We start from the raw sequence: 222,732 nt of genomic DNA, 5'->3' as shown, positions 1-222,732 counted from the left end.
GCTATAAGTGCGAGGCTCACGGTTGGAGCACCATGTGCCAGGTGCTGCAAGTTTAACCTGTGCAGAGCTGAGTGACCCAGGAAAGACTAGAGCAAAAGGCAGGCTGAGCTGATGGGAGGTGCCTGAGGCAGTTGCAATGATCCAGTCATAGGATGATGAGGGCACAAGCTGGGGAACTCAAAGAGTCAATGAAAAGGAAAAGATATCATGCTGCCCTGAACTTTCATCTGCAGGTCTCCTCTGTCCTTTTAGAAAGAGCAATAATCCCAGCCTTTACAAGAAAGCAAAACTTTACTCATGGATTTTAAGGAGATATCCTACTTAAGGAAGCCTCTAAAAAAAAAGAGAAAAAGGGAAAGTCTACCAATTTCCTTTTTTAAAAAATCCCACTGATACAGAAAGTCAGACTAATTTTGATGTAATGGCCCCTCCATGTTATCACTTAGTCTAGTGTAAATTGTGGTTTCCCAGAGAGTGAGTCTCTGATTAACGCACTTCAATTACTTTTTCTATAGAACCCTGTGATATTTGCCATTACACAGAAAAAAAGCAGCTAAAATAGCTATGTCCCACACTGACGTCTCTACACCGCCCACTATAAATGAAATGTTTTTTACTTATACCCACAGTCAGGCAACTATTTTGACCAGATAGTGGTCTCTGGGCACTGGAATTCTTCCTTTAGAGAGTTTCTCATACTGAAACATTCCATTTTTCATGCTCCATTTATTCCTACTGGTTTTTGCAGTTATATATTTTTGACAGTGTCAATATGCTGATAGCCACAGCCAGTAATGCCATAATTAATAAAGTTACAACTTGACTGCCAGTTCCAAGAGAAGGGAATTTGACCTGAAAATGAGGATAAAGAAATATCTTGGTGGAATTTTTCTGTTCTTCACTGCACTCTCTTACATTTTTCTAAGCACGAGAACCCATTTAGCTAGTGATACCTCTTTTAAATGATTACAACTTCAGTTATTCTGATTGAAAAAATTTCCATGCTGAGTACATAAGACAGAAAATTACAAGCAAGCTGTGCTACTATAATACATTGCTAATATAGTCATTTTAAAAACTAATATGGGGAACTTTTAAGTCAGTGTTAATACATCTATTCTTTCAACATTTATTAAAGAGCTATTATATACTAGGTGCCAGAGATTCAAATTCGAGGAAGTCACAATCCTCGGGACTTTATAGTCTAGTGGACAGAAAAATAAGTAATTATATCAACTGTGGAAGATACTGTAAGAGAAGCATTCCTTATGTGTTAATGGATCAAAGAGAACCCCTAACTCTACTTCTAGGTGTGGGATGGGAGCAGATGGGGAAGAAGGCTGTGAAGAGGAGGTTGATCCAGGGCTGAGTCTTGAAGGATGGAAGAAAAATCATCAGTAGAACAAGGCAAGGAAGGGCAAGTCCAAAATTGTGGCAGTGTAGTTGATCATAGCTTATTTAAACTCACCAAAACCTTTCACAATCAACTTTTACCTCTCTAAAGTGATTATGAAAGGTTTTGGTGAGTTTAAACTTTATTCAGGCATTGGAAAGATAGTCTGGAGATTTTTAAGTTGGAGAGCAACATGATTACATTTGCATTTTAGAAAGAAACCCTTGGTGGTGGCATGGGAAATGGATTGATAGGCTGTTGCAATGCCCAGTCAAGAGGAAACCAGGGCCTGAAGTCAGGCAGTGCTGATACAGAGAAGAAAAAGGTGTACTTGAGAAAGAGCCAGGGTATAAAACTGACTGTTTCCATAACCAGCAGAGGAGGGGATAGTGCGTGGGAGAGGATAGGGTTTTGGTTGACTATGTTTGTTCTTTTTTGCCTTGTCAGCACCAATACTCCTCACTACAATTGCTGCCTGCTCTCCTGCTAATCATTCTCTTAACATGAGCAGATAAGCGATAGGTGAAAGTAGTGCTTCTGAACAACAGATGCTTTGTTCAGACATACTCATTATAGTCTTACCTTATGGTATTTTCCCATTGATGTAGGATGGGCCATTAACAAATATCTGGAAGACAGTCATGTTTACAGGAGAATTCTAGCATAAATAACTGAAGTTCATATAAGTCTTTACAGTTTACAAAGCAATTTTTCCATTTGTCACCTCACTTAAGACTCACAGCAATGCTATGATGGGTAAGGCAGGGGATCTCCCCATCTCATATTGCCAGTGAGGCAGCTGTGACTGAGAGGTCAAGTCACTTGCTCAAACCCACACAGCTTCTGAGAAATTGACCTAGGAATCCCATAGTATATTTCTCACTCCAAACTTTACATTACCCGACATTAGCTGAGCCTTTTGGTTTTTGGCTTGGAATGTTTACAAGGCTTTTTATTTCTATGTTAATACTTACCATATCTACCCAACTTAATTATACATCTCAAAAGGCTAGGAATTGGGTATTATGCCTCTTTTTTCTTTCATACATACTAACTAGATAATCAATAACTATTATTAATAGTAGAGATTTCTTTTAAAACTGAACATAACTGGAAATTTGGGGCAGCATTTAAAGTCAGCACTTATTTATTTATACCAAGGGAAAAGAGTGTGGATCAAAGAGTGTCAAACAGTACTGCAAAGTCCATGAGGGTTCTGGAAAGGGAGTATGTATAAACTAACAGACGTGGGCTTTTGTGTCACACAGATCTCTGTGCTCCATTTATAATAGCGCCAGCATTTATGACCTTGGCAAGTTATTTAATGTCTCTATGCCTCCATTTCTTTATGTCAAGGAGGAAAAGTAATAAAAGCACATGGAATTGTTGAGAGGAATGAACAAGAGAGTACATGTAAACTCCTAGTCCAGAGCCTAGTACACAGTAGACTTTCAATATATGTGAGTAACCCAGATATCAACTGAAGTCCCCATCCTATTTCCTTCCCAGAATTTCTGTGTCAACTTTGGCTATGTTTGTGACTGTGTTCCTGCTCTACAGAACTCTTGCTCACCAATGTCTTATCTCCATTTCTCTGATTAATACTACCTTCTATGTGGAACTCAAGCTGCTTGCCTTGAATTCCAACTATACCCTGCCCCTCAAAAAAAATTACACAATGCATTACAATGTATAGCAAATTTTTACTAATAATTCAGAGGAATGGCAAAAAGGTTGCATCACAGATTTCTAGGGCAGATAACTTGAAATACAATGCTTAACTTTCTTCTTCTGGAGTCCCTTGGCTATTTCACCAGCTCTCACTTCCCACCAAGTTGCTTAGCTCTTGCTTTGCCTCCCTCCTTTATTGCCACAACATCTAAAACAACGATAACTACGATTCTTCCTACTGTTGATGGGGTTGGAGAGAACACTGCAGCTCTAACTTCTATCTCCCAACTAAGTATCAAGCTCCCTCTTGAATGATGGAAGACTGTGAATGACAGACCTCTGCTCCAGGTCTCACTCCTCTCTCCTCTCCTTTATAGTCTCTGTGAGAAGAAAGGAGCAGTATAAAGATTTATTTCCCCACTGAAATGAATTATGACACCTCTTCCTTCTGAGGAAAAACTGTCCACAGTCAATTTTAGTTTCAGATACCTTTTTTCTCTTAGTAACATATTATTATTGTATATTGTGATCATGGGTGCTGCTTGCTTAATAAGATATAAAAAGATGATATTGAGTGAGCTGGGTTTTTTTTCTTTTTTCTTTTTTTTTAGATATCTCTTCATTTGGTCAAGACCTTCACTCACATCCCATGGCTTCCCATCAGCACTGACTAACATCACACAATTCATCAGGTGATAACTTAAAAAGGAGTTTGGTTTGTATAAGATGCAAGAAAACTCCTTGCAAGGCAATGCCATAATTTTGATTCAGATTAACTACTTCTTAAATAGCTAATTTTTCTTCAGCTTTTGGAATAACATGGTGTCTTACGATAGATACATGGTATCTATAAATTACTGCAATGTTTTCTAGTTACCTCTATTTGAAATAAAGGATGTCTTGTTATTTTGGGAAAAGAAACAAATGTCTTTGTCCTTGTGCCAATGAAAATGAGGCAATCTCAAATTCAGGCAGATTGAAGAGCTGGTTCTTAAAAAGGTGACTCCCTAAAACTATATTAAATAAAAAGCAGGCCAGGTGCGGTGGCTCACACCTGTAATCTCAACATTTTAGGAGGCCGAAGCGGGTGGATCACCTGAAGTCAGGAGTTCGAGACCAGTCTGGCCAACATGGTGAAACTCCATCTCTACTAAAAATACATTTAAAAATTAGCTGGGCCTGGTTGCGCACGCCTGTAATCACAGCTACTCAGGAGGCTGAAGCAGGAGAATCGCTTGAACCCAGAAGGCGGAGGTTAAAGTGAGCTGAGATTGCACCACTGCACTCCAGCCTGGGCGACAAAGCGAGACTCCATCTCAAAAAAAAAAGGTGCAGTTAGAAATTGGAAGTATGACTTCCGTTTCACCACAACTCCTTTTTGGAATTTTGCCAGTAACTCAGAATGTTCAGTATCTAGTGACTAGAAGATTTTAATACAAACTGTTTAGGAGAAAGAATGAAACATTGCTGTTGCTTTCTAATATATGACGTCAACTCCCTAATTAAATTTTCTTTTCTGAAGAGCAGTCAGACATGTCGGTATGAACCCAATCAAAGTTATGTGACTTTACATCTGGGCTTTTTAATTGCCACTTTGATGGAGTGTAATAGTTTCACTCAGAGATCTTGCTTTGTTATCTCTAATCTGTCACTTTGATTTGGTAATATACATGATGTCTCTAGCTTCAATTTCATTCCCTTTTCAATTTACATTTGAGGCTTAGACATGTGTGAATTTGAAATAAATTCGTGTTGGATTTAGTATTCTTCGACTTTTGACTAGCATTAGCCTTTCCCTGAAACATTTGCTATTAATAAGCTACAATTTCAACACTAGTTTGTTGTGCAATAATTGTAAGATAATGTACCTTTTTTGTAAGGTAATGTACAATTATTGTTGTTTGTACTTGCCCAGGATCCTTTTCCCCTTCTTGAGACAAAACCCACATTCTCTTCCATCTTAGTCTAGGTGGCTGGGGTAGGTGAGCCCCTCCTCCTGATCCCAGGACAGGGCATGTGAGGAGTATTGTATCAGTGTATTGTATCTCTCAAGGGTGGGCCGAGTCAAGAGGTGAGAAAAAGAAAGAGCCTTAATTACTTTGAGCCTGGATCCAGCTGGCCCAGAATCCAGTCTACCTTGGAGTCCCTGATTATGTAAGCTTACGTCAGTTTCAGTTAGTTTTCCTATTACTTACAATAGACAGCATTCTCACCATAACAAATAGCTTTAGAATATATTTGTTTGGCAGTACCTCAAGAAAGATTTCCCTTTAGTTTATCTCTATTTTGCTAAGTTCTTGAAAGTATATATAAGTCACTTACTACAGAAATTTCAAAGATGACCCAAAAAAGCGCATTCAAGGGCTAGTTGTTTCTACTTCTGGGTTGGTAACGCTTACTCACACATCACCGTCAGGAAATCTTATTTGTAAGCCAAAGTTTCTATTAACAGAAGTGTTTCTGAAATCTGGGTTTGCATTTCATTTTATGTTTTGTTACTTTGTATTCTTTTTCTAAACTTTCCATGCATCTGCTTTAACATCTCACAAGAGGGAGAAGGAAGGTGGACTGTCTGAGATGAACCTCTTCAGTAAGAAAAAATACTTTCACTAAGCCTGGTCCTCCTGTATGGCACCACAGTTTACATTACTGTCCTTCTCCTTCCTGTTCCTGTTTTTATGTAAGAATTTACTTTTATGTAATAATTTCTTTGATTACTAAGATACGTTAATTAAACTGCTCTTGGCTATAAGCAGAAAACCCCAACTCAATTGACTTAAGCGATAAGAAAAAATCTATTTCACATACCAAGACGTCTAAGTGGGAAGGACTTCATGGCTAGTTAATTCAACAACTAATTGATGGATGTCTTCTCTTTCTACTTTGCTGTCTTTGGGAAAGTGTTTCTCATTTAGCAAGATGCCTGAAGCAGTGCTAGGCATTATTGCACAATGTCTAGGGAAAAAAGAACTGCTTCTTCCCATGTGTCTGTTTTCATCAAAGAAGAAATGAAGTCCCATTGACCAAGGCTGTATCATGTGTTCGTGAATAAGCCAGTTGCAGACAAAGGGAATGGGAATATATTATTGGCACTGGGGATGGGACCAGCCTCCTCTGAAAAGAGGCCATATGGAGGAGAGGGAATAACTAAGGAGAGCAGTTGGGAAGATAACCAAGAACTCTGTCCAGGGTCAGCTTCATGGGTGTGTATCTTGTGCAGTTGCACAGATCCCAGTCCCAGAAAATCCCTGTTCTTAGTTTAATGCTCTGATATCATGATATTCTTTTTTCTTTTCTTTTTGATATGGAGTCTCGCTCTGTCACCCAGGCTGGAATGAGGTGGCACAATCTCAGCTCATTGCAGCCTCCACCTCTCAGGTTCAAGCGATTCTCCTGTCTCAGGCTCCTGAGTAGCTGGGACTACAGGCATGCACCACCACACCTGGCTAATTTTTTGCATTTTTAGTAGAGATGGGGTTTCACCATGTTGGCCAGGCTGGTCTCCAACTCCTGAGTTCAAGTGATTTGACCACCTCAGCCTCCCAAGGTGCTGGGATTACAGGTGTGAGCCACTGCACCCAGCCTATCGTAGTGTTCTTAATAAGTTTTGAATAACAGGCCCTAAAAATTATGTGGTCTGTCTTTGTTCTGGCACATCAAATAACTATGCCAGGAGCTTGGTAGAGTGTCATCTTCATCTTTTTCATTTCCATCTTCCCTTGGAGAATTGGGAAGTAAAATTTTGCTGTGCAGAAGTGAAGCAAAAGAAGCCAAGAGAAGGTGGAAGGTAGTAGCTACTTATGTAAAGAAGAAGCAGTCGGTACAGATGTGAGCAGTTAAAAAGAGAACAGAAGGGATGGAAGACAGAGAGCAGGAAAAGACAAGAGAGACACATACCTTGGGGATGAGCCAGAACAGGCCAACATTTCCTTCCCAGGGTGCTTACGTCAAAGAAAATTGCTTTCTCTTGGAATTGGTCTAGGCAAATGCTGTGATTAGCTTTATAGCTGTTTAATGATCCTATGTTTGCTTACAGTTTCTGTTTATTTTTAATCTTTTTGTCTTTCTCTCTGTGTCTCTTTTTAACTCTTTGTTTCCCTTCTCATGGTATTCTTTTTTTTTTTTTCTCTACTCTCTTCAGTTTTTCTGTTAGAGGACTGCTTTCCTCACATCAGTTATAGCCTCTCTCCTCTTTTTAAGAATAGGTTCTACTGTTAGGTAAAAAGGGACCTACCTTCCTTGAATGTGAAAGGCCTGGTGAGAACATGGAACTTGAGCTGAACCCTAATGAAATCCTCTGACCTACCACAGGGATGCAGCACACTTCTCGTTGCTGTTTCCATGGTTGACCCCCAGAGTCACCCCCATTTCCAGAAGCGGGTACGCAAGATAAGCCTGGTCTATCTGTCCAGTCCAGTCCTTGTACTTAGTAGTTATCTGAGGCATGGACACCCTCCTCAACCATCTCGTAAGTAAAATTTAGCTCCGATATATCTTCCAGAACCACTGGTAAGGAGGTGCTCACTATATTCTGGAGTTCAAAAACTGATAGGCTATAAGCCTGGAGCTGCTGGCTGATACTTTTCTCATGACTTGGTTAGAGCCTAAGAGTGAAGGCAGCACAGAAGACAGCAGAGCTGGGAGGCAGAGAGAGAAAGATTAAAAAAAAAATTTCAGCTTTTGTTTTAGATTCAGGGGGTACATGTGTAGGTTTGTTACATGAGTATATTGTATGATGCTGAGGTCTGGCATACAAATGATTCTGTCACCCAGGTAGTGAGCAGAGTACTCAATAGGTAGTTTTTCAACTCTTGCCCCTGCTTCTTCGCTCCCCTATCTAGTAGTCCCCAGTGGAGAGACAGATTTGTAATGACAGCATTTGAGCACTCAAGTTCACGTGAGCCTAAACTCTCACCCAGACTTTCAGTTATGAGAACCAACTAATTCCCTTTTTTATTTAAATCTATTTAATCAGGTCACTTTTAATTTAAAGAGCTCTTACTGATACACATCGTTGCCACCACTAGACAACATACCTGTGCAAGTATTTTCAGCCACTTTTTAGGAAAAGATGTGTTTTCAAGGAAACGTTATTTGTTATCTTTCCAGTTGTTTAAGACTTAGAACAATAACGAACAATCAACATAGCCCACGCTTGGGAACGTGACTTCTGACTCATCTGGACTAATCAGACCCAGGGGATTCAACCAATCAGAACTGAGTGGTGTCTGGTCATCCGCTGCCTGCCAGGCGGAGAGGATTGTTTGTCCTCACAAGTTAGCAGAACTCCGGGAGGCAGCACAGTTGAAATTGATGTGGGACTTGGTAAACAACACAGATCAATTGAAAAGGTGACTACACCAAAAATCATTAGCTCATATACATGGCAGAAATGACTTCAGGCAGGGGAGAACGTGAAAAGGACGGAGATTTTCAATCAGGTTATGAAAAAACAATCTAGATAAAGAGGCAACATTAGAAAACAAACTTTATTCCCTTAGAACTTGCACATAGCCTTCCATTTCACCTGCTCTCGAGTTCCATTAGCTTTCTTCCCTGTAGAAATAAAAATGAAAATAAGACAGACAAATTATTGTTGCTAATCATCATTTAGACTAAAGTCTATTTTCTGGCAATCAGCCCCATTAACTACAGATACTTTTTGAAGAATAAATATATTTCTAAATTATATCCATTATCTTAATATCACCACTATCCCAGATTCCAGCATTTCAAATGTGTAATGAGCCCTAAATTTAGGAAGCAAATTATCGTTGTACATGCTTTATTTTACAAAAGTCCAATGTATACAAACCCTCACTTTTTCCTGTCTTTCATAGATAAACTTCTCAAAAGTTGTTTTACATTTACAGTCACCTCTTCTTCACTTTACTGCCCTGCTTCTGGACAGCCAGACTCACCTATCAGACCTTGAAGGCAAATTGGGAAAACCCCACTGGAGCTCTCTGAAATTCCCCAACTGCTCTTCCTGTGTTGTAACTTGCTTTCCTTGAAACCCTCTGTTCCCACCTTGTACCCTTAATCTGCAGCTCCAGCTTAGACCCCTTGAGACTTGACTTCCCCAGAGCTTGAAATCTTGCTTTACTTAAGTGACTATAATCTGATTCCCTTCTCTCTTTCTTACACACACAGCTCTTTTTCTGCTTTGAGGAGGAAATTCTGCCCTGAACTTTAGTGCTAAGGAACTCACCCCAGACAACACAAAAGGCAGGGTGGGGTGAGTCAGAGAGTGTCTGGAGGCCCAGGCAGATGAGGATAAGGGCTGGCAAGGGGGAGAAAATTGAATCCCATTTTCAATTCACTTCTCTAGTACTCTTGCAGAGTCAACAATGACCTTGTATTTGTCCAATCCTGTGAAAACCTTTCAGAAACCAATTATGCTAGACTTCCCTGGACCCTCTGATATTATTGGCATTTCTCTTTCCTGAAATACTCATCTCCTTTGGCATTTTTCCTCCTTACACCTCTAAAAACACACTTTCTCCTGCTTGTCTTTCTTTCCCTCCAAACTTTCCTTCCTTTTCAGGCTCCCCTGGTTCTACATTTACTGTTCTTCTCTTTTCACTTCACTGATCTTCCCAAGTCATTTCATCCATCTCATCCACGGCTTTGACCTATACCTACATGCCCAACGTAGGTGTAGGTCAGACCTTTAATTCTGTCCTGTTCTTTCTTCTGAGTCCCAGACCTGTGTATCCAATAGGTATACTGAACAACTCCACATGGATACTCACAGATTCCTCCTCCAAGATTCTCTGGACGAACTCAGTATCTTACTCATTAAATCCATTCCTCTTCATCTGCCACCAAGTTACCCTTCATCCTACATTCCCTATTTTAGTAACTGGCATAACAGTCCCTCAAGAGTGCAATTCAGAAACCTGTGAGTGCCACTAAAATGCAAGTCCTGCCAACTCAACCTCCCAAATAACTCTGCATCTTCTCCACTATATTAGGCTCTTGTTGTTTTCCTTGCCTTAACTACTGCAATGACTCCATCACGAGATTTTGTGTCTCTAGTCACTTTTCCTTCTAATTTACCCCCCAGGTGGCTCTTGGAGTTATTGTAATAAAACAAAATCTTATCACATTACTCCTTTACTGCAAGCCAGTTGATGACACTATAACCAATGAGAAAAACATGCTTTAATATGTCTCTTAGTTCATATTCTGTTGCTTATAATGAATGCCTGAAACTGAGTAACTTATAAAGAAAGGAATTTATTTGTTACAGTTTTGGAAGCTAAGAAGTCCAAGGTGAAGGAGCCACATCTGGTGAGGGACTTCTTGCTAAAGAAGAGTCCCCAGGTGGCACAGGGCATCACATTGTCAGGAGACCAAGCATGGTCATGTGCTAGCTTGGGTGTTTCTTTTTTCCTTTTATGAAACTACCATTTCCCCTCTTATGATAACCCATTAACCCATTCAACCATTCATAGGGCAGACTCCCATGATCCAATCACCTCAAGGCCCCACCTCTCAATACTGCCACACTGGAGATTAAGTTTCAACATGAGTTCTGGAGGGGGCATTTAAACCATGACAATAGGAAAGTCCAGCATTATCTGTACTTTGCTCTCCTTTATCTTCTTTTTTTAATGCTCTTTTATTTTGAGACAGAGTCTCACTCTGTTGTCTAGAGGTTGAGTGAAGTGGTGCAATCATAACTCACTGCATGCTCAAACTCTTGGACTCAAGCAATCCCCCCACCTTAGCCTCTCAGGTAGCTAGGACTAAAGGTGTGTGCCACTATGCTTGGCAAATGTATCATATATATATATATATAATATGTAGAGATGAGGCATCTCGCTATGTTGCCCAGGCTGGTCTCAAACTCCTGGCCTCAAGCAATCCTCCCTCATTGGCCTCCCAAACTGCTGGGATTACTGGTGTGAGCCACCACACCTGGCCCCATATCTTCTTCATAACCTTCTTACTTAGACACAGCTGGTCTTAGAGAATATTTTTTTCTAGTTCCATTCTTTCACTCAAGACTTTAAGACTACATTGCCCTAAAAGAAATTGAGATTTGTGTTTCATTTCTCAATGTTACAATTTCACTTACTTTTTATGGACGAATGCGTACATTATCATACATTGATGGCATGAGGGATGAAAAGATAACTCACAAAGTACCCCCAGCAGGACCCTGCATTAAAACAGTGCTGGTCAGACAATAGTCAGTATGTAAGTTATTATTTCATACAACTATCTTCACAATTTGGCCTCTCTACCTGTGGAACTTTGTCTCCTCCTGCTCCTCCTCTTCACTCTGATTTCTAAAAATAATTAATCTCAGGTTTATTTTTAAATACAAAGACCCCTTAGTATACTTGATTATAATTTAATTTATAAAGATCTAATAGCCGTAAAACTTTTGGGGTGAAATATATTACATAAAGCTGGGCATACTATCAAATATGTATTAATATTTAGATTTATCTTTGCAAAGGCCTATATGTTCTGTGACCAGAAAGAATATAAAAAATTGTACTAAGATTGACTCACTATACTACCTGAAAAAACCTTTGAAGGCAATAAAGTGAAAGCACCTGAAGAGAACTTCAGGTAACCTTACTGGAAGAAGGAGTTTCCTGGGCTCTCCTTGCAGAGGAAATCACTAATCTCCTCATGGAGAACCAAAGAGAGACGTCAAGTCTGAGTCAGAGAGTGAGACCATTTCTTTTTTTTTTTTTTTTTAGGTGTGTAAGAAATGTAATTTTATTTATTTTTCTATAATTCAACTTATTTCTTTTTTTATGTTTTATTATTATTATTATACTTTAAGTTTTAGGGTACATGAGCACAACGTGCAGGTTAGTTACATATGTATACATGTGCCATGCTGGTGTGCTGCACCCATTAACTCGCCATTTAGCATTAGGTATATCTCCTAATGCTATCCCTCCCCCCTACCCCCACCCCACAACAGTCCCCAGAGTGTGATGTTCCCCTTCCTGTGTCCATGTGTTCTCATTGGTCAATTCCCATCTTTTTGAGATGGGAGTTTCACTCTGTCGCCCAGGCTGGAGTGCAGTGGCGCGATCTTGGCTCACTGCAAGCTCTGTCTCCCGGGTTCATGCCATTCTCCTGCCTCAGCCTCCCGAGTAGCTGGGACTACAGGCGCGTGCTACCACGCCCGGCTAATTTTTTGTATTTTTAGTAGAGACGGGGTTTCACTGTGTTAGCCAGGATGGTCTCGATCTCCTGACCACGTGATCTGCCCGCCTCGGCCTCCCAAAGTGCTGGGATTACAGACGTGAGCCACCGCGCCCGGCCGAGAGCATTTCTTAAGACGAACTCAACAGCATGTCTAATATGATCTATATTCTTCTGAGATTCTGAGTTGGGAGAAGACAGAGGTAATAGGGAAGTTTTTAGCTACCAAATGATAAACCAAATTGTATCTCTATCCACAATAAGGCATTAAGAATCAAAGATGTTTGCAGTTCATTCCTTTCACTGGCACTGAATAGAATGCATAATGCAGCAGTTCATCAAAAGGTCATAATGTGAGAAATTACGTGCAGAACATCCCTGAACCCCTGTAAATGGAGTAATGACTCCATGGAAGAGTCTCTAGAATTGTGATAAATGATGAAAGACTGAGATGTTTGGCAAAGGAATACATATGCAAATTTTAAAAGATACTTGAACTAAGGTATCTTGTTATTTAAAATTTGAAAAGGGGCATGTTTGTTCAAACACAGAAACAATGTGCTGTATATCCAAGTGATTTTGGAAATTAAATTGTAAAATATGGTCTAATTATTATTTCACTTTTCTTGGATTAAGGTGGGTTTTTAGTTTACTCTTTTAAAAAAGAATATGCTATAGAATAGACTTTAGATTGTTTACTTTTTCACATAAATTGGCCTATTTTCAATTTGTGAGTTATTGGGATTGAGCCAAACCTGATTTATTTATTTATTTATTTTATTTTATTTTATTTTATTTTATTTTATTTTTTTTTTTTGAGACAGAGTCTCGCTCTGTCGCCCAGGCTAGAGTGCAGTGGCACGATCTCTGCTCACTGCAAGCTCTGCCTCCTGGGTTCAAGTGATTCTCCTGCCTCAGCCTCCCGAGTGGCTGGTACTACATGCCACCACACCTGGCTAATTTTTGTATTTTTAGTAGAGACAGGGTTTCACAATATTGGCCAGGCTGGTTTCAAACTCCTGACCTTGTGATCCGCCCGCCTCGGCCTCCTGGAGTGTTGGAATTACAGGTGTAAGCCACCGTGCCTGGCCCAAAACTGATGTTTTTATAGTGAAAACTTGAATACACTTATTAATTCATTTAAAATAATAGTATTCAATTTTATAGTGGTAAATATGAAAATATGAAACTTACGTTCTACTAGAAAATAACAACAATAAAAATAATAAAAATAAATTTTTGAAAGTGGTAAGTGGCCTAAAGGAAATAAATAAGGTGGTATGACAATACTAATAATAGTTAGCATTTACCAAATACTTTTTATATGCTGGCACTATTCTTTACATGTAATCTTGTAAAGTAAGTAGTATTATTAGCCCCATTTTACGCATGAAAAAACTGAGTTACATGGAGGTTAAATAACTGGTCCAAAGCCACGCAGCTACAAAATAACAGAATGAGAATTTGAAGTGAAGTTGTTTCCTGTGTATTAAATTAATCATCTTGACGAAAACAATTGGAATACTTAAAAGAAACATTTTAAAATCATCAAAGAGATAACAAGATATTTTTTTTTAAGGCCTAAGGTCAAGGGAAAATGAGAACTCTGGAAGGTAAATGGGTTGAGGAGAAATGGGTACAGAAACTGCTTTTGCCCTGAAGTCGTTTGTCAATCTGGATAAATTAGAAGCTTTGTTTTGAAGGCCTTGCTGGGCAAGGGAGATAGTACAATGTGGAGAATTCGTAGAAGATCCTCTCCTAAATAAACTAAAAGCTCCCCTCCACAGAGCTGCACACTCAAGACAGGCATGAACCAGAAGTGAGCCAGCCCAGGAAGAAAATTTAAACCCCTGATTCAATTGCTATCTCAAGACTTCAACTTAGTTTAAGGTGAAAGTGCCCCCCGAGAAACCTAGAAAAAGCAAACAAAAATTCTTTCTGGAGGTTAGTGGGCCTTCACCTGTGGGACTCAAATTGTTTACACAAATAATTTTTCAAATACAATGTCCTACACACAAAGGAAACCGCAACATAAAGAAACTAGACTTGAGTAAGAATCAGCAAAAACAATAAAAACACAGACCCCCCTACCCCAACAAAGACTTCAAAGGCAAACAGTAAAAGAATTATGCTCACCATGTAATGTAAATGAAGATAAGCTTGAAGACATCTGTAAGAAACAGAAAACTATAAAATGTTGCAAAGTGGAATTTTTTAAAAACTGATCTTCTAGAAATACAATATATGATAACTAAAACTGTAAAAATGTCAGTGAATGAGTTTGATGCCAGATTAACCTAAAAAGCTGAAGAGAGAATTAATGATCTGGAATACAGGTTGGGAAAATTATCCAGAGAACTGTATGGGGAGACATAGGGCTGGAAAATACAGAGGAAAATGAAAGAGAATTAGAATATATTAGGAAAAGGTCTAGGCTAACATAAATTTAACTTAAGCTTGTCCAATGTGTGGCCCCCGGGCCACATGCAGCCCAGGATGGCTTTGAATGCAGCCCAACACAAATTTGTAAACTTTCTTAAAACATTATGAGATTTTTTTGTGATTTTTTTTTTTTAAGTTCATCAACTGTTGTTAGTGTTGGTATTTTATGTGTGGTCCAAGACCATTCTTCTTCTTCTAATGTGGCCCAGGGAAGCCAAAAGATTGGACACCCCTGGTTTAACTGCTATTCTAAAAGGAGGCACAGAGGCAATATTTGAAGTCATAAAGGCTAAGAATTTTCTAGAACTAATGAGAGACCCCAACCTACAGAGTCAAGAAACCCAATGAATCTCAAGCAATATTAATACAGAACTCCCCACTTACCCACAGTTTCATTTTGCATGGTTTCAATTAACCACAATCAGCTGTGGTCCAAAAATATTAATGGAAAATTTCAGAAATAAGCAATTCATAAGTTTTAAATTGCATGCTATTCTGAGTAGCGTGATGAAATCGTATGTCATTTCCATTCCATCTCGCCCACCTGGGACGTGAATTAACCCTTCATCCGAGTATCCACACTATATACTACCCACCTGTTAGTCACTTAGCAGCTATCTCAGTTATCAAATAGACTGTCATGGTATTGCAGTGCTTGTGTTCAAGTAACACTAGTTTTACTTAATAATGGCCCCAAAGTGCAAGAATGGTGATGCTGGTGATTTGTATGTGCCAAAGAGAAACCATAAAGTGCTTCCTTTAAGTGAAAAGATAAACATTCTCTACTTAATAAGGAAAGAAAATAAATCATATGCTGAAGTTACTAAGATCAGCTCAGTTATTGTTGTTAATCTTCTACTGTGCCTCATTTACAAATTAAGCTTTATCGCAGGTATGTATGTACATATAGGAAAAACCATAGCATATATTCTAGTATAGTAGATTGATCATTTGATAGTTCCAATTAACAACCTCCCTGTATCCATGCTTTTAAAATGTGACCATGCAACTCCTCCCACCAAGATATAGAGTCTATTTCCCATGTCTTGAATCTGAGCTGGCCTTGTTAGGTGCTTTGGCTAATAGAATGCAGCAGAATTGAACTTGTGCCAGTTATAAGCCTAGGCCTCAAGAACTCTTTCATGCTTCTACTTTCTCTCTTGGACCCCATAAGCACAAGCTCTGGCTAGCTGCTGAAGGATGAGAAATCACATGGAGGAGAGCCAAGGGGTCCCAGCTGACAACCAGATGAGCCCTGGAAGCACAGTGAACTAGACATCACATAGCCGCATGCAGACACATGAGCACAGTTTAGCCCAGCCTAAATTGCCAATCTGACTTGCAATATCATGAGCTAAATAAATCATTGTTTTAAACCATCAAGTTTTGATGTTGTTTGTTATGCAACAATAGTTAGTTGATACAGCCAGCAAGTCCGTCAATATCTTCCATCAATTTCCTTGGTTTGAGAAATAATAATTTCTGGTTCAGGTTACTTCCAATTCACTATTAAATTTCTGAATGGTAACAAAAGGAAGCAAGTAATGAAATGATTATTCTATATAGATAAGAGCTTTTATTATTAATTTTTAGATCATACTTAGGACAGTGATACTTTGCTGCTTTTCTGGCAATGAAGTTAGTTTTAAGAATGCCTTGATGTATTTTAAAGACAATTGGCCTGAATAAGAATTTTAGCTAGTTTATGCCTTTTTTTCCTTACTCGTATCTTGAAATGTAGATTCATAATTACTTAGGCTTCTTATTCATTCTTTTCTTTTGCTTTTGCCAAGATGCTTACTGTGGGCTATGACACTTTAAATCACAATGAAGTCACTGAATTTCCAGAGGCATAATATCACTTTCATCTTTTGGTTCAAAATCCATATGCTTCCAACATATTCTTGCGGTAGTTGAGCACTTCCTTTCCTTGTTATGCAATAAAAATAGAATCCTTGTATTTCCATTTTCTTTTGGAAAATTTCCAGCATTCCCTGTACTATCAAATCATGGTATTGGAAGGATGATTTGGGGGCACAATATCTCATTGCTACTAAACGCTTTTCATTTTTATTATGTATTACTACTTGCTCTATATTAAATGTCCCCTTTCCTTTTGTGGTGCTGTGCAGGATTTGCTATACAGTAAAATATAATGCAGACGTTCCAGATTATCCTTCGAGGATTAACTAGTCATTCTAATTACTATGTGCCATAAAAACCGGACCTCTAGGTTGGATTACACAAAGCAATGTAAACCTGGGAAAATAAATGATCACTGTGGCTCACGTCTGTGATCCCAGCACTTTGGGAGGATGAGGTGGGAGGATCGTTTGAGCCCAGGAGTTTGAGACCAGCCTGGGTTACATGGCAAAACCCTGTTTCCACCAAAAGTACAAAAAAATAGCCAAGCATGGTGGCACCCGCTTATAGTCCCAGCTACTCGGGAGACTGAGATGGGAGAATTGCTTGAACCTGGGAGGTAGAGGTTACAGTGAACTGAGATTGCACCACTGCACTCCAGCCTGGGTGACAGAGAGAAACCCTGTCTCAAACAAACAAACAACAACAAAAGATCTGTTAAACAGCCAAGGTCAAAATTAAGAAGTCATTGCTAGCCTTTCCCTGAGAAAGAAGTTGTGGACCTTGAGGATCCTTCCGTAGTCCTCAATGACGTCCTCAAAGCCAACAACATGGAAGGGGATGAGTAATTTAAAATCTGCTTAGAATATCTGGAACTGAGATTTCCCTCTAATTTTATGCCCAACTCTTGAGTCAAATCTTAAATGAGTGAACCAAACAGCCCTCAGGAGTAGACACTCTTCCCTCTACTTTTTTCTCTGAAGATTTGTTTATTTTCCAACTAACCAAGAATAAGACAGTTCTCCTACAACAACAGCTTTAATATTATATCACTGCTTGGGAGTTTTCCCATCTAAGGTCTTTTACTTAGAATCTGTTCCTGATATTTACCTCACAGGTATTTATGGAGTAAATATATGATCATGACACTAGGCCCTGTGATAAAGCTTCTATGGTCTTCCCTCTGGAAGAGAAGATAATGAAGTTATTCATTTAAAAACACTACTTTAAGGGGTATTGTTAGCTTTTTATCATCAAGAAAGCTTTTGGCATGCATTCCTTAAGGAGCACGTTCACAATTCCATCTCTTTACTAATAAAGAGAATTATGTTTTGGAGTCAAATTCCAGGCACAGTTTTCTTGCTTAGAAAATGAATGCACTCTAGTCAAAAAAACAAATTCTGAAAAACTGTAAAAAATATTTCTTCAGTTCTTGGCTCTGACTCACTTCTGGTAGGTTCTGATAGTGAGTTGGGAGGGCCATGAAGGTGCAAGGGGCCCCCAAAATTCCTCTCTTTCTATTACCATCACTGGGATGCACAATGCACTTCATGAAAAGCAGTACTACTGTTAACCCCATGAGAGAAAGGATTCTGTTCCAGGCAAATTCTTTTTACATGTAACACTCATCACTTTGTTTTTTATGTGTTTCATTTTGCTACAATATACTCCCAAAATAGTCTGCAAGTTGGGAATCATTTCACCAGAAAGATGGTTAAGTGGAAAATGTAACATGATGTGAAAAAATTATCAACCTCTGGTACTAGATTTTGTGACAATGATGCAGTTTCTGTTCATCATGCCATATTCACATCCGATCAGTTATCAACTCTTGTCAAGTTCACCTCCAGAAATTCTCTATAATCTATCACCACAACCCTAATTCAGGCCCCCACTTCCTTTCCTGTGTTCTATTGCTTTGGGCTCTAACTTCGTCTCCCCACTCCCTATCTTTCCCTATTCTAGTCCATCCTGATTTTAATCATCTTGAGGCCAACTTAAATCATATCATTGACATGGTAAAATCCTTTAATTGTTCACCTTTACCTATAGTGTAAGATTCGAACCTCTTCCGAGGCATTCACAACTCTTTTCCACCTAGACATGTCTCTTTCCAAATGTCCTCACCCCTCCCATTCTCACATACCCTGAATAGCCACTCTGCACTTCCTGCCTCTCTGCCTTTGCACTTTCAGTTCCCTTTAATGAAAACATCCTCCCCACTGCAAGCATAAATTCTATCTTTCTTTCACAAGTCAAATCAGATGCCACCTTCATCCACAGTCTCTCTGATATCCTGTGTGAACAGAACTGGTCTATCCCACTTCCCCAGCTTGGGTGGCAGAAAGAACTATTTTCTCTGTAAATTCAGCTTGAATCAATCTGAGCTCTACCTCACATAAATGCAGAGTGGCCTTTCCACTGGAGAGTCCTCTCTCCATGGTAACTCCAGTGCCCTCAGGCATGCTTTCTCAGTCCTAGTGGACAATATAATTACTCTTATCTCCAGGAGGAGAGAGAGAGAGAGAGAGAGAGATTGAGAGAGGGAGAGAGAGAGAGAAGGAGAGAGAGAGAGAGAGAGAGAGAGAGAAGCTAGTTCCATCCACCCAGGGGCCCTTTCCTATCACTTTTATCACTCTCATTTTCACACTATAGTGTTGGGAAAACACTGGGGATCTGACATCCCTGTGCTTCGCCTCATGTCCAGCACTTGACAACCTTGTCTTCCTGCATGTGTACTACCAAAATCTGGCAACTTGCCATCCAGGGCGCTCCCTGTGCTCTGAAGAAACGCCCTCGGGCCACATAGGGTTATCACTGCTGTTGCACTGGCCATCCTTTCCTCCATGGGAGGGGGAAAGGAGAAGCCTCTCTACCTGCTGGCACAGGCAGCTGCCCTCATCCCCACCACTCCCAATGTTGCCATTCTTCACTTAAAAGGTTCCTCAAGTCTGCAGCATACCCATGGGGCCTTGGCAACCCAAGGCATTGTGAGCAGTGCACAAATAGCTCACTCCTGAGGGATTTCTTCTCAGCCTGTGTTGTAGGTGGAGCCCTCCATCCCATGTCACTCCATCCCTCACTGACTCGCATCCCCTTCCCAAGATCAAAGCTTCACATCACCATCAATTCCATTAAATGTGCCTTCCAAGAAATCATCTGAGTCCTTGGGACACACACCAGTTAAAGTGCCTTTAGTTGTATTAAAAAAAAAAAAAAAAACCTCAAACTACCTTAAGCAATAATGAAATTTGCTGGATGACATGATGTAACTAGAAACTTAGAGGTAGCACAGGCTCGAGGATGACTTAATGCAGTAGCAAGCCCCATTTCTTTGTGATTCTTGGCTCTGTCTTCCTCTTGGTATCAACTTCATCCTCAAGGACAAAGGGGACCAGGGTAGCCTTAGTGTCTGAGCCTACTGCCCACACATGACACATCCAGGAGAAGAGTGAGAGGGTTGCTTCTGCATGCATTCCTGGAGTAGGAGGCAAAAAGATACCGCGAACCCCAGCAACATTTCCTCAGTGGCTGAAATGGAGACTCCCATTCCTGAGCCAATCCCTGGCAAGGGGGAGAAAGCTTACCAACCAGACCCGCCCACTGGGAGTCACTTGGGCTTTCTATGGAGGGGTGTACACCTGAACAAAATTGGGTTGATAGAAATCACAAAAAAGAATGCTGAGCAGGCTATCACCACATCCACTAGAGAGGGATTTCATCTGTTCCTCAAAATAGCTGTCTTCTTTCTGAACTGGTGATATAGAAAACCTCTCATATACATTGATTAAAATCTTAGATACAGCAGTATTACCCATTTTTTAAAAAAGCTTTTAGAATCCTACAGTCATAATATTGAGCAAAAGAAGGCAGACACAAAAGAAGATATGTACTGTATGACTTCATTTATATAAAGTTCAAAAACACTGTATTGTATTAGAAATAAGAGGAGTAATGACTGAAAAAGGGCATGGAGAGGGATTCTGGGCTAATGTTCTGTTCCTTGATTGATGCTAGTTATGGCAGAAGTTTTATTTGTTAAAATTCATTAAGCTGTACATACATGATTTATGTGCTTTTGGAATGTATGGTCTACTTCAACTAAAAAGCTAAAAATAATAGAATTATAGTGCAAAGTGTTGTGCGAGCTATGACAGATATTAAGATTAATAACACACAGTCTCTTCAAGATTCAAGGATGTGGTAGCTGAGCAGAGCAGTCACATAAGTCAATCATCCATTACTACACAGTGTTAGGATATGTTCTATGATGAGGAGCATGAGATCCAAGGTCAAGTAAGACTTCCCAGAAAGGATCACATGTTAAGTTGGAACAAACAAAATGTGTGGGTATGAATTTGCTTAGTGAGGAGTGAGGGGATTGTGCAAATGCACGGAGGTAACAGAGTATTTGAGAAGAGTTCAATGTGGCTGGATCTGAGTGTCTAAGGAGAAGAGGAAACATAGAGAGTAGAGAGGTCAACAGGGGCCTTTTAGGTTATGTTAAGGAGGTGGACTTTATCTTGAAGGCAAAGGAAAGTCATAGAAGGGGAAGAAGGGGACTGCTATGATCCGTCATCAGCCAAGAACACAGTTGGCATTCATAGTGAAGGGGCATCTGTGTGTCTAAGGACCGGAAATAATCTCCATGAAGAGGGTGACAGGCATCAGGGCTTGGCTAAAAGAAATTCATGGGAAGCTAACTGGCCTGTAAGTCAGATGATTTCGACTCTTGCCCCCCTTTTCCTACAGCTTTGATCTGTACCCTTAGACAAGGTGGAATGCAGAAGGGAAAAAACACTGTGGACTCTTTTCTCTAATTTGATATAAGGACAGAGCAGGCACATCTACTTCATGTAATTTACTAATCTCGTTGACTACATCCCCATGCCATAGCTATTCTCACCACAGTTTAAGAAGAGAACTCAGGCTTGGAATGACAGAGCTGAGATTCAAACCCAGGACTTCTGGGATCCTGGTGCTCTTCCTGCAGTATTCTGGGGAGGATCAAAATTCCCACATCCTTTTCGGCAAAGAGAAGAATTTGCCCTTGGTTACTTACAAGGTCTTTTCAGTTCCTTCCAAGATTCTATGCTGTAATTAGGATGCAAACCCTTCATCCAGAGATTAAATGAGTGTGTTCTTAACATACTTCATTCGCAAATTTTTGGTCATAAATTATGTTCCCCTTTTTTATTTTTTATAAATAAAAGGATCATAGGCTTTCAGAGGCTTTTTTCTAAATTTTACAGGAAATAAAACGTTACTTTAAGAGTAATTAGGGATCTAGAATCTTTTTAAAGCCAGGTCTCTGTATGTTAAAAAGCAATATATAACTAATTTCCATAAGTTGGGAAAAAATGGAAAAAAATTACCCCCACTTGACAGAATAATGGCTTTATATAACTACTTAAGCATGATGTATTGTGATTTTGTCATTAGAGTTGCTTTCAATTACCCCTTTTTTTCCTGATTATTATGAACCTCACAAACTCATTCCATCATGAGCTGTCCAATGCAAGATAAAAATGTCATGGCTAGTGTCCTAGCATCCAATGTGATTGGTATTGAGCTTGATATAGATTTGTTTATTTTTCTGTTGCTGACATCCAGTGAATACTCAATGACAGAAAAATCAATGTAATTTGACCTTTTGCTCTCTAGTAAAGGAAATAGCACTGTAACCTAATGGCTATGTTCTATATCAACATCTATATCAATGTTTGAAAGATATACACTAAATTGTTAGTAGTAGTACCCATGAGGTAGAAGTGGTACTGTGGGAAAAGAGACTTACACTTTTACTCAAAATACTTTGATATTATTAGAATAATTTTTTAACAATTAAAATGTCTTCATGTACTATAAATATAATTTTTAAAAGTAAAGAATACCACTTTCCCAGCTTTCAAAATTCTTAAGAAGTAAATCATTCTGAAAATTTGTGCAGGCCAATAATGACCGTATCTAATGAAATATTGTAATTAACTAAACATAGCTATATGTTTTGCCACCATTTTTAGCAATAATAATAATGTTTTATGCTGAGAATCCTATTTTTAAGAAAGAATTTAAACTCTGTTGACAGAAGGGAGTATGATTAAAAAAATAACTATCAGAATATTCTCTGAGTGTGAAGGACAAATGATATACACAAAACTCCCACATCTAAAGCCAAGAAAATCTTCCTGGGTAATAATAGCAATGTCCAAGAGCAGTGAATGCCTAAGGGGAGTAAACTGGGAGTTGTGCAACCAAAACTGCAATCACGAATCCCACAATTAGGTTAAATTTTCAGAAGATTTGTTGAATGGCCACATTATGCATTAGGGAAACACAGATGACTAAGATATGGTTCTTTAATGCCAAATTGGCAGGCTGATCTCTACCCAAGTAATCTCAATTCTCTACCCTAGTATCAAGGATAATGATATTAGTTTATATAGGAGGAAGTAATTAATTCTGCCTTGGAGAGGTGAGGTATGGTGGTTAGGGGAAGTTTTCAGAACAGCTGACCTTCTAGTAGGTTTAAAAGGCAGATAGAATTTCTCTGGGCAGCAAAAAAAAGTGTGAAAATTCATTTACTGGGAGTAGGGGAAGATAGATATGAAGACTATTTCACAAACAAAGGCATGTAGATACTAGGTGTGGTAATATGAGGTACCAGATTGAACTGGGAGTGCAGTGAGGAAAGGATGCTGAATTAGTGAGAAGCTGCAGGATAGGAATAGGAAAGGTAACTTAGGGTTGAGTTCAATTCTAGCAGCATAGCAGACTAGATACCCTGAATGATTCTCCACTATAATACCCCCAATTTGTTAATAACTATTTTTAAAATCATGCTTTTTAAAGAATTGCTAAGCTCAAAAAGAAGAGAAATAGCTTAGGGCTAGCTCTTGCCTCCAAACCAAAACAAAAACATTGAGTTGAAATGGAAATGGTAAGAGGCCTTCACCAATCTGAGGAGCAACACCTGTACCAGCATTGGGACCAGAATACTACACCTAACTCTCACACCAATCCCAATCCCTAGGTAAGAATTTAACCTGAGATTTCAACATTTACCACTGGATTCTCAAAAGGGCTAATGTCATTCCAGATCCGCACAGCCTCCTGGCTCCCAGCAAAAGAAAATCCAAATCTTCTCTGAAGTAATTTCACTTTAGGCCCTTGGAATTTTCACAGACTACATTCAATCAGAAACAAACTCACAATAAAAATAATTTTAAAATAAACTATCAAACACACAAAGGAAAATCTACCCTTGCGAGTAAATAGAAATAAGCAATAAATACAGAGGTCTTCAAAACTTTTAATATTGTAATTAGTAATTATATAAAATTACTATTCCTTAGATAATCTTAGCAGTAAAATGTGAAATTTTTTAAATGAGCAAAAACCATAGACTTTCAAAGGTGACCAGACAGGTTTGAAAAAAAATCAAGTAGAACATTTAGAAATAAAAAAAATAATTGTTTAAAATAAAAACTTAATTGAATGTTAAATGACCAATAAAAACAGAGAGGGAATTACCTTGTTCTCCTTTTTCATGGCATTTACTTGCCTTTTTTCGTGGCATTTATCACCTTGTACATTCTACATAATTTGCTTACTATATTTATCATTTATTGTCTGTTTCTTAATTTCATCTCTTCAAATGTAAGCACCTCCTGGGCAGGGATGCATTTATTTTGTTCCCTGAGGTACTCAAATGCCCCAAACAGTGTTTACCACTAGTAACTGCTAAATAAATATTTGCTGAATAAATGAATGGAACTGTCCAGAATGTAGCAAGGAAGTATTAGGAGATGAAAAACATTAAGGAGGTATTAAGGGGCACAGAGAATAAAATGAGAAGGTTAAACAAACACCTAATTGAAATTCCAGATAAAGAGAAATGAAAGAATGGACAGAATCTTCTCCAAGCGAAATGGCTAATAATTTTTCATCACTGATGAAAGACACGAAGACACAAAAATAAGGATATTTACTTGCTTTGCTCTCACAAGATTGTCCTCAGGAGCAAAGTACCCTTTGAAGATTGTCAGAGAATAAAGAAGCCAGGGTTATTAAAAGGAACTTGTCTTCATTCCCTGTCACCTTACTTTGGTGAGTTTAGGACATTCAAATTGGGCCAAATGCTTTGATCTTAAAAGAAATAGTATAAGATGGTAAAAGACATGAAGCCCACTGATGATTTACCCTGTCTTGATTAAAGGTCAGATTGAATTACATCACTGGGTTTTTCAGGTCTCCAGTTTGTAAAAAGCAAATAGTGGGATTCTCAGCCCCCATAATCGTGTTAGCCAATTTCTCATAATAAATCTCTTCATGTCCGGGCACGGTGGCTCATGCCTGTAATCCCAGCACTTGGCAAGGCCAAGGCAGGTGGATCATCTGAGGTCAGGAGTTCGAGACCAGCCTGGCCAATATGGTAAAACCCTGTGTCTATTAAATATACAAAAAAATTAGCCGGGTATGGCGGCAGGCACCTGTAATCCCAGCTACTCAGGAGGCTGAGGCAGGAGAATTGCTTGAACCTGGGAGACAGAGGTTGCAGTGAGCTGAGATTGCACTACTGCACTGCAGCCTGGGTGACAGAATAAGACTCCATCTCAAAAATAAATAAATAAATCTATCTCTTCATAATAGATCTCCTTTATACATGTGGGTATATATATGTGTGTGTGTGTGTGTGTGTGCATGCACATGTGTGTGTGTGTGTATGTGTATATATGTATATATATTTACATAAAGAAGAATTTCTCGCTTAGGTAGAGAAAGGTGCAGGCACTCAATAAATATTATTTAATGTAAACAGTAAATTCACTTAAAGGATAAATTTGTATGTTTAAACAGGCTTATAATTAGGTAAGAGTGAGTATAATGTTATGAAGTAATGTATCTTTTACTGGTTCTGTTTCTCTGGAGAACCCTAATACAAGTGGGTACATAAGGGTTTATTTTTCTTTGATGCTTCATAATTTACATATACATTATATGTATATCTACTTTTTATGTCAAATATTACATAAAAGAAAAAAGTCCCTTAGATTTTGCAAATATTGGATATACAGAATCATATATAAAGCTCAAGTTAGATGATACACGTGAAATCATTTCAAGTATCATAAAGATTATTATTCTTTTTAAATATATGGATTTTTTCCTAATAAAGCTCTAAGCTCTTGAGAAAAGAGACTGTTTATATTATTACGTATCTATGATACACACTGAATCACATTCTTATTTGAATTGAAATGTTAAAAATAAAAGAGAAAAGAAAAATAACTTTTTTATATTCAGGGGTCAGGAAGTCTTTCAGGGATTACAGAAGAAGGATAGCATCTGGTCTGGATGTAAAAGACGACTCTAGTAGCAGAAAATGCAATGAAGTGAAAGCTGGGGAGAAGAAGACAGCTGGACACTGGACATCAGGAGAACAGTAGGAAACTGCTGCAAGAGCATGGGCTGGGGATCATGAGTATCTGAACTGGGAAGGAGGCAGTGGGAATGGAAAGAAGAGGTGGTTCAGAGGTGCAACTGATGGGAGCTGGGGAGAGATTGAAGAGGAGGGGAGCAGTTTCTCATTCAGCAACTATGAGGATACTGAAGAAGAAAAGGAGAGAGATGGGCAGATTTGTGAGGGAATTAGCCAACCATGTGACATGGGGGAAGTCAGTTCGCTTCTTCATAGCTCATTATTCTTCTCACATGTAATATGAGGGTGCTGGGCAAGGTACTCTCTTAGGATTCCAACTCTAATATTCTGACTCTAGACAGCAGAATGCTTTTCCCCCCAGACCATTCAATAAACGCTATTATGTTTATTCCTCATATCACTGGGAGGAAGGGAGGAGCCTTGGAAAGATCATAAAGTTTCCTTTATCTCTTCTTGTTATCCTCTGGGAATTTAGAGTGTGAGAAATTATTCAGAATTTTTAAATTTTCAGGTAAAAATGTAACATCAAGAATATTCATTTGACACAGTGTGCATGTGAAAAAAAAAAAAGAAAAAAAGAGAATATTCAGTTGGCCAAATGTAGTAAAGAAAAAACAATTGCCATATCTTTTTTAAAAAATCCTAAATTTACTTCAGAATTTACTGACAAATTAATAATATAAACAGTGACCAGTAACTCCTGGAAAGGTAGGGGGTATTACTTAGGGGAATACTTACATTTATTCTGTCAGTAATTTGATTAGCAGAATTTCTAGCTTCAGGTAGAGAAAGGTACAGGCACTCAATAAATATTATTTAATGTAAATGGTAAATTCACTTAAATGAGAAATTTGTATGTTTTAACAGGCTTATAACTATGTAAGAGTGAGTATGATGTTATGAACTTATCTTTTTTGTTTTGTCTTGTTTTTGAGTCTCGCTCTGTAGCCCAGGCTGGAGTGCAATGGCGCTATCTCAGCTCACTGCAACTTCCGCCTCCCGGGTTCAAGCAATTCTCCTGCCTCAGCCTCCTGAGTAGCTGGGTTTACAGGCACGTGCCACCATGCCCAGCTAATTTTTGTATTTTTAGTAGAGATGGGGTTTCACTATGTTGGTCAGGCTGGTCTTGAACTCCTGACCTCATGATCCGCCCACCTCAGCCTCCCAAAGTGCTGGGATTACATGAGCCACTGTGCCCCGCCATGAAGTTATCCTTTAATAAAGGTTTTTATTTCAGAGGAATAATTTTCTAATATTCTGGAAAAATAGTGATGTCAATTTTTTACACCAAATGTATTACTTGAATAAAGTATTCATTTGTTAGAATATATTTATTTTATTTTAAATAAATTTTTTTTAGTTTTTAAAGGAGCTGTTGAAGAGGTCTGTTTCAATAAGGAGGCTACTGTTGTTTTTCTTCGAGCAACCCTATTTGTTTTGTCCCAGAGAACACGGCTTATAAACCTTTTTATTTGTTAAATTGATAAGAAAAGACCCCCTCACTCTCCAGCAGTAGCTGTAGAAATCTAATTTCAAACATATCTATGCAAATTATTAAAGGAAAGAAGGAAGGGAGGGAGGGAGGGAGGGAAGGAGAAAGGTAGGGAAAGAGGGAGGGAAAAAGATAGGGGAGAGAAAAAAGACACAATTTTTTACAGTGGAAGAAAAGGAAGGAGGGAAGGAAGAGAGAGAGGAAAGGAGGGAAAGATCAATAATAAGGAGAAAAAAATAAAATTTTCATTAGATAAATATGTCACAAGTGCTATGAAGAAATAATTATCCCCGCATCATTCTCACTTATCAGGCATGAAGAAATGTCATTAAGACCCTGTTATCACTTTTATTGTACCACTTTTAAAATTTATCCTGTGCTTACGTCCCCTCTGGGGGAAAATACATATTCTCACACATGGTTTTGAAAATCACTCTGGAAGGAGATCTGGGAAAATCTATACGGTGTGACAGAAGAATATGATTCAACAAGTATTTGTGTTACCTACCTATAGATAACATTCAGGGAAACTTAAACCATCAGTTTCTGTTATTATAGGTTTAAAAAATACTATTTTTCTTAATGGTGCTAAGTAGCATATTGCTTTACAGTAGAATTAGCCTCATTGAATGACAATAATTCATTCCCAGTTTTTCCCATGGGAGGAATTAACAAACATGGTTAAGTACTGAGGGGGAAAAATAAAGTTAGGATCCTTATTTGAAATTATTTAAATACCTTCAGTTCCATCCTCTTTATTTTGCCACTTCACTGACTGGCATGCAGCACTGTGCTTTGGTGCTAGTATATTTCTATGTATCTCTCAAAAAATAGCCATTGACTAAATGACTGATTAGCTTACTATACTCTCCCTTCTATCACTTAGAAAAGATATTAAGAGCTCCACAGCAAAAAGATGTGTCTTTTTCCCCTCCTCTATCTTTCAATCCACATCAGGAATTAGGGAAGGAAGAAAACTTTATAGCCTATATCTAAATAAAAATCTCTGACAAAGGATTTGTCTGAAATGATAAGTGTATACTCCTGCACTCAAGGAACTAGGAGGTTCCAAACCTGTGCTTCCTTTACTAAATGCCACTGAATTAAACTCAAGAAAAGGATTATTCACTAATGATGAGGTCACCAGTGAAATACAACCAGGTTTTTGCACAAATAGGAAAGAAAAAAGCATGGATTGTTTAGATTCGTATTTTATCAGATTTAACAGAAGAATGTTAAACAGAGAGTAAGCGATCCTCTAGCAATAAGTGTCCCTATAATCAATCATATGTCACTTATCACCTTTCTATTCCTGGATTTACTTCTTTAAACGTTATTGATTTTTTTAACATTTTATATTTTTTACACCTAATTCTTCTAAAACTGGAATCTGGAAGCTCTTTGAATGCAGGGAAAATTGTTTTAAAAATGTCTTCCTACAGTGTCTTACACTAGGCTGGCATTCAATAAATATTGGCTGATTTGGATAATGAAACTAAATAAAACCATTTAAATTTGAGCAATTAGGTTAAAAAGGTTTTTTTCTACTTACTGAGCTAACAGATGGTCAGTGCAGAAACTTTGAAAAACAGAAAAAACTAAAGAAAAATTTAAGAATCATAAAACATCCTCAATGCCTTCTCACGCTTCCTGCCCCCAGGAATAAGTGTAAGTTTTTGTAGCAGTTTTGCTGTGTTGGTTTGATGAAAAAATACACCGTGCAGCTATACATAAAAGTTCCATAGCTCACAATTTTTGTGTAATGGATATCATGAACTTTTCCCCACATCAATAAATATTCTTCTCTAACATGACTTTTGTATCAGTTCAGTATTCCATTGCATGAAAACACCATAAATCCTATTGAACACCAAGATCTTATTGTTTGTAATTTTGTCTATTATATATTATTCTACTGTGAATATCATATCAAAAAATAGTGATTTATAATTAATCAAATAATTGATTGAGCTCTTATCACGGAGGATGTTTGATTGACAAAAGACAGAGAATGAAATTAAATGGGTTTGTACAATTTTGTATTGCATATTTCACATATTGACATAGAAAAAATTACTAATCTCTTCAGTTTTAAAGTGTGACTAAGAAATAAGATACTGAGATTTTATAGGAAAAAATTCTTGTCTTTTTTCTTAGAGTATAAAATAATTATAGAAAATCAAAGCCTTAAACCATTTAACAATGGCAAAAATGAAAGGCTTAACATTTATTTTCTTCATCATTTATCATATATCAGTGAGTTACTAAAAAGAAATATGGGGAAGAATTTTTGCTAATTCAGGAAAGTTTGAAGGCAGTACATGCTAGATAAATGACATAAATACATGCTTAATACACTGATAATGATCATCAATCAGTCTCAATCTTGACTTGTGTCAGATGCAAAATCCTATGTGGCTTTTTAAAAAACTGTAAAATTCTGAATTATAATAACATATTTACTTAATTATAAAACATGAGACTGCCAAAATCTGTCCCTTACCTGAATCAGTTTTTTTTTAATAATTCTATCACCAAGACAAATGATGACAAAAACTAAAAACAAAAATCTCAGAATATGCCATTTAAAGGAATCAGATCATGGACTACTTATTTGTACTCCTTTTCTTTGGTTTGGTATCCTAGTAACCTTTTTTTAAATCCAAAACTTCTATAGGAGGTAATACATCAGATTATTAATTTTTTTTTTTTAAGACAGAGTTTCACTCTCGTCACCCAGGCTGGAGTGCAATGGCACCATCTTGGCTCACTGCAATCTCCACCGCCTGGGTTCAAGTGATTCTCTTGTCTCAGCCTCCTGAGTAGCTGGGATTACAGGCACCCGCCACCACACCCAACTAATTTTTTTTCATATTTTTAGTAGAGACAGGGCTTCACCATGTTGACCAGGCTGGTCTCAAACTCCTGACCTCACGTGATCTGCCCACCTCGGCCTCCCAAAGTACTAGGATTACAGGCCAGATTATTCATTTAAAAAAGGTTTTAAGGAAAGGATTATTACTAAGATTATCTACCTCTTATCCAATTTAATCCCTTGCTCCCAAAGTAGGTTTATACCTTAAATATGGGCCAAAAATATCAGTAACAAAAAAAAAAATAGCAATGGGAAAAGAAACAAAATGGATTTGGGCCATGGGATGGAGATTCACAAAGAATATATGACTTCTGCTCTGAAGAAGCCATAATGTTCTCAGAACTAAAAACTTCAGTCTAGCCCTATAAGCACATTCAGTTATTGCTTACCAAGAACATAAAGACTATCAAGGTTAAGGAGAATGGCGTACAGATAAAATACATTTAGGAAATACCTAGGTCCATGCCATCAGCATCACTCCCACCCCTACTACCATCTTTATCAGTTTACATCATTACCTGTAACAAAAAAAATTCTAGTCAAAATTAAATTCTCCAAGAATCTATTGAGTGGTAGTCCCTATCCCCAAGAGTAACATCCTGAAGGGAAAACAATTTATGAAAACAATAGTAGTTGTTCATAAATAACATATATTTCAGTGTATATTTTTCTGTCACCTCATAGAGTTAATCCATATTGTTATCCTTTCTTGAAACAAGGTACAACTCTTCATATATTTCTACTCACCCCCATCCCCTACTGCCTTCTGTGTTATGATAGCCAGGCAGCGTTAAGGACCCACTTGACATTCTTGGTCCTGATTTAATGTGGGGCAAGACAGTGCCATTGTGTGCTTTCCTCCAGGCTCATCCAGCTGCACAAATAGAAGCATGGCTGAGTACAGTTTGTTTTGCCAAGTGAATATAAGGAAGGGAGAGGGAGCAAGGGGGTTGAGCGCATTATGCAGGGAATTGTTATGATGATGGTTGTGGGTTTCAAGCTGGGTAAGGGGCCATTGGAATAAACAAAAAAGGGTAGATCAATGGATTAGAGGTTCTGAAAAGATTGAAGGATTGCTAGAGTTGTGCTAATAGAGGGAGTGACCTGCAACTACAGGAGGTGGTAAGGTCAGAGAGTAAGGTGCATGAAATTAAGATTATGGAAGGGTTTTAGTTGGTTGTTGTGACAACTTCTAGGGTGTGATCATGCGTCATGGCTGAGGTAGGGTATAGGACAAGATAGAAAGGAATTCAAGAAACTGAGAGGCCAGGGTGTTAGAAAGATCATCTACGTATATGCTGAATCTTCAAAAATTAATATAGAAAATATGCGGAAGAGAGTGATAATGAGTCAGGAGCTAAAGTCATAGAGAAATTAGGAGGGGCTCAGGGACAGAGAGATAATTGCAACAACAGGGTTAGCTGGTAATATCATTTGATGACATTACATTCAAAGCTGGGGAGAAAGGAGGGAAAATGGTCTGAAGCAGAAAAAAGAAAAAAGATCAAAGAGACCTACAGTCATTCCACGCCCGTTAATATAGAAGGATGTAGTAGAAAAGTCAGCCTTGACTTTAGAAGACTGTAAGGGAAGAAGCATCCTCCGACAACCAGGTTTTCTGCAGAGCAAGAAGGTAAAGGAAACTTTCCTTCAGAAAAGGGGTTGAATATGTAGCAGATTTTGCTGAGGAAGGATCTTGAGTTCCAGAAGAAACAAAGGAAAGGGGTTCAAGAGTTTGGTAAAGAATATATGGGCTGGGTGTGGTAGCTCATACCTGTAATCCAAGCACTTTGGGAGGCCAAGGCAGGCAGATCATGAGGTCAGGAGTTTGAGACCAGCCTGGCCAATATGGTGAAACCCCATCTCTACCAAAAATACAAAAATTAGCCGGGCATGGTGGCATGCACATGTAGTCCCAGCTACTCAGGAGGCCGAGGCAGAAGAATCACTTGAACCCAGGAGGCGGAGGTTGCATTGAGCCAAGATTGCGACACTGCACTCCAGCCTGGGTGACAAAGTGAGACTCCATCTAAAAAAAAAAAAAAAAAAAGAATATGTGGGAGATGGGGCTAGAAGTAGAAATGGGCAGATATGATGGGAGAGGAGAGGTGGCTTGGAGTCTGGAGCTTTTACAGAGAGTCTTATAAACATGTAGGTAAAGGGCCTCATATGATTTGGCTGTGCCCCCCCACAATCTCATCTTGAATTGTAGCTCCCATAATTCCCATGTGCTGTGTGAAGGAGCAGGTGGGAGATAACTGAATCATGAGGGCAGTTTCCCCCATACTGTTCTCAGGGTAGTGAATAAGTCTCATGAGATCTGATGGCTTTATAAGGGGAAACCCCTTTCAGTTGGCTCTCATTCTCTCTCATCTGCCACCATGTAAGATGTGCCTTTTGCCTTCTTCCATGACTGTGAGGCCTCCCCAGCCACGTGGAACTGTGAGTCCATTAAGCCTCTTTTTGTTTATTAATTGCCCAGTCTTGGGTATGTCTTTATCAGCAGTGTGAAAATGAACAAATACAGGGCCTAACAAAGACAGTCCTGGTAGACTGAAGGCAGACAATGGGGTCATGGGAAGGCTGGAACTGCTGAGTTTAGGGAAAGGAGATATTAAGGATATTCACGTTCCTTCATGACCTCGGCAGCTAGAAACAAGAAGGAGGCTGTGACAAAAGGTAACTCCAAGGTGGCCTTTTTTTTTTTAAGAGACGGAGTCTCACTCTGTCGCCCAGGCTGGAGTGCAGTGGCGCGATCTCGGCTCACTACAACCTCCGCCTCTCAGATTCTAGCAATTATCCTGCCTCAGCCTCCCGAGTAGCTGGGATTACAGGCACACACTGCCATGCCCAGCTAATTTGTTGTATTTTTAGTAGAGACGAGGTTTCATCGTGTTGCCCAGGCTGGTCTCGAACTCCTGAGCACAGGCGATCCACCGCCTCAGCCTCCCAAAGTGCTAGGATTACAGGCATGAGCCACCGAGCCTGACCTTCCAAGGTTTCTTGACACTTGTTCATGAGGTTTTGTGACCAGGGGAATGTGTCTTGCCCAGTGTGTACTTGATTCACTCTCAACTCCTGCTGGTTAGGGCTGTTGATGGGAATTTAAAAACATCCTCCTCATACGGCAATTTGTTAGTGCACAAATAAAGTGTGTATATACTATGACTCAAAAATTTTAGGGATTTTCTGGAAAATATTCTCATGTGGCAATCAATTTACAAACAAATAATGAATAGTTAAATACAGCATAGTATATCCATATTATAAAATGAGGTAGATATATTGTTAAGCGAAAATAAAAACAAGTTGCAGAACAGTAAGTACAGTATAATTTCACTTATGTATTTTTAAAAGCAACATAAAATCCTATACTTGCATAGCATATCTAAGAAACACTTCTTAAAAACTTACTACATGTTAGGCACTGTAGTTGCTTTATGTATTAATTCACTTAATCAGCTAGGTACTATTATTATTGCCGTTGTATAGATAAGGAAACAGACCCAGCAAGGATAAATAATTCACCTCAAACCCCAAAAATATTAAAAGGCAGACTCAAATTCTGTTCTAGGCAGCCTGGCTCCAGGAGTTCTGCTTTTAAACATGTAAAATTGGCTATTATAGACACATATTGAAAAAAGCCTGAAAAAAATATGCCCCAAACTCTTAACTACAATTATTTCTGAGGGGGGAGTAGGATTGAAGGAGGCAAAAGGTAAAGAATATTGTTAGTTTTTACTTTCACTACTTCATGCTCATTTAAACTTTTGATAATTAGAATATATTCACTTGTATAGTTTTGGTTTTACTCCCTTAAAAAAACATTCACTGTGGTTCCAGTCTGTACCAGGTTTGTGCTCAAGGCACAATGGCGGCATTATTTAAAAAGTAAAAAGGGTAGGGATGAACTTGCCCCGAGGAAGGAAACTTCAAGAAGGACATTTTGAGTCTTGAAGGATGAAGAGTTTTCCAGGTAGACATTCATGGAAGGGCACATTGTTGGTGTTCTTTATTGTTTTTATTATTATTATTATTATTTTGACAGAGTCTTGCTCTGTTGCCCAGGCTGGAGTGCAGTGGTGCGATCTTGGCTGACTACAACCCCTGCTTCCAGGTTCAAGAGATTCTCCTGCCTCAGCCTCCCCAGCAGCTGGGATTACAGGTGTGTGCCATCACACCCAGCTAATTTTTGTATTTTCAGTAGACACGGGGTTTCGCCATGTTGACCAGGCTGGTCTTGAACTCCCGACCTAAGGTGATCTACTGGTCTCAGCCACCCAAAGTGCTGGGATTACAGGCTTGAGCCATGGTGCCCAACTTACAGTTGGTGTTCAAGAAGTTTTTTGAGTGAATGGATTCTAGATAGAAGGAACACATATACAAAGTCTCAAAGGAAAGGTAGCAGGAGTCAAAGCTGGAGAGATAGGCAAGGGCCAGATCACCAAAGGCCTTATGTGTTAAGTAAAGGACAATCTGGAAGCAATGAGGAGACATCGAAGGGTATAAGTAGGGAAAGATAATATATATTTGGGTTTATTTTAGGTTTCCAGGGCATTATCTTACAGGTGCTTACTGCACATTAAGTGGTAAGGGATAGTAGAAGAGAATAACCACTGCTGCTGCTAATGAAGATGATGATGATTTGAGATTCTGGGAAATAAAGTATGTGGACTGTAATTATGACTGTTGCAAATCATCTACTATCTTATATTTTCTGTATTTAAGATCATTTCATTCATGGCCACATTACTATCTTGAGGTTTTTTGTTTGTCTGTTTTTTGTTTTGAGAAAAGGTTTTGCTCTGTTGCCCAGGCTGGTCTCGAACTCCTGGCCTCAAGCAATCCTCTCTTCTGCCTCCCAGTGTGCTGAGATTACAGGTGTGAGCCACCATGCCCAGCCCTATCTTGAGATTTTTTTATATCCTTAGGTACTGGTAATTTTTTTCCTGCTTTTGACTGAATTGTATATTTTGCATTTATATAAAAGTATATTCTGAAAGATCTAAAGTCATGAATAAAATCTTCTTCTATGTGTTCCCAAAAAGTCATTCTAGCTAAGCAATTCTATTTTTCCCCCATAACAGTTCCAACCCATAAATTCTTACTGCACCCTTGCTGCCTGTTATGAGCTTTTACTATTCCTCCTAAATCAATTTATTTCTGGATATTGGGTTTTTGCTGAACTATCTCCAGAGGTGTCTTTGTTTTCTTTATATTTTAATATATTTGACTACAGTATGCATAATATCTCTAGCCAAGGATGATCTGATCGTTTTTAAATAAGGTATTATTGGTGGCATAGGCCCTTCAGTGCATTTTTGGTAAAAATCCACCTGTGATTCACTCAGCTGACTTTACATGAAAATTGGAGCCATTTATGGTTTGGTAGCCTGCCATCTTCTTTCTGATGTGTGAGAAGCCTCTCTTTCCTTTGGGATTTCAGAATTTTAAGCTGCTAGGTAAACAGCTGAGTGAAGGGAAAGTCCTCATAAAGCAAACAAAACATCCTAAAGCAATGACTTCTTTTTGTTGTTCAGTAGCCAAGATTAACGTATAATTTTTAGAAGAAATACTTTAGTGTGCAGGAATTGTTTCATGTAGATACTAAGTCTTTTATTATTTTTCCTGGGCTCTACAGAAAGTGTCAGCCTTCAGAGGGTGCCAGAAAAGTCCATTGGACAGAGCTCCTTTTGCAGAATAAATCACCTTTAAGCCAAGATTCAAAGCTTTCACTTTCCATTATATTTTAGAGCATTCTCCTGTTTGGTAGTCAAGCCTAAATCTATTGAATGCAAAGAGGTATAACCTGTCTCCTTGGCTCACAACAATATAGATCTTTATTATGTCTTCTATCCCCATCCCCAACTCATAATTATAGCAGAAGTTCTGACTGGTTATATCCAAGACTTGAAATTAAAAGGCACACATTTTCAATAGGAACTCCATTGTTTACTGAATTTTTATATTTTACACATTGATATAGTTTGAATGTATGTCCCTGCTCAAATCTCATGTTGAAATGTAATCCCAATCTCAGAAGTAGGGCCCAGTGGGAGGTGTTTGGCTCATGGGTCCCTCATGAATGGCTTGGACCATCCGCTTGGTGTTAAGTGAGCTCCTGCTCTGAGTTCACACAAGATCTGGTGGTTTAAAGGTGTGTGGCACCTCCCACCAACCTTCCCTTCACCTTCTCTCCCTCTTTGTTGCTCCTGCTTTCGCCGTGTGACCTGCCAGTTCCCCCTTCACTTTCCACCATGATTGTGAGCTTCCTGAGGCCTCCCTAAAAGTTGAGCAGAAACCAGCACCATGCTTCCTGTAAAACCTGCAGAACTGTGAGCCAATTAAACCTCTCTTTTTTTTTATATACACTACCTAGTCTCAGGTATTTCTTTATAACAATGAAAGAATAGCCTAATACACATGTCCAGTTGGACTTTTCCACTTCTCACAGATATACATGGTGTTGGACATCAATGCCTTCCAGGAACCCTCAAAGACATCACTTAAAGTCCCCCTTTGAGTGCTTATCTCATCACTAAGATATACAACAATCTTCTTTCTAAAGGAATTTACTCACAGACTTGACTCATTGATTAAGATGTAAGCCACACTATGAAATTTTTTTCCTGGCATCCAAATCTCTTTTAAGAAATGACTTATAGAAAAGAAAAAAAAGTAAATAAAAACGAAAAAATAGACTTTATTACATTAAAAAACAATCTATAGAGGTAAATGAATCATGTTCTTAAAAACTGTTTAGTGATGAAAACATTAATGTATATGTATGAACATTTAGTCAGGACTGTGCAAAGGGACTCAAACATTATAAGTTGATCAGACTAGATGTCCTTTAAAATGTTTCAACCCCACATAGTTCATGATTACCTGGACAGTACAATCTCCTCCCTTTCCTTTATCCCTAAAATCCTTAAAGACATTATAACAATCATAATGTCATATCAAAAGGATTAACAGTTGAATTACATATTTCTATGTTGCCATGTGAATATCTTGTAATTTTAATTATTTAACCAAAATTTGCATTAAAATGAGGCCATTGAGCATCTTGTATGGGTATTTCATACATTTTCAAGATAATTTACTCCAGGTGAATATAGGGGAATCTTGCATGATACCAGTACATCAGCAACGCTCCAGGTGAACATTGGGAGAAAAGATAACATTTTAATTTTTTTGTCTTCTCTATTTCTCTTTCCTTTTGCTTTATCTTAACACTTTTGCCTAAAGTTAAGAGTTATAGGATAAAAGAGTTACATTTGAAGATTAGAGCTGGCTAATGGGAGGTAGGAAGGGCATGGTTTATGTCAATGGGGAAACAGTGTCCTTTATATATACAGAGTGTTTAAGTGAGTTTCACCCTCACTTCTCGAAATTCATATCTGGTTAGACATCAGTAAGTCAGGTCTTTCTCCAATCAATGGTGGTGAGTAGATATTTCTGCTTTTAAACAAAATAACGTTAAAGTGGTTAACCACTAACCTGGTAATATGGACACTAACAACCTTATCCTAAGTCCATTATTAGTAATTCAGAACTTAGCATGGGGTTGCATTTGGAACCTGTAAGAGGTGTGCATGTAGCACAGAATAAATTTGACATAAAAGAAAAGGGAAAGTAAAGAGAATTGCATTTACATTTTTAATTAACATTTTAAATATGTCTTAAGAATTCAGCCTGGGTAGAATTAATATAAATAAGAAATTATTGTATCTCATTTGATTGAAGGTAAAAGTATCATGACTGGAAAGACGGACCTACTCTATTTTCCCAATTTCTGACAGGTGACTTATGTGACCCATTTCTGCTAGTTTCCATATTATAAGTGATTGGTATTCTTTTTCTCCCTGAAGGAAAGACAAATATAACTTTGAAGACCATGTCTTTAAATAGTTTTTGGAAGAGGGTCGGCAGGAATCATTGGGATTAGGATGAAGTGAAATTGTTCTTAACCTTGCCAAAAACAGAGGCTAGACAGATTTGATTTCTGTATGTTCACACAGACAGAGGTTGAGGAAATGAACACTAAGTTTTCACACCCACTTTCCTCAAATCTCCAAACACAATAGCATTCGAAGCCTTGAGCTGCAATTTAGAGTCAAGTCATTCTTCAGATTGTCAACAAAAAACTGCAAGCACTCATCAAGTCTGTATCTTACATTGATTCCCTCTAGGACTGATTTCATATCAAAAGTTGTATTAGCAGGTATGTAAAGGAGTACTTGATCATAGAAAAATTGATTAATAATGCACTTAGTCACATAGGAAAGTTATTACAACCCCTTTAAGACACTAATTTACTCTTGGAGATTTCTGATCTGGAGAGAGCTGTGAATTTTCCATCTATAAGACGTAATCTTTTTTTTTTTTTTTTTTTTTGAGACAGGGTCTGACTCTGTTACCCAGGCGGGAGTGCAGTGGCACAATCTCGGCTCACCAAAGCCTTGACAGCCCAGGCTCAGGTGATCCTCCCACCTCAGCTTCCTGAGGGGCTGAGATTACAGGCACGAGCCATGCCGTATCACTGTGCCTGGCTAATCTTTTTTAAAATTTTTTGTAGAGACAGGGTCTCACTATGTTGCTCAGTCTGGTCTTGAACCCTTGAACTTAAGAGATCCACCCACCTTGGCCTCCCAAAGTGCATGTAATCCCACGTCTGGGATTACAGATGTGAGCCACCGTGCCTGGCCTATAGAATGTAATAATTGTTAAGAACTATGAAGGATCTGAAATTTTACCCTACTGGCAAGCTAACAAGATAGTTAGCCACAGTTTCATGAATGCTGGCAGAAGGCACAAACTCCCCAGCCAGACGCAAAGGACGGTTTATTACTCATAGCAATAGCAGTATCCAGAGTGCCAGTATTTGTGCCAGTTCCCTGAGTCTCAGTTCCCACAGAGTGACATGGAGAGGGGCAGATGACACCTGCACATGCAGCGGGTTGCATTACAAGAGAAGAACCTGGAGCTTAGGTAACATGAATCTTTTATAACAGTCAGAGGCATGCCTGACCTTTGCCCCAAGGAGAGCGTTATCTTTATTACACAGAAGAGTACACATACTAGTTCTTTGCTGTTTGCCATACAAACATCCTTGAAAAGATATTCCAGAACAAAGGTAACCATTGCCTCTGCTTTCAAGGTGTACAGAAACATGAGGCACTCATGGAGAATTGTCTCCCCAAAATAATAAATTTCTGTCTCTATTCGCTCAAGATTGAAACTATACATAAATCTCCTAGCTTTGCCCCTTAGCCCATTTTCCACTCCCTCCTCAAATTGGGAGCCCATTTTGACAATGCTATTGGTAGATGTTAATGGGGTGGGGGGTGGGGCAAATTCAAAATGGTAGAAAATTATAAATTTTAGTAATGGGTAGGATGAAAGTCGGCTGGGCGCGGTGGCTCATGCCTGTAATTCCAGCACTTTAGGAGGCCGAGTGGATCATGAGGTCAGGAGATTGAGACCATCCTGGCTAACACGGTGAAACCCCGTCTCTACTAATAATACAAAAAATTAGCTGGGCGTGGTGGCGGGCGCCTGTAGTCCCAGCTACTGGGGAAGCTAAGGCGGGAGAATTGCTTGAACCCAGGAGGCGGAGGTTGCAGTGAGCCGAGATTGCACCACTGCAGTCCAGCCTGGGTGACAGAGCGAGACTCCATCTCAAAAAAAAAAAAAGTCAGAAACCCTACAGGGGAGTTGTAGGCAGCTCCTCGCATCTTCCCTTCCCCTAAAAGCATCTTCCTTTCACTTCACTTTAATACACAGCTGGTAATTCCATTAAATGGACAGTTATTGTTGTTTTTGAAAAATGTAAATCCCTTGGAGCATTAAGGAATTTTAGGGGCTAACACACATTAGTACAAACTTGTATAAAATACTTTCCCTTTAACAGCTAACTGAGACTGACTGCCCTGAAGGAATAGCAGTTTTGACTGGCAGGGAATAGAAAGGTCATTGAGAAGCATGGAGCCCTTTTGGGGTAATGATAGCCCAGAGATAAGATCCTGGAAGGATTAAAACAATACGATGTCACTGAGCTCATAGGTACCAGGAAACATCGCACTATAAGGTAGACAAAGATGTAGAGAAAGAGTAGAGAGATGCCAAAGAAAGGTTTTGCCCATTCTCAAATTTTACTTGAGGTTGGCACTGTACCCAAACCAGAAGAAGAAAAGTTGCTCCCTCCCCCTTCTCACTACGGGATCTCTTCATTTCACAAATAGTTATTGAATGGCTGCTGTTCCAACTGCCACTGCTGTTTCAATTCCCACTGCTGTTATTACTACTTACCATTTATTGAACACTCGCTATGTTGCCAGCTTTATGATTACACTGGTGTGACAATGTCAAATAAGACTCTGTCCCTGCCCCTAGAAGAACTGACAGCCCAGTGGTACAACTTAGCAAATACTATTATAGAATGGTATCTAAATCAGATAGGGTAGATCCTTGCTTTAGGAAACAGACTTCTGATTTCTATTGTTAGTTCTATAATTCACATAGTGAACTAATAGTAGCTATACTTACTAATGCCTACTATATGCCAGGTACAGTTTTAAGTGCCATTAACACAGAATCCTTATAATACCCCTATGAAGTAGGTACAACAACTATATCTTCATTTTACTGAGGGAAAAACTGAGGCTCAGAGAGGTTAAGTAGCTTTCTCAAAGTCACACAACCTGTGAGCAGCAGAGGTGGGATTTGATCCCAGGCCTCTGGCCTTATGTTCTTAAATACCTCCCTACACTGTTATTGAAAAAAGTTCAAGCTAACTTTCCAGCAAATATAACCATAATTTATAACTCATTTCTATGTTAAAGTAAATTTTGAGTCCTGATATGGTTTGGCTGTGTCCTCAACCAAATCTCACCTTGAATTGTAATGATCCCCAGGTGTCAAGGATGGGGCCAGGTGGAGATAATTGAATCATGAGGGCAGATCCCCCATACTGTTCTCATGGTCGTGGGTAAGTCTCATGAGATCTGATGGTTTTATAAATGGAAGTTCCATTTATAAATGGAACTGCACAAGCTCTCTTGCCTGCCGCCATGTAAGCCGTGCCTTTGCTTCTACTTTGCCTTCTGCCTTGATTGTGAGGCCTCTCTAGCCACAGGGAACTGTGAGTCCATGAAACCTCTTTCCTTTATAAATTACCCAGTCTTGGGTATGTCTTTATTTGCAGCATGAGAACAGACCAATACAAGTTCCAAACTTCTGACTAGACGAAATTTTCAAAACACATGTTTTGAGTGAGGAAACTGCCTGGGAACTCCTTGGACTGTAAGAGAACAGCAAGCATTAGTGAAAGACAGTTTATGGGACATTATAAGTTCTGTGTAAAAGGCACTAGAATGTTAATTACCACATCATAAGTTTGGGAATCCTAATTTGGGGGGATTGATTGTTCTGACATGCAGCTTTTATCTTCTTGATTTATACTGGTAACAAAATTAATCAGTTAAGGTTACTTTAAAAAGCAAGCAAATGCATTTATAGAACTTTTACTCTTTTTTTTTTCTTTCTGAGACAGAGTCTCGCTCTTGCGCTCTTGTCGCCCAAGCTGGAGTACAGTGGCGTGATCTTGGCTCATTGCAACCCCCGCCTCCCAGGTTCAAGCAATTCTCCTGTCTCAGCCTCTACACTGGGATTACAGGCGCCTGCCACCATGCCCAGCTAATTTTTGTACTGTTTTTTTTAGTAGAGACGGAGTCTCGCCATGTTGGCCAGGCTGGTTTCGAACTCCTGACCTCAGGTGATCTGCCCACCTTGGCCTCCCAAAGTGCTGGGACTACAGGTGTGAGCCACTGCGCCTGGCCAAGAACTTCTGCTCTTAAGGAGGGGAAAGAAATGTACACTGTTAGGAACACTTTACCTGTTTCTGTGCTCTTGCTACCTTCAGAAAATTGCTAAGTCTAACTTCTATGCTGTGTCTAATAAGAAGACACTGTTGAGCAATAATTCTTACAGATAACCTTATTTATATTTTAAAATTTTTGTGATACATTGAAGTGTTTAATCTTTGCTTTTCATGTGTTTTTTTCTTTGTGGTTTCTTCTACTCCTTTTGAGATCAGAAAGTTCTCTGTTATGGGCTGAATTGTGTACTGCCAGAATTCACATGTTGAATTCCTAACCCCCAGTACCTCAGAATGTGCCAGTATTTAGAGATGGAGTCTTTAAAGAGGTAATTAAGTAAAATGAGGTGATCAGAGTGGGTCCTAATTCTATATGAGTGGTGTCCTTATAAGAAGAGGAGATCAAGACACAGGCACAGAAGGAACACCATGTGAAGACAGGGAGAAGATGGCCATCTACAAACCACAGAGAGAGGCCTCAAAAGAAACCAACCTTGTGAACACTTTGAACTCAGATTTCTAGTCTCCAGAACTGTGAAAAATTAAGTATCTGTTGTTTAAGCGACCCAAGCCACCCAAGCCACCCAGTCTTTGGTACTTTGTTATGGCAGCCTCAGGAGACTAAGACATTGTGTAAGAGTAAACCCTGGTGACTCCAGCATTGCTATAGAGCTTCTATCCATGGTCCTATAAGGGCAGTTTATAAACATATTAATGTAATTATAAAGAAACTATAAACTTCATGAATTCATCCAACAAACATTTATTTAGCTTGTCCTGCACACCAGGTACTGAGCTAAATAGCAAGGACAAAAAGATGAGCCCCTAATAGCTCAAAATAAATAAGATCCCACATCACCCTCAAGGGATTCATAGTTTAGAGGAAACAGGCACATACAGAGTGAATTTCAGTATGATGTGATCACTGGTAAGACTGTGGTATACACAGTGTGGGTAAAGACCAGAGCCTGTGGGAAATCCACTGGGACCCAAGAGGGCTGTCAGACTGGAGGCCACAGCTAACCTAGTTCTTTAAGGAAAAGTCAGTGTAGCAGATGAATGAAGAGAGACATTCAGTGACAGGAATGCCATAGACAAAGGCAGAGAAATGGGAAAGTATCTAGCATGTCAGTTGATGACTGAGAGTTCAGGGTAACTGCAGTTAGAATGTGTATGAAAAAGGATGGGAGGAGAGATTGAAAATTTGGATTTTAACCTGAAAGTAGTGGGAAGCCACCAGAGATTTTTATAGAGAAAAGTCGTGATCAGACTTTGCTTTAAGCATGGTCTTTCCAGTAGTACAAAGAATGAAACAGTTTATGGGGAGAGGTGGGCTGCAGAAAGGCTGGATAGCAGGGAGAAGCGGGGGAGCCTGAATTGAGGCGGTGGTACCGGGTGGAGAAGGGCAGTCCTGCTTTAGAGATATTCCAGAGGTGAAACTGAATAGGTCTGCTAACCTACATTGTGAAACCGTTAACACTTGCATATGTACTAACAACTGAAAAGCACTTCCAAACATAAAGCACTATACAATATTTACTTGTTTTTGTTTTTCCTATATTAGATGTATAAATGCTACTGCTTCTTTCAACATATAGACTTGCCAATTTAATACACAATATTTTATTTACTTTTTAAGAATTAAATTCAAAGGAGCTATATTTTCTTGTGTTTTGCTTAAATTTGGGAAGAATTGTTCCTCTAAAAAGTACAGTATAATTGGATACAGTTAAATAAATTTTATCTCATCAGAGCGTGTCCAGTATTTTTGTGATTTTTCCTAGTTGGACTTGCTGGAAAGCCGTCTATTTGAAGGAAGGGAAAGTCTGGGAGAACACACTCTTCTGGATCTAATCTAAGTTTTCTCACTACCCACCTATCATGAGTACCTTTTTCAGTCTCTGTAGGCCAAGGGTTTCTTATTTAAAAGGACCAAGAGACTCCTTGATCCCTAAGATTCCTGCTAAGATTCTGTACCTCTTTCCTCCCAAAAGAATGACTGGTCTTGAATTCTAAAATGCAATTTTTGTGAGTGTGTTTTAAAAAGAAGACTGCATTTCGCTGAAAAATCTTCCTTGGAAAGCATATAAATCTTATTAGATGCCTTTGAGAGTCATTAAAAGAACCGAAGCCTCATGCACGTTTAAAACATTACCAGGCTGGATGGAGTACGAAGGCACTCAGGGGAAGGTACTTAAACCTCCGTAGGTTCAACCAAGTCTTACTGGGAGTAACCCAACGAACAAGTGATGCTTTTTGAAACAAATTTGGAGAGTTGGCTGCAGGAAAATTAACAAGCCAGTGGATTTCCTTTTCCCTTCCTTAGGAAACTTGTTTCTGTAGATGCAAAAAGGGCCCTAGATCCTCTGGAAGAGAAAGAGAGTGGGGAGGGGAAGTTTCTCTTTCTTTGCTCCCCACCTGCGGTCTATCTGATTTCCTCTCCAGCTCTGTCTGATAAGGAATTGATTCTCCCCCTCCTCTTCCCCCTCCCGCCCGCCCTCTCCTTCTCCCTGAGTAACGATGCTGTCCTAGCAAGTGATGCTGTCGGAGGCAGGAGACGGGCGCCGAGGAGGCATCGCCGCCGCCGCGGGGCTGGAGAGCCTCTCCCAGCACCAGCGCGCCGCTCGGCCCCGGGCTTCCTCGTCGCAGCTACGGCCGCGGCAGCTGCTCCCACAGTTTGATGGTGGGCGGCGGCAGCTCGGCTTCGGCGCCAGCCTCTAACTGCTGGATCGCGGGCCGCGACGCTCTCCGCTCCTGCCTTCCCGCCCTGGGCCGCCTGGGGCCGCGGAAGCCGCGGGAGGTGGGGAAGGGGCGCCGCGCAAAGACTGCACGGCCGCGAAGGCGGAGGAGGCCGGCAGCCGGCACCCCCACACTCGGACCGCAGCCGGCGCGATGTCCACCAAGGTCAGGAAGTGCAAGGAACAAGCAAGGGTGACCTTCCCCGCGCCGGAGGAGGAGGAAGACGAGGGCGAGGACGAGGGCGCGGAGCCGCAGCGCCGCCGCCGGGGCTGGAGGGGCGTCAACGGGGGGCTGGAGCCGCGCTCGGCGCCCTCGCAACGGGAGCCGCACGGCTACTGCCCGCCGCCCTTCTCCCACGGGCCGGACCTGTGAGTACCGGGCCCGGCCGCAGCCCGCGCCTCGGAGGGCGGTGCCGGGCGGGGGGCGGGAAAGCGCGCGCCGGGCGGCTCCACGACGTGCCCGGGACCTCCGAGACCCACATGGTACGGCCGGGCAGTTCGATTTGGAGTGATTTGGAGGGGACAGACCTCGGCCGGAGGCTCGTCCCCTCGGTCCCGCGCGGTGGAGGGACACAGGGGCCGCCGAGTGTGTGGCAGGGGCTCTGTCCCGGCTCAAGCACACGGAACAGCACGCAGGCGGGCACACTGACTTCAGACAAGCATCCTGGCGAGCAGCCACTCCCTGTCCTAGAGCCGAGGAGCTCGCACGACTGCTGCCAGGGCTGGGCACCCCTTGGAAGACTGACCCCGGGGTCCCGAGCTTACCCAGGGAGGCTGAGGAAGGGGAAGATATGCACACACCCAGGCGCGCACTTGGACCCCGAACTCCTCCCGGGCGTCCCAGCGTGGACTTGGGTCCCCTCCGACGCTCTGGGACGTCGGGGGCGGGGGCAGAGAAGTGGGGAGTAGGGAGGGGACAGTGCGATACAGGCAGGGTGTGGGCTGAAGATTTGCCCAGGCGCCTTGTCTCTCTGTGGTTCAGTCACAGTTGGGGTAAAACTGGAACCGAAGCCCTATAGGGTCCCCTGAGGGAGAGAGTGGGCATCGGGCAGCCGGGGAACCGCTTTAGTGATAACTTTGACTGCGATTCCCAGGCGGCGCAGGGTCAGTGGCTCGCGCCCCGGCGCGCGGGATCTCTTTTTCTCTTTCTTTCTCTCCCTCTCTCTCTTTCTAAACGAAGGAGCGGTCGGCGCGCTAATGCATGAGAAAGAGCAACTTTTCTTAATTTCCAGTCTTGGAGACAGCTTTTAATCAGTGCGAGACGCAGAGAAGATAAAAAGAGGGTGATCGGTTTCACAGGGTGAGATGCTCTGTATTTTTTCTGTCACGTACACTGGGAGTGCCGCAGGGCTTACTGTCTTTTTTAGGAAGAACGCTCAGAACTAGGTAGAGAACTTGGGGTCGGATGGTGGCGGGCGGCGCAGACCGGCTGAGCCGGGGAGGTGGTTCTCCAGGGTGGGGACCGAGGTTCTGCAGCGCCCCCTGCTGCCGACGAGCGGCCCACCGCCCGGGGCCGAGACCTCCGGGGTGACCCCTGCACCCCCAGGATCGCGCGCTGCTCCGCGCGCGCAGAGTCTGCGCCTGGTCTGGCTGGACCTGCCGGTAGAACACAGGAACACAATGAATGGCTGGGAGTAGATCCCATAGGGAAGAGTTCTGATTTTAAATGAGCGACGCATCCCGATGTGGTTCAGTTATTGCTGAAGATAAGCGTGGAATGGAAATGGCCCAGGAAATGGAGGGAAGGTATATCCTTTGGGATTAAAGCGCCACCAGCTCACTTCCCCGCCTCCCTAAGGTTTTAAAACATTGTCCATTTTTCCTTTTGCCAAATTGGTTTTTATAACCTAGCTGTTTTTTGATTCCTTTTAAAATTCTTCTTTTTAAAAAACCTTAAATCCTGACTACATGAAACACCTGAACTCTTCTTATCTGAGAAAGTAGGGCGGAGCAGAGATTATTCACTTTGCCTTCTGAAATTTGAGGTCAATTACGCAAAACCCTGGGGCAAATTCTATTGTAGGCTTGCTGTCTCACTGCTAATAGAACATCTTTTGTATATGTTTGCTAACTTTACATAATTCAACAAGTAAATGTTGTGGTATACTTATTTTGTAGAGGTCGAGAAGAAGACCCAGTCATTTTTAAGGAGATATACATTAAAAACGTTTCTTTTAGAGGCAGGGCAGCAAGCTCTTCATGTTTATTTCAGGCCTGTCACTTGGTAACATCAGAGACTAGCTTGATCTCTGTAACAGAGATTAGCTGTTTATTCCACCTTTGAGGAGAATCCGGCCACTGTTTAATAAACAGTGTTTATTTACTGCTGTTTAGAAGTGAACACGACAGCCCTAGGATGGACTCCGAGAAGGATACCCAGGGTCATTTCAGGAGACGGAACAGCATAGCTGAATTTAAAATTCAGCAGGATGCTAAGGATACAATCCCACCTTTACCAGGATAATTCCTCAGGGTACTTCTGTTGCTGATTTCACTGCTCCATGCTGCCCTATTCCACGTGGAAATTTTAAATAGACTGACTTGGGAGGAAAAGTGTCACCTGCTGTATCACTAACAAGATTATTTTTTACCTGTTGATAGAACTCTTGATTCAACCACTGATTCAAACCAAGACTTCCTTCATCCCAATTGGTTGCAAACCTAGGACCAAGTAATATGTCATTGTAGTGATGGCCTCATTTTTAAAAAATGTTTCAGTTATTCAGTATATCTGATGAATTCCAAAAAAGATATTGGAAGGCAGTTTTCATGAGTCTCAATTCAAGCATTTCTCAAGCATGCATATTTGCAAAGTGTAGGCTAGGTACAGCAAGCCACAAAGATGAGCATGACAACTTTCCTGTACTCAAGAAGTTTAAAATTTCATGAGGGAGAGGTGGGAATGAGACTGGGCATGAGCAGTTATTCTGTAAGTTAGAGTAAAATCAGTTCCGTTTAAAAAACAAAACAAAACAAAAAGAAAGAGTTATAAAGGGTCAAGTGCGAAGAAGAGAAGGACAACATTAGGTTGTGGGGAAATAAAGGAAACCTTTATGGGCATTGAAGGATAGATAGGACAAGAAGCAGAGACAAGATAAGTACTTAATTCAAGCCCTCTCTTCCCCCAAAATGCCAGGCATGTTTAAGGAATATTAGTTGAGTTTGGTTGGAACATAGATATGTATAGGGGAGCAGTGAGATTTAGCTGGACATGTTGGTTTGAGGCATTAGTACGGAGGATCCTATATGCCAGGACGAGGCACTAGGGAGCCACTGATTATTTTAAAGTAGCAGTAATTTGAGCAAACCCACTCTGAATTGAAGTGGCAATCAATAGAAAGTGAAGAGACAAATTAGGAGACGACTGTAACTGCCCAGGCTGAGATTAGGCTCTGTAATAGGGTAGTGTTGGTGGAATGGAAAGGGGAGAAATTGAGGGGAAAAAAAAAACCAGCTAGAATCTATGGAATTTTGCAACTCACTATCTGTGAGGGCTTTAAAGAGAAAGCAGGATCAGAGACAATTTAGTGATTTTTGACCCAGATAACCAACATGGTTGATGGCATTGTTGACAAGAAAAAAGCAAAGGTGAGGATCTGATTTTTCAGATAGTTCTCTTTTTGTTGTTGTTGTTTTTTTTGTTTTTAAAGGAATAGTGAATGATCAAATATTTCTGATAGAGATGTTAAGCAGGGAAAAGGAAATACAAGTTTAAAGCTGTCTGATGGGAATTGTTACACAGTTGTGTGACTACATGAGATTACTCAAAGGAGTGTGAAGAGAGAAACAAAGGGAGTCCAAGCTAGATTTTGAGGGAAAAAGCTTTTGTTTAGAGGGCAGGGAGAAAAAGCAGCAAGAAATAACATCGATGCACACTCTTCAAAAACTGAAAAGATCAAGAGAAAAACTTATGACTCTACTGTTAGAAGAATCAGTCCTTGCACGTATCATTAGATTTTTCAGCAATGTTATCTTTAACAGAGAAAGATTTCTAGAAAAAAATCCTGTTTAGTTTTTCTTTAGAGGAAGTGCCGCCAAAAAATAGTCATAACAAAAGCAGTTAATTTGTGTTTATATACTACTTCATGCTGTCGTTTATACTCATTCACTTAAATCGCTCCTCTTTAAAGCAGTTTTTTTAATCATTGTCATCACTTAGCAAATGAGGAAATTAGTACACAGAGATGTAAAGTAATGTTCTAATGCTTCCCTGGCAAATCAATAATAGATCTTCTGATACTCACCTTTATATGATCAAGGAACCAAAAATGAGTCCACAGTGCCTTGTAACTCAGATTACCTAAAACACTTTGTGTGTTAGTTTCTGTGGCACTGGTCTTGTATAAATGTTCCAGTCTTGGCTTAGTGTGTGTGTTGGCTCAGGCATTAGACTGGAAGCAGGACTTCCCTCCTTCCCAACCCTGGAGGGAATCAGATTCTCCAAGTGATTGTTGAATCTTAGGGACATGAGTCTGGACTTTGAGTCCAGACTGACTAGTGTTATTAAGAAAGAGGCAGCTTTCTTTACAGTTATAGTTTAATTTTTAAGAACAGCACAGCATGGCATTAGACTTAAGGACTTTTTTTTTTAATTCTTTTTTTTTTTTTTTGAGACAGAGTCTCACTCTATCACCTAGGCTGGAGTGCAGTTGGTGCAATCATAGCTCATTGCAGACTCAAACTCCTAGGCTCAAGTGATCCTCAAATCTTAGCCTCCCAAGTAACTGGGACTACAGGCACACACTACCATAACTGGCTACTTGTAAAATTTTTTGTATCGACGAGGTCTCACTATGTTGCCCAGGCTGGTCTCTAACTCCTGAGCTCAAGCAATCCTCCTACCTCTACCTCCCAAGTTGCTGTGATTATAGGCATGAACCACTGCACCACCCAGCCTTGAGGCCTTTAATACTCTGAAACTTTTCTTTATATTATCAGTTGTATATAGCAATTTCACTATGTACAATGAGTCATCATTTTTGTTGGTTTGTTTTAAGTTATTTTTATGTAATATCAAATAGCTTTAAAAGTTAGATAGTGCTGAAAGACGTCTATGAACAACAGCAAGCCCTCAGCAATTCCCTGGTCCCCTCTCCTTTTCTGTCTACTCCACTTTCAACTCTTTCAATACTGCTATCTTTTTATTCATATTTTAGATGTTATCAATAGTCTCAGGTGAGAATTTATGTTCACATGTATCTATTATTCTCCCCCTGTCTTCCACAAGATGGTTTATCACAATTTCTGGTTAATATCTTATTTAAGTTCTTCATTAATGTGACCATGTAATCATTGTTCACTGCTAAGTCAAGTAGTATAGTATGACTACATTTATTTTCTTTGATAATTGGTTGTTTTTCTTGGAGTAAATATTTGTCACATCGTGTCCTTGTTTCTTAGCTAAATCTTCTACAGTGTCTAACTGTGTGTGTTTTCCTGAAGTTATCCCTTCTAGAGCCCTCTAACTTTCTTTGTATGAGGTCTTTTTTTCCCCCCGCTTCAGGAAGCTCTTAGTATTGTCTCTTCATTAGCTCTCTTCTGAAGATGTGCCTTGGTATGGATGCTTTCATCATCACCTGAGCTGGACACTTGGGTAACACTTTCCATCTGGACATTATGTCCTTTAGTTCTGGGAAGTTTTCCTAACCACTATTTTTGTTCTTTGCTTTTTCTGGAATTTCTATTGTCTGGATGTTGGACCTCCTGACTGATCCCCTAGTTTTTATATCTCTTCTCTTCTGTTTTCCAATGCTTGCTTTTTGTGTTTTTTCTATTTCGTTGTCTCTTATCTCCCAACTCTTTCACTGAATTTATTTCCATTTTAGTGATTATATTTTTAATTTCTAAGAGCTCTTTCTTGTCTTATGAGTATTCTTTTTTATAGCATTCTTTATTTCAGAGATCCAGGGTTTTTTTTCCTGATATTTCTCAGGGGAGAAGAGATTAGGAAATAATAAATCTGGCTGTTAGTATTGACGAACTGGGCAAGAGTTCCCCTGTTCCTAGTTCCTGCCCTCCTGTAGGCCTGGTATCCCCACGTCTAGAGCATTTCTGTTTCTGTATCTCCAGAGATGCTATATCCTATCTCCCATAGGGGTGCAGGAGGGTTGTCACTTAACCATATCAATTAGCAGGTGGGGATGTAGGGGGAGGGTTTCTATGCACTTCTTATACAGCCAATTCCCTCATTTTAGGTTCCAGCCTTATCTCTACTTTCTGGAATTTTTTTTGCCTTCAATTTCTGGGCATTCTCTGGCATTGAGCTGGGTGGATCAGCTTGTTTTCTGTAACAGCCACTCTAGTTGGAACTTCCTTCTCTCCACTAAATGATTTACTATTTTAACAACTCATCTCCTTTCCACCGTTATATATGGTAGCTTGGAGTTACAAATGTCTCTTAGTTTCATGGAAGATGAAATTTGTGTTGCAGTTCCTTGTTCTCCTTGTTTAGGGAGGTAATTTTGAAAAGGAGAAGGGGTGAGAAAGGCCTTTATTCCACCATCTTGAGACCGAACATCCCTATGATACATCCCTGTGATTGTGTGTTGTGTTTATTTAAGCCCTAACATTGGCAATATTATTTAACATAACCAAGAATGGCAGAAAGAAGAATATTCTTCCTTGTAACTGATCTTATCAGGCACATGGAGTAGATAGTAACTTACACTGTGTGATAAGAAGGTCATCTGAATTCCCCACCTAAAATCATCTTAGTACCACACTTCTGAAATTTAACAATATAGAATATTTTGAAGAATAATAGAATGTTTGAATTTGAAAGGATTTCATCTAGTCCAGTCTCTTATTTTACAAATTAAGAAACTGAAGCTGCAGGTTGACATCTAATTCACAGCAGCCCCAGGCCATCTGAAATCCCCAGCTTTCTGGGACTGTGCTGTTTGCACTGTGGCCTCCTTTGGTTAAGCATTTCTCTCTTCTTCAAAGAAATTTTAAAATGCATTTACTCTTGGGAGGAGCAATACAGGAAACTATTAACTGGTATTAATTTATTTATGAAATCCAATTAATTCATCATTTAAATTTGGCTGCTGATGGCAGATCAACTTGAGAAAGTTGGTAAGCTAAATAGGAGGTCTAAGAGTAAGGGGAAAGAGGAAAAAAGGTTATCGCAAAGCACGATTGACCCCCTGCCAAATATTATTTATGATTATCCCTTTTATTAATATTAAAGAGGTGAGAGGATCCCAGTCCATCACTAGACCATCTTCTGAGGACTGAGTTAGAATTTTAAGGATTTTTCATTATTGTGCTGGGATAGAAAATGTGTCTGTGCTTCTGTCCCTCTCTCTCTTAAAGTTATTAAACATTGAACTTTTCCTTTGCCTACAATATCCCATAAACCTTTACTCCCCCACCCTTCCCCCACCCCCCAGTTTATAATAGGCAGTCAAACACCATGGGAAATGTAATGGGAGGAAGAAAACCTTATGGAGTTGATGTGCCCTTGGTAGGAAGGAATCCTTTAAATTTCCTAGCTCAGGATTGAGATTTCCTGTTTCAGGGAGGATGCTAAGGAATGATGAATGGCTGCTGGGCATTCTTCTAAGGAGGGGAGGCTCTTTCCTTGTCCAGAAGTCTTGCTTCTCAACCCTCTCCCCTCTACTGCCCTCAGCGTTGCATAACATCCACCCAGAAGGGGCGCTGTGTTAGTGGGCTGTGCCGGGTGGACACATAGGAGTCTGGCCCCATACAGAGGGTCTGCAGATGTAGACTGTGGGATGGCTGACTTCACACTTATGCATGAGGGGCTCAGCAGTGGCTTTATGAGAATAATTAGGATTGTTAATAGCATTTTGTGTTTAATTTAGCATTTAGGTCAGGTATATTTGTCTTCAATTATCTAGTTAAAAAAAAAACCCTATTAAAAATACTATTTTCTTTGCACTGTTCAAATAATAGGTGATAATGTGGATTTGGTCCTAGGTCTTTTTAAAAAATGAGAATTAAATGTCCACAAATGCGTGACTTGTTAAGGAAAATGCGTGACTTGTTTTGACTTTAGATATGGATGATAATGATAGAAAACCAGATTCCTTTATTCTAATAACTATATGTATATAATTGATAGTGACTAATGTATTTAAATATGAATTTCTCTTGGGTCAGTAGAAGTTCCTTAATTTTATTATTTGAGGTCATTTTGTCTGAATTCTTGTTCAAGTATAGACTGAATTTATATAACTTTTAATTTCGTTGTCACTAGTCTTCCTGAAATAATAAAAGTTAGTTTTAAAAAGCATTGTGAAGATGAGTTAGAGATTTTTTTAATTACTAATTATTAAAGGTTATTAATTTTAAGATTTATCTCCTGTCTGCCTCTAGATTATCCTGATAAAATATAACTATGTAAAATCAAAATCAAGAGATGGAGAATGCACCAAATACTTTTGTGGTGTAACCAAGAATTAAATGTTATTAAGCAGAAATTTGCTTTGAAAGAATAATTGTTGACATTACTTTTATTTCTTATTATTAATTTATATTATTTGTGACATTCTTTTTTATAGACGAATCACTTCAATTCCCCTCCACCACTGCTTCTTCCACACATAACCATATGTGACCAGGGGTATTCTGTAATCTAGGGGGGGAAAATTATCTGTTCCTTAGGTCTTCAGTGATGTGGTTTAACTATGCGTGCATCTGTGCACCCATCCCTCCAATAGATATTCATCACCATATACTAAAAGCCAAGCATATGGAGATGAAAAGAGGCAGCCTTTGCCTTTAAGGACATTTTAATATCATTGGGGAGATAGGCATGAAGACAGACAATTGCAAAGCAATACAGTAGTTGGTTTAATGGAGTTATACACAAAACACAGTTCCTAGAAGCATAAACATCTAAGTTCTAGAAGGCATTTGCTTGAATACTTTCTTGGGCACATATATTTAAGAAGTATTACCAAGAAGTCATGTAGGCAATGGCTGAGGGTCCTCACTTCTGCTCCAGTGTACTTTTAGAGGGAACAATGCACTGTTAGGTAGCTGTTTGCTTTTCTGGTTTTAGCTGCTGAGGAATCTGGCAAAGAGCTACTCATGCTTTCATGAAAAGAATGAGAGATAAAGCAGTGGAGATAGACCAGGGTTCCTCGCCTTAAATACACAACAGTTTCTTGCTTCTGACAGTCATTAGGGCAAATGCCAAAATTAGCATATATCTAATACATTGTTTTTAAGTTTTTTTTTGGTTGGTTGTTTTTTGAGACAGAGTCTCGTTCTGTCACCCAGGCTGGAGTGCAGCGGCACAATCTTGGCTCACTGCAACTTCCGACTCCCGGATTCAAGCCGTTCTTGATTCTTGTGCCTCAGCCTCCCAAGTAGCTGGGACTACAGGCATGCACCACCATGCCCAGCTAATTTTTGTATTTTTAGTAGAGATGGGGTTTCACTATGTTGCCCCAGTTGGTCTAGAACTTCTGGCTTCAAGTGAGTCATCTGCCTCTGCCTCCCAAAGTACTGGGATTACAGGCATGAGCCACCATGCCTGGCCAAGCTTTATTAAAATTATACATGAAGAATTCTGAATATAATGCAGACCAACAGAAACTATCAGGGAATTCATTACTGTGGAGACCTAAATATCTCTCTGGGCTTATAAGTGCTGGAATGTTTATATTTTAAATTCTTATGTGTGTGTGTCAGGGAGGCGATGGGAATGATGAGAATCTTTAGAAATGAAATCTGCGCTTTCCTTCAGTGAAGCACCTTATCTTGCTGGTTTGGTTGTTACTGTGACAATGTATTATTGAGCTCTATGATGTGTAGGTAGATGCAGGCTGAGAAGTAGGTATGAGATACTTGTGGACTACTGTGGCCATGTACCCTCTAACTAGACAGTTGAACTGATGGGCTAGCTTTCTCTAGCCTTGCATGCTGGTGTAATTAACGGCTACTGGGGTTCAGAGTGTCTCCACTCCACTTCTTCCCCTCCAAAAAATATATATTAAGAGATGTTCAAAATGTGTGTTTTTGATGATATTATTAAGACTGTTTGTCAGATTCTGTCTCCTCCTTCCAACCACATACACATAAGCCTACTGTGTAGATGTCAGATATCTCCAGAGGTAGCCACATTGACTGACAGGTGCCTGCTTGCCAGGGAGATTATGGGATTTTTCTATTTTTTGACTTTTCTTCTCTGACTTTCTTGTCTTTTGTCAGTACCTGCTGCTTCCCACCCTCATTACCATTTCCAATTATCACCATCTCCATAGTGTAACTAACATGGTGGCTGTTCTCTAACACTTTCCCCCACCTCTGTGCTTTTCTCACTACTTATCTTCTGTGGCTCCGTCTGCTCTTCTTGCCCTTCACAAACTGACGCACAGGATCCTGGCTGGTTAGCACGGTCACTTTCTTCAATGTGGTGAACTGCTCCATCCAAACATTTTGGATGTCATTCTCATTAACTCAACTCGCATTGATGGTGTTCTTACTTTGCTTCCTTGCTACATGGGTTGAATAGTTGGTTAATCTTTACCTCATTCAATAAAGGATTTGAGGTGACTTCCTTAATAATGCTCGTGTATTGCAGCATGCTAAGGAGCTTGTGATTCAACCCAAACAGCCATGTTAGAATCTGTTCTTTGTAGAACCAAAATGTTCCAACACATAAGCTCAGCATGCATTGTAATAATTATACTTGGATTTATAACCCATTGTTCATTTTCTTATTCCCTAGCAGCATCATGATAAAGTAGCCAGGAAAAAGACCTCTGAACTCTAATCTTCTAGTCTTGTACTCCTCAGTGACCTTAAGGGAGGTAGCATTCTGTTGAAGTCTTTTAATCTGCAGAATTAGTATCAATTGCCAAGTATTTTTGAACATATACTACATTGTATTAGGTACAGTAGAGATAATATATCAAGAATAAAACATAGGATAAGGAGCATAAAACATTTATCCTCAATTGAACTGAGGACATGAGTGTCACAGGAGACAATAATCAAGGAGACAAAAATCAAGGAGACGAGGTAAAATTAAGTGTCTATATTTATGAGTATACTATCTATATTACAAAAGCTCAGGCTGAAGTGGTCAGGAATGGCTTTAGAAAGGATCAAAAGACTCAACATTTCATACTGAACAGAATCTTGTGGGTCATATCAGCATTGCCCTGTGAAACGTGACCTTCTGTATACAGAAGTATAATGTAAACTGGACCACTGATGGTAAGAAGGATTTGAATTGGCAAAGAGCAGAAATAACAGTATGTTCAGAGAGGGAAACATAAGAGGAACATCCCAGAGGTAGGTGTAAAAAGGGTCAAGAAATCATTCACAACTTGGATGGGCAGCAACGTGTAGCTCCTGTAATCTGCCTGTAACAAAAGTCTGTCTCCTGAGCCTCCCACCTTCTGAGTAGGAGAGAAAAAATTAAATGCCCAATCTGTGGTTCACATTAGTGTTTTAAATTTTGTTTTGTTTTTGCTTACTACACAGACACTCAACAAGTGAATAGCAATCAATAAATTAAGCAATTAAGTCAATTAAGCAATTAAGTAGTTATGTGAATTGACAAGGAGGGAAGGCTTGCTCTACATTTTGCAGGGATTTGGTCAGTTAGGACGGTGTCTCCCCATGTCTTGAGCCGGTGTGGAAGGGGCTTTTGCTTCCTGATTCTTGTCCCCCAGTCTTCAAAAGGGCTCAGAGTCTCAGTGGCCTGTCTGTCTACCAGCATTCAGCACACTGCAGAAAGAGGCTGGGAGGCTGACCTCTTTTATCTTAGTTCGATACTATAAAGTAAATTTTTATTTGGATAAACTTGCTCAGGCTCTCGGGAACTACCCTTTCCCCTGCTCTTCTCTGTCACATCTGGCCCTTGCGGGAGGGGAGCTTATGTGTCCCTGGAGGGGGAAAGAGTTAGTGTCCTCTAACTCTTCTGGTCTCTGGGCACTGTTCTATGTCTACTTGAGTACTGCTTGTTAGCAGAAGTAACTGGATCTTGGCTGACTTTCTTTTGTTAGAAACCCAGATATGCTCCCTCAAGTACTTGGTTTCGGCTCAGCTCCCACTGCTACAAATCCCAGCACCTGCAACATCCTCCATCCAGCTTACAGCACCAGCAGTCTGTCCCAAGCCTTAGTGCAGGCTACCTGGCTCTCATAGCAGGGTCCACACTGCAGGGGAGCTGAGGGTGGCTTAAGAAAGCTCTTTGCTTTTCCCATATCATTCCATTACTTAACCAGTACTTAAGGTACTTCCTCACCTTATTGAATCCACATCTTGACTTTTACTTCCCTTCTGTTATTTATTTGTCCTCCCAGAACAGTAAGCATCACGGCTTTGCTGTCAAAAGTGGGAGAGCTGTCTTGTCTGCATAATGAGAGCACTTTATGAACAGGGTCCTTCAGGATGAATTAGAGGAATAAAGTAATTGAGAAAATCTTTTCATTAGACAATTTCCCTTTTCTCAAATTCTGCTTGCAAAATCCTCAAAACCATTCAGTAAAAATAGAAAAATCCCATAATTCTTTGCTAGTAAGAATCCGAACTTCTCCATGATCCTTTTCTTTTCACTCCTGTAAAATGTATCTTCTGGAACTCCCCTTGAACACGCCCACCCAACTCTATACTGCACCACCCACCCTCCAGGCAGAGATGTCCTGAGTCAACCAGGGCAAAGATCCTGTATTTGAAAAGGCAAAAAAGAAGAGCACCTTAATATATTTTCAAGAAATGTCCTTAATAGTACGGGAGTACCCCTTGACAGTACAGAAATAGCAGAATAATATGTTTACAGGATAATGAAGAATGAATCTGAGGAACAAGGGAAGGAAGGTTAGCTAGGCAGGGTGGGGTGGGCTGTGACCATCCCTGAAAGTCATACAGATGAGTCTCGACTGATGAAAAGAGCAGTAGGGGGTTACTGATGGTTTCCTGTTTTTTTTAAAGAGAATGTGATATGGTGTAAACAGAGTTTACGAACAGCAAGATGCTGGGCATGGTTGTCATGTGTAAAGAGGAGAATCAGGTACAGCCGGAGGCAATGGAAAATAAGAGTCAGACAGATTCCAGGTTGAATCCCAGTTCTTCGTTATTTTACCATTTGTGTTACCTTTGGCAATTTCATTTGAGCTCAGTTTTGTTATCTATGAAACAGAGAAAATTATACCTGCTTTGTAGTATTGTTATGAGAATTAAATATGATAGTGCATTGAAAACATTACATACATATGAGGTGCTCAGAAAAGTTTAGTTGCCTTCCCTCATGCCTTCTCTGCTGGGAAGCGGTTACAACAACCCAGCTGTGAGTTGATAAAGATCTGGAGGCTGGTGCTGGCAATGAGAATTGGAAGGAAGCATTCAGTACAAGAAATATTCCAAAGCAGAAGCTTTAAGACTTTATGACTGACATGATCAAAACAGTGAGTCATAGATGACCTTGAAATTTCTAAACCTGAATAATCAGCCTGAGATACAAATGTTAGGAGTGTGAGCTGCTTTAAGGAAGAAGGTGAGTTGGGGCATTTTAGAGTAACCAGGTGACAGACTACAGTATATGTGGGACCTGAGGTGAGGTGAGAGGATGGGATCTAGGAAGAGATTTGGAAACTCAACTAAACAGATATTTATTGATATTTATTTTCTGTGGGGCACTGGGTAGAACTCTGTGGATAATGATAAATAAAACATGACTGTACTATCTATGAACGTGTACAGTAGAGGCATATATGAGAGGGTATTTATTAATAGTTGGTTTTTTTTTTTAAATAAATTCAGACACTTGAGCCTGGGAGGCAGAAGTTGCAGCGAGCCGAGATTCTCCCACTACACTCTAGCCTGGGTGACAGAGTAAGACTCTGTCTCAAATAACTTAAAACAGGTTTAAAACACATGGAATATAGGATATTTGGTTTTAAATCTGTGTGAGAAATAATTTAAAAAAGGAGAAAGACTGTGCCAGAAATTTGGAATAAGATAGTAATAACAATTGAGCAGTCCCCCTAAGAGGGGGGCAGGGGAGTGAGGGTTATACAGTTTTTATTATTAGATTAAAAGACAAAAACTTATCTGAAGAGAGAGGCTTCTTGATTTGCAATTCTAGGTTGACTTTGGCACTGTAATCCTCATAAAAGGTACAAAGAATACTATGGTGAACAATCTCTTTAACTCTTTAATTGTGTTTGAAAAGATACAATAACCTTTTAAAAATATCGCTCCTTCGTAAAAGCAAGGTCTTGACATTAAATAGTCACTGCTGAAGGCATTTCTGTAGGCTGCCTACTTGCTGTGCTGTGGTTTAGGTAAATAGCTTCCTGGAGACCAAATTTTAAATAGTTAATAAAGTTTAGAGAAACTAAATGAATGTGAGGCTACTTGTCCCTTAGCCCCTGCTACTCAAACATATTATTTCAACTTCATTTTTGGCAGGACCAGAGTGACAACTGCTTGAAGGCCTCATAGTTGGGGGTCCTTGATCCAGGATGCTCCATTATTTTTATATTGGAGGTTCCCAGGAATTGGAAAGAACTTTCATCTAAAATGCGTATTTCACGGTCCAACCGTGAGAGATTCTGATTTAGTTCATCTGAATGGGGCCCAGAAATCTGATTTCAACAAGCAGTCCAAGTGACCTTGAGGCAGGTGGTACTCAGGTCACGCTTAGAGAAACCCCGTTGGAGGTCAGGTGAATTGATAGCAAAGTTAGGAAAACTGAGGAGTGTTACTTGTATTTTAGCTTCTGAATAGAGTAGAGCAGAGGGTTCCTTATGGCTCCACCACAATATTTCTCAGAAGAGCCTTTCATCTGCTTAAGTGTTTGGACAAATTCTAGGATCCCAAAAAGCATGAAAAAAAAGTTTTGCCTTAAAATGTATTGTCAGTGTCTTCATTCAGGCTGCCATGACAAAATATCATAGAATGGGTGGCTTAAAAAAAAAACACACAGAGAAATTTATTTTATTCCAGTTCTGGAGACTGGAAGTCTGAAATCAGGGTGCCAGCATGTTCGGTTTCTGGAGAGGTACCTTATAGGTGGCCACCTTCTCAATGTTTCCTTACGTAGGAGGTAGCAGGATGAGGGGAGCAAGCCCTCTTGTCCTATAAAGGCACTAATCCCATCATCAGAGCCCCATCTTTATGATCCTATGATTTCAAAATAATCTCCCAAAGGCTCTATCTCCAAATACTATCACATTAAAGGTTAGGGCTTCAACATACGAATTTTGTGGGGACACAATTTGGACCATAGCAGTTGGATATTACTAGCTATCTGTATTAGTCAAGAGGAGCTTAAACATGGCCCTCATGGATCTGCGGGTCAGTGGTACTCCAGTGCTTTTACCAGAAAGAAGTCCCTGCAGAATGCAATCTCGCAGTGTTGAATGACCCATTGGATGAAGATCTGAGGGTAGGAAATTCCTGGCAAAATAATTTTAGTGTTAACATTACTAGAGTTAAACATTCTCTCCCATTCACCCACATTCCTTCCTTATTTTTCATGCTAGAAGAGATACATTGTCAAGGCCAGCTGAGATTATGTTTATGCATTGCGGATGGTGTGAATATTGACTCATTCCATCAGTTCAGATTAATGAAATTTATCTTAGTACTGTAAGGAAAGTTAACAAAAAGACACTTCCATTTGTGAATTTATCATAAGATGAATGATATTAAGTCAGCTCTTTTATTTTGAAACAACAGTATAATTTGTTCTAATTGAGATATCTGACTTCTCAGTGTCAGAAGTTTTAAAGACAAAAATGACATGTGACTTGTTCTAAAATCAGACATTTCAGTTCAAATATATAGTATGGAGGTATAGCTTTTGAAGGAATAAGAAGTATTAAGAAAAAACTTAAAGTACTAAGAAATACAAAGGAAATATTGATGAAAGAATGATGTCCTAATATTTTCAACCTGGTGTCTTTTGGGAGAAATAGTAGGATTTTTATAAGTGATTTTTCCCTGTAGATAGCAATCATTAAATTAAAAGCCTTTCCACCAAGATGTGACACTTTAATAAGAGTTTATTTTCCCAAAGATAACCCCTCTGAGTATTGAAATTCTGACATATATACTCCACATGTATTTCCTCTCATCAACATATAATATTTTATACAACATGGAATTTCTAGCCATTTGAAGAATATCAGTTCATAGATTAATAATAAAAATATTAACCCAGTGAAGTCAGTACCACTAATAGTCATAAAACATACTTATTACTATAATATTTACAAGATTTGTTTAAAATCCTTGTCATAGAGTTTGGTCTTGAAACAAAGTTCTCTTCTATGCAGTTCTTGTCCACCTAAAAGTCATTGTTATACCAACACACACACACACACACACACACACCCCACACATGTCCGCCAACTCAGACTTGCACCATTCCCTTGTCTCCCACACATACCACACATGCACTCTACTCCACACCCTCCCCTACACATCATACCCTACTCATAACAGCCAAACACAGGACATTTATTTCACTTCAGAAAAATTATAATATAATGGTTTCTAATAAATACTTACATTTTAACATTTTTGTCAACTAAGGAATTAAAAATAAAATTTTTAATAAAAATTTAAAACATTAATTTTATGTTTAATAAAGAGATTCGCACTGTGGTTAAAACTATTCAAAATATGCAAGAGGGTATAAGTGAAAAGTGAAAGTCCCCCTTCCTCTATGACTTCTTAGTCCCAGTCCAGATATAACTTCAAAACCTTCATGTGTTGATTTCTAGAAATTGCTACAAACACATATGTGTATATAAAACAAATATGTTTATTTAATTTTTAAAAGTTGATCACTTGACACTAGTTAAGCCATTAGAATTGGGTGCCAGTCACAGCACTGTGTCCTTGCATAAGTCAACAAGCCTCTCTGGGGACCCCTTTAGTTGCCATACCTCTATAGAGTCAGGCTTGCCCGGCCACATTTGCCTTAGTCCCTATCTGGGAGACCTTCTGCCAGTGGCTTCTGTGCTCCTCTCTCTGTTTGGGGCCCTCAGAGCTGAAAACAGAGTGGACACTGGTAGCTGCCTCTGATTCCTCTTGCCAGGGAAGCTTCACAATTTAGTCATCCACCCCAGGCACCCAGGGAAGCCAGTGTCCTTTCTAGTTAATTTTCAACTCCTGACTCCATGAATACAGTTTTTTCAATGGTAGGAGGTATTTCTGGAATATATATTCTAGAAATAAAGCATTTTCTTTTCTAGCCATTCACTTTTAACTTTGACTTATTTGCTTCAAAAGTCAGTAATGTGGAAAAAGCTTTATCTGGTACTTTTTGGTACAATTCATCCCACCAAAAATCACAGATTTTTAAAAGGAAATTATCTTGAACATTGGAACTGGGTAAGGTAAGATACAGATTTATACAATATTTGTGCAATATTTTAATAGCCACCAAAATATTGTACAGATTATTGAAAGATTATAGATAGTCACGATGTTAAAAGTGTTTATTTAGCATTGTTTTTCAGAGACTCTGAATTTCTGAAAAAGCTTTTTATTCATGAGGAAAATCTGAGAACTTTAGAAAATTCGATTTTATACCTGGCATAAGGATGCACAAGGAAATGAAATTATTTACCTAACATCATAGAAATTAAGATGTGAACTCAAATCACTGTAGACATCAATTGACATAACTTTGATAATGCAGCTAAATAAATCTCAACTAATGTGGTTGTGTTAGGATTTCAGTGCGCATTGATCTGGATGTACAATTAGTGCCCAGTTGCTTTACTCACAAAGTAATTCTAGTGATTTTTAAACCATAATCAAAGCTTATCCTTTCAGTTCCAAGAGGCAAATATATAATACTAGTAATTAAATAATTCTTATTACAAAGGCACAGTTGTTTTCAATAAAATCAATCTAGGTTGATGCTCAAATTTTATAATTGCTGAATCTTGTCTGCATCTTTGAAAAGATAAATCCTATAACTTGGGGATGGGTGAATCCCCTTAAGAGAAATGCATAAGGTGGAGGGTGTGGGGGCAAGTGGCATGTGCCTGTAGTCCTAGCTACTTGGGAGGCTGAGGTGGAGGATTGCTTGAGCCTAAGAGTTCAGGGCTGCACCTGTGATCTTGCCACTGTACTCTAGCTTGGGCCACAGAGACCCTGTCTCTAAAAAAGTATTTAAATAAACAAAAATTTTAAAATAAAGAGAAAAAGATGAAACTAAGATCCTGCAACATGATACTTGGCCTAAATCCTGTGCTTTTTTAGGGGGCTGAGGGTCAATGATTTTATTTAGTTAAAAGGATGCAATGACTTGGCAGGAGTGTTTTGACCTCATTCTTTAAAAAATTAACTTCCCTTAGCCTTCAAGCCTAGTACTTGAATGTCAAGTACCTGCAAGCCTCAATGTCCAAGACTTTTAAGAGCGGAAGGTACGATGAGTTCCATCTTTACTAGGGTCACAAGGAAGGCATGGGTATATGGAAATTTTTATTATTATTCCATCTGAATATCATTTTCTAGAGAACAGGAGCTTTTGTTCTGAAGGGCTACTGGCTCCCTTCTGGGATCTAGCAGCCAGGGTTAGATCACAGGTGTCATTTCAGGCAAGTAGTTAGCAACGGTATCTCTACCAACTGAGCCGGCCCCTGCAGCCAGAGGTTTGCAGTGGGTAGTGTGTATTCCAGAAAGGGCCCTGACATGTGAAAGGAAGGAATATGCCCTAATATTCTACAGTTGTTTTATCGTTGCTACTGATTAGGTCCATGGAGGGAAGCCCATCCCTGAGACGCATGACGGTGATGCGGGAGAAGGGCCGGCGCCAGGCTGTCAGGGGCCCGGCCTTCATGTTCAATGACCGCGGCACCAGCCTCACCGCGGAGGAGGAGCGCTTCCTCGACGCCGCCGAGTACGGCAACATCCCAGTGGTGCGCAAGATGCTGGAGGAGTCCAAGACGCTGAACGTCAACTGCGTGGACTACATGGGCCAGAACGCGCTGCAGCTGGCTGTGGGCAACGAGCACCTGGAGGTGACCGAGCTGCTGCTCAAGAAGGAGAACCTGGCGCGTATTGGCGACGCCCTGCTGCTCGCCATCAGCAAGGGCTACGTGCGCATCGTAGAGGCCATCCTCAACCACCCTGGCTTCGCGGCCAGCAAGCGCCTCACTCTGAGCCCCTGCGAGCAGGAGCTGCAGGACGACGACTTCTACGCTTACGACGAGGACGGCACGCGCTTCTCGCCGGACATCACCCCCATCATCCTGGCGGCGCACTGCCAGAAATACGAAGTGGTGCACATGCTGCTGATGAAGGGTGCCAGGATCGAGCGGCCGCACGACTATTTCTGCAAGTGCGGGGACTGCACGGAGAAGCAGAGGCACGACTCCTTCAGCCACTCACGCTCGAGGATCAATGCCTACAAGGGGCTGGCCAGCCCGGCCTACCTCTCATTGTCCAGCGAGGACCCGGTGCTTACGGCCCTAGAGCTCAGCAACGAGCTGGCCAAGCTGGCCAACATAGAGAAGGAGTTCAAGGTAAGCTTTGCGCTCTACCCCGGCTGCTCTGCGTGCTCACCCACTTCCCCGCTGCTGCCTGGCCCGCTCTGCCACCGTTCGCTCCACATTCGGTTTTGCCCAGTGAATGTGAAATCACGAGGGACTGAGAGTGTCATTCAGACCTCATCTGATGTTTTCTTTCTCCCTCTCAATGATGGTGCTGTGACAAATTCGCTTGGGGATCCAGTATTCTGGATCAGAGAGCTATAATTATGGTGCCGCTCTGTGTTCTGGGTAAACATTAAATAAAACTCAAGATTTCTCCCCTTTTTGCTAAAAGGAGGGTTTGGGTGTGACTTTTTGTCTTCCAAATCCTTCCTCCTGTTTTGTAGTTAGTTGTGTGGTAGCACGTAAGTAATATTAATTTGCTTTATTTCCCCTGAGAGAGGGTACCGTGTCTGGAGGGAGGGTACCGTGTCTGGAGGTCCTGCAATACTAGGTCTGTGGTGGATTGGACGGAGTAAGCTCCCGTTCCATCTCCACGGTAGTGTTAGTTTTGAATGCAGTGTTCCTTGGCCCAAGCATTTGTGTATCCCTTTAGAATCAAAAGTCAAAAGACCAATAAAAACTACTATTAAAGTCACTTCACTGATATGATAAAATGCCTCTCCCTGAATTCCACAAATGTATATTCAGAGTGGTGAGCCGTAGATATCAGTTCAATCTAGAAATATGAGGACAGCAAAGTGATTTGCTTTAAGGGATTTTTTTAATGAGTGAACTTTTTTTCCTGGACATTATTTTCAATCAAGCAGTATTATTTATTTGTATAAAAATTATATATTAATGACAGATCATTTTATTTTTAATCAGTTGCTACCTCCTCCTATGCGTTTTGATTGGTTCTAGCTACTAAATCTGGTTATTTCATAGTTCTGATCAATATCATTTAGACTGTTTTTGGCAGGTTCTTGCCTCCCATTTCCCATCTAAAAAGATGACTGTAGACATCAATTCCTTGAGTTATTTTCTAGATGCTAAGTTAATCTTTTTAGTTTACTGTTATGGGGTCAGATCACAGAAAAAGTGATTGTTCTTTCACATCTGAATATGGTTTTTATAGTTAGTGAGATTTACACAAATGCAACTAGCAATATAATTCAGGTTACAGAAAATATACTTTGCCCCGGTGTTGCAAGAAAATGGTGGGAAAGTGGTCCCATCCCTTTTCCATACACACAAAATTCCCTGGATATCCATCAATGCTCATTGTGTCCCAGTGGAGATCTGGACTTACTATAATTTTGTTAATCCATTAAAATTTTTTTCTGATGTAAAAGCTACACACATTTATTGTAAAAATTTTCCAAAAAAGGGAAAATAGAAAGAAGAAAGTAAGTCTTACCTTATATCTAATCCCTTTGAAGAGATTCATTATGTGGTATTTGAAAAGATTTATTTACTTGGACCCAAAATAATTTTTTTTTTTTTTAGATAGAACTCAGAGCAAGTTGAAAACCCCAAATTCTGTTTAGAGACAGTAGAAAAGCATTTAGGTAAAGCACTTGTAAATATCACTTGGTTATTTTGAAACAGTAATTAAAACATAATTCTAAACATATTTATTTGCCACTATTTCAAACGCCACACAAATCTTGTTTTTACACATTTTTCTTGATATATACTGAAAGTCTGCAAGAGAGTCTATAAAAGGGAATATTTTCTAAGATCGTGTTTTAGTAATTTACTAAAGATGGTGACATTTGCAATTCCACCCAGAGTCGTCAGCTCAGTGCAACCATGGTAAGAGAATTTGTTATTCATAGTTTTACCCTGAAGCTGGCTAAGTCCATATTGGCAATGCTTAGAATCTCTCTTATTCTGACTTAGAGTCACCTCTATAACCTTTCAGGGTTGGGGAAATATCACAAATAAAGAGGCAAAAAGAGAGAAAACACAGTTGAATTCTAGAGAATATCTATAAAGCTGCCAAATATCTATAAGGATAAGCAAAAATCATCTAAATCTCCCAGTTCTGTTTTCTGGATTATATGGAAAGTGCTTGTGTAGCAAGGTAGCCCTCTCTGAGCCAAAATCAGGACAGTTCTTTAGAAATTATAGTCTCCAAGGACTTCATGTCTCTCTCCCCTAACTCAATGTGCCTTTTCTTTCTCATTTTTACCTGTCCTTGTTATTCCTTTCTTATCTGCCTTTCTTTCACCTTTCTCCCCTCTTATCCCATGTTCATGTCCATCTGTCAGGGCTTTAGACAGACAGAGAAAATACTGCTTTCATAGCCCTGACCCAGAGACTCTGAGCTCTGAAAGGGCAGCGAAAGTGAAGCTCATTTCTGAGACAAGCAGGTAACCTAATTTGCCCTGTTCCATGGTGTTCACTATACTCTTCCCATGGGGACTTTTAGCTCAAAGTATTAGCCTTGAAATAAAAAAAAAAAGTTTCCTAGTGAAAAAGAGGTGATTTTTTTTCCTTTTAAGACACCTATATTTATTTTATCTTACCAATGGCCTATAATATCTAGTATCTCACCCCTGAAATTGCCATTATTTAGATGCTTCAGAGAAGATTCTCAGCCACTCTGCAGTTTTCACATTTCTTTGAGGAATACAGTAGGCATGGTGCTGAAAACATGCAAAGGTCAATACCCTAAGAGGTCAAATATTCTAGGATACAGATTTAGATAAATTAATGGAGGATAGCTCGGTGACAGGTTATTAAAGAAATATTTTGGATGTGCAAATGCTGTTTGAAGCTATTCTGAGAAACAGAATATTGGAAGGATAGACTCTTGGTCTAATCCTCCAAAATGTCAGTGGCAAGGAAGCCAGTCATTTATTAAGCTGTGAGAACGCAAATTGAAATTTTCTAGTTCTGACTGAGTCAATGACGCACCTTTTTTGTAAAAATAAAGAAGTGGGGAGAGGCATCTGCTTCCCTGTGCCTCAGTTTTCCTCTCCTTAAAGTAAAAAAACAATTTTACCTTATATCACCCTACAGCTGTAAGGAAGAAAAGAAATGAATGTAATCCAAAAGCAAGATGACATTTTATAGCAGGAAAATACTCTAGGAATCACCTTTCATTTTGTAAAAGAGAAAACAAAGGCTATAGGCAACATTTCATATGTTAAGCCTAGATTTGAGTGTCTTGAGTCCCAGTCATAGGTAGTATATCTAATATAATGTACCTGGTAATATTGAAGCACTTCTTAGCACCTAATTTGTACCAAACACATTCTAAGCATTTAATCCTCATGGTACCAATATGGGTAGGATTATTCATGTCAGAGAGGTAAAGTGAATTCCGCAATATCACACAGCTAGTAGGTGGTAAAGCAGTATTTGAGCCCAGGAAGTCTGGTTTCAGACTCTATGCTTTGAATCACTATGATAACTTGCCTCTTTTGTTATTAGGGAAAGGGCCTGACAGAACCAAGCCTGTTAAGAGTTGAATTTCAGTTTTCCTCTTCAGGATAAAAAAGGATTAGAATGATAATTAAACATATACATTAAAAGGAGTGTGCAGAACCTGTAGATAGATTGTGATGAAGACTGAACTTCATTGTTCTTCCTCTGGCTTGAGCAGATCCTTAGGGTTTTAAGTTCTGCTCTGTAAGGTGTGCAGTAGGTCCACCAGCTAACTGTGGAGGGCTGTGGTAATGGATGAGTGGTATATTAAAGACCATTATGCAAAACTAACTTAAGATAAAATTATTAGTAAATGTAGACCAGACAAATGGTCTGATCTGTGAAGTAACATGGTGGAATTAACAGCCAATGCGGACTTTACATAGATGGTTGCTTTTGCAGCTGAAGAGAGGCTGTTCTTAGCTGGAGTTCTCCATCTTTCCCATGGAGCTCTGCATAGGTTTAAAAAATGGTATCCAATGACTATAACAAAAGAAATCACCATTATCTCCAGCTCTGATTATTTTCTGCACTCTGGCAACAGACTTCTTCAAGTGGGAAATGTTTAAATTGTTATAAAAACAAATAGTGCTGTCCTTGCAACATGTTTGATTATCAGTTTTTTTATCTTTATTGCTCTTTCAGTGGATGTGAAAAAAAGCTTTCCTTAAAACTAAACAGTTTATAGACTATAATTTTATAGGTAATGAGTCATTATTTAGGTATTACTGCAGATGTGGGTACTAAGTTTTCTTCAAAGCATGGAAAGTAGCCTCTATTTATTTCTGATCAATGGAGAAATGACCACCCTATGTTGTACCAAATCTTACAGAACAGTCTGAACTGAAGAATAACATGAGGAAATTTCATCTAAAAAAAATTGTATTAAAAGGGAAGCTTTATATGGAAACGGGCATGGATTTAATACTTCTTCTGGATGCTATAATAAAATATTTCATTAGTCTTTCAGGAATGGAAAGCAGATGGATATTTAACTGACACTCTGCACAGAAACCAGAGACTGAACATTTTATTAATTTTATCAGTTGCATGGTACCAACTTGAATGGAAACTAAAGATTGAAGTTTTATTCATTTTATCTGTTCCCTTATGAGGGGAAAAGGATTAACTGTAACTGTTCTTTATCTGAATTTCTCATATCTGAAATGGAAACTATTCTAATCTGTGTAGCCTTTAAACAGTCTCTCTTCTTCCTGTTTATTTTAGCTGATGACGTGGTTTTGCCCATCAAATCACATTAATTATTTAAAGGAAAAAAAATTGGAATTTTTCACATCTTTTTTTTAAAGTATGATTTTTGAAAGCCCAGTAATTCTGCTGTGCCAAATATTACTTAGGTATATAGACACATACAGTGTCTCAAGACATGTTACAATGGGGAATTCTGTTTTCCTCAAGTGTTTCACATTAGATTATTATCTGGTTAGCTCTCCTAATAGGCTAGAATTTTAGTGAAAGTCATAAAAGTAGAACTGGGGTCTCCAAAAATGAGACACTTTCTCAGGAGATGGTCATTGACACCTTCATTAGAACAAATGGACTAGAAATAAAGCTCCATTCAGAAGGCAACAAGGAATGCTACCAACTGACTTCCTCATGGCAGTTCACGGCAGTGTATAAATATGCAAATGAAATTAAAGATTCCTGGATTATTTTTAGCAAGGTGTTAGTTCCAGTGGCCTGGAAATTTTTCTCTCAGGTACTGAATTCTGTAACCCTTGAGAATTCAATTACATACAATGATATATTTCTCTTCTTCTAGTTCTGCAGGGCACAATAATATGCCCTTCAGACAAACAAACAAACAAACAAAAACCCTCTGTATACAGGTGGGTATCCATCTACCTTTCTACATTCGCTATAAACCAGTTATTCTCAAACATAACATGTATCAGAATCATCTGGAGGGTGTGTGAAAACACACAGATTGCTGGGCCCTTCCTCAGTTTCTAAATCAGGACATGTGGGCTGGGGTCTGAGAATTTGCATTTCTAACACATGCCCAGGTGCTGCTGATGCTGCTGGTCTGAGGACTACACTTTGAGAAGCAATGTCTCCAGTAAGGCAAGGGATAATGAACTGGACAAGTAATTTTTCACTGTCAACCTAAATAACAGAGAGAGAGGTTCTCTAAAAGAAAATGAGGCTGGGTGCGGTGACTCACGCCTGTAATCCCAGCACTTTGGGAGGCCCAGGTGGGTGGATCATTTGAGGTCAGGAGTTCAAGACCAGTCTGGCCAATATGGTGAAACCCCATCTCTACTGAAAATAGAAAAGATAGCCGGGTGTGGTGGCACATGCCTGTAATCCCAGCTACTCGGGAGGCCGAGGCAGGAGAATTGCTTGAACCCGGGAGGCGGAGGTTGCAGTGAGCAAGATCATGCCACCTTACTCCAGCCTGGGTGACAGAGCAAGACTCCATGTAAAAAAAAAAAAAGGAAAACGAAAAAATAGAAAATCATATTTATTTGGGACTGTAACATTGCAGTGGAAATACAAGTGACATGGTAAACTATGTATGTATTCAGGGAGGTAAAGAAAGACAAGGTTTTTAAAGGAAAAGTGAGGAGGGCTACACTCCAGGAACAATAACAAAGGCGGAGCCAGTCCAAAGTTGTACAGGCAGTTGCTGGGCAGATGTCCTCACAGAGGTATTTTTTATGTAACGTTGCCATGGCCTTTACACAAGGTTATGGTTTTTGCAGTCTTTTGTGATAGTTTTTTGTGTGAGAATCCTCCCTTCATGGCCTTCTCTGACTCTATTAGTCAGGGTTTTTTTGTTTTGTGTTGTTTTTAACACAGTTGACTTAGTTTTGACAACTTTCATATCACATATAGTTGATCTTCTACATCAGATTGCCATTTTAGAAAAATTGCCATTATATAAAAATTTCCAATGTAGAAATGGTCTTGTTTTGGCTTTACAAGAACTATTTTTTGTACAAAAGAGAGAAAACTCTTTGATCCTTTGGTCTTTCAGCATATACTTTTTTGAGTAAATGCTTTTTAAATTTTTTAATTGACAAATAATTATTGTATATATTTATGGGGTACCATGGGATGCTTCGATATATGTATACAATGTGAAATGATTAAATCAAGCTAATTAACATATCTGTCACCTCACGTTACTTTTTGTGGTAGTGAGACATTTGAAATTTACTCATCAATTTTGAAGTATATAGTACAGTATTAAAGCTATAGTCACTGTGCCGTGCAGATAGATCTCAAACACTTATTTCTCCTGTCTAAATGAAACTTTGTTCACTTTGACCAATATCTCCTCATTCCATCTCTACTTCACCCTACCTCCTACTCCCACCCCCTGCCTCTGGTAGCCACTTTTCTATTCTCTGAGTTTGACTTTTTTAGATTCCACATATAAGTGAGATTATGATCATGCCATTTTCAGAACTATCTCGGTTGGTTGGGCTGGTTGCAGCAGAAGGAAACCTGGCTAAAGGGTTGGGTGGGTGCAAATCCAGCCTGTATTCAGCTCAACAAGCCTTGCATCCAGGTAGGCTGCAGCTTTCTACCCCCAAAAGAAGGGATTCCTTTTTCTAATTCACCCAAATACTTTCCATTGAATAAAAGCAAATTATTTGTGTTAAAACACTAAACCTCTTGTTCTTAGAATGACTATCGGAAGCTCTCCATGCAATGCAAAGACTTTGTAGTGGGTGTGCTGGATCTCTGCCGAGACTCAGAAGAGGTAGAAGCCATTCTGAATGGAGATCTGGAATCAGCAGAGCCTCTGGAGGTACACAGGCACAAAGCTTCATTAAGTCGTGTGAAACTTGCCATTAAGTATGAAGTCAAAAAGGTGAGTGGGCCTACTTTCATCTAGTGCCATATTAGAATAAACATGTGATACAAACTATGCCATAATCCTAGGAAAATTATTAAAATAATAAGACTAGATGCTAGTAGGCTGGGCAACATAATGAGACTGTGTCTCTACAAAAAATAAACAAAATTAGCTGGGCATGATGGCATGTGCCTGTAATCCCAGCACTTTGGGGCCTGTAATCCCAGCACTTTGGGAGGCTGAAGCAGGAGGATCACTTGAAGCCAGGCGTTCAAGACCAGCTGGGCAACATAGCGAAACTCTGTCTCTACTAAAAATTTAAAAATTAGCCAGGCATGGTGGCATGTGCCTGTAGTTCCAGCTAGCCAGGAGGCTGAGGCAGGAGGATCACTTGAGCCCAGGAGATTTGAAGCTGCAGTGAGCAATGATAGCACCACTGCACTCCAGCCTGGGCAACAGAGCAAGCAAGACCTTGTCTCAAAAAATAAAATAAAAAAATAGATGCTATTGATAAAAGATTTTTTTGTGGGGGGTAAAGTTGCAAGTTAAATGTGTAGCTTCTGATCCTTTCTAATTTTTACCCATGGTGGGACCTTGAATAAGTCATAAATTTTTAAATTTCAGTTCCCTCATGTACAAGGAGGATAATATCTCTTATCTATCTCAGGGTTTTGGTGGAATTTAAATGGTTTAAGATATGCAAAAGCACTCTGTAAACTGTTAATTACAATACAATTAATAATGCTGTTACTTGTATACATTTTTGTAAGGCACTTTTACATTGTTATGTGAATCCTTGCAGCAAGTCTATATTATTATTCATTTTATCTATAAAATACATCAGATAGATGATGGGGTTTCTATTCTACAAGGAAACTGAGGATTGCCAAGCTTCAATGACATGTCTAAGGTCACATAACTAAGGAGTTGGTCATGCAGGTGCCAGAAATAAAAATTATGATTTTTTACTCTGATTACTGCAGAAAAACCGTTATGTGTATCTATTTGCTAACTTGTATAGGGCTTTTAAATAATTCACAAAAATTGTAGTTATAATGTTTCACAATAATAAATATCTCAGTTATCCAGAATCCAATACTTTATACATGTTATATAACAGATTTTTTTGTACTTTAAGAAAAACTGATAAATCACAAAGAAATAAACTGTTATCAGCTCTGGTTTTATGAAGTTGGTCAATTTACAAAGAGCCAAGTGTTCTGTCTTTTCTGCAGTGTGACATGGTGCTTAAGAGGGCAAGCACTAGAGCCAACCTGTAAGGATTCAGGTCCTGACATCACCATGTGCTCCTGTGTGACCATGAGCAAGTCACCTAACCATCCAAGCCTCCATCTGCTCACTAGTAAAGTGAAGACAATAGTTGTACCTACTTATTCATTTGTTTAAGGATTGCATGAGATAATGTATGTAATTAGCACACAGTAGTACATGGTGATTGCTCAATAAGTATTAGCTATTAATAATAACATTTCTACATTATGAAAATTCATACCCAGAGTGATGACTCTTAAGCTAGTTAATCCTCACTCATCAAAGACAGATTTCATGCCCCTTGTACTGAATCAAGTCCTTAGTAAGAAGAATTGATTTAAGCAGGAAGGAATTTAGTAAGTGGTACTGAGGAAGCTCACAGAATCCTAAGAAGAGATAGAGGAACAAGCTTATCTAAGCTGTGCTTCCAAAAACCTCACCCAGAACCAGGCACAGCGCTGACCTGTTAAGGGAGTTTCTGTGGCCCAAACAGAACAATTCTGCCCCTGCTGCTCCCATATCAGCACAGAGAGGATGCTCTGAATCCTGCCTGTTTTCATATGGCCCCTTCCACTGGTCAAAATGCCTCTGATCAGTGGAACCGAAGCCAATGTTTGCACCCTAGCAGCAAGTGAGGATGGGGAAATCTCTCTCTCTCTCTCTCTCTCTGTCTCTTTCTCCTCTTTCTCTCTCCCCTCCTCTCTGTCTCTCTCTCTCTCTTCTGACACACATAATTCTACTACCACAATGTAGAAAACTTCTACACATAGTATTTGCAAGATTTTGGTCAACCATTAATGGCAGATCTCTTCTCTACTTCATAAGACAGTCAAATGTGAAGATTCTCAGTAAAGATTGAAATAAAACAACTTTTCAAGGAAAGTGTGTTACAAGATAATTAAATTGGCTAGATTGCCTTCCTCTCAGAGTGTTCTTGCTAGTTGAGGTTTTGTTATTAATATATTGAGGGAAAAAGATAGTTTTGAGCAAGATTGATAGTAAACTCTTTTTTAGAAAACTGTCTGGACATATATTCACACATCCTGCAATATGTATCTCTTTTCTTTGGCACCTAAGAGAATTGATTTCAGTTGTCACTGGTTTTTTATCATTGCTTTGGAAGTGTTATATGAGCAGAGACAGCTCATCTACATTTGTGCTTCAGTCAACTAAACTGCCTTGCAGAGTTTATGTCTTCCTGCATATCAATTTTAAATAAATTGGCATGTAGGTTACAATGTATGAGGTGTCATTAATAATAAATTGGTATCAGTCAACCATCAGGCAACAAAAAAAAAATTAGAACTGTAAGGAGATTTAGGACTTTTGCAAACTTTTCTGGTTTTGTTTGTTTTATGCTATAAAAGAAGTATTAATTAGAGTCTTTGATTTGGAATCTTCACTCAATAACCGTATGTAAGAATTCTATTCTAGAATAATAAATGTATGTAAGAATTCTGTTCTAGAATAATAAATGTGTATAAGAATTCTATTCTAGAATACTTGCAAAGCCCCAATTTCTCCTTTCTTTCTTCCTTTCAAAGGCTTCCTTCATGGCCAGGCACGGTGACTCACACCTGTAATCCCAGCACTTTGGGAGGCCGAGGCAGGTGGATCACGAGGTCAGGAGATCGAGACCATCCTGGCTAACACGGTGAAACCCCGTCTCTACTAAAAAACATACAAAAAAATTAGATAGGCATGGTGGCAGGCACCTGTAGTTCCAGCTACTAGGGAGGTTGAGGCAGGAGAATGGCATGAACCCGGGAGGTGAAGCTTGTAGTGAGCCGAGATCATGCCACTGCACTCCAGCTTGGGCGACAGAGCGAGATTCCAACTCAAAAAAAAAAAACACAAAACAAAGGCTTCCTTCATTTTCAGTCAACACTCACCCATCTTCACTCTCACAAGGAGGAAAAATATCACCCCACCCACTCCTGCTGCTTCCTTTTCCCACCATCTCATTTCTAGTCTCCAAGCAAAACCACATCTTGGGTTATAATGATGCACAAACCCTGCCCACTCTGGCACAGAGGTAGTCCACAGCCATATGCAAGCCATTGGGATTTCAAAGTAACTTTATATGTTATGGACTCCCCCACCCCCTGATAACATAATAAACTCATATTCATTCAAATCAACCCATAATTCCACCAAGGAAACCATTCTTATCTAATTGTAAGCCATATTGGCCACATATGAGACTCAGGAAGTCTTTTTTCTACCCTCTGCCCAAGACCTACTCCCAGCTCTGGTTCCGAGTCTATTGTCTTCTAACTGGGCTCAGGATTCCCAGAGCTCTGGTCTTTCCTAGAAATCAAAGCATGAGTTCAACCCAGGCCTTACAGAACTCAATGACAGTTAATCCAGAAAATGAATATATAAAACACCAGAATAGGAGATACATGACCATGAATTTAATGTTTATGTCAGAAAGGACTTTCTCATATAAAAGCGAAGAAATCTCCAAGCAAAAATGCAAATAATCTGGCCACATACAATTTAAAACCTCTGTATGACATCAGAAAGATTATAAACAAAAAAGTGAAGGGCACACTAGGAAAAATGTTTTTTCGATTATAACTCACAAAAGATTGATCTTCTTAATATCCCAAGAACTCAAACAAATTTGTAAGGAAAACATCCAGAGCCCTGTAGAAAAATCAGCAAAAGATTTGAATAGGCACGTCACAGAAGAGAAAATTCAAATGGCTAACATGCATATTTAAAATTTTCAGACCTTTTAGTGATAAACGTATGCTAATGTACAAATACCATTTTCCTTCTCTTAAACTAACAAAGAATAAAAATTTACAATTCTCAATGCTGATAGTAAAACAGCAACCATCTGCCTGCATCTTTACTAACAGGGAATGGATTTCGAAGATTATTCATCCTAAAATCTTTTTTTTTTCTTTTTTTTTTTGAAATGGAGTCTCACTCTGTTGCCCAGGCTTGAGTGCAGTGGTGAGATCTCGGCTCACTGCAACCTCCACCTCCCAGGTTCAAGCAATTTTCCTGCCTCAGCCTTCCGAGTAGCTGGGATTACAGGTGCCCATCATCCATGCCTGGCTAATTTTTGTATTTTTAGTAGAGACGGGGTTTTACCATGTTGGCCAGGCTGGTCTTGAACTCCTGACCTCAAGTGCTCCACCCACCTCAGCCTCTCAGAGTGCTAGGATTACAGGTGTGAGCCACTACATCCAGCCTAAAATCATTTTTAAGGGGTCTCTAGGGTAAATTATAAAACTGGAAGGATAGTAAACACTATTACTATTTATAGAAATACCTATATTATTCTTTGAAAAGAGAATGGAATAGACTAGAAGATGAAATTTGATTTTCTGAAAATGGGTACAAGAAAATTAATTTTTAGGCAAAAACACTAATTTTGTTTAATTAGAATAATGGACTATTTACCCCCTGCCAAAAGTCTTGAGTTCTAATTCTGACTCTACCTCTATCCTGCTCTGTGATGTGCAGCTGAACATTAATCCACTCCCCACCATAGAAATAACCAAAGTTCTACCTACTTCACCGTGAGCTATGTCTATTGTGAGAAAGTTTTTGACAAAAGATACTAGAGCTTGGTAGACCATTGAATCTGGAAAACTGGGCTCTCAGAAAGAGAAGGAGAACATTTCCTGAGTTCTTCGTTTCTGCTATTAATATTTCCTCCATAGTAAGATTAGATTTAAATGTAGAAAAGCCATCCTAAAAAGAAACATGCAGCAGTATAAACAGGATAAAAGCATCCATTGTGTATCCACTTTCTGTGCAAAAAGTGTGCAGGGGAAGCCCAGAATTAAAGATATGCAATGAGAGAGTGGTAAATACAGCACTGAGACTTTGGAATGGGTGTTCTGCCCGGCAGTCTTGTGTCCTGCACTGTGTGGCCTCTTGTCCTGGTCTTCCCCAGGCACCAAGAGATAACAGAGCATTTTGCACTCAGCAAGTTTGAAAATCCAGAAAACCTGTGCAATATAAGTTTTAGGTTTATATTTCACAATTCATTGAGTTTTAAAAAGAAGCTGAATTGCCTAGTTTTTATGTACAAGAATATTTTCCTTTAAATTGTATGAATTGTGTCTCTAACAGTATCATTAAAAACAAATCCAGAGTTCCTACCGTGTTTTTACACAACAGTATTCCCGTGAAGACAGTTCTTGTGAAGGCTGATTTGATGAAAAACAGTGTAACATGAATTAATTTTTAAGTTTAAAATTTGATTGTTTTCCCTAACCTGCCCTGATAGTGGTTCAGTTTATTATCTATTAGTCATTTGGCAAGAAAAAACATTTCATTTGTTCTCAATGCTGATTGTCCAATTGAAAGATTGAGATTTTCTTGTGTCAAGCATTCTCTCTTTAAATCAGAAAACTCAAAATAAGGGTATTATTTTTGTTATGACTTCAATTTGCTGGTCCACTGAAGTTAGGAAACAGCATACAAATGTTATCCAGTTGGGCATAACTGGTGTAGTGACATAAGGAGATTTTTCAGGAGGTAAAACACTTTTCAGGTATAAAGGTCACTGCCCTATTTCAAAGTCAGTGAAAAGACCAAAACTCATCTCCTAAAGGGATTAGCTTTTTTGCCTTCACTTGCTATTATTCTACTGGCTTTACTTTCTTTTTTGAAATGCTCCTTGTGTACTTGCATTAGGATTTTACATCATTGGAGGAAAATCTGTTTGTGTGGATTAAATGGAATCGACAGAATCCATGAAGTCGTGTATAATTATCTCAAAAAAAAAAAAAGAGTAGAATTAGAAGCACAGGAAATAGACCTGTTAAGCTGAATTTTAAAGTGTAACAGGCAAAATGCAAACACCACAATTTTGGTTACTACTTAATGTAGAGTAAGTGTTTGCACTGTAGTACAGGTTACATCAAGTCAAAGATTGACCGTCACATATATGCCGTATGGAAAGGATTGAGTCCATCAAGTCTTTGAAGCTGTGCAATCTTTATAAATATGTAATTAATGCCATAAAGCACATCTTCAAATTTAAAAATTAGTCCAAGGAGGAGGAGTAGGAAAGGGAGATATACTATAACATTAATATTTCTGTCCTCAAGAGTTTAAAACCTAAGAACGACTAGTGCCTTAGTCCATTTGTGTTGTTATAATAGAATGCCTGAGATGGAGAGACTTATAAGAACAAAACTTTCTTGTCTCATAGTTCTGGAGGCTGGGAAGTCCAAGATCAAGGCACCAGCAGGTTTGGTAGTCTGGTGAGGGCTGCATCCTCTAGAGGGGAGGAACACTACGTCCTCACATGGCAGAAGAGTAGAAGAGCAAGGTAGCTGAATGCTGCATGAAGCCTTTTTTATAAGCATCTTAATACCATTAACAAGGGAGCAGCCCTCATGGCCTAATCACCTCTTGAAGGCCCCACCTGTTAACTCTACCACATTGACAGCACCTGAATTTTGGAGGAGACACATTCAAACGATAGCTACCAGACACTCACAAAAGGGAAATTTGTCCATCAATTCCATATAGACACATGCCACCTGTCTCTTAACTTCATGGGAATTTTGTTTCCTACAGAAACTCTTGGTCTAAAAACTGCATTGTTGATTTCTTAAGTGGTAATCTGATTTGACGACATTATATGCTCCACCTGTGGTTTACCCTGAATGCACCATTATCTGTCCTAAGCTTAGCCTGGCTGCAGCCACCAGGGATGCCTTTTATTTATATCTGTCTAACTTCCCACAAATGCAGATCCTCTAAATATCAAGATACTTGTACCAACATTCAAATTAACTCTTTTAAATTCTGATTAGGCATCTTAACAAGACTATGAGTTGAAGTCTCAGTTATAATAGCTTATTTTGTGTCTATTCAAAGCTTACTGTGTACCCTAGAACAATGACCTCTTACCACTTAATTCAACTCTGATGCTTCCACTTTTATCTTCTTGTACCAATATACTTGCCCAAAATACTGCCTGGATCATAGGAGGGGCTTAAGACATTTTGATGAGTGAATAAATGAGTGAATGAATACAGGACATTTAGGGACCATAGAGGGAAAGGTGAAGCAGGAAGGAAATGATCTAAATATAGTACAGGAGCAGAAGTGGAAGTTTGGAGGAGTTCTTGACAAGAATCCTGGAAAGTTGTCACATATACCCAGGAAGCCTTCAACTTTGATATTCGTGAGTTCAAATAATGATTGCATTGGTCTATGAAATGCTGTTTTCAAAACTTAGAACCTTGGAAAAGTGACAAAATCCTGGGTTTGGAGAGAAGATCTAATACATCCTTAGCAACTGGCAGCTACTGAAAATCAGGACCTGGGATTTTGAAAACTGAATGGAAAGGAACTCGCATGATAAAATATGCTTCTTAGTTCAGGCTGCTGTAACTAAGTACCATAGGCTGGGTGGCTTATAAACAACAGAAATTTATTTCTCGGCCAGGCGTGGTGGCTCATGCCTGTAATCCCAGCACTTTGAGAAGCTGAGGCAGGCGGATCACCTGAGGTTGAGAGTTTGAGACAAGCCTGACTGCCATGGAGAAACCCCGTCTCTATTAAAAATACAAAAAATTAGCCAGGCATGGTGGCACATGCCTGCTGTAATCTCAGCTACTTGGGAGGCTGAGGTAGGAGAATCACTTGAACCCGGGAGGCGGAGGTTATGGTGAGACGAGATTGTGCCGTTGCACTCCAGCCTGGGCAACAAAAGAGAAACTCCATCTCAAAAAAAATATATATATATATTTCTTACAGTTCTGGAGGCTGGAAATGCGAAATGAGGATGCCAGCATAGTGAGGATCTGATGAGGGCTCTCCTCTGGGTTGCACACTGCTGACTTCTCATTGTGTCCTCACATGGTGGAAAGAGCGAGCTCTCCTGCCTCTTCCTATCAGGGCTCCAGTCTCATTCATGAAGGCTCCTCCCTCATGATCTAATTACCTCCCGAAAGCCTAGCTTTCTAGTACCCATCACATTGAGGCTTAGAATTTCAACATAATAACTCAGTTAATTATTTCAAATCTAATATTCGTAAATTTATTCTCACCACCTCTGTCTGTGGGTCGTTGAATACGCATGTATGGTGGTACAGAGGCAGCCGCCAGTGCAGCCATCAGTGGACTTCTACACTGGGTGCACTCTGGGGGCAAAAGCAGGGATTTGGGGGAAATTGTACCTATATCGTCTGTCCTGGGAGATGAGACTTTCTTTTTTAATTAAAATTGTTGATGGGAAACTATGCACCAGTCAGTGGAAACCTGTGCATTTCCTTGTAGGTGGGCTTTGATAAAGAGCCAAATATTAATAACTCTAGGAATTGCCTGGAGTTACTAAGAATCATCAGGATCATTAACTAGAACTTGATCAAAGAGGAACCTTTTGACAAGTAGGAACTGCAGCTACTCTCTTTGTTTCTCAGTTCCCAAAAACATTTCATGGGTGTTTCTTAACAGGTTCATTGTTGTTGCTTATTCTGTTTTTTAGAAGACAATGACACCTTGATTTTTGTGTTGCTAAGAACTCCTTTAAAAAATATGTTGTCACTCATAGTTGATTTTTGAATTCCTGAGCTTGGACAAAGAGCTCGGGAATGAACATATGACCATTCAAAAAAAGGTGTGTCTAGCTACAAATGGGCAGATTTTGGCATAGGGACCTTTACATGGGCCTGAGTACAAATACATTCTGCTGCTTGAATAAGAACAGGGCTTTAAAGAAATCCCAGTCCCTCTAAATGATGCAGGCAGATAACTTAACAAAATCAAATGGGAAAAAAAATCAAATGGCTGGGCTGAAATAAGTATAATTTGCTCATTTTTCCTGATTGGAATTGTATTTATTAAAGAACTGCTGAAGATAAATAGTCGTGTTCTTTTGACCTTTTGATAAAGGAAGCAATAAAAAAGAGGACAGGAGGGAAGTGGCATTTGGTGCCAGTTCCTGGAAGAAGTGCATGTGTAGACCCAGCATAATATTTGCAAGTTCATTGATTATTTTTCAGACCTTTTACAGATTTGCAGTAACAGTACATAATTACACAAAGGGTGCATTATGCATTTTTTTGTATGTAGCATTTTAGGGGTTGCTCGTGAAACTTCACACATTTCTCTTTTAGCTATAGCCTACAATAAACCAAGTAACTTTTCTTCCTTTCCATTTTGAACTGAATGCAAGTAAGCTGGCCAACAGCAAGATGGGACACATTTTTACAAAAGAAGCCAGATGTCACCCAGATTCCACAGAGAAATCTGTGAATCATGGAGGGTTTCTATCAAAAAGAACTGTGATTAAGGACAACACCAATTTTACCTTCTCATTTCCATTCTAATTCTTCTATTAGTTCTGAAACAATTTTGAAAAATGGAGGGAAAGCTAAGAAGAATATTACCAGAACATTCCAGTACCAATATGCTAGAAAAAATATGCTTTAATATCTTTAGGATGCATGTGTATTTAATAGTTGAGCTAGTGACAATGGTATGGTAACTTACCTTTCTCTCCCCTTCTCAAACTCTCTCTCTCCCAATAGTTTGTGGCTCATCCCAACTGCCAGCAGCAGCTCTTGACGATCTGGTATGAGAACCTCTCAGGCCTAAGGGAGCAGACCATAGCGATCAAGTGTCTCGTTGTGCTGGTCGTGGCCCTGGGCCTTCCATTCCTGGCCATTGGCTACTGGATCGCACCTTGCAGCAGGGTACTTGCTTTCTACATCGATTTCCTCTGTGGTGGTGTACTGTGTCTCTTTGGGATAAAAAAATAAAAAGCTTCATGCTTAAGAATCTTATCAGGTTTACCCTGAATGTTAATTGACTCAAGAACACAGATTCTCCTTTTTAATTACTGGATCAATTCAAATAAGGGATGAAAAAGGATTTGGTACCAGTGGGATATACCACATTTGCAGGCATAGAGTACTTAGGCTTTTAAGATAACATCCTCATGGTAGACAGAGAAGGAAAAGCTGCTTGGGTGAAGTAGCCCTTGTACTGATTTTATTGACGGCTTAATAAGTAGAGTGTCAACTGGGCTGGCCTGTGAACCAGGGGAATGGAGAGCACTACTGCAGTAGTACCAAGAAACAGTTACGCTGGGAACTAGAAGGGCAACCCATTTGGACCTGTCAGAAGAAATCCAAGGTTAAGTGTGTGAAGCACAGTTGAGAACAGTGGTGGTATCCAAAGTCTTCAAGAAAATACGTGACAGGTTCCCCTAGCCCTTTGTTAATTCAGACAGTTCTTAAAAATGTAGGATTTAGGTTCAGGGGTTTTAGATTTTTTTAGATTGTTTATTTGTTTTTGCTTGGATCATTTTGGTTAGTACCTTTATTCTCCTCTCAACTTTCCAATGTAAAATCAATTTAGTTGTGCCCAAGAGATCCCCTAGCAAGATGTGGAAAGGAATACTATTCATGCCAGTTATTACAGGCACTGCCAGAGAGAAGGAGCTGTGCTGAGATCCTTTAATCCTGTTTTTATATTCTGAAATTTGGTTTTGTTTAAGTCAGAGGTAGTTTCAAGGCAAAATGAGTCAAGGGCACTTACAAATGATCCTGGAAATCTGTCATCTCTCTGGCTCAGCAGTCTCCCCCAGCAGAGTTCTGCTCTGCAAACACCATATATGTGTGAGAATATTCATCCATCTCATTTCATCATTGAGTTGCCCATGCAAGTTAAGGCAGAAAGTTTGTCATTTTGATCATGTTTGATGACTCAGCCAAGTTCTTTTGTTACGTATCATGGAAAATTACTTTAAGATTCTTCAAATAAGTAAACATAAAGATGAAAAACTATAAATAATATGAGAGGGCATGCAATAAAACAAAAATCATATCCTACCCAAATAATTTTCCTTTCTGAAGGAAATGAGTTGGAAAGTTCAGGTTTAGAAGTGTTTGTCTCTTAGGGGAACTTAATCAGTTAAAACATTCCGTCAGGTTTGAAGTAGCCATCTTGGAGTCCACTTCTTTTTTCCCTGCACTTTTACAAGTACAACTAACAGTGTGGCATGCTCTGCAGAGAAGGGAAACATAGAAGTTGAGCCATTCCCAGAGCCCATGTTTAGAGCTGCCGTATACCACCTATCTTATGGAAAAAGGCAACATAGCAAGAATTTTCCATGTATGTCCCATTTTTGAGATTGACATTCTGCTTTCTTTTCATGTTATTTAAAGTTTTAAAAGATTGACCTTTAGGAGAAACAGACTTGGTAATTCCCAAGAAATTTCCATGTGCTATGGATAAGCTACCCCCAAACATGCCCTTTTTGCAGCTGTGTAACAACAAGGTGATGTGTAAATGTGTTGTTTATTTTTGTGTGTCTAACATGGAAAATGTGACATTCGTCTGTGTGCATTCATGTTCAATCCCAAAAATACCTGACATCTCTTTCATCATTTATTGACATCACATTAAGGTTCTAGACTTACAAAAACATTTGTTCAGAGTTACAATCCCTTAAATGTGAGCCTCAGTACTTTATAAGGTCACAGACAGAGTTAAAAAGCAGGGTCACATGTACCATAAAACCTAAAGTATAATAATAATAATAATAATAATAAAAGAAAAAAAAAAAAAAAAAAAAGCAGGGTCTGCGAGTGTAGAAGAGAGAACATACTTGATAAATCTACCAAATGTACCTAATTCTTGGACTGTGGAGGCCCTTGGGATAGAAGGAATGGTTTTTCATTTTCACAGGAACATGGGACTTTTAAGGACATTATATCATACGGGATTTTAAAGGAGTCACCTTAAAATAATTATAAACTGAACTTTGGAAGTCCTTTTGTACCATTTACATGATTATCCAACTCAGAGATCACTTTCAATTAAGTTAACCTACTTAGAGGTTTTAATTATTGTGTATCTCCCTCTTATTAGGGGCAGTAACAGATACAATATTCATCTTGATTCTAATATTTTCTGCCTTTTTTTATAGCGTACCAGGTATAACTTGATTTTGGAATATTTAGAAATGAGAACTAAAATTTACTTCTGTAGTAGTAATTTTTTTAATCTTCAAAGGGTTTTTAATGTCTTATATGAGTCTATAAGATCCTCATAACATCTCAATTACAAAGCAATAAAGAATTACACAATACAAAGTTGAAGTTTCTTTTTCTAGACCCTAAAATCCGGACTTTGCATATTCTTTTGTGTAAAAATAAGAGCAAGAACCAGTATAGGCCCTGTGATTTCCAGAAGTGCATCTGTGAATGCAGTCTACCCTAAGACAAATTGGACATTTAGAAACAATGAATTTTGAATACTTACTAAATTATTTTTGGAGGAAGCATTCCCCTAAAAAAGAATATTTTTCATAATGTAGAGCTTTTTGGAAACAGAAGCAGAATTTTGAGTGTTCTCCTTTCATCTATTTTTTTTAATCCTATATTGTAATCTCCACAAGTGAAAGCCAGATTTTCTGAAGCAAACCTTCCCTCTTTGTTTTGTTACAGCTGGGGAAAATTCTGCGAAGCCCTTTTATGAAGTTTGTAGCACACGCAGCTTCTTTCATCATCTTCCTGGGTCTGCTTGTGTTCAATGCCTCAGACAGGTTCGAAGGCATCACCACGCTGCCCAATATCACAGTTATTGACTATCCCAAACAGATCTTCAGGGTGAAAACCACCCAGTTTACATGGACTGAAATGCTAATTATGGTCTGGGTTCTTGGTAAGCCTTTTATTTTAAATACCCTAATTTCTACCAAAAAGTAATTATAGAAATAATTGTCATTTTCTATTGAAAAAAATGTTATTATATCTTATATGGTGACAATACCACTGTTGCAAGATAAGCTAAATAGCAAAATAACCAAATAATTTTCTAGCTAGATAATGCTAAAAGGTGTCCCTTAACACTAAATAAAATTTTTTATGAGTAACATGACCCTAATTACAAATGTACCATGTTTCAGAAATCTAACTTCAATTATTGAACAAAATGTAAGTTTTAAAATGTAACTCACTGTGATTAATTATTTAATTGAAATACTTATGAAATAACCCAATGGCCATCAACTGATGACAAATACTTTCTTTGTTGTTTTAGTTCCAGAGATTTTAGGAGAGTTTTCATTTTCAGAATGTTTGTTATTAGGTTGGGTACAAAAATAACTGTGGTTTTTACTATTTTTAAAATGGCAAAAACTGCAATTACTTTTGCACCAACCTATTTCATCTTACAATAACCCATTTTGAATAGCTGTGTTAAAATAAGAATTTGAAGTAATGTGAGGAAAAGAATTTGTTGTGCTCTCTGCTAAGAAATGGAGATTGGAACCAGGTTGTTTATTTCTGATTAATCCAAGGTCGTTTTTGTATTTGTTTTATCCAGTGTGAGTCTTGGTGTCTTCTCATTTTCTGAGTTAGTAGGTTAGTTCTTCCTCCCATTCACTCCTGTGGCCTCAGCCTAGGTCAAGTAATTATTTTATACATTTTCTTTTAAGCCATACATTTTTTTAAAATTCTACAATATTTTCTCTTTATGTAGTCAGGACAATTTGTTAAGTTGGACAATTTATTAAGTTGTTAAGTTGTACTATTTTGTCCTCTTGTCCCAGAATGGCATTTTCTGCTTTCAGTTTCTTCAGAATGTCCTAGGGCCTCTCACTTAAGGGTTTCATCTTTTTCGAACGATATTGCTCACTTTTCAGCATGACATGGAAATGAGAAGAGAGGATAAGAGTGTGATATGAGTGTGATATGAGAGGATAAGAGTGTGATATGAGAGGATAAGAGTGTGATAGGAGTATCACTGGGAAACCTTCTTGTTAAAAATCTTGTGGACTTATTTCTCCAATAATCACTATGGTTTGATAACTAACCATTGTGATTGTATAGAACATATTTTCTTTTCCAAAAGTCTTATGGGATAACTTGAAGAGCCTTCCTTGCTTATTTCCTTTCCTCCCTTCTTCTCCTTAACCCCTCCACCACCTCCTCTACACGAATAGAGACATCTCTGGTGCCACATGTAGGCCGCTTCTCCAAATTCTAGTGTGGTGGCGTGAATTATTTTCTTATCAGGAGCTTCTTCCATTTAACTCTGCACAGGGCCTCAGTGACCATACAGTCAGTCAGTCAATGCTTTGTGATGCCTAGTACTGTGCTTGATGTGTAGGGTAGAGATGTGACATGATGGTGGACACAGTAATGGCTTCTCGGTCTAGCCTGTAAAATCTGACCTGCACCCTCTGTATTTGTTGTGACAGGAATGATGTGGTCTGAGTGTAAAGAGCTCTGGCTGGAAGGACCTAGGGAATACATTTTGCAGTTGTGGAATGTGCTCGACTTTGGGATGCTCTCCATCTTCATTGCTGCTTTCACAGCCAGATTCCTAGCTTTCCTTCAGGCAACAAAGGCACAACAGTATGTGGACAGTTACGTCCAAGAGAGTGACCTCAGTGAAGTGACACTCCCACCAGAGATACAGTATTTCACTTACGGTAAGTTGTTAGCTTCAGGGTCCCCTTATGTTTCGGGAAAGGTATTAGACCACATTTTGGAAGGAAATGCCAATTGGAGTATGTTTAGTATGAGAGGTGTATTGAATATTTATGGACAGTGGAGAAAGCATGAACTTTGGAACCTACAAAGCTGGATTCATTTCAAGGCTCTGACCCCCTTTGCTGTGTAGACTTGTTCAAGTCAATTTGCTTCACTGTGCCTCAGTTTTCATAGCTATAAAAAGACAATGTTGCAAGGTGGAAGAAAATTACCTTTAAGCCTATAAGATAATTACTATTGGGAGACTGTCTTAATTAGGGAAAAAATAGTTTGATAAACTGCTTGATGTGGAAGATAAGTCCCTGAGAGCATGGGTTCAAGGAGATAAGATAATAAAAGTTGCCAAACTGCTCTGCAGGCAAAGTGAACAGTAATTCAACAGAGGCAGGAAGTAGGTTCTAAAGTGACCATGAGAATGTAAGCTCTGGAGAACCAGCAGAAATATAGGGGGAGGATGTTGTCCTGTTCACATGGCATGGAATGGGGTTCATGTCAAATATCTCTATATTATGAAGAGCAGTGAGACCTCAGCTGACATCCGGTGTGAAAGAACAATGATGCCTTCCTTGCCCCGTACAAACCAATGGTAAGTAATGTTAGCCTCCCTTCCCTTGAGGTCAAATTGAGGAGCCATAGTTGGCAAATTTGTATATAGTTGTAAAATCTGAAATCTGGAAAAGACTTTAGAAAGTGTTGTGTAATCTTCATCTTACAGGTAAGGGAACTCAGGCACAGAGTTTAACTGTGATCTGGTTGTGAAGAATAATTTTTTATAGATGTAATTAGGGCACATTGTGATGAGTACAAGCAGCATGTTAATGTTACTGAAGGCTGGACTTCCGCTCCAAAATACAAAATGTAATTAAGCACCTCTGTTATTCTCAGCAAGCAAAGATTTTTGTATACCAAGGAGACTTGTTCAAATGAGCAAATGATCATCATTTGTAATTAAAGAATTAATTTTAGATTGTATTTTATGTATCTCGACTATTTCATAACCTATTTATTGAAATTTATTCATGTATATTTAGTGACTGTTGTCTGGAAGGGATGGATTCAGGCTTCCCTATCTCCTATATGTATTGTTTTGGTCAATTTTTAATCTTTCTAAGTCTGGTTTCTGCATCTCTGAAAAGAGGATAATAATATCAAATCCATAGGATCATTTAAAACAGTGTCTGACACATATTAAATAGTCAAGAAACGTTAATTTTGTAAACTTTTATTTTAGATTCAAAGGGTACATGTGCAGGTTTGTTACCTGAGTATATTGCATGATTCTGAGGTTTAGGGCTAGGAATGACCCCATTACCTGGGCACTGAGCATATACCCAATAGATGTTTTTCAACCCTTTCCTCCTCCCTCTAGTAGTTTCCAGTTTCATTGTTGCTATGTTTATGTCCATAAATACCTACTATTTAGCTTCCACTTATAAGTGAAAACCTGCGGTATTTGGTTTTCTATTCCTGCATTAATTCACTTAGGATAATGGCCTCCAGCTGCATTCATGTTGCTGCAAAGGACATGATTTTTGTTCTTTTTTGTGGCTGCATAGTATTCCATGGAGTATATGTACCACATTTTCTGTATCCAGTCCACTGTTGATGAGCACCTAGGTTGATTCCATATCTTAGCTATTGTGAATAGTGCTGCAATGAAGATGCAAGTGCATGTGTCTTTTGGTAAAACAATATGTTTTCTTTTGGATATATACCAACTAATGGAATTGCTGGGTTGAATGGTAGTTCTGTTTCAAGTTCTTTGAGAAATCTTCAAAGTGCTTTCCACAGTGGCTGAACTGATCAATAAATGTTAAGTTTTGTTGTTATTGCAGATGTCTGCAAGTTTGCACAATTAACCACATAATATTTCATTGACCTGACAGGTCTGCTGCAGACTTAATAAGTGACCTTGAAAGGGTTGTTAGGAGTCCTCATTCTGAATCTATATCCAAAATTCTTTTACTTCAGTGGCATTTTACATTTTTCAGGGACAAGTTATATTGCTGAGATACCACATCATCAGCACCATTGTGATTCAGTGACATTCTCACTCCTCGAAATATTTTATTTGCATGAATTGTTGGATGAACTAATTTTCCCACAAAATATGGAAAAGAAGTTACACTCCGGCTGTGCCTATAGGATGACAAAATAACTGGTCAGTAAATCTAATAACTGAAGGGACAAATCAGTCAAGTCAGTTGTTTTGTCATCCTGGATACAGTCTGTGTCTAACGAAGTGTTTTAACCTCTTCATGTTTTGTATTTTATTCTGTTTCTGCTGAATGTGAAGTCAGCTTAGTATCTTTATAATAGTGTACCCTCCATCGAAAGTAATATAGAATTTACGTTTCTGGTTTAAGATGAAAATAGTCCCTGGACAGTTAATTAAATCTAGATTCGTTTCAACTGAGATGGTAACCACCTACCTACAAGATAGGTCCTATTTAAGGTATTTGCTTTGCGTAGTTGGCAATGAATAGAAAGCTCCATTTTTAATCTCTTTCTCTCTCTTTTCTAGCTAGAGATAAATGGCTCCCTTCTGACCCTCAGATTATATCTGAAGGCCTTTATGCCATAGCTGTCGTGCTCAGCTTCTCTCGGATTGCGTACATCCTCCCTGCAAATGAGAGCTTTGGCCCCCTGCAGATCTCTCTTGGAAGGACTGTAAAGGACATATTCAAGTTCATGGTCCTCTTTATTATGGTGTTTTTTGCCTTTATGATTGGCATGTTCATACTTTATTCTTACTACCTTGGGGCTAAAGTAAATGCTGCTTTTACCACGTAAGTAAAATATCTTATTATAAAGGTATGATAAAGAGAAATTCTAACCAATCTAGAGGAAGCAAAAGAAAAATGTCTCTGATTGTAATAAAGATGTTTTTAAGCACAGAAAATAATCCATCAAAAACAGTTAGTGCTTGTGTGTGATTACATTGCTCTGAAGGCTCATCTCTGAGCTTAGTGAGAGTTTGACACCAGAATGGGTCAGAATTTGGAAAAACCCTAGACAAAACTGGCTATTTTAAGAAAACAGGATAACAGATTTCTAATACTGGGTGTCTCTTACATTATGTATAACATTAAAATTAGTTTCATCATTTTGTAGCCAGTACTCTTCTTTCAAAAAGGAAGCATCAGCTTTTATTTTAATATATTCATTGATCGGTACAGGAAGTCGAGTAAGAGGAAGTTATAGCTAAACATTTTATAGCCCACTATCATGGTAATACCAGTTTCTTCCTTTGGCCATACTGGTTTCTGCACTGGAGACTCACCTCTTCCATGAAGTCTTCCTTGATCAAGTTTCCTTAGTCATTTTCCCTTCAAGTTCCTGCAGCATGGAGACACCCAGATTATGAGATCTGTTCTCACCCAGTGGTGTTTGGTTGTCATGAATGTAGGGCCCCCCCTCTACTGCAGTTGTTCCAGGTGGGAAGGTGATAAACCCTCCCTGCTCTCCCTTTGTTCCCAATAATGCCACTGCTGGAAACAAAGTATACACTCAGTAAGTACTCTATAGACTAAAGTAGCATATCAAGCCCTTGTAGACATCTCAATTGTTCTAAAATGAATTTTTTAATAGTTAATATAGAACAGGTCTTGGAGGTGAAAGAGACTTGAAACTCGCTTTATTGTAATGAAGAAAAAACCTGTTTGAACCCAGCAGGGAAATTACAAAGAGATCTTGCACACAATGTGATCCCTGCCCCCATTTTCCTTTTAACTCTATGGTAACTCATTTTATACATTCTATTTTCTTCACTGTTTTGTCTAGGGATGTGACCATTCAATGTAGTAGAAAGGACCTAGGCTGAAAATCACGCAGACGTGGATTTGAATGCAATCTCTGCTGTTTCTAGCTGTGGCTTTTGGTTAAGTTCCTGAACATTTCTCAGTGTCAGTTTCCTTATTTTTAAAATAAGCACAATAAAGTTTGAATAAGGTCGTTGTGACGATTATGTAAGGTGAGTTATATAAAGCCTCTTGCCCACAGTAGGAGCTCAGAACTGCCAGTGTCCTTTCCTTTTTTACTATCCCCGTCTTCCCACACATGCACTCCATATAGATTCGAAGAGAAGCTAGGGGCAGCAAGGTTTGCAAAGGAGCAAGAGGAAGGAGCGGGAGAATTTTGTGATACAGTTAAATAAATGGCAGGAACAAAAAGGTTATAGTTTTCCTTACTCTCCTGTCAGCGTCTACACCATGATATCACATAGCCAAATGTTTTGTAATAGTGTAACTCTATAGGAATAGAGTTCTATTCAACCCTCCATCCTCAGGGTGTAGCAAAATTTCTAGAACATAATAGGTTCTCCGTCAATATTTGTTTTATGAGTGAATGAATAAACCAGTACTAAAACCTACAAATCTATAAAATTCATTGTTATTTAGGATGTGTTATAACAAACTTAAAACGTACTTTTTCACAAATCTTTCTCTGAGAAAAAAAAAGACTTACTTTTGAAGGTGTAATGGAATTTTATGTGTGTAAATCTTTAATTTAATGATTATTAATTTAGTTCACTAGTGATTACAGTTTGGGTCTATGACAAAACCACCCAAAGATCATTTAAGGGACAAAAGTAGGTAATTAGTCTGGTGAGGGCCTAAGTGCTAATTGTTGTGGTGGAAGAATCAGGAAGTACATTATATAAATTAAGGGGAAAGAACAGGAATCTTTCATTCTGTTGCCTCCTCTTCATTTCCAGTTAAGTATTTCTAGGTAGGTAATGTGTTCCTATGATAAAAAATTTAAATAGAGAGGCGTCTACAGGGAAATGCCTGTCCTTCTCCCTACCCTTGGCCCAGTCTCTTACTTATCCTTAGTTCCCAGAGGCAATGGTTTCTTTTGGATATTTTCAGAGATTTTTTTATATAAAAAAGAATATAAGTATTTGTATGCCCCCTTTTTAATTTAAATGATAGAATATTTCACACTTGCTATATCTTATTTTTTCATTTACTATATCTTTGATATAATTTTATATAAACACACAAAGCTTGATCTGTCTCATTTTCCCACAGTGGCTGCATAGCATTCCATCATCTGGATATACCAGAATTATTTAGCCTGTCCCCTATTGATGGATATTTAGATTACTTTCATTCTTCCCTACTGCAAATGATGCTGCAAGGAATATGTTTTTACATACTTTTTAAAAATTGGGTATATAATTTTAATCCCAACCCTGTTCTACTACAGAAAACCTGAATTAAGTTTCTAAATCACATACAAAATCAAACAGCAAATTCCCATTTTTGTAGGAGAAAGGAATGGTTGTTGTGACTTGACTTCAGCTTTCTTCTGTGGAGTTCAGAGAATTTTCACTTGATGATAACTTCAGAAAAGCTAGGCATTGGCACCATTTAATCACCAGTTCCTGAAAACCTGAAAGAATAATTTTTCTATGAAATGTCATAACAAAGTAATTCTGCTCTTGGAGTATATTATGGTGGCATTTTCCATCTGTACAGTAGTTAAACCCTAACTTGTTTTTTACTTTTCACTCTTAGATATTGACAACTGTTAACTTACTTACTTTGTATCTTATTTTTTCAACAGTGTAGAAGAAAGTTTCAAGACTTTATTTTGGTCAATATTTGGGTTGTCTGAAGTGACTTCCGTTGTGCTCAAATATGATCACAAATTCATAGAAAATATTGGATACGTTCTTTATGGAATATACAATGTAACTATGGTGGTCGTTTTACTCAACATGCTAATTGCTATGATTAATAGCTCATATCAAGAAATTGAGGTAAATCGGTTTTCTATCCATAGTGTCTATTCTTGTCATCCTATTCTGATAGTATACATCTGCTTTTGTACCCTGTGGCTGAGCTCCAGCTCATGTAACAAAGAGGCTTATATCCACACAGAGCCTGGGCCTTTCTCTGTGTTTTCTACCTGGATAGATAGCTCTACACATTCTGCTGTCTTCTAGGTGCACAGCAGGGGTCCCCATGAATTTACTGCTGCTCTGCCTTCTCTCAGGGTATATTTCAGAAGTTTTGAAATTAGGGGCTGGAAGAAGTATTGGCCCTAAGGAAATTACTCTCTCTTCAATTAGCCAGCCCACAATTCTACCTGGTAGAATGACCAGATGTTTGGCAAACACTGATGGTGTTCTTTATGCAGTCACAATTTTGAGTATTCTAGAAATCACTTGATTCTTGGTTTTGGATTGGGCTGGGTTTGGTACCTCTCTTCACTGTTGTATATATGTTTTCTTATGTCCTTCAGTTTAGTGTTCAGTATCTTTTTAGTGCTTTGCAGTTTGTTAACTCCACCAAATCTCTATGTATGTTTTAGAAACTCATAATATAGTGTTCTCAAAGTAGAAGTTTTGGTCCTAATGGCCTTCTAGGCTGTGTGAACTGAGAGAGCCAGCTTCCTCCTCGTAAGGCCCCACTTCCTTTCATTTCTCCTATCAGTTAGGGTGGTTATCTCCATCACCGTGGGCAGCACAGAGAATGGAAGGAGATGTAAGACAAGTTCAGGTACTCAGGGGCTTATGTGACATTTGGGGACATATGGTAAACACAGAAATGCCTAAAAGCAATTCATCTGAGAATCATTTTTCCCCTTGCCCTTGAAATATAATATGCTGTGTCTACAACCTGGCTTGGATAGGTATAGGTGAGGAAGGAGGATGGGAAATAGGCAACTATTGTCAAACATGCAGAATTGACTGGGTGGGGGACAGAGGGAGGAATTAATCTTTTTATCCTTCCTTGGCACTCTATTTTTCTTGTCTTTTTTGCCTTGTTTTTGGATGGTAGACAGGAAGTTCTGGTTAAATTTCAGTGGGTACAGGTAGAGGCATATGAAAAAGAATGAGTATCTTATATTTGAAAAATGAGAATATTAGGTAGGTCTATAGAATATATGTAGATAAATGTGTATAAGTTATCTATTTCAAAAACATAGATTCATTGTAAAAAACCTATTAGCATCAGTCACTAGAATATTTAGCTTTTAAAATTAGTTTTTTTTCTGTTTTTGTGACACAGGATGACAGTGATGTAGAATGGAAGTTTGCTCGTTCAAAACTTTGGTTATCCTATTTTGATGATGGAAAAACATTACCTCCACCTTTCAGTCTAGTTCCTAGTCCAAAATCCTTTGTTTATTTCATCATGCGAATCGTTAACTTTCCCAAATGCAGAAGGAGAAGGCTTCAGAAGGATATAGAAATGGGAATGGGTAACTCAAAGTCCAGGGTAGGTATTGAAAACTTACCAAGACCTTAAAATAAATGTTCTGTCTTTTTTTTCTTGTCTTTTGATGTTTGTTCAATAATTTTTATGTGTGAACTTAGAAGATGTTAAAAGTAACTGTCTAGTCCACAGTCTTTCACAGACTAATACTAAATATTTTCATGATGTTTCAAGAAGTCACTGAGTCGAGGCCCTGCTTTTGATCAGAACATCATATAAACTGCCAGATTAAAAACAAACAAAAAAGCCTTTAACTTGTTAAAAGTAACCAGAAAAGTCACTGTTAGAAAACACTTTGTTTTTGTGTGTTCCATGCTTCTCAACTGTTATTCTGAAGTTAAATAGTTTAAACTTCCAGCCTTCCTCTTGGTTTATGTACAGTTCACCACCACTATATTCTCCTTTTTTGTAGAAACTTTTTATTTGGCTAAATAATCTTTTTTCCATTAGTGTCATAAAATGGAAAACAGGCCCAAGAGCATCCTCAAATAACCATAAATACTCATTTTATAAATAAGCAAGAAACCCTTGAGTTATCTCAGTTGAGTCATAGTTTAACAAAGAAGATAATTTTCATGATCATACTTTGTTATCATGAGCTAACTTTCAGAGATAGAATGGTATAGATAGAAGGATGTGAGTGAACCTAAATAATAGGGAATGAGGCAGACAGGAACAAATGTATAGAGTTAAAATATAACTTTTTCTAAAATTGTGAAAATGGTCTGTAGCTATAACATCCTAAAAGCCCACGAGATATCAACGTTATCCCCATAAAGCATAGGCCTTCCTGAACGAAGGTAGATATTTTTTCTCAGTTGAAACTAGGTGAAAAAGTTAAGATTAGTGCAATTTAATTTATTGCTTTTTAAAATTGTTGTGAATCTTCAAGAATTGTATTCTTTAAGAAAGTGACCTTTTAAATATTTTTTTGTTTGACCTGGATATGGGCTCTTAAGGCTATTGAGTTAGAAGTCAGCGATTGGTTGTGACAGCCCATGATTTAAAATAATACCTCATGTATGCAGTGAGAAGCAGTATAACACAAAGAAGAGAGCTTCGACATTAGACCTGGATTTGAATTGTGGCCCTTAAGGCTGATTAACAAGGAACATGGATAAATCACTTCACTACTCTGAGCCTTAATTGTCCACCAATTGTAGACAGTCGTCTAACTTTGTAGAGTTGTTGTGAGGATTATATGAGATCTACAAAGTTCCAGCCTCAACAAATATCAGTGCCCTTCCTCATTCACAGTTTACAAAGTGCTTTCCTGTACATTTGAACCTCATGCAACGCTGTGAGGTAGGTATTATCATTATTCCCATTTTATAGATAAGACAATTGAAGCTATTCAGATAATTTGCTTATGCAAGGTCGCATTAACTGACCAGTGTGGGGTAGGTGCAGAATTCAAGTATTTTAGCATCAGATGCCTAGCTCTCTCTGCGAGACCTGGATGTCTCATGTTCAGCACCTGAGTCCACCCTTGGTTACCGGCCCACTTCTTCTCAGCGAGGTGTACCTTCAGCTGTGCGGTAGCTGGTCTCTTAAAGGAGCCAGGCTCTAGTTGTCATCCTGGGCAGCTCTTGCTGCTACTGAAATTGACTTTGCTTTGAGGGACCTTTGTTTTTCTGGGGATTTATTAACTGAGGCTTTATTGCAAAAAAGGAAGTCTCTCAAGTGTGGGAGCTCACAACTCTTGCACTTCACAGAACACACCTTGAGTTTTCTTTCTGTAGGCAACCGGTCTCACTGACTTCATTCCTGATATTATCATAATGTAGAAGGGGAAATACTAAATGTCAGGTTGAGAAGAGCACACACAGTAGGCTTGTGGCTACCTAGACTGCTGTAAAGAAAATACAGACTGTTCACAGGAACAAGAAGGAAGCATTACATTTAGGCTGTCCTCTCTTGCCTGTATCGTACCATTGACAGGAAAGTAGCTTTTCCCAGAGAAGATGCTGGAAATAGAAAGTTGGACACTGATCTCTCAGGAGGCTTGTTCCTCGACTTCCCACTCTTCCCATATCTGGTTAAAAACTGCCACAATAAATAATAACATTTTGATTTCATTTTTTTAAATTTTGCATATAGCTGTTTACATCTCTTTAATATTACTCATATTCATAGATACTCTTCATGTATTGAATGTAGCAGAAATTTGGAGAAATTATACTTTTCTATTTCTCTTTTTTAGAAGAGAGGAAGGAGCCTCAAGAAATCTTTCCAGCTAACCTAGACAGCTAACCTCAGTCAGCAATCAGATACTGGCCTCCAGTGGCCGATTGGAGAATTAACTTTGTTAGCGAAGGTTTTGTCCAGGCACAATTGTAAGAGACAAAGGGAGGTCCTTGCCTATCAGTGGCACTTCCTTCTCTCTTAGCATCCCACACCTTCCTGAGTTATAATGGTGGGAAGTTAGGTGGTGAGGTGAATCATCTCTTTGGCTAGAGGGCCATGTGTTTGAATCACACCTTACAGTGGCAGAGCTTGGCCACGGATAAGAGGCCCTGCTCATATACATGAAGACTAGGTAATATCTGTGTGTTCCTCTTGCTTCCTGTTCCTACCCACTCAAAAGCTAAACCTTAAAAAGAAAAAGAGAGAAAAGAGAAGGAAACCAAAATTCTTTAGCCCAATTCTCTCCAAATTGTGAACCTGGCTCAGTATAAGACCAAGATGCTTTGGAAGATGTGTTATTTTGGCTAATATTTTAGGGCTGCAAAATATCAAATGGTGCCATCTGAACCTGCAATGTGTTTCTGTTCAAATCTAGGAGAGGAACTTAGGCTTAGGAACAGATTGAACTTCTATGGAATTTGGCCTTCTAGATGCCTTGAGTGCATTTTGATAAAGTATACAAGGTCCCCAGGAAAAATTATGTTTATTATGAGCCAATTTTTAACATATATTTTCCATTAAATAGTTCTATTACAGTAGTACATCCTGCCAACATTTTGATAAATGTGAGCATATTGCTCACAGTAATTTTAACCTTTGGGAATATATTACATCGCTTACAAAGCTCAACTTCCACAAAATGTTTCTTGGGAATGTTGACTCCAGAAATGTTATCAAGGAGAATAAATGGATTATATTTTTTATTCCAAATGAATGTATTCTAATTTACTAGGTTAATTGTATTTTTTCCTAGTTAAACCTCTTCACTCAGTCTAACTCAAGAGTTTTTGAATCACACAGTTTTAACAGCATTCTCAATCAGCCAACACGTTATCAGGTAAGCATTCATTAGACGTATCTCTTGATCTCTGTGTGATTCCATATATGTCTGCGTGTGTGTTTGTGTATGTGTCATGAGTTGAATTATATTCTTGAGATATACCATTATACCATGAGGATGGTTCAGAGCAAAGAAAATGATTCAACACCTGTGAAATTTTTTTAAAAAAAATTAAAAATAAAAGAAAATAGTATGTTAGTTGGAGGAGACTAGAAATCAGAGTCCAAGTCCCTCATTTTTTTTTTAACTAAGAGTTCCTCTCACAATATTGAAAGCAAAGTGTTGCTACAATTACCAAATAATTTATAACTTAAACTGGAGAAAGCAGTAGAAGACAGAGTATGTTAGAATGAATAATGCTCCCACAGCAGGAAAACTTGTTTTTTCTCTAGGTTTTTCCTTCAGGTGATCCATTTTTTAAATGAATTGTTTGGCTATACTGTTTCATGAGTACTACTTTAAAATATCTTTTGCATTTTGATACTGGATGTGACATTTGAACACTATTCTCCAACTCAGGGGAAGTTATAGCCCTTTGTTTTTCATCTCATTGATCATTTCGATCATCAAGTCTTTGATTTTCTGATATGTATAAGTTCACAAAAGTGAAGATCAAGGAGTTTATAATATATTGGTGATGTCAGTTACTGCGTATTGTTCTATTTCTTATCCAATTTTTTTAGAAGCAGGAAACCACAAAATGGCTCAGCCCACTGATTGTCAAAGTCTTTTTTTTAAGAAAATTTTTGTAAATTTTACGTTTGTTTATTTTTGTTTTATTGGTTTTGTCTAACTTTATTTTTAATTGATAAATAATTGTACTTATTTGTTGTCTACGTAGTGATGTTTTGATACATATGTAGGAATCAGATCAGGGTAATTAGCATATCCATCATCTCAGACATCTATCATTTCTTTGTGTTGGTAACATTCAGTATCCTCCTTCTAGCTGTATGAAACTATATAATATTAATATATCATTGTTAACTATGGTCATGCTATAGTGATATAGAACAGTGGTCCCCAACCTTTTTGGCACCAGGGACTGGTTTTGTGGAAGACAGTTTTTTCACGAATGGGGTGGGGTGATGGTTTCAGGATGAAAGTGCTCCACCTCAGATCTTCAGGCATTAGATTCTCATAAGGAGTGCACACCCTAGATCTGTCACATGTGCAGTTCACAATAGGGTTCACAATAATAGGAGAATCTAATGCCACTGCTAATCTGACAGGAGGTGGAGCTCAAGCGGTAATGCTCGCTTGCCAGCCTGTCACCTCCTGCTGTGCAGCCTGGTTCCTGACAGGCCACGGACAAGTGCTAGTCCTTCACCTGCGGGTTGGGGACTCCTGGTGTAGAACACTAGAACTTATTCCTCCTATCTAGCGGTAATTTTGTATCCTTTAACAAATCTCTCCATATCCCTCCCTACCCCTTACCCTTCCCAGTCTCTAGTGTCCTTTGTCCTACATTTTACCTCTGTGAGATCAACTTTTTTTAGCTTCCACATATGAGTTAGAACATGCGGTGCTTAACTTTATGTTCCTGGCTTATTTCACTTAACATAATGTCCTCCAGTTCCATCCATGTTGCTGCAAATGATGGGATTTCAATCTTTTTTATAGCTGAATTGCATTCCGTTGTGTATCTATACCACATTTTTTATACATTCATCTGCTGTTAGACACCTAGGTTGATTTCATGTTTTGAATATTGTGGATAGTGCTGCAATAAAACATGTGGGTGCAGTTATCTCCTTGATATAATGATTTATTTTCCTTTAGATAAATTCCCAGTAGTGGGGTTGCTGGATCATATGGTAGCTCTATTTGTAGTTTTTGGAAAATCCTCCATACTGTTCTACATAGTGGTTGTACTAGTTTACATTCCCACCAACAACATATTAGAGTTCCCTTTCTCTGTGTTCTTGCCAGCATTTTTTTTTTTTTTTTGTCTTTTTGATAGTAGCCATTCTAACTGGAGTGAGATGATACCTCATTGTGGTTTGGTTAGTGATGTCGAGCATTTTTTCATATATCGTTGACCATTTGTATGTATTCTTTTGAGAAATGTCTGTTCAGATTATTTGCCCATTTTTAATTGGAATTTTTTTTTTTTTTTTTTTTTTTTTTGCTGTTGAGGTGATTGAGTTCCCTGTATATTCTGGATATTAATCCCCTATTGGGTGAGCAATTTGCAAATATTTTCTCCCATTTTGTAGGCTGTCTTTTCACTGTTGTTGTTTCCTTTGTTGTGCAGAAGCCTTTGGTTTGGTATGAGCCCATATGTTTATTTTTGCTTTTGTCACTTGTGCTTTTGAGGTCTTGTTCATAAAATATTTTCCTAGACCAATGTCCTGAAGCATTTCTCCTATGTTTTTTTCTACTAGTTTTATCATTTCAGGTCTTACATTTAGGTCTTTGATCCATTTTGCCCTGATTTTTATACAAGGTGAGAAGTGGGAGTCTAGTCTTATTCTTCTGCATATGGATATCCAGTTTTCCCAGCACCAGTTATTGAAGAGACTGTCCTTTTCCCAATGAGTGTTTTTGGCATCTTTGTAAAGACTCAGTTGGTTATAGATACATGGATTAATTTCTGAGTTCTTAATTCTGTTCCATAGGTGTATGTGTCTGTTTTTATGCCAGTACCGTGTGGTTTTGGTTTCTACAGCCTGGTAATATATTTTAAGGTCCGATTGTGTGATACTTCCAGATTTGTTCTTTTTGCTCAGGATTGCTTTGGCTGTTTGGGGTCTTTTATGATTCCCTACAAATTTTAGGATATTTTTTCTATTTCTGTGAATAATGTCATTGGTATTTTGATAGGAGTTGCATTGAATCTGTAGATTGCTTTGAGTACTTTTGTCATTTTAACAGTAGTAATTCTTCTGATCCATGAGCATGCGGTACATTTCCCATTGTTTGTATCCTCTTCAGTTTCTTTCATCAGTGTTCTGTAGTTTTCCTTGAAGAGGTCTTTCATCTCCTTGGTTAATTTATTCCTGAGTATTGTAAATGGCATTGCCTTTTTAATTTTCTTTTTCAAGTAGTTTGTTGTTCGTGTATAGAAATGCAACTGATTTTTGTATGTTAATTTTGTATTCTGCAACTTTACTGAATTTGTTTATCAGTTCTAAAAGTTTTTTGGTAGAGTCTGTAGGTTTTTCAATGTATACGATCATGTTGTCTGCAAACAGGGACAATTTGACTTCCTCCTTTCCAATTTGGATACCCTTTCTTTCTTTCTCTTGCCTAATTGTTCTGGCCAGAACATCCAGTACTATGTTGAATAAGAGTGGTGATAGTAAGCATCCTTGTCTTGTTACAGTTCTAAAAAAGCTTTCAGCTTTTCCCAGTTCAGTAAGATGTTAGCTGTGGGTTTGTTATATGCCTTTATTACATTGAGAGTCTTTCTTTCTATACTTAATTTATTAAGATTTTTTATCATAAAGGAATATTGAATTTTATGAAAAGCTTTTATCACCTGTTGAGATAATCATACAGTTTTTATCCTTCATTCTGTTGATGTGATGTATGATGTTTATTGATTTTTGTATGTTGAAACATCTTTGCATTCCTGGGATAAATCCCACTATCAAGTGGGATTTTGATGTGATTTTGGATTTGGTTTATTAATATTTTATTGAGGATTTTTACATCTATGTTCATCAGGGATATTGGCCTATAGTTTTATTGTGTCCTTATTTTGGTATTGGGGTTATACTGGTCTCATAAAGTGAGTTAAGAAGAATTCCTTCTGCTTTAATTTTTCCGATTAGTTTGAGAATAATTAGTATTAATTCTTCTTTATAAAGGTTCAGTAGAATACAGCAGTGAAACCATTTGGTCCTGGACTTTATTTTATTATTTTTTTTGGAAGATATTTTATGCACTCATTTAATCTTGTTACCTGTTTTTGGTCTGTTTAGATTTTCTATTTCTTCTTGGTTCAATCTTGGTAGATTGAATGTGTCTGTGATTTTATCCTTTTTCCCAGGTTTTCTAATTTATTGGCATATGGTTATTCATAGTAGTCTCTAGTGATCTTTCATATTTCTCTATTATCCATTGTGATGTCTCCTTTTTCATTTTCTGATTTTATTTATTTGAGTCTTATCTTTCTGTTTTTAAGTTACTCTAGCTAATGATTTGTCAATTTTGTTTATCTTTTTAAAAAAACTGTTTTGTTGATTTTTTGTATTTATTTTAGTCTCAATTTTGTTTATTTCTGCTCTAATCTTTATTATTTCTTCTACCAATTTGGGGTTTGATTTGTTCATGCTTTTCTTTCGTGCTTTTTTCAAGCATTTTTTATGCTTTTTTTCCTTTACGTGCATCATTAGATTGTTTATTTGAAATCCTTCTAGTTTTTTGGTGGATGTAGGCATTTATTGCTATAAACTTGCCCCTTAATCCTGCTTTTGCTGTGTTGCATGGGTGTTGGTATGTTGTATTTCTATTTTCACTCATTTCAAGGAATATTAAAATTTCATTCTTAATTTTTTCCTTGACCCATTGGTCATTCAGGAATATGTTGTTTAATTTTCATGTATTTGCATAGTTTCAAATGTGCCTTTTGTTATGATGTCTAATTTTATTCCATTGTGGTCAGATAAAATACTTGACATAATTTTGATTTTATTAAGTTCCTGAGACTTGTTTTATGTCCTAACATATGGTCAATCCTAGAGAATGTACCATGTGCTGATTAAAAGAATATATGTTTTGGGGTTGGGTCTGGTAGCTCACACCTGCCTTGGAAGGCCAAGGCAGAAGGATTGCTTAAGCTCAGGAGTTTGAGACCAGCCTGGGCAACATGGTGAGACCCTGTCTCTGCAAAAGTGAAAAAAATTAGCCAGGCATAGTGGCACATGCCTGTAATCCTACATACTTGGGAAGATGAGGTAGGAGGATTGCTTGAGCCCAAGAAGTTGAGACTGCAGTGAGCCATGGTTGTACAACTGCACTCCAGCCTAGGATACAGAGTGAGACACTGTCTCAAAAAAGAAAAAAAAAACAAAAACAGAATGTGTACTTCCCAGCTGTTGGGTAAAATGTTCCATAAATGTATTTTTGGTCCATTGGTCTTGGTGTAGTTTAAATCTGATGGCTTTTTGTTGATTTTCTGTCTAAATGATCTGTCTAATGCTGAGAGTGAGGTTGAAGTCCCCAACTATTATTATATTAGGATATATTTCTCCCTTTAGACTTAATAATATTTGCCTTATATATCTGAATGCTCTAGTATTGGGTGTATGTATATTTATAACTGGTATATTCTCTTGCTGAGCTGATCCTCTTATTATTATATAATGCCTTTCTTTGTCTCTTTTTAAAGTTAAAGTTTTACTTTTAGTAGTTACATTGTATTCCATCATATGGTTATACTTATTTAATCATTCTTTTATTGATGAAAATAGAGGATATTGCTAATATTTAGCTATTATAAGTAATACTGTAGTAAGTCATTTTGTATATATAGCATCTCAATCATGAACAAATACATGGAATTTTCTGGTTAAAGTATATTTGAATTTTAATTTTTTAGCTATTGTCAAACTGATGGAGCTTGTACTAACTTACATTCTTACAATAAATATATGAGAGCACCTATTTCCTCCTTAATTTACAAACAGTGTGTTACCAAAGGTTTTTATCTTCACCAGATAGGTTAAAATGTGCTGCTTTGCATTTCTTTATCATGAATGAGTTTTACCTTCTTTTTTATGTTTAATGTTATATATACTTATGTCTCCATATATATTTGCTTTTCTTGAGGGGCTTTTGGTTATCAATGAAGAGGAATTCTTCATATTTTAACAATATTAGCCTTTGTGTTATGACTTAAGAATGTTTTTACCAGGTTATTGTGTGTCTTTTTAATATTTAAAGTATTTTTTCCCATCCACAGCTTTTTTTATTTTTGTATAGTCAACGTTACAAATTGTTTATGGCGTCAGGTTTTGTGTCCTACTTGGAAAGATTTTTCCCCCATAGGAGATTATTTAATATTTTTAACTCAGATTTCTTTAGTTCTTTCACTTCTTTGGACTCTGAAAATATTTGATTCATATAGAATATATTTTCATTTAACCTGTAGGGTAGGAATCCAAATATGTTGTCTTTCCAGATTATCATACAGCTGGGTGTGTTGAATAATCTATCTTTTCTATTGATTTGAAATACCACTTTAATAATTTACTAAATTCCTGTATAAATTTATTTCTAGGCTTTTCATTCTGTTCCACTGATCTATTCATGCTGTAGAACCACATTATCATAATTATTATAGTTTAAGACAAAAATCAAACAAAACACACATACACGTGCATACTTGCACGTGTGTACATACACGCGCACACACACATACACATCCTTACTTCAGGGTTTTTATTTTACAGAATTTCCTATTATTTTTCCTTCTTTTTTTTTTTTTTTTTTTTCTGTTACAGAGTCTGCCTCTCTTGCCCAGGCTGGAGTGCAGTGGTGCAATCTCGGCTCACTGCAACCTCCACCTCCTGGATTCAAGCAATTCTCCTGCCTCAGCCTCCCGAGTAGCTGGGACTACTGGCACCTGCCACCACACCCAGCTAACTTTTGTATTTTTAGTAGAGATTGGGTTTTACCATGTTGACCAGGCTGGTCTTGAACTCCAGACCTCAAGTGATCCACTTGCCTTGGCCTCCCAAAATGCTGGGAATACAGGTATGAGCCACCAGCACCCAACCTCTTCCTTATTTCTCTATCTGAATTTTAAGGTGGGCTTGTCTGCTGGTATCTTTATTTTGATCATGTTAAGGCAAATTGATGCTTTATAATGTTGTGTTTTCTTTTCTAAGGATATACTTTTCGATTTATTAGGTCTTTTGTGTATTCAGTGACATTTTAAAGTAGTCCCCTTATTGTTTATATTAATTATGATTAATTTGGTGCAATTCTCACAAAACCACCACGTACCAGCCTTTAAATGGCTAAAAGAAAATAGAAATTTATTTCTCTCTCATGTTCCTAATGTGGTACCTAACAATGTCAGGGGCCCAGGCTTTTTCCATCGTATTACTGCGTCATGAATGGCTTTCAGTCTAACATTATCTTATGTTCCAAGAAAACTCCTGGAGCTCTGCCTATTATTTCTACATTCCAAAATACAGTTAGAAAGTGATAGAGAAGAAAGTTCCTTCCTATAAGAAACTTCTGTAAAGTTGCACAAACCACCTATCTGCAATGGAGCCTGGGAAATAAAGTCCTAATTTCAAGTGGCCATGTGCCAAACTAAAAAGCTGTGGAAGAGAAGTGGCAGTCTCTGCTGAAGTGGATTATACTATATGTCTTGGTGTTTATCTTAATATTTTTAAACATACTTAAGTCTCTGTTAATTGATTGATATGTTTCAAGTTTTATCTTTTGATCCTTCAGCTCTAAACTATGAAGAAAATCAATATCCGTATTTTATTTACACTATTTTCCCCCTTCCTCTCCCAGCTCCTGCTTGTTAAATTATTAGAACTGTGTTTGTTGCGGGAAGAAGAATAATTTTCTTAATCCCTTTAGGTTCAGTACCTGGGGGCTATGAATTAAACTGACAAATGACGGATAAACAGGAGAGGAAAAAAGGATTATTTATGCATGCAGTGCACATACCTGTAGAAAAACTCAGTGACGAGTAGCTCAAAGGGGTAGTTAGCATTTGGGGCTTATATACCAACATAACAAAGGACAAGAAGTTTGTGGAGAAGTGATATGACAAAGGAAAAAGTGTTTGGGTTGCTAAAGGTAGTAAATTGTTGGAAGGTAAGTATGTGGGAGAAACTGATAGAAGATACAGGTTATTTTAGTAAGGTTTGCTTGTGCAGAACCACCTTGGTGCTGACTTTCTGTCCCCAGTGGTAATGATTGTTTTTCCTCCTGCTAATCTGGGAGGGGGAGAGGAGGAAGACCTTCACAAAGGGAAATGTATGTCCTGTTTTTAGGCAGATGGGTTAGGGCAGAGAACTCTTTCTGTGTTTGCTACTTTTTAATTGCCTTCAGCTCAAAATAATCCTTATGCCAAAATGGCATATTTTGGGGTGACATATTCTGATCCACTTCACTACCTTGTCAGGACTATAGCCTACATTTGGTTTAGTTTCAGTCCCACAGTTAAACATAGTCAGTATTTACCACCAGTCTTTTTTGCCATAATTTTCTGTTTATCTCTTTCTTAGCTTAACTTTGTCTTTTGGTAGTTCCTTCAAGAAGAGTTTATGAGAACTATGTTCTCTGAGTTATTTTATGTTCTAAATTAGTTTCTATTTCTATATATTTATATTGACTACCTGTAATATACTTAGGTGATAATTTATTTTTAATGTATGTGTAGATGTTGCTCCAGAGCCTCCTGGAATGGAATGTTGATGTGGAAGAGTTTGAGGCCAGCCTGATTGTTTTCCTCATATAGTTGACCTGAGGTTTTAGTTTGAATGCCCCAAATATCTTTATCTTTTAAATCCTACAACTTGGTATTGATTGTTCTATAGATGGATCTGTATCAATTTTTCCTGGCATACACTATGACCTTTCTATTTTTTTGTTTTTTAAGATGGAGTCTTGCTGTGTTGCCCAGGCTGGAGTGCAGTGGTGTGATCTCGGCTCACTGCAACCTCCACCTCCCAGGTTCAAGCGATTGTCCTGCCTCAGCCTCCCAAGTAGCTGGGACTACAGGTGCCACCGCCACACCCGGTCAATTTTTGTATTTTTTTAGTAGAGATGGGGTTTCATTGTGTTAGCCAGGATAGTCTCGATCTCCTGACCTCGTGATCCGCCCATCTCGGCCTCCCAAAGTGCTGGCATTACAGGCATGAGCCACTGCACCTGGCCACACTATGGCCTTTCAATATGTATGTTTAGTCTTCTTTTAATTTTTGAATAATTTTATTGAAATATCTTGAAACATTTTTTCTGCTCCATTATTTTGGATTTCTTCTTCAAAGACACCAATTTAAAGCCTACTGAATTCTTCTTGACTGTCTTCCATATTTACCATTTTTTCCCTATTCATTTTGAATTTTTCATCCATTTCTATTTTTGGCTCCTTTTTTCTCAAACTTTATTTTATTTTTTAATTTTATTTTTAATTGGCACATTATAATTATGCATACTTATGGCATACAGTGTGATATTTCAATACATGTATACATTGTGTAAGGATCAAAGCAGTGTATTTGGCATGTTCATCACCTTGTTCATTTATCATTTCTTTGTGGTAAGACCATTCAACATCCTCTCTTCTAGCTATTTTAAAACATACAATACAATGTTGTTAACTATAGTCCCCCTACTGTGCCCTGTAACACCTTAAATTACTTCTTCTATCTAACTATAACTTTGTACCTGGTGACCAACTTCTCCCCACTTCCCATTCCCCTGCCCTCTCCAACTTCTGGTAGCCACTATTCTACTCTCTACTTCTATGAGATAAACTTTTTAAGATGTCACATATGAGTGAGATCATATGATATTTGCCTTTCTGTACCTGGCTTGTTTCATTTAACATTATGTCCTCCAGGTCCATCTGTGTTGCCACAAAGACAAAATGTCATTGTGGCTGAATAGAATTCCACTGTGTGTATATATACAACCATACTTTCTTTATCTGTTCATCTGCTGATGGACAGTTAGGTTGATTCCATATTTCGGCTATTGTGAATAGTGCTGCAGTAAACATGGGAGTACAGATGTCTCTTCAACATACTGATTTCATTTCCTTTGGGTATATACCAGTAGTGGGATTGCTGGATCATATGGTAGTTCTATTTTTAATTTTTTAAGCATCTATTCAATATACTGATTTCATTTCCTTTGAATATATACACAGTAGTAGGATTTTTGAATCATATGGTAGTTCTATTTTTAATTTTTTAAGGAACTTCCATACTGTTTTCTGTAATGGCTGTACTAATTTTACATTCCTATCAATAGTGTATGAGTTCTCTTTCTCCACATCCATACCAGCATTTGTTATTTTTTGTCTGTTTGATAATAGCCATCCTAACTAGGGTGAGGTGAAATCTTATTGTGGTTTTGATTTGCATTTCTCTGATGATTAGTGATGTTGAACATTTTTTCATATGCCTGTTGTCCATTTGTATGTCTTCTTTTGACAAATGTCTCTTCAGGTCTTTTGCCCATTTTTAAATTGGATTACTTGTTTTTTGCTGTTGAGTTGTTTAAGTTTCTTATATATTCTGGATATTAACCCCTTGTCAGATGTGTAGTTTGAAAATATGCTTGATGTAATCCCATTTGCCTATTTTTGCTTTTGTTGCCTGTGTTTTTGAGGTCTTATCTAAAAACTCCTTGCCCAGACCAGTGTCCTGAAGTATTTCCCCTATGTTTTCTTCTAGTAGTTTTATCATTTTGAGTCTTACACCTGAGACTTTATTTTGAAATGATTTTTGTATCTGGTGAGAGATAGAGGTCTAGTTTTATCCTTCTGCATGTGGATGTCCAGTTTTCCCAGCACCATTCATTGAAGAGACTGTCCTTTCCCCAATGTATGTTCTTGGTGCATTTGTTGAAAATCAGGTAGCTGTAAGTGCTTCCTGGTTCATAGACAACTGTCTTCTCACTGTGTCTCATATGGCAGAAAAGGGACAAGGAAGTTCTGTGGGGTCTCTTTTATAAGAGCACTAATCCCATTTGTAAGGGTGGAACCTAATCACCTCCTAATACCATCACATTGGAGGGTTAGGATTTGAACACATGAGTCTGGGGTGGACAAAACATTCAGTTCATAACAATGAGTAATAATAACAATTGTTTAGTTGTTAGAGATTTTTTTTCATGCAGCCTGATTATAATAGGTAAGACTTACCTTTAAAACTATTACAGAACTTGGGGGTGGGTGTGATGGCTCATGCCTATAATCCCAGCACTTTGGGAGGCCAAGATGGGTGGATCACCTGAGGTCAAGAGTTTGAGACCAGCCTGGTTAACATGGTGAAACCCTGTCTCTACTAAAAAAAAAAAAAAAAAAAAAAAAATCAGAACTTGGTCTGCTAAATAGGGATTTTTCTTTCAAAGTGATAACTCTTAGAATGTACTAATTCTAATGAGGCTATCACAACTCAGAATATTTTTAGAACTTCTTTAAAGAATTACTTTTATAATTAGTCCATAAGACTCAAAAAAGTTTCATTTTTTTCTAGTTACTGAACTTAGCTAATTATTCCTATTAATAAGACTTAGTGCCATGACTTTGCATTTTTTTAAAAAATGATCACATCCAACTTCAACAAACATGTAGCCGTCACCAATAGGGTCATCACCTTATGTGTTTTATATCCAAATGAGGGTTTTTTTTCTCCAAAACAATTTCTTCAAGGACAGAGATTCAAATATGCCCCAAGGGGCCACAGCGGAAGAGTTTCAAAAATGTTTTGATCAGGGCCAGACATGGTGGCTCACTTCTACAATTCCAGTGCTTTGGGAGGCTGATGTGGGAGGGCAGTTTGAGTCCAGGAGTTTGAGGCTGCAATGAGCTATGATCACGTCACTGAACTCCAGCCCTGGTGACACAGCAAGATCCTTTCTCTCAAAAAAAGACAAAAATACCAAAAATGTTTTGATCAATAGTGGTATTTATATTAAAATTAATTATTAATAGCATATTGAAGTAATTCTTTTATGTGTGTAAAGAATTTTTTTTAACTGGGTGTGATTTTTTTTCTCATGAACATAGGAGGATGGCTATGATTAAATTCTACTAATTTTAACAATATTTTATTTATTATTTATTATAACGATATTTGTGTTTGGTTATTTCAAGTTAAAAGCACGCAGATATGCTATGATATGTTAAGAAATAGGAATTTATTGTGAGACTCCACAGAAGCTGGACTATGGGTTCTTGAGTTTTATTCTCTCTATTGTCTCTTGCTGGCAGATCTGCTTTCACAGATGACTTTGCTTTGGTAACACCCTTGGTCCAAACAAATACAGTATTGGACAGTCTTTGGCCCAGGTGGCGGACTCTGGTCTAATCCATGAAGGATATCATTGATGGCTTGGTTTTACTGGAAGCACATGACAGTTTTTCTCTAAATGGGGCAAAATGAGATGTTCCTGAACTCCACTCACAGTGAGCTTCAGGCACATTCAGGGACAACCCCTGTTATACATGATGTTAGGTTATACAGATACAAAGATATAGGTCATGCCTTCAAGAATCTGTCTATTGAAGTAGAATGGCAGTGTTGAGGTTAGGAGGAAGGAAAGGAAAGTATAAGTAGACAAATATTCACATAACACTACATGCTATGTGGTATAGTTATGCCTATATATGAAATAGAAATAAATATAAATGCAATGAAATATAAATAAAATGGTTTGGGAATAGAGAAAACAAAAATAGCTCAGAGCAGTCTGAACTATGTGAGGTATGCAGGCCCAGAGAACATGAGTATGGGACTTTCAGTCACAGCTCCCTACCTCTACCCATGCCTGAGGGCAGTTGTCTAAATTCATTTGTTCCTGACTTGCAGCCTCACCTGTTATCTTCATGTACCTGGAATTTGTGATACAAAGAACAATGTATAACCAGTCAAAAGCTTATGTTATTTCAATGTAAGTCCTTGATAAACAACTTAGGAACTGCCTCTTCTTTTCCTTTAAAAACCCACTAGTAATTGCTGTGAATTGGAGCACATATTCAGGGCAACTTGAATCTGTGCTCCCCAGGTTGCAGTCCTTAAACTTGGCCCAAATAAACTCTCTACTTATATATTTAGTTTGCCTCAGATTTTTTCTTTAGGTCAACAGAACTGGGAAACCTAGAAGAGTAGATATTTTAAAGTCAATCAATAGGTTTGCAGGTCCCTCTTCAAAAAAAAACAAAAAAACGCAGAAAAAAGTAACAGGTAAAAGTCAATCAAGTAGAAGAAAAAACAAATTTATTCTCTGTTGCCCCAAAGAACAGAATTTGTACTGATAGTTACTTTAGCTTCAATACAAAGGAGTTGTTTTCTAACAGCTATAGTTGTCCAAAAATAGATTAAACCAGCTGTCTGGAAAAATAGCAGGCCCTCAATCACAGAAGTTTATACAGAAGCTGTGTAATGGTAATCTTTCACAAAGTTTCATGAGTGGTATAAAACATGAAAAACAATGATTCCCAAGGTCCTTTTCCTTTCTAAAATTTTACTCTATACTTCTGAGTTTTTTTTCTATTTGTCTACATCAGTCTTATTACCCTTCATTTGCACTTTTTAGATTGTTAAAATTCATAGTACAAAATCTACTAATGACAGTCAAATTTGGCTTCTCTGTAGAATTAAGTGAGAGAATGAATGTAAAAGTACCTGATAGAGTGCTTAACAATTATTAGTTGAATTTGAATCAGTAAAAAATACCAAGTGAGAAGAAAAGCTTTCACTCCTTTCGGGAAGGAAGATATCTAACCACCCCGCAGCTACCCAACTGCCCACATCTTATTTCTTCTCCCAGTCTTAATGGAGGGTTGAAAAATGAACTTGGGTTTGTTTGCAGGAAGGACTGTTTGAAGTAAGTACCGCCTGGAATCTTTACCTGGTTACCACTCAGTTTCAGTTTTGGAAACTCTCTCTAGGATTTCCATACCCTGGACAGAGAAAATCAATAGTCTTTATAGAGTTAGAATGTCTTCCTTAAAGAGTGATTCACAGGCTTGTGCCAAGAAAGCTATATAATTTCTGGAGGTTTGTGGAATGTGGAAGTTAATCTATAGACTTCTTTTGTGTTAGTTAGTTAGTTAGTTAGCAATTTGAGCAAGAGGGAAAAAAGATGAATCTGTTATTGGTCAGTTTAATTTTTGGTACTAGCTTTAATTAAAGAATCAGTTGGAAATTTAGTTAAAGGTAATATTTAAAATGGTACTTTTACTTGTTACATATGAGTTTCATGGTCCTTGCTTATGGTACCATCATTAAGATGGATTTATCAAGATTTGCTTTACAGAAGCCTAGATAATAATGAAAGAATAATAGTTACATTATTTGAGCACCTACTATGTAATTTACATGTATTGTCTCTTTTACAAGACACAGTCTAGCATTTCCATTACACAGATTAAGATACCAAGGTTCCAGAGCTTGTGAATGATGGAGTCACAACTCAAAACTACATGATTTGTTCTTGCAACTCACAGTCTCAACTGTGTTAAAGAAAACCAGAGCCAGACAGTAGCTAAAGTGGTAAAAACAGATTTCATTCAGGAACTATTGCGACAGGGGGAGCCTTAGTTGCCTATTACACAATACTGTCTTGGGTTTACTTGGGTTGAGCCTTTGTTGCCTATTACACAATACTGTCTTGGGTTTACTAGACAAGCTTCCTAATAGAATGGGGATGGCCAATCTTTGTCTCCTTCTCTGAGCTGCAGATCATTTTAGAATTCTCATGAACTATCTTTCCAACATGAACAAAGGGATGGACTATTACCAGGTAGTGTCATGTGTGGGGAAACTGATTTCTGTCTAATCTCAGGTACCGTCTTGCCTTGTGCAGAGGCTCAACTTGTCTCAGCACTACTTGTTAAACAGTCATTTCTTTTCCACCAATTTGTATTACTGCCTTTCAAGCTGCTTTTAACTGATACACATAACTTTATATTTTCATTTTATAGGAATCTGTCTTCACTGTCCCCTAAATTTAACCAGATCCCTGATGTGTTCACCCATTATTGTGAATTGTTCCATATCAATATGAAGTTTCACTGGACTGGGGACTGTGTTCACTGTTGTATTCCTAGCACCTGGTATGGTACCTGCCACCGAATTGGCTCTCAATAAATATTTGCTGAATGAATGAATCAGTCCAGTTTAAGATCCATCTAGCTGTGAGTCTGTCCTGGGATCTAGATTCTACAAAATTCAACAGGTTTTATGTCTTACAGTGACTGGAAAAATGAGCTTTTCCTTTTCAGTAGCATGGGCCCTCTCAGTCTGTTGTTATTCTCTGCATAACATTTTGAATCTTCCCAAATTCTTCTCTTTTACTTGACCTTGGCATAATTTCTACTTTCTTAAAATTGAAGTATATATTTTCTACTCTCGCTATGTCTGCATTTTAGTTCAGGTCTTTTTCCCTTTCCTTTGTTATCTTTTATATACAATGTTTGTTACATGCATAAGAATATGTATAATGCAAAATAAATTATGAAGCATAATTACATTCACACCTATGGAACCACCACTGACCTGACAATGATAACATTATCTGTCCATTGCCTCTACTTATATGCACCTCCATACCTACTCCTCTCCCTCCACCTAAGAGTTAATCCCTATCTTGAAGTTGGGTTTCTCCTCTTCTTGCTTTGATTTTCTTTTCAAATATAATTTTTTATATGTGTCAGTATTCCTAAAAAATATATTCTCTAGATTTACTTGTTATTGAGCTTCATAAGAATAGCTTCATACTTTGTGGTCTTCTGTAACTGGAATTTTTCATTCAACATTATGCTTCTAAGATTCATCCACACTGTTGTGTGTGGCTATGGTGCATTAATTTCATTAATGAACACAATAACATTACATTGAAAATACTACAATTTGTCTATTCTTGTTAATATTTGTTTAGATTGTTTCCAGTGTTTTGCAATTTCAGACAGGGTTGCTACCAACATTGTTGTATGTCTCTTGGTTCATACCTGCAAAGTTTCTCTAGGCCTTATACTGAGAAGTGGACTTTCTAGGTGAAAGGGTATGCAAATGTTCAAATTTAAAAGATAATACCACCTGGATGCAGTGGCTCATGCCTATAGCTCCAGCTGCTTGAGAGGCTGAGGCAGGAGGACGGCGTTGAGCCCAGGAGTTTGAGGCAAGCCTGTGCAATATAGTGAGACTACAGCTCTAAAATTTGTTTTAATAGAAATCAATTTAAAAACTAAAAAGATAGTACTAAATTGTCTTCAAAGTTGTCTACAGTCTTGCCAGTAAAATATAAAAGTCCCCATTGATCCATATCCTTTCCAACACTTGGCATAACCAGATTTATTAATTCTCTTTATTAGATGTAAAATTGTGTCTCCTTTTAGTCATAATTTGTATTTCCCTGCAACAGAGTTTGAAATTGTTTCTTAAGCTTGTTGACCCTTCACGTTTCCATTTCTGTGAAACATTTGTTTGTCTTTTGCCCATTTTAAAATTGGGTTATTTGAGTTTTTCTTATTGAATTAAAGTTCTTTATATATTTGGATCTAAATTATTTTTAATCACAAGCATTACCAATATTTTCTCCCAGTCTATGGCTTGCCTTTTCACTTTCTTTATGGTATCTCTTTAAACAGAAATTTTAAATTGTAATGAAGTTGAATTTATCAGTCTTTTCTATTGTAATCAGAAGTTTTAATCTTGTTTTTTTAAAAATACAGGTCTACCCCAAATTTATAAATATACTGTCTTATATAATACGTTCTTTCAAGGGTTCACAAGCTTTGTCTTTCACATTTAAGATGCAAATGGAATTAATTTTTGTGTTCATGGTATGAAATAGGTCTCCAATTTAATTTTTTCCATACGGGTAAACAGTTATCCTAGAAGAGCATTTATTTAGACTGAAAATAGTCACTATATATTGCTATTAGAGAAAAGCATGCAATATAACAAAATATATGGTATTTAGAAAACATAAAATATAATACAGTAATTAGTATATACACAAAATTTAAAGAAAAGATATTGGAAAGGCGTACACGAAAATTAAAACAGTGATTATCTTTGGATGGTGAGGTTGCCAATGATTGCATTTATTTATTTTGTTCTTCTGTATATTTTCCAAATTCTCTATATAGAGTATACATTGATGTATTTTTCTAAATACTGGGAAATAAGGTAGTGTCTACGGGTGATAATGTAGGTCAATGTAACTTAAAAAGAAACTATTAGTTGAAAGAGAAGCCATGAATTCAAATCTTCAAGCTTAATTTCTTTTTAAAAGCTTCTTCCGTTTCTGAGGCAAAAAAAAAAGTATTGGTGGATTATGCAGTAAGTCTCAGTAGAAGGCATTAAGAGAGTTAAGTTCTGAAACCTGTGTAATTTTTCTATACATAGTTATAAAATTTTTTTCTCCCCTGAGTTGTTTGCTTTACAGGTATGTAAGCCTCTTTGGAAAATAGGATTCGGGCACTTATGTATATCATTGGAGATCTAATCATTTACTTTTGCCCAACAGCAGATAATGAAAAGACTTATAAAGCGGTATGTTTTGAAAGCACAAGTAGACAAAGAAAATGATGAAGTTAATGAAGGTAAGCATCTCCAACTTAAGAAATATCCTTTTATAACTAACTTAATGAACCTAGAAAACTTCGTGTTGAGGCATATTTTAAAAATCCAATCCCAGGTTATAGTTTGGATGCCTCTAAGATGGGAGGAGGATCTTATGTTACGTTTCTAAAACTTCATCTTTTAAAATAAACAGTTACTTACAATATTGATCAGAGGCAATTTATCTCTACTCATAGTACCCTAACTGATTCTTAGAATGTAAAGACTGACATCTTTCTAGGAGTTTTTTAATCCTTCTGACATAAGGTATTCAGTAGTATTGGTTACATTTTCAGTGAGTTCACATTAGCGTTAACATTTTTCCAGTTAAGCAGATAAAAGAACAGTGACTCAAAACAGAATTCATGTCTTCAGGAAAACCTGTTTTGTTGTTCAGAAACACATTTTTAACCTGTTTTTCTTGTCTGGTGCTTCTCTTTTGAATTTCACTTTCCCCCCTGCCTCCTTACTTTAAGCAAGCTTATTTTTTTAAAGCATATTTGAGGCAGGGCATCTGTCTGGACTATAAAAATTTTTTACCAAAGTCTAGGAGATAGAGCTAAGCAAAGGCCCAGAGTTGGAAAGAAATCAATCAGGGAGAAATAAGTTGCCCTAAAAATGCAAACTGTACCTTCCAACACCAATGAGATGCCACTAAATCTATCTACACTGCTAAAAGAGGAAAGGGCTAAACTTAATAAAATTGTTCATAGGCTTTGAAGCCATTACTTGATTAATACAAGGAATCCATTTTAAATGTAAATCAATCCAATAGTGTATGCATGTAGAAGAGAAACCTGTGAATTTATAATTGATAACTAGCAAAAATCTAATCATGGTGACCTAATCAAACTGTCTCAGGAGAAAGGATTGGAATGAGGTTGTAGTTTAGAAAGCAGAAGTCTGATGAGTTGTACCGTAACCTCCATGGGGGATGGAGAGGGAGGAACAAAGTGGAAAGAATTGTATGGCCAAAACGGCATAAAAAACAAGAAGCATTTCCCAAGCCCTTGCACAAAAGAGGAAAATCAATGAGAATTTGGAGTTTTGAACAAAGTTCTTACTAAGAAAGTGTGTCATATAACCTCCTCATTTAATTAATGAGGAAACTAAAATCTGAAGAGTTTGAGTAACTTGTGTTTCCTGAATTGGCAGATTAAATATTTAATACAACACATAGGTTGTAGTCTCCCCATGAGTCGGGAACAAGGAAGAAAGGATAGTAGAAGGTGAAGTGGGGCAGGGGGGTCCTCCACAGTACTGAATGGTGTGAGAATCTACTCCTTCCATTGAAGTCTGCCTCATGATTTCAAATAAAATCAGTTTATTCCTTTTATATTGCCGTATGCCAAAGGAAGCACTTTTTTTTTTGCCACAAAAGGGCTCCTCAAATGTTTTGTGTGTGTTCCTGAGAGTTAGAATTCTTTTCGAATAAAAAGGCTCTGACTTTTATATAATAGAAGAATATTGAAATTATACTTTAAAGCATATTAAAGATACCACGAAATATCATCAAAGGTGTGTTTTAAATGCCATTCTATTATAAAAAGCTAAGTCAATGGTTTGAAGAATCATTTCTTAGATTCAAGGTAAATTCTTGCTCCAGCATTCACTTTTGAAGGTCAGTGGTTTATCTACATTACCGTCACTTGCAAGAGAATCCAGTGTTTCTTTTCTTTTCCTTTTTAACCAAATACTGCCTCTCCTTGAAGAGAATCCAGTTTTTAATTGCAATATACATATGCTCAAAATACTGCCAAACTGAATTATGGGAGCAATTTATTTTTATAGCCCAAACTCTCCTATTCTCTTCAAGAATATATTGTCAGTGGTATCATATCTAAACTCCTCAATTACACTGTTGCTTGTTACTTCCTTACCCATTAGTCCTTTGTGCTGGACAAACTAATGTCTTCATGTCCATTGCCATTGCCTTCCCTAGTAAACACTCCTTACTCTTTTTTCTTTCTTTCCCTTACTTCATATTTGCCTTAAAATTATTTGCCTGTCAGATAGATTGATTCATTTTTAGTAAAATTTAGTTTTTCTAGGATTCCCTTTGATCCTGGCAATGGGAGGTATTTGATGCAGGTGTCAACCTTTACACTTGAAAGAAACAAAGGGACTCCCTTGTAGTCAGAAAGGAGATATCTTGGCTATAGATCAGTTAACAGAGACTCACCTTATGTTAAAATGTAGGTCAACAAAGGACAATACTTTAAGCTGAGTGTTACTATTAAAAAATATAGCTGGACTATTTTTATAGCTTTTTTCAAAGGTCAGTATACCTTTAAAGACAGATGTTTCTTAAATATTTTAAAGAAAAAACTTTGAAGTAGCTACCTTGGAGAACTTATGAAGCAAATACATTGATATTGTAGGAATTTCACTCTTTGTTCTTTTCTAAATCCAAAGAGCAACTTACCAATAATTTTTTAATATCAATACTATAGGTGAATTAAAAGAAATCAAGCAAGATATCTCCAGCCTTCGTTATGAACTTTTGGAAGACAAGAGCCAAGCAACTGAGGAATTAGCCATTCTAATTCATAAACTTAGTGAGAAACTGAATCCCAGCATGCTGAGATGTGAATGATGCAGCAACCTGGATTTGGCTTTGACTATAGCACAAATGTGGGCAATAATATTTCTAAGTATGGAATACTTGAAAAACTATGATGTAAATTTTTAGTATTAACCACCTTTATCATGTGAATCTTTAAAAGTTAGCTCTTAATGGTTTTATTGTTTTATCACGTGAAAATGCATTTTATTTGTCTGCTTTGACATTACAATGACATACCATTGTGTTGAAAAGCCCAATATTACTATATTATTGAAATTTTTATTCATTTTAGAGTAAACTCCACATCTTTGCACTACCTGTTTGCCTCCAAGAGACTATCAGTTCCTCGGGGACAGGGACCATGTCTTATTCATCTTTGTGTCTCCAGCATCTAGTACAGTGCCTGGTACATAGTAGGTGCTCAATAAATGTTGAAACCAACTGAACTGCCAACAAAATAAAAATAAAAAGTCCTCACTATGTAGCATACCTTCCCTTGTCCAAGTTCTGAAGAGGTTTTTTTTTTTTTTTTTTAATAGAAACTGAAGAAATTTTACAACCAGCTATGACTTGGTAAGACATTCTTAGAATTTTAGGTGTCACTGATAATCCTAGAATCATTGAGCCCCGAGTGAAGAATTTAACAACAAAATGGGTTAATGAAAAATATAATTACATTATATATTTAAGTTTCATAGAATTATTTAAAACAACACATTAAAGATTTTTCTAAAATATAGACTGCTTCCTTTCTGTCTTAGACTTACATTTGTTGTTTTTCAGTAATGTGATTTTCTTTTAAGTTGGGGGTTATGCATTGTCATTTTGTTATAACTATCTAATTTCTGCTTCTGCTGCTTTAATGCTAAATGGGATATCAACAGCTGACTTCATATCTCACCCGTGAGCTCCCTGCTGAGTTTTGGAGGGTCTGCCCATGGGAAGAAATAGGAAAGAGCAATGACTATGGGCGTACTTGGAAAGACATGGCCAAGCATCCCCAGGTGTGTTTCAGTTCCTGTTGGGGCATTTCTTGCCATCATTGCTTACAATGATTGACATATTTGTTTCTTATCAAAGGATTCCAATTCCACTTTCTATATAAAATATATTGTGATAGATCTACGTATGCCTTATTACATAATTGAGCTGAATGCTGGTAATATCCGCAATGCCTCTTGACTTTAATGGGAAAAGGCATGCAGACCAGTAAGTTCCCCAGTCACTTCAGAGACTATGAAACACTCAAAGCATTTTTTAACCAGCTAGGTTTAAATCTCTCATAGAGTTATGTTTAACATCCTGAGTCTCTTCAGTTAGTTGCTGTCAAGTCTTATAGGAATACGAATTGTGATCATAGTTCAAAGATTTTCAGAGGTCCCTAAAACCAACTAAATACATGCTACTTTAAAATCATTGCTATCACACAGAAAAGCTCTTTAGACTTGAAGACAGAAATAAGTGTTAAATGGAACTACATAAAGCTCTTTAAAGATTATTTCTTAATTTCTACTTTTTGAGATTTAATTAAGAAAGGAACTTTATAAATGTTTTGCTACCATTGTAGAACATTTCATTAACTTTTGTGCCATGCTAAGAGTATTTGTCTTAAACATTTTTCAGACTTTATGTACTTTATGTTGTGTCTCAGAACTGAATAAAATATTGAATTTTTCCATTGTTATATGTTACCATATGTTAAGATAGTAAAGATACAAAGTTTCTATAATAGATGTTTCTGATAGTTTTATAGTATGGTCCAGGATTCCAAGTGTGAAAAGTTTTTGCTTATAGCTATGGAACTGAATATTTTCTAATTTTCTTCTTTGGGATTGGAAAAAATGCTGAATGAAAAAGTGGCAGATTCAGCTGGGGACATTCAGCCTAAGATCCTTGGAATCTGAAGATCAGAGAAGTATGAAGATAAGCCTTATGGTATCCACACCATGTGGATAAAAAGCTGACTTTTTTTTTTTTTTTTTTTTTTTTTTTTGGTCCATGCCCCTCACAACTGTAGAGCTCTTAACAGGCATTTTTCTTTATTTACTAGGTACAAACTGGTATAGTTTTAATATTTCATCTTTTCCCTTATTCATCATTTCAAGGTGTTTCAGAAGAAGGTGTGATGACAAGGTGTAGTGAGTGTGGTTGATGTTTTTGATGCCCTCCCCAGATGCCCTCTACTGGACCAGTGCACCCGTCTCCCAGATTCTCCTGTCCAGTTCCTAGCTAATCACTTCCCCTGGAGAATTGCCCTCAGCTAAAAAGAAGCAGCCTTGCTCGGAATGTGATGCCTCCGCCTCCCCATGGCCAGTGACTGATGGGTGGCGGCACAAAGGGCTGGCCCCTTGTCTCAAGGTGGGGCCAACTATTCAGTGCAGTTCATGCTCCAGAGCTCCTGAAAGGATTAGGGTGATGCCAGACTCAAGCTGAGATGAAATCCTGGTTTAGATTCTTCCTCTGCCTTTTCCAGTTTCCTTCCTTCCCTTTCTCCAGAGAGCATCCCCTTAATGAGTCACCACATCCAAATCTTGTTAGGTTTTGCTTTTAGGGAACTCACACTAAGACATAAGGTATTAATGTGGTAGCATACGATTTAGATGAGGATTAGTCAAGGGGATCGCTCTCAGAATTAGTCCTTCACTTGAGGATAAAAATAGCTCTGGGTCAGCAAGTCTTTTCCCTAGTCACTTTTAACAGGTACCTTGGGGAAAACAAAGCTCAAAGAAGTTGTTGGGGCAACTCAAAGAAGGGAGCATTTGAACAGGACCAAAAACAACTTTATAGAAAAAAACATTAATTAAAGGATTGTCAAAGTCTCAGGACTCTTTTTTCCTTGGGACATCTCTCATTTTTTTACCTCTTTGCTATTCTTATTTTTTTCTCAGTTACAGATAATGAAAAGAAAGCAACACTCAAACTGCTTCTTAGACTTATTGTTTGAAAAGTTTGATACTTTGTAAGTGTCTGCTGTATTGAATTTACAGAGCACCCGTGACTTTATGGAAGTCATAATCTGTTGAAAAGTTTGGGTTCTTAGACTTGAAATAATGAGAAAACTTTGAAAAATGGTACACAGTATCTTTACAGAGTTGATGCACAATAAAAACAAAAATGATACATTGTGATTATTAAAAGCAAATTTGGTACAATTTAGGATAACTATCTTACCCAATATGTCAATATATTTGTATTTCAAATGTGCAAGCCAAGTGAAAGCAGCTTTTGTAAATGGGAAGATAAATTGTCTTATGGACAGTGTCTAAAGAGAACTGAAGCCACACTAATGAGTGTGGTATGGGACAAACCATTTAACTTCTCTGGTCTTCATAAATAGTTCAGGCAAACAGGGTTATGCTACATCAGGGGTTCCTAGTCCCTGGAGCTCATAGAGGTGTTTTAGCAGGTTAATGTCATCATCCAAGGTGGTAATCTTTCTTTCTGTGTCTTCTTAAATTTTTTAAATAAAGTTTATAAAATACATTTTTAGAGGCAGGTCTTACTATGTTGTCCAGGCTAGTCTTGAACTTTTGGCCTCAAGCGATCCTTCTGCCTCAGCCTCCCAAAATCAGGCTGGGCACAGTGGTGCACACCTGTAATCGCAGCACTTTGGGAGGTTGAAGCAGGTTGATGGCTTCAGTTCAGGAGTTCGAGACCAGCAGGGCAACATGGTGAAACTGTCTCTACAAAAAATATAAAAAAAATTAGCCGGGCATGGTGGCATGTGTCTGTGGTTCCAGCTACTCAGGAGGCTGGGGTGAGAGGATAACTTGAGCCCAGGAAGTTGAGGCTGCAGTGAGCTGGTTCACGCTACTGCACTCCAGCCTGGGTGACAAAATGAACCACCCCCCCCCCCAAAAAAAAATCTAAAATGGGTATTTATAACTTTGTTCAGTTTAAAAAAGAGTTTGAGAATTTCTAAATTTATACCATGTGTTAGGGGAAACTAATGTTTTTACTCGTGACTCAGTCACTCAGCTGACCACCACTAGTGTGTTCATGGTTTTAACTTTAATGCAGTTTAAATTGCTTTTATTTTTAGCCATGAGTTGTTTAACTTATACTCATAATGGTTGCTTTAGCACCATAACATAAGGTTATAAATTACTGAGGTGCATGGTAATTCTGCAAATTTGTCTCTGAAGTGGTCTTTGTCACATCTGAGAGGCAGTCATCTTCTGTTGAGTTTTATAAAGACCACCAAGATGTCTCTGATACCCTAAAACATCTTTAAAGAGGACACATAGTGGTAATTTAACTTGACATTTTCTTTATTGTGAATAAAAATTCCTCACCCTGCTAATTAATTATTTGAGAATACTTAAAATTAGTAGCTTGAAATCTTTACTAATCATTTAGAAACAAAACATAGTATATACTTTAAAAATAATAAATTGCATTTTTAGATGCAAAATCAAAGAATTCCAAATATCATATTACGCGAACTTTTTATATTGTTTTGATGCTATATCATAGCCTCATTTCACTGTTTTAAAATAAATTTGAGCTTCAAAATAGACTCTTACTTTCCTTCTACACAATTAATTAAACAGTGGACATCACTTGTTAAATGGAAAGTAAGCACTGCCAGCATTGTCTGTTTTTGGTTTTTTTTTTTTTTACCTGTTTATTAGAACCATAGTATTTCTTCATTATTAATTCATACGAACTATTTTTTAAGATATTAACTCTTTTCTCCTATATTTTTGTTTTCATTTAAACATTGTTGTGACATATTGAAATGTTTGTCTTTACTTTTCATTTATTTTAAGTTAGTTTTTTGTTTGTTTTTTAGAGATGGGGCCTTGCTCTTTTGCCCAGGCTGGATTGTTGTGCTCAAGCAATCTTCTTGAGCCTCAGCCTTCAAATAGCTGAGACTACAGGCATGTAACACCATATCTGCTTTTTTCCTTTGTGGTTTCTTCTATTCCTTTTGAGATCAGTTCCCTTCTGTTATGGGCTGAATTGTGTCCCCTCAAAACTCATGTTAAAGTCCTCACCTTCAGTATCTCAGACTATAACTATAGTTGGAGATAGGGTCTTTAAAGAGGTAATTAATTTAAAATGAGATAATATGACTGGTGTGCTTATAAAAAGATAAGACACAGACAGACATAGAAGGAGGACCATGTGAAGACACAGGGAGAAGACGGCGATCTACAAGCCAAGAAGAGAGGCCTCTGAAGATTGGTTTGGTTCCCTGCTGACACCTTGATCTATGACTTCTAGACTCCAGGACTGTGAGAAAATAAATTTCTGTTGTTGAAAAGCCTCCCAGTGTGTAGTACTTTGCTATGGCAGCCCTAGCAAACTAATACTATATCCTCCAACCTCCAAAATTCTGTAAAATGCTATACAATTCTATTTTCTTCCATCTCTTCTATGGCTTTATTTTTCAGTTGACTTCAAAAATTTATTTGTATTTTTTTCTTGAATCTAAATTGATATATATTTCCCCCAAATTGCTGAACAGCTAACCCATCTTCATGTATTGTCTATTTTAATGTGGAATTATTTTAGCCTCAGAGAAATAATTGTCTGGAACATAGGAAAAACTTTTTCAGATATTGCTGCAGTAAATCTCTTCTTAAGAAGCACCTCTTCTCAGGGATTTAATTCTTTTTGTTTCACAATTATTTGTGAACTCTTTCCTGGAAAACCACAGTGGCTCATGTCTGAAATCCCAGAACTTTGGGAGGCTGAGGTGGGCGGACCACTCGAGCCCAGGAGTTCAATACCAGCCTGGGCAACATGGCAAAACTCCATCTCTACAAAAAAAAAAAACAAAAAAAAGAAGGAAAAAAAGAAAAGAAAAGCCACAAGAATCAGGAAAGTAGCTGTATCTGAACTTACCTGTGTTTCCCCAGGCAGAGCTCTATGCACATTAAAGAAGGACTGATGAAAGTGAGTCAAAGAATGTCAGCTCTTAAATCCTGGGTCACTATGGGTCAGCAGTAGTCTGTGGGGCCCCGAGGGGCAGGGGTGGTTCCTGAGGCCTTGTCACAGCTGTCTGCAATTTTGAAACTATTTTCATAACACTAAGTTGTGATTTGCCATTTCACACTGCTGACATTTGCACTGATGGTACCGAAACAATGGTGGTTAATACTGCTAGTACTTAAGCATAAATCAAAATAGTGGCTCCAAACTGTACTAGTAGACACCATATTCTATATAACATGCACTGATAGGAAACAAAAACCATTTCATATAAAAATATTCTTTACGAAGCAGCAACATTGTTAATATCTTTTTTCTTTTTTCTTTCTTCTGATTCAGCCCTCATTTATTACATCTTAACTCTTGAATATGTCTTTTTAAATGTTCTATGTGATGACATAAGAAGTATGTATAAAATCCTTCTATTGAATACTGAAATACATTAGTTGTCTCAAGGAAAAGCACTTGTGGGATTGAGCTGCTAGCTGAACTTCCTGCTTTTTTCATGGGACACTTTTTATTTGAAGGAATTACAAATTATGATTATTCAGACTTAGATATTTGGCATTTACTTTCTTGTGAATTCAAGAAGGGAACCTATCAGTTCAAGGAAAACAATCGACATTTGTTGCCAATGTGTAAATTTCAAACTTTCAAGCACAAATTTGAATTTTGGAAAATATGTATTCATCTAAGTTTGACAGATATCCCATACTTGGGACTTTACTGATGAGATCCATGGTGATACTAACAGATGGACTTTTTTGATGTGTAACGAAGTCACATTTCGCATTGCAACTAACCTTTCAAAAAACTACTACTTGTTGAGTTTGGACCAAATTTTCTTCATATACATGAACAAAAACAACATATAACAATAGATTGAATGCAGTAGCAGATTCGAAGCTCCGCCTGTGTACTATTAAAATGGGCAGAAAATAGATTTGCGCACAGTACCAGTTATTTCATTTTATTTTGGAAATTTTTTTTTCATTAAGATATTTGTCATAGGTTTTTCAAAAACACTGTTTTCAGTTCTAATGTCTAATATGGTAAAAATCAATAGGTAACTCATATAAACAAATGGTCTTTATACTTTGCAAAGCAATCTACAGATTCAGTGCAATTCCCATCAAAATATCGTTACTACTTTTCACAGAACTAAAAAAAAAATTCTAAAATTCATATGGAACCAAAAGAGAGCCTGAATAGCCAAAGCAATAATAAGCAAAAAGAACAAAATCTGGAGGCATCACGTTACCAGACTTCAAATTATACTGCAAGGCTAGTTACCAAAACAGGATGGTACTGGTAAAAAAAAAAAAAAAGACACATAGGCCAATGGAACAGAATAGAGAACCCAGAAATAAAGCCAAGTACTTACAGTCAACTGATCTTCAACAAAGCATACAAAAACATAAATTGGGAAAAGGGCACCCTATTCAATAAATGGTGCTGGGAAAACTAGTTTAGCCACAGGTAGAAGAATGAAACTGGATTCCCATCTCTCACCTTATACAAAAATCAACTCAAGATGAATCAAAGACTTAAATCTACGACCTGAAACCACAAAAATTTTAGAAGATAACATTGAAAAAACTCTTCTGGATATTAGCCAAATGCAACAAAAACAAAAATAAATAAATGGGACCTAATTAAACTAAAAAGCTTCTGCACAGCAAAAGAAATAATCAGTAAACAGCCCATAGAGTAAAAGAAAATATTTTCAAACTGTGCATCTGATAAACGACTTGTACCTAGAATCTACAAGGAACTCAAACAAATCAGCTAGAAAAAAACAATCCCATCAAAAAGTGGGCAAAGGACATTTTTCAAAAGAAGATATACAAATAGCCAACAAACATGAAAAGATGCTCAACATCACTAAATCACCAGGGAAATGCAAATTAAAACCACAGTGAGATACCACCTTACTCCTGCAATAATGGCCATGAGGCAGGCGGATCACGAGGTCAGGAGTTCGAGACCAGCCTGGCCAACATGGCAAAACTCTGTTTCTACTAAAAATACAAAAATTAGCCAGGCGTGGTGGCGGGCACCTGTAATCCCAGCTACTCGGGAGGCTGAGGCAGGAGAATCACTTGAACCCGGGAGCCGGAGGTTGCAGTAAGCCGAGATAGTGCCATTGCACTCCAGCCTGGGGGACAAGAGCAAGACGCTGTCTCAAAAAAAAAAAAAAAAAAAAAAAAAATTTAGAAAATACATGTTGGCGTCGATATGGTGAAAAGGGAACACTTTTGCACTGCTTGGGGGATGTAAATTAATGCCACCACTATGGAAAACAGTATAAAGTTTCCTTAAATAAATAAATAAAGGTGGAGCTACCATTCAATCCAGCAATCCCACTACTGGGTATCTACCCAAAGGAAAAAGACACATACACACGCATGTTTATAGTAGCATAATTCGCAATTGCAAAGATATGTGACCAAGCTAAGTTTCCATTGACTAACGAGTGGATAAAGAAAATGTAGTATATATACACCATTGAATACTACTCAGCCATAAAAAGGAACGAAATAATATCTTTTGGCAGCAACTTGGATGGAGCTGGAGGCCATTATTCTAAGTGAAGTAACTTAGGAATAGAAAACCAAATACTGCATGTTCAGTTATGAGGATGCAAAGACATACAGAGCAATGTAATGGATTCTGGGAACTCCAGGTAGGGAGGAGATTCGGAGCGGGGTGAGGGATAAAATACTACCTATTGGGTACAGTGTACACTGAGGGTGACGGGTACACTAAAATCTCGGAATTCGCCACTCAAGAGCTCATCCATGTAACCAAAACCCGCCTGTACACCCAAAACTATTGAAATAAAAAAAACATTAAAAATGAGAGAAAACCCACAAAAAGCAAATGGTCTTTGTGGTCCTCAACGGTTTTTAAGAGTTTTGTAAATAAGTCCTAAGGCCAAAAGTCTGAGAACCGCTGCTGTAAGCTAGCACCTATAACGGTGGAACCTAATTCTTTGTGGGACCCTTTGCAATGTCAGAGTGCAATCGGTCAGAATCTAGCAGGCTTAACTAGTTTTTTCTCCAGCGATAAGGAAAGAAGTCCAGTATTAGCCCTGGGCCGCGGTGAGGGTGGAGCCAAGACTGCGTCTGGGGTCTCTGTGGAAACCGCCCTGTATGAGTCTCCCGGACCTCGCCTCCTTGGTTCCTCTCCGCCTCTGATTGGAATACGCTGTCAGTGGGCGGTGCTTCGGGAAAGGGGCGGGCCTTCATCTTCGTCCATGAGCCGCTCGCAGCAGCGTACTGACGTCACGCAGGACGCCACTGCCCTGTCGCCCCGCCTGTGCAGCCCAGGACCTGGGCGCGGTAGCTGGGGCTGGCTTTTGAGGGGTCGCGGGCGGCCTTCTGACTGGGTCGGAGGCCTGCGGGCCCGAAGCCTCTGTCTCTCCTGTAATCTTGTCCGGCGCTGCTTAGCCCCTCCGCGTAGTCATCATGGATCTGATTTTAAACCGAATGGATTATCTGCAGGTAAACCCACGGGATGGGGCGGGCGCCGCGCTGGACAAGCCCAACTCCGGGAGAGGATTCTTTCCTTCCACTGACGAAAGTCTGGGTCGCCAGGAGCTGGTGCGGAGGCGAAGGAGCCGGGCTGGGTGCCGACCTCTCAGCACCCCGCCTTTGGGCAGCTCCCTCTCGTCTGTGACGGTCCGAGGGGACCGGGGAAAAGCGGCGGAAGCCCCCACGGTACTGGCTTCTGCCGGGTCCTGAGGATACTCTGAAAATGCCGACACGGTCTGATCCCAGATTCCCCCCAGGGCCCTTCCCCTCCTCCCTAGCCGTGGCTGCCTGGGGGCCTCTAATCCTCAATCTCCATCTCTACCCGGACCCTTTTCCGGAGAACCAGGCACTTGTTTCTTACTGTGAGCTGGACCGCACCAGGCAGATCATAGTAAAAGCAATGAAAACCGGGCTGGGGGCAGTGGCTCACACCTGTTATCCCAGCACTTTGGGAGGCCGAGGCAGGCGGATCACCTAATGTCAGCAGTTCGAAACTAGCCTAGCTTACATGGTTAAACCTCGTTTCTACAAAAAATACAAAAATTAGCCCGGCGTAGTGGCGGGCGCCTGTAATCCCAGGTACTCGGGAGGTTAAGGCAGGAGAATCGCTTGAACTCGGGAGGCGGAGGCTGCAGTGAGCTGACATCATGCCACTGCACTCCAGCTGGGGAGACAGAGCGAGACTGTCTCGTAAGGGGGAAAAAAAGCAACGACAGCAGTTTAATGTGCATCTAGTTTACTCTAAGAATTTAGCATACATAACCAACATATTTAATCCTCATAAGAATTTGCAAAGTAGACAATATTATAAATGAGGATCTAAGGGGTTAGAGAAGGCAAGTAATTTGCTTAATAGCTAAAAATTAGGGAGTTGCTATTTGAATCACAGTCTCGGACTCCAGAACTGGTGCCTTTTTGTTACACCACACTGCCTTTCAGAATTTCTTTCAGACCTAAAATTCTCTCTACCCCAATTCCTCATCATATTTTTAGGCCATCTCATTTTAGCTAATGGTACAAATGTTTGCCCAGTCAATTTTCTAGGGGTTTATGCTATGTACTTCCATATCCAACTGGTCACCACATCTTGCTGCTTTTAACTCCCAAATATCTCTTGAATCTGTCCCATATCTTCCATCTCTATTACCCTCATTTAGGTTCTCATCTTCTCTTGCTTGAATAATTGAAATAACCTCCAAATTGGGCTCCTGAACTCCAGCTTCATCTCCCTCCAAGCCATCCTTCACATCACTTGCTAGACTGATGTTTCAGAAATACAAATCTAAGCAGATGACTTTAATACAATTTTCTGGAATGCAGAATAAAGTCATTTATACTATATGAACGTTTTCTCATGATGTGTTGTTTTCACCAATTTCTCTCCCATTGGTCCCATCCTCTTCTCCTAACTATGCACCAGCAGTGACAGTTCCCTGCTGCTTTCATCCTCTGTATTTTTTTGTAAAATAATCTTCACCTGTTAGATTGGATGTTATGGCCATCATCATATTTGGTATTTTAGCAGAAATCTTCTATGTTGCTTTTTTTTTTTTTTTTTTTGAGACAGGGTCTTGTTCTGTCATGCAGCCAGTCTGGAGTACAGTGGCATGATCATGACTCACCACAGCCTCAAATTCCTGGACTCAAGTTATCCTCCTGCCTCAGCCTTCCAAGTAGTTGGGCCTGCAGGCATGCACCACCATGCCTAGCTAATTTTTTAATTTTTGTAGAGACAGAGTCTCCCTGTGTTGCCTAGATGGTGTTGAACACCTGGGCTCAAGTGATCCTCCCACTTCAGCCTCCCAAAGTGCTGAGATTACAGGCATGAGCCACTGCATGTGGTCTTCCATTGCATTTTAATAACTATAATCTGTTTTCAAAGTTCTTGAACCACTTTGCTGAACAACTGTATGCAGTTGGAAAAGAAGGCTTCTAGAGATATTTTTTAATAAAGCATCTTGCCAGTCATCTTACACAACTATTTTTGGCTTGACAACTTTATAGGATAAATTTTACTATTTTGGTTGTTTCCTATATGTATTCTGACTAATATGACATATCTCATTAGAAAATAAATTAATTACTGATAATAGTTATATCACTAATTTCAGTTTAACAAAAAGGTTCACTATAACCTAAATCTGCTGATCCTTTTAATCTCTGTAATAACTTCAAATTAAATTCACTAGGCAGCTGGTGTTTTTCTTTAGGTGGGAGTAACATCTCAGAAGACTATGAAGCTAATTCCTGCCTCAAGACACAGAGCTACACAAAAGGTACTGTATAGATTCTGATTTCTCCACTATTCCCTAGCAGTGACAGAGGAGAGCCTCCTATTTCCTTCTTTATTATTAAGTTATTCTCTTAAAAATGCTAATGTTAAAATGGAAATGAATTTTTTTAATTTGAACAGAAATTGGAATACCAAGGGACATTTATAGACAATAATTTTCTTGGACATTAAAATTATTATATACCATTAGTAAATAGTGTAGGCAAACTTAAAAACCATACTCCATTTTTCTGTGTATCAGATGTGTATATGAAAAAAGAAATATAAAGCAGAATAAGATATCAAGAAAATGTTCTCTTTAAACTTTCTCTTATTTTAAAGTCATTAAATATTTTGATGTTAAACTTTGTACTTAACTAACAATATTGATTATGTTTAAAGAAATGTTGATCCTATGATTTCCACAAAACAAGTATAGTTTCTTAGTAGACTAGCCAAATATTTTAATAGCTGCAAAAAATACTTTATCCTGATATATAAACATTTTAGCAAGATGAATCAACAATTACACATAGTACTAGAAGTCCTAGCCAGAGCAATTATACAAGAAAAAGAAATAAAGTGCATCCAGATTGGAAAGGAGAGTCAAATTGTCTCTGTTTGCCGATGACATGATCCTATATATAGAAAAACCTAAAGACTCTACCAAGAAACTCTTAGAACTGACAAATGAATTCAGTAAAGTTGCAGGATACAAAATTAATATACAGAAATTAGTAGTGTTTCTATACACAACAAACTAGCTGAAAAAGAAATCAAGAATACAATCCCAATTATAATAGATAAAAGATAAAATACTTAGGAATAAATTAACCAAGGATATGAAAGAACTCTATAAGCAAAACTATAAAACACTGATGAAAGAAATTAAAGAGGATACAAACAAATGGAAAAACATCCCATGTTCATGGATTGGAAGAATTAATATTGTTAAAATGACAATACAACCCAAAGCAATCTACAGATTCAATGCAATCTCTATCAAAATACCAATGTCATTCTTCACAGAAAGAGAAAAAAAATCTTTATTTTTTATTTTTATTTTTTATTTTTCTTTTATTGTAATTATTATTATTATTATTATTATTATACTTTAGGTTTTATGGTACATGTGCCCAATGTGCAGTAAGTTACATATGTATACATGTGCCATGCTGGTGCACTGCACCCACCAACTCGTCATCTAGCATTAGGTATATCTCCCAATGTTATCCCTCCCCCCTCCCCCCAACCCACAACAGTCCCTGAAGTGTGATGTTCCCCTTCCTGTGTCCATGTGTTCTCATTGTTCAATTCCCACCGAAAAAAAATCTTAAAATTTGTATGGAACCACAAAGACCCCAAATAGCCAAAACAATGCTGAGTAAAAGGAACAAAGCTGGGGCATTACACTACCGGATCTCAAAATATACTACAAAACTGTAGTAACCAAAACAGCATAATACTGGCATAAAAACACAGAGACACAGAGAACATAAAACGGAATAGAGAACTCAGAAATTAATCCACATAGCTACAACCAACTGATTTTTGACAAAAGAGCCAAAAACAGCCCCTGGGGAAGGGACAGCCTCTTCAATAAATGGTGCTGGGAAAACTGGATATTCATATGCAGAAGGATGAAACCAAGACTCCCACCTCTTACCCCATATAAAAATGAACACAAAATGGATCAAAGACCTAAATGTGGCCAGGTGTGGTGGCTCACGCTTGTAATCCCTGCAGTTTGGGAGGCCAAGGCGAGTGGATCACTTGAGGTCAGGAGTTCGAGACCAGCCTGGCCAACATGGTGAAACCCCATCTCTACTAGAAATACAAAAAAATTAGCTTGTCGTTGTGGCAGGCACCTGTAATCCCAGCTACTCAGGAGAGCAAGACTCCATCTCAAAAAAATAAAACAAAACAAAACAAAAAACAAACAAAAAAAGACCTAAATGTTAATGCTTTAGGACATTGGTCTGGGAAAATAGTTAATGAATAAGACCTCAAAAACACAAACAACAAAAGCAAAAATAAACAAATGGGATCATATCAAACCAAAAAGCTTCTACACAGGAAAGGAAACAATCAACAAGAGTGAAAAGACAATCATAGAATGGGATTTAAAATATTTGCAAACTACCCTTCCAACAAGGAATTAATATCCAGAATATACAAGGAACTCAAATATACCAATAGCAAACAAACAAGCAATCTGATTAAAAAGTGGGCAAATGATCTAATCATTTCTCAAAAGAATACATACAAATGACCAAAAAAAATGAAAAAATACTTAACATCATTAATCATCAGGAAAATGGCAAATCAAACCACAGTGAAGTATCATCTTACCCCAGTTAGAATGGCTGTTATCAAAAAGACAAGAAAACAAAAAACCAAAAAGCAACAAATACTGGCAAGAATGTGGAGAAAGGAAACTCTTCTGTGCCGTTGGTGGGATAGTACATCCACTATAGTGAACAGTATGTAGGATTTTTCAAAAACTACAAATAGGGCTACCATATGATTTAGCAACCCCACTACTGGGAATTTACCCAAAGGAAAGGAAATCATTATATCAAAGAGACAACTGCACCCTCATGTTTTATTGCAGCACTGTTCACAATAGCCAAGATATGGAATCAGCCTGGGTGTTTAGCAACAGATGAATGTATAAAAAAAAGTGGTATATATACACAATGGAATACTATTCAGCAATAAAAAATAATGAAATCCTGGCCAGGCATGGTGACTCATGCCTGTAATCCCAGCACTTTGGGAGACTGAGGTGGGCGGATCACCTGAGGTCAGCAGTTGGAGACCAGCCTGGCCAACATGGTGAAACCCCATCTGTACTAAAAATACAAAAATTAGCCAGGCATGATGGCAGGCATCTGTAATTCCAGCTACTTGGGGGGCTGACACTGGAAAATCACTTGAACCCAGGAGGCAGGTTGCAGTGAGCTGAGATGGTGCCACTGCACTCCAACCTGGCCGACAAGGGCAAAACTCTGTCTCAAAAAAAAAAAAAAAAAAAAAAAGAGAAGAATGAAATCCTATCATTTGCAGTAACATGGATGGAACTGGAGGACATTATGTTAAGTGAAATAAGCCAGGAACAGAAAGTTGAACACCACATGTTCTCATTAATATGTGGAAGCTAAAAAAAGTTGGTCACGTTAAAGTAAAAAGGACAGAGAATACTAGAGGCTGCAAAGGGTAGAGGGAAGGGAGGGATAGGGAGATATTTATTAAAGGATATAAAATTATAGCTAGATAGGAAGAATAAGCTCAAGTAGTCTATACCACTATAGGATGACTATAGTTAACAATATATAGTTTCAAATAGCTAAAAAGAATATATTGACTGATCCCAACACAGAGAAATGATCAGTATTTTAGATGATGGATATGCTAATTATCCCAGTGTGATCAGTATATGTTATATGTATTGAAACATTGCTATGTACCCCATGAATATGTACAATTGTTGTCAATTAAAAAATAAAGAATAAAAAAGATAAACCAACAGATTTCTGATTGTCATTTATTGTATTAAGTCTACTAGATTAGTACTTCTCAAAATTTTTGGTCTCAGCACCCCTTTACACAATTAAATGATTGAGGATCCCAAAGAACATTTGTTTATGTAAGTTGTATGTATCAATACTTACTATATTAAAATGAAAACTAAGAAATGCTTAAACTATTTTATTTTTAAAAATTAACTCATTACATGTTTACATAACATGTCTTTATGAAAAATAACTGTTTTTCAAGACAAAAAAGAATTTAGTGAGTATAGTGTCATTACATTATACTTTTTGCAACTTGTTTAATGTCTGGCATAAGCATGCACACATAGATTTTCATATTTGTTTACTGCATTCAATCTGTTGCGCTATGTTGTTTTGGTTGAAATATTTGAAGAAAATCCAGCTTACACAGATACATAGTTGGAAATAAGGAGGGGTATTTAAATAGCTTTTTCAGATTATTGTGACTCTTTCTGTTTGATACTATGCCTAAACTTGATAAGTAGTAGTTTCTTAAACCAGAGCTCCCAAAGTTTTTTAGCACCAGGAACCAGTTTCGTGGAAGACAGTTTTTCCACCAATGGGGCTGGGATTGTTTTGGGATGAAACTGCGTTCTACCTCAGATCATCAGGCATTAGTTAGATTCTCATAAGGAGCATACAACCATGCGCAGTTCACAATAGGGTTTGTGCTTCTATGAGAATCTAATGACGCTGCTGATCTGACGGGAGGCGGAGCTCAGTCTGTAAATGATCACTTTCCCGCTGCTCACCTCCTGCTATGTGGCCTGGTACCCAGCAGGCCATGGACTGGAACTGGTCCAAGGTTGTTTGATAGCTCCTTTTGAGGAAGAAGTGTTAAAATGTCCCTCTATATTTATTTCAAAATAATTCATTGTCTACATGTTGCTAATTGTTGAAACTAGGTGATAGGCACATGATAATTCATTATAATATTTTGTGTACATTTTCATACATTAAAATTTTTCTTTTAAAAAAGGTGTTTAAAATTATTAAATATGTCAGTCACAACTTTGATAATCTGTTTTAAAAGTTAATCTTAAAATGTTCTTATGCTCCAGTTATGAAAAAAAAATTACTTTGTAGGCATTTCTGTCCATAATTCTGTTGTCCGGCAGTATACCTTCATAACAGCCTGCATGTGGACTCCCAGAACCTACAATAAAAGTTGAAAAAAAGCAAAACAAAACATATTGTGTTGTCCTATTAGCATTATAGGAACAAAATCTATGGCCAATTACTTTTCTAATGACTCTCCATATCCTTCTCTTTTGGCTCTTGTTCTTTTGAGGATTATTTTTTGTGGGGGTGTCTTTCCTAGATTTTCTGATCTCTATTAAGTCAGTATTTATAAATTAAGAATCTTGCTTTCCCTGTATATAATTATTAGGTCATAATATTAATAATAGTAATTTTAGATTCTCTTCCATCTGTTACAGGTGGTTATTGGAGATCATGATGGGGTAGTTATGTGCTTTGGCATGAAGAAAGGAGAAGCAGCAGTAAGTATAGCTTTGTGAAGGGGAAAAATGGTTTTCTAAAAGAGAATGCACTATTTATTGAATAATATTAGGTTAAAAATTTCCTAAAATACAGGTAATGGAAAATGGGTTCTGAGGTAAATAGTTATGTGAGGTATGAGTCTGCGTGTAGCACAAAAGTAATTTGCTAGCTAGTTGTAAGGCACCTTTGGCATCCTGTGGTCGTGGGTTACTTTTCTATGCTGTGTAATATATTACCTTAAATTTAGGGCCTTAACACAACACACATTTATTATCTAACAGTTTCTGTAGCACAGGAGTTTGTGCTGAAGGTTTCACACAGCTGCAATTTAGGTGTCAGCTGAGCTGTGTTCCTTTCTAGAGTGTGGGGTCTTATTCCAAGCTCATGTGGTTGTTTGCAGAATTCAGTTCCTTGCTATTATAGGACTGAGGTCCCCACTTTATTAACATCTGTAAACCAGGGGCTGCTCTCAATTCCTTGAGGTCTCTACAATTTCTTGCTCTGTGGTTCTCTCACAGTCCTTCTCACAACATGGTAATCTAATTCATCAAAGCCCGCAGGAAATTTCTCTAGTCTGCTAAGTATATCTTACGTAGCATAATGTAATCATGGAAGCAACTAACCCACAGCCTTTTCCACTTAATTTAACCTAATCAAGGAAGTTATTACTATTACATTATCATATTTACAGATCATAATTAGAAACTTAGAATGATGAGTCTGAGATGTGAATTCTGGTATTCATTATATATTATATGGAATTTCCAAAAAGATGAAGAGAATAAAAACTACCAGAAACTCAGTGTTTCCATTATTCATACTCTCCCAGATATCTTATTCTCTGTATATAAAGTCATGGGGAGGAAGTGGAGAAGAAGCTGGTGCAAATAATAAAATGGAAAATAACCACGAAAAAATTAATGAAATGAATGTTGTTTTCAGTTAAATAGATATATGATTATAGATGGTAAGTCATACATTCACATTTTCAGTAAATTCTACAGTCCTTTACTATTAAAATTTATAAAAATTGTAAAGAAGCCAGGAAAGATTAGTTTTAAAAGATGATTGAAGTGTAAAAACCTGTTCATTGGACCTCATTAAAGAATTTGCCAAATGGACTTTCCTGTTCGTAGGAGTATTGTTAAGCCAATGCCTCTAAAACTTCAATATGCATAGGAACCAGCTGGGGAATCTTGTTAAAATACAGATTCTCATTCAGTTGATCTGCATTTTAAATAAATTTAGTGATGCTAACATTGCTGCTTAGTGAACTGTACTTTGAATTACAAGGATTTAGATTTCAATGGCATTCAAATATGTGTGGGAATATATATTTAAAAGTTAAGTATAGCAAAAAACCTGAAGACGTACTAAAGTATATAGATTATTATCTAAAATTATTTCTGTATAGTGGAACTATAGTATTTTGCAAATTTAACATCATAACATTTTCTATTGTAAAGGAAAAAATGGTCACAATAAAGTAATTTGTGTACTTTTTTCCTGAATGATTTTTTCAGGCAGTGTTCAAGACTTTACCGGGGCCGAAGATTGCAAGGCTGGAACTGGGAGGGGTTCTCAACACACCTCAGGAGAAAATTTTTATTGCTGCAGCATCTGAGATTAGAGGCTTCACAAAAAGAGGAAAACAGTTCCTCTCCTTTGAAACAAACCTCACTGAAAGCATTAAAGCTATGTATGTCTAGTGTTCTTTTTTGTATTTTTACATACTTATTTATAATATTTTGGATAGATGTAAGGCAACTGATTAAGTATCATATCTTAATAGGCTTTCTGGAAAATAAAATTAACTAAAGGTATTTTATTAGTCAGAAACTAAATTTGACCTACAATCAATATTAAATTGGTTGTTGAAATTTTTTTTAAAGAACTTTATGGTATTTATACAATCATTTTTGACTACTTGGTTCAGTTTGATTCATGATCAAGGTATGGAAAAAATTGAAAATAAATCTAGATATTTAGCTTTATGTTCCTTGGCTATTTTTGATAGTTCTGGTTTTCAGGTAGCATCATTATGTTAAAAGGCTGGCTGTCAAAGTTAGTGATTACCAATAGGGTATAATTTCAGGTATATCAGGTAAGACTCTAAGTGAAATATAGCTCCCTAAATGGCTTCCTGATATGTGAGATTTTGCAATTCAGATTTTAGTTTTTGAATCACAGGGAGCTGAAAAGGGCTTTAAAATTCATCTAATTCACTATTTCTTAAATTTGCTACTTAGAAGAATCCCTTGGGCCCCTTAAACAATTCCTCGTCCCACCTTATACCTACCGAATCAAAATAAGCAGGAGTAGGTTTTATTTTTATTTTTTAAGTTCTTCCTTTGAATCTAGTGCAGTCAAGTTATATAATCAGCCAGACTCTTAGGCTAGAAACAACTGATTCAGCCCAAAGTTTTGTATAATGCACAGCACATCTCCTGATGTTTGGGATGTAAAACATTGGCTTGGTGAAATTGGATAACAATTAAACAATGATAAGTGGAAATATGTAATTTCAAATGGTTTAACAAGAATAGTAACACTTTTGAAATACACTTGTATATAGACATGGCCAGTGATAATTGTGAAATACTGAAAGTAATGTGTTAATAGCATAACTCTACATTCGGACAGTTATATGGATAGTAGTGTGAGAAAGATAGTTTCTCAGTAATAGTCTAAGTGATTTCTTAAATGTTTTTACTAGAGTGGCAAAGATGGGATAGAAAAGGTCTTTACTCAATTTTTGAAAACTGATTGTCTGAATCCCCACATTTGTAAGGTTTTACAGGAAAACAAAAGTTATAACTTGAAGATATTCGGTAAGGAAACTGACCACTTAACATTAGTCACCACATATCCTTTCCTGCTTAATGTTGCCATGTATTCCCACTCATGTCAACAATAGAGATTGCTAAATAGTACTTTGGCCAATATAATGCAAATATAATACAGATTGGTTTCAAAATGGAATTTAAAATTTTGAAAAACATAGAGAATTTCATGAAATTGATAAAAATAGTAAGAGGACTATTCAATCATATATAGAGCCACAAAGTGAGGCCACTTAATAACTGAAGAAGAGAAAATCAGGGAGGATTATTGTAGGATAAGCTCTTCAGAGAATAATTTTAATATAAAATTTTTAAATAGAACTTGGAGGTAGAGGAATACATGAAACATTCAAATAAAATTACCCTCTTTATGATAAATATGGTAATAACAACCTAGAAGTGAAAAATATATCACACTTAAATATAATTTTTGTCAAGACATTTTAGCTCACCCAAGTAAAAACTCAGTTCAGTCTAATAATTAGAATATAGTTATGACTATTGACTAAATTTTGTTGTGTAATTTGAAATAAACTTGTTTTCATTTCTTTTTTCAAGATAAAGTTCTAGTGAAATCATTTTTTTTCTGCTGTTTATCATTTAGTTTGAGGTAGAATCACTTAAAATAGACTTTTTCAGGCAATTTAGTGTGGTAGTAAGAAAGCTAACTCGAGCAAAAAACTGAGTTGCAGTCTAATCTACTACTTAATACTTAGGTGCCATTAGGCAAGTTATTTAACACTTTATTATTCACCTGTAAAAAGGAATAATAATGGTCCTTATTTTATAGAGTTACAATGATTAATTGATCTAATACATAAAAATCACTTAAGATAGTGCTTGGCACATAGTACACAAAGAAGTCATTTTTTGATGTATTAATTGTCTTTGGATATATACAGTTAAATTATCATTATCTTGTCTTTGTTTTCCATTTTTCTGAGCTCAGTTTTTATTGAGAAGCCTGAGGCCTTAACATCCTCATTTTCAGCTTTCAAAATCAAAAACAGTGTTATACCAAAAAGACTAGGAATTAACTAGGAGAAAGTTTTAAAAACTGTGTTCTCTAAGTCTATAATAAAATGTTAGTAAACTGTATACATTTTTCTGTTTTTATCTCTGAAAAAAATTCAGTACCTGTGCTTTTTAAAAATTACTATTTTAATGTTCTCAGGCACATATCTGGCTCAGACCTCTTTCTCAGTGCAAGTTACATCTATAACCATTATTGTGACTGCAAAGACCAACATTATTACCTTTCTGGGGATAAAATCAATGATGTGATCTGCCTTCCAGTGGAAAGATTATCTCGTATCACACCTGTATTGGCCTGCCAGGACAGAGTGCTCCGAGTTTTACAGGTTGCTGTTATTAGTATTTTTCTAATTTTTTATAATTTATGTGAAAGAATATCGATGAACATTATGTACTTGAGATAAATAACTGTAGTGGTTACTGTTTTAAGTGCTTTTATAAACATGTGGAAACAATTTTTAAATAATTTGACATGTTAATTTTTTTAACTTGAGTCAAATGTGTTCTTTTGTAAGTTTTTAGAGAAGCATATTTGGAAGAAAAAGGGTGTTTTTTGCCTCACCATACACAATTTCTGAGCTATTATCAGAATGGGGTACTTTGACTACAGAGAACCTTTACCTGCCTTTTTGTTTTGTTTTCTTCTTCCATCACCTTTATCTTCCCCAAAAAATCAAATTAAAGGAAGAAATTGGGTTGGAGGGAGGATGTTATATAACTTGAGTTTATCCAGTGTTTATGGAAGTATATGGAATAAGCACTCAGTAAATATATGTTGGAGAAGTAAATGAGTGATAGAGGGAGAATTCATTTTGATGTCCTTATATTTCTGGTAAAAACTACGATTGGCTAAAACAACTGCTTCAGGTCATTGTTATGAGTAATAATAGTTACCACTATATCTTCTTGAGAGTGACTTTCAATAAAATACATGCACACACACACACACACACTCTACAGGATGCTTAAAATAATGTTTAAATGTAAACAGCATGTAACAGGTAGATGAACTAGATCAGAAACAGGCTGATATAGTTGGTGCAGTTGATGAAAAAGTTGAGCTGTGAAGTCCATGCCACCACAGGCTATCTCACTCTTTGGAATTCCATAGTCAGATGGCCATTTCTTGGCATCAGCCCTTTTGTGAAAGGAAAGATCCAGTGAGTCTATGAGGTTTTTACCCCCCAGGGACAAAGTAATGTTAAAGGTTCATTTTAGGCCGGGCATGGTGGCTCACACCAGCACTTTGGGAGGCTGAGATGGGAAGATCATTTGAGGCCAGGAGTTTGAGACCAGCCTGGCCAACATGGTGAAACCCCGTCTCTACTAAAAATACAAAATTAGCCGGGTGCAGTAGCACACACCTGTAATCCCAGTTACTCAAGAGGCTGAAGCACGAGAATCACTCGAACCCAGGAGGCGGAGGTTGCAGTGAGCTGAAATTGCACCACTGCACTCCAGCCTGGGCAACAGAGGGAGACTCCATCTCAAGAAAAAAAAAAAAAAGGAAAAAAGAAAGAAAAAAGGTTCATTTTAGAGTTACGAATGATTAATTTCCCCTGTAGCCTATGCTTTTAAATATGAATTGTTTTGAACAAGGCTTTTAACAGGAGCTGTTTAGCATTCAATTAGAAATTGACTGAATTCTAGGATTCTGCTTTGACAAGAGATCCATATGCTTATTATTTTTAAAATAATTACTAAAGATCTGTAGAAAATAAAGTTGAAGTCTTTCCCTCTGCACTGCATAATTTTTTCTCACTCCCCATCTATCTCTGTGAATAATCCATTTCTTCAGAGGTTGCCTCTTTTTAACAGTTTTGTGTATATTCTTTTGTGTTTGTATAGTTACGTGTAGATATCTGTAAATTTTAATATGATATTTTAAATAAAAGATAAAACAGGCTGGGCACAGCGGCTCAGGCCTATTACCCCAGCACTTTGGGAGGCCGAGGTTGGAGGATCACTTGACTCCAGGAATTCAAGACCAGCCTGGGCAACATAGCGAGACCCCCATCTCTTAAAAAAAAATTTAGCTGGGCATGGTGGTGCATGCCAGTAGTCCCAGCTACTCAAGAAGCTGAGGTGGGAACATCATTTGAGCCCAGAAGGTCGAGGCTGCGGTAAGCTATGATCACACCACTGCAGTGCACTCCAGCCTGGATGACAGAGTCAGATCCTGGCTCAAAAAAAAGATAAAGCATATGGCTTTCTTATGTTTTCTAAATAAACATTACACTTTTTTTAGGCCTGGTGTGGTGGCTCACGCCTGTAATCCCAGCACTGTGGGAGGCTGAGGCAGATGGATCACCTGAGGTTAGGAGTTCAAGACCAGCCTGGCCAACATGGCAAAACTTTGTCTCTACTAAAAATACAAAACTTAGCCAGGCATGTTGGCCTCCACCTGTAATCCAGCTACTCGGGCAGCTGAGACAGGAGAATCACTTAAACCCGGAAGGTGGAGGTTGCAGTGAGCTGAGATCACAACATTGCATTTCAGCCTGGGCAACAGAGTGAGATTCCATCTCAAAAAAAAAAAAAATTAAAAATGTCATACCATATTAACTATAATTTTGCAAATTGTGTTTTCTTTTTTTTTTTGAGACAGAGTCTTGCTCTGTCGCCCAGGCTGGAGTAGTGGTGCAATCTTGGCTCACTGCAACCTCTGCTTCCCGGGTTCAAGCGATTCTCCTCCTTTAGCCTCCTGAGTAGCTGGGATTACAGGCGTTCACCACCACACCTGGCTAATTTTGTATTTTTAGTAGAGACAGGGTTTCACCATGTTGGTCAGGCTGGTCTCGAACTCCTGACCTGATGATCCACCTGTCTTGGCCTCCCGAAGTGCTGGGATTACAGGCGTGTGCCACCACACCCGGCCCATTTTGCAAATTTTGCTTTCATTGAATTATATAGATCATGGATATTTTTTCCATGTGAGTATAAGTACTTCTAACTCATTCTTTAACAGCATCACAAATACTGTGCCCAAAATGACAAACATTACAAGTAGCAAAATTGAAAAACTGATAAATATATAAGGACCTAACTTGTTTTTTTATCTAAGTAGCAGGTCATTCAGCCTCTGACTGGAGCAGATTTTGGGAATACCCAAAGGCAAGGCCAAAATTTTCCTTAGGAAGTAACTTTGTGTCTGTTAAAATATTTGGATGTATTCCAAGTTAAAGACTTCCAGTTAACCTAGAGAGGACAGAGGGAATAATTTGTTCCTAGAGACTTGATAGGAAAATCTGCCAGTGTCAAGTTTTCAGGCAAACAATGTATTTAAAATGTATTAAAGGTAGAGAATATTTTAAATGTTTTCTCCTTGGTCTTTACATTTTATATATATATATATATATGCATATATATATATATGTTGTTTTCAAATCAGTTGATATATGCAAAATTGCTAACAAATGCAAGTTGTATTCATAACCTAATTTTTAAAGCAATTTTATTCTAGGTGTTACTAAGAGTACTGTATTTGAATATTGATGTTATTCATGAATGCCTCTATTATTTTCAGTTTGTATTCTGTTTCAGTTTTTAAATACTTCTCCTTCAGGGATCTGATGTGATATATGCAGTTGAAGTTCCTGGACCCCCTACTGTCTTAGCACTACATAATGGAAATGGCGGTAATCAGGATTTTATTTTTCACAAATCAACTATGTGTTTTAATATTAAGTGAAAATGGGAAATTGTAGAAAGGACATAAACTAGAATTGAGACAGTTGTCTTTCTGGTAACTTGCCAGTAACTAACAGCACGAGCTATTGAACTTTTAATTCTCTGTTTTTTTCTTTTTTAGGGGGCTGGGGGGCAGGGTCTCACTCACCACGGCCTTGACCTCCCAGGCTCAAGGGATCCTCCCACCTCAGCCTCCCTAGTACTGCAGGCGCACACCACCATGCCCGGCTAGCTTTTTGGTATTTTTTATAGAGACGGGGTTTCGCCACGTTGCCCAGGCTAGTCTGGAACTCCTGGGCTCAAGGGATCCTCTCACCTCAGCCTCCCAAAGTGCTGGGATTACAGGCATGAGCCACGGCACCCAACCTAGTTTCTTCATCTTAAAATTATATAATGGGGAAACATCTTATCTCTTATAGCTATAAAATTGTGTGAATATATAACCATTCTCAAAAATTAAGTTTTACATCTTTTTATAGTGTTTTTTAAAATGAGATTTTTACATAACAATATTTTAATTTTAAAGAGATTACTAATTGTAGGATAAATATAATATGTTGACTTTAATTATAACTAGGTGACTCTGGAGAAGACCTTTTGTTTGGGACATCAGATGGAAAACTTGCGCTTATTCAGATTACTACATCCAAACCAGTACACAAGTGGGAAATTCAAAATGAGAAAAAGAGAGGAGGTATGCTTTTCATGTAGTTCAGATTCTGAGGTGTCAATGATTATTAAGTATCTTAAATTATATAATTTATTCTATTTTATGTATTTATACTACATAGCAGACTTAGCAATTCACACCTTGATTTATCTAGTATTTGTTTATTTGTCAGGTCTATTATACTATTGGCATAATTTTTTAAAAGTAAGAAATGCTGATAGTAATTTGGTATTGATACGTTTTTATAGGCTAATATCATTTTATGCTAAAATCCAATTTTAATTGGATTTTAATTGTCTGAGGTAATTTAGTTGTCTGAGGTACAGAATTAATTGGAATCTGGGAGTCTTTGTTATGAGGCAAAGAAGAAGTGCAGTGGGTCAGAGAATATTCCTGTTTTCTAAGGAATTTATACCTTTCTAAGGAGAATTTGTAACTGATTTGGTAGGTAGTGAGATGCCTATGTATATGTTCAGGATGTTCACATATTCATTTATTCCTTCAACAAATACTTATTAGGAGAGACAGAGTAAAAACAAATAAATACATAAGACAGCTTTACCTAGTCACCTGAAGAAAATAAAACAGGGCTGTGTATTAGAGAGTGATGGTAGAAGGAGGAGGGTCACTTTTAGACCAGGTAGTCAAAGATAGCCTCTTAGAAGAGGTGAAATTTGAACTGAGATCTGATTGATAAGAAAAAGAGTTAGCAATATGAAGATTTGGGGAAAAAAATGTTTCAGGAAGAGGAAAAAGTAAGTGTGAAAGATTTGAGGTGGAGGTAGATTTGATTCATTTGAGGAATAGTAGGAAGGTCAGTCAGTTTGGCTAAATGCGTTAACATGGCAGGAGATGGAGTCAGAGAGGTAGAGTAGAGCCAAATTGTGTAAGCCTTGGAAAACAGTTTGAATTTTAATCTAGGTGCTGTAGGAAGTCATTAGAAAATTGTCAGTGGGAGTGTGACATTGAATTTACTAAGCCTAAACAAAACAAAGGACACTGTTTGGAGAATGGATTGGAGGGGGCGGGGGGAAGGAGGTCAAAATTGGAAGCATGGAGACCAGTTAGAAGAATTATAATTTATTCTAGTCTAGGCTAGCTTAGTCTAGGCTATCAGTAGCTGGAAACGTAGACAATTTCAGTATGTATTGTGGAGGTAGAGAAGATGGAATTTGCTAGCGGTTTTGGTATGAGGGGTGGTGAGAAAAAGAAAGAAATCAAGAGATGTAGCCCTGAGTTTTTGTCTGAGCAGCTAGGTAGAATAATTTATGGAGATGGGGGAAGACAGAGGGAGGAGCAGTATTGAGGGGGTATGGTAAAGAGGGGAATAAAGAGTTTTGTTTGGGGTATGGAAAGTTTAAGATGCAGATGTCTGTGAGAAGATACCAAATTGAATATATAAGTCTGGAGCTTTGGCCAGAGCTGGAGGGAGATATAAATGTAGGGGCCATTCTCACACAGATAATATTTAAAGACCTGGAAATAGATGAATGTGGATGGACAAGAGAAGAGCACGTGATTTTGCTCAAAGTTTTTTTGCTCACCATTCTGAGTCGGTATGTGTGTTTTTTTCATTCTTACTTGGCGTATACTTGACCATAACTATTAGTCTTCTTAATAACTTATCACATATCTCTTTTTAAAGGTATTTTGTGTATTGACAGCTTTGACATTGTGGGTGATGGGGTTAAAGATTTACTTGTTGGGAGAGATGACGGAATGGTGGAAGTGTATAGTTTTGAAAATGCAAATGAACCTGTTCTACGATTTGATCAGGTAAGTTCATTAAAAAAGACTATATGCTTATTATTTGTCAAATTATTATAGAGATGACAGATGGTTTGAATTTTATTAAGTGAAAATATATTAAAATCTTGTGTTTGGCTTAAAATATTGCTATTTTTATGTTATCAGAATCTTCTCTAGACTTCTCTTGTGTTTGAATAATAGACTCTTGCCGTTAAGCAGGATAATAAATTACTTTTTCATTATACTTTAAAATATTATGATAAGTCTCTAAAGTATTAAATATTTTGCCTTAGTTTATAATGTATAACGACACTTTATGGGAGTAATATTTATATGTTTGGTTAATATAAGTAAGTCTGTTGTTTTAAAATAATAAGATTTTAGGAATAAACTTCATATTGTTAGGACAGTATCAGAAATAACCTTAAGCAAAAAGAAAAGTAGCAGTTTCACTCCTACCCGCTCAAGGGCTGCCTGTATAAGAAGAAATACTAGATAAAAGTAATTTTAGTTCACAAATTTTAAATGTAATTAAACTCATTTATGCCAAGCTATAAAGTTACATAGAGAAGCATTCTGGCATAAATTAAATCTTTAATTTTCATGAACTAGTGTTCACCAATCCAGGGCTTCCCTATCCTGCCTCATATAGGACACACTGAGGCTATTAAACTTAAAGAAAAAAAAGAGTTCACAACTCAGTGTCAACTCTTTTTTTTTTTGGTCTAATTTCTCTACTAATGGTACCTCCCAATCCTAACTTTAACTGCAGTTCAGAAAATACAAGTGGTTTGAAGCACAGGTAAAGTATATCATTTAGAAAATATAGGGATAAAAATGTTACACAGTTGCGGTTATTTTATAGATTGGTTTCAAATTTGTTCATCTTGTTTTGGTGTAAAAAGTCATCCTGCTAATGATGCAGGTAATAGTTTAGGCTTAGAAATAATAATCCATTGTTGATGATCTGCTTTTTCTCATCAGCCCTTTGAGAAACTTTCCTATTCAGACCCCAAGTCTCCTCTTTGACTTTTATTCCAAACCCCAGAAATGTCATAGCATTTACCAGTTCTGCCAGGTCTGGCACTAAGAAATCCTATCCTCTTCATATTTCTTCTGTCTAATGACAGAAGTCCTGCTTTCAGGTTATGCTTAGGTTGGGAATACTCTGTCTCATCTTGGATTCACATTGTCACTTTCTATGTTGCTTTTCTAATCAGGAGAAGATGTACTGTCTGACACAGTCTGGACTGGTAGATGGTTGATTAATCAAAAAAGATAGTTAAGGGGTGGATCATAAAAAAGAGAAAATATGTATGCTTTAAACATTGCATTTTAACTTAAACTTGTATATTCATTTGCCAATATTTTGAGGAAGGACCAAGGTCTTTTTTTGTAAGTTTAGTTCCATGTTTTCTTACATAAAACTTATCCATACTATATTGCCCAGGATCTCTGATTTCATGGTTATAGGATCATTTCTTTCTTTCTTTCTTCCTTTCTCCCTTTCTTCCCTTTCTTTTCTTTTCCCCTCCCTCCCTTCCCTCCTTCCCTCCTTCCTTCCTTTTTTCCTTTCTTTTTTTTTTTTCCTGCTCCTTGCAGAACAGGGCTACCCCACAGGCAGTGTGCAGAGTAGCCCCGATTTTTTTATATAAGTACATAAGATAAATGAATTTCATTAAAATGTTCTATTAGCAAAAAAGTGTATAGAAATGAACAGTTAAAAAAGGAAATGAACAGTTTTAAAAAAATTTTTGTAATGTTTTCCAAGTATATTGCATTAAATATACTCTTTAAAGTTGTAATTAATAGTTCCCTGATAAACCACTCAGAAAGTGAGAATGTGCATGTTTCTATTGGTTGAGTAAAACATTCTTCTGCAAGTCAGGTGATTTCCAGTGTTTTGTGTTCAGTAAATTAAAGGAAGATCTAATCAATTTGTCAGATCAATAATAAACAATTTTTGAAGACTTTTATTATACACATCAACTGGACACTTGTTAAAAATGCAGATATTTGACCCCACCTGTAAATCTAACTTTATGTGATTTATTATAATCAAACCTTTGTTACTTGAATTTCTCAGGTAATTAGCCTCAGGAACAACTATCATAGCCTAATTTGCAGGATAGCTCAGAGGTTTGCCCCCGTAGGGTAGGTGAAGAGAACTAGAATTTTGTTGATTGTGTGGTTTAATGCTAGTGTCCCTTCCTTCCACTCCCTCCTTTAAAACAAAGGTTCTCAGCCTTGCCTGCTAAGAATTACCTACCAGAGTTTTTCAAACTGCTAGTTAAAACCAATTAGTGTGTTGCCAGTGCAGTTTTTAAAAAACAAAATAGAATAGATTAGAACATATCAGAGTATGACATAAATCTTTTAAGTTAAATACATTGCTGTATATGTTTATGTGTGAATGTATACCAGATTGTAATATAAAATTTATATTGCTTGCTTTCCAAATAGCTTGAAAGCCGCTTACCTAGAGTGTTTGTTAAAAACACAGTTTCTGGCCTGGCACAGTGGCTCACACCTGTAATCCCAGCACTTTGGGAGGCCAAGGCGGGAGGTTTGCTTGAGCCCAGGAGTTCAACACCAGCCTGGGCAACAGAGGGAGACCCCATCTCTGCAAAAAATTCAAAAAATTAGCTAGGCATGGTGGTGTACACCTGTAGTCCCAGCTACTTGGAAGGCCAAGGTGGGAGGGTCACTTGAACCTGTGACGTCCAGGCTGCAGTGAGCCATGATCATGCACTGCATTCCAGCCTGGGCAACAGATCAATGTCCTGTCTAAAAAAAAAACAAACAAAAACAAAAACAAAAAACCAGCTCCCTACAATTATTTTAAAAGAAAGAAAGAAATTAAAAAAATACAGATTCCTGGTTGAGTTACCTAAGTGGTTGTCAGACAAGTTTGGAAAGTACTGCTTAAAAGATGGTTATTATAAACCCTGAGTCATCTGAAAAAACTTGGTTTCTCTCCACAATAGCAGATTTCCTAAAGATTCCATATAGGTTACCATCTTCTTTCTTTATCTAAAAAACTATTTTGAGAATACACATAAGAGATGGTGTATGGAATTCAGATAATAGACTAAACTTACGGGGTATTTTGCTTTTTGCTTTATGCAATTTTTTTTTTTTTTTTTTTTAGACGGAGTCTCGCTCTGTCGCCAGACTGGAGTACAGTGGCACGATCTCAGCTCACTGCAACCTCCGCCTTCCGGGTCCAAGTGATTCTCCTGCCTCAGTCTCCCGAGTAGCTGGGACTACAGGCACGCGCCACCACGCCTGGCTAATTTTTTTGTATTTTTAGTAGAGGTGGGGTTTCACCATGTTGGACAGGACGGTCTCAATCTCTTCACCTCGTGATCCACCCACCTCGGCTTCCCAAAGTGCTGGGATTACAGGCGTGAGCCACCGCGCCCAGCCTTGCTTATGTAAGTTTTTAAAAAACCTTTCTTTATAAAAATAAACCGGCGGGGCGCTGTGGTTCACACCTATAATCCTAGCAGTTTGGGAGGCCAAGGTGGCAGATTGCTTGAGCCCACGGTTTGAAGACCAGCCTGGGAAACATGGCAACACCCCATCTCTACAAAAAAATACAAAAATTAGCCCAGTGTTGTGGTGCACACCTCTGGTCCCAGCTACTCTGGGGCCTAAGGCAGGAGGATCGTTTGAGCCCAGGAGGTCAAGGCTGCAGTGAGCTGTGATTGCACCACTGCGCTCCAGCCTGGGTGACGGAGGGAGACTTTGTCTCTAAATAAATAAATAAACTATTTTTGCTCATTAGGTGAGTATATCGTTAGCTGAGTGGTACCCACAAATATACTAGGGTCGTTTTGAATCTTCTTTCCCAAATTTAAAAACACTGAAGTTTCCTGCCATTTGTTCAAGATATTTTGTCTTTCTAATCTGAGTGTCTGCACATAAACATTCAGTAAATGTATGTTGAATGTCTGGAGCCAGGGAAAACGTTGTGTGGCTTATTTTAACATATCTGTGAATTTTTTAGTTACTAATGAAGTGCTTGGTCTTAAACTTTTTTAGATGTTGTCTGAAAGTGTCACATCTATCCAGGGTGGTTGTGTAGGAAAAGACAGCTATGATGAAATCGTGGTGTCCACATATTCAGGTAAAGTAAATGATAATAGGTAATTGAAGAAAGAGTCAACAACAAAAAAAATCTAAATTTAATAAACTGCTTTTGATGACTCTTTTTAAAAAAGAGTTATAGTAGTCCCCCGTTATTCATGGGGAATCCATTCCAAGACCCTCAGTGGAAGCCTCAAACCTCAAATAGTGCTGAACCCTATATATATTATATTTTTTCCTATACCTACATGCCTATGATAAAATTTAACTTATAAATTAGGCATAGTAAAAGATTAACAATAACGAATAATAAAATAGAGCAATTATAACAATATGCTTACATCACTACTCTTGTGCTTTGGGGCCCTTATTAAATAAAGTAAGGTTACTTGAACATAAGCACTGTGATACTATAACAGTTGATCTGATAACTGATTTGGCTTCTAAGTGAACAGTAGATAGGCCGCTAGCGGGTATCCTATACAGCAGATGATATGTTGGACAAAGGGATGATTCACATCATGGGCAGAATGGAGCAGGATGGCATGAGATTTTATCACCCTATTCAGAATGTTGTACAATTTAAAACTTAGGACTTATTTCTGGAATTTTCCATTTAATATGTTCAGCCTACCATTGACTATGGGTTACTAAAATGCAGAAAGTGGAATCGTGGATAAGGGGATGCTGCTGTATTAGTCAATCACTCTTACTTACAGCATTAAAAACTTTATTGGTTAAAAAATAAGGAGAAAGTGTAGGCTTCTTGATTTATAAAATAGTTGATATTTGAATAATACTTTTTAAGAGTGTTTAGCATGTCACTCTTACCTTTAAATATTAAATTATATTCCTTGATTTAAAGAGAAGTACTTATTGAGATTTATTTTATGTTTTGGACTATGTACATGTCTTATAAAAACTTTTTTTTTGAGACAGGGTCTCAAAAACCTGCCAAAACTTGCTTTTGAGTTGGTAATTTTTGCATTCTCATAGTAGTCATGTGAGAGTTTAAATTTCCATGAAAGTAATTTTTAAAAGGCAATTCTTATTTTTCAGCTATTTTTGAAATTGCTAGACTATGTTGACTTATTCCATACTTTAAGTCTGTTAAGAAGTAAAAGATTCCCTTCATTATAGTATTATAGTATTTCAGGCAAAAAAAAATGATATCGTGAAATGCTTAAGTAATTTCTCTATAGTCTGAATATTTTCCAGCTTGATTTTATGTTTTGTTTTCGAATGAAGTCCTAAGGTTAAGTTAGGCTGATATTGGTGGACAAAGGGGCATGTACATTGGAGTTTCTGCTATACAATGCATAATTTATCTTTTTAACACTAGCAGTACTAAGTGGTGCATGATTGTAATTCATCTCTACAGGCTGGGTTACAGGTCTGACAACAGAGCCCATTCATAAGGAAAGTGGACCAGGAGAAGAACTAAAAATTAATCAGGAGATGCAGAATAAAATTTCTTCCTTACGGTAACTTTGAGTTTTTTATTTGCTTTTTAAAAAATCTCATGAAGTGTGTGGTTGTTGCTTTTTATTACTTGTAGATGCAGTATATTTTATTGGAAGGAATTATGTAATTAATTAGTTTATCACCTTTTAAAATGGAAGTTTACAGTTTCGAGAAAATTAGCATAAGTGCTGATTAATATTTTGGAGATAAAAATATACTTTTTTGTATGCCTTATTCTGTATTGACTTTTTTTTAGGTCAAGAGTTGTATTTTTCTTTTTTTGTGTGTGTGTGTCATAGACACTTGTAGTGTTTTATTTTTTATTTTTCACAGACATTAGAAATAAATCAACACAGATGGCTGTATTATTTCTCATTAACTCTAACGTTTGCTGTTCCTGTGGACCCTTCTGAATCTGTAATGTTGGCTTGTAAATTTTCTTAATTGGAACTGAGTAATTTTGGCTCCCCTAGACACAGGAATTGCTTTTATGGTCTGCTCAATTTGACGTGTGCTGTGAAAAGGGGGACCTCAAACTCAAATAAAGATGCTTCATACAATTAAGACGTGGGAGTTGCTGAAACTTTTAACGACTGCTCTCCCCATTTCAACCCATGCTGACCTTTTGTGGAGTGAAGGATGATCTTTTTCTGGTGGTAGTTGAAGGCTACAGAAACTTTTAAGGCAGCAAATGCCACAAGTACTAGTAGCACAAGCCGTTTCACCAAAGCCACCAGAGAGCAAGCTGTAATGTTCATGCAAACAAGTATACCAGATTCATTCAGGATATCCTACTTTATGCAACAAGGATACAAGTATAGTTAATGTCTACTCTCACATCCTCAGTACAGTACCTTTTATTTATAACCAAGTCTACCATTTCTTTATTCCACTGAAATGTAAGCTTTATGAGAAGCTTATATCTGATTTGTTCATTTGATACCCAAACACTGCTAGGTACATAGGAGTAAATATGTAATATTTAGCAGTAAATATTTCTTTGATGAATCAATCTTTTCCTTTGTTCATTACACAGATCCCTTCCAAGCTCCTCCCTAGACTTTTCCTCCTAAATTGTGGCTAGTTAAGCCTCATGTTGTTCTATCCCAATGACTGTTTACTCCATTTGCATGTGGTCCTTCCCCTTAACTGGAGCTCTAAGCAATGCTGTAGTTCAGTCTCAGCAGAATCCTCTCCAACACTTGGTAGTTAAGCCGTACCACTGGCTCATGATCATCCTTGTGGTCCCCAAAATGCTAATGCTCTGCAGCTTCCTTTTTATTTTTTATGTGTCCCCTAATGTCTTACTGAAAGTTACATGTTTACTGGCTTCACACGTTTTGTCTCTTTTCATTAAGACTAATATGTTCTGCAATATTAGTTTCTCTTCTCATTAGTATAAGAAGTTTCTCTTCTGATTAGTACTTTATGTAACTGTAACAAGATTCCTGTGTTGAGATTGATTATTTTTTAGCCTACCATGATATTTAAAACTCTCTATTAATATTGCTAGTATGGGAATGAGTAGATATTTTAATTTTTGGGTTAAGGATAAATAATGTGGAATCATTTAGTCAGTCATAGAAGCAAAAATTTTGCTCCCTTTGTTTTTATTTTATTAGCTCAACCAATAAAAACCCATTTTGTAAAAGCAGATGTCTCAAATTTTTGTAAACATTCTAAGGACCTCAAATGTTTATGCTTATGTTTGACAAATTTGTATATGTTTTTCTCCAGGAATGAGTTGGAACATCTGCAGTATAAGGTATTGCAGGAAAGAGAAAATTATCAACAGTCTTCTCAATCAAGCAAAGCAAAATCAGCAGTACCTTCCTTTGGTATAAATGATAAATTTACACTAAATAAAGATGATGCCAGTTACAGCCTTATCTTAGAGGTACAGACTGCAATAGATAATGTCTTAATACAGGTAAGCAAAATGTCTAATTTCTTAGTTTTATGACTGGATCTATTTTGCAAACCAGTCATATGTACTAATTATTATTGAACATTTTTAGTTTTAGACAGTAATTTTATTTTATTTTTATTTTTATTTTTATTTTTTTGAGACAGAGTTTTACTCTGTCACCTAGACTGGAGTGCAGTGGTGCGATCTCAGCTCACTGTAACCTCCGACTCCCAGGTTCAAGTGATTCTCCTGCCTCAGCCTCCTGAGTAGCTGAGACTACAGGTATGTGCCACCACGCCTGGCTAATTTTGTATTTTTAGTAGAGACGGGGTTTCACCGTGTTGGTCAGGCTGGTCTTGAACTCCTGACCTCAGGTGATCCACCCGCCTCGGCCTCACAAAATGCTGGGATTGCAAGCGTGAACCACCCCATCCAGCCATAGACAGTAATTTTAAATATTTATGGCCTTTTATTCTTCCTTTAGATAATTAGTTTGCTCACAGATTATTTGAATTATATTTTTACTTTTTATTTATGTACTTAGTAAACAAAAGATGGGCTTCAGTTTTAAGAAGAGATAGAAAACACAGTAAGGTTTTTCTTCTTTGGCTACCCTCTGGGAGAATCTTAACAGAAATGTGACTTAGAAAACTACCATATTTAATGCCCTTAATAGAACATTTTTTTTTAAGCCCCAAACATTAAAGTACAGCGTGCTCATTAACCCAACAGTTTCTGGTAGGTCAACAGGCAAAGTAGAGAATCCTAAAGGGTGAAATTTAGGGATAATAATATATGACTCCATTCATCAATGTATATATTTATAGACTTATTTAAATTAGAAGGTATTCAGGAAGTAGAAAAGAATAATAGGATGAATAGAAAACAAGCAAAAGGTAGTAAACCAATCACAAAATGAGAACATAACGAATGGGAGGAAGAAAAGGTTTTAAAAGATATAATGGAGAGATCAGATTATTAAAAAAAATCTAAAGGCAGAAAACTCTCTTAAGTAATGCTAGCTCACGGGCTGTTGCATTGAACAACTCTAGGAATGCCGTTCACGTAGAACACAGTGCAACAGCTTTGTCCTACAAACTGCCTCTCCAGAGGAGACCAAAAATTATCTTCTTTCTGTGTTCCAGGTAAAATTAAAACTGATAAAAATGAACTGATACAATCAGAATGGCCATGTGATTATTTATAGCTCATGGTAACATTTTTAGCACTTTATAAAAATAAGTGGGACGATTGGACTTTTAAGGGGGTGGTGAGAGATGATATTCTGTGATTTTTATAATCCAAGTTAGAAAAAAGCAGGTGATTGTAAAATAACATTTATTCTTTATTATATTTATTTTCTAGAAGTATATACTATCAAGTATAAGTTAAGAGAATTCATACTCTCAAATTTAAAGATGAATATAAACTAGAACTAAGGAGAACTCTTAGAGAAAACATAATTTATGAACATTTTTAGGTTTTCCATCTCAACCTTCTTTTTTTTTAATATTGACTGTAGAGTGATGTTCCAATAGATTTACTTGATGTGGATAAAAATTCTGCTGTTGTTAGCTTTAGCAGCTGTGATTCTGAGGTGAGTAAAAAATATAAAAGAATTCTTCACATGCTTTCATTTCTATTATGCCATTTTGATTAAAGTCTATAGATGCTGCTAAGTTTTGATGTTTCTTTTTCATTTATTTCTTATGTAACCTTTCCTTCAAAATCTGTGTCGGTTCTCTTTCCCTGTCCTCAGTCGAGAAACCTGATGTTGTCCTAGATTCCTTCTTTTCTGTGATCTTTTACAGATTGATATCAATTATGTGAAATGCTTGGGACCAAGAAATATTTTGGATTTTGGATTTTTTTCAGGTTTTGGAATATTTGTTTTGTATTTACTGGTTCAGCACCCCAAATTTGAAAATCTGAAATTTGAAATGCTCCAATGAGCGTTTCCTTAAAGTATTACCTTGGCACTCAAAAAGTTTAGGGTTTTGGAGCATTTTAGATACTCAGTTTGGGAATGGTCAGCCTATATATCCAATTAGTCACTAGTTTCTGTCAGTTCTACCTCCATGGCTTTCATACTTCTACTTAGCTTCATTCCTACCCCTGTTAACTTAGTCCAGGCCCTTATCATGTCTTGGTTGAACTACTTTATAAGTTTCTCTGCCTCTAGTCTTGCCTCTGACTTCTAGGATATGCTGTATGTACACTACCACCAGAGACGTCTTCCTTCCTAAAACACGAACATCACTGTATCTTTCTTTTCTCAAAACCTTTTAAATATTCCTGATTTTCTGCTAGATATAAATATAGATTCCTTATTGTGGCATAGAAAACTTTCCATGATTCAGCTCTTGATTACATCTCTAACTTCTCTCTCACCGGCTGCTACCACCCCTCCCATGCACATTATTTCTGCCAAACTGAAGTTGTTAAAATTCCTGAAAATGCTATACAGTTTCACACATCCCTGCATTGGAACATGGTCTGTTGCTTCCCCCGCTCTTCCTGCCCTGCCCCACTTTTTCTAGGCTTGTTGAATGCATACTAAACTTCATTCAACAGACTTTTGTTGAGCACTTAACGTGCACAGTACCTGAGATGATCATGTGAATCAGTGCTTTTGGACATGCTTACTGTATCAATTCTTTCTGCTTAGTACTAGCCGATAAGCAGTCTCAGAGCTGGGTGTGACTCCTGAAGAGAAGTCAAGGTATAGATAAGGTTTGGATTAATTGCACTGGAGAAGGCAAGCCAGAGCAGGAGGAGATGGTAACTGGAGTTGGTGGTTGGTTATATTAATATATATTTTATTTTATTTATATGCATTGGCACTGTTGCAGAATATATTTTATTTATTTGGTTTTTGTTATTTATTTACTTTTTTAAGAGGTGGTCTCGCTCTGTTGCCCAGGCTGGAGTACAATGGCGTGATCATGGCTCGCTGCAGCCTCGACCTCCTGGGCTCAAGCAGATCCTCCCACCTCAGCCTTCCAGGTAGCTGGGACTACAGGCACAAGCCACCATGCCTGGCTGATTTTTAAATTTTTTGTAGAGACAGGGTCTTCCTATGTTGCCCAGGCTGGTCTCAAACTCCTGGGCCTAAGTGATCCTCCCACCTCAGCCTCCCAAAGTGCTGGGATTATGGCATGAGCCACCACGTCTGGCCTTATATATATATTTTTAAAAAGAAGGAATAAAAGAGTAGATAAAATAAAATATTGATAGATATAAGAATAATTTTCTTTCCTTCTTTTTTTTTTTTTTTTTTTATATGGAGTCTCACTTCATCACCCAGGCTGGAGTGCAGTGGTGCAATCTCAGCTCACTGCAGCCTCCGCCTCCCAGGTTCAAGCAATTCTCCTGTCTCAAGACTCCCAAGTAGCTGGGACTACACGCATACGCCACCACACCCGGCTAATTTTTGTATTTTTAGTAGAGATGGGTTTTTGCCATGTTGGTCAGGCTGGTCTTGAACTCCTGATGTCAGGTGATCCACCGGCCTTGGCCTCCCAAAGTGCTGGGATTACAGCTGTGAGCCACCGTGCCCAGCCTATTTTTCAATATAACTTCCTAGTAAAAATTTTATTTTTAATAAGAGATTTTATAACAGTTGTATTATATTATCAATATGTGGTTTGTCATTCCTGTTTGAAAACAAAACACAAAAGATATGGCCTACATTTTTATGATTATTTAGAAAATCAATAAACTTAAATCAAACTTAAAATCTTTGATTCTTAAGTTACTATGAAAGATTAATCTGTTTTAATTACATCACTGAAGGATTCTTTGAAATGACTATTTGATACTAATTTAAAATATATTTTCTAGGACAATGGCTTTAAAAAAAGTATGGAGGTTTCAAGTATACACAAAAGTAGAAAGACTAGTATAATAACTTGCATGTACCCATCACTAATTTTCAACATAGGGTTAGTCTTTTTTTTTTTTTAGGAGATGGGGGTCTTACTGTGTCACCCAGGCTGGAGTGCAGTGGCGTGATCGTAGCTTATTGCAGCCTGAAACTTCTGGGCTTAAGCTTATCTTCTTGTCTCAGTCTCCTGAGTATGTAGGACCATAGGCATATGCCATAATGCCCGGCTAATTTTTTTTATTTTTATTTTTTGTAGAAATGGGGCCTCACTTTGTTGCCCAGGCGGGTCTTGAACTCCTAGCTTCAAGCTGTCCTTCCACCTCCCAGCCTCCCAAAGTGCTGGGATTACAGGTGTGAGCCACCATGCCCAGCCCAGTCATTTTTTCATGCTCTTCACCCTCTCCTTCCCCACTCCCAAACCTCATCCCAGACATGTTATCTGTATCATTTATCGATAAACACTGTAGTATATAATGTTTGTTTTTAATCATACAAGAACATATTTACGGCTTGGCACCGTGGCTCATACATGTAATCCCAGCACTTTGGGAGCCCAAGGCAGGTGGATCACTTGAGGCCAGGAGTTCAAGACCAGCCTGGCCAACATGGTAAAACACCCTCTTTACTAAAAATACATAACAAGTAGCTGGGTGTGGTGGCACGCACCTGTAGTCCCAGCTATATGGGAGGCTGAGGTACGAGAGTCAATTGAACCCAGGAGGCAGAGGTTACACTGAGCTGAGATCACACCACTGCACTCTAGCCTGGGCAACACAGCAAGACTCTGTCTCAAAAAAAAAAAAAAAGAATATATTTACTTTTACATTGATCAGTCCTCTCTGTTGAGTTTAAATGATTTGAAATTTAAATGTTTGAGTTTTATATTTTATATTACCATCCTTTTTATTTCTTTGATTAATAAAAATAGAGAAATAGCAGTCTCGAAAATTACATATAAATTATCTTATGTTGCTGTGTCTCTTTTTGTAATCCATGAACCTGGCTACATTTCTCTATTTCTAGTAGTTTAATATTCAATTTCAAGAAGTTATAATATTTGAAGAAACTCCTCTAGGTTAGTTCAACAAACATGTATTAAGTGCTTACATTATGCCAGGCACTGTGCCATTTGCTGGGAACACAGAGAAGAGATATTTCTCTTTCCTGTGTAAGTATTTGTGAAAAATCTAAGAGATTCAATATCAAACTCTGCTGTATGTGCCTTTACAGTATAAACATTTTGTATTAGTCCGTTTTCACACTGCTGATAAAGACATATCCAAGATGGAACAATATACAAAAGAAAGAGGTTTATTGGACTCACAGTTCCACCTGGCTGGGGAGGCCTCACAATCATGGCGGAAGGTGAAAGGCACATCTCACATGGCGGCAGACAAGAGAAAATGAGAGCCAAGAGAAAGGGGTTTCCCCTTATAAAACCATCAGATCTTATTCACTACCATGAGCGCAGTATTGGAGAAACTGGCCCCATGATTCAATTATCTCCCACTGAGTCCTTCCCACAACACATGGGAATTATGGGAGTACAATTCAAGATGAGATTTGGATGGGGACACAGCCAAACCATATCACGTTTGGTATTTACATTGTCAGATTTTTAGAAGAATTCTTAATGTTTAAAAATGTTATTGTAAAAACTCAAGATGGAAAGAGCATGAGCTTTAGATAGGAATTTGAATTCCAGTTTCATCACTTAATGGCTTTTATTTAACTCCTCATACCCTCAGTTTCTTCATCTATTAAAATTTAATTAGTAAAACTTAGTGCATAGAGTTTTTGTAAGTATAAGTTAGAACATGTTTGAAAAGCGCTTAGCACCAATGACAGGTGCTTAAGCAAATGGTAACCATTATTATTATTGATGCCTTTTTTTTGTTGCTAAAAACATGGATTCATTCTTTTCCTCCACTTTGTATTCTTCCCAGTCAAATGACAACTTCCTTCTTGCCACTTATCGGTGCCAGGCAAATACTACAAGGCTGGAACTCAAGGTAAAAATATTAGAAATTACCTTTACTTGAATGTTTGAATTTCCTTTTTCCTGCTGGTATGTCTTACAACGTATGATATTATTTGTTTGCATTTAATTTCTCCCTGAAATGAATTGTTTGGAGTAATGAATTTTGAATGACCAGTTAGGATGTAATTTAGCCCAGGCCACAATCTCTGCTATTACTTCTTAATCACCTTCTCTAAAATTATTGATTTTATTTTTTAAATAGAAACTAGGTTTTGCCATGTTGCCCAGGTTGGTCTCAAACTCCTGAGCTGAAGCAATCCACATGCCTCAGCCTCCCAAAGTGCTGGGATTACAGGGGTGAGCCACCATGCCCAGCCTAAAATTATTGGTCTTAAAGTTTCCTGTAACTGAAAAATTTTTTTCAAATTTTCTATTATAGAAAGTTTCAAACATTTATAAAAGTTATTAATCCCCATGTATTAATCACACAGCTTCAGTAATGATCAACTCATGGCCACCTTGTTTATGCTATTCACTTACTACCCTAAAATATTTTGAAGCAAATACAAGATATTCATAATTTCATTTAGTGTGTCTAAGATAGGTACTCTCTTTTTTTAAAACATAACTACAACACTATTATCACACCTAAGAAAAATCAACAATAATTTTTTAATATTATAAGATATTTAATGTTCAGATTTTACTGATTTTTGTTTTACAGCTTGTTTAATCCAGTCATCTTTTTTTTTTTTTTTTTTTTTTTTTGAGATGGAGTCTCACTGTTGTGCTCTTGTTGCCCAGGCTGGAGTGCAGTGGCATGATCTGGGTTCACCGCATCCTCCGCTTCCCAGGTTCAAGTGATTCTCCTGCCTCAGCCTCCTGAGTAGCTGGGATTACAGGTGCCCACCACCACACCTGGCTAATTTTTGTATTTTTTTTTTTTTCGTAGGGATGGAGTTTTGCCATGTTGGCCAGGCTGGTCCTGACAGTCATCTTCTAAATTAACTTAGTTATTAAAGTATCTGGGCGTTCGCCATATATTTTCCTACCATCTGAATTTTGCTGATTGCATTCCAGTGATATCATTTATTACCATACATTCTAGAGAAAACCTTTTAAAGTTTTCTCTAGCAATTTAATGACATAGTCATTTTCGTAATTAAATACTTACCATAGCACACAAATCTGTTTTAGTTATTTATAGTGGGATTAATTTTGATAGACCTATGATCTAAAAATTAAGCACTGTAACTTTTTTCCTGGTGTTGCTGATGTTTTGAAACTCAAAGGTTTTATTTTTCAAGAGAGATGCTGTCACACAATATTTTTTTCACATCTGGTTAGGGAAGTTCCAGTTAAATATGATTTTTCCCCTAAACAATTCATTTTGGTCTGCATACATTCCCTTTTATGTACTTTGAAAGAAAAATGGAAAACTAGGATAAATTTATTTCTAAAAGAAAAAACACATTTAAACATTTTACATTGAGCAAGTTTCTGCTAATAAATTTGAAAGTCAAGTAAAAATTGATTAAAAGCAATGTTTCTCTTTTTTTTTTGAGATGGAGTCTTGCTCTGTCGCCCAGACTGGAGCGCAGTAGCGCAATCTTGACTCACTGCAACCTCCACCTCCCTGGTACAAGTGATTTTCGTGCCTCAGCCTCCCTAGTAGCTGGGATTACAGGCGTGTACCACCATGCCTGGCTAATTTTTGTATTTTAGTAGAGACAGGGTTTCACCATGTTGGACAGGTTGGTCTCGAACTCCTGACCTCAGTTGATCCACCTGCCTTGGCCTCCCAAAGTGCTGGGATTATAGGTGTGAGCCACCACGCCCGGCCGTGTTCCTCCTTTTTTAATTGGATATAATAATTTTAATGTATAGAAGAAAGACAAAATGCCTGAAAAGAGCCAAGAAAATTATGAAAAAGAAGAAAAGTAAGGTGGAACTTGCTTTGCCATATGATAAAACATACCATAAAGCTACCATAATAAAAATAATGGAGGATATTTCCAAGCCTAAATAAATAGGCCATGCAACAGAATAATCTGGAATTAGAACCCAGAATATATTTCACATTTATGGGAATTTAGTGCATGACATTTCTATTTTAATAGAAGAGAACACTTCTATTAAATCACTATTTCTATTTAAAAATTGCTGTTGGCACAACTGGCATCCATCTAGAAGAAAATTAAATGAATTATTATCTTAAGCCATATATAAAAAATAAATTCAGATGAATTAAGTACCTACTTATTTAAAGAAAGAAGACTTAATTGTCTAATCAATAATAGGTAATTGTCAATAACATATAAACAGCCTATTGTTACAATAAAAACCACCAAGTAAGGAAAATAGGCAAAGGATATGGATAGGCAAGTCACAGAAGAGAAGATTGGGCACAGTGGCCTGCAATCTCAGCACTTTGGGAGGCCAAGACAGGCGGATCACTTGAGGTCAGGAGTTCAAGAACAGCCTGGCCAATATGGTGAAACACTATCTCTACTAAAAGAAACAATACAAAAAAATTAGCTGGGCAGGGTGGCACGCACCTGTAATCCCAGCTACTTGGGAGGCTGAGGCATGAGAATCGCTTGAACCCAGGAGACGGAGGTTGCAGTGAGCCGAGATTGTGCCACTGTACTTCAGCCTGGGCAATGGAGTGAGACTCTATCTCAAAAAAAAAAAAAAAACCCAAAACACAGAAGAGGGAATCGAAATAGCTAACAAACAAAAAAGTTCTACCTCATCTTTAGCCAGAGAAATTCAAATTCAAATAACAAAAAGCAGTTTCTTCTTATCCAACAGATTGGCAAAAAATGTTAAAGAACAATATCACTAGGGGGCAGGGATGAAGAAAATGACACTGTCAGTCATAGCTGGTGGAAATATAAGTTGTTACAGCCACTTGGGAAAATAGATGTTAGCTCCTTTGGGGGAATCTATTAATGGCAATAAAATAGTAGTAATATACATAACAGACATGAATATAATTAATTGCAGCATTGCTTGTAGAAGCAGAAAAGTAGAACCAAGGTGAATACTCATTAATGATTGAATGGTTGAATAAATAGCTATTTATCCATGTCTTGGAATATTATACAGCTACTATAAAGAATGAGTTGATTTATACATGTTAACATGGAGGGAATTCCATAAAACACACAAGCTGATAAAACCTCTATATATAATTTGAATATATTTTTATCTATAATGATATAAATATGAAGAAATGTATGAAAAGAAACACACCTGTCTGATATAGCCAGTTATACAATATGAGGAGGCATAAGTGGGATGGGAGGAGCAGGGAGGTGATGGTAATAGGAGAGGCAGAGATAAGGGGGAAAATGTGAATATTGGAAATTAAAGCAAAGATGTCTGATATCCAGTAGAACTTAGTCATGTGAAATGATATATTAAACTAGGTCCTTCTCTTAAATTAGATCTTCCCAGCTTAGTGAATTACTATTTCCTGTTAAGTATGTTGAATTCTCAGGATATCCGGCCAGTCATATTCAAAATAGCCCAAAAGAATTTCCAGTCCAAATATGCCATAATTAGATTACAGGTATGCATCTCTATTTTCACAGAATGTCAGTAATTAAGTTATTTGAAACGATTTTTCTGTCAATAGATTTTTATAATAACAGCTATATGCTAAATACTCTCTCTTTTTTTGTACATGTACGTAGAGAGACATATGAAAGCATAACTACCAAAGTAGTAATAGTGATCATCTGGGGTGGGAGGATTTCAGGTGACTTACATGTTTGTCCAGATTTTTCTTTATTGTTTGAATTTGTGAATAAGGAATATTAATTGTTATACTGATTATTACAAAATAATTTTTCATATAAAATTGTTATGTCCTATATTAAAGCTTTTTTTCTTGTGGAAAAAAATCTCTGCCAATATGAGCTTGTTACTCTTTAAAAATCAGCACCAAAATATAGGTTTATCAGATCTATTTTTTGTTTTCTTTTTGTACTTTTACTTATTATCTTTTCTTATCCTCTTCCTTGTCAGCAATGTTCACAGTGCATCATTTGCAAAAAATCTTGCTTAAACTTTTTAAATATTTCCCACTTAGGTCAAATGTTGATATTTTCCCCCTCATGCCATGAAAAGTATGAGTTAAAGTATTAATTAGATTAGAGAAGTTACCTTTGTGTAGTACAAGAGGTACTACAGTCTGTCCCATGAATTGGAACAGAGTGGGACAGGAGAAAGAAGCTGGACAGCTTTCCAACTCCTCTTAAATTAGGTCTTCACATCTTAGTGAATTTTAAGTACTTGATAACTTGTGTTGAACATTCTAAAGATATGTTTTGTTGCTAAATATTCTTATTTTATTTCCTCTTTTGTATTGAATCAGATTCGCTCAATTGAAGGCCAGTATGGCACACTACAAGCATATGTGACTCCAAGAATTCAACCCAAAACCTGTCAGGTCCGCCAGTACCACATCAAACCTCTTTCACTCCATCAAAGAACTCACTTTATTGATCATGACAGGTAGGACAAAGGAAAGAGCAGTTTCTTTTTAGGATATTACACAATTCAAATAGACCTGTTTTTTATTTTTATAGTGTAAATTCTGTTAGCAATTTCTACTTTTAAAAATTAAATAGTTTAAATATTATAGATTTAATATTTCTAATAAATATAAGATTCTCTGTCTTATTTTAGAGGCTGGTTTGAGTTGGACTTTCCCATCTTTCTCATATATTACTATTCTGGGATTATTAGAATAGCAGTTCTCTTTCTCAGATACTTAATGTGAGAGTAAATAGTGTTTAACCTTTAGATAGCATAATAGTTCTCTGTGAATAGGACCTCATTGTATCAGCCTCAAATATTATATTTCCTTTATATTTCTTCTTAGGGAATACTGATAAAGCAATTGGTTGTGATAGTGCCTTTTATTTCCATGCCAACTTAGGCATCCACTTCTTTGTAGTTTTTCAGAACATGGGCTTAAAGAGAAGGGAAAGAGATGAACAATTACTGATTACTTTCTTTGTGCCATGTATTATGCTAGGAGCTTATGTAGTATTTAATTCTTACAGCAAGACAGGTAATAATGTCTCCATTTTACAAATGAGAAATGGAGGCTTAGAAAAGTTAAGTAACTTGCTGATAAAAGGACTAAAGCTATTAATTGAAGCCAAAACCCATATTCTTTATATTGCTGCCTATAATTTAAAATATATAATTTAAATAAGATGTAAGACAGACTATTCCTAAAGAAGATTTTTGGGAAACATTAAAGAGAACAGACTCTTTCTGTCTTGCTTAAAAGTCAAGGTTGTACTAATGGAGGCAGCATGGTATGCTAGAAAGAACAGCAAATTGGGAATCAAGAGACTTGGATTACAATCTGTTCCTGTCTGACTTTGGGGGAATAATTTAATTTAGCCTCTAGGTTTTAGTTTTTTCATCTGCAAATGACAGGGATTGGTCCGAACTTTTCATTTCATAAACTGCATTTTCTTAACTCTTTATAATTATCCATCTGATTTATTTTAAATTTGATTTATTTTACAGTTTTTTTGGTGTTACTTTAGGGTGCGCTTTTGCAAGATAGAAAGTATGATCCCATATTTCAGGAAAATAGAAGGTATTATTCTATAAGTTGTCCAATGGCACAGAGCTAGTAAATAATGGAACAACCCATGCCTGTCTTACTCAAAAGCCCAATTCTTTGCCTTCACACTATACTGATTATTTCCCTAAGGAGATCCTTGTATAAGTATGTTTTGTAGTTTATGTAGTAGAAATACTAGATAAGCTTTTTTAAAATGAGGGCTGGGCGTGGTGGCTCACACTTGTAATCCTAGCACTTTGGGAAGCTGAGGTAGGTGGATTGCTTGAGCCCTGGAGTCTGAGACCAGCCTGGGCAACATAGTAAGACCTCGTCTCTATAAAAATTAAAAAAAAAATAAACTTTTTAAAAATGAAATATACCCAAATAAATGAAATTTTATTTGAAAAGCATGTTATAATGAATAAAACCTGTTTACATATATCACTTAACTGATACTTAGCACAGGTGCACGTATAGGTAAGTGTTCGATTTTTTTTCATGAAATTGAAATGTTCATTTATTTGATGTATAAGATTAATCTCAGAAAATTGAATGTTTTCATTTATATTTAACAACTATTACAAAATTCTGCTTATTAATGTGTACATATAATACTTTCATGTATTCCCACACATAAATGTGCGCCTCTACTATTATATTACAGACCCATGAATACACTGACCCTAACAGGCCAGTTCAGTTTTGCTGAAGTTCACTCCTGGGTGGTTTTTTGTCTGCCTGAAGTTCCAGAAAAACCTCCAGCAGGAGAATGTGTGACATTTTACTTTCAGAACACCTTTCTAGATACGCAACTTGAAAGTACCTACAGGTAAATCTAACTTATTACTGGTTCACAAGTGTCGTTTTATATAAATGTAGCTTCTAAGTTTTCCTTTAAGTTAGGAGTTATTTGTGAGTAATCTGATTGAAAATCTATACTGTTCAAGATAATCTATTGAAAAACAAATCAAATTAGTAAGTTTAGAAAAGCAATTGAGTAAAGGTGTATATGCAAAGATCAATACATTTCCTAAGTTCCCAACAATAACAATAACTAGTGAGAAAATTAATTATTTAAAAAGACCCTTTCAGAGTAGCAATAACAATAACAAAATAGCCAGATAAAATCTGTAGGAAATATTCTTAATTAGAAATATGTAGAAGTTACATGAAGAAAACTGTAAGATTTTATTGACAAATGACTTGATTAAATGGAGTAATATATTCTATAGTCATCAATATGAAGACATTGTAAAAGATGACAGTCCTACCCAAATTGATTTGAATATTTATCCTAATTCCAATAAATACTCCAGTTGAATTTCTTTATGCACAAATATAACATGGCTTAGAACTTCAGGGCTTAGAAAATGCAGGCTTTTTGTAGCTATCCTGATATGGTGCGGAGGTCATTATATTGTTCTATACGCTTCTCAAGCTTCTAGTTGCACCCTTCGCTCCTCCACTGGCACTTCTAACTCATCTTCTATAAGCTCCAATAATTCCTCTCAACTTATCAATATAGTAGAAGCTAAACTTTTCCTTCCTTTTTTTAACCTGTCTCTGAATGTGAAAGGGCCTACTTCTTGGGCAAGGCCAATTTCTCTACATCTACCCATTAAGCTTGGATCCTCCTGCTTCTTCAGAGTCTTTGCATGCTCATTCTCACATCTGTAGGTTGTTTCTTGTTTTTGTTTTTTTTTTGTTGTTGTTGCTGTTTGTTTTGTTTGTTAGTTTTGAGACAGGATCTCACTCTGTCACCCAGGTTAGAGTGCAGTGGCATGATCTTGGCTTACTGCAGCTTGACCTCCCACCTCAGCCTCCTGAGTAGCTGGGACCACAGGCACGCACCACCGTGCCCAGCTAATTTTTTTATTTTCTGTAGACAGGGTTTCACCATGTTGGTCAAGCTGGTCTCAAACTCCTGAGCTCACGCAATCCTCCTGTGTTGGCCTTCTAAAGTGCTGAGATTATAGGTGTGAGCCACCACACCTGGCCTATAGGTTGTGTTTGTTTTGTGTGTGTGTGTGTGTTTGTTTTTTTTGTTTGTTTTTTGTTTTTGCTTTGTGTTGTTTGTCTGGGAGAGAGCTCATTATTCTTTCTCTGCCCCTGCCTCTTAAGGTTCTTTCCCTAAGCAGATTATTGTGGTTTTCTCCTAAGTTCTAAAAACTTAGCATGGTAAAGTCTCAGCTAGGGAGCAAGAAGTAGAATACCTCTTGCTTCTCTCGTTATTTTAGGATAATAACAGTATTATTCTAAAAACATAATTTTACCTCAGAATTCAGCCTTTTAGAACCAAGAACTCTTCAGAAATCTAATTGGTTTTAACATCCATTCTGTGGAGGTTTTTCACTGTACCGTCCAAGGAAGCGTATCTGTGTCTAAACCTGTAATAATTACTCCCATTTTGAAGTACCACAATGAACCTCACACACTAATCATAGCAGACAATTCAACATGCCCCTAGCATATTATATACTGTTATAATAGCACACCTTTGCTCTTTTATCATTCTGTGTCTTTGAGTATTTTTTCTTAAGATTCAAAACTGTTTATCCTTTAAAGTCCAACTTAATAGCTACTTTTTTTTTTTTAAGAGACAGAGTCTCACTGTGTTGCCCAAGCTGGTCTCAAACTCCTGGCTTCAAGCAATCCTCCTGCCTCAGCCTCCCCAGTAGCTGGGATTATAGGTGCAAGCAACTGCATCCAGCAGTAGCTACATTTTTGAAGCCTTCTTTGATTCTCCCTTGATTCTCTTCTCTGTTTCCATAGCATTTTTTCTTACTTGTCTGTGATATTTATTGTTATCTGCTTAAAGTATATAATAATTTTTTATTTTTTATTTTACTCTTTTTTTGAGACAGAGTCTCGCTTTGTTGCCATTCGGGAGTGCAGCGGCAGGATCTTGGCTCACTGCAACCTCCACCTCCTGGGTTCAAGTGATTCTCCTGCCTCAACCTCCCAAGTAGTTGGGACTACAGGCACGTGCCACCACGCCCAGCTAATTTTTGTATTTTTAGTAGAGACGGGTTTCACCATGTTGGCCAGGATGGTCTTGATCTCTTGACCTCGTGATCTGCCCACCTCAGCCTCCCAAAGTGCTGGGATTACAGGCATGAGCCACCATGCCTGGCCCCTAATAATTTTTATACAAACTTATTTCTCTAAGTTAAACTTTATTTTCATGGACAGTCTAATTTTAAATATCTTTGTATGTAGCCTGCAAGGACCTAAAACATAGTTTTGCACATAATAGGTACTCAACAGATGTTTTTCAGATGCCTGAATAAAATATATGTGTATGGAGGTAGTGTAGAAGTATGTGCTTTGGAGGCAGACGTACTAATGTTTCAATCCTGGCTCTGTGACTTACCAGCTATGTGACCCTAGCTGGTTGCTCAACTCTCTGAACTTCAGTTTTCTTTTCTGAGGAATGAAAATAATAGCACTTACTTTATTGAATTGTTATGATGATTAAAAGAAGATAACCATTTGAGTCATTCTATAGTACCTGGCACTATGTGTTTACTAAATATCATCTGTTAAGATTAAAGACTAATAGAAATGTCATGATTTCTAAAACATAATTGAGATCAAAGTATTAAGGGTGTATTATTTATCTTTCTAGAAAAAAAATTATCTTTTTTTTTATTTGTTTTGAGACAGGGTCTCACTCATCAGCCCAGGCTGGAGTGCAGTGTCGCAATCTCAGCTCACTGCAACCTCCTCCTCCCAGGCCCAAGTGATTCTAATGCCTTAGCTTCCTGAGTAGCTGGAATTTTAGGAGTGTGCTACCACGCCTGGCTAATTTTTGTATTTTCAGTAGAGACGGGTCTCACCATGTTGGCCAGATTGGTCTCGAACTCCTGACCTCAAGTGATCTGCCCACCTTGGCCTCCCAAAGTGCTGGGATTACAGGCGTGAGCCACCACACCGGACCAAAGCAATTATCATTTGCATATAGCTAGTTGGTATACATCATTTGTGTGTGTGTGAAAACCAAATTAAAAGGTAACGTTAACTATATGAAAGATGATATATATTAATTAGGAAACTTGGTCATCGTAAAAAGGAACCAAATGCAAGCAGCTTAACCAAATAAAATAAATTTATCGGCTCACATAACTTAAAAGTCTATCAGTAATCTGCCTCACGCACAACTGGATCAGTGGCTTAATTGATGTCATCAAGATTTTATCCCTTGTTCAGTTCTGCTTTTATCTTTTCTTGGCTTTACCATGCAGTGTTATGGCCACCAGCAGTTCCTAGAATCCAGTCTTACATATTTTCAGCTGCTATAGAGCTTCTCTTGCCCACTGGCTCCAATAAAAGTCCCAGGATTGAGTATCATTGTTAAGCCATGAACCACTGTGGTCAGGGGTATGGAATGTACTGCTCAATGCTTCCTCCTGAAGTCCCAGAAATAGATTGAGACCATTGCCACTGAAACTGAAGAGGGCAAGAGAAAGAGGAGTGGTAACCTAAAGAAAAATAACGATCCTGGCCGGGCGCGGTGGCTCACGCCTGCAATCTCAGTAGCTCACACCTGTAATCCCAGCACTTTGGGAGGCCAAGGTGGGCGGATCACAAGGTCATGAGATCGAGACCATCCTGGCCAACATGGTGAGACCCCCATCTCTACTATAAATACGAAAAAATTAGCTGGGTGTAGTGGCACGTGCCTGTAATCCCAGCTACTTGGGAGGCTGAGGCAGGAGAATTGCTTGAACCCAGGAAGTGGAGGTTGCAGTGAGTGGAGATCACGCCACTGCACTCCAGCCTGGCAACAGAATGAGACTCCGTCTCAAAAAAAAAAAAAAAGAAAAAGAACGGTCCTCTGACCATAAGCAGTGGCATTGGATGCTGAGCATGAAAAACAGCAGATGTCACTCTTTCATATTTGATATCAGATTTCTTTTAAGGATAAAGCATATAGTCACACTGTAATTTGTGTGATTACATGAAAGAAAAACATACTTATGTAAGTAAGCAATTCTAAGTGCATTTTATATATGTCTATATATAAGGCTAGCTGTTGGAAATATTAGTGAAAAATGAAGATAAAAGTTGTTTTAAATGAAGTTTTTATATAAATTGTCACATATTTAGGAGGCATATATCTTTTGTTTAGTTTTACAAGTATATTCAGAAGCTGAATTAATATAATAGTAAAGGATTACATGTTTAAATTTGCTTTATATTAATGATATATGTATACAAAAGAAATCTACAGTCAAATGAAATCTATACACTAAGTACTAATCATAAAATATATATGTACTGGACAATTTCCTTCTACAGCTATTCTTTTAAAAAATATATTAATTTTATAGAAAAGGAGAGGGAGTTTTTAAATCTGACAACATTTCTACTATCTCCATCCTAAAAGATGTGCTTTCTAAAGAAGCTACAAAAAGGAAAATTAACCTCAACATATCATACGGTAAACGAACAAACAAAATTAATAATTCTTTCTGATGTTTATTTTGTGTTGTTGTTACATTATTAATGTTTCTAATCAAAGTGATTTATCTAACTGCATCTGGTCAACTCCTTCTAGAGATAAATGAAGTATCAGTCACACACACTTTAAAGCTAATCCACCCAAAGCTGGAGTACCAGTTGCTTTTGGCTAAGAAAGTGCACTTAATTGATGCTTTAAAAGTAAGTACGTGTGTCGTCGTGGACTGGTGATTATTATTTGAAGTCATAGGATTTCTAAAATTATCAATACTTTAACATTACATTGGATTGAATTTTGAATATTCAGGTGCTTCTGTTTTTAATTTTAAATAAGGAACTGCAGATTCATGAGAGAAATACGAACTTTCTGATACCAGAATATCACTGTATTCTAGAAGAGGCAGATCACCTACAGGAAGAATACAAAAAGCAACCTGCACATCTTGAAAGACTCTATGGTTAGTGGACCATTCTAGAATACCTTGCCATATTTCTTTTCAACTGGCTATTTCCCAAGGATCATGTAAGAGAAGCTGGGCAGAAAGATAAAAAGATTACATCAGTCATGATTCATGAACCAGTCATGAATCAGCTGACAACAAATTTATTGCACAGAATATTTCTGTATTTTGTCAAGCTACTTTTAATATTTAATTCTTTTACTTGATAAAATGCAAGTATATTAAGAAATAAGTATACTGTGATTAATTAATCTGTGAACAAACCTGGTATAAAATGAATGTAATCTATGAACCTTTAGAGCTTAGACTGTATTTCACACAAATAATTGTCATGTTTTGTTGCTATTGTGAAATATAAAAATGCAGCATTTAAAATTTTTAAGGCAAAATTTAATAAAGGATATACAGTATTCGTGTTGTGTCAATTTACAATTCAAAACTTACTTTGGTGGTGAGAAGTTGAATGTTTCACAAATTATGTTGAAACAGAGTAAGGGAGGTGAGGGGAGGGAAAGAAGGAGTGAGGAAGGAAGAAACAGCTTAAGAAAAACAATTTTGTTGGCAATCTTTACATAAGACCTGTTGTATATAGCACACTATTTACACTGTCTTCATAATCAGGTGAGATATTTAATCCTTACAATAGCTCTGCAAGGTAGGTGGTATTATCTTCATTTTTCATATGCTTTAACTGAAATCTGGGTCTAAGGAATTTGTTGTCACCTAGCAAGTTAGTGATAATGCCTGCATTAGAATCTTCTCACCCCAAAATGCATGCCTTTTACACTATGCCAAGTCTTCCATAGTCACTGTAGAGCCAATTGGTATCACTAGTACACATTGATCCTTAAGGCTGCCTACTGAATTTTTTATTACATATCCAGGCCAAACTGTAGCTATAATGTCTTAACCTTTATTACATGACAAGCACATGGTCTCTTTTATCCTTATAATAACTTATGAGATTGGCTGTACATAACATCACTGATTGCAAAATCCAGACAGCTTTGTAAACCAAAGTTTTTTTCATAAATAATTTGACAGCAAAATCTTGACTTAATCTGAATTAATTTAATAACAAAACCTCACTTAACCTGACATGAGGTTTTATATATATTTTTTGTTTGTTTGTTTGTTTTTTGAGACGGAGTCTCGCTTGGTCTCCCAGGCTGGAGTCAGTGGCGCGATCTCGGCTCACTGCAACCTCTGCCTCCTGGGTTCAAGCAATTCTCCTGCCTCAGCCTCCTGAGTAGCTGCGATTACAGGTATGCGCCACCAAGCCCGGCTAATTTTTTTGTACTTTTAGTAGAGACAGGGTTTCACCATATTGGACGGGCTGGTCTCCAACCCCTGACTTCGTGATCTGCCCACCTCAGCCTCCCAAAGTGCTGGGATTACAGGTGTGAGCCACCATGCCCAGCCCAAGTTTCTATCTTTTTTATTCCACTTAGTGCAAATATTCATCTGTATATTTTGTGACAGAAATAGTACTATGTTTTGCTGTTGGATGCTGCCACTCAGTCCCCTTGGGTTAATACCATGGTATATTCCTTTCATTATCTTCCTAAAATAGGAAAAATTCTGAAATACATCTTGCATCAAGCTTTTTGGATAAAGGATTGACAGCTTGAATTATTCCTGTTTTACATATGAGAAAACTCCAGGTGAAATGATTTGCCCAGATCTTTGAACCTAGGACTATTTGCCTTCAAGTCAAATCCCAAGAATGGTCAACATATAGGTGGAATATTTTAATTCAGATAAGCTGTTAAAAATAGAATCTGCCTAGACTATGTCAAAATGGTCAGCTTGGTGCAAAAAAGATACCACTTGTTGTGATGTTATATATACTGATAGCAGTTCAAAAATGGCCAGTGATTGATTGTCTGAATTAATAGCTTGTAATCAATTGTTAAGAGGGTTATTAGGCAGATGATTTATATCTTGAAACTTGTTTTAAAATCCCCCCCAAAATGAATATTTTTAAAAACATGGCTTTTAGATTTGTGTATGTTAAATCATGGAATTACAGGTGCTTAAAAATAGATTATCAAGCAATTACTTCAGTGAAATACTGTGTCATTAAATATAACTAATCACTGACAGGAAATTTATGTTTTTTCTTTATAGGCATGATCACTGATCTTTTCATAGATAAATTTAAGTTTAAAGGCACCAATGTAAAAACTAAAGTACCCCTTCTATTGGAAATTCTGGACAGTTATGACCAAAATGCATTGATTTCATTCTTTGATGCAGCATGAAATACAAATAAGGTAAAGTCCCAAAGAAGTGGTCTGTTTAAATGAAAAATGTTAAAAGAGAATTAGAAGTTAACTGTGTATGTACTTTAATTTCAAATGCTTTTTTATATCTAAAAATATTTGAGATATAATGGCTTTTTAAAGTAATGCTTCTATTTCTTTTGACAAATTGAACTTTCTAAAACTAAAAGAGTCTTCTTATTTTTAAAACACAAGTAGAATGATTTAAATAGGATTTTAATGAATTTTTGGCAAGTGGCTGTTTTAATTTTTACATTGAGAAGTAATATGTGGAAAATTAAAATATATTCAAATGTATTACAAGGTACATAAACACATAAATATGTAGACTGCTTTATAGGTTTCAAAATGTATTTTTATATATTACCTTATTTGATCTTCACAACTGTTGTATAAGTTTGTCAAATCATATAAGAAAACTGATTCTCAGTGAAATTTTGTGATTAAGAGGACATGCCAATATTTTGTAAAGCTGGGACCAGAACCCAAGTACTGGTACTTGCTTTGTGTCCTGGTTACTATGTATGTTGCCAGCTAGTGGAAATAACCTACCAATTATTTTTTCTAGGAGATAGGATTGATTTGCAACTGATATTCCTTTTGCTTGGTAGTGTTTTATGACTCTGCTGCAGTTTGTGGAAATGCTGGACTTGGCTCAGTGCTATAAATTGTAGCCAGGGAAATAAGAAGAGCTTACACAGAGTGAGGGGATCTTAACTAGACATGCTGTAACCAGTGGAGCTATTCAGCGTGCTTCAAGTGAAGAGTGCAGAAATAGTGATGCCATCTTAGATTTTCCTACACTAGTATCTTCTAGATCTCTTTTTATCATATATGACATTAAGGCTACAGAAGTTTTGTACATTAATCTTAATTCATATTTATTAATTTCAAGGGAATATTGAAAGGTTTTAAAATGGCATACAGATAATGGAAAATAAGCTTTATGTTTCAAGAAGGGCAGACTCACGAATTTTTTAGAAAACAGTGCTTCTTAATGATATGCTATTATACTTATTAGTTATGTGCAAGCTTTGTATATTCTTATATTTATATATAAATATAAAAATTTGTTAAAGGCACATATAGTTAAGAGAGTTTTATTTTAATAAGGTCATATTGTTTTTACTATGTTTAAAGAAACTTTACTTCTGAAAGGAACATAATTATATCTAGGTCACTAGAACGTCATTGTGTTTTTTGTTGGTTGCCACAGCTTGGGGAAAAATAGAAAAAAATTAATGACTCTATTTGAATATTTTGTAATGCATTGCTATTTATTATATATATCAACAGTAGTTCAAGGTGCCATCTTAAATTAATTGCATCTTCATTAGGAAAAATAAAAAGCATAAAACACAATTTCTGGTTACTATGAATAAACGCCTAAATGTTAAGATGACATTACAGTCTGACACTTGAGTACTGTATTACTATGTGAGCTCCGTGTTAAATAATTTATGCACATTATTTAATCCTGACAACCATATGACTGTAGTTATTAGTCCCTATTAACTGATAAGAAAACGGAGAATCGGAGATACTGAAAAACGTGCCCCAGATTTTAGACCTTTGGAAAAAGTCACTTAAGCTAACTAGACGTCCCAGAGCTAAAGGCTGGGCAGCCCAAATGATAGTCGCCAAAGTTTAATTCCGTTTAATTCCCTAAAAGGATTAGAGTCAGCCTTGGACAGCCTCGCTCACTAGGTGGCTCAGTTTAAAATAATCGGAAGCTCGGACCCTGAGTCCTACCTCTCCCCGCCCCGCGCAGGCGTTTTCTCCCGCCCCAGCCCCGGTTTGTTTCTCCCTCCTGCCCCGCCCCTGCTCAGTTTCCTTTGGTTTTTCCTTCACTCGCCTGCGACCCTGTCGCCTTGAATGACGTCAAGGCCGCGAGCGCTTTCATTGGTCCATTTCAATAGTCGCGGGATACTTGAACTGCAAGAACAGCCGCCGCTCCGGCGGGCTGCTCGCTACATCTCTGGGCGTCTTTGGCCCGCCACGCTGGGCAGTGCCTGCCTGCGCCTTTCGCAACCTCCTCGGCCCTGCGTGGTCTCGAGCTGGGTGAGCGAGCGGGCGGGCTGGTAGGCTGGTCTGGGCTGCGACCGGCGGCTACGACTATTCTTTGGCTGGGTCGGTGCGAGTGGTCGGCTGGGCAGAGTGCACGCTTCTTGGCGCCGCAGGCTGATCCTGCCGTCCACTCCCGGGAGTAGTGATGTTGGGCAACTCCGCGCCGGGGCCTGCGACCCGCGAGGCGGGCTCGGCGCTGCTAGCATTGCAGCAGACGGCGCTCCAAGAGGACCAGGAGAATATCAACCCGGAAAAGGCAGCGCCCGTCCAGCAACCGCGGACCCGGGCCGCGCTGGCGGTACTGAAGGCCGGGAACCCGCGGGGTCTAGCGCAGCAGCAGAGGCCGAAGACGAGACGGGTAAAGGGATGCGGGATATCTGCAGGAGGGTGGGTCGAGCAGGGTTTGGCGTTGGCTTAGCAGGCAGAGAAGAGTGGCGAGAAGGCATGTCCTGGGCTTTTGGAAGGGGGCCACGGTCTGGAGTGCACTTGGTGCTGGTGTGTGGTTTGCCACAGTAGGAATTCTCTCATATTAGCATCAGGACCCCGCCAACACTGTGTGTATGCTGCCTGTCTGCTCTCTATAGGGGGCATCTGCCTGTACATAATGGGGTCAAACCAAGCTCTAAAACGTGTAGACTTCGCTCAGCTCCGCGCCTTTCTCTCCACTTTTAAACCCCAGGCCCTGCTGTAGGACTCTGACCCCTATCCTCCTCACGGTTAAGAGATGACCTCTACTTTAGAAAAGGGTGTACGAAATACTTTGCTTTTGGCAAATTCCGCCATCTTAGCCGGATTTCCTCTGTTGCTCCACCCTCGGGCGACAGTGGTGAACCAACACTTTTTTTGCCATGTCTTTCCTAAACTTCTCATGTATTGGCCTGCCACCCGACCTTTCTTGTGGCCCTGATTAGTTTTGCATAATTCCACCTAGTGTTATCTATTGATAGCCTTTGTGGGAATGCCTGTGACAAATAGGAACATCCCTTCTCTTTTGAATACTCAAACTCTTCTTTGTCCCAGAAAGTTTAATTCTTGATAAGAGTATTTGGGAGAAAAAGCAAAGGCCAAACACCCATAAGAGAAAGAATGCAAAACTATTTAGTAGGCTCAAAGCCAGTTATTAATTTTTTTTTAGGTTGCACCCCTTAAGGATCTTCCTGTAAATGATGAGCATGTCACCGTTCCTCCTTGGAAAGCAAACAGTAAACAGCCTGCGTTCACCATTCATGTGGATGAAGCAGAAAAAGAGACTCAGAAGAAGCCAGCTGAATCTCAAAAAACAGAGCGTGAAGATGCCCTGGCTTTTAATTCAGCCATTAGTTTACCTGGACCCAGAAAACCATTGGTCCCTCTTGATTATCCAATGGATGGTAGTTTTGGTAAGTTTTAAGGAAAATCTGTATGGAATTACGGTAATTATAATTATTAGATGATATTAATGATTTGCATTTTAAGATGTCTCATGTAGTCATTTTGACTACAGTGAGTTAGATTTAATGTAACAAGGCTTAGAAAGATGTGACTTATCTCAGATCTTACAGCTAACACTTGACCTGGTGACATACGAAAAGATCCAAATCCAGTGCTCTTTCAGGTTCACTGCCAGTCACATCAATCTAATTATAATTAGATCTTAAATGCTTATTTTAATCTGATCCCATAAATGTGTTCTTGGTTGGGAGAATAGATTTCAGTTTTATTTAACTCACTTATATATCACTTAGAGAGTGCCATTTGAAGATGCAGTCTTAAATGTTGTGATTACATAACATCTCTTCCAGTTTTATAATTTTGTTTCTATAAAACCAGTCTGACACTTTTCCTCCTACAAGTAAATAGTTGTACCATGGCTGTTTACTCTTATCCATGTATTAAAGTAGCTGCTGTAAACATCTCTTTGCAGTTTGTACTATTTCTTTGCCCTAGGGATATTGAGTCACTAGACAGCTCACTAAATCCAGTCTCATTTTAGTTTTAGTTGTATTGATTGTGAGGAAGGAGGGGTGAGCAGGAAAAGTCCTTTGGAAATAATAATTTGTGTGTTTTTATCAAAATTTTGCAGAAAGTGTTTAATCTCAAGGTGATCTTTGAAGTGAAAGGAATAATGGATGATACTCTTTGCTTCAAAATAATTTATACTACAAAAAATAAATTATTTATTGTGTTAATCCATTTGCCCATAACAAACCTAATTTCTTAATAACACTTGTTAATGGAGGCCATTTAACTGATTCTAGCTATTGCCTACTTGGGCTTTATATATGTCAGACTCTGGGATCTGCAGTTTCTCTTAGGGCAAATCTTAGATATTATCTCAAAACTTAGATTTTAAGTGTTCTGTCCTAACAGAACCACCATGCCATTTGCTCCTTTCTGTTGTGGAAGATGGATACTTTTAAGATAATACCTGATTCTCATTTTCCTGTTAGGGGCCTACCAATATGGTTTTTTTTTTTTTTTTTTCTCTCTCCCCTCATTAACTAAAATCATTCCAAAGCTCTATGTACAGAGATATTGAGACTAGGGTAAAATATTCTACATATTTTGTCATGAGAAGCTCTTTTTAGTTTGATGAAATAAGTGCTTTGTTAATATGAGATTCCTTCCATGGCAGTCATTTTTAGCTACTAAACTAAATAGACAATTAATTTAATCATATCTTTTGAATTGTCCCAGAGTCACCACATACTATGGACATGTCAATTGTATTAGAAGATGAAAAGCCAGTGAGTGTTAATGAAGTACCAGACTACCATGAGGATATTCACACATACCTTAGGGAAATGGAGGTAAAGTTCTCTGAATCCAGTTTGTATAATGTATTTGTTAAATGTGGCTAAACGAAATTGAGAGGATAATGTTTAAATTTTTAAACTAATGAATTATTCTAATGCTACAGTTAAGTTTATAGCATGTAGCCTCTCTTAATGGTAAAATAATCTAATTGCAATTTTTACACTAGAATAATTTTAACACTATAAATAATTTTCTCAATAGGTTAAATGTAAACCTAAAGTGGGTTACATGAAGAAACAGCCAGACATCACTAACAGTATGAGAGCTATCCTTGTGGACTGGTTAGTTGAAGTAGGAGAAGAATATAAACTACAGAATGAGACCCTGCATTTGGCTGTGAACTACATTGATAGGTTCCTTTCTTCCATGTCAGTGCTGAGAGGAAAGCTTCAGCTTGTGGGCACTGCTGCTATGCTGTTAGCCTCGTAAGTCTACCTTGGTTTGTTTAAAAGTGATCACAACCTTTTGTCTAGGGAAGAAATTGATTTTTTTAATGGTGACCTTTTAACATACACCAGGCAGAGTCAGTGACTACTTTAGGGATGGCAATGTGCTGGGGCTTGGGGCAGTGGAGGAGGATGAAACTGTGTTCTAATCTAGAACACTTATTTTCCCCCAACTGGATTCCTTGAACATGATATAGTACACTAGGTTACAAATTTTAAAACATTTTCCTTCCAATATTACTTTCTGGCATATAAGCAGTGTCTCTTTTATTAAGAGGTAAAGGCTGGGTGCGGTGGCTCGCGCCTGTAATCCCAGCACTTTGGGAGGCCGAGGTGAGCAGATCACTTGAGGTCAGGAGTTCAAGACCAGCCTGGCCATCATGGCGAAACCCCATCTCTACTAAAAATACAAAAATTAGCTGGGCATGGTGACGCGTGCCTGTAATCTCAGCTACTAGGGAGGCTGAGGCAGGAGAATCGCTTGAACCCAGGAAGTGGAGGTTGCAGTGAGCTAAGATTGTACCACTGCACTCTGGCCTGGGTGACAGAGCAAGACTCTTGTCTCAAAAAAAAAAAAAAGAAAAACTAAATTTAATAATGAAAACATAAAACATATTTTCCTAAGACTTGTATTTCCTAAATTTTCAGCTACTTAGTGAACTCTGGCATTGTTCCCATCTTGAGAAGTCTCATGCCTTTCATTTACTTTCTTTGACTGAACTGGGGAAAATATCTCAAAAGTCCTTTATTGATTTGGGCCTTTTAATTAGCAATTAGCTATCCAGTCTCTACTAGAAATGATGATCAAGTGTCTGGAAATGCAGTTGGTGTGGATTTTGGATTCATTCCATATTCTGCTAATGGGATTTCAGAATTGGGATAAGGAAGTTTATTGTCTTTTAGGACTGATTACTTAAAACTTTTTTCATTGTAGAAAGTTTGAAGAAATATACCCCCCAGAAGTAGCAGAGTTTGTGTACATTACAGATGATACCTACACCAAGAAACAAGTTCTGAGAATGGAGCATCTAGTTTTGAAAGTCCTTACTTTTGACTTAGCTGCTCCAACAGTAAATCAGTTTCTTACCCAATACTTTCTGCATCAGCAGCCTGCAAACTGCAAAGTTGAAAGTTTAGCAATGGTGAGTTAACTTTCATTTTGTTGAATGGCGATTCTTAGGTAACAATTAGGGGTAAGCCCTAATTCCTTTGTACAGGAACCTAGTTCCTTTGTACAGCAGTGGTGAAGAGATTTAGTATTCAGAGGGAGATTAATGCTGCAGTATGGAAGAAAGCCTACTGCTGGCAAAAGATAATCTATATCAGGAAAGCACTAGAAGCAGAGGTCTAAGGATGACATCTTGGGGATGGGTAGTCAGAAGAGTTTTTTAAAAGTTAATAAAGGAGGGAAAATACAGGATGAGGATGGAACAAAACACTAAAATGATTGATATGTTTAAAGATGAGGCTGTGAAATATTTTTTCTAGAGTGCTACAGAGCCATTATCAAAGGCAGGAAAAAATTAGGTTAGAAGGCAGAGGTTTGACATTTGAATTCTAAACGCTCTTGTATTCATAAAGTATTTTTTATTCCAGTTTTTGGGAGAATTAAGTTTGATAGATGCTGACCCATACCTAAAGTATTTGCCATCAGTTATTGCTGGAGCTGCCTTTCATTTAGCACTCTACACGGTCACGGGACAAAGCTGGGTATGTATTACGGTCTTCACAAACCTATCTTGTGGCTGAAATGCCTGTGCCAGATTAAATAATAATTTTCCTACAAAACTGAGGGTTGCCTAGATGTTCTTACTTGGAAAAACTTCAAATATATACAGTTGACCTTTGAAAAACACAGGTTTGAACTGTGTTGAGTCCACTTACACATGGATTTTTTTTCCAATCAAATGTGGACTGAAACTTCGGGAAGGGTCCTGGAACCAGTCCCTCATGTACACTGAGGGACGATTATATACTGTTTAAGGCATGTTACCTGTTGAACAGTGTTTGTTAGGTAGTAAGCTTAGTTGTAACTTGGATTGAAAGGTGAGCTTTTTTAAAAGCATCTGACCTGTTGCTGGCAGGGAAAGTGGTAAAAAACGGATCGAGGGATGGAATAATGGCCTGAGAAAACTAGTAGTTAGTAGTTAGTTGGAAAAGTTAAAGATTAGTACTGGAATTTAACATAAGCTTAATGCCAACTATTTACTGTGTTTGGTGTCTGTTACTAAAAGCAAAACTCAGGGGTTCTCTATTCCCTTCTCTGTAGCCTGAATCATTAATACGAAAGACTGGATATACCCTGGAAAGTCTTAAGCCTTGTCTCATGGACCTTCACCAGACCTACCTCAAAGCACCACAGCATGCACAACAGTCAATAAGAGAAAAGTACAAAAATTCAAAGTAAGAATTAACTTGGATATTGAAGCTTACTTTTCTAGATTATGGTTCAGAGATCTTTGACATTTTAACTTTATTCATGAATCTGCCATAGCCTCCTTGAGAAGCTGTTCTCTAAATTGGTTATGTGTTTGAAGAAGGTTGTAGTTCATGCTTTCTGCCCTGGGTCTGGGGGAGAAGAGAGAAGGAAGGGGGCATGCATGTGTGTTTCAGGGACCAGACAATGTTTCTAAAACCATCAAGTCGGTCAGACAGAAATAGCATTTTTTAGTTCCCAAGACATGAGTACAAACATTATTCCATGATCTCCTTTACCCAGTGTTTACTAAAAATGCTTTTTTCCCCTACTTACAGGTATCATGGTGTTTCTCTCCTCAACCCACCAGAGACACTAAATCTGTAACAATGAAAGACTGCCTTTGTTTTCTAAGATGTAAATCACTCAAAGTATATGGTGTACAGTTTTTAACTTAGGTTTTAATTTTACAATCATTTCTGAATATGGAAGTTGTGGCCAAGTACAAATTATGGTATCTATTACTTTTTAAATGGTTTTAATTTGTATATCTTTTGTATATGTATCTGTCTTAGATATTTGGCTAATTTTAAGTGGTTTTGTTAAAGTATTAATAATGCCAGCTGTCAGGATAATAAATTGATTTGAAAAACTTTGCAAGTCAAATTTAACTTCTTCAGGATTTTGCTTAGAAAAGAAGTTTACTTGGTTTACTATATAATGGGAAGTGAAAAGCCCTCCTCTAAAATTAAAGTAGGTTTAGGAAAACAGACCCTCAAATTCTGACATTCGTTTTCCCTAGCAACTGGATTAATTTGCTGACTTGGGCATAATCTAATCTAAGCATATCTGAATACAGTATTCAGAGATAGATAGATAGATAAGAGTAGAGTAGACTTTTTCGCTCTTTGTAAAACCTGTTTAGGTTTTGCGAGGTAAACTCAACGGAGGTTGGGAGCGGAAGAGGGTGGGAAGCTTATATGCAAATTAACAGACGAGAAATGCTCCAGAAGGTTTATTATTTTAAAGCAAAACATTAAAAACAAAAAACTATTTTTAAAACCCTGCTAGATTTTATAATGGATTTGTGAATAAAAAATACCCAGGGTTCTCAGAATGGAATAAATATCCCTTTTAATAGTTATATATACAGATATACAACTGTTAGCTTTAATTGGCAGCTCTCTTCTTTTTTCTTCTTTTCACTGGCTTTTTACTTGGTGCTTTTTCTTGTTTTGCACTGGTGGTCTGTGTTCTGTGAATAAAGCAAAGTAAGAATTTACTAAGAGTATGCTTGTTAAGTTTTGGATTATTGAAATAAGAGGCATTTCTTAGTTTTCCAGTAGGATATAAAATGTGTCAGCTATGAGTAAGACTGGCATCCAAGAAGTTTATATTATAGATTTAGGTCCTAATTTTTATAAATCACAAGGTAAAGAAATCACAGAACAGATGGATCTCTAATGAAAAAGGGATGTCTTTTTGTTTATATAGTCATGTGGCAAGATGAGAGTAAAACCAGAGAGCAAACCTCTAGAAGTGTTGAGTATATGTATACATTTGAAATAAACCAGAAATTTGTTACCTTATTTTCTTTGGATTCTTGTCTGGTTCCAAAATGATCATTTCTTCTTCTTCACTATCTGAGAGTATTATGGGAGCATCTTTGTTTTTTTATTTAAAAAAAAAAAAAAAAGTTAACCAATCTCTTGCAAAATTTATTTCTACATGAGTTTATTTCTATCAGATGTTCTAAAACTTATTTCTGGGGCTGGGCGTGGTGGCTCACACTTTTAATACCCACATTTTGGTAGGCTGAGGCGGGTGGATCACTTGAGGTCAGGAACTCGAGTCTAGTCTGGCCAACATGGTGAAACCCCATCTCTATTAAAAATAGAAAAATTAGCCAGGCATGGTGGCATGTGCTTGTAGGCCCAGCTACTCGAGGCTGAAGCATGAGAATCGCTTGAACCCAGGGAGGTGGAGATTGCAGTGCCACTGCACTCCAGTCTGGGTGACAGAGCGACTCCATCCCAAAAAATAAATAAAAAATAAAAATAAAACTCTAGGTGGAGGCTTAATCTTTTCTTTAAATCAGCTTCTTAGAGCACTCTAGAACTCACCTGTAACATTTGTTTCTTTAAACTCTTATTTCCTACAGGTGCTTGAATGGTGTGACAATTTGGTACATGTCATAATAGAAAAGCTAGAGGGAAATCTATATAGCATCTTTTGTAGAGACAATTGAATTGTTTGTGCTACTCTATTCCTCCAGAAATAGTTCCAGTTTACATTCCAAGAAATAAAAGAACCCACTTCCCATATACCTTTGGCATTGCTGGTGTTTTTAATACTGCCCAAAATACAGTAACAAAAAATGCCATGTCATTTTTCTTTGGATTTTATTTGTATTACTATCAGGGCTGACCATGAAAAATGTTACTGGCCATTGTGTACTTTGATAACTGCTCCATGTATTTTGCCCATTTTTCTCCTGATCATTAGTTAATGATATACATAAAATGTGAATTAACCCATATCAATTATTTGTATTTTTAGTTTTCAGTTAGTTTCTCCCTTTGTTCACATGCTTTAGGAAGGCTGTACCTGCTCCATTTTTCCAATTCTTAGGTCCACCTTCATTATATTCAGTTGAAAATACTATTCACTGTTAGAAGAATACACTAAACAAACATATGAGGTATATGCAAGTGCAAGGATATTGTTAACAGTGAAAAAATAGAAACAACTTACATCTTCAACAATAAGAGAATTGTTAAACCAACTAGTTATATTCAATGCTATACAAGTCTATGCAGCATTAGCTTACATCACTGCACAGAGAGTAAATAAATACCTGGAACAAGTTCTGGAAGAATAATACCAAATAGAAGTAACCACTGGGAAATCTGAGTAAGGGTCCCCATCAATGGGAAATTTTTTCCTTACCTATTTACTTAAGTAAAAAAACAAAAAGCCCAGGCTCCAGTAATGTTCATAAGCAATAATTTCTCTCTTTGAAAACAGAAGTATTTGCATTACATTTCTACTAAACATATCACCTTCAATTTTCCCTGCCAGCCTAGCTCCCAGTTCCTTGTAGGATTTCTGTTCTTACCACATCAGAAAATAAGTCATTCTATTATATAGACCAGCAAGAATTTGCTTTTTTTAAAAAAGTAGAAATAACCATACATAAAAACAACTTCTTCAGTTCTATGGCTTTCAGAATGCAAGAAACATCTAGGACTACCAGTATTCTAGTCACTTACAGAATTTTTTTATGTTCTAATACTGTGATGTCTAGTATGGTAGTCACTAGCCACATGCTGCTTAATTTTGTATTAAGTAAAATTTAAAATTCAGTTCTCAGTAACACAAGCCACATTTCAAGTGTCTACTAGCCATGTGGGGCTAGTGGCTGCTATACCAGTGTAGATACTTAATGTTTCTATCATCATAGAAAGTTTTATTTAGACAGTATTATATGTTATGATATGGGATGGGCTTTTTGTTTCAGTCTAGAAACTACAAAAAAAAGACAGCACGGAGGAATAAGATCTTCAAGAAACTCATTCCCTTAAAACCCACCCAAATACATACACACACAAAAAAATTTTTTTAATTAAAAATATCACTATCATTTTATGCCAAAGTGTTCTACTACTCTACAAAGATATGCATATTCTTTTAGAAAGTAGCATTAGTATTGCAGTTAGCCACAATAATTTAGTTGAAATTTAAATCACAATATTTAGCCCCTCTAAAAATGCAATACTTACATCCCTATATATAACTACATATCTATATTCTCTCTATATAGTATCCTGTATGTTATTTATCCAGTATACATCTATATATAGCTAATGATATATATTACTATATATAGTGATAATATACACACTTATTTTATGCATTATTATATATATAACTATACGGTAATACTATCTATATGTAATATATAGTAATAAGTGTGCCATAAAGTGTCACCTACCTTGGCTTCCAATATCAGAGACTTCTACTCCAGTGTCCATTTTTATACTATCAAGAATGATAGCTTCATCACCGCCGCCTTCATCATCTTCCTTCTCAGAGTCTTCAAGATCACCCCAGGAGTTTTCTACTCCCTCTCCAATTTGGGCAGTTCCAGGAGTCCATAGCACAGGTGTAGAAACACTTAACAAGTTAAGAAAACTGAGTAACAAAAATATTGCTATTTGATGGACTGCTGAAGATGAGAATGCAAGTTTTCTTCTTGTAAGATTGATTCAAGTGTGCCTCAAGTTCCTAGGGGAAAAAAACTTAATATAGCTACACTATGGATGGCTGAACAATGAAGAAGAAAAAAAACTGAGGCAAGATTTTATGGATGCAATTAATAAGCAATGTGAAGAGACAGATTCTCTCAACATTTTAGTTATAGTACTAAATTAAATTGGTCCTTAAAACAAAATCCGTTTTTTCCAGGATAACTGAAGAGAAGCTGAATGTTATACCATCAACATAATATAACTCACATCTCTATCTTGTATTTTAAGTGTTTTCTCTAACAAAGTACAGTGTTAAGAAAAACTAATTTCAGTATACACACCTTCATATAGCCTAATATTATAATGCCAAGTGTTATGAATCTTGTTACTGCAAAAACCACCAAATAAAGATACACTTCTGAAGGAGGTTCTGCTTCAGCAATGATTTCTTCTGCTTTTTCTTCTACGTCCGAGGTATCAATAGGGGCCTTTTCCATTTTAAATGCTGTGATCCTCTGATTTGCTATAGACTCTGCAAAACCAAACTTTCCACCTTCTTTCCTGTATGTGGGGGTTTTTTTGGTGGGAAGGAAGGGGGAGGAAGGTAACAGATTGGATAGAAGACAGGAAGGGAAAAAAACTATTATTTTATCCTTTGGTGGATGAAAAATATTGGAAGAGAGTTAGTTGATCTAACTTAACCTCACCAATTTATTATGCCTAACAAGAGTAAATAGTTAGCATAATCATTTATTAAACCATGTGCCAGACCATGTGCTAGGTGCTTAAAATATACTATTCTCTAACCCTCAAATCAGCCCTACCAGGTAGTGTTAATATCCCATATTATAGAAGAGGACACTGAAATGCTGGACACTGAAATGCTGGGTTATGTATCTTGCTTAAGATAGCACAGTAAGAGGTAGGGATGGAAATCAACCTGTTTCCTTCCATTAATTTGAATTACTAGATTATTTTTATCCTAAGAAAATGTTAACTGCTAAACAAAAATCTTATGTCTCCAGGCACAGTGGCTCACACCTGTAACCCTAATATTTTGGGAGGCCCAGGTGGGTGGATCACCTGAGGTCAGGAGTTTGAGACGGGCCTGGCCAACACGGCGAAACCCCATCCCTATTAAAAATATAAAAATTAGCCAGGCATGGTGGTATGCATCTGTAATCTGAGCTATTTGGGAGGCTGAGGCAGAAGAATCACTTGAAGCCATGAGGCGGAGGCTGCAGTGAGCTGAGATTGCACAAATGCACTATAGCCTAGGTGACAGAGTGAGACTTCATCTCAAAAAACAAAAATCTTATATGATTTTTCAATATAGGTTATATTTAAATTGCAGAAAATATAATAAACAAATCCAATCAATTTTCTAAAAACACATTAAGTAGTATACTCAATTGAGATTAACAAATAAGGAAAGATCAAGTGTGAAATGTATATGGTTGCCCTTGTTCAAGGAAGATCCTTAGGAGAAAAATATATTAAAAGACCATTTAGGGCCATTTCCTGTTCCCTGTGTTGTATCTCGGAGTCTGGAGCAATGAAGACCTCTTGCTCTTAAGTGGGTCTTTCCTCTTTATTGTTTTGGAATTCTGGACTTGACCCAGACTTAAATTCCCATCTGTGATGCATTTTGCAATAAGTGGGTTTGATGCCAGCACTCTGAAAGATATCCCTCATAAAACAAAAGGACAAGAATCACCAGCTCCCACACAAAGTAAAAAACGTGAACCTAATTTTAGCAGTGTTAATAAGGAGCAACTATCCACAAGTCACTGCATCAATAATGCTTGTGTTATAACATCCTCTCCTCCCTAAGGCACAGGAGCAAGTGACACATACTTGTCTGGGAACCAGTTTCATTAATACTTTTATTGTATCCGTTCAAAGATGAGTAGCAGTATCTGTTACCAGTTTCACTACCTTTTGGAGTTTTGGATAACATATCTATACCATGGTATTTACACTTTTTAATGAGTCAATTTTAAGTGAAATTGCTATTCTAACTTTGTATGTGAAATCAAGTTCATGCATAATAAAGCTTGCCTATACTAAAAAAAATAATAAAAATTTAAAAAATGAAAATAGAAGACCATTTAGTGCTGGAAAAGTTACTTACCTTACTTTTTGGTCATTCTCCAAAGCTTTCAATATTAGCTCTGTAATTTCTGCTACTTTCACACCAGCGATTTTACTGCATCTCAGAACCTATTTATAAAAGTGAATTCTGTTGTTTAAAGACAATAAACCAAATGGTTTTCTCTAACGAAACTAAAACCATGAAATTTTTCTACCTTTATAATTTAAGCCTGACTTTTCCAAACATGAATACAATGTAAACACAGGTTAAGGAAAGATGTGAAAGTTGTTTTAAGATATGTGAAGGACTATCACATTAAGGGAACAGACATAAAAACTTTCTTATACAACAGCATAAAAGATACAACGGAAGAGGCCACAGACACATATATGCTCCAGGATGCACTAACTTCCTTTCTCTGTGGGTAATCTGAGTAGTACTTGTGATGCTGGTAAAGATGATGATGATGATACCAGAAACTAACATTTATTGCACACTTAATAAATGTGTGCTAGACACTGTGCAATATATCCATTTATATCCTTATAACAACAAGGTGTTGGCAATAACATCATTCCCTATTTTACAGATAAAGAAAGTGAGACCCAAAGATATAAAATCATTTGCCCAAGATCAGCTAGTATGGGGGCAGAACTAGAATTCAAACTAAAGAAGCTTTTAATCACCTACACTGTATGCTATATGGAGATCTATTTTCTAAAAGCTCCCATGTGAATCTGATGTATAGCTGGGTTTCAGAACTACTGCCAATTGTAGTTCTAAAAGTAAAAGTAAAACTATCTTTTTACATAATGTCCACTATTGGATGTTTAAAAATTTTTATTTGCTTTTGAGACAGGGTCTCATTCCGTAGCCCAGGCTGTAATGCAGTGACACAATCTCAGCTCACTCAACCTCCACCTCCTGGGCTCAAGCAATCCTCCCACCTCAGCCTCCCAAGTGACCGGGACCACAGGCATGCACCACCAAGCTCAGCTAATATTTATTTATTTATTTATTTTATTTTTTATTTTTTCAGACGGAATTTTGCTCTTGTTGCCCAGACTGGAGTGCAATGGCATGATCTCAGCTCACTGCAACCTCTGCCTCCCGGATTCAAGCGATTCTCCTGCCTCAGGCTCCCAAGTAGCTGGGATTACAGGTGTGCACCAGCCACCACACCCAGCTAATTTTTTCTTTTTAGTAGAGATGGGTTTCACCATGTTGGCCAGGCTGGTCTTGAACTCCTGACCTCAAGTGATCCACCAGCCACGGCCTCCCAAAGTGCTGGGATTACAGGCGTGAGCCAACATGCCCGGCCACTTTTTTTTTTTTAATAGGGATATAAATCTTTTTCTTCACTAGACCCTGCTTCTAGGTGGAAGGGTCAGACTCTAGCAGGCCAGACATGGGAGCACCAAGGTAGGAAGGAGGAGGATACCTCATAGCCACCAGTCAACAGAATGTATTTAATAGTGACAGTACTGAAGCCAGATTCTAACACATCCTAGAATCAATCACTGGAAGTATCCCCATTGGATTTTTCTTAAAAGACAAGAAAAAGCAACTAAAGAGAAGCAACCTATTATTAATGGGACATTAATCAAAGCACTAACTTGATCTTTTAGTAGCATTATCCCACCACTGGACTGGATAGTACAAATCTCTCGATGTTTGTTCATGGCAATCACCAGCAAGCCATCCATCACACATTCTTCTCGTTCATTGGGATCCACCAATAAATATGTTCTGAAACGAATGTTAAACGGACCTGAACAAATTTGAGACCGAATGCTTACCATTTCTTGGGTAACGAATTTTTAAAAGATGGCATCAATAAAGTCAACAGAGAATAAAGGTCTGAGCCTATGGATTTGGGTCACTGAAACGGGGAAAGAGACAAGAAAATTATTGTGTTTATGAACACAAATGAATGCTAAGTGGGTAGCTCCAGTTATTACAATGAAATCACATTAAGTTCAGATTGGATTTACTTAAATGATATATAATCTAAACCTAATGCTATCTCTTTGATTAAATGACTTCTGGCTCATTAATAAAAACTTAGATAATGTTAATTTGGTTAACCCTAAAGTTGCCCTAATGTCCTGTACTCCAAAGTTCTACTGCGTTCTGCTAATGGCTCATGAAAAAAATACTGTCTATTTCTGCACTGTCCGGTACATTCGCCAATAGTCACCTGTGGTTACGGAGCCCTTGAAATGTAATCAGAGTATGTAAAATATTGGATTTCAGAGACTTAGTGGAAACAAAAGAATGTAGACTATCTCATGAGTAATTATTAAAATACTGATTATTTCATTAATCATTTTCTTTCATTAACATGAAAATATATTAAAATATATAAAAATTAATTTTACCTTTTTAATGTGACTACTGGAAAATTTTAAATTACACATATGAGGCCAGGCATGGTGGCTCATGCTTGTAATCCCAGCACTTTGGGAGATCAAGACTGCAGGATCACTTGAGCTCATGAGTTTGGGACCAGCCTGGGCAACAAAGTGAGACCCTGTCTCTACAAAAAAAAAAATTTTTTTAATTAGCTGGGTATGCCACACACCTATAGTCCCAGCTACTTGGAAGGTTGAGGTGGGAGGATCACTTGAGCTCAGAAGTTGGAGGCTGCAGTGAGCTATGATCACACCACTGCACTCCAGCCTGGGTGAGAGTGAGACCCTGTCACAAAAAAATAAAAAAAAAATTTAAAAAGTAACAAAGGCCGCACATGGTGGCTCAAGCCTATAATCCCAGCACTTTGGGAGGTGGAGATGGGCGGATCACTTGAGCCCAGGAGCTTCAGACCATCCTGGGCAACATAGTGAAATCCATCTCTACAAAAAATAAAGAAATTAGCTGGGCATGGTGTGCACCTGTGGTCCCAGCTACTCAGGAGGCTGAGGCAGGAGAATCACTTGAGCCTGAGAGGTTGAGGCTGCAATAAAACATGATCACGCCACTGCACTCAAGCCTGGGTGACAGAGGGAGACCTTGTCTTAAAAAAAAAAAAAAAAGAAAAAGAAACAGCCAGGCATGGTCACTCATCCCTGTAATGCAGCATTTTGGGAGGCTGAGGTAGCTAGATCACTTTTGAACTCAGGAGTTCCAGTCCAGCCTGGGCAATATGGCAAAACCTCTTTTTTACAAAAAAATACAAAAATTAGCTAGGCATGGTGGTGCATGCCTGTAGTCTCAACTACTCGGAAGGCTGAGGCTGAAGAATTGCTTGAGCCCAGAAAGCAGAGTACTTGTAATGAGCAAAAATCGAGCTGCTGAAATCCAACTTGGGCAACAAAGCCAGACCTCATCTCAAAAAAAAAAGGAAAATGAGAAAATTATATATATGGTTCACATTTTATTTCTACTGGACAATGCTGGCCCATTTTCCTCTGATAAAACTCTGCACTTACAATCACTAAAACTTGAAAGTTTTTCTCTAGTCCTTGTGCACAACACTGTGTGAAATATTTTTGTCTTCCCTTGTTTCTAAAGGAATTTAAGGCTCAAGTTTTCATTTGAAAGCACCATTAAATAGACCTGAAAAACTCCAAGTTTTCTGCCACAGGAGGATTTAGCAGTTAAGTAACGAAAACGCTGGAAAACTGAAGAACATTAGATTTTTTTCCTCCAGTTTGTGAACCATCCCCCCTTGTAACAGACTCCTAGAACTACTCCATCTAATATGCTCCAAAGTCCCCTATCTTCCAATAACCCACAGTAATTCTCACCCCACTGTCCCAAATTAGAACCTAGCATATAATTCTCTTAACCCCTGTACATCCTTAGGAAACATAAAACACTACCATGCCATAGTAAATTCTTAAGTTTATAAGTATGCTATGAAAAGAAAAATGTTGGGAAGTATCTTCATCAAAGTATAAGAGTTTTGTTACTTCTATTGAGAAAGTTCTTTGCCAACTAATGCCCTTACAAAGAAAGAAGGGAAATACAAGGTGCTTTAATATTAAGGGAAGTGTTTGTTTAATATTAACATGACATACTTGAGTAGAGCAATAAAATTCCTAGCTGCAATTGTAATTTTGGCCCATAATAAGGCGAGGCTTACCCTTGCTGGAAAAAGGCAAAACTGACACAAATGGGCATGTGGTGGATACTTAATGGTACAGGATCACGCTCTTCAGGTGTATACTGTTTCAAAAGAAAATGTTTAATAATTATAGTCACTAAGTTACGAACATCCCAAAAAATCATCTTGCACATCAAATACTAAAAAATGAAGTTCCTTTATTCCTTTGAGTACCCAAATAACTTTTATATTAATAATTACCAGTTTGATTTTGTCACTCATGTTCCTCAAACTGTACAACTTTTTCAAAAATTTACTGACACATAATTTACATCCCATAAAATCCACTCTTTTTTTTTTTGGAGATGAAGTTTCACTCTTGTTGCCCAGGCTGGAGTGCAATGGCGCGATCTCAGCTCACCGCAACCTCCGCCTCCTGGGCTCATGCAATTCTCCTGTGTCAGCCTCCCGAGTAGCTGGGATTACAGGCATGTGCCACCACGCCCGGCTAATTTTGTATTTTTAGTAGAGACGGGGTTTCTCCATGTTGGTCAGGCTGATCTCGAACTCCCAACCTCAGGTGATCCACCCGCCTCGGCCTCCCAAAGTGCTGGAATTACAGGTGTGAGCCACCGCGCCCAGTCAAAATCCACTCATTTTAAGTATATGATTCAATTTTTAGTAAATTGAATCATATACTTAAATTACGGACACATTTACGGACCCATCATCACAATCTAGTTTTTTAACATTTCCATTACTCCCCAAAATTCCTTTGAATCTTGTCTAGTAGTCTGTAGGAGTCTGGTGTACTCCCACCTTAGCCCCAAGGAATCACTGATCTATCTTATTTCTGTCTCTATAAATCTGACTTTCTGAGCATTCTATATAAATGGAAAAAAAAAATTGTAATGTTTTGCGCCTGGCTTCTTTCAACTTAGCATGTTTCATGCACCTTGCAGGATTTATCAGTAGTTCAGTTCTTTTCATTACTGAACAGTATTCCATTATTTGTGTATATGACAGTTTATCTATTCACCAGCTGGACATTTGGATTGTTTCCAGTTTCTAGCTAATAAATGATGCTATGAACATTTGCATTCAAGTCTCTGAACATAATAAGCTCTTATTCTTCCTGTAGATTCTTAGGCATGGAATTGCTAGAATTTTTTTTTTTTTTCTAATTTTAAACCATTGCAATTTGTTTTAATATTATAAGGTCGGCCGGGGGTGGTGGCTCACGTCTGTAATCCCAGCACTTTGGAAGGCCGATGTGGGCGAGGTTGGGAGTTCAAGACCAGCCTGACCAACATGGAGAAACCCCATCTCTATTAAAAATACAAAATTAGGCAGGCGTGGTTGCGCATGCCTGTAATCCCAGCAACTTGGGAGGCTGAGGCAGGAGAATCGCTTGAATCTGGGAGGCAGAGGCTGCAGTGAGCCGAGATCACGCCATTGTACTCTAGCCTGGGCAACAAGAGTGAAACTTTGTCTCAAAAGAAAAAAAAAAATTACAGGGTCAAACCTGCTGAAAGATGTACATATAAGACAGTGTTTTCAGCTGGGCATGGTGGCTCACGCCTGTAATCCCAACACTTTGGGAGGCCGAGGTGGGAGGATCACTTGAGCCCAGAAGTTCGAGACCAGCCTGGGCAATTTGGTGAAACCGTATCTCTACAAAAAATACAAAAATTAGTCAAGCGGGTGGCACATACCTGCAGTCCCCGCTACTCAGGAGACTGAGGTGGGAGGATAGCTTAAGTCCAGGAGGCAGAGGTTACAGTGAGCCGAGATCACGCCACTGCACCCCAGCCTGGACAACGGAGTGAGACCCTGTCTCAAAAAAAAAAAAAAAAAAAAAGGAATATTTTCTTCTATTGTTATTTTTCTGAATATAGAATGCTGTCTACACTTAAAACTTAAGCTGCCAAACTTTTCCAACATGGCTGTACCATTTTACATTCCCACTAGCAATAACACCACAGTATTCTTTAATTGATTTTTCAAGTGTAGTAATCGCTTTCTACTTTTTGTCACTTCCTTATATAAACTCCCTCCTCTAAAAGAATATTACCTCTACTGTTAATAAACCTTTGTCCCTATTTCTCACTTTTTAATGGTTCTGCTTCAGTCTACTCCCCAAAATCAAAATTATGAATCATTACTTAGAAAATCTGGGCATCTGATGTGTCCTTTTGCAACTTCAGGATTCAAACTACAACTACAGTGCACTTTCATTATTCTAGCATGTAATTTATATAAATCAAAACTGACATACTGAGAACAAAAGATAATGACAACGTAGGTCAATGGCTTTCAAAATGTGCTCCCTGGACCAGCAACATCAGTATTACCTAAGAACTCAAAGTTAGAAGTACAAAATCTTAAGTCCTAGCCCTGTTTTACTTTGGGAGTAGAGTCTGGCAATATGTTTTAACAAGCCCTCCAGGTATTTCTGATGGGACTTTCGTCATCTCTTTGCCTAATGAACAAAAGTCCTGGAGACAAATATGAATCTGCTGATTCCTCAGTGCTTTTCAGCTATTGCATGCCTCTTGCAGGGTAAGCATCTCACTGTGCTGAGATTCATGTATTTTTCACACATACGGCCCCTAAACATAAGTCAACCACTTTATCTGATGTTCAATCCAAAATAGTCATCTAATTCTATTCTGGAAAACCAGGCTAGGGTATGTTCTTACTGACAAATGTTTCAATAGAGGAACTGTTAAGAGATTTCCAGGGCAATTTTGACCATATGCAGTTTCAGTCTTACAAACAAATTTTTAGAACCTACCCAATTGCCATCTACAACATAACTTCACTAAAAACAAGTTGCCTGCACATTTAAGACCCTCCTCATTCATTCATATCAAGGATCCTGGTTCACATATGAGCTTACCAGTGTTACTTCATCTCCTTGGACAGAGACATCAGGTCTTCGGAAATGACATAAGGCCACGATTGCAGCAATGCTGGCAGCATCAATAATATTTCCATCATGATTTAATAAATGTAGGTCTACACGTATTTGCCAAACCTGATAGCGAATTTAAAATAAAAATAAATCCTAACTGATTACAACCAGTGGCTATTTATCAGGAAAAGTAACATTGTGTACAAATTATCTTTTCTTGCTGTTAAAACATGCAGTTACTCCTTCTACTTTGTCAACAAAAAATATATTTTAGAAAATTTAAGCCAAACATCTGAAATACTATGTGGGTCGTTTAACAACAGAACACATACTTTAAATAAACAGAACCACTCTAACATTTAATACTAAGATTTTCCTAACCTCAAATCTAATTACATTTTTATCATGTCTGTTAAAAATCACAAACTCTAGGCCAGGCACAGTGGCTTACACCTGTAATCCCAGCACTTTGGGAGGGCAAGGTGGCAGAACTGCTTGAGCCTAGGAGTTCGAGACCAGCCTGGGCAACACAGCAAGACCCTATCTCTACAAAAAAAAAAAAAAAAAAAAAAAAGTTTTTTAGTTAGCTGGGTGGAGTGGCATGCACCTATAGTCCTAGCTATTCAGCAGGCTAACGACAGAGGCTCTCTTGAGTCCAGGAGTTTAAGATTACAGTGAGCTATAATGACACCACTGTACTCCGGCCTGGACGAGAGTGTCACCCTGTCCCACAGAGAAAATAGTGAAATTTTTCAAAAATTAAAAAAAATCAAACTGTTAGGTTTTGTGATATTTTTAATAACCTTACAAGTAATGCAAATAGGAAGTATTATACTTAGGTATGGAATATGGAAAGCTAAATGACTTCTCTGGGATAAAAATGCTTGTCAAAATACCCTAATCAAGAGTCAAATTCTGGCCAGGCACAGTAGCTCACGCCTGTAATCCCAGCACTTTGGGAGGCCAAGGCAGGTGGATCACTTGAGGTCTGGAGTTGAAGATCAGCCTGCTGGTGAAACCCCTTCTCTACTAAAAATACAAAAATTAGCTGGCCATGGTGGCAGGTGCCTGTAGTTCCAGCTGCTCGGAAAGCTGAGTGGGAGAATTGCTTGAACAGGGGAGGCAGAGGTTGCAGTGAGCTGAGATTGCACCACTGCACTCCAGCCTGGGCAACAGAGTGAGACTCTGTCTCAAAAAAATAAAATAAAATAAAATAAAATAAAATTCTAATATCCTAATGCAGCACAGTTTATTGGGACTAAGATTTTCAAAGTTATCCCTGCCACTGACATGGTGTGGCCCTGTGTAAATCGATAAACCTATCCAAATGAAGGATTTCATCTGTTCTTTAGTTCTGCATGAAAAAGGAAAACTACCTGCTTCTATGAACTCATGTAGAAAATGAGAGATTATATGAAAAAGCCACAAGTTCTTTGAATAAAATATTTTTACACAAAAATCTCAGTTGCTATTTTCACCCTTTTAAGATAATGCTTTTTGTCCCTTCAGAGAGAGAGAGAGGTAGCACAAAGTTCTAAGGGTATAACTCAAGAACATCTGAAGTGAACCAGTACAAAACTGAGTTAACTAAAGTTCTGAGAATAAAAGCATAGATACCGGGATCCATGATCAACAGTATTCATCCTAAGATTAAGAATTATGGGCATATTCCCCACCTTTTCACCAGCAACAACACAGAGAGATTCAGTGTCTATACACTTCGAATTTCTTAGACATCTTTCCAAGAGTCGATTCAACTTCACCAAGAGATCTGACTGCCTATAATAAGAAAATAGGAATGGGCTAATGTCATAAAATATAACACCAGGTATTAAAACAAAAGCTCACTGCTGTTAGGTTCTCCTACGACTAAAGCAGCTTAAGAAAAAGATTTAAATACCTGCCAGGTTCGAAAGCTGGAGCAGCCATCTGAGAGAGTTCAAGGTTAAAAAAAAGAATACCTTCTGTTGCCCGATTGAGTTTTGGAGACACAAGTTCACAGGAAACCTGTCCAAGAACTCTGCAAAGATAAAGTTACAAAGTATTAACTAAATAGACTCTCCTTCCAAAACAAAAAACTGAAACAGATAAGTTTCAATCTTAATGTGAGTAATATCATACTCAGCCAAATAAATCATAGGAGGTAAAAATTATATGTAAAGTATAATATACACAGAAATAAAACATAAATTGGTACAACTAAAAACACGACAGAAAAAACACCTCTCTTCTTATTACAATGTTTACTATTCCACAGATTGTTTTAAAAAATCAGTGACCTTTACCTCTAAAGCAAGTATTTATTGATACAAGATGGCATGAAAACTTGAGATTTCTTAAGGGTTTTCACATGGCTCAGTTCACCACCATTATGTGACCAAATAGCCTCACAACTTTCAAATGAATATTTGAAAACCTAATTTTCATGTCACTCAGGAACAAGAAAGCAGGATGTACACTTAATGACAAGATGCTCAAGAGCTCTATATTAGTGTGAGAAACAAATTCGATATGATCACTACTGGTTGTCTATACGATTTATAGAAGTCAGAAAGAACTATGTGATACGTGACAGAAAATACGTTTATGATTAAAAAGTTCAAGTGTGACCACAAAATCAAAAACTCTTGCATAAAAAAATACTTATTTTTGTCAGCTAAACAAAGAATACTGTCCAGACTTCTTAGCTGCTTTATAAACAACCGAGTCAATAAGGTCTTTTTTCAAACTTCTCCCTTCTGAATGTGTATCTCATTTAAATCCTGTTACCTTGTTTTTCCAAGTTCCACAATGCAGCATCCGTAATCTGTTCCAAATGAGATCCTGATGTTCCTATAATCATAGGTTTGTCTGCCATCCAGCCGCTGTAAGCACAAATTCATTCATTCATTTATTCCTTCAACAAGTATTTCTTAAGCAACTACTTTTTGTCTGGCCCTGGGCTAAGCACTCGGGAGAAAGTGGAATCCTAACCACACCGCCCATACAGGAAAGTGGAAACTACAGCGTGGACAACTGCTGGGGGGACTGGAGCCTTGAAAAGAACCTATCGAAAAAAAATAAATAAAGCCTAAGGGATGGGGTGAACGTGCCGGTCGTTCCCCTAGTGGCTCCCCGGGCCCAGGCGGACCAAGTATGAGTCCACACCTTGAGACCCGAGCGCCCACGCAGCACGCAATTTTGCGGGCACCAAACCATACCTTCTTCTCTTCGATGGCACGGAGTAGGAAGCGGCGTTCGCAGTTTGAGAGTGGCGTTTCCTTCATGGTGTTGGGTCACCGGCCCCACAGGCACCAGAATCCGCGGGAAAAACGGAACCCGACTTTTCCTTGCGCGCCGCTGCTCGTCCCGAGGCGCAGGAAAATTACGTCATCAAGGCGCGGCGGCAGAAAATGGGAAATGGCCTGGGCTGTCCGCTACTGCGCAGACTCAAAGCGTGATTGGGGCAGGCCAGCGGGCTGCGAGAAGCCATTGAGGCTTTGGGAGGCTGTTTCCGAATGTGAAGTTCCGTGTCTTTTCTCATAAAGTGCGGAGGAGAAAAGGATACTTAAAATAACCATGAGAGTGATAGAAATTAATATCAGTAGACCGCTCTCACACTTCACCCTCTGCTCAGTCCTCTTGCGGGGTGAAGACTAGACAGATGCTATTGCAATTTCACAGATGAGTTGACATTGGCCCCTAGAAAGCCGCAGATGCAGGATTTGGAGCAGATTAAATGAACAAACACTGGAATGAGGCGTCATAAGGGTTGGGGGAGAAAGTTAAGTTGGTGAAATGGGATGTTTTTGTGGCCAAAGGTGAAATCTTGTGGGATCTGAGAAGTTGATGAGAATGGAGAATGTTCGCACGCAGTAACTAATGATGTTACTACTACTGTGGACTGAAACTAAATGTACCGTTTATTTCTTATCCCCTCTCCAGTTATTTTAAGTCGATAGACTTTTTTTTTTACGGTCACAGAGAAGCCTTAGCGGGGCCATGCTGCCAACCACTCAGCTTTTTTGGAGAGGCAGTATCAAATAGTAGTTTTAAAAAGTGTTCACTGCCAGGGTTCAAATTTTAAGTCTATCATTAACTACTATAACCCTGGGCAAGTTAACTTGTATGCTTCACATTACTCACCTGCAAAAAAAAAAAAAAAAAAAACAGGGGAAGTGAGAAACCTATTTATTCTGAGGAATAAAAAGGAGTTAATATATACATAAAATGTTTAGAACAGTGCCTGGCATGGAGTAAGCACTATTTAAGTGTTGCATATTATTATTTTGTTTCCTTTTGCTTTAGAGGTGGTAGGCACTGTAACTCCTACACAGTCTCTCTGTGGCTTCTTTGGTGACTTCTCACAAGTTTTTTCCACCAGTGATACATTTTAGTCTCACTTTGTACCACTTGCAATCCATGTACTCAATAAATACTTGAAGAGGGCCTACTCTGTCCAAGAATAATTTAAGTGCTGGAGAAACGGGGTAGACAAGATCCTTTCAAGGAATTTATATTCTTTTTGGGAAAGACAAAAAACCCTAAACAAATAGAACAATTTCATGCAGTGTTAGGTGCTCTCTGAGAATAAGAATGCTATCTTAATAGGGGTAGTTGCAGGAACAGGTGACTTTGTAGTGGTGACATTAAAGTAAATTAAATCTTTGGTGTTGAGTAGGAGCACCCTTGATGCCATCTGGAGAGGAAAAGTGTTTCAAGCAGAAAGAGTAACATATGCAAAAACTGAGATGAGATGAGCTCCACATGGTCTGGAGAGAGAAATTGTTAAGAAGGAGGAAAGTGGACAGAAATGATTAATTTTCAAAATCGTCAAGGGGATTACAGGATACTAACCACTTAAGTTCTTTAACAACATGAATTCATTTTTATAGTGCAGTTTCACACCGGAACTCCTGGTTGATAAGTTCTTCATTTAAATCCTTGAGTTCTTTCAGTGGCCATTTGGTAATTTTTCCCTTCAGCGATGAAATAGGCCTTTGTTGAAATAGCCTGTTATTTCCTGCAAGGCAGCTTGATAATGGAAAGAGAATGGACTTTGGCTTCAGATAAACTTCAGCTCAAATGAACTTGGAGTGAGCTAAATAATCTTTCTGATTTGGGGGTTCTGTATCTTCAGATTGGAAATAACAATTATTCTGTGTTAAGTGGTCTGAATGAAAGCATCTAATGAAACATTTTGGACATGATAGCTATTCAAATGTCAGTTTCCTCCTCCCTTGTTGGCTTGGCAAAGGCTTCCCATGAAACTGCCCAAACTCAGCATGACAGATGGCTTTTCTGAGATTGCTCCTTGATTACTTTGCTTTCCTTCTACTTTTGTTGAATTTCCACTGTTCTTTTCTACTTTCACTTTTATATTCTAATTTAAACACTCTTGCTTTTGTCTTTTATTTTCGAGTTAATCCAAAGGTGTATGACCCATCTCCACTTACATCTACATACCATCCTAAAATATATGTACTTTACAACCTTGTGTTTGTAAGAAATTTTTGAATGCCAAAGGAAAATTTGTTTCATGATTTCAGGGAAAAATAAGTTTGGAAGCTTAAGAAGAGATTCAGATAATGTGTCAGATAATGTGATACATTCTATTATTATTATTTTTTCTTTTTTGAGACAGAGTCTCACTCTGTCACCCAGGCTGGAGTGCAGTGGCATGATCTGGGCTCACTGCAACCTCCACCTCCCAGGTTAAAGTAATTCTCTTGCCTCAGCCTCCCGAGTAGCTGGGACTACAGGCATGCACCACCTCGCCTGGCTAATTTTTGTATTTTTAATAGAGATGGGGTTTCGCCATGTTGGTCAGGCTGGTTTCAAATTCCTGATTTCAGGTGATTTGCCCACCTTAGCCTCCCAAAGTGCTGGGATTACAGGCGTGAGCCACCGCACCTGGCCTTACCTTCTGTTCTTAAAAGAAGAATAAGTTGGAATCAGCATATTAATCTGGATGATCTGTCTAAAAATAACCTAGTTCTCAACAAACTATTTGAGTGTGCATTCTCCTTATTGAACATCAGTTGCTTTGTCTGACCAGCATCCTTCTATTTCTTGGAGAAATGCCCTTTCCTGACGCCATGCGATTCTAGTGAGCCAATACATTTGAGTTGGTCTTTGTAAAAGTGTGTCCAAAGGAATTCTAGTACATTTCTGCTAGAGTATAAAGTCTATGTCTTCTTAACCGTTGTAGCACCCACTGAGACTGGTAGTGTACCTTGTGAATAAAAGGATGAATGGCCTACTTAGCACATCTGGTGAAAGAATTAATGAGTGGAGGCCAGATGTGGTGGCTCACTCCTGTAATCCCAGCACTTTAGGAGGCCGAAGCAGCCAAATCACTTGAGGTCAGGAGTTTGAGACCAGACTGGCCGACATGGTGAAACCCCCATCTCCACTAAAAATACAAAAATTAGCTGGGCATGGTGGCACACACTTGTAATCCCAGCTACTCAGGAGGCTGAGGCTGGAGAATTGCTTGAACCCAAAAGATGGAGGTTGCAGTGAACTGAGATTGCACCATTGCACTCCAGCCTGAACAATAGAGCAAGAATCCATCTCAAAAATAAAAAAAGGCTGGGCACAGTGGCTCATGCCTGTAATCTCAGTACTTTGGGAGGTCAAGGTGGGCAGATAACTTGAGTTCAGGTGAACTCAACATGGTGAAACCCTGTCTCTACTAAAAGTGCAAAAATTAGCTGGGCATGGTGGCACACACCTGTAATCCCAGCTACTCGGGAGGCTGAGGCTGGAGAATCACTTGAACCTGGGAGGCAGAGGTTGCAGTGAACTGAGACTGTGCCACTGCACTCCAGCCTGGACGACAGTGAGACTCCATCTCAAAAAAAAGAAAAAAATGGGTGGATAAGTGAACAAATGAAAGCTTACCATTTTATTTACCATATATCTGCTGTACAGTTTGTCTGTATAGAATTTGGTATACCAAAAATTATCCTGGAAGGGTATAATATGAAATATTAAGAATGGTTATCTCTGAGTGATAGGATTCTGGGAAAAGGTTTTTATTTCATTTTGTTATTTTTTCTTTATGAACTTTCCAAATCCTCTGTAAGGCATGTGAATAGCTTTTATTATCAGAAAAAGTAAAAAGTAAAAAGGTGTTATGTTTTCTTTTTATTGTTCGGCCATACTTAGCTAATTTTTTTTTTAAGGTAATTTTGACTTTCAGCTACATTTTAACAAAGACATTTGTTTTGTTTTTTTTCAAGATTCAAACTGGAAACCACTTATCAGTTAATATGTTGAAAAGATTTTATGTATTGACAGCTGAATATGTCCAATGTAGTGCAGGCCGGGCGTGGTGGCTCATGCCTGTAATCCTAGCACTTTGGGAGGCCGAGGTGGGTGGATCACAAGGTCAGGAGATCGAGACCATACTGGCTAACATGGTGAAACCCCGTCTCTACTAAAAATACAAAAAAAATTAGCCGGGCGTAGTGGCGGGTGCCTGTAGTCCCAGCTACTCGGGATGCTGAGGCAGGAGAATGGCATGAACCTGGGAGGCGGAGCTTGCAGTGAGCCGAGATCGCGCCACTGCACTCCAGCCTGGGAGACAGAGCGAGACTCTGTCTCAAAAAAAAAAAAAAAAAATGCAAATTTCCCTCGCATATGTTTTATTGGAATTATAGATTTTTAAGTCCATTAGATTATCCAGTCTATCTCTAGCTTCCTTGGATACTGAAAAGAGCTTTTCCTTTGACTCTGATTATATCATTTGTTATGTCCAGGAAGCTATATGTGATCTCTCATATTATTATTATTAAGCCTTTCCAATGTATTTAGAGGAATAAAAAATTATCCATTTTCAGCTTATCAAAAATACAACAAATTAGAAGATAATTCAGGGAAGGGACATTTTCATTTCACTTTACTCAGACTATGCATATGGCTCTATCTTGGACACATCACTGATGCCCTTGGATTTGTTCTCATCCATTAAAAGAAGATTCATGCTCATTGATAGAAATCTGTAGGAAATTGTATTGTTTAATGTCTAAGCAATAAATATGATCTGGAAAAGTTGTCACTTAGTTTTCTACAAATAAAATAAGTGGAATTTGCTATTGTGAATTAAACTAATTGTCATGTAAATAACTTATAGGGTTGTATAGTAAGCAAAACAATGGCCTCTTTTAAAGATTTCCATATTCCAATCTCTGGAAACTGTGAATATGGTGCCTTATATGGCAAAAGTTATTTTGCAGCAGTGATTAAATTATGGATTTTCAAATGGGGAGGTTATCCTGGATTAGCTGAGTGAGCCCAAGAAGGAGGCAGGAGAGAGAGAGAGAAGTAAGGATGGCAGAAGCAGAGGTCAGAAGAGAGACAATGGCCAGTCGTGGTGGCTCACACCTGTAATTCCAGCACTTTGGGAGGCTGAGATGTGCAGATCACCTGAGGTCAGGAGTTCAAGACCAGCCTGGCCAACATGGTGAAAACCCGTCTCTACTAAAAATACAAAAATTAGCTGGGTATAGTTGTGAACACCTGTAATACCAGCTACTTGGGAGGCTGAGGCAGGAGAAATGCTTGAACCGGGAGACAGAGGTTGCAGTGAGCCAAGATCATGTCACTGCACTCCAGCCTGGTCAACAGATCAAGACTCCATCTCAATTAAAAAAAAAAGAAGATGCTATGCTGCTAGCTTTGAAGGTAGAGACTACAAGTCAAGGTATGTAGGGGGTCCCTAAAAGCTGGAAAAGGCAAGGAAATGCATTTTCTCCTGTAGCCTCCAAAAAGAATGTCACCTTATAGACACATTTTAGACTTCTGACCTCTAGAACTATAAGATAATAAATTTATGTTGTTCAGAGACAGTAAGTTTGCAGTAGGTCAACAGTGCCTTGGTCTGGACTGCTGTAACAAAATACCATAGACTGAGTGGTTTATAGACAACAGAAATTTATTCTCACAGTCCTAGAAGCTGGGAAGTGCAAGATCAATGCACAAGCAGATTTAGTATCTGGTGAAGACCAGCCTCCTGGTTCACAGATGACCATCTTCTTGCTGTGTCCTCACATGGTGGGAGGGATAGAGAGTTCTCTGAGGTCTTGTTAATAAGGAACTTCAGATTCCCATTCATGAGGGCTCTGCTCCCATGACCTAATCACCTCCCAAAAGCCCCACCTAATACCATTATATTGGGAGTTAGGATTTCAACATACGAATTTTGCAGAGACACAAATATTCAGTCGATAATAAGCAAAAAATAGAAAACTAATATAGATTGCCAGATAGAATACAAGGTGCTTAGCTAAAATTGAATTTCAGATAAACAATGAATAATTTTTAGTATAAATATGCCCAATTTGTTCCAAATATTGCCCCGGACATACTTATAGTAAAAAGTTATTTGTCATTTATCTGAAATTCAAATGTAACTAGACATATTTTTTAAAAAATAAATCTGACAACCATAAACTATTATAATGCACCCTGTTTATTCATTTATGTATTAATTTTCATCTCCAGTTTTATATGTGAAGTTTTAAAAGGGTACTTGTGTTCAACATAAATTATGTTGTTTGGGGGAGTATTTATAAAGACATTTTTACCTGAGAAATCCTCATTGCAACATAAGGATATGTCGTTGAAAATACTGGGTGACAATGGCTCTTTTCTGTGCTAGTAGGAACTTGTTTCTGGAGCAAAAGGGAAAGTCTGTAGATAACATCTCTTAATTTTAAAGCTGTATGGGCTCTGAAATATTTTCTAGTACAGGATGAAGGAGAGAAAGAGAGGAGTGAGGGCTTGCAAAGCCAAATGATTTCATGGTCCAGGCTAATTATAAATGAGTGAAGCTGGTCAGTTATAGGACCATAGGAAGTAGGGAAGACTGTGGTGACCCATATAACACATGCCTGTGGCTGACTGCCACAGTTACTACTTGAGACTGTCACTACGACAGTTACTACTGTTACTACTTGAGACCGTCATTACAAGACTTACTACTGTCACTACTTGAGACTGTCGTTACGAGACTGAACGAAAAGGGACGAATGCAGAAATGAAAACTTAAAAGAAACTGTTTTAAAGGAAGGGACCAGGGGAAGAAGAGGGCTTCCTGCTTCTAGTGAGCAAAGGCAGCAGCCCCTGAGCTTCTACAGCCCTTCGTATTTATTGGGTAGAAAGAGTAGAGAGAAGGGGGTAACAATTGGTCAGCTGCTTGATTGATCACAGGTTCACGTTATTGCTAACAGGCTTCAGATGTGCCTAATCACAAGAAACACCTGTGCCTGGGTTGTGACTACCCTCAGCATTCCTTCTGGGCGGCACATGCAGTTTGTCAGTTTGCCAACAACCTGCTTTCATGAGAAACAGTTTGCTGTTTACTCATATAGCCTTCAGTTGTATGCTGAGTTGATCATGACCCTCTTTCTTTTGGCCTTCAACATATGCCCTGCCAAAAGGATTCAAATATTGTTAAAACTCTTTGAGAGAAAAACAAAACACAGCTTGCTAGCCTGTTTAGTTCCTCTCCCATAACCTCTATCACCCTCAATCCATCCAAATAAACTCTCATTCTAAGTAAACGCAGTGTGTTTACCAAGCAAATGCAGCCTTCTGAGTTCTTCAGTCCCTTTCGGCCAGATTACTGATCCTAAACTCTTCCTAATTATAAATTCCAAAAGGTCTACTGAACAGAAATCATCTTTATCCAAACTCTTGCCACTTTTAAATGTGATCCACTGCCCAGCAGCATCAGCATCACCAGAGAGCCAGTTAAAAATGCAAATTTCCAGGTCCTGTCCCCAAACATATTTGAATCAGAAACTGTTTTACAACCCCCTCCAGCAACACCTCCAAGTGATTTTTTTTTTTTTTTTTTTTTTTTTTTTTTTTAAGATGGGGGTCTCTGTCACCCAGGCTGGAGTGCAGTGGCGTGATCTTGGCTCACTGTGACCTCCACCTGGTTCAAGCGATTCTCCTGCCTCAGCCTCCCAAGTAGCTGGGACTACAGGCATGTGTGACCAAGCCCAGCTAATTTATTGTATTTTTGGTAGAGATGGGGTTTTGCCATGTTGGCCAGGCTGGTCTCCAACTCCTAACTTCAAATGATCCGCCGACCTCGGCCTCCCAAAGTGTTGGGATTACAGGCATGAGCCACTGCTCCCAGCCCCCTCCAGGTGATTCTCATAAACATTAAAGTTGGAGAAGCCCTGATCTAAATTTCTAGGAGAGAGAGATATATCCAATCTTATCTAGCTCTAAGATTCCCTGTCTGTTTTGTGCAAAATGTGCGGGGAGGTGTCCTCCACTCCCCTGTTCCCATAGGGCAGTGCTAACTGCATGCTTACAGATTTCCAGAGTTAGGTGGAATTCCTGCTATGTGCTAGGCAGTGTGATTGGTGCCAGCAAAGTTCAATAGGAGGTACTTCCCTATAATGTTTGCTAACTTGCTGTTCACTCGTTTTGTGGAAGGAGTGCTTTCAGTGACAATCTAATCTTGAGGCATATTTTAACATCATGATTTTATAAATTCATAGACAATTTTAAGAACAATTTCAGGTTAAGAGAAAAATTGAGTGGAAAGTACAGGAAGTCTCCATATACATTTCCCCCACATACACAACCTCCTCCACCCATCAACAGCCCTCATCAGTGTGGTACATTTGTTACAGTGAACCAGTATTCGTTATCTGTCTTTTACAGATGCCTATGTTACAAGGTACAGACAGATTGAGTAATTTGTCCAAGTTTGCACAGCTAGTAAGCCGTAGAACCAGGATTCATACCCAGACAGCCTGACTCCAGAGACTGTACTCTGTGCTGCTTCTTATAAATGGGAATTCATTTCTATGGCAAGTGTATTGTCTTCACTCTTAACACCAAACCAGGTTATTGCCTTTCTCTCTGTGAGGATCTTAACTTTCCTCATTTGATTACTTTGCCATCTGATATCCATATAGAGAATAAAGCTGCTATTATTAGATTATCCAAACTCAATTTCTCATGCTTTAACTTGACACACAATTAGAAGTATAATGATGAAGTTGGGCTCATTAATGCAAAGAGACATATGAAGTCTGACTACAATTCCAAAGCTAGCATACAGGCAAGAGTGAGGTTGATATTAAGCTTTTATCACAAGCAATAGGAGGAGTTCTACATGCAAAAGTGGCCCTGGTTCTTGATGGATAGGCTCTTACAGAATACGTTATTTGTACTACGTTGGCCGCTCTCCATTAGCCCATCTCCCAGGGATGCTATACCCATACCATTGATGGACTCCTTATTCAAATAAATGACTTAAGAGGAAAAGTTTCTATTTTGTATCTATTCGCTCTTACCCTGCTTGCTTCTTCCTAAAGTTGTCTAACAAGGAAGGCTTAGGTTGTTTCAGAGGCAGCAGCTTCAGCAGAAGTGGGAGAACACCAGACGATGCTGACTCTCCCGTGAGGTGACCATGGACAGCCTAGGCTGGACAGCGGTATCATGTAGGCACATTTCTTTTCTTTATCTTTTTTTTTTAGACATGGGTCTCACTATGTTGCCCAGGTTAGTCTAACTCCTGGCCTCAAATAATCATCTCAGCTTGGCCTCCTAAGTTACTGGGATTACAGGTGTGAGCTACTGTGCCTGGCTGAAGCGTACATTTCTCTAGCAAGCAATATAATATTATTTTGAGATAGTATTTCAGTGGTAATAGGCCCCTAAGATGGCCACCAGTGATTCATACCTCCTGATATTTAGGGCCTTATGTGATCCCCGCCTCTTGAATGACTTACTTGTAATCAACACAATACCTCAACATTAAGGGGATGACACTTCTGTTATTGGATTATAAGAAAATATAACTTCGATCACGCTAGCAGACTCCCTCTCTGCTGGATTTGATAAAGCAAGTTTCCGTGTCAGGGGGCCCACATGGCAAGGAACTGAAGGTGTTCTGCAGCCAGTTGCCAGGTAAATATTTGGGATCTAAATCTACATCTCAAAGCGAATTGAAGCCTGACAACAGTCACAGAAGTGAGCTTGTTGAGCTTCCTATGCTGAGCTTTTAGATAAGACTTTAGCCCTCGCTGACATCTTGATTGTAGCTTTAAGAGAGACCCTTAAGCAAACCCTGTTAATTTGTGCCTGGATTCCTGACTCACAGAAACCATGAGATAATAAGTGTATGCTGCTTTAGGCTGCTGGGAAGCAAAAGATGACTAATGCAACTTTGAGCACAAACTCTTCTCAGGTGAGCATTACTTATAAATCTCATAATTCACTAGACTACCCTCACCTTGATGATAGTATAAATAAAATCCCCATTTGCCTTATTTTTTTTTCAACATTTGAGGTTATCAAGATGTTGCTAACACCAAGTATGGTGGTGTGCACTTGTAATCCCAGCTACTCATGAGGCGGAGGCAAGAGGATTGCTTGAGCCCAGGAGTTCAAGACCAGCTTGGGCAACATTGCAAAACCCTGTCCCCACAAAAAATACAAAAATTGGCCAGGTATGGTGGCACACACCTATAGTCCCAGTTACTCGGGAGGATGAGGTGGGAGGATCACCTGAGCCTGGGAGGTTGAAGCTGCAGTGAGCCGTGATCATGCCGCTGCACTCCAGCCTGGGTGACAGAGTGAGACCCTGTCTCAAAAAAAAAAAAAGTTTGATAATGGGAGTTTCCTTTAATTTTCGTTTCTAGTATTACTAATAAAAATTAGATTTGCAAGAAGTAAAAATTTATAAGAATTCAGTCATTTATATGAGTATTCTTTGTGAACCTACTATGTGCCAGGCTCTATTTAGGCACTGGGATAATGTAAACAAAATAGAACAGGTCACTTGGAGCCTATATTATAGAGACAGGTAGACAAAAAAGTAACAACAAACAATGAATAGTGCCTGGTAATGAGAGGTGATACAAAGAAAAGTAAAGCCCGGTGAGAGAGAGTGGCCAAGAAGTTACTGTGCAGTAATGTAATCAGGAGAGAGGCCTCTTTGATGAGGAGGCATTTGAGGAAACCTGAAAATGTGAGGAATCAATAATTAAGTAAATGGCCCGGGCACAGTGGCTCATGCCTGTAATTACAGAACTCTGGGAGGTTCAAGCTATTCTCCTGCCTCAGCCTCCCGAGTAGCTGGGATTACAGGCATGCAGCACCATACCCGGCTAATTTTGTATTATTAGTAGAGATGGTGTTTCTCCATGTTGGTCAGGCTGGTCTCTAACTCCTGACCTCAGGCAATCTGCCTGCCTTGGCCTCCCAAAGTGCTGGGATTACAGGTGAGAGCCACCGTGCCTGGCCATGATGTATCTTTTAAAATAGGAGAGGTATAGCCTTCAAAGTTGCAAGCCCGATGTTCTCAGTAATTTTCCTGACCTCTAGGAAAGTTCCGGCATATAGACCCAGAAATAGCTTCCCAGACACATTAGGTCTTTTGCATATCTGGATACATTATTAAAGTAAAAGTATAAAGAAGTGGATGTCAAAGGTTTTTTTGAAAGCCAAAAATGTCACACATTTTAAATGTCATTTCTGATGTGGTTCAGGGCATGGGCTTTGGCATCAGACAGCCTTGGGCTTAGATCTTCGCTGGGGAAACTGTGATGTCTTTGACACATGATCTTACTTACCTCTTGTCTTAAGCAGCTCATGCTGCTATATAATAAAATACCACAAAGTGGGTGGCTTACGCAACAAAAATTTATTTCTTATAGTTATGGAAGCTGGAAAGTCCAAGATCAAGGCACTGGTTTGCGGAGGGCAACCTTCTTGCTATATTCTCAGACGGCGGAGAGACAGCCTCGCCCTTGTGTCTCTTTTTAGAAGGGTACCCCTATGACCTAATTACTTCCTAAATGCACCACCTCCAAATACCATCACATTGGGGATTATTAGGGGATTATTTTGAGAGAAACACAGACATTGGGATTATTAGGGGATTATTTTGAGAGAAACACAAACATTGTCAATAGCACCTCCCTAAAATGGAATTGTTACAGCTGATGCTCATAGAGCAGTTGTTACATGCCAGACACTGTACTAAGATGTTTGCATTTATTAATTTAATCTTCACAATTCCCTTACACTCCACTTTACGGATGAGCAAAATGAGGCAGAGATTAAGTTACTTTCTCAAGGTCACATGGCCATTTAAGTGACAAGGTCAGGATCTGAATGCAGGCTATCTGGTTCCAAATCTGTGTGCTTAAGTCACATGCTGCTGCCTCTTGATGATAACAATTTCTACCTCATAGATCAGCACTCAGCACAGTGTGAGACACGAAGCAAGCCCTCAATAAATATTTGTTGAATGCGTGACTTTGCAAAGTCATAGTACATTATAACATAGCCAATAGAATATTTGTATACTCTGTTATGGCTAAATATCTCAAATTTTCATCTTTTTAGGCTCTCTGGTGTGTACGATAGCAGCTTGGCAAATCTATTTTCCAAAAATAACCCTATTTTGATAGGACCATTATATTCTCTAGTAAAATTCAATTGTGCTGAGCCCATGCTGATGCCTAATTGTCACCTCTTACATTTCTAAATGATTACAGACTATCTGATCACCTGTTTTAGAATTTTGTCTGCAATCAGTATAAAACTCTTCATTCTTTTTCTTTCTTTCTTTCTTTCTTTAATAGCCTCACTTGACTATTTTTTGTTTTTGTTTGCAAAGAAAGAGGTTTAATCATTGGGCTGGCCCAACTAGGAGATAGAAGGAAACCTCAAATCCATCCCCTTAATGAGTTTGGGCTTGGGTTTTTAAAGGTTTGAGAGTGGGCGGAAGTGAAGAGATCATTGATTGGTTGAAGAGTTCAGGGTGGAGCCATGGGGCAGGGAGATGAAGAAGCTGTAATCTCATGTTGATTCTGTTCCTCTGTGCGGGTCTTTAATCTCATTGGCATCAGCTGTTTTGTTGAATTCAGGCTCTCTCTTCATTCTATTTAGTGTACAGTATTTGCCTTCTTTGCATTTTTTGGAATTTAGGGGAACTTCTGGTTCTCTTCAGGATCAAAATTGGGGATACTTCATTAGTGATGAAGACCATCAGAAATTTCCCACATAATGTTAATTTTTTATTAAAGCAATGAGATGACTATATTGTACTTGAAGAGCATTTGAATTACACAGCTAGCAACTGGCTCCTATTTCAGGCCATAACTCCATATCAAATTGTGGGTCTGATCCAACATAAAATGAGATTACTCATCTGTCAGAGGAAAAGCTCCAACAGGAAAATTTAGGTAGGATGTGAGTCATATAATGTGACATTCTTCTGCCCTGTAAATAAATCCTATTTAACTAAACCATATGTTTTAAAGGAGTTTAAAAAATGAAAATGTAAAAATGTTCATATATCTAACCCCTTGAAATTATGTCTTTCATACATTTGAATTTCTCAGAGTTATACTTGGACTTTGAGAATAAGTCAGTCATTTTCTTTGTGCAAGCTTTTCCCACTGCATTTTTTCTTTAATAAATAATTTGTCATCATTTAAACATAGCAAAGAAATTGAGCTATGTGTACTTTTGTTGTTGTTGTGGTTTTGTCTAGATGGTATTGCCTGAATCAAAAGTTGGTAGTAAAAGTTCTGAAATGTTAAAATGTATAGTCCATGATCCCCCTTCTTAAAATTTCTAGGAGTCAATTGAATTCTTAGAAGATGAGAGTTAAACTTCACGACTTCAGTGGTCAAGTTAGCATTTTATCTCTACAGTTTACTTTTAAAATAATGATAACTTGCTTCTATTGGGAAGTTTCAGTTCAACGGCTAGAATTTGCCAGATGCAGTGGCTCACACCTGTAATCTCAGCACTGTGGGAGGCTGACGGGGGAGGATGGCCTGAGCCCAGGAATTGGAGACCACCCTGGACAACATAGCAAGACCTTGTCTCTACCAAAAAAAAAAAAAAAAAAAAAAAAAAGAAAGGAAGGAAGGAAGGAAGACAGGCCCGGTGTGGTGGCATGCACCTGTGGTCCTACCTATTTTGGAGGCTGAGGTGGGGGGGGATCCCTTGAGCCCAGGAGTCTGAGGCTGCAGTAAGCCATGATTGCATCAAAACCAACAACAACAATAAGAAAAACCAAAACAAGCAAACAAACAACATCCCCCCAAAACCAAAACAAAAAGCCCCAGCTAGAATCAGGGTACTACTGAAATGGATTCAGTTTTGGCCACAGAACTTTCAAGTTGTACCCTACCCCTTGTTTCTTTTCTCTTTTTGCTTTTGGTGTGCTGAGGGCTACAGATGAGTCACAAAGAAACTGCAAAAGATGGAGGTGGTAGGAGAAAAAAACAAGAGAGAGCAGACCTTGTTGTCTCTTAGGGGAACATTAGCCTCTTATCTGAGGGTTTAAAGTCTGTGAGTATGTGTATGTATGTGTAAGTGTCTCTGTGTGTGTTTGTGGAATCTAGATAGACTTACATCTCCTTGTTAAAACTAATAAATATTGAGTCTCTTAATTTTCTGTATCATTTAATATCATCTGTCTTCTTGAAATACTGTTTTTTCTTGACTTTAGTGATCTTCTCAAAGTACCTTTTCCTCTTGACTTCAGTGACTTGTTATACTTCTGTTTTTTCTACCTCTTTGGATATTCCTTTTCAGTTCCTTTCCTTTTGGGGATTCGTCTTCTTCAGTTCATCTCTTAAGTGCCAGTGTTTCATGGGATTCTGTCCTAGAAAATGTCTCCTTTTATACACTCTCTTTAGTTTTCCACTTCCATGGTTTCAATTACCAGCAATATGCTGATGACATCTAAATCTATTGTACCAGCCCAGACCTCTTCTCTGGGCTCTCAGTGTCTCCAGATGTTCCAGGGACATTTCAAATTCACTGTGTCCACAGCCAAACTCTATCTTTCTTCTAAACTTGTTCTTCCTTGTGTTCCCTTAAGTGAATGGCAATACCCCAGTAGCCAGTAAACCAGAGTATCATTCTTGATTCCTCCGTCACCACACCCACTCCTTCTCATAAATCACCAAGTCCAGCTGAGTCCACCTACTAAACACTTAACCCATATGTTTTATCCAATTTCATTGTCACTATCATAATTCAGGTCACTATCACCTTTTTCCTAAATTATTGTATCAGCCTCCAACTTAACTGCCTAGCCTCCAGTGTTGCCCTCGAACACTTAGTTCATTTTCCACATCTTGTATGATGCTTCTAAAACACAAGGCATGGTGGCTTGTGTCTGCAGTCCCATCCACTGGGGAAACAGGTGGGAGAATCACTTGAGACCGGAGTCTGAGGCTGCAGTGAGCTATGATTGCACCACTGCACTCCAGCCTCGGCAACAGAGTGAGACTTCATACCCCCAAAAGAAAACAAAACACAAATCTAACAATGCTGCTTTGCATATAGCCCTCCCATGGCTTCCCATTGCTTTTAAGATACATTCCAAACCCTGTGCCGTGGTTTACAATGCCTTTTCTCGTCTAGTTCCTGTCTGTTTCCTCAGACCCATCTTTAAAAACTTTCCTGTTCATCTAATCTTAAACTTTATTGAATTATTTTAAATTACTCAGAATTACCAAGTTCTCTCTTAACTTCAGCCATTTGCATTGGGGTTACTTGCCTGAGACTTTCCCCGACATTTTATGCTTGGCCAACTCCTAAGCATTCTTCAGGTTGCATCTCAGATAAAGCAAAAAGCCTTTCCTGAAACCACAGACTCGGTTAAACCCCCACTCTGTGTTCCTGAGGATTTGATACTTCCTCCATCTTTGCATTTATGGCATGGATTAAAGTGGTCTGTTTGCCTGGCTGTGTCTCCCATTAAGTTCTGTTGTAGTCACTTTTTAATCCACACTGTCTGGGCCTGGAATATGGAAGGAGCTTAGTAAATATTGAATGAGTGAATGAGTGAATGAATGAATGAGAGAAGAGTGGGAAAAGGATGAAGATGGGAACATGTTTACCTGGAGCCACAAGCCTAAATGGTACTGCCTAGCAAGAGTAATCTTCATAGCCACCTTTGCATTCCTTCCATGTTCCAGGCACTGTTCAAAGCAACTCCCATACATTTAATTTTCCCAACAACCAGGACTAGATGAGGATTCTGATGCTTAGATAAATAAGGTAACTTGCCAAAGTCAGGCATTTATTAGTTTGATGCTTTCTCTTCTTTAGTGGGGAAGCTATGCATGTTTAGGACATCTAACAAGATAGACTACTAATAATATATCGCATATAGGTAAGACCAACGTGATTATAACAGACTTCCAGTGTAAGCCTTCAGGTTCTCTGAAACTAACAAATAAATACATTAAATCATTAAATTAGAAAATATTTTATTTAAAATATCCATCTTTGTTATGAGAAAATTGTCTTCAATTTTTTTTTTCCAGGTAGGGTCTCACTCTACCCAGGCTGGAGTGCAGTGGTGCAATCACGACTCACTGCATGCAGCCTTGACCTCCTGGGCTCCAGTGATCCTCCCACTTCAGCCTCCTGAGTAGCTTGGACTACAGGGGTGCACCACCATGCCCCACTAATTTTTAAAATTTTCTGTAGAGACAAGGTGTTCCTATGTTGTCCAGGCTGGTCTCCTGAGCTCAAGCAATATTCCTGCCTGGGCCTCCCAAAGTGCTGTGATTACTCAGGTGTGAGCCATGGTGCCTGGCTAGAGAAAACTGTTAAACAGGATTAATTACTCTACAGAACCTTTAGTTGACATTATATAAATGAAATGTGGAACATTTCAATGAAACTACCTTCTTTTCTTTAAAATAGTTTCAAAGCCTCGAGAAGGATAGATGGTGTTTCAATCATCTGCAATAATGTGAAGGACACCAAAGTCAGCTGAGGTGAGGCAAAGAACCAAGTACGATTGAGCCAGGCTAGTGATTTAAGATGCATAAAGACATTTGTTCAGAATTGGAAAATTTTACAGAATCCAAAAAAGCCTCACAACATATCTAGCCATCCAAAATATATTTCACAAGCTTCTCAGTGCACTCAATTTTTCTTTAGGAGATTAGTCAATGTTTTGGTAATCAGGCTTTGGGAAGCCAATTTAAAACTCTGCTTTTCACAGAGAAGGTGATCAGTGCATATTTGTTGATGGAGTGGCTTTAGATGGCAACACTTTGAGCTTTACCCTGAAGGAAATACATGCTGGTTGATTAACATTGTGTAAAAATAAATTCATAGCAGTTAGAACTCAAAGTAATTACGTGAAATTTAAACCAGTGAAGATATTAGAGTGGTAGGACTTTTCTCCCTTAATTTTGTGGAGACGCTGTATGTTTCATAGCTAAAAGTTGGGAAGAAATACAAGGTTTGTCTAGCACCATGTACAAGGGGGGAGGCTCAAGCATCTGGCTCATGTCCAGGTGAAATCTGCAAAAGCAACCCTGTGGACTGGAGTAGGTAGCTTCACCCTGTGGCCACACCCCTCAGGCTTTGATGTCTATTTTGTCTTGTCGTGACACCAGTTAACAAGATTTCATTCTGTCCCAAGCCACAAAGCAAACTGATCACTTGATTAGCCCACACTCTGCAAAAGCCCTGTGCTCAGTGCACAGTCATGTGTACATATTTGGTTGTGCATGTCCAATATTGAAGAGCCTCCAGCAGAGCCCAGGGGCAGAAACAGAGATGCTCCCTCAGGCTGAGCTCTACCCCACCCTTCTCTGTGGGTGTCACACTGCTTGGAAAGAAGTAGGCAGAACAGCTGGAGTGAGGCAGGGCTGTTGGCAACAGAACGTGATGTCAGAACCCACTTGGCGAAGAGCACCCATTGGTAGTTACATTCAGAGTGCCAGGGCTTTTCAAGCTGCCAAGAGAGAATGCTTGTGGGTGGGTGGTAGAACAAAAAGGCAAAGGGAACAACGAAAGCCCATTTCCAAGGAGGGGTGAGAAATAAGCAACAAAGAAGATGCCTTCAGATATGTGACATGTCAGTGGCTGTTCTGGTGGTGACACCATCTGTATTAAGTGAGCTACCTACAGATAAGGTAAGTTGACAGCTTGCTTGAGGAGCTGTGTATGAGACACAGTTCTTAAAACACCAAGATGGGCTTTGTGGGCTTGCTGTGATTCCACACAGGGTCAGAGAGGGATGCAGGGCTGCTAGCATCTCTGCAACAGCACAGTCTTAGAACAAGGAAATAACTTGCTAGAACCACAAGGCTCTCCTGTGACTTCTGGACCAGAAAAGGGCTTCATGAATATCAGGAAGCCATGTTTGTGGCATCCCAGGAATGCACCAGGCTTGCCAAAGCAGATGAATAGTCCAATTTACCAGACATGATCCCGTGAAAATAAGAATCTAAATATGAATGAGTGACCTCCTGGAGACAGAAAATATTAATATTTAGTCTATTGCCTCCATATATTTGGGCATTGTTTGTTCCTTTTGCCTTTTTGTTCTACCCATCCACCCACCCATTGTCCTTTTCTAGCAGCCTAAAAAGAAGGAATGGGCCCCCCAAAAAAACAGTTTCCTAGCTAGAAAAATACCCAATAAATGTTAATCTCAGTTCTTCCTACGAATCCCACCTCCTTCTGCTTGCTTATATCACTTTGATACATATGATATCAAATTCTGTAGCTCTTTTCCATATTCTGCTCTGTAATTGTTATCTGTTTTATTAAATTTAGTCTCTTCCTAATCAGAAAATAAAAATTCCTTGGGGATTCCTTGAAGATGAGGGTGTGCATTATGCATTAGTTAGCTGGGGCAGCTATAATAAAATGCCATAGACTGGGTGGCTTCAATGACAGATGTTTATTTCTCACAGTTCTGGAGGCTGGGAGTCTGAGATCAGGGTGCCAGCATGGTTGAGTTTTGATGAGGACTCGCCTCCTGGCTTGCAGATGGCTGCCTTCTCAATGTGTCCTCACATGGCAGAGAGGGAAAGAGCTCTGGACTCTTCCTCTTCTTATAAGGACACTAATCTCATGATGGGGGCCCCACCCTCATGACCTTATCTAAATGTAATTACTTTCCCAAAGGTCCCACCTGCAAATACCATCATATTAGAGTTTAGGGTTTTAACATAATATTTTTGGGGGAACATATATTCAGTTTATAACAGGATTTATATTTTATTAATTGGTATTCTATCTAATGCATAAAGGGTGAACTGTGGAAAATGCAGAGTTAATGTTAAGTGTTTTTTTTTATTTCTTTAGTACCTAACACAGTACAGTTGCAATCAGACATTAGAAACCTTTTGTTGATTTATTAGATAACTCTGTATGTTCATGATAAAGTTTGTGTTTTTGATTTTGAATCTATTTGGTGAAATGAAGTGGGGAGTTCCACAACGATTTGGTGAATCTTGATTAAGTCAATCCACCCTTCACACCCACTCAGTTGGCTATAATATAAAAAGACATAACAAGTGTTGGTGAGGATATGGAGAAATTGGGACCCCTGCATATTGCTGGTGGGAAGGTAAAATTGTACAACCACTTTGGAAAACAGTTTGGCAGTTCCTCATAATGTTAAACATAGAGTTACATGAGTTAACAGAGAGTTAAATACATGACCCAGCAACTCCACTCCTACATATCTACCCAAGAGAAATGAAAACATGCTCACATAAACACTTGTACACAAATGTTCAAAGAAACATTATTCACAATAGCCAAAAAGTAGAAATGATGTAAATGTCCATCAGAGAATAAATACACAAAATGTACTATAGCCATTAAATGGAATGTTATTTAGCAATAAAGAGGAATTTTTTATTGATACATGTTACATGCCACAATAGGGATGAACCTCAGAAACATTATGCTAAGTGAAAGAAGCCAGTCAAGAAAGACCACAGAGTGTATGTTCTCATTGATATAAAATACTCAAAAAAGAAGAATTTAGAGACAGAAAGTAGATTACGGGTATCATGGGAGTGAGGAAGGAAAGAGGTGGTAAGGAGAAAGGGGAATGGAGAGTGACTGATAGTGGGTCCAAGGTTTCTTTGGGGGATGTTGTAATGTTCTAAAATTGGGTTATGATTATGGTTGCACAAGTCTGTAATATATCAAAAACCATTGAACTGTATACTTTAAAGAAGTATACTTAAATTATATATTAATATATGATATATAATTATGTAATTAAAGGAGTGTATGTAAATTATATTTCAATAAACGTGTTTTTAAAAAGAGAAAGTGTCCATCCATGTGTCCGAGCTAAGATAAACTCTTTGTTAAATGATTGATTTTTGAACAGAGAATCAGAGTTTCCAGTTTCCAACTTGTGTTCTGCCACTACCTTGGACAAGTGATTTGATTTTTCTTAACATAGTTTTATTAACATGCTTTCCAGATCTAAATCTTTAATGATATAACAATAAAACCAACCCCCCCATCACTCTTATATTTTAAAAAACCTTCTGTAACATAAGAACAAAATATATTTGAATGAAGAATACTGACATTATTAAATTGGAAAATAATGCCAAATAACTCTTTAGGTTTAGACTATGCTCATCTTTGGGAACAATTCAGGAAATTCTACCCATGTCTTTTCACATAGTTGGAATTGAATTTGTGCACTTTGCAGAAAGCACTTCGTTCTTAATTGAAGATTGCAGTTGGGATCAAATTAGATAATGTATGTAAAAGTGCCCTGTTAATTGGTCTGCAAATATATGTTATTATTATTATTTATGTATTTTTAGAAACAGGATCTCATTTTGTTGCCTGGCTTGGAGTGCAGTGGTGTGATCATAGCTCAATGCAGCCTCAAACCCCTGGGCTTAAGTGATCCTCTCACTTTAGCCTCCTGAGTAGCTGAGACAATAGGCACCCTACACACTCGGCTAAGTTTTTTGTTTTTTTTTTTTCTCAGTAGACACGAGATCTCATTATGTTGCCTAGGTTGGTCTCTAACTCCTAACCTCAAGCAATGCTCTTCCCTTGGCCTCCAAAAGTGCTGGGATTACAGGCATTAGCTGGGAAAATAAGATACAATGCAGCCTAGGATATGTTTTAGGATTCTTTAAAAATCAATCCCTCTAAAAGCTTCCTGAAAAGTGATGTACCCTCTCAAATATTTTAAAATTGACATCTTAAATATTTCATCATAAATTTAAACAGTAGCAAAGGATATTGTTTATGGCACATTGTAAATATTTATATTTTAAAATGAAGCTTTTCTACCACTCTCCAGTGGAAATACAGATACCACTGTAATTTGGAATGCATCACCAGCGTCCATTTAAAACATTAATAAACAAGCTCCTTTCCAACAGTCAGAAACTTCACATCGTCCTTTTTCTCTTTCAACTTCCATTTCTATTCTACATCTCCAATAGATATTTATCCTAATGTAATATATTTATATTGAATGTCTTCAATTGGTAATTCAATTGGTAATCATTCTTCATATAAAATATATGTCCTGTGACCCCATGTGTAAAACAATTTCTTTTGGATTTATTTGTTATTCTAAATACTGGTGATATACATTTGATTAAAACAGCATATATTATAAATTTTGATAAACCATTCTTATGTGACTATTAGTTGGCACAATCCCCCTGGATGACACACAGAGGGGGCAGTAAGAAGGTTTATTGGAAGTCTTATATCAAAGAAACACCAGCAAAGCACACAGAATCTCTCAAACCATCATCCTGCAGAGAGGGGTGTGTAAGTTCAGGACCTTACTTGTGGAAACCTGGGGCACTAAGAGGAGACAGGGAGCACTTATTTGACTATGTGACAGTGGGGCTTCCTAGAGGTGGGATGACTGTCTTAGAAAAAGGAAATAGTTGGAGCTCAGTGAGGCTGACATTGGCTAGAAGCTGGTGGAGTAGGGAGAGAGCCACTGAAGCTGTGCAGTGGGAAAAAGCTTGTTTCTTGTCACCTAAAAAGTACAATTTATTGGAAACCTATCTCTTAATGAGGGGATAGGAGAGGATGTATTATGGTGCCTTGATCAAAGGATTGCTGGATTTCTTCTTGATTTGGCAATGTGTGATAGGAGTTAGGATAAGTTAGGAGTCAGTAAGATATTGTTAAGGTGGGGAAAAAAATCTGGAAAGCAGACTATGAAAATAGACCCGGTCGGGCACGGTGGCTTATGCCTTTAATCCCAGCAGTTTGGGAGGCTGAGGTGGGCGGATCATGAGGTCAAGATATCGAGACCATCCTGGTCAACATGGTGAAACCCCATCTCTACTAAAAATACAAAAATTAACTGGGTGTGGTGGCACACACCTGTAGTCCCAGCTACTTGGGAGGCTGAGGCAGGAGAATCGCTTGAACCAGGGAGGCGAAGGTTGCAGTGAGCCAAGATCACGCCACTGCACCCCAGCCTGGTGACAGAGTGAGACTCTGTCTCAAAAAAAAAAAAAAAAAAAAGAAAAAAAAAAGAAAGAAAGAAGAAAGAAAGAAAACAGACCCTTGACCTATTGCTAAGTGAAAGAAACCAATCTAAAAAGACTGCATACTGTATGACTCCAATTATATGACACCCTGGAAAAGCCAAAACTATTGAAACAGTGAAAAGATCACTGGTTGTCAGATGTTAGGAGAGAGGCAGGAATGAATAGGTGGAACACAGAGGATTTTTAGAGCAGTGAAACTATTCTGTGTGATCCTGTAATGGTGGATACCTGTTATTACACACTTGTCCAAACCCATAGAGCATATAACACCAAGAGAGAACCCTGATGTGAACTATGAACTCTGGGTAATGACATACCCATGCAGGTTCATTGATGGTGACAAATGTACAGCTCTGGTGGGGGACAGTGATAGTGACCTGTTGATAGTCAGGATGGCTGTGTGTGCAGAGAAGGGGAGGTATATGAGAAAACTCTGTACTTTCTGCTCAGTTTTGTTGTGAACCTAAAACTGCTCTAAGAAATAAAGGTGAGAGAGAAGAAAAAGGAGAGGAAAGGGTACCCTTGATGACAGGCATCTTCTTAGACAAACAATTTTAGGAAAAAGTATGTAGACATTGAGTATTTGGACATAGTCATAAAATTAACCATGTTCATGTGCCTTTATTTATTCATTTATTTTTGTTTGTGGAGAAGGGGGTCTCACTGTTTTGCTCAGGCTGCTCTTGAATTCCTGGGCTCAAGAGGTGCTCCCACCTCAGCCTCCCAAAGTGCTGGGATTACAGGCATGAGCCGTTGTGTCTGACCTTCATGCGCCCTTTAGAAAGTCTTCCTATACCCTTAGGAGTATCTGAAACTTAGTTTGAAGACTTTTGGTCTAAGGTTGTGGAGAATGAATGAACATGGAAAATGTAATAGAAAAGATGGATTATTCACTGAATGAATGATTCTTGGAGAACTGGGTAGTCAAATGGAAAAAAAAGGATGGCTCTCTACACCTTATCAAAAATTAAATTCTGGATGTATCAAAAATGTAAACATAAAAAACAACCAGGGACCCTGGTGCATGCCTATAGTCCTGGCTATTCAGGAGGCCAAGACAGGAAAATCGCTTGAACTCAGGAGTTAGAGGCCAGCCTGGGCAATGTAATGAGACCCTGTCTCTAAAAATATATGTCTATATTTCCCTATATATAGATGTATATATAAAAGTTTAGGCTGGGCGTGGTGGCTCATGCCTATAATCCTAGCACTTTGGGAGGCCAAGGTGGGTGGATCATCTGAGGTCAGGAGTTTGAGACTAGCCTCTACTAAAAATATAAAAATTAGCCAGGCATGTGGCAGGCACCTGTAATCCCAGCTACTCGGGAGGTTGAGGCAGGTGAATCACCTTAACCCAGGAGGCAGAGGTTGCAGTAAGCCAAGATCGTGCCATTGCATTCCAGCCTGGGTGACAAGAGTGAAACTCCATCTCAAAAAAAAAAAAAAAAAAGTTTAAAAAACCCATAAACATACCGAATACCAGCAGAAACAATAGCTGGAGAATGGTACGTGTGATTAGTGAGGTGGGCAATGAAGCATACAGCTGGTTTCTGTCATCACAGGAGTGCTTACAGATTGGTGCTGACATCGGTATGTTAATACGCTGACTTGTGACATGTTAACAACAAGAATGATAGTTAACCATTATTGAGCGCTTATGTTCCTGACAATGTTCTAAGCATTTTACATGTATTAAACCATTTAATCTTCACAACAACCCAATGATGAGAGTAATATTGTGACCTCCATTTTACAGATGAGGCAATTGACTTGCCAGGAGTTGAAGTCACATGGTAGTTAGGAGTAAAGCCAAGATTTATTAATTTAGGCAGCTGGATCCGGACCTCAGGGACTAAGTCACCACACTTTACTATGAAACAATGTTTTCCACAATATGCCTTTAAAAAATACCATACATACCAGATTAATAACTTAAATTTTGACAAAGTTGAATCTGCAATGATAAGTTTAAACAATTTCTATATTTCCTTTAGAAAAAGACTATATTTAACAGTTCAGTGAAAAGACATAGTACTATTTTATCCCTTATATATTTCACTAGGAGAGTGTAATTTTGACATCTCTACAAGGCTTATTTCACAATTTAATTTCACAGTATTAAAAACACAACTCATAGAGTAGAAACGCATTGCCATTATGTATCAATTATTTTACAATTATGATTGTCAATAGTTTATCACAGGATGGTAGACAAAATAGTCATTCTTCACATTAGTATTCTGCTTGTGTTGAAGCTGGGAGCAAATATCACATTATTTCTTTGGCAGACTAAATCTGTAAATCTCATTAGAAATGCATAAATACCAAATAGCATACCAAATGTAATAGCTTCATAAGACTGTTGTGAAATAATTATTGTGATGTTAAGGAAGATATAAAATAATGGATTGTCAGCTGCTTGATAACAAAAAATGCTCTATTAATGCTCTTTAGTATTTAAAAAGGAATTTGTAAGATAAGACCAATTTTTGTTCAAAATTAAATAAAGACGAAAAGAAGCCTTTTTCTCAGGGTGGTAGAGATGGGGAAAGTTTCATTCTTAAGCCTGTACAAATGAATTTTTATTTATTTGAATAAATAATCTGAAAGAGACTAAAAACTGCATGCCATCACACAGTGTATGAAGCCCTGTCCTCAGAAGCATAGGTGGGAGGTCTTATCAACATAGCTTTCTTTCTTTCACATCCTTTTCTACTTGGAAATGGTTTGGGCTGGATCAGAGAAGTTGAAGAAGTACGTGTAATACTCAGGGGAAAAATATCTTCTTCTCAGCTAGTAGGAGAATTCCTTGGGGGCAGAGGCAATTTTATTTAAAAGGCAATTTGATAAACCTCAGGTAGAAATTAGCTCAGGTTGGCACCTAGGTTTCTTGCATAACAAAGAAAGGAAAGGAGGGAGAAGTGACAACTTTGCTGGGGAAGAAAGGTTATGAAAAGGAGACAACGCCAGGTGCTCTCTACATTGTTCAGTCGTGCTTTGTGGAGTGATTTTTCTCCGTGAGGGAAACAACATATTGTGCTGAGTCCTGTTCGTGGTTTGCACACCGTGAAAATGTGGCTGATATGTAGGTGACACATGAATAACCCCACTTACTTAATGTATTAATAAAAGGAATAAAGTTGTGCCTGGAATGAGCAGTGAGCCGTGAAGGAACCTCTTCTGCAAATGTGTCAGAGGCCCTTCCTGGAGCCAATGACTCCCCTGAAAGAAAGCAGTCTGGGTTCCCCACCTACTCTGTCATCCTGGCAGCTGGCAGCAACTCATTCTGATAATCTCTCTCTTCCACCATCCCTTGTTTTGGCAGTAAAAAATGATAAGCTATTTGAATTTTGGAACTAGAAGGGATTTGGAGATAATTATGTTTAATCCCCAAATTTGAGGAACAGAACCACAGTGAAGTTAAAGACATGTGCGATGTTGTATGGCTTATGCTGGCAGGGGATGGTGAGAATCCAGGCTCTGAAGTTTTCAACCAGTACTCTTTCCACAACACTAGAAAATCTGAAGAAATTTGGAGAAGGAGGAAAAGTCTTACCTGTAAATATAACCAAGGCATCAGCAAAACGATGAAACTGATATATAGCTGTTTTCCTCTTACAAAATACTTTTTCATCTGACAAGATACACAGGATAGATGAAAACATTAAATGTGAAAAATATGTAAGTAGCAGGTGCTGAGCTTCGTATAATGAGTTGTGTGTTCATTTCTTCTTAAAGGTGAGAAACGGTTCAACCACAGCTGGGGTGGGTGGAGAAACATAATTCTTGGTGATGCATAGTGAAAATCATAGCCCCCCAGCTCAGCCATACAGCGCTTGAAGAGGCCATGATTATGAGGGGCCACACACAAGAGCCAGATGTGTACAAGTGACAAGGAATACGCATTTTCTTCAGATGTCACAAGTCCTCTTTTTCATTATTGAGTAATGACTATAATAGCATCACTTAGTTCAACCAACAGTATCTGTGATGGAGCAAAAGAAAACTTCAAGACGGTGTTAGTGTTCAAATAACACAAGTTTCGCAAACACCCAGAACATTTTCTTTTTACAATGATTCACAGGTTATTAAAAAACAACAACAACAACTGTAAGACAATTTCCTGTTGGTGAATTTATAACCATAGCTTTTGAATTCCTGAAAAAAAATGCTTTCAAGTTGGCCATCTTTATGATGCTGATCATCTTTGTGTTTACGTGCTCAGAGCCATTAAGCTACAACAAAGCACATAAGTATAAAGTGATAAAAAGAGTCCTTGCCTCTCTCTCCAAGCCAGCAGCTTCTAATCGGGAATAATAATTTCAGAGGGGAGAGTTAGAAGATTTCTTGGATAGATTCACAGTGGCTTCCAGATGGCTGATATAGAAGCCAGAGGGAGGCTTAGGTAGGCAGTCATTTGACAGCTGGTTTATGACGGGGATAGCAAAATTAATTTCCAGATATATTTCCAACTAGAGGCCTTAGAATCTCTCACCAAGGGTTTCTGTTGTAAATTACAATCGGTATTCATGACAATGGGCCTTCTAATATGACATATTACGGAGGCAATCATACCAAGCCTATATACCTCAGTGACTGTGGAATTGGCCTCTCTAAATATAGAAAACTAAGTAGAAATATTATTCATACGTGCAAAACAGCATTGTGGCTTTCTATGTTAACGTACCTAAACTCTACAGGAAATAGTCCAGGAGAGATATGTGTATGCTTTCCTATAACTTACGACTAAAATAGATTACTTTAATGTTTTAGATCATATGGTGAAACCGTAATTTTAATCAAAATAAAATATATCTACAGGAGTGGCATATGCAAATAATGGAATATGTATTAATCAGGGTTCTCCAGAGAAACAGAACCAACAGGTGAATGTTAATGTCCTCCAGAAACACCCTCACAGGCACACCTGGAATAATGTTTGACTAAATGTCTGGGCACCCCAAGGCCCAGTCCAATTGACACATAAAATTAACCATCACAGAACATTATTCAGCCTTAAAAAAGGAAGGAGATTCAGACATATGCTACAACATGAATGAACCTTGAGGGCATTATGCTAAGTGAAATAAGCCAGTCACAGAAAAGAAAGTTACTGAATCCACTTATATGAGGTACTTAGAGTAGTAAAATTCATAAAGACAGAAATTAGAATGGCTGTTGCCACGGGCTGGAGGAAGGAGGAAATGGGCAGTGGTTTAATGGGCATAGACTTTCAGTTTTGCAAGATGGAAAAATTCTGGACATGGATGGTGGTAATGTTGCATGAGAATGAGAATATATGTAATACCACTGGACTATACACTTAAAAGTAAGTAGGATGGTAAATTTTATGTTAAGTGTATTTTACCATGTTCAGAAAGAAAAAGAAAAGAAAAAATGTTGTCTACAAGAAACATTTACCTAGATGCAAATCAAACGAATTATAATGTTTCCAAATATTTTAGGAGACCACATGGATGATGTAAACACCCCCTCTATCAAGGTCATCACACAAGCAGATTCACAATTTCCACAGAAAAAGCTGTGAAATTGTTTTACCAGACGGTAGGGATGGAGTCAATATTAGTTCCTCAGTTTACTGCATAGGTATATCATCATTTGTACATAAAATAGCTTCTCTTTCAGTCCGCTAATATACTGAATCTTTTTGAAATAGGGAAAGTTT

General features: G+C 37.9%; 4 protein-coding genes and 1 long non-coding RNA gene across 11 annotated transcripts; 3 read left to right on the top strand and 2 right to left on the bottom strand.

Annotated features, from left to right (window-relative positions):
* Nucleotides 1-8,222: 8,222 nt before the first annotated feature.
* On the bottom strand, nucleotides 8,223-45,832 carry LOC129059067 (uncharacterized). The gene is made up of 4 exons (XR_008524738.1): nucleotides 45,743-45,832; nucleotides 14,381-14,414; nucleotides 11,151-11,234; nucleotides 8,223-8,620 (listed from the first exon to the last, which is right to left on the bottom strand). It is a non-coding gene; the product is annotated as an uncharacterized LOC129059067 (long non-coding RNA).
* TRPC3 (transient receptor potential cation channel subfamily C member 3) lies at nucleotides 44,744-118,433 on the top strand. Of its 7 annotated transcripts, none has more exons than XM_054554425.2 (13): nucleotides 44,764-45,346; nucleotides 63,681-64,452; nucleotides 71,492-71,680; nucleotides 81,457-81,621; nucleotides 84,382-84,598; nucleotides 86,139-86,372; nucleotides 88,958-89,222; nucleotides 92,005-92,200; nucleotides 93,456-93,665; nucleotides 94,920-94,967; nucleotides 96,823-96,906; nucleotides 114,100-114,172; nucleotides 116,645-118,433. In XM_054554425.2, the coding sequence occupies exons 1-13, from the start codon at nucleotides 45,132-45,134 to the stop codon at nucleotides 116,785-116,787; spliced, it is 2,811 nt and encodes a 936-aa protein (XP_054410400.1). In that variant the 5' UTR covers nucleotides 44,764-45,131; the 3' UTR covers nucleotides 116,788-118,433. The 7 variants fall into 7 exon arrangements, with proteins under 7 accessions (XP_002815158.1, XP_054410400.1, XP_054410399.1 ...); XM_054554424.2 differs by having other exon boundaries at nucleotides 114,097-114,172; XM_054554430.2 differs by lacking the exon at nucleotides 44,764-45,346 and adding an exon at nucleotides 45,408-46,277 and having other exon boundaries at nucleotides 114,097-114,172.
* Nucleotides 118,434-125,963: 7,530 nt separating this feature from the next.
* Nucleotides 125,964-171,771, top strand: BBS7 (Bardet-Biedl syndrome 7). Its single transcript, XM_024245818.3, has 19 exons — nucleotides 125,964-126,203; nucleotides 128,444-128,509; nucleotides 133,502-133,564; nucleotides 135,089-135,264; nucleotides 137,583-137,769; nucleotides 141,009-141,081; nucleotides 141,711-141,827; nucleotides 143,449-143,579; nucleotides 147,600-147,684; nucleotides 149,026-149,128; nucleotides 150,846-151,038; nucleotides 152,540-152,614; nucleotides 156,850-156,915; nucleotides 161,269-161,408; nucleotides 163,145-163,309; nucleotides 167,814-167,923; nucleotides 168,041-168,144; nucleotides 168,278-168,401; nucleotides 170,535-171,771. The coding sequence occupies exons 1-19, from the start codon at nucleotides 126,168-126,170 to the stop codon at nucleotides 170,666-170,668; spliced, it is 2,148 nt and encodes a 715-aa protein (XP_024101586.2). The 5' UTR covers nucleotides 125,964-126,167; the 3' UTR covers nucleotides 170,669-171,771.
* Nucleotides 171,772-172,521: 750 nt separating this feature from the next.
* On the top strand, nucleotides 172,522-180,003 carry CCNA2 (cyclin A2). Its single transcript, XM_024245817.3, has 8 exons — nucleotides 172,522-173,114; nucleotides 173,892-174,135; nucleotides 175,433-175,545; nucleotides 175,754-175,977; nucleotides 176,933-177,140; nucleotides 177,595-177,708; nucleotides 178,268-178,401; nucleotides 178,753-180,003. Exons 1-8 carry the CDS (start codon nucleotides 172,902-172,904, stop codon nucleotides 178,799-178,801), a joined length of 1,299 nt encoding a protein of 432 aa, XP_024101585.1. The 5' UTR covers nucleotides 172,522-172,901; the 3' UTR covers nucleotides 178,802-180,003.
* Nucleotides 178,821-195,098, bottom strand: EXOSC9 (exosome component 9). The gene is made up of 12 exons (XM_002815106.5): nucleotides 194,925-195,098; nucleotides 194,494-194,588; nucleotides 193,625-193,744; nucleotides 193,401-193,503; nucleotides 191,710-191,847; nucleotides 188,847-188,929; nucleotides 186,376-186,508; nucleotides 184,799-184,887; nucleotides 183,079-183,225; nucleotides 182,409-182,590; nucleotides 180,000-180,078; nucleotides 178,821-179,669 (listed from the first exon to the last, which is right to left on the bottom strand). Exons 1-12 carry the CDS (start codon nucleotides 194,988-194,990, stop codon nucleotides 179,585-179,587), a joined length of 1,320 nt encoding a protein of 439 aa, XP_002815152.1. The 5' UTR covers nucleotides 194,991-195,098; the 3' UTR covers nucleotides 178,821-179,584.
* Between the last annotated feature and the right edge of the window lie 27,634 nt (nucleotides 195,099-222,732).

This window comes from Pongo abelii, chromosome 3 (assembly GCF_028885655.2).
Source record: "Pongo abelii isolate AG06213 chromosome 3, NHGRI_mPonAbe1-v2.0_pri, whole genome shotgun sequence".
Classification (NCBI taxonomy): Eukaryota; Metazoa; Chordata; class Mammalia; order Primates; family Hominidae; genus Pongo; species Pongo abelii.
This window is presented reverse-complemented; position numbering and strand designations above follow the sequence as displayed.

What these genes read in the sequence shown, in the direction of transcription:
- TRPC3 (XM_054554424.2), top strand. Translation starts at nt 45,132, where the DNA reads ATGTCCACCAAGGTCAGGAAGTGCAAGGAACAAGCAAGGGTGACCTTC. An exon ending in GGATCGCACCTTGCAGCAGG is followed by an intron (nt 81,622 to 84,381) that starts GTACTTGCTTTC and finishes GTTTTGTTACAG; the next exon opens with CTGGGGAAAATTCTGCGAAG. An exon ending in AATTATGGTCTGGGTTCTTG is followed by an intron (nt 84,599 to 86,138) that starts GTAAGCCTTTTA and finishes TTGTTGTGACAG; the next exon opens with GAATGATGTGGTCTGAGTGT.
- BBS7 (XM_024245818.3), top strand. Translation starts at nt 126,168, where the DNA reads ATGGATCTGATTTTAAACCGAATGGATTATCTGCAG. An exon ending in GACACAGAGCTACACAAAAG is followed by an intron (nt 128,510 to 133,501) that starts GTACTGTATAGA and finishes CATCTGTTACAG; the next exon opens with GTGGTTATTGGAGATCATGA. An exon ending in CTACAAGGCTGGAACTCAAG is followed by an intron (nt 156,916 to 161,268) that starts GTAAAAATATTA and finishes GTATTGAATCAG; the next exon opens with ATTCGCTCAATTGAAGGCCA.
- CCNA2 (XM_024245817.3), top strand. Translation starts at nt 172,902, where the DNA reads ATGTTGGGCAACTCCGCGCCGGGGCCTGCGACCCGCGAGGCGGGCTCG. An exon ending in GCTGCTATGCTGTTAGCCTC is followed by an intron (nt 175,978 to 176,932) that starts GTAAGTCTACCT and finishes TTTTCATTGTAG; the next exon opens with AAAGTTTGAAGAAATATACC. An exon ending in GAAAAGTACAAAAATTCAAA is followed by an intron (nt 178,402 to 178,752) that starts GTAAGAATTAAC and finishes CCCTACTTACAG; the next exon opens with GTATCATGGTGTTTCTCTCC.
- EXOSC9 (XM_002815106.5), bottom strand. Translation starts at nt 194,990, where the DNA reads ATGAAGGAAACGCCACTCTCAAACTGCGAACGCCGCTTCCTACTCCGT. An exon ending in AAGGAGATGAAGTAACACTG is followed by an intron (nt 188,930 to 191,709) that starts GTAAGCTCATAT and finishes CTTTTGAAACAG; the next exon opens with TATACACCTGAAGAGCGTGA. An exon ending in CTCTGATATTGGAAGCCAAG is followed by an intron (nt 180,079 to 182,408) that starts GTAGGTGACACT and finishes AAAAAAACAAAG; the next exon opens with ATGCTCCCATAATACTCTCA.